Consider the following 288,358-nt stretch of genomic DNA (forward strand, 5'->3'; position numbering starts at 1 on the left):
CATGAAATTGACATTTGGGGAGGTTGTGTGTGTGTAAATATACTGAGGTTTGCCTTTCTCTCTCTAGTTGTCAGCTTGAGCACTGAATTGCAGGCAGGCTTTTGAATGCTGACTGCTGATGTACCATATAAAGAAACAAAAAAAATATTTTTGACAGTGGGCCATTGAAGGCCTGACTTTCAAAGGACACTGCCGAATAGACACTGGTAAAGGGATCTGTGTGTATGAAAAATAGCCCCTTTAGTAGGAGCAGTTAGACTCAGCAACTTGCACATGCTACTACACATTTCCCCTGTGATATGTTTGGCTCTAACATGTTGGCATCTTTCCCTTTTGAAAAATTTCTTCACGGCTGAAATTAGTTGGAGTCAGTTCCCCTGGTGATATGAAATTAATTTAATTTCAGTCAGTGATTCAAGCTGGAAATGCTGGCAGAGGTTTATTCATCTGTCATGGCATCACCATCATTGATAAGAAAAGCTGTGAGTGCCAGGAGTTAGGTCCAACCTATCCTGTGTGTGTTTGTAATTGATTCCCCAAATCACAATGTTACTGCCTGCTCAGAGACCAATGGCAGTGCAGTTCCATACACCACTCAGCAAGAGGCAGCCTCAGAAACTATTGTCCAAGTCCTTGCACACCTCCTCCGTCTTTCAACAGATGGGTCATTGTGTTTGATGTCCTGGAAACTAGACACGTCATTCTGTTTCTCCACACTGGCATTGATACATAAACAAAAAGCCATAGAGTATCAACTGAAATTGTGAACTAAGGGATGGATCCTTTCAGGTGCTGAGGACCTCTGGGGAGATGCTGCATGCTTCCAGTTACCAGGACACTGCAGGGTTTGATTTAAAAACTCTCATGTAGCAATTCAGGGCTACGCTCCCGAAGTAGCCCTTCCTTTCCTTTTTATTTAGTCAGTAATTTATATTAGAGTTGATCTGGATCCAAAACCCTAGACACGACTTTCTTTTCTTTTCCCGAGGTCCAAAACAGAGGGGAAGTTCAGATCCGGCTGTGTATCCACACTTGGAAATCAGGCTGATATCTGATTCGCATGATTCATCTCTGATTCATTCACACTTCCACATACTGTGAAAAGTATTCTATTCAACGGGAAAGTGGACCGTGCTTCTCTTCCAACGCCCATATCCCTGATTCAATCTTATCCACATTTCCCTCACAATGAACCTTTCAAAAGCCAAGAATTCAAAAAATTACTGCTATGAATGATATGAGAAAACTCTATTGTAAGAAGTCCCCAAATGGTCTATTGCTGGTGAAGGTTTCCTTGTTTGCTAGCTTGGAGTGCTTGATCCAGTAGTGGGCCAATTTTCATATATATACAAAAAGATCTTTTGTTCATTTAGGTAGGTGGCATCTCTTCCAAAGAAATGTCTTTAGTTTCAAAATATAACATGTCAGAACCACTTGCTTTGACATCACCTCTGCCAGCAGCATAGATTTCAGTAACGGCTTGTCTACACTAACTTTCTCATGCTGGGATGTGAAAGAACACCTCCCAAGTGCAGAAAGCTACAGCTATGTAAAGCATGAGTGAGAATCAGGCTACAGTACTAGGAGCCATGCTCTCAGGCATTGTACACTAAATGGCAGATTACTGCTGCCACGATTGATTGGCTGGAGTTTGATTTAGCAAGTCTAGATAAGACTCACTAAATCAAACTCAGAGAGTGCCAGCTGTTGGTACTCATGCTTTTGCGAGAAGTAAGGGAAACGGACAGGAATGTTTGCTCCTGTCGGCCTCCCGCTGTGGGGATGCCGCCAAGATTGGTTTAAGGTAAACCATCTCCAGCTATGTATTCTACTTAGCTGGAGTTGTGTACCTTAAGCCGCGCTGCCAGGTCGCATGTAGACCTGGCCTCAGTGCTATTAGCGCAGTAGGTAAACCACCTTCATGAGAGGAGTAGTTATTGCTGATGCTGTGTGATCACACTACTATGTTAGTGTTGCTGCAGTAGTGCTTTAAAGTTGGCAATGTAGACAAAGCCAAACAAAATCTGTCCCTAAGATAAAATCAATACCTGTTTTCCATTGTGTGTGTGTGTGTGTGTGTGTGTGTTCCTGTGATTCTTTATATGCCACATCTTGCAATAAAGTATGAATCCAAACTACCTTTTTAACAGAGTGACAGTTTCTAGCAGGCTGGTTTTGTTCAACATTTTTATTAATGGCCTGGATGAGGGGATGGATTGCACCCTCAGCAAAGTCACAGATGACACTAAGCGAGGGGGAGAGGTAGATACATTGGAGGGTAGAGATAGGATCCAGAGTTACCTAGACAAATTGGACGATTGGGCCAAAAGAAATCTGATGAGGTTCAACAAGGACAAGTGCAGAGTCCTGCACTTGGACGGAAGAATTCCAAGCACTGCCATAGACTGGGAACCAACTGGCTAAGCAGCAGTTCTGCAGTTCTGGAATTACAGTGGATGAAAAACTGGACATGGGTCAACAATGTGTCCTTGTAGCCAAGAAGACTAATGGCATATTGGGGTGCATTAGTACAAGGATTGCCAGCAGATCCAGAGAAGTGATGATTCCCCTTTATTTGGCATTGGTGAGAGCACATCTGAAGTACTACACTCAAGTCTGGGCCCCACCCCCCATTACAGAAAGGATGTGGATGCATTGGAGAGAGTCCAGTGGCGGGCAACAAAAAAAGATTAAGGGGCTGGAGCACATGACCTATGAGGAGAGGCTGAGGGATTTGGGCTTATTTAGTCTGTAGAAGAGAAGAATGAGGGGGGATTTGATAGCAGCCTTCAACTTCCTGAAGGGAGGTTCCAAAGAGGATGGAGAGAGGCTGTTCTCAATAGTGACAGATGGCAGAACAAGGAGCAATGGTCTCAAGTTGCAGTGTGGGCGGTCTAGGTTGGATATTAGAAAAATCTATTTCACTAGGAGGATGGTGAAGCATTGGAATGGGTTATCTCGGGAGATGGTGGAATCTCCCTTTCTAGAGATTTTTAAGTCCTGGCTTGACAAAACCCTGGCTGGGATGGTCTAGCTGGGGTTGATCCTGATTTTAGCTGGAGATTGGACTCCATGACCTCCTGAGGTCTTTTCCAACTCTAGGATTCGATGACTTTTGAGTCATACAGCATTCACGTGCTAATGCCTGCATAAATAAGAAGAGTAATTACTGCTGACTCACACTAGCAGTTGGATCCTGCTAGCTCCAGCTAGTAGAAAAGTGAGCAAACTAATGAGAGAGGATTTCCAAGAAACTATGGGAACAACCACACTTGTAGGCTGCGTCTAGATTGGATCATTTCACGAGGAGTAACGGTAGTTCGGAATAGGAAGCCTAGTTCGAACTACCTAGTTCGTGCCCCGTGTAGCCGCGCTGCACGGGGTTCGAACCAGCGGGGTTTTAAAAATGGCTGCTCCACGCTTATGCAAATGAAGCTCGGGGAATTCAAATCCCGGGCTTCATTTGCAAGTGCGGTATGCCTACATTACCCTCCTAGTTCGAACTAGCGGGGTAGTGTAGACATACCCTTAGACCAGCTAGTAATAGTTCCTAAAATCAAATGTGCAGTCAAATGCAAGTATGGAGCTCAGTGCAGGGACAATGGAGTGAAAATCTCTGGCCTAGCTTATGTAAGAGGTCAGACCAGATCGGGGTTCAGTGGACTGGTGAGGGTCTCCACTCACTCCTCCTCCTCGCCACCCCCTAACCCTGTGCAGAGCTGGAACACCTCCCTCCCCCAGCCCAGGCCCCACCCCTTCTCCTCCCCAGCCCCACCTCTTTCCCGGCCTTGCTCCAAGTGATGAACTTGGGACCTGGGGAAGTAAAGTTGCATTGCTCCACTGCATCCCCCCCATTTGCCAGTGAGCGGTGGGGGGGGGGGATCAATTCCTTGCTGCAGGTGCAAGACCCTCTCCCGCCGCTAGTTCCCAAGGACACTTAGAAGCTCTGGCCCCTTACTCCTCCTGCCTACAGCATTTGGGGGTGTCGCATTCTGCCTCTGGCCTCCCCTCACACGTTGCCCCTGCCTGTGATACTCAGACCTTCACAGTTCAGGAGCCAAATTAGTGATCAATATTGCCCAAAAGAGCCAGGGTAGTGTCAAGTCATTGTTTCAATAACTCTCTATAGTTGGCGTGTATGGTGAGATACAGGTACTGGTAGCTGGGGTCTAGCACAGCTTAGATGTATAAAATTCTCTCAACAAAGTGACTGTCCAGGTTCCCCACATTAGGTTAATAACATAACAGGAAAAGCACCCGATTGCTTGATAACTTAGTTTGGTTAATAATTAAATTACAGTGTTTAAATATCATGTTCTGCAAAGGAGCCACATTAAAGAACCATTTGTGGCTCCAGGGGCGAGTAGATTACACTATTTGTCGAGCCCTGGGAATAGGCATGCGCAGCACATTTCATTCCTGAATTTAAGAGGAATAAGGGATCTTCCGGAAAAGGCTTTATTTTCCGAAAGATCCCGTCTAGACTGGCGCTTTTCTCCGACAAAGCCCCGAGCCGGAAAAAAGCAGCAGCCATGTTCATGCAAATACCGCGGGAGATATTTAAATCCCCCGCAGCATTTGCAATTCCGACTGGTCTCATTAGCATTCCTTTTCCGGAAAAGGGTGCCAATGTAGACACAGCCTAGGCCTTTTCAGCTTAGAAAAGAGGAGACTCGGGGGATATGATAGAGGTCTATACAATCATGAGTGGTGTGGAAAAAGTGAATAAGGAAAAGTTATTTACTTGTTCCCATAATATAAGAACTAGGGGCCATCCAATGAAATTAATGGGCAGCAGGTTTAAAACAAAAGGAAGTTCTTCTTCACTCAGCGCACAGTCAACCTGTGGAACTCCTTGCCTGAGGAGGTTGTGAAGGCTAGGACTATAACAGGATTTGAAAGAGAACTAGATACGTTCATGGAGGTTAAGTCCATTAATGGCTATTAGCCAGGATGGGTAAGGAATGGTGTCCCTAGCCTCTGTTTGTTAGAGGATGGAGATGGATGGTAGGAGATAGATCTCTTGATCATTATCTGTTCGGTTCACTACCTCTGGGACACCTGGCATTAGCCACTATAGGCAGACAGAATACTGGGCTGGATGGACCTTTGGTCTCACCCAGTATGGCCATTCTTATGCACTTATGAAGAAGTGCCACGAAAGTACGACACTATCTACTTGTTTTGTTAGTCTTCAAGATGCTTCTAGACTAGTCATTGTTTTTTAAGTTTTATGGAGTTTTTGACAGGTTAGACCAGGGGTAGGCAATAAAATGGTGGTGGCTCACCAGGATTAGCCCTTGATGCTATATTTACCTGCACTACCACAAGTAAGGGTGATCATAGCTCCCATTGGCTCTATGCCAAACAATCCTTTGACAATTACAGGTGACCCCTGCACTTACGACCTAATCAGTTCCTGGAGAACCGTCGTAAGTCGAGCTGTCTTAAGTCGAACCCTGATTTCCCATAGGCGCAATGTTACAAATGGCGGTTCTGTTCCTGGAAATCCATTTCATACCCTAAAAATACCAAAATTGACTATGGAAATGGAGGAAAACTAAACTAAACATTTTTGTACGTTATTTGAACTAACTAAAAAGTGAAGACCGATGTGGCGGAGATGCATGCAGTTCAAGCAGCAGCTGCAGACTGGCAAGTCTGACTTTGTACGTTTCCTATTTTAGGATGATGCGTGGAGTGTACGTCATATACCGTCATAAATGCGAGCTGCAGATATAAATGAGGGGGTGGGGTTTAGGAGCTCTCTCGCATGAAAAAAATGGTTGTAAATGCACGGAGTTGTAAGTCAGGGGTCGCCTGTAATAAGGCTTCACTGTTGGATGGAAATTTTGGATTTCTTCCTAAACTGTAATCTAACTCGGTCATTTCACACTGGCTCATGGACATTAACAGTGTTTAAATGCATAGTGACCTGGGCTAAATTTGAATTGATGAGCTAGAAATCAAGACTCCATTCTGTTTCCTCTTTTACTGATAACTTAGACACAGAAATGTCCATTTCATTTACTTTGTAGGTAAGTTTCTACCCCGGTTAGCTCAGCATTGTAGCATGCGGCATGAGTCGTTAAGGGAAATTGCTCTGAAAAATTCATCAGAAATCTCGTGACCTTCCCGCATCTGCTTTGGGAGAGAGAAACATGCTCCGACCCAATTATATTTCCCAGATTGTAGCTGCACTGCCGGAAATTCACACCGTGAGCTCCTGAACACAGCTCTCTAAAGTGTGCCAGATGACTGTCTTACAAGAAGGGGACATGCAGGCTGGGTCTGTATACATTACATGCACTTACATGGATTTAAACTAGTACTTAGCTCTACTAATGAGCACTGAGGCTGCCTGATCTGTATCCCACCTCCATTCACCCACTATACATACTCAAAATTGAGAGCCTCCAAAGTCGAACAAGTTGCATTCAAAGAACTAAACAGTCACACAAAATTTTGAAAAAACAATCCTTTGCTGGTTTTTATTAGCGCCAACTTTCAAACCCCCATACACAAGTTTCCCCTAAAATTCCAGGAACAATCATAAATGGGAGGGGGGGACGGGAGGGGTGGGGGCAGAAGGGGAGAGGAAGAGGGAAAAAGACAGAGAAGATCTTTGTTTGGTAACTGAAAATTGTGCCCATGTTATTTAATTAATCCCTGAATGTTAAGCATTGACCTACTGCTATTGAACATTGCATTCCAAATGGGCATTATGCTCTGCTCCATCTCTTGGGTTATAACAGAGCAGCGATGAGCAGCCTAGGCTAGTGAGTGGGCTATGTGAGTGCTCCTCCATCTCCATGAGCCACAAAATTTGCCGAAACCAAGATGGTCTCCCAGGACAGGGTATTTTTGCTGACTGTTTGCGTGCCTACAATTTGCGGGGTGATTGGATGCAGAGGGAGAACATGACTCACAGTCAATGTTGTGTACAAGCAGCATGCTCCTCATTTCACAGGCCCTGGCTTCACGTGCATGGCGCTGTTGTAACAGCAGTAGGAAAAAACGACACGGACGGCAACGTCTCAGGCCACACACACAGCCCTGATGGGCTGCAGGTTGCCCATCACAGAGCTAGAGCATCAGTGAGCTGCCTTAAGGCCCCCAAATGATTCAAGATGTTTTTAAACTGACCTTTGCAAGGGAGAAAATTTTTTAAAAAGCTGCTTAGATGCTGCAACTGATACTTTGGCAGTCACGTAAGAAAAATCTATGCATTTGAATTTTTCCCTCCTCATCCATTCACCAGCAATGCATTTTTACACTGGGAAATTCAGGGTATAACCCCAGAGATGGACATATACAAAACAGTGAGCCAGAACCTCAAATCATTCGAATCACATTGGATCAATTTTTTTTAAAAGCACAGAGCACAGCAACCGTCAAGCAATTTTTAAGGCAAATTTATTTCTTCTCATGTATTCAGCATTGAGAATGAGATTTGCTTTTGGACCTGCTAAGCATCATTAGCACTACCGGACGTTTACGCTCAGGGAATTTAATCAAAGTTTAACTGGAGCCAGCTCAAGTTATGTAGGCCCAAGAATAGCCACAGCCAAAACCACAATTCCTAGAGATCTCTCTCCTGGTGGTAATGGGAGACCATTTTGAACTTCATTCAAATGCAAACATACACAAAAACATAGACTTAATAGCAGGCCTGTTAGAGCAGCAAGGCTGACTAGGACAAGTGCAGAGCCAAACAGAAAGGTAACACATCAGCATCTGTTTGGGGACTGAGTTACTTGTGCAACTTTTGTAAAAAATAAGAACAGCTCCTATGGAAGAGGGAAGTTTCATTAAGTGGAATGGAAAATAAAAGTCAATTTTGGGAGAAGGGAAGAGACTTCTTAGGTGCACACAAATAAGCCATGTCTTCTCTCGTTTGCTTCGTCACATTTTACTTGGGTGGTTGTGCTTTGCCCCTTCCTTCCTGATCCAGGCAGATGGTACCAGGCGGCTAGTGCATTTACTCATTCTGGGCATCATAATTAGCACCCCCTGCTTTCTTCAGCTCATTCTTGATGTACTCCTCATCCAGCTCTTTGTGGTCGCTGATCACGAATTCTTTGGCAAAGTTCTAAAAGACAGAGAGAAAAGAGTAAACAGAAATGACCTTATCTGGGAACCAGGATCTGTTCAGCTGTATAAACACTGGGAGGCTGTTTCCACTAGAACCTCCTTTTTTGGCCCAGGACACTTCAGGTTAATATAGATGCAGATTGCAACTCATTCGCTCCCACTTTGTCAATTTAGCCCTTTTTGGGGTAGGGACTATTTTACCACCCTGTGACAGGGCGTTCGCCCTGCACTGGCCCTTTAAGGGTAAACCCCAGCCTGGAGCAGGGCCTGGGAGTTTCGCCCCAGCTGAGGCTGCATTAGTTGATTAGGGCCCAGCTGGGAGCTATATAAGAGAATGGGCTACTGCTCCCAGAGAGAGCCTGGCTGCTGGGGGAGTAAGAGGCTCCCTGGAGCTAGGGCAGGGCTGGGGAGGCAAGGTAGGACTAGGGGAGCTCTGGCCAAGCAAACCCCCAGACTGCAGGGCCTGAAGAACGGCCCCCAGAAGAAACAACCACCCCCGGAAGGGGGGCTCAGAGACGGATGTGGGCACTGCCGGAGGGCAGTGTCCTGAAGGGAACGCCGTGGCCTGGAGGAAAGAGGGGAAACAGCACCTGAGGGAAGGTACCCCACCAGCAGAAGGAGCTAATCCCTAGGACAGACGGCAGGGGGTGCTATGGTGGTGAGTGAACCCCCTCACACGCCCCTATGAATAATGGAATCCCAACTTCGGTTGATGCTTTTAAGTGCTATTGTAAGAGAGGGAAAGGTTGTTTTAGAGAGATGGGATTTTGGAAAAGGACTAGTTCTTACTCCAAGTGCAGTACAGGGAAGAGTTTTCACTGAAGCCATTAACGACATTGTGCATAACCATATCTAAAAGTTAAGGTTGTCCAATGATGCAGACTACGAATGCCTGAAAGCCAGTATGACCGAAAAGAGAACACAAACCGGTTCCCTGGCAGAACAAACTTCTTGCAGATATTTTTGCAAGGACCCCTCCTTCTGTCCCCACTACCTTTTCCTCTACCCATCATGGCAAGAACTGGCAATTGTGCCCATTGTGCTATGTGGAGCTGTTTGCAAGTGGAAAAAGCATAAGCAGCACTTGTCATCACAAATAAATGCGAACCGGTATTTGAAAGTGATGTTTTAACTGGTATTTGAGACCATTAGCAAGAGGTCATCCTGATAAAATCATTTCCATGAGCTGTGTGGGAGGCTAATTTCCATATCACTGGGATGTGAAGTAAATAAAATCACATCCACTGACTAAAAGTTAATACTCCTCCCTCCCCCACTTAATTGCTTTACATTCAGACACTGGGCTCTGATACTGCCAGCTTCACCAAGGCTCCTTTAAACTACTGCTGGCATCATTCTGCTCTCATCGCAGGCTGGCCTAGGCCAATGCAAGAGAGAAGCTGTTTCCAATACATTCTGCAGATGATTTATGGGGAGCAAGAACCCTTGCCATTCAATCCAGGGCTGAGGAAGGAGGTCTCAGTGGTTGAGGCACTAGCCTGGGACTTGGGAGACTAGGGCCAAGTCCCAGCTCTGCCACTGACCTCCTGCATCACCTTGGGCAAATCATTTAGCCTTTGGGCCTCAAATCCATCTCTATTGCTGTACCTCACACAGATGCTGGGAGGATAAAAATCTATTGAACCCATGGTGTCCAACACGCTAGCCACTAGCCACACGTGGCAATTTGGCCAGTTGGCTATAGCAGTAGCTACATTATTTACATTTTCAGAAGTGTGGATAGTTCACTATAGCAGTAGGCACTAGAACTAGACTAAACAGGCCTTGAGTCTGAACTAGTCTCACAATCCCTAGATTCCAGAATGTTTGGATGTCTCTATTACAACACAGCATAAACTGTTCTTTGGGACACTGGCTGTTAAATATGCGCTGGCACAGAGATTCAGAAGAGCTGCAGAGCTATATGCAGCTCAGAGGCAGGTCAGTTGTGAAGCCGACGTGGGTTTCACACAAGAGATTCTTCCCCCTCCCCGAACAGTCTAGGAAAGAGGTTCCACAGCACCTGTGGGAAACTATTACTACTATACTGGAACAAGTCTACTGGCGGTGATTCAGCATTCTCTGATCACTAGTGAAATGCACTTGTGCAGGGATGGTATCCAGGTGGGTTTGAACCTGGGATCTCTGAAGTGGAATATAGGAGCCTCTACCCTTTGAGCTAAAAGCCAGCTGGCTCCCAGCCCATGCTGTAGAGGTCTCTTGATCTTAACCGTTGCTGTCGTCTAGGTGCCACTTGCATTGCTCAGTAACCACACTAGGTGTGTGGGTTACGCATGCATGCACACACAAAGTGCCTCTTGCTTCCTATTTCCCCTTCACTCCCTAAATCGAACTTCCCACAGCTGAAAACATTTCATTTATCCTTTCCCCATTTCAGACACTAAGATCTATTACACTACAAAGGCAACTTCCCCTGCCTTTGAGATTTGCATTTACACATAAAAAGCTATGAATGGGACACATCCAGCCTGACTCAATTAGCATCATTAACACTGGTCCTACAATTGACAGGAAAATGCTTTTGCTGTTCTATATCCTCTGGATTCTGTAATTTCTACTCCAACTCATGGGATAAAGTGGGTTTTACCCTCCCACAAAAGCTTATGATATATTGGTTAGTTTAAGAGGACACAGGACTGCTCATAATCTATCAGACAATTAACCAAAAAGTTATGTTCTCATCCTCTGTCTGGCCCTGGATGCTTATTAGCAGCAGCATTGTCAACAAAAAGTCTGATCTCCCAGCTGGACCACACCAAGAAGTCAACAGTGCCAGGATTCCTTGTTAACAAAAGCCCCAAACCCCAATAGAAGAAGCCTAGAAAACAAGGCAAGGCTTTCCTGGGGAAGCAGTCATCTTGTTTGGGTCTAAACTGTTCTGGAACAGACCAGCCATGACCATCCATATATGTGTAGGGAAGAAGGGGTTTTTATATTGGCATCAAGTTCTACTCCACATGGAGAGCTTTTATTTGGCAGCTTCTCGAGAGTCTCAATTTGTAGTGGGTGAGAGACTGAGAAAAAAGGGTTGGTTTGGGAAAGATTTGCCACTTTTTTCATGCAGTGGAAGAGGAAAAGCATGCTGGCCATGACTGACCCCGTTTCACACTGCAGGGAACCCTCAATACTTAAAAGAAGGAAAAGCTTATAGCAGCCATGTGACACTTGGTTCTCTCTGCTTTCATTTACATCGCATCCAGAAGGAATTCTAGAAAATGTCAGTGGCTTGGCAGCACTTCAGACTCCCAGATCAAATCATTGCTCCTTGCCCCTATAATCTGTTTGCTCCCGATACCAGGACACTACATTGCAGCATCTTGGCTGAAAACGAACAGATTGTGACTATTTAAAATGAAGTGTTTGGGGTTGAAAAGGGAGAAACCCAGAAGCACTTAATCCAGCCATGCTCAGCAGTCTGGAATAGAGAAGGGACTATGAAGGCATTCAAGTCCCCAAGCACTTCCCCAGCTAAGAAACCCAGCAAAGAGCCATTATACTTCCAGTTTCCTGCGTGGAGCCCTGAGGAGAGGCTCAGCTTGTGTTAATTCCAAGCAAATGGAGACCTACTCAGAAGCTGTTCACTGGGCTGTGTTACCACCCCCATTCGTGAGCCGTTTCAGTCAGTTTAACCTGGGGACTAGTAAGCTTTCCCCTCTGCAACACACAAGCTTGTCAATGCCAGGATTACAGTAAAGTAACGTAAGGCACTAGACCCAGCAGCTTGGCTTAAGGTACTCAACTTCAGCTATGTACAATATGTAGCTAGAGTCAGTTTACCGTAAACTGAGTTTGGTGGTGTCCCCATAGCGGGAGGCTGATGGGAAGCAAATGCTCCCATCCAGTTCCCTATTCCTCATAAAAGTAGGAGTACTGGACACTGGTAGGGGTGCCCTCTGAATTAGATTTAGCAAGTCTAGTTAAGACTCACTAAATCGAACTCCAGAGGTTTGATTGTGGCCGTGGTGATCTTCCTTTGTGTAGGCAAGGCCTCAGTCTTTACATAGACATTAATGAGAGTTGTAGCTGGCCCACATGGCTTTTTTTTTTAAACTGTGTCTCCATGCAATCAGAGAATCATAAAAATGTAGGATTTGGAGGGAGGGACCTCACTGGGTCATCTAGTCCGATGCCCTGATGAGATCTACTCGACTGCTAGATCTCCAAGCTGACCCTAGTTAACAGTGAAATTCACACTGGGGTCTTTCCTGCTCATGCATCATCAGGATCCCCGAGCCAAATAATGTGCATTATACTGTTACAGTTTGAGGCATTACCTATGAATCACACCACAGATAAGACGGAATTTGTGCTAACGATGTAGAATACCACAAGCTGTTTGTAGCTCTTTGTCAGTTGCCAATGATTGGAAAGAATGTAACAGAATGACGCACTGTTCCCTCCAAATTGGAGTTGAAGAACAAGAGCAGAAAACGAATGCGGGGGGAGGGTCTACAGTGCTCCATCTACCTTAATATTAGCATTTTAGTGGACGGGAGAAGGATAGGGAAGGTGAGAATAGGAAACGAAGATTTATCAGTCTGGAGTAAAACCCCAAACCTAAAGTATCCCAGATTACCAGTTGAGCTGGTCAAAATGTTTTCAGTTAACCTGTGGAACTCCATGCTAGATGATGTTGTGAAGGTCAGGACTTTAATAGGGTTTAAAAAAACTGGATAAATTCATGGAGGATTGGTCTATCAATACTTATTAGCCAAAATGGGTAGGAATGGTGTCCCTATCCTCTGTTTGTCAGAAGCTGGAAATGGATGACATGAGAGGGATCATGGAAATGGATGACATGGTTACCTGTTCTGTTCACTCCCTCAGAGGCATCGGGCATTGGCCACTATCAGAAGACAGGATACTGGGCTAGATGGACCTTTGGTCTGACCACCCAGTATGGCCGTTCTTAAAGTTTCAATCAAAAGGTTGTTTACCCAAATTTCAACAAAAAAGGGGAAGGAGAAGGGACATGATAAAACACACAGTAATTATATTTCCTTTGGGATCTGCTCTCTAAAGCTAACAAAGCTCAGCAAAAAAAATAAGTGAGACTCCATCTGCAGCAGTTGGAGGAACACACTTTTGAACATATAATATCTTTGCCATGAAACAGCTGCCCAAAGGATACAAGCGGACTGTTTTGTTCTAAATGGGTAGGGTTTGAGCAGACACGCAAGACACACCCTGTAGGGTGAGAATGACTTCCCATGAATTATCAAGGTAGGACATAACTTGGTGAGACAAGTTTACACCGGCAGTTTATTCTGCGCTTCTTAGCTATTGCTATCCTATTATATGTCTGAGATGCCTCTTCTGTTGGCTCGTTTATCCTAAAAGTGTAATCTGGGTCACTGCCCTATTTAAGTCTTTACTTTGTCGCTTTCTGAGTGCAGACACTATCAGTGGAGGGGTACACAGTTCTTGTGCTGACTTCCTGTTCACTTCCATGTGCAAGTTTAATTGCTGGTATCTTTAAAGGTCTGCATAGCCTGGCATGTAGGTGCTACAGAGAAACTCTGGTTCGATGGTTTGATTACTTGCCTGGAGACCTGGATTCAACTTCCTGCTACCAAATATGCCCTGTGCAACCTTGTGCATGCTGTTTAGAAGCATAGAACACTAGAATCGGAAGGGACCTCGAGAGGTCATCAAGTCCAGTCCTCTGCCCTCGTGGCAGGACAAAGCATCATCCAGATAATCTGGATAGATTTTTATCTAACCTGCTCTTAAATATCTCCAGGGATGGAGATTCCACAACCTCCCTAGGCATTCCATGAGGAGTAACAGTTAATCTGAACTAAGGACTTATTTTGGATTAACTTTAACTGCCGCTTGTAGCTGTGGGCAGTTTGTTCGAACTAAGGGGGATTTAAAAATGGCAGCTGGATGGGAATATGCAAATAAAGCCCGGGATATTTAAATCCTGGGCTTCCTTTGCAACTCCCGTTGCCTGATTTGCCTACCTAGCTCAAATTAACAAGCTAGTGTAGACATACCCTTAGATACACCACCTCTTGCCCTACATTCCTTCATGCCAACAAAGCTCATAGCTGTTAGTTCCTGGGATCAGGCTGAGAACAGGGCTCTCCCCTCTGAAATTCACCCTTCTCCTGACTGTCGAGAGGACACAAGATGGTTCTATTTGGTTTAGCCTAGGAATGATTTTTGCTTCATTTAATGCAGCTCTCTGTACTTAGCTGTGGTTTCAAATAGCCTAGCAATAAGCAAACTAGCTCCTGTCTTCCCAATAGAGTTAGAAGACAGGAATCCACAAGCATCAGGCTTTAAGCAGATTTCTGCTCTAGCTAGCATCAGAGCTGCCTTATTTTCCCTGGGGAGCTGGAGGAAGAAAAAGGAAGGTGGCGATGAGAAACAGGGGGGAAAGTTTTTACTCTCTGCCCCACACCACACAGTTTTCTTATTTCCTTTCAAATGAATTTCAGAGCAGGTGCAGCTAATCCAGGCACAAAGCTGACCTGACTCTAGCTCTCGGGGCTGTTCGCAGACCTCTTGATTTGCCACCCCCTCCCTCCACAAAAAAAAATATATTTTACCACATCAGCAGAGCCGTTAGAGTGAATTGCAGCCTTTGTATTCACTCCAGAGCCACCAGCGAGTCTATGGGTAACACAAACAATGTGGCTGTTCTCTCAGTCGACAGTGGGACTCAGCAATAACTGGAGCATCTTTGCTTTGCCCCTTAAATCATTGTACAGAAAACACAAAATAAAGTGTATCCAGTGCCCTGCAACATGGGAAAACATGGTCTGTTTTGCCTTTGAGTGCTTAGAGGAGGAGAAAGCAATAGTGACAAAGGCCCTGACCCTGCAAGCTGATCCATGCAGGCAGGCCCTTCTGCTTGCGTGGACCCTCGCCCACTTCCACAGGACTTTGCACTGAGGCAAGAGTCCATCCAAGTGGTCGGAGCGCAGGACTGGGGCCTGTATCTCCCACGTAGAGGCAAGGGATTTATGTACCATTTCTCTCTTGCTCTCCTCTACTAAACATTGTATGGAAGAAACATCTCTCCCCCATATTGCCCCGAATGCTCTAATACAGTGGCCCTAAAAGCTCTTTGGCCAACCAGGACAATTTGCTTGGTTGCAGGTATTGCCTGGGCCTTAGACTGCTTTGCACAGGCTCCCTCCTATACCCTGGCATAAAAGGGGTTGCAAGCCATTGCAGGCCAAGGGCAGGGGAGTCCTCATGCTGATCCTCCTGGACTATGCACTGAGAGTTACAGTAGCTCCTGCGAGGAGGAGGAGGAGGAAGTTGCAATAGGCCCCACAGCAGCCCAGAATCCTCCCTGGATGCACAGCAGAGGGAATTCCACCCCTTTTGCCAACTAGAGGCAGCTGCTGGTTTACATCCCGTTCAGATTCATCCTAGAGACATATTGTGGGTGGGCATGTCACATGCTCTCTATCCCCTTCGTACAGATGGGGACGTGAGGCACAGACTGCTTCCTTCCTCTCCCTCTTGGTCTGGTCTATTTCATTACCGGCAGCTTGGGAGATAGGCCACCCCTCACCATGTCTGATCGCCACTGCCTAAGGCAGCCTCAATCTGGAATGGACCTTTTAGCCACTAGACTAATATAAGTGAGTTATTGCCATTGTAGCCAGTGCCACAGCCACAAAGGGCCTTTGCCCGACCCAACAGGCGAAACCATTTTGAATGCAACATCCCTCAACCTTGGACTGGGTCAATTCTGACTATAGGGAGAAGCCGGTGCGATCCTTTGGGAAACATGGACCCAACCAGTGACAATTATATCTGAGCTGATCTCTAACATTTTCCAAGAGATCTAACATGTAGATAGAAATCAAAAACTGGATTACGGATACTGTATATTCTGGGCTGAGGAAGTCAGGTCCTGAACTATCCCAGGACTAGGAGGTGGAGGGGATTCCATCGCCATTGATACAGCTATTAGATGGAAACACCTGGGCTATGTCTACACTGGTGGCTTCTTGTGCAAGAACATCTTGCGCAAGAAAACGTCCACACTGCCATGTGCGAGCAGTGCTTTTGCGCAAAAGCACCCATGGCAGTGTGGACGCTCTCTTGCCCAAGAAAGCTCTGATGGCCATTTTAGCCATAGAGCTTTCTTGCGCAAGAAATCCCTGCCGAGCGTCCACACTGCCCTCTTGCGCAAGAGCTCCTGTGCAAGAGGGCTTACACCTGATTTTAAAAAAGAGCGTATCTCTTACCACGCCATACTGTAAGTTTCTTTGCACAAGAGCGGGCAGAAACGGCCGTACTTGTGCAAGAAGCCACGAGTATAGACCTAGCCCAGCAGTGACAAAAAATGATCATGCTATGAGAGACGTTAAACTACTGTTTGAGTGACTAGAGTTGGTGAATCAGTGTCTCTCAAGAATGACTGAATGGATAGGCACCAGAGGCAACACACGTTATGCAGAGGGCTTGGTTAAGACTGTGTCTCATTAAACAATCGTGCTAGAGTCAGAACACACGCACAACTCAGTTCAGAGTGAAAGCCCATCACTGCCACCTTAAAAAGCAGCTTCCATTTTGCACCCCATTCTGATGATTTAAAACTCAGAGCTGTTCTCTGCTATACAGGGGGGCTGACAGACTTGCCAGGCTCCTGGGCAAGGTGTGTGTGGGGGAGCCTGTGGCAGAAGGGGCGGGACTGGAGCAGGCAGCCCTCAGGGCCAGCCGGAGCATAGCACGCTGGCCCCTCCCGCCCCAGCCAGCCTGCCCTGAGAGCTGGCTGGAGCATCACACAGCGATTTATACGACCCGTGCTCCGGCCACTGCTGCTCCTTCAGTTGCAGCAGCTGTGAGCCCTGGGCCCTTTTGAACGGCTGGGCCCCAGGGCAACTACCTCCTTTGCCCTTCCAGGCCTGCTGCTATATAAAAAAAAACCAAAAAAAAACCAACTGTGTGCCATACTGCCAATTCTGGGGTCATCCCTGTGTTGCCCATAGTAAGCGTGGGTAGAATACAAATAAGCTTAGATGGAAGCTGGGCTGCAAAAGGAGCCACAAAATTGAGATGTTTACCCAAGCTTGTTTTTTTTAAAATGGTATTTATCTTTTCAGAGCACCCCTTATCCCACCCAGATACACAAGTTGTATCTAGTTTGGGTTTTCTTGGGGGGGAAAAAGAAAACAGATGGATTTTAATACTTATGCTCACCTTGGGGATGTAAAATCCCATTTAAATGTCTTGTTTAACCAATTAAAGGGGGGCATCCCCCCCCCCAGTCAGTGGCTACTCTGGATGGCGGAAGCAGCCCCTGTGTGCAGTGGGTCCCATAGGGCTGGAACAGCCCCTTTCTCACGGCAGGCAGGGATCGCCTTCTGCCCCCACTGGTTAACCAGAACCAGTAAGCATCACCTGTAATACTTACCAGTGAACCTTTTACATTCCTAGTTCGCATCCCACCAGAGCTTAAGTCAAGGGGGTGGTTACTGAATTTGCACCCATGTAACTAGCTGCAAAGCATGGTGGTGGTTTGCAACATTCATTTTCAGCATGCAACTCAGAGCACCAGGAAATATAGAAATGTGTCCAATTCATTGTCCCACGGTTGAAAATAAGCGCGGTGAGCTTGCTTTTTGTTTAAGAGACCCTGCCACAGTAATGCCTTTCTCACGCAGGCCATACCACAGAGATCAAGAGGGGAGTTGGGAAGGGTGGGGAGTGGACATGCCCCTGTCAACAGGCAGCTGAACCACACAGTGGAAAAATCAGCCCCATTTAAATCAAGAAAAGTAACAAAATACTATTGTGCAAAACTATACAACAGAGTTATTTCCTAGGCTAGGTCAGGCCTGGGCAAAAGATGGCCTGCAAGCCGGATCCAGCCCATGGAGGCAGTGGGGAGCCCCAGGCAGGTTCCCTTGCTTGCCCCACATGCTGCTCAGCAATGGGGATTTCGGCTAAGTGGGACTTAGGCTAAGACCCACCACCTGGCTTTAAACCCAGGTCTTGAGTGCCTGGTGACCTGAGCTTGATAGGCTACATCTAGACTACATGCCTCTAGTGACAGAGGCATGTAGATGAGGCTACCAGGCATAGGAAAATGAAGCGGCGATTTAAAGAATCGCCGCTTCATTTAAATTTAAATTTAAGCCTCATTCCAGGAGGCATACCAGGGTGGTCGACAAATGCCTTTGATGTCAACACCCGCGCGTCTAGACTACCACGCTGAGCCGACAAACAGCTGATCGGCTCAGCGCGGCAGCCATGTAAATTTAAATGAAGCGGCGATTCTTTAAATCGCCGCTTCATTTTCCTATGCCTGGTAGCCTCATCTACATGCCTCTGGCGACAGAGGCATGTAGTCTAGACGTAGCCATAGATTCATATGTGGGCAGAAGGGGGCATTTGGCTCAAACATGAGTCTAAGTCCAGGTTTACACTAGAGGTGTAGAGGGCCACTAAGGGCATGTCATTTCCAGCATAACTGAGCACTTGACTAGCTAACTGGGGGCTTCGAAGCATCGGGCCTCTGTCTCGTGTCCTTTGGTCCAGCGGCTGGCTGCTTCTCCAGCCCATTGTAGATTCTGTGCGGCTTCTCACAAAGTAAAGCCCAGGTAAACATGTGTGTTTAATTTTCTGCATAAATTCCATGGGGCACAGCCCCCAGGGCATGGGTTATATTTGTTGTTAATTATGACTAAGCACAAAACCGGTCCAATTGCCTTAAATGATCCCTCTAAGAACTGCCCAAAAGAATTTGCTGAATGGAGGTTAGTTTTCTGAAGGAGGAGAACTGTCAATGTTTAACAACAGTTTGAGGATGAACTCAAAAGAGAAGGGTTTGCCAAATAAGGTTGATTTATAGCAGGGTTTCTATTGCGTTCATAATTCAGTTTTGGAGCTTTTACTGGGTGTATATTGATTAACTAGACAATCAAGGCTTTATGCAAATGTCAAGAGTGGTTAACACTCCAGTCGCCTATTAAATCAAGTAGGCTATTAAAAAAGGCAACCAATCAGGTTTTAAATGACATAACAGGACGTTATGGACTATCGTGTGGCTTTGTTGTGAGCATGATTTATGTTCTGCTTCAACTTCAAATTACACAGTTTCAGCTACTTCGTAGTAACGGAGTCTTACTTTCATCGCCACCATTGAGAATGATAAACGTCTCGGTTCAGCATGAATCCTTCTGGGTAGTTCCTGTGTTGGGAGGTGCAGCATAAATGGGTATTTCCCATTTCAGTTTCAATTTTAGCAGCAGGGATCGAAGAGCCAGGAAGAACTGTGGAACCATCCTGATCCTAGGATGCGCAACAAGGACTTTTGAGCCAGCAGCTGTAACATCTCTGCTAGATCCTGCATCGAGAACTGGGAGATTCGATGCATGTAACGTACTATCCTTTAACAATCTTACACTCATGCTTTTCTTTATTGTAATAATAAACCTTTAGATGTTAGATGCTAAAGGATTGGCTCAGCGTGATTTGTGGGTAAGATCCAGAGGGTAAATTGACCAGGGATCTGTGGCTGGTTTCTTGGAACCGGACAGAACTTGTTCAGGGTAGGTGGGATTGGGTTCTAAGACCCCCCCCCCCCCACCGGTATATGAGGCCCAGGGCCATCTGGGGCACTGATATTGCTGGCGTGTCGGAGGGGTTTTGCTCGTGTGGCTTCAGGCAGGCTGCTGAAGCACTCTGTGGGACTGGTTTGTGGCCTGTTTGGAAAGGTCACCAATCTGGGGGCTGTAAGGAGCCCCGCATTTGAGCAATTCACCCCGAGAGGACGCCCTCAGCTGTGCCCAGACTTGGCCCGGTCTGTCAGTGTTTTTAGCAGGCCTGTAACATTTGACTTGTGTAGGTCAGAATCATTATGACAATCACCGCTCATTAAACTGAAGGAGCCTTTATCTTCCTCACTTGCCTTTCAAAAGGAATTTCTTAATGTAGACAAATACTATGGGACAAAGTTGTTACAAGGAGGAGGGTAAAAACCTATTCTTGTAAACCTCCCAGGTTTACAAACAGCAATGGGCTTAATTTTCAGCAATGTAGGCCAGACATTAGGAAAAAGAAGCTTCCTGTTAGGATAGTTAAGCATTGAAATAAATTGCCTAAGGAGGTTGTGCAGTTTAAGAACAGGTCAGACAAGTGTCAGGAATGGTCTAGTTATTACTTAGCCCTGTCTTGAGTGCAAAGAACGGGACTGGGTGACCCATGAGGTCCTTTCCAATCCCTTGTAGGATTTTCAATATTCAGCCTGTTTGACAGCCCAAGGAATAGGGATTTGCTTAGGCACCAAGAAGAGACAGTACATTTAGAGAACTTGTTTGAGATGGGTTCCACCATAAACATTTCTTCAGAAGAAGCATATGCTGAACTGTAAATCTATTCAGGCATAGTTGTGTTGCTGTTGGCTACGATACTCTTGCGTACAACAAAGGTAGGAACATTTTGGTGGTCCCTTCTTGCCTTAAGCTGTAAGACTGTTTTAATGCCTAGCTCTGATGGAGCTTTCAGCAGTAGATCTCAAAAGCCTTTAATAAGGAGGTCAGTATCATTATTCCCATTTTACAGATGGGAAAATGGAGGTACAGAGCAGGGATGTGACTTGCCCAGGGCTACTCTACAGGACAGTGGAAGAGCTGGGAAATGACCCCTTCCCCCATTGCCCTCTCCACTTCTAAGAGATGATTCGGTATTGCATTCACAACATTCCACAGTGCAGTTCTCTAACAACTGAAGTTTCCCTCCTAGATTTAAGTTTATTGGAGTTGAATTTTGTGGGAACAATTTGTGGGAACAATTCTGCACCAGAATGCCCTAGGCATGCATCTAAGTGGTTTAAAAAAACACCCCACAAACACTGAGGAAACAGAGCTTAGTACACACATTTCCATGTTCCTGTTACACCCAATGCCAAACAGGAAGCTATCCTAATCTAGTTAACTATTAAAAGTTGCTTGTTAATTAATACCAATTGGAAGCCCAGCCTTGCAGTCCTTTGTCTCTGCACAGTGAAATCTGAACCCTTCACATTGTCTGAAGTAAGAATCACTGTAACAAGAGTTACGGATGGCAGCGCCTTCCCTTATTAACCGTATCCAATTTAACTATTCATGTGCTGCTAGACATGCCTCAATATTAAGTTGTTTTTGTATCAGGGAGAGAAAGAACAGAGGTGAAGAGAGAAACATTTACAGCCAAGAGCTCTGTTAATAGCTGAGAGTTCAAAGGTCATTTTTTTTTAAACAGATCATTCAAAGGGCAGCTGGAGTCTTGAGGAGGGTGGAGGAGGGTTAGAGTTGGAGCTCTAAAGAGGGAATCATTTCCCAAGTTTCCCACCTCCCACACCACATCCGCAAAGGCTAGAGGCAGAGAAGGTCAGAAAGATGGCGTTACCTGTACTACTTCTTTGACCAGAGTTTTATCAGTCCCGGTTTTGGCTCTCTGCAGGCCGCTGACGCTCTCTCCAATCCAAGTGATAAGGGCAAACTTGACTCGCTTGCTCATGGCATCTCCGGTGGTAAATCGGACAAAGCCAAACAACCGGATATCATCTTAAACAAAAAAAAAGGAGACTTCATGAGAAGAGAGACAAAAAGATATATATTAATTCGCTAGAAAAGCGTTAGTTTAGTCAATTCTCAGCATAGCCAGAATGTCTCCTGATCTGAATTTCAGGTATTGAGACCAACTCTCTAGATTAATAAAAATATACAAACGATTGTAGGGTTGCCAGGTGTCCAGTATTGGCCCGGACAGTCTGGTATTTGTGGCCTCTGTCCATTAAAAAATACAGAAAATACCGAACATGTAAAATATCTGGTATTTTCTTTTTCCTCGGACAGAAGGCCGCTTGGACATTCTTCCCCTGCTGCATCTGGCGGGGCAGAGTGTGGGGATTTAAAGGCGCAGTGCATCTTCCCCTCTCCCCTGCCCCCTAACAAGTGTGGTCCCCCGACTTTTTTTTTTTTTTTGCTCAACCAATTTTTTTCCTGCCATGTTCGGTATTCTTCGTGAAAGTATCTGGCAACCCTAAGCGATTATAATAGAGAAACCTGTGCATACAAACACTCTCCTATATAGGATAGGAGAATTTACCCAGTGTTGAATTTTTGGTTTTGGAAAATAAAAGGATAACGTACTTGCGTCATTTAAAAATCATTGCTCTGAGGTGGGGCTGGAGATGAAGGGTTCTGTATGCAAGCTGCCCCGGGGAGAGAGGATGACCCTAACCTTCTCTCACTGAAGAGCTTGGGGCCAGATGAGAAGCACCTCTCCATGGTCACTGCAGCTCCAGCTAGCACAGTGAAGGGGAGGGCAGCATGTCCCCCAGCTGGGGCAGGTCCCGGTTAGTCTGCCCCGGCCCTCCCCTGCCAGAGTGAGGAATGCAGCAAACTGTGTACCTTCCCCTTGCTCCCAGACAAAGGGGAACAGCCAGCAATGCTTTTGTACAAATTGGAGGGGGAGGGGCTGCAGCCATCCCATGCTCCATCTCCCTAGGGTGCCCTTTATGGAAGACTCAGGACTGGGCACCCCAAGCCAACCCTTTTGCCTGCCTGCTGATTGTGTCTTTTCTTAGAAGCAATCCCATTCTTGGCATATCCCATGTTCCTGGCACAACCAAACCCTGACCTTGCTTTACGCTAGGTTCCGAGAAAGCTGCATGCCAAATTTGGTGGTCCTGTTTAGGAAGGGTTCTTGAACAGACAGACTCAAGTATATAGTCGATGTGCTTCCCAAATTAGTTCTGCCATTTGCCTTTGGACTCTCACGGCTAGGAGTTACTTGGCTGCCACAGCTGTACCATGCCAGCTGCTTAGTTTGGAAATGAACACACTTGAAAGCTTGCCAGGTGAAGTCCACATCGCTTGCTTGGACAATGCATGCAGGAAAAGGGAAGACGCTGAACTGGTCCCTAGGCACAAGCTGCTCTGGGTAGGCAGGAAACCACCCGTGCAAGGCAGGACAGGAGACCTATGACCACACTTCAGCCTTCATGGTTGAGCAATGAGACACAAGTCCAGACCATGAGTCACTGTAATAGCTGACTGTGTTACAGCTCAGCCACACAGGCCAAGGAAATTGCTGACTGAACAAAAACTAAGACCAGTAGTTACCGAGGGGCAGAAACATCAATGGGCTGGTGTACTGCTTCTCACACACACACAAAATTAATCCCTTCTTCCTGGGGGAACAAAACAAACAGAACAAGACACACTGTCTTTGCCTCCTGATGGCTGTAACTACAGCCACCTGTCTCCACACCCACCCACCTGCACTCAAGGCTCTAGTTCTCGCCAAACAGTTTCCAGGCAACTCTTCATATTTAGTCTGCTCCCATTAATATGTCAAGATCCACTGGTGGGAGCATTAACCCATTAAGGTTGGGGTTAGTGATAACCTTTCAGCCATTTCACAGTATCTCATATAGAAATGTGTGTGCTGGATGCCTATAGATCACCTGGGCTCTCTTCTGAGAGCTCAACTCTTTAGTACTATTCCCTATTAGCCCGGAGACATCTGTAGATTCACATAGCAAAAGGGTCTAGTCTACAAAGGCGCTGCCATGCTGAGCGTAATCCAAAGTCCAAGACCTCTGGATGCTCCAGTTAAGTGTCTGACCTGCAGTCATTCACTCCCTGCTACTAAAAACCACACAGGAGGGGAAGAACTTCAAAAAGGCATCTCAAACACCTTTGTTTCCTCCGCTCCCTCATTTGGTCATGGTAAAGAATCCTAGAAAGACACTTCCTCCTTAATGGAACATGGCACTGTTCCTGGAGTAAAGCAAACACGTGTTTTTTTTTTTAACCCCCAGCTTTCAGAAATGAACTGTCAACCCCCCCCCCCCAAAAAAAAACCAAAAAAAAACGAGACTGGGTGAAAAAAAGTTTTATAAACAGTAAACTGAGTCCATTTGAGAGCCTTTATTCATCACTTTCTCTGCAGCCATGAAGGCTAGACATTTAAATGTAACTCAATTACAGCTGCAACTTTTACAATTCCAGAAGCTGTATAGCTTTAAGACACACGGGTTAGTAGGACGGGGTGCGAGAGAATCACAAGAAAATGCTGCACCATCTCTCTTCTTCCCTGGAGAACTCCTAGAAGCTTCCCTAACTATGGTCTGTACACCATTGCCTCTGCTCAAGGGGGAAGGGGTTTGTTACCTAAAAGAATTGGCACAACCTTCAGAGCCTTCTGATCTATGGGGGAAGTCAGAGATTAGTAGAACAGGAAAAAACCTCAAGAGGTCATCAAGTCCAGTGCCCTGCCCTCACGGTCGCTAATGTCCAACCTAAGCCTCCCTTGCTGCATTTTAAGCCCATTGCTTCTGGTCTGATCCTCAGATGTTAAGGAGGAAGAAAAGTTCTTTTCCTTGTAAAACCTTTTAGGTATTTGAAAGCTGCTAACATGTACCCTTTCAGGCTTCTTTTTTCCAAATTAAACAAACCCAGTTCTTTCAGTCTTCCCTCATAGGTCATGTTTTCTAGACCTTTCATCATGTTTGTTGCTCTTCTCTGGACCATCTCCAATTTTCCCACATCTTTCCTCAAATGTGAGGCCTGGAACTGGGCACAATATTTCAATTAAGGCCTAATCAGTGCAGAGTAGAGAGGAAGAAGGACTTCTCGGGTCTTGCACATAACACTCCCTTTAATGCATCCCAGAATCATGTTTGCTCTTTTTTGCAACACGTTGTCACGCAGTTGACTCTTTAGTTTGTGGTCTACTACAACCCCTAGGTTCTTTCTGGCTGTACCCCTTCCTAGACAGTCCCTTTCACACATGCAGAATGGGAACGGATTTTTCCTTGCAAAGTACTCCACTTAACATCTGTCCTTATTAAACTTAATTACCGCAGACCATTTCTCCAGTTTGTCCAGGTCATTTTGAATTATTACCCCATCCTCCAAAGCAGATACCAAATGTGTGGATCCATCTTGGAATCTTTCAAACTTCCTGTTCTCTTCCCCATTGCAGCACATCTCTTTTGGGAGCCATACTGCCCAGGCATAAACCCTTGATGACCCTGTGGTGCTGTTACAACAGGATTGGGGAACCTAAGGCTCAGGGGCCGAATCCGGCCCCCAGCTTGCCTGGATCCGGCCCCCAACACTCACGTTGGGGCTTTGGAGTTTTTTGGGCTTCTTGCTTTTGTGCAGTCCCCATCTTATTTTCTGTGCATCAGTGGCCTCCGACTCAAAAAAATTCTCCACCCCTACACTACAAGGTGGTGTTTAGCTGTATTACCTACCCCTGGGAGTTCCTGATGGAGATCCAACAATGGCCACTTCACCCTCCCAACCAGCTAGCTCCCTCGCCCACAGTCCGCAGCCACTAAGAGTATGTCTACACTGCACAGCTATTCTGTGCTTATTTCGAAATAGCACGTCTACACTGCAGGGAAGCCTCAAAATTAGTCCGAGTCAGCACGTCTACATTAGGGAAGCCTGTCTCGATTTAGAGCCCCAGGAGGCACTGGAGAGGAATAACTTAGCCCCTTACCAGAGCCATTCTATTTCAAAATAGCAACAGTGGAGCATCTACACACGCCTTATTTTGAAATAGCTATTTCGGAATGGGCATTATTCCTGGTAGAATGAAGTTTACAGATTTCAGAATAAGCCATCCGTTATTTCAAACAGACAGAATGGCTATGTAGACGCTCGCACTGTTATCTAGAAATAACGGGTGCACTGTAGACGCACCCTAAGGCGCAACCAGTTGCAGCAGCATTTCATACTCACTTCCAAAATGTACCCCCTTTCACTGACCGCCACCTACAGACCCTTTGATTTTAAGGTCATTGTAGTGCTTGTTGCAGGGCATAGCTTCAACTTTGTTAAATAACCTTAGTTTGGCCTATTTAGTGACCGTCTACGTATAATCATGCTGGGCATACCAACTGGGGTTCTGCAGGGGTCTGTTTTGGGACTGGTTCTGTTCAATATCTTCATAAATGATTGAGACATTGACAGAGAGTACACTTAAGTGTGCAGATGATACAAAGCTGAGAGGGATTACAAGTGCTTTAGAGGATAGGTTCATATTTCAAAATGAGCTGGACAAACTGGAGAAGTGGTCTAAAGTAATGAAGTTTAATAAGAACAAATGCAAAATACTCCACTTACGAAGGAACAATCAGTTTCACATACAGAATGGGAAGTGACTGTCTAGGAAGGAGTACTACAGAAAGGGATTTGAGTCTCATAGTGGGCCACAAGTTAAGTATTTGAATCAGTGTGACACCATTGCAAAAAAAAGGGGGGGGGGCAAAACATGATTCTGGGATGCATTGACAGGAGTGTTGTGAGCAAGACACAAGAAGTCATTCTTCCACTCTGTGCTGATTAGGCCTCAGTTGGAGCATTGTGTCCAGTTCTGGGCACCACATTTCAAGAAAGATGTGGAGAAACTGGACAGAGTCCTGAGAAGAGCAATAAGAATGATTAAAAGGTCTAGGGAACTGAAATATGAGAAAAGACTGAAAGAATTGGGCTTTTAGTTTAGAAAAGAAAACAGAGGGGACATGATAGTGGTTTTCAAGTATCTAAAAGGGTGTCACAAGGAGGAGGGAGAAAAATTGTTCTCCTTGGCCTCTGAGGATAGGACAAGCAGCAATGGGCTGAAACTGCAGCAAGGGAGGTTTAGGTTGGACATTAGGAAAAACTTCCTAACTGGTTAAACACGGGAATACATTCCCTAAGGAGGTTGTGGAATCTCCATCTCTGGAGATATTTAAGCGCAGGTTAGATAAACATCTAGACAGTGCTGGGTCCTGCCATAAGGCTAGGGGACTGGACTTGATGACCTCTTGAGGACCCTTCCAGTTCTATCTCGAGTCTGACAGATTCCACATTCTTTCTGCGGTGCGAATCACCAATCCAAGCTGCTGGGTGCATTTGCAACCCCAAACGTAAAAAAAACCACCTTGTTCCATCGTCTCTTGTGAGCATACAAGATATTGAAACCTACATCAATGCTCATCTTCCAGAGGAGCAGAGCAGATGGGCAGTCCAGCTAGCACAGACTACACCGAATCACAGCTGCTTCATCAGTTTGTAGGTCACCTGGTGTCCTTTTGGTGCAGCATATAAAAGAACCATGGAGTATTATAGAAACAAAGGCTCTTACCACTCTCCCCTGTCTCCCCCTCCCCCCAGAAAATAAGTACCAGAGCCAATGCAAGAAGCTGCCTTTGAAAGACAATAAATATCACTTGTTTGGAAAATGGAAATTTGTCAATTTTTCATTTGCTTGATACTTTTGCAAAGACATTTTTACCACATTCTCCCCACCCCCCTTCAATGTTGTTTCTTTAGTTTTCCTTTTTCACTACCAAGTTTTATACTTTCCCCATCCTTTGCCCCTGAGCTGGGGGAGGGGATGGGAGGAGAGATATAGGGAAGAGAAGGAATAACAAAGTTTTCTTGTTTTGTCAAAAGTGGAAAAAAAAAAAAAAAAAAGAGAGAAAAGGCCCATCCACACACCCAATGTTGGACATTTTTGCAGTTTCAAAAAAGGCCATTTTCTAGCAAAATACTTTCCAGTCCAGAGTTTGATTGGCTCTTGTGAAAGACACCCCAAAAGCAGAAGTGCCACATCTACCAGCACTATGTGCATGCAGAGCTTCAGTCTCTCTTGAAAAGGCTTTATTACTGGCTGGTATGAAAAATCTGTAGTAAGAAATTCCAGCTGCAGGTGTAACCCACACACGTAGTGGATGTGGTTCCCTGTCCCCATGTAGTGAGTGGCACTTAGAAGAATGAGTGAGCTGTACAGTTTAAGCAGAGTGCCAGCTGGTTTTATAGCTCAGGCTGTAGGGGCTCCAACACTAAGCTCCAGGGGTTCTAGGTTCAAATCTACCTGCAGGCAGTTACACAAGCACCAATACTTCAATTAGTTATTGAGTTGAGACTAAAAAGGGAGCATGAAAGATAGGGAAGTAAAGACAAACATTTGTGTGAAGAGTGAGCACAAATATCCCAGTGTGATTGTCAACAGGGGTGGGCAGATGCAGCCCACTAAGCTGCTGATCTGGCCCATGGGCTGCCCAGCTGGGACCCTCAGGCACACAGACAGCCAGCCCCTGGCAGTTTTAAGCAGCTGGCTGCTCCCTGTGGCTATCTGCTGGGGGGGGGGGGGGCACAGAGGGTGTGAACAGAAACTGGCCAATGGGAGCTAAGGAATTTTGCTGGGGGCATGGGCAGTGCATGAAGCCTCTCCCACCCTCCCAGCACCTACAGCAGAGAGTCACAGGAAGCCACCTAGGTAAGCACCTCCCAGCCAAAGACTGCCTCTGGCACTCCAGCCCCTCCCTGCCCCAGGGCACCAGTCAAACCCTCTGCATCCCCCAAATCACAACTCCCTCCAAACTCCCCCCTGCATTCCAGTCCCCAACCCTGAACTCCCTTCTGAACCCAGCCTCCATCCCAGACCCCTCCCTCCCATAGAAGAGTGTGGCTCTTGACCACTTACCAAAATCTTGGAGTGACCCCCCCCCATCAAAAGTTATCGCCCACCGCTGCTGTAGAAGACAAAAACAGCCTCCTTCCCTTCTTTCAACTCTACTGCATGTGTTTTTGAGCCACGTTTTTGCTAAGCACTCAAAGTCCCCGTTCTTATACAAGCCAAAAAAGTTTGGTCCACATTTTGAGGAAGAGCCACACCATCTGACAGTGCAAACTTCACTTTGACCTGTGACCCACAGATGTGGGGCAACCTGGATTCTCAGTGGAAGGGCAGGAGGAAAAGCACTCATGCTCTCTGAAAGCTGCTCTTAGCATCCAGCATTCAGAGCCAAGAGGACAAAATGCAATTCACTAGGTGACTCCCTGGCCGGGTTAGCAGACCAACTGTTCCATGACCACATTAGGTCTTCATGGGTTATCCAGCACAAGTTATCCAATGGGCCCAGGCCAAATGGGGGCCCCAGAAAAATGGGGCCCCTGGAAGAAGTCTGTTACCCTGGAGTGCTGGCAGAAGCCATGGGGTGGGTAAGGGAAGCCCCAGCACCTTGACTCCCAGCAGAAGAGGGGAGCTCAACATGGAGGAAGCCCTAGCACTGGTCGCCCCCAGACCGAAGGAGTGCTCACATGGGACCCTCTCCCCTTGCATAGCCCAGGAACCCAGACTCTAATCCTAGCCTGGACTGCCACACTGCAATTTTGCAACCCTGCTACGGGAGCCAGCTGACAGACCAGCCATGGGTGTTTAATTGCCTTGTAGACCCATTGTGTTTAAGCTTTTGCCTTTGTGTGACTTAATTATACCAGCTTTTCTTCCAACTGTTCACCCACACGAGAAGCAGATCGTTCTGGCAGAGGTCAGATTGCACAGTCAATCCCGGAGCTGAACCGGTCGAGTTTCACAAACAGTCAGAAGCATGTTCAGTGACAAGTTGTCAGTAGGGATTGAATGGCTAACCAGTAAGAGCTGGCCCAGCCCAGCGGGACCCACCCTGGGTATGGGGCGCTCCAGTCTGGCTAGAGCAGCCTCCACCCACACCTGTTTAAGTGGATAACCAGTTAAGTGCTGTTTAGCTGATTAAACGGGATTTTACATCCCTAGTTGTCAGTGAAACAGGATCCAAGTTTAAATTCTTGTATATTCATGGATTTCCTCTTCCCAAGGAAGTCCGTGCTATCCTGCCAAATCCTCTCTGCAGCGACCAGACAAAAGGAAGTCGTACATCACACGATATTGGCAGTCAAGCTGTGAAATCGTTGCCTGGAGCAGTTAGGAAAGCCAAAAATGTAACTGGATTCAAAAGTTAGATTATCCATGAAGTTATCGATCAACAGCTATTAGCCAAGATGATTAGGGATGAACCTCATGCCCGAGGGCCCCTAAACCTCCAGGTGTCAGAAGCTTGGGATGGAACACTTGAAATTGCACCAATCTGTTAAATGCTTCAGGAGCAATGAACATTGGTGACCATCAGGAGAAACTCTTGCGACCCAGTTGAAGGAAGTTATATCTTGACTAGAGTGCGGGTCCAGGATGGGCCGCGGGGATGAGAGGTTGAGGGTGCCGTGGGTGAAAACTGTCCTTGGGGGGTGTGGGCTCTTGGGTGGGGCCAGAGATGAGGGGTTTGTGGTGCAGGCCAGAGCAGGGGGGGCAGAGGGGTTTGTATATAGGTGGGGCCTCTGGGATGGGGCATGGGGGTGGGATACAGGAAGTGTAAGCTATGGGATGCGACCAGAGATGAGGTGTTTAGGGTGCAGGAGAGGCTCAGGGGATTGCTGGGGCACCTGCTTACCACTGTTGGTTCTCAGTCATTGATGCAGTGGAATGGTGAGGCAGCTCTGCCGGATGTCCCCACCCCAAGCTTTGGCTCCACACCCTCACTGGCTAGTTCCTGGTTTGTCGCCAAGCACAAATGGACGGAGATCGTTTTGGGCTTGATTTGAGATGGGATGGGCTTGCTTTGTTCCCCTCCTCCCCAGTCTTGAGTTGGCTACTCACCTCCACTTAGGAGCCGGGCCTGCTGCTATCAGCTTGCAGGCCACAGCAGGGTCTGCAGTGCCAGGACAGTGTGGACAGGTAGAAAGCTGCCTTAGCGCCCCCCATGGGTCACTTGACAGAAAGGCAACCCAGTGCCTGACTTTCCATGACCCAATATTGGGTCTTGACCCATACTTGGGGGGGGGGGGGGGGGGAGAGGGAAGTCACAGAGCTAGAATGGCCTGTTAGTCTTACGCAATATGGCCATTCTTACATAGAAGTAGTCAGTGCATAGTCAGCTCCAGGCTGCTCTTCCTCCTCCAACTAAGAAACCCAAGACACTTTAATTCCCTCCTCCCCCTCTCCAAAAAGGGGCTTAAATTGGCTTTAGAAGATGGAGGTCTGTGTCTGCAGGGGCATTTTAAACAACGAGACGGCAAACGTCCTCTGGAAGAAGAAATCCTGCCCTGCTTCTATAGAGCCATCTTCCACGCCACTAACCCTAGACCCAGCACAGACAATGACTATAGTTAGGAAGATTTTACAAGGCTGCTGCAGAGCCTGCTGGAGCCGCCAGCAGTGTTCCCCCTAAGATGCGCAGCCGCACTGCCCTGCAGCTGCTTAATGAGCCCAGCCCAGCCAACTGCTCTGGGTTCTGCTCACAAGGCTGCCTGGCTGAAGGGGAAGGGCACTTCTTCCTCAGGGACAGCAGCAGTTGCCTGCTGAGGACAGAGTAGCGAGTCTCTCCCAGCTAGGAGGGACACGTCACCTCTCTGCTAACAGAGAGGGGCTTGCTGCTCTCTCAGCAGGGAGCTGCTGCGATCATTGAGGGAGACGTGTTCCTCCCCCAGCCAGGCAGCTCTGTGCACAGGGCCAGGAGCCCCTGGCAGGGTGCGGCTCATTAAGCAGCTGCAGGGCTGTGCTGCTGCACAGATTAGAGGGTAGGTCTATCTTACAGTGGTACGTACCAAGGGTGAGGTAGGTGCTTTGTACATAATGAAATAGTACAATGAACACCTCAACAATAAAGCCACTTAATCTCCCTCTCCAAAGTTTCTTATCAGTAGATAAGGTTTCCCCAAGTGATTTCCCTGATAGCAGGGCCTATTCTGAGCCACCTAAGCAATTTAATGCAATTGAATCAAAGTTTCCCCACCAGACTACAAAGCAGCATCATTTCACACTGACTAAAATAAGGAAAGTTATATGAACGCCAAAAAGCCTTTTAACATTAGTCCTATTGCTCTAACACCGGGGTAGGGAACCTAAGGCCCAGGGGATGGAGGCGGCACCCCTCCCCCAGCACTGGGGAGCACACACTGGCCCCCCTGCTAGCCCACTGCATGGCTGGAGCGCACAAAATCTACTAGCCTGGGTCCACCTAAGTGCAGGTACATGAGGAGAATCTTTCTGCTTCTCAGTCCAGGGCAACATCAGTGAGGGTTTGGCTTGGCGCTTCTCACTTGTGTGTGGCCCCTGACTGATTTTTCTGTGGGTCAACAGCCCTGGCCCAGAAAAGGTTCCCCACCCCTGCTCTAGAAGAACTAGTCATTCTTAGATAAGGTCACCACTCCTAGTTTTATGATCCTCACATTACTGCACCCAGGGATTGCTAGGAAGAGTCTAACAGAAGGGTTAGTCTTTTCCTACCATGTATTAGGAATACCTGGGCCCAGAGTACGTGGCAGATTCCCCCCAAAATTATCCTGGCTCCTACGGCTTTCCATCTGGCTTTATTCATTTTTACTTGGAAAACACTGGGTTATTTAATCCTCAAAAGAGGCATGTCTGGAGAAAGCGAAAATTCTTCTTTATGTGATCAATGGAACCCTGGATTAGCCAGTTTTTTTCCTATCGAGTTTGTAGCACCGATGCCATCTTACCACATTTTATCAGGACATCACAATGCAACTCTACTACAGTAGTTGTGCAAAGTTTAAAAGAGGAGGAGGTGAGGGGGGAGAAGGAAGATTTAAAAAGGAAGTAAAACTGCTGAGGAATTTCTCTTACTGCTCTGAGGAAAGCAACTCCACTTTTATAACTAATTAAAGCCACCTTTAAAAACCTAAGGTCTCTTCTTTAACTTACTGTTAACTGATATAGCCAAGTATATTCATGAGAACAGGACAACTACAGTTGTGCTTTTCAGGCTGTGAATAGGAGGCCAAATACTGAGATGGTATGAACTGTTGAGTTACAGCTATTTACAACCATAGACTTTCTATACCCCTCTTCCATAAGGGCTACCACTGACACATACTGGCCAACATTTTGGGACACCCCACTTTTTCTCCCTTGGAAGCAAGAATTGTAGCTCTCCTCCTTTAAATGATACCTCCTCTATGTACATATTTTGATTTGTGATTAATTTGCTGAGGGTAAAAGTAATAGGAAAGAAAAAGCTCATCACTTTTCTAATCCAACTCTGCTAGGAGAAAATAAAATCAACCCCCCCAAACAAGGCAATATACAGGAGGTTCATTCCAGTTACACACTATTTTTCTGGAATGCAGCTTTCTGCACACATAACAAGACACATCTGCAAAGATTTTTAAAATCTTTGGGGGGAAGAATTATTGCCTGTATAACTCAAGCCATGTTAGTTTGAAACTCAAGAGAATTCACATGGTGCCAATATAGGAGTTCTCTTACAGCTAGATATTGGTTCCAGTCCCAAAGAATATTTAACTGCAAACTTGGAAGTCACCATCTCATGGCCTTGAGTGCTCATTTAGTGCCATATGCACAGAGCCTGTAGCCTGGTCGGCGGTCACAGATATGAACGGCTTGTCATGGGTAAGCTGTAAGACCATGGTCACCAACAGGTTGATTGCGATCGACTGGTCGATTGCGAGGCCTCGACCAGTCGATCGCGAGGTGTCCGGCCCCACCCCTATTTTTCCCGCACCTGAGAAGCCCCACTACCTACTTCCAGCGGAAATGGAGGTAGTACTGGCTTCCCGCAGGTGGACGGAAGTCCCGCAGCTTAGCGCCACTTCCGGGGATTCTGGAAGTGCGTCGGCCCTGGAGGAGGAGCACGGCGACTTCCCTGCACTGGCGCAGGAGGGGAGAGTCGACCCTGGGGCAGGCACGCACGGGATTTCCCTGAGCCCGGGGGGGGGGGGAAGGCGCGGAGAGAAGAGTCAGGCCCAGAGGAGGCATGCGCCGGCTTCCCTCGGGGGGCAGGGAGAAAATCCTGGGAGGAGGTAGATGCAGGACACTCTCTGCCTCCACTGGCACCCTGTCCCCACTCCCCTGCTCCTTGTTCTCCCTCCCCACTGTCCCAAGCCACAGAACTCTGTCCCCACTGGCACCTTTCCCCAGTACTATGTCCCCTGTTCCCACCAACACAGTTGGGGCCACATTAGGGAAGCTGGGGGGGGGGGTAGGGGAGAGAAGGGTTGGAGGAGGGTTTTTTGCAGTTGTGTGGCCCCAACTGACTTTTCTTGGGTCAGTGACCCCTGACTCAAAACAGGTTCCCTGCCCTTCTCAGAAATAAAGACAAACTTTTTGTTTGACATAGTATTTTATTTAAAAATGAAGCCTGTTGGGGCCAAGCTCCCATCTGACCACAGCATCCCTTTCCCCCAGACCCTACATCTGAGCCTATCATACACTGGAACCACCTGCCCTGAGCCCCTCAAATACTCCAATGCAAATTCCTGAACCCTCACATCTAGTAGTCTGTGGCATGCTTAGTACCCTAACCCTACATCTGACCCTCAACACTGCCCAGCCTGGCACCCCCTCCCCGAGCCAGCATCCCCTTATCCACCTTCTCCTGCATCCAGATTTTCTCCCAGATCTTGCACCTCTCACCCAAATCCCTCATTCCCACCCTGGAGCCTACACATCCTGTCTCAACCCAGTGAGGTTACGGCTAGACTGCAGGAGTTTTTCAGGATTCCGAGATATCCCAGAAAAAACACTTCTGCATCCAGAGATGCATTTGTTCTTCTGCTTCTTTAGTGGAAGAGCAAACATGATCTTACGGTCACTCCTATATTCCTCTTTCCACGAGGAATAAGGGGGCTTCCAAAAGAAGGGTTTTTTTTCCCTGACATTTGGTCCAGTCGAGACAGGCCAAATGTTGGAAAAACCTCTTCCTACAGAAGAACTGGGTAGTATAAGGGTTGAGGATAGCAAGTGATGGAGGAGGAGGAGGAGGAAAATAGAGAGGGCAGGGCTTCAAGGAAGGGGCGAGATTTCAGACCTTGGCTTGTTCTGTCATTTAAAAAGTGATCTTGGGTGTAAAAAGGTTGGAGTCCACTGCTGTAAGAAGTTACCCAGGAGGAACAGAGCAGGTGTCCACTCGTTATTTAATGGCCCCAAGACACACTGTGCTATGGCTCCTTTTTGAGGCTTTGGGAAGCAGAGTTGAAGTTAGAGCAGCCCTGAAAGCACTGCGATGCCATGGACCAGATTCATCTCCAATAGGCTACAGAAACAGCAAGCATGGGGAGCAGAAGGGAAAGAGAATTAACCCCCTTTCCCACTGGTTCCTGTGTTCAACACATGGATGATGGAAACAATGTTCCAGACACTAAGCCATGGAAGTGTTAGAAATGCTGCTAGACAATATTGACCTTCCATGGTTCAGCAAATTCTCTGTTTCAGCACTAGTCAGGTCCTAAGGGGGCCAAACTAGAGCGAGAGAGAGGTTCAACCTGTAGCAAATTCTATATTTACCTACTGCAACCCATACCTTTATCTGAGGAGTGCTGCAAGTTCTAACCACCTTGCATTGCCCACATTGGGGCTAGTTCCTTCCACCCCTTATCCCCCGCCCTATACGGATGCCAACCTGAAATGCTAGATGCCGTATCTATTCCCCATCAAGAGAGTTTTCATTCCTCCTTATGCTGATGGCACAGTACCTTGTTCTGCTCTTAACAGACACATTAATAGCTCTTCTATCTCATGCGGTCAATACAGGTATTTATCAGTTCTCACACTAACAGGCTTGTTATTTCTTCTCTCAGGACTGTAAACGTTTGGCTCTCTATGGGGCAGAGGAATTTCTAAGCTCCATTCAAGAACTGCAGTGCAGAAATAAAAAGAATTGCAGATATGGATTTTGCCATGCTTTGTTACTTGAATATTGGAGAGTGTAAAATAAACTAAGCCCGGCTATTGGTTACAATTAGGAATCACTGACAATTACAAACCCTTAACTACGTATTTCTGACTGGTATATTTAGTTCAGGAGCCCAGATAAGGTCATTCCACTCTTCTCGGCCATGTAGTCAACAGCCACAATTATAAGGGTTTGAAATAAAAACCAGATTCTCCCCTCCCTTATCTATATTTCTGGCTCTGAATACGACTCAGCTTTTTGTCCAAGTGTGTAATTCTACAGCTGGAGCCATAACACCTGCACAGGCAAAAGCTTTAGAACAATCTGCAAAATGAAGTAGATCAAAAGCCTTAAATTAGATCCTTGTTGAATGGAGAAGCCCATGAGATATTAGCAAACCCAGTTAAGTAGACATTGGTCTACGCTCAAAGGAAAGACATATGCGCAGTAACAGGTTTGGTTTTTTTCAAATGCGAGTCTGTTTCCCCACACAGTTTTTCCTCTTCCTATTGAAAAAATGTCACCCATGTCATTTCTACATCTCTGAATACCAGGGGAAGTGGTAAAATGGGGGGTTTGCTGCATATGTTTTTCTACAGATAGCCACTCATGCTTGGTACAAGGCTTAGGAACGGGTCCTATCTGAAGGACTAAGGCACAGGTCTAGTGTAAAATGGACTTGTACACCCACAACACACACAGGAGCCAATCCTCACAAGACAGATTGGGTGCAGCAGTGCTCAGATTGTGATCCACAGTCGCCAGAATCGTTGCACCCGAATGCCTAACAATCTTTAATGTTTTTATTAAGTGAATGTCCAGGGTGGCTATAAAGAGCTAGCTGGTCACTGCTAAGTCACATTATGAAGAAGCCAGCGATACATTGTTTATCCTCCTGAGACCATAGGAAGGGCCATAATGGATGAGACCAATGGCCCATCTAGCCCAGTATCCTGTCTGCCGACACTGGCCAATACCAGCTGCCCCAGAGGGAGGGAACACAACAGGTAATCCTCACGCGATCCCTCTCCTGTCACCCATATCCAAACAAGTTCCCTCATTTTTCCCCATGGAGGCTGTAGTTGCTGCAGAGACATTCTGGGATCACCAGTGGTATTCATAGTGGAGCGGTCTAGGACAGCAGTTCCCAACCTTTTTGAGCATACGGACCCCTGTTCAATCTATTACAATTTCATGCCCCTGCTCCTGGGGAAGGGGGAAGAGAAGAAAAAAGTAAGGATCAGACCCCCACCATGGTAGGTCCAATCCTTATTTTTAAACTTTCTACAGACCCCCTGCAGTACCGTAGCGGACCACAGGTTGGGAACCACTGGTCTAGGAGACCATCTTTTTACTCTTGGGCAGGCAACTCTTCCAAGAGTTCCTAACACAATGCAGGAAGTGCAAAACGCCAGCCACCCCATACGAATATGAACAAAAGAACTTCCTGGATCTTTGAGCCAAGTGAATTAGAACCCACTGACTTCACCTTCCCCCATCCTCTAAATGCCCAGGGGGGAAAGCAATGTGCACACTGCGCCAAGGTGCTTTTAATAAGGATGGCCATTAGAGAAAGCAGGAGGCCCAGATGCTTTCTATTTGAAAGCAAACTGTAACAGATGGTTTGGTAAGCCGAGCAGAGCGAATTTGCACGGAGGTACCTCAGCCTACGCCTCACGAGCTGAGGTTTTGTACTCCAGCTCCCACTCGTTACTTCAGCCACTGAATCATAGGACACTCTACAAAGGCAGCTGCAGGTCTTGGGGGCTGGGGTGGAAGGCAGGGGGGGGGAGGGGGAGGAGGAAGAATTAAACCTGTATTGTTCAGGCACTAGGAATCCACAATCAGGAAAGACGTTTACTATGAAGCCAGTGGCATGGTTTTAAGTCCCATCTATCTTCCTATTTTGGCAGGAACTATTGTTGCCTCTTTTCCCTTCCCCCTCAACTTCACCCTGCCGGTAAAGTGAGGCTGGAATTCTGGCCCATTTTTCCAAGGAATTTTTGCTTCCACTGAAATTTTCCAACGAGCTCTACCGTGTCCAATGGGTTGTGACCTTTCCTCCAGCTGGGAAGGAAAGCTCAGCCTTTGCAACTGACACCAATCTTGTTTCCGGATTGAGGCCTCGCGGCGCAGCTCAGGCTGGTTGCCCAGATGGAGCCAGTAAAACTCGCAGATCTTCCTTCCGTTAGCCCGTGGGTGGAGGAAGTGGCTGTCTGTCACTTGGCCCAGTCTCTATAACCAGCACTTCTTCACTTCCTATGGCTTATTAAAGCTTCAGGCTCTCGTGCTTCACATATTTATATCTTCTAGTCAAGACCTGCTGAGTCCTGCCCCTACCATGGGTTAATGCAAAGTCTATCCTGGCCATGCCCCCATATGAAATCCTCCCTCTTCTAGTCCGAGCCTCACAGAGCTTCACTACTCCTGCTGGAGGACCTGCGGGACTACTGGGGTCAGCTCTGCACTGAGACATTCCCTCTGAGAAGAGGTAGGGTGAATCCCCCTTTGGGCTAGCTCCTTTTCAGTATGCTGCTTGTACAGGTTGGACCTCCCTGGTCCAGCATTGCTAGGACTGGACCAGTCCCGAAAGAGAGAGTTTACCAGACTGGGGAGGTCTATTGCCACCAACCCCCAAGCGCATCACCTGCTGCTGGCAGTCTGCTTGCCCAGTTACTGCTAGCTCCCTGGGCAGCACAGGCTCCAGCTCTGTGCAACAGGGAGCAGCCGCAGGGCAGGGGCTCCAGCCTAGCTCAGCCAGGGGAAGCAATGGGGCTCTGACCCAGGCCCTCTACTCCTCGGTGTTGCTGCGGGGACTCAGACCCTACACTGCCATGGGGCTCCAGACTCAGCTCCTGCTCTCCCAGGGGCTGCTAGAGGCTGCTGCAGGGCTCTGACCCCATCCCATGCTGCCCCCAGCCAGGCTGCTGACCCTGATGCCCAACCCGGCTGGCCCTTAAGCTCCAGGCTTGCTGGTCCAGGAGCATCTGTGGTCCTGCCAGACCAGGGATGTTGCTGGACCAGAGAGGGCCAAATTTTGGAGGTACAACCTGTAATAAGGGGTTGACACTAAATTGGTGGCAAGGAAGTGAAATTGCACCCAAGAGGTCATGACTCCAGCAGTTCCCAGTTCTGCAGTGTGCCCAGGAGAAGATCTTGGGGGGAAGGGGGGGTCAGATGTTTGACAGAGCCTCACGTCTCACCTATTTGCTCTGGAGGATGTTTAAGGAAAGGCTAGCTGGTAAGCAGCATGGGTCAGGAAGAGGGTCGATCACTCCCCATATGGAAGCAGTCAGAATCAAGCCAGACAAAACAAGAGACTTGGGATTTAAAAATAAATGGCAGAGAAAATAAGTGTGGAAGGGTTCCAGCCTGAGGAGCTGTTTGACTATCTTAGTCACTGGATGGGGAGAGAAATATTGAGTAATCTCAGCTATTAATCATCCTTGTCCAACTCAGAGCCCTGTGGCTGACCCTCTCTTACCAAAATGAGCCTAAACCCAAGCGGAATAAAAATCAACTCTGACTCAAAGCTCTTTACCTGAAATAAGAACAGCTGTTCAGGGTAAGAATGTGCAGGTAACAAGTTTTAGTGGATCAGAATTAGCTAAGCATTTAGTATCTTACTTGGATCTGACTGTTTTCACTTGCAGCTACTTAAATCCTACTTTTTAATACTAAAAATCCCCCACTTGTTTATTATCAAGCCTAGTGTAAATAATTGTTATGGAGGAAGGGGGAGGGGGAAAATTTCATTCATTGATGAAGACCTCCTCTAAGCTTTGTCTGCATAAAACTTTACACAGAGTAAGAAGGATTTACTTGGGGTTTTTGTCCCATTTGGGGGACAGATTCCTGGCTACTGAACTCTCCCGGAGCGGCGCTGGTTCAGCATCTGTGTTGCTCTGCACAGGGGCAATAACTCCAACTCTGTGCCTTGGCAGGGGAGACCAGAAGTTCTGGCCCAACAGGACAGGGCGGTGGTGGTGGGAAGCCCCATGGAGCAAAAAGGCAGGCATCAGTGGCATCATTAGCACACCAGGGGACAACCCTAAAGGGACTTCTAGAAATCACTGCAATGAGGTGAATCACAGAAGAGCTGAGCACAAATACAATGGATGTCAATAGGCACTGAAGGTGATCAAATCCAGACACACATCCCTCCTTCAAAATGGATTTCTCCGGCACTTCTCAACACAAACACAGGTTGAACCTCTCTAGTCTAGCACTCTTTGGTCCAGAACTCTCTGGTCCAGCATGGTTTTAGGTAGCCGGATGTCCATTCATCATGTGTGTGGTCAAGTTTCCCCACAGTCTCATAAAGTTTGTTTTCAGCCACCAGTCCTGGTGGTCAGCATTCTGCATTGCTATTTAGTTCTAATTTACCCCTAAATGTCTCCTAGGAGTCCAGTAAGTAGTGGAAGTGTTGGTCATGCTGCTAGACAATATCGACCTCCTGTGGTTTGGCAAATTCTGTTTCGGCAGCAGTCAGGTCACAGGAGTGCAGGACTTGAGAGGCTCAACCTGTACCTCTTCCTCTTCCAGCATTTTTTTTTTTGGCATGCTAGCTCCACCTACGCCCTCCATTCTTAAAAGGTCACCGATTGACACGAGGAAAAGAGTTGGATTCCTGTGCCCAGAAGTCCGAACTCAGCTACTTGAATTTAAGTTTCTCAGCAAAATAAATGAGATCAGCTGGGGACTAATGCTCTTTTAAAAAAAAGTTATTTGTGCAAACTGACAGCATCCTCCCGCAAGGGTTTGACTAGGGCAATTAAGGCATCTTGACTCAATGACTACACATTCTAGCCCTCAGGTATTTAATAGCTTTCCATGCCAACAGCTACTGATTACAGTTCCAGTCCTCTCCCATTTACAGTCATGGAAGTTTTCCTGTTGAATTCAATGTGCGAAGATGAGACCCTAGCTGGCTTCATGGCTGGGCACATTCTGGACAGACCAAAGACCCTTCTCAGGTCAGGGTTAGCATTTTATGGTACTCCTTTGTAGAACAGTGCTTGCTCATCTTCCATGAGGCAGATAATTAATATTGCAGACAATCAAAAGTCATCGCCAAGACAGATGAGCCAGGAAGGCTTTGCCAGAAGTACAGACCAACATTTTGAAATAAATCCATGCTAGTACTTGAACAAGTAACAATAAATAGTTCATGCCTGCCATGCATCATATGAATTAAATGGCACATCGCCAACAGGCATGTGGGGGAGCAGCATACAGTATTCCCAGAGCGACAGTTTGAAAGTAACCAAGATAAGTTCTTGCAAACACTTCCCTCTTAATTAACTATTTCCTGGTGTTCCACCTTTCCATTAACAGATACCTTCCATCAGCCCTTTAGCACTACTTCTGGGACACAACCGAACACACAGCTGCCGCATTTCAACCTTGAACTGCAACTGTTAGGATGTCACAATTTCTTTTCAACCCTCTATTTGTTCAAACAAAGTCTCCTAATTTTTCATTCTATTAATTCTCACCTTTTGTGATTTTTAAGAAGTGGGTTTTTTACTGCATCCAGGGCATCCCCTTTATACATCCATTACTCACTAAAGTAGTTGACACTTGTAGGAACTTATGCATTATAAGTCCTCCCATTCCCTCTCCTCCCCCCTTGAGAGAGAGAGAGAGAGAGAGAGAGAGACACACACACACACACACACACACACACACACACACACACACACACACACACACACACACACACACACACACACACACACACACACACACACAGAGAGAGAGAAATCAGCTGCAGGGAAAAAAAATCCCCACTTCAAAAAAAAAAAAAAAAGTTGGACTTATAGTGAAACATCTTAAACTTATCTTGGATTTATAGCGAGGACAGCCTTTACATTACTGCTATGCAAAGAATGTATTGTACATTTCTTTTAAGCAAAGATTTTAATCTTGTGGCTGTATTAGCCACTGTAACTTAAATGGGTATTTATCTCTGCACAGTAAGAGTTCATCATTTAAGACAATAAAATCAGAGTTAAAGGTTCTTCCAGTGTGGAGAGAAACTGGAAGGAAATCAGTACTTTCCCAGTCATTGTACAAAAAAAAAAAAAAAAAAAAAACCCTCTGCACATACTTAAATTTGTAGGTGAAACAAAGGAATTATTAAAGAGTTTGACTGCTGTGTGGGAACACTGCCTTGGGCTAGTTATACCCTGTAGCAGTATGAAAATCCAATCTGGACAGAAGGAGATAATAAACTATTGAAACAAGCAGAGACAAATCCCCCTGGACACAAGTTTACTCTAATTTTTTTTTCCTCCCTTTTATTTAGGCACCAACAAAGTATCTGCAATCCACAAGCAATGAGTCTGGTCTTACCTGTGCATTCCCTTATAAAGGCTTCATAGTCTGTGCCTTGGTCTCCAGGGACTATGGTAGAGCCATCATATTTAAAAGTCACCCTTTGGGAAGGGGAAAGAAAGGTATTAGTGCTTGGATGGGGAAAAAGACTCTTTAAGAACATTAAGCCCTTTCATAGAGACTGGAGTAAATTCCATGGAGTCTAGTGTTTCCAGACTACAAATGCAATCCTAGGGGTGTATTGTAGCTGGTCAAGGTGAATAATAAGAGGAGCAAATTCCGCTTAGTAGCTTAAATTTCCAGGAGAGGCCACTAGCAGAGACCTGCTCACACTGCAAGAAGTCTGTGGCCAGGGCAGGGCGACGGGGCTGGCTGACTCTCCCTGCAGGCTGCACCACGCAGAGAACACTCGCCAGAAGGAGACTCGGAACGGGAGAGGGGGCTTGGAACTTACCAGGTAATATCCGTGCCATCGTCTCGGACGAGGTTGTAGGCTTCTCTGCACGCCTCCTTGTCGATTTTCGTTGCCATTTGCCTGGGGGGGGGGGCGACGGCTGCTGCTGCGAGGGGGGGGGGCGGCTGGAATCGCAGAGGCAGGGAAGCGTTCGTCCCCCTCCCTCAAAACACCCAAGCAGCGGGGACGGGGGAGACGAGACCCAGCGGCGGACGGCGCGCGCTGTGCAGAGACCCAGCCAGACCTGCAGCGTGCGCGCGAGGGAACCCGACGGCTGCTGCTTCGGAGCCCCGCTGCGGCCGGTCCGACGCTGCTGCTGAGCCGCTACTGAATGAGCAACCCCCACCGGCTCTTAACCCCTTCGGGGGCCCGATGCAGCCCAGCCTGCGGCTCCCAAGTCCGGCGGTGGCAGGGGGGGGCTGGCGCGTTTCTGCCCAGCCGCGCAGGCAGCAAGGGGGAGGAACACCCCTCTGCTTTGCAGCACAGTGGAGCGGCCCTCCCCTCCCACGACTTTTTTTTTTCACCCCCCCCCCCTTTCTTCCTGGCTGCTCTGCAAAGCGTCCCTGGGATTGCTCAGCGATGATGTAATAGCTTTAGCAAGCGGGGGCAGGAAGCCCAAGACACTGACCCCCCCCCTCCCTTGCCAGAGATCGGCTCCGTGACGAGGAGGCTTCCCCTAGACTAGAGTCCGTGGGGGCGGATCGGATGAGGAGAGCCACCCCCTGGCGGCCACTCATTGTACCCAGTCGCTTCCCCTCCCGTTCACAGGGACCCGCGCTGCGCAAGATGACCCCATCCCTGGTCACCCCTCTGGGGCGAGCAGCGGTCCCAGAAGATCCAGAGGCCACCCAACCTGAGGATACCTGACCAGGAGCAGGCTGGTGCAGGTAGGGGATGTGACGGAAGGGCTGTGTCCTGTTGGGGGGGTGTGGAAGGAAAGGCGCAGTTAATTTTTCAGAAGGAAGGGGGGGCAGGTAATATTCAGAAGCCAGAGTGTGAGCAAATTACCTGAGCGTGTTCCATGCATGCAAAGCAGCAGGCAATTCTGCTGATGCTAGTCTTTTTAAAGAGTCTTGGAAGGGCGAAATAATGGGCTGCCTATCAACACTGGCAGGAAAGAAGGGAAGCCAGCCAGAAGCTTTTAACCATGGCAGGAATACAGTACTGAAGCTCTTGAACTCTGGGTGTGGGTAATTTCGCATTTCCCGTTAGTCGGGATTACCCTACGTTTGAACTTGGGGGAGGAAGGGGGCGTGCCAGCGTCCTGTGTCTTTTTAGGCTTCTGGGGGGCGGGGGCTGGATTCTGTTTCAGATGCAGCTAGCTCCCCCTCTTGGTTTGCAAATTACAATCATTTCAAGAGAGTGTTACCAAAAAACAACAACAAGCACAAAAAATAAAAACAGAATAGATGTTGGTGTTTGGGACACGGACTTAACAGGGCTAGAGAATAAGAGGATTTAAACTTTGGATCTGCATTTCTGCACCCACAAGAATGGAGATGAATACCTGAGCTTGGAGTGCAGTGAAATTAACCATTAATCAGAGGTTGTAATTAATAGTGGAAAAAATCTGAGTTCTGAAAACTCTTACTTGTTCCCATAACATAAGACCTGGGGTTCACCAAATGAAATTAATAGGTAGCAGGTTTAAAACAAACAAAAAGAAGTATTTCTTCACACAATATTCAGTTAACCTGTGGAACTCCTTGCCAGAGGATGTTGTGAAGGCCAGGATTTTATCAGGATTCAAAAAAGAGCTAGATAAATTAATGGAGGATAGTTCCATAGAATCATAGAACACTAGAGCTGGAAAGGACTTCAAGAGGTCATCAAGTCCTGTTCCCAGCCCTCATGGCAGCACCCAGTACCATCTAGACCAGCGGTTCTCAAACTTTTTGGGCTCCAGAGCCCTTTATATGCATACAAATGTATATGGAGCCCCAGCGGTCCACTGATTCTATGTGTTGTACCTATTGATGTTTCCAGTTTGTCAACCTCGCGTAGCACAGTTTGAGAAACACTGATCTATACTTGATAGATGTCTATCTAACCTGCTCTTAAATATCTCCAGAGATGGAGTTTCCATATCCTCCCTAGGCAACTTATTCCAGTGTTTAACCACCCTGACAGGAAGTTTTTCCTAATGTCCAACCTAAACCTCCCTTGCTGCAGTTTAAGCCCATTGCTTCTTGTCCTATGCTTAGAGGCCCAGGAGAACAATTTTTCTCTCTCTTCCTTGTGACACCCTTTTAGATACCTGAAAACTGCTATCATGTCCCCTTTCAGTCTTCTCCTTTCCAAACTAAACAAGCCCAGTTTTTTCAGTCTTCCTTCATAGGTCATGTTCTCTAGACCTTTAGTCATTCTTGTTGCTCTTCTCTGGACCTTCTCCAGTTTCCTCACATCTTTCTTGAAAAGTGGTGCCCAGAACTGGACACACTACTCCAATTGAGGCCTAATCAGTGAAGAGTAGAGTGGAAGAATGTCTTCTTGTGTCTTGCTCAAAACACTCCTGTTAATTCATCCCAGAATCATATTTGCTACTTTTGTCACAGCATCATACTGTTGACTCATATTTAGCTTGTGGTCCACTATAACCCCTAGATCCCTTTCTGCCGTACTCCTTCCTAGACAGTCGCTTCCCTTCTGTATGTGTGAAACTGATTGTTCCTTCCTAAGTGCTTTGCATTTGTCCTTATTAAACTTCATCCTATGTACCTCAGACCATTTCTCCAGTTTGTCCAGATCATTTTGAATTATGACCCTCTGCTCCAAAGCATTTGCAACCCCACCTAGCTTTGTATCATCTGCAAACTTAATAAGCGTACTCTCTAAGCCAATATCTAAATCATTGATGAAGACATTGAACAGAACCAGTACCAAAACAGACCCCTGAGGAACCCCACTTGTTATGCCCTTCCAGCAGGACTGTGAACCGTTAATAACTACTCTCTGAGAACGGTTATTCAGACAGTTATGCACCCACCTTATAGTAGCCCCATCTAAGTTGTATTTGACTAGTTTATTGATAAGAAGATCATGCGAGACCATATCAAATGCCTTACTAAAGTCTAGGTATACTACATCCACCACTTCTCCCTTATCCACAAGACTCGTTATCCTTTCAAAGAAAGCTATCAGATTGGTTTGACATGATTTGTTCTTTACGAATCCATGCTTGCTGTTACTTGTCACCTTATTTTCTTCCAGGTGTTTGCAGATGAATTCCTTAGTTACTTGTTCCTTTATCTTTCCTGGCACAGAAGTTAAACTGAAAGGGTATTAATGGGCAGGGCTTGACAAATAATGTCATCTACTCGCCTGTGGCGAGTAGATTACAACCTGGAAGAGCCGGCGCAGAACGATCTGCGCGTGCACAGAGCGCAGAACCGCGCGGCTGGCAAGCGGGGCTCGCCGCCTCTTGGCGAGCCCTGTTAATGGGTATTAGCCAGGATGGGCAGGCATGGTGTCCCTAGCCTCTGTTTGTCAAGCTGGGAATGAGCAACAGGGGAGGGATCACTTGATGATTCCCTGTTCTGTTCATTCCTTCTGGGGCAGCTGGTATTGGCCACTGTCAGCAGACAGGATACTGACCTAAATGGACCTTTGGTCTGACCCCCTGTGGCCGTTCTTACTTTCTTAACTAGATAGTTACCATTGAATCTGACTGATTCTTAAAGAACTAGGAGACCCATTGTCAATGACTGAATTTTTCAAATAAATGAACAACCTCAATAAAAAAGAGCCTATTTCATCATATTGTAGGCACCATACTTTGTTCATTTCCTCTGACAACTGTAAATAGTTTCAATGGAAAGTGAGACAAGGTGGGTGAGGTAGTATCTTTGACTGGGCTGACTGCTATTGGTGAGACAGACAAGCTTACACAGTAATAGAGATGTAGCCCTGTTAGTCTGGGAAACCTCATTCATGCTTAAATTTGACACTTTACGAATGGGCCTTAACAAAGATGCTAACTACCTTACCCATTACAAAGATAGCTTCCCCAATTATCACCTCTAATATCGTTATCTCATAGACACTAACCTCCCCCCCACACTCCCTCTGTTCTGTAATCTGATTTGTCAATTTTATATGTGTTCACTTTTTTTTTGATTGTATATATGGTCATGCCAATGTTCTTCCACAATTTGATCGGAGGAAGTGGGTCTGGCCCACGAAAGCTCATCACCTAATAAACCATCTTGTTAGTCTCTAAAGTGCTGCATAGTCCAAGCTTACACAGGGCTCTTTCTCAAGTCTGGGGAATTGACTCAGAGTATCACAGCTAAATACAAGGTAGAACAGATGGATTAGCATTGGCAGTGTGTGAACCGTTGGCTTGGGGAGGCTTGGAAGGTAATAGTATAGTGAGTTGATTAACCGATTAACCGATAAACAAAAGCTTATAGGTTAATGCTACAGACTACAGGCATTTCCCTCCCCTGACCCTTGCCAGTAAATGTTTTAGCAGGCTGGCCAGCAGCCCAGCTGAGTTGTGGCTCGCTGAAGGTAGGGAGGTGGGGTGGCTTCTGGAGTGGATAGGGCATTCACCAGGGGAGCACAGGGTGAGGCTTGAGTCCCACCCACCCTGGGAGGAGCAGCTGGACAGTCAACACAGGCTGCCCCAGGGATGGAGCTGGCTCCCATACTAGGAAGGCAGGATAAGGGGCACAGGCTGGGTTCTGCAGTGGCTTAGGGGATAAGGCATTTGCCTGGGGCCCACAGAGTGGTGGGTCTAGAACCTACTTCTGCTGTGGCTCAGCATTGAAAGTGTATTTGGAGGCAGGCAGCTTGGCTCAGTTCTGGCCCCTGGGGACTATTCTATAGTCGACTGATAAGAATTAATGAGGTTACGTGACTATACAATTAACTGATATTTAACATCCCTGGGGAGACTAGCCCCCAACCCCGTCCCTTGTGCCTGAAGCCCTGCTGGAGCCCCTGTCCCTGCCCCAGGCTAGTACCCCAGCCCCAGAAAAACACAGGGATGGTGGTAGCCACCCCTACACCGGGAAGGCAAGTAATGGGCAGTGCTGACACTGGAGTGTGGGCAAGATGGGTGGCATGTGGCCCCAGCCTCCCCAACTCCCGCCAGAGCACAGGGGCACTAAGAGCTGCACCAGAGGTGATAAGTGGGCAGGGCGGAGTGTGGGCGGGGCCGTGCCTGGCTGTTTGCGGAGGCCCGACCTCCATCACTCATGTTGTTTAGCATACATAGTTAATCATGGGCCACGTGTGAAGGCCCAGCAAGGGAAGGCAGCTGAAGCCCCGCCCCTTCCCCCAAGACCATGCCCCGTCAAAACCTTTCCCTCACCTTCAGCCCAAAACCAGCTGAGGGCTAGGGCTGCCGCGAGGCACGTCCCCATCCTTCCCCAGCCACTGGGGAGCTGAGCCACCACTTAGTGCAGCCCCCACCCCTCCCAGGGGGGCTTGGCAGTGTAGGCGAGTCTGGGAAGGCAATGCCTTTCCTTGCCTACATTATCCGCCGCCTGTGTAGCCAGATTGGTCCCTAGAAACAGCAGCACTACCTGTATTTAACTATCTGTAGCATTTCAGAATATGCTGCTGTCAATTTTGGAGAAGTGATGGAGTCCTAGCCACAGAGGACCCTATCGAGCCATTCAGTTAGTAAATATTTGCTGCGGAAAAAGGGCGGTGAGTTCACTAATTGACGTGTTAATTATAAAGTATGTGGCTTACCACTAGCCAGCAGGGAGCCCTGATCCTGCAAGAAGGCCCAGGTAAGCAGAGGCCTGAGCAAATCATAGTGAATCAGGCTAATCTTAGCAGGTAAGCTCCATTATTTAGGTAAAGGTAAAGTCATTGGGGCTGTGTCTACACTGGGCCACTTATTCCGGAAAATCAGCTGCTTTTCCGGAATAAGCTGTGAGCTGTCTACACTGGCCCTTGAATTTCCGGAAAAGCAACGATGCTCTACTGTACAAAATCAGCCACTATTCCGGAAAAACTATTCTGCTCCCGCTCGGGCATAAGTCCTTATTCCGGAACACTGTTCCGGAAAAGGGCCAGTGTAGACAGCCCAGTAGTCTTTTCCGGAAAAAAGCCCCGATCGCGAAAATGACGCTCGGGGCTCTTTTCCGGAAAAGCGCATCTACATTGGCCACGGACGCTTTTCCGGAAAAAGGGCTTTTCCGGAAAAGCAGCCTGCCAATGTAGACGCTCCTTTTCTGGAAAAACTGAAAACGGAATAGTATTCCGTTTTAAGCAGTTCCGGAAATTCATGCCAGTGTAGACACAGCCTGGGAGTAGAGAGAAATCCCTAGATCAGTGGGAGTTGAAGGCACTCAGCATCTGGGACAATCCGCCTGGCAGTCTGGTAGGCTGCATCCACTAGGTGGCAGTGTGTTCACACACTTTCCTAGGTCTAACTGCCCATCCATCCTGATGGACCTGTTTGAAAGTCTGAGTGACCTTGTCCATTTTTACTTAGCAGAGAATTGCTCCACTGCCACTAGAATGGAAAGAAAAAAAGTGCAAGCTTGCCTGAGTCTCAACCACCCACCATTTAGCTGTATACTTCTCTACTCTTCTGTAGTTGGACTGTGTGAAGCCCCAAGGGATGTGAGTCATTAATATTGATAGCACAATGAATCAGGAACCTCTGTCCTCTTCGTTAGACATGCCAGTGACCCCTGAACGTTATGTAAGTCCTGGAAATTCAGGCCCTCCCCACTTGACCAAATCCTGCATTTCAAGTAACACACTTTTCTTCCTTTTCCTCTCTTCCTTCTTTTTGGCTCCTTTCTCCTGGCAACATTTTTAAAGGCCTGTAATTATTTTTATAGGCACATGGGATAAAATGCTGCTGTCAGCTGCCCCAGTGTGAATTAGGAGGAGGACAACAGTAACCACTTCATCTGCTTTGGTAGATGGCACCAAATTTGCACCTGTGTAACTGAAAGGAGATGTTGGCCCATTGTCTTTTTTATGGTAATTCTGGGGCCAATCATCTTCCTCCGCTCTCCTCACCCTTCCCTCCCTCCCCGTGAATGGATCTTCCCCTCCTGCTGTCCCATGTGGTTGGGTGAGGGGGAGGTTTGCTGCAACTCCAACAATGTGTGTGAAGAAGTTGATGGGCTTGGAGGGGGAGGCAGAGATTCTACTGGAAAGATATTACAGCCCCAGGCAATGTTTCCTCTAATCTTCTTCCAGCCATGTGCAGTTTTCTTTCCATGTGCGGAATAAATTTTGTTATTTGCACCAAGTCATGCCTTATGTGCACCACCAGGAGAAACACAAACCTAACTATGGGGCACTCTACTAATCAGCTGGGAGGCAATGGAATCTCTCCTATGTGCACAGTTTACAGGGAATGTCCAGGCAATGTGGGTGCCTTGAAAAGGATCCAGCGGAGGGCGACAAAAATGATTAGGGGGCTAGAGCACCTAAGGGGGGGGGGTCCGTTCTAGCCTGGTGGGACTGAGCGACTCCTCCCTTGTGGCGTGGTGCGACAGGCTGGAGCACCCCTCTCCTCCCTCTTCCCCCGCCCACGGTGTAGTGAGCTGCTCTGGTCAGGCTGGGCTCACTGTGCTGCACTGTGGGTGGGCAAGGAGCTGCTCTAGCCTGTCCAGGCTATGGGTTAACTGGTTACCCATTGACATCCCTAGACTAGACCTAGGGTCTTTCACCTGGGTGCCCTATGCACTGGACTACAGAGTCCTGTCACACTTGCACCCTGGCCCAATGACTGTGCAAGTATTTATCCATAGCAGAACAATCATTGGACCAGAGAGAAGAGGTGGGAGGGAGTTGACTGGTTTCTCTAGTAAGACTAGGGATGTAAGAGGTTAACCAAGTAACTGGTTATTGGGGAAGCTGTAGGCTTATCAGCCTGCTTGCCCAATAACCAGTTAACCAGCTCAGTTGGAGCAACCCACCACCCCCGGCTGTGGTGGGCCCGACCGGCTGGGCCCCACTCGTGGCCATGGTGGGCCAGAGCAGCTCCCCGCCCGCAGCCAGTGGTTAACTGGTTAAACAGATGGTTAACTGGTTAACTATTTTAATAGTTTTTTACATCCTTCATTAAGACTCCTAGAGGCTTTTGGCCATGGGAGAATAAGTTAATATGGATCATTAGCAGCTTGCTGCTGCTCCTTCGCCATTCATCCATCACACTTTTGTGCTTTTCCTGCCCCTTCTCTTCTGCGGGACCATCTTTTGCTTCTAGCTCAGCAGGCGAAGCTCCCTTCAGGAAGTGACACTGACATGATGGTGCACACATGGGCCAAGGACAGAGAGGAGAGGAGACAGATCCCTGTCCCTTTCCCCCGAGAGGGGTGGAACCCCAAGGGCAGGGAGGGGTGAAGCTTTGGGCAGTGTTCCCTGTAAGATGAGAACTTGAGCAGCTGCCTAGGAGAGATTCAAATCCTGCCCCGCTGATTAGCTCACGCCTTCCCCCAGCTGGCAGCATGTGTTTCAATTGGTGGTGCCCATCTGCACCTGCCTTTGTGCTCATACCAAAATTTATTCCACATGTGGATGAAAAAAAAATTAGAGGGAACATTAGTTGCCAGTCTGCTGCATTCTCCCTGCTCCCCCAGACTCCACCGGGCCCCTGCTTGCTCTGCCCAGTACAGCCTGATAGGAGAAGGAAGACATGTGGATTGGCTGCTTTCTACCCCTTCAGGTGCAGATGGACTCCAAAACACCAATCAGTCCAGGAGCTGGTGCTGGTCAGACAGCAAATTCTCCCTGTCTCTGAGTGTGTGCACTCAGGAGTGGTGGATATTGTGGTCATTGTGGGTGTACCTGCTCACAGCAGCCCATGAGGATGTATGGTTTCATATCCAGATACATAAAGAGATCATGTGGTTCCGGGATTGTTATGAACATATTTTGATGGCCTGGCTATGTGTTGAGTACACCCACACACCCAAATACATGGAATCCTAGGACTGAAAGAGACCTCAGGAGTCATCGAGTCCAACCCCCTGCCCAAAGCAGAACCAACCCCAACTAAATCATCCCAGCCAGGGCTTTGTCAATCCAGGACTTAAAAACCTCCAGGGATGGAGATTCCACCCCCTCCCCAGGGAACCCATCCCAGCGCTTCCCCACCCTCCTAGGGAAATAGTTTTTCCTAATATCCAACCTACACCTCCCCCATTGCAACTTGAGACCATTGCTCCTTGTTCTGCCATCCGTCACTACTGAGAACAGCCTCTCTCCGTCCTCTTTGGAACCCCCCTTCAGGAAGTTAAAGGCTGTTCTCAAATCCCCCCTCACTCTTCTCTTCTGCAGACTAAATAAGCCCAAATCCCTCAGCTTCTTCTCATAAGTCACGGGCTCCAGCCCCCTAATCATTTTTGTTGCCTTCACTGGACTTTCTCCAATGCGTCCACATCCTTTTGATAGTGGGGATCCCAAATTGGACACAATACTCCAGATGTGGCCTCACCAGTGGCAAATAAAGGGGAATAATCACTTCTCTAGATCTGCTGGAACTGCTCCTCCTAATGCACCCTAATATGCCATTAGCCTTCTTGGCTACAAGGGCACTCTAGTGACTCATATCCATCTTCTCATTCACTGTAATCCCCACGTCCTTTTCTGCCAAATTGCTGCTTAGCCAATCAGTCCCCAGCCTGTAACAATGCTTGGGATTCTTTCATCCCAAGTGCAGGACTCTACACTTGTCCTTGTTGAACCTCATCAGATTTCTACAGAGATTTTTAATATTACAATGTTAAAGAGAACCTAACTAATAACGATCATCACCCAAGTAATCATGTAGTGTCTTATAGTGATTATTTTGTGAATATTTGCAACAGTTATCTTAGTGGCATTACGTCCCTACTGCTGCTAGGTGCTAATCTCCAAAACCATTGTGGAATTATAACCACAGTTGCAAATATCATACGTAAGAAGTGCTGGAAAAACTCAACAGGATGTGTTATGCTTGGCTGTATTTAGCTATTTGTCATACAAAGGGAACTTTTGAATTAGCAAGGATTTGGTGTAGAGCGTTACCCCCAAAATGGGCATCTGCTAAGATAATAAAAGAACAATTAGCCATTTTAAAGGAAGCCTCCAGTTGTGTGCTGGGCATGAAGGCTTATTCCAGCTAACCACTTGCTAGGATCTACTTTGAAAATGCCCTGGGTCAGAGTGTGCATCTCCTTCAGGTCCCGATCCTGCAAGATTTGAGAATCCCCTGCTCCACGGGAAGTCAAGAGACTTCCCTGCTACTAGTGTCCCTGGCCAAGAGCTGGCCAGTCAGGGTGTGCTGAGATCTGTTTGGAAGTGAGAGTCCAGCCTCCAGATCCAACCTTTCAGCAGCCCTGGCCTTTACCACTGTTACCAGATTTGCCCAATACTCTGGGGTATGCTCATTTATCAGGGTTACCCTCATGGGACTGGGGGAAGGTTAACAGTTCTATCAGTGTGCTGTTGGTGCTTACTTGGGCTCTCATATGGAGCTGAATTCTCCCTGCTGCCAATTCCCCCTCCCACTGGAGCTCTCCTGCAGGAACTAGGTTCCTCAGGATGGGGTTCTTCCCACCTTAGCCACACACACAGACACTCACACCCACTAACAGAGCACGTCTGAGAGGACTGGGTACTCAGCACTCACAAGCTGACCCCCTCATATGTCCCTGGACTCAGCTGGCTTGGTTTCACAGCAATGCCACACTGCACCCTCATGTGCCTTTGGACTCTGTGGGCTGGATTAAACAGCACTTTAAGCTGCCATCCTCATAAGCCCCCAGGTTCAGCACCCCCTATCCCCACTTTCACACCACAGTCATTCACAGGTAAACTACACGATGAGCAAACCCCACAGGATTTTGGGCACTACAGGGATCTTTTGCTTGGGTACAAGAAGCGTTGTTGCAGAGCGAATGGGGAAGCCAAAACAACACCCCTTAAGGAAGAGTGAGCAAAAGAGAAAGAAAGAGAGAGAAGCAACCAGTTTAACAATTAAAGTGATTTATTTCTGAGTAGTGAATAGATATCAAAGTTACAATATTAAATCTAAATTGAAGCGGATTACAAATGTTAGGTAACCATATAACAGTTTACACAGGGCAGGGTCAGGAGGCTATGCTTAGAGAGATAGTTGAGAGAGAGAAAGAGAGAGAGAGAGAGAGACCTCACCACTCCACGGAGCTTGCACTGATCGGGGTTCCCAGATGATGATGGTAGCCGGGGGTCCAGAGGGCAGGAGAAAAGCAGGACAGAGCCCCCAGCACGATCAGACAGGAGATGAAGAAGTCTCAATGGAACTGATGCAGTTTAAGTCCAGGTATCAGAACAGTTTTCTTGGGGCAAGGAGAGGAGTTTTATAGAGATAGTTCAAAGAGAAAGAGGAGAGACAATAGAGACTGATCACACCTGGTTATGGGTGATGTTCCTTGAACGAGCTCACAATGCAACTAGGCAGTTTCAGTATTTTAGATGTCAATAGGATCGTTACTAGAATTGGTCTGATAAGGACTAATTTGGGTGTGAGCAGGCCTAGGTTCATTAGCATCTGGAGTAGAGATTTCCCATCAGGCAGTGCTTCTCTGCTTTCGGTGTTCCATAGTTCACTGCGGTTCCTGCCTTGGAAGAGCTGCTCTCCATTCTGTATGCTAATGAGATGTCCCTCTGTTCCATCTTTAATGTAAATGAGGTTGGGGTGTTTCCTTAGTTGTATCACCCTTATCTGAAGCAGTTTAGGTGGGTCTTCCCCTGCCTTTTCTTTGCTTTGTCTTTGATTCTAGCAGAGGCCTGAGGGAGGGGGATGGTTTTCCATGAATGTCACTCCCTGACTCCCCAAGAGCACAAGGCTGACAGGCGACCATGTTCTGGTTCCCCAAGAATCACAGAGCTGGTGGGTAACAAATCACAGAGCTGGTGGGTAACACCACAGAGCCTTAGCTTTGCCAGGTGGGAAGAGAGGAGGGCAGGATAAGTGGGCGTGATGAGTTGAGAAGAGCAAAGGAACAGAAGTTACTTAAAAGTCATTAACTGATCTCCCTCGGCAGGAAATAACTGAACAACACAAAAGTCTAGTCATGCAAAACTCAGGGCATACCGGTAACTCTCCACTGACTTCGGAGATCAGGTGATGGCACGACTGGGCCCGAAGAAGGTGATATGGGGTTGCCCTGAGATCCAGAGGAAGTGTGCCAGCTGACACTGGGAGCAGGAGACTGTAGTGAATGTCCCTGTGCCTCTCCTTCTCCCTTCTGCAAATGCTGAACCTTTTCCCTGGGCAAGATAGGAAGGAACCAGAGTCCTGCCTGAGTGGAATATTAATTCTCACAGGCTACCGGAGCAGCAGCTGCCTGTCTTGGGGGGGGCTGCTTGTTGTTTGTTTGCAGTAATTTGGCCTGGTGTCAGGCAGCCTTTCCTAATCCCACCCCGTTTATTATCCCCTTCTCCTCCCCTCCAAACAGCACCGCTTCTGCCTCCCTATTGGCTCCTTCCCCTTTCAATCCAGCCAGCATTTCCTGGATGAGACATGGCTGCAGAGGGAGAGGAGAGAAAGACACCAGCAGCAGCCAGGACAGCCTCAGCACCAGCCTGCGGCGCTGAGTCCCTTTGGGGCAGCTGGCACTCCAGCCTGGAGACTGTAGGGACGCTGCACAGTGGTAAATTCCCCTTTTCTTGGTACCTAGCCAGCATTGGGTCACAGCCTTTCATCTGTCCCAATTGCACTAAACAGGAACATGCTTCCTGCTTCAGCGTGGAGCAGAGCAAAACCTTAGAGAGCCTAGTTAACTCCCACCCCCTTTAGTTAGGGCAACTCTGTGCCCCCTTTTCCTTTCCAGCCCCGAGCTAGTGATCTGAGGCACTGCAATGCAATGCAATCGAAAATCAAGTCATCCAGGTGGCTGCTTTTCTCTGTGCTTTCAGGGTTTCAGTGCCTCTGGTCAGATTCTTGCTTGGCTACAGCTAAATTGTGGGGGGGGGGGGGGGGGGGTGTCTGTGTGTGGGGGTGCGTAGCCCCTTGCCCCAGCAGAAGCAGGTTTTTGAAGGGCTCTCTAGGTTATAAATATGTGTAGGAAGACTTAGCCAAGGTGGTGAGATAATATCTTTCAATTCAAACTGACGAGGAATCTCGGAGCTGTTACCAGAGCTGATTCCCTCAGAAATGGGGTGTGTGTGAGAGAGAGAGAGAGAGAGAGAGAGACTGGGTGAATATCTGTAATAGAAGAAATCCTGAGCCAAATGAAGCGGTGGTTCCTTTCCCTCATCTTTATGGAGAGGCCCAAACCCCTAACGCTCTTTCAAATGACGGCTCTGCTCAGGGCAGCAGGCGGAGGCCTCCTTGGTGGAGCGAGTGGCGTCTTTCCACTGAGAAGGGGTTAAATCCTGGAAAGCAAGCAGGCAGACCTCTGCAGCGACAGGTGAATTTCCACTAGTCTGTGGAGAAACAAAATGTCTTCAGTGGGGGGTGTGTGTGTGTGTGTGTGTGTGTGTGTGTGTGTGTGATCTTGATCTGGGACTGGGTTCAAAAATAATGTTTGACATAGCCGCATCTTGCTATTTAAGTCTATACCCCCTCCCCATCCCTGTGGCTGAATCGGCTTATAATAGCTCAGTAGTTCAGAAGGATTCTCCCACGGGTTTTTGGCTCCAAACTGTGACGTAGCTTTAGAACTGTAGGAGAAACTTTTTGTGTCATACAAGCTCCTAAAATAAATAAATGGACAAGTATGTCTGCTCAAACTCCATCTGCCCCTTCTTGTGGAGGAGAATCCCAGTACAGTGGTTTTGGGTACTTGTTTTCTTTTATTCATAAAGTGAATTTACTGCTGGTGAGAAGTACTGTATTAATAGCACTAGAAAATGATCTATTTATTCTGCCCTGGCAGTGTGCCTCAAGGACCATCTGTAGATCTAATCTGGTAGATCAGATTTACTCAGTCTCTCAGCTAATATGGGAGCTAGTTGAGGTGATTTTGGTGATATAGTCACAGTCCGAATAAAAAACTAGATTGAAACCCCACAAAATTCCCTTCATCTATGCTGGGCCACTGACGTGGGCTGAATTGGAACCAGCAACCAAGAGGGGGAAGGCTCGGACTTTCTCCTGGAGGAGTAAGGACTAGCAGTGAACCAATAAGCAATATTTTCAGAGTTGTGATGACATCAATAATACTGGCTGGTACCTAACTAAAAGTGTGATGATGAGCTATGATAATACATGAATATGTATTGATGTTACCAGTAAACTTGGTAACACAAGTTGTTAGCCAACTAATACAGTAAGACCATTAGAGGGGAGTAGAGAATATATTTTCAACTCTGAACTCTTTTTAATGTATAGAATATATATAGTTGTATGTAAGTGTTCCTATTGTCTATTTTTTTTATCAGGGTGTGACTGTTTAGCCCTCATTGAGAGGCTGGTGTTAGACTCATATGCTGAGAACTAATTTTCTGTTTTCTGTTGAAGAAATATCACAAATCATACTATAATGGAGGCCACCAGACAAACGAGAATTTCGCGACCGCACAAGATTAGTGAATCTTCCAAGGTTAGTGAATTGTGTATTGCTCGCTAACATGTTTCATTAAAATTATGATTACTTACTTTGAAAGAGAGGCTCCTCCTTTTTTAAGGGGGCGGTAAGAAAACTGTGATGAAATACAGGGTATTAAGTTCATAGGTATATTATGTAGTTAGCATGTAACAAATTGATTTTAAAGTGCAAACTTATTCCACTGACAAAAACTAAAAATTCTGTAGCAAACAGATAGGTATCTGTTCAGAGTGACTCATGATTTTTTTGAATGACACATACTGGCAACACACAATCCTTCTTTGTATCAAGAGGTTTTTTTCCTCTAGGTATTCAAAGAGTGTGTGTTTAGTTTTGCTACTGAATTGAAATTTAAGAGTTCTTAAAGAGACAAGTTAAATTTTAGACCCCAGATTTAGATTTTGTACAAAATAGAGGCCTTATTCCGCAAACACGTATACATGTGAAGTCTCTGTGAACACAGTGGGATTACTCACATGCTTAATGTTCACTTTCTGTGTAAAAGTAGTATTGGGGTCTGTTTCTATACCAATACACTGCTGCATTGACTTCACTTGGGTATACACTGTAGTCTGTACTACTCTCTCATCTGGCACCCTTGAAACCTGACCGATGCCAAACAGCCAGTCCAGCTAGGACTGGTGGCTGAAAACAAACTTAATGGAACCACAGGAAATTTGGCCATACCCAGAATAAGTGGACTTCTAGCTAACTAAAATCATGCTGGACTAATGATGTTGCTGGACCAGAGAGTGCAGGACTAGAGAGGTTCAACCTGTAGTAAATTCTGATGCAGAAATGGGGGCTAAATATTGTAAAACCTTATTGTAAATAATGATTTCATAATTATATTTAATCCTACTGAAAATGGGGGAGGGTTGCACTGCAATATTGCTTTGCAGTTTTTGCTGTCTGAATGTTGCAATCTGATTACTAAGAGCTCCTGCTAGTAGTAGGATGGAGCCAGTAAAGCTAAATTCGTCAGTTTCAATTTTTTTGTTGTCAAAGTTGAATGAAAAGCAAAGAGGAAATCATTAAGAGTCCAGAGTAACATGGATCTTCACATTTTTCTCAGCTATCTCAATGACAAGTGTTGAGAAACAGGTAAATTTAAGATACATGCCTTTCAATCTTGTTCTTTTACCACTGCACAGATCACGTGTAGCATTTAAAAACTAGCATGATAATCACTTTACAAATCTGTAATCTTAACAGTGTTGTCTTTTTTGCATATGCTGTTGTTGTCACCATTACACTTTAGAATGACTAGTTAATATTAAATCTGTATTAGGGTATGTCTACACAGCAAAGTTATTTCGAAATAACAGCCCTTATTTCGAAATAACTTTCGTAGCATCTATGCAGTCAAACCGCTATTTCAAAATAAATTTGAAATAGTGGAACGCTTATTTCGAATTTGGTAAACCTCATTCTACAAGGAATAATGCCAAAATTGAAATAGCTATTTCGAAATAAGTGCTGTGTAGACACTTATTTTGAAATAGGGGGCCTCCAGCCTTCCTAGAATGCCATAGTGGCCACTCCAGCCTCAACCAAGAACACTCCACTCCCTCCTCCCTCCCCAGGGCCCTTAAAGGGGTAGACTCTGGCCACAGTGCCTGTGCCAGCTCCAAGCCAGCCAGGCCAGAGCCAGCAGTCACTGCCCCATACCCAGTGGCCCCAAAACATGAGCCAGCAAGCCACTGGCAGCCAGCCCTCCACCACTCCCCAGGAGCAGTCTGCCAGCTCCCAGGAGCCTGCCAGGGCCCGGAGAAGGTGGGAGCCTTCCTGGTCCAGGGTGGAGATCATGGACCTTATTCAGGTTTGGGGGGGATGCCCCCAACGTCTATAATCTCTGCACTAGATGGAAGAACGTGGCCGTCTATGGTAGGATAGCTGCTAGCCTGGCCACCAAAGGCCACATGCAGGGAGGGGTAAGTGGAAGGACCTGAGGGAGGAATGAGGCACAAGCCCCCAGTGGGGCAGACCAGGCATGATCTTAGTGCTCCTCAGGGTGGAAGCTCTCCCGCAGGGCCTCCTGGATGGCCTCCTGGATACAGAGGCCCCCTGATGGACCTCCTGGATGGCAGCCTGCAGAAAGTGCAGCCAGGCTTGCAGCAACGCATCCAGGAGAAGCACCAGAGTACCAGGAGCAGCTCTTACTCCATGTTGCAGAGTGCTGTGGTGTCCCGAGTAAGGGCAACCAGAGCACGCAGAGACAAAATGCTTTGCTGTCCCTCATCAAGGTAGACAAGCAAGCAGGGAAACCTGAGAACCGGCTGTCCGGGAGGGGTCCTTTTAAGCACAGACCTCAGATAGCCTCAGGCAGCAGCCCCACACAGTAAGTCCCTGTCCTGGTGCCCTGCTGGAACTGGTTCCGGCCAGCCTTAAATGCGATTCAGAGTCCACTCGGTGTGGACGTGCTATTTCGAAATAGCAAAATGCTAAGCTATTTCGAAATGCATTTTGTGTGTAGACGTGTTATTTCGAAATAGCTTATTTCAAAATAACTATTTCAAAATAAAATAACACTGTAGTGTAGACATACCCTTACAGAATAAAAGTCTTTCCATACTATTTTTAATGTCAAAGTTGTGTTGGTCTTGACTTTTGCAGCTATCATTTTTTCTCAATATTCTAAGAGTGAATAGATGACGCGGTAAGTGGATAAAGTCATTACTGCATAGTCCTATGTATGTGCTCAATTTATGCTTACTGTTCAAAGTGGCAGCACTTCTTGAAAGAGAGAAAAGTCAGGGAATAGTTGTCATAAGTGGCATGCAGGATTACACTGCTGACTCTGGCACGTTTAATAAATAGGAGCCTTGGTAACTTGTAAATTCTGTTGTAATCTTGTTATGCAAGATGATGGTATTAAAGAATACTGGAGAGAGATGATAATCCTGTTATAAAGGGAATAGAACATATATTATTTTTAGTTTAATCCAATATTTATATGTCCAAGGACTTCAGAATAGGGTCACAGATGTCTTACAGAACCAGCCCAAAATTACTGGTTTACTTTTTGGAGACTCCATGTAGCAGATTCGTGTCATTGCAGGCTCTTTTATTTATTTGACTGCTTTTGAAAACTGCTTTAACAAAGAGAAAAGCATCTTAAAGTTTTTAATACATTCTGTTTGTCATTGGGGGTTCACCTTGGCGTCTGCTGACAGCATTTGAACATTTTCGGTGATTAATGAGACCCTTTCAATGCTATTTTTATTGTTTATTTCTGGTAATATAGTAGTATCTGGAGATACTGAGATCTGGGCCTCATGATGCTGGGTTTTGTGCAAACACTTAGTTCCTGTCCTGGGGAACTTAAATTCTAAGACATTGTCTACATGGGGAACAATTTTAATAATTTAAGGTGCAAATTTAAACCAATGTGGTTATACTAATGTAATCTTCCCCCATTCCTTGTGTGAATGCTCTTATTCCAGCAGAACAATGTATTTGGCAGTGATGCATATTTTGAATGTTAAAAAGCAGGTACAGTGAAAGCTTTGTTATCCGGCACTCTGTTAACCAGAAAACTTTGTTAACCGGCATTGCCCCCAGCCACAATACTGTCACATCTTCAGGCGCACAGGCCTGGCTTGGTTTACCATGACTGGCGTAACAATTTTTTATTTAAGAAGTACTAACCATCTTTAACTCAAGATAGAAATGTGAGACCAACTGCCTCACACTACAAAACTACCAATATTAAAAACTTGAGTTTTACTATTATTGTCCATTGGTTTTTCCTAGGTTGATGGGACCCTCAGATAACCAGAATTTTTAGATAACCATAACGCCCTAATCCCCGAGCGTGCTGGATAACACAGGTTTTACTGTAATTGCATAATCGTGTAATTGCTGAAAAACTGCCCAAGGTTCGGTGTGCACTGGAAGCTGGCTTTTAAGCTGGCTCCTAGTGCACATTGGCTCCTGCCTGCAGCCCCACTCTGGGGGAGCTGACTGCCCCCACTGTACTACTGCCTCTGATATAGAGGCAGCAGCGGGAGGTGGCAGCCGGCTCTTCAGGAGCAGGGTGGGAGCCTTCATGTAACCGTGAACATTAACCAATAAGCCCAGGCTTATCAATTAACCATTTCCATGGTTGTATGTTCACGTTCCTAATGTGTATTTTTTTATGTTGCTTAAGAACGGGTTTAAGATAAACCTAAAAAAGCCCCTCTTCCTCTAGAAAGTGTATGCTCACTTGGGGAGTTATAGCTGTACACTTAATGGTATAACTGGTAACACTTCACCAATTTAAGGATGCTTATTTGAATTTTCTCTAGTCCCTTGCAGCACTGTTCCAGCACCAATATGGTGCCACAGTGGAAGTAGCGGCATTGCCATAGGGCAGAATCCCACCTGTAGACGTTTTCACAACCATAATGTAACCTTCTCTACATCTATAATTATTAATACTGATCTAGCATATAACAGACCATGTGCCACATTCTAGACTTCAGACCAAGAAGCAATGGGCTTAAGCTGCAGCAAGGGAGGTTTAGGTTGGACATTAGGAAAAAGTTCCTAACTGTCAGGGTGGTCAGACACTGGAATAAATTGTCCAGGGAGGTTGTGGAATCCCCATCTCTGGAGATATTTAAGAGTAGGTTAGATAAATGTCTATGAGAGATGGTCTAGACAGTAGTTGGTCCTGCTATGAGGGCAGGGGACTGGACTCAATGACCTCTCAAGGTCCCTTCCAGTCCTAGTATTCTATGATTCTATATAAGGAAAGAAAACAAATTGGCATCTAAATTGAAAAATGGAGTAGTCAGCCCTGGCATAAACCAAAGTGCTTGTAGTACAAAGCATCTTGTCATGACTTGCAAGGAACTACATAACTCCACCTTATCCTGCTCTATGTTTCTCCCATCATTTCCTCCAATTTGGTCAACGCTATATCTGAACCTCCATTTTTAATGAAACATTTACAGAGAGGATGTTGTGAAGACCAGGAGTTTAACAGGGTTCAAAAAAGAACTAGATAATTCATGGACATTAGGTCCATCAATACTTATTAGCCAGAATGAGTAGAAATGGTGTCCCTAGCCTCTGTTTGTCAGATGCTGGAAATGGATGTGAGGAGAGGGATCACTTGATAATTACCTGTTTCTGTTCACGCTCTCTGAGGCATTGTTGTCAGACAGGATACTGGGCTAGATGGACCTTTGGTCTGACCAGTATGTCCGTTCTTATGTCCTTACGTTCAATATATCTTTTTTGAACTAGGATGGCCAGACCTGCATGCAGTATTCAAGGTGTACCATGGATTTATATAGTGAAATTCTTTATTTCAGGTGTACAAATGGGCTGACCACTCCAGTCTAGTCCTTCAGAGTCTGAATGAGCAGAGACACCAGGGACTTTTCTGCGATATTATTCTTGTGGTGGATGAACAGAGAGTCCCTGCTCACCGGAATCTCCTGGCTGTTTGCAGTGACTACTTCAAATCCATGTTCACCATCGGAATGCGAGAGGCCTACCAAAAAGAGGTTGAACTCTTTGGAGCCTCTTACATTGGTCTCAAAGCTGTGGTGGATTTCCTGTATGGCAGTGAACTCTCCTTAGATGGTGGCAACATTGATTACGTGTTGGAAACCGCTCACCTGCTGCAGATCTGGAAAGTGGTTGACTTCTGTTGTGAGTATCTCGAAAATGAGGTCAGCGAGGAGAACTACCTGTACCTTCAGGAGCTGGCCTCTATTTACAACCTGAAGCGCCTGGACTCCTACATCGACTCTTTCATCCTGCAGAATTTTGGCACGCTCTCTTTCACGCCGAACTTCCTGCAGAACATTTCCATCCAAAAACTCTGCCAGTACTTGGGGAGCAGCAATGTGCAGCAGGAATGCGAGCACGACTTACTGCAGGCTGCCTTGCAGTGGCTGACGCAGTACCCAGAAAGGGAAACTGAGGCTTACCAGGTACTGGATAACATTCACTTTCCCTTGATACCGAAGAGCGACCTCCTCCACCGCGTCAAGCCTGCGGTGTGCTCTCTTCTCCCAAAGGAAGCAAACTGTGAGGGGTTTATAGAAGAAGCGGTGAACTATCATAACAACATCACAGCCCAGCCGATACTCCAGAACAAGCGGACGGCACTGCGCACAAACGAAGAGAGACTCCTCTTTGTGGGTGGGGAGGTTTCGGAACGGTGCCTGGAGCTAAGTGATGATACCTGCTTCCTGGACACCAAAAAGGGACAGTGGGTAACAGAAACACCGCTCCCGGCCAGGCGAAGCCACCACTGTGTCGCAGTGCTAGGAGGTTTCATCTTCATAGCTGGCGGCAGCTTTTCAAGAGACAATGGAGGGGATGCAGCATCGAATCTTCTATATAGGTATGATCCCCGCTGTAACCAGTGGATAAAGGTGAGATTCGAGCTGTATTGCATCTTTTTTTTTTTCCTTTTAAACTCCTTAATATTTGTTTTTATCCTTGGTGGTGGAAGGAGAACGCACATGGTGGGTACTAAAATATACCCTTATATTTTTGCAAACATAAAACACGCCTTGAAATAGGAACAACTCATTGGAGAACTTTTGTGAACATTGTCCTTACACCAGTAGTGAAAGATTATGACTGTTCAAAAATGGATAGTGACAAGGAGCCAGATTTTCAACGCCCCGCTGGGGTGTAAGCTCCCTAATCTGCTTAGATACTTTTGAAAATTGCATTGGGCGCCCACCTATGAAAATCTGGCCAAAGGGCTGTCCTGTGCAACCCATACAGGATGAGAGTGATTGAAGATGGAAAACGTACATTGAATCAAGTCTTTCCCCTTCTGTGTCTGAATGTAGAACCCCCACCCTCCCGATATTAAACTGATACAGCCTTTTGGACTGATCTTCCATTCAGAACCCCCTGGGATTCAACGGTTGAGTCTGTTGCAGTAACTCTGGGCACAGGAGATATTGCATGATGACCCACGTATCGTTAAGGAATAGAATGGTTTGTGTCTTAGGCTATGTCTAGGCTGCATTGCTCTTTCAGGATACTGCAGGTATCCCAAAAAAGCAAGCCCCCATCCAAGGAACGCGTCCGGTTTTTCAATTTTTTTTTTGAAAGAACGGACATGCTTTTTTTGCCATCCCTGTAAACCTCGTTCTATGAGGAATAAGGGATAGCTTGAAAGAGCACTTTCTTTTGCAATTTGGCACTGTGTAGACGTGCCAAATTTCGAAAGAGCCTCTTCTGAAAGTAAATCGAAAAAAGATACGCAATTTTCCGATTTGAAAGTGCAGTCTACACGTAGTCTCAGGCTGTACCTGCATTTGGAGTCAGGGTTGCGATTCCTAGCTTGCATAGATACTTGTGCTAGCTCTTGTTGAGCTAAAAAGAATACTGTAAGCACAATAGCACGGGAAGCTACTCCAAGTGATATTGATAGGGTGCAGGCAGGTTTCTACCGCAGGAAGCTAAGGGTACCACAGCTATGCTACTATTTTTAGCGTGCGAGCTCAAGGAGACCTAGTACAAGAACGCAAGCTGAGAATCACATCCCGAACTCCAACTGTAGATAGAGCTTTAGATGCTTTCCATTTCCCCTCTGACCTTTATCCTCAATGCCAACAGACCATATGCTGCAGAAGAGCAAAGTTCTATTGCTGTACTAATACATACATGGCAAACACAAATACAGGCAGTCCCCGGGTTACGTACAAGATAGGGACTGTAGGTTTGTTCTTAAGTTGAATCTGTATGTAAGTCGGAACTGGCGTCCAGATTCAGCCACTGCTGAAACTGATCAGTTTCAACAGTGGCTGAATCTGGACGCCAGTTCTGACTTACATACAGATTCAACTTAAGAACCCCAGGCATCCCCAAGTCAGCTGCTGCTGAAACTGATCAGCGGCTGATTCCAGGAAGCCCGGGGCAGGGGCTTCCTGTAGTCAGCCACTGGTCATTTTCAGCAGCTGCTGACTTGGGGACACCTGGGGCAGAGCAGCTGGGGTGCTGCTGGGTTGGTCCAGTGGCGCCCAGAGCGGCGCTACGGGACCAACCGGCAGCGCCCCAGCTGCTGTACCGCAACCGTCCGGAGCAAAGCCGTGGAGCACGGGGGCAGCGGGACAGCCCAGACGCGCCGTGGCTATCCTGCTGCCCTCGGGCTCCGCGGCTTTGCTCTGCTCTGCTCCCCGTCCCCCAGGTCTGCAGACCAGGGGGAGGGGGAGCAGAGCAGAGCAGAGCGGCAGTACGCGCAGCCAGCTGACAGCCCAGATGCGTCTGGGCTGTCAGCTGGCCGCGTGCTCCGCTCTGCTCCCCCCCCTCCCCGGTCTGCAGATCAGGGAGAGGGGGAGGGGGAGGGGGAGCAGAGCGGAGCACAGCAGAGCGGTGGAACGCGCGGCCAGCTGACAGCGTGCTTCGCTCTGCTCCCCCTCCCCCTGGTCTGCAGACCAGGGGGAGGGGGAGCAGAGCAGAGCGGCAGAACACGCGGCCAGCTGACAGCCCAGACGCGTCTGGGCTGTCAGCTGGCCGAGCGTTCCGCCGCTTTGCTTCCTCTCCCTGGTCTGCTGGAGACCAGGGAGAGGAAGTGCCCCGTTCGTAACTGCGGATCCGACGTAAGTCGTATCCGCGTAACTCTGGGACTGCCTGTACAGGTTGGACCTGACCGGTCCTGATTGAAGGGATTTGTCAGGTCAGGGGAGTTCTCTCCCCTCGTGACCTGTGCTGAATGCTGCCCCCCAGCTAGGGCTCCAGCCCGGCCCTACTGCTGCCTGGCCGGCTGTGCCCTCTGCCTCCCTCCTTCCCCCCCCCTCTCCCAGGACCAGAGGTCTCTAGCTTCTGCTGGCCCCATTGCTGCTGGGGCCAGAGCTCCCTGGCCACCGCCGGGGCTGGAACTCCATGCCTGGGGTTGGCTTCCTGCTAGTGCCCAGCTGCTGGGGCCAGAAATCCCTGCTGCACTGTGCTCTCCCCTCCTCCCCCAACACAGGGCTCCCAGCTGAGTCGCCAGTGTCCTCACCGCACTCTGGTCACGCAGCCAGACCTCCCTATACCTGGGATTTGTGGTCCAGGGACATCTGGTTCTGCTGGGCCAGAGAGTCCCAGTGAAGGGAGGCACAGCCTGTAGTAGCTCTTGTTAAGACTCACAGGAGGAAACAAACCTTTACGCTTTAAATCAACTCACCGATTGTTTGCGGCCGGCGGTGTTTTATTTGTATTTATGTATTTCGCAGGTTGCCTCCATGAGACAACGCCGAGTAGATTTCTACCTTGCAGCCATTACAGATATGCTGGTAGCTGTTGGTGGAAGGAATGAAAATGGGGCTCTTTCTTCAGCTGAGACATATAGCCCTCAAAAAGACTCATGGTCTTACATAGCAGGCTTGCCAAGGTAACAGTGGTCTGTTTAGAAAACCATGTTTTCCTTAAAGAAAAGAACCCTCTGAGTCCTCTGTGGACAGGCCTCTGTATGTGAGTATCCTGGGAGGGAAAGGAATGATCTGAGCCGTCTTCTCAAGGCAATGAATTTGTGACCGGCTGTGTCCGGGCAGGGAAATGGGCCTTCTCGTTTCACGTTCTGTGTTTGTCACCTGGCTTTCCCGAGGTTGGTCTCTGTGGAATCCCTTCAGATTGTTTAGATCTCAGAGCAAGGCTTTCTTTGGGTGGATTATAGGTCCTCGATGTACTGGGAGCATTTGGCCATCTGCTCTTCCTTGCAGGTATGTTTTGGGGCTGTTAGATATCGAGTAATTGAATAATCGTGAAACTGCATCAAAACTTGGCGGTGACACAACTATTCAATGGTCCCTGGGGGCGGGGCCGGCAGCCAGTGCACTCCCGGTGACACTCCCGAGGAGCTCCCTGCCAGCTTGCGCTGCTGCCTCTGTATCAGAGGCAAACAGGGCGGGGCTCTGCCTCCCCTGTCCACAGGGGTCCAGAGCTCCCGGTGACAGGAGCTCTGCCAGCATCCCACGGAGCAGCCTCCCCCGCTCCCTACCCCTGCGCTGCTGCCCTCTATTAGCAGCATGGAGGGTGGGGGAGTGTGGAAACCAGCTCCCCCCCTTGCACTGGCTCCTGCCTGCCCCCCCTCTTGCTGCCTCTGATATAAAGGTGTGTAGTCGATAAGATTAACCAATAAGGCGAGGCTTATCGGTTAATTGGGTAGACAACTACACAGTGACATCCCTAGCATGTTTATGCTGCCTGCTTGCACATGTCAGTACAAAGAGATCCAGGCATACAGAATGGGAAGTGACTATCTAGGAAGGAGTACAGCAGAAAGGGATCTCGGGGCCATAGTGGACCACAAGCTAAATATGAGTCAACAGTGTAATGCTGTTGCAAAAAAAGCAAACATGATTCTGGGATGTATTAACAGGAGTGTTACGAGCAAGACACGAGAAGTCATTCTTCTGCTCTACTCTGCGCTGGTTAGGCCTCATCTAGAGTGTTGTGTCCAGTTCTGGGCACCACATTTCAAGAAAGATGTGGAGAAATTGGAGAAGGTCCAGAGAAGAGCAACAAGAATGATTAAAGATCTAGAGAACCTGTGAAGGAAGACTGAAAGAATTGGGCTTGTTTAGTTTGGAAAGTAGAAGACTGAGGGAGGACATGATAACAGTGTTCAGGTATCTAAAAGGGTGTTACAAGGAGGAGGGAGAAAATTTGTCCTCCTGGGCCTCTGAGCATAGGACAAGAAGCAATGGGCTTAAACTGCAGCAAGGGAAGTTTAGGTTGGACACCTTAACTGTCAGGGTGATTAAACACTGTAATAAGATGCCTAAGGAGGTCATGGAATGTCCATCTCTGGAGAGATTTAAAAGCAGGTTAGATAGACATAAGAACGGCCATACTAGGTCCATCTAGCCCAGTGTCCTGTCTGCCAACAGTGACCAATACCAGCTGCCCCAGAGGAAGGGATCACAACAGGTAATCCTCACATGATCCCTCCCTTGTCACCCACTTCCAGGGCAACAGAGTCTAGGGACACCATTCCTACCATTCCTATGTCTATCTGGGATGGTCTAGGGGACGGTACTGCCATGAGTGCAGGGGACTGGACTCGATGAACTCTCGAGGTCCCTTCCAGATCTAGTGTTCTACGATTCTGTGTTTCTATGTTGTATCACATGTCTGTGGCCAAAGTTAAATCTTAGTTTTTCCAGCATTGAAGCTGCTTTATTTGTACTGTGTGCACAGTTAGCACTCACTTTTACTTACTTCCCAAATTGATACCTAGCACTTCATGGCAAAGACTTTTGGAAGGTGGTAGTGAGACCTTTGCCACTGGTACAGCAGCATTTGATATGGGGTTGCAAACGCCTGTTCAGATGTTGTCGGGATATCGCACAAGTCTTTGAGGTTTGCACGGGTAGCAGCTGCTCAGATTGTGTTACTGGGGTGCATAACATCAGTGATGAAGCTTGCTTGGCTGTTGCCACATGGTCTCTCCAGTAGCATGCTTCAAAATCTACCATGCCTAGAGTTTGTAGTGTGTTGCTTATTCTCTGATGCTAACACTTCAGTTGCCAACTGCTAAACTTTAGAGTTGTAGGTGGCTAGTGTGGGCCCAGATGTCTAGAGGACTCCTTTTTCCATTTCTGTGTTGGACACATGTAGGTAGCTGAGTATAACCTTGATCAACAACAGGGCTCCATGTTCCTGCGATGCAAGAGGCAGATGCTCTTTTGCATGTGTAGACCGCTCAGGCAGTTGTGATTAAATATCATCAAATCCCCCAGCCTCCTGGGTAGCGAGGAGAGTTCTGCAGAAATGAGAGTTAACAGGGGGGCTGAAAGACTTTGCTGCGCTCTGAGCAAGGTGAAGAAACCAGCTCTAGGCCTCCAGATGGGGCGGGGCTGGGGGCTAGGCCACCCCCAGCCGTCTCTTTAGCAATGCCTGAGGCTGCAGCCGCTGCTGTCGCCACTGTAGCAACAACAGCAGACAGGAATCCTGGGCCCATGGACATCCAGTGTGTAAGGCAGGGGAAGGCTCTGCCTTTCCAAACCGCTAGCCTGGCCCTGCCTACACTCTACCCCCAGGAGTTTCTACAAAGGTCTCTTCACCCCCTTGCCATATTTTAAGTCCCTGAGCTAAAGCATGGTGGCGCTCACACTTTTGAAAGAAAAGGTGGCTTTAATTCTTGTCACGAGCAAAACAAAACTTCAGCCCGGTGCTTGAAAATGGCCGAGCTGTTTGGGTTGATTCTTTTAAATTCCATCTGAGGCAGACACATGGCCTGGAAATTTTCAGCCTAAGTGATCGAAAGTTTGGCAAAATTATATGCCATTGAAAACGGGATCTTATAATGGGAAGTGTCAAGGCACCTTCATAATGTCAGGAATATTTTTGAGCAGTGAGCCCTTGCTATAGGCTTCGAGTTGTGGGCCCACAGCCCGTCAGGCAACTCAGAGAAAAGTGTGCTGCTCATCAGGTTGGTTTTGTTTTACAGTCGTAGGCAGCTAGTTTAGGCTCAGATCCTTTTTCCATTTCTGTGTTGGACTCATGTAGGTAGCTGAGTATAATCTTGATCAACAACAAGGCTCCATGTTCCTGAGATGCAAGAGGCAGATGCTCTTTTGCATGTGTAGACTGGTCGGGCAGTTGTCTTCTAGCAGTCGCCGGATGGTTCCACTGCAGCAGAAGCTGTCATGTATACTCCACTGCAGCAGGAGAAGGTTCTCCAAAACTGGCACCATGCCTCTAATTGATATTGCGGGTTGAAACCTTTTCCTTCTCAACACCTTTGCTCAGCAGGTCTGGCTGCATTCCCTTAGATATCTATGGCAGAACGCTTGGTGCCTTCAGCGAGAGCACGCCTGGGCCTGCTGTGTTAAGCCTACCACAGTCATGTTGTACCCCCCGTCCTTTTTCAAAGGCTTACACAGAGGTGATGGCACAGAATTCAAGGTGACAAAAGCTAAGGGTGTGCACAGTGGTTGGAGCTGTGATTTGGAAGTCCGCTTGGTGTGTGTGGCCCAAGCACGTTTAAGCTGAAGTATGACAAGGCTGTTTTGGGGAGATCGTCTGCTGAAAAGCAATGAAGTGATAGGCAACTTGATGCTTCCCAGGAATACGCCTACAGAGCTGCAGTAGAACTCACACTATTGGGTAAAATTGTTCAGCAGTTAGAAGGCAAAGAGGAGAAAAAAAAAACCTCTGTGCTTTTGCTGTGGCTGTGGCTGTGTCTATGCTAGATTTTCCAGGTGTGTTTGAGGAGGGATGTCAAATGCAGTTCCTTGCTCTGCCATTACTGAACTCTGCTGTCCTGTTGGTATGGATAAGTCAGCTGAGTTCACTCAGGGTCAGTAGAATTGTCTATAAAAACAAAAAACTGTGGTGGACTATGATTTCCTACAATGGGTGCTTATCATTGTTGACCCTGTGCACATCAGCAGTACAACAGAATGCAGCACAGAGTATTGGGGAAGTTCATTTGAATCCTGTTTTTAAAGCCACAGTGTATCCCCAGCTCCCATTGTACTGAGAGGGGGCAGTGGATGTTCAGTACTGTCTGTAAACTCGGTCTGTTTTGGGTGGGGAGGACATGCTGAAAGGTCCAAGCACAGCTTGTGGCTCAAAACATCGGAGTTTGGATCTTCCTGTGGAATGTCTGTCAGTTTGTTCTCACTTCGTGTAGAGAATTTAAGCCTCTTCTGAGGGCAGGTCTACACTACAAGGACAGAGCGATCTAAGCCACACAATTTGAGTGACGTTAGTAGGGTAACTCAAATCAATGCAACTTAGATTTACTTACCATGGGGTCCACCCTGCAGGTGAAAGGGGGTTTGACCGAAAAACCTCTGCTGTCAACTCCTCTTACTCATCTCATTCTGCTGAAGTACGAGAGTTGACAGGAGAGTGATCCATGGTTGATTTAGTGGGTCTTTACTAGACTTTCTAAATCAACCACCGGCATGGTAGCTGCAGCGTTGAGCCTCCCCAGAGTGAAGACAAGCCCTGAGAGTCTAACAGCTTGGTCCTATGCAACAAAGTCTTGGATGGATGGTGCTGCTACTCAAACAAAGCTCCACCCATGTTGCAGTGTTTCACCAAGTGAGATGAGACCATGCTTAGGGATGTAAGAGACTAGTCGACTAGTGATGCAACTAGTCACTTTCTCCCCCCTTGTCACCTCTATCAGAGAAAGGCAGAAAGTGGGAGGGGAGCAAGAGCTGGTGCTGGGGGGAGGGGGAGACAGCTTAAAAAACAGTTCCCCCCAGCCCCGTCTCCGTGGAGTAGGGGAGGTAGAGGCACAGCAGAAACAGCGCGAGTGGGGACTGAAGCGGACTCTGCTTGCTCTGCATCTGCTGCAATTCTGCTTTTGAAATATACAACGTGCTTGTACAGTCCAAAAGCAGAAGCCTCTCAGGGAAATCCTATCGACTATTCGATTAGTTAGTTAATCTAAATTTAACCCCCCCTCCCCCCCCAACCATGCATGTCCTTGTGTTCCATCTCAAGGACCCTCCTGTATCCTAGAGTTGGAGCTTGCTTATGTGTCTCAGTAACAAGCCTTCCAAACAAGAGTATTCTGAAGGAGTGCCGGGTCATGGGCTTGTGCATGGAGCTGGATTAACAAGTACAGATCTTTTATCGTGATAGAAATGTAGCCGTGTTAGTCTGGTGTAGCTGAAGCAAAATACAGGACTATGTAGCACTTTAAAGACTAACAAGACGGTTTATTAGATGATGAGCTTTCGTAGGCCAGACCCACTTCCTCAGATCAAATAGTGGAAGAAAATAACTATTGTAACTATTTTCTTCCACTATTTGATCTGAGGAAGTGGGTCTGGCCCACGAAAGCTCATCATCTAATAAACCATCTTGTTAGTCTTTAAAGTGCTACATAGCCCTCTATTTTGCTTCAGATCTTTTATCTTCTCTCAAAACGATAATTTACGATAAACCTGGGTTTTCTTTGCTCTTTGCACTATCTAGATGTGGAAGAAACTACGGCAGTAGGGTGCAAAGAGTTGGCAGTCTGGAGTTGAGAGAGAATCTTGCTCTGTGAAATAAAAACAAGTCTTAGATTCGGTCCACATTGAGTCATGAGCATGTTGAAGCATGGTTTAAAATTATTTCATGCTAAACTGATTTTAATATTGATTCAGCTGCCATTGCTAATGCTGTTAAAACCATTTCAGTGTGAAGCCAAAAAAACTACTTTAGGAATCATGGGTTCTGATCGCTGTATTGCAAGAGCAGATGGAGTTGGAAGGGTACAAGTCACCCTGTAGGAAGTAGCATGCGCGTCTGGTTTAATACCGAGTTTGCCAACTATCCATGTCTTTGTTACAGAAATATATGTTAGACACCAATGGAGGGGTGCAGAGAGCTAATCATAGAATCCCCCACCAGTTCCTTTATGGCAATCCCAGATTTCCAATAGGAGGGAAGTGTTTTTAACTATAATCTATTTCTGCTGTAACAGAACAATCTAGAAATGTTGAATTCTTGTATGATAAGAATGGGGGGAAATGTAACTGTCTAAGAATTAGCTGCTTCTGAACTAGATGTATGCAGGGGCATGCACGGGTATATGGGGGGGGTTGTTCTGTCATTTTAGAGGATGGTGAGGGCATGTCTACAGTAGGAAAATAACAGAAATCAATTTAACAATTCCCGAAATAATATAATTGAAATAGCGTGTCCACAATACAGAGAAGCCTCGAAATTAGTCCAAGGCAGGTTCCATTAATGTGAACGTGCTACCTCAATTTAGAGCACCAGGAAACACTGAGAAGTAATTAGCCCAAATTACTCTGGGAAGTAGTTATTTTGAAATAGCAGTACTGGAGCATCCACACTAACGGTATTTCGAAATAACTCCCATTCCCAGAATTTAGGAAAACATTAGTTTAGATTTGCCAGAGACATATTCAAGTTTAAATAAACCAGTGGGAGTGGGAGGGGGGGATTCATCATTTGCAAAGCAGAATCAATGTTCTGGGATACTCTGTAAATCTAAATATGGACTATGACCAGAAAATCCAGGACTGTTTAGAATAAAACTTAAGGCGGCAGAGCAAGTTTAGTTTCTTCTGTTTTATTTTTTGCTATCAAAATTGCTGGATGGCTATGAATATGCAAAAAGTAGTTAGCGTTATAATATCCAACAGCAAACCAAACTCAGAAAATTCATTCAGTAGCTATACTATCAGAATAATGTTCCACGACAGGAGCTCCGAAGAGAATTCTGAGGCTGTGCCCCAGTTTACTTTATTGCAGTGTTTCTTAAACTGTGTTACGTGGCATTCTGGTGTGCCGTGGAGAACACAGTTCAAAATGGCCGCTCTTAAAGGGGCAGGTGACTTTTTTTTTTTCCCCTCAATAACTTTCCCTCTGCTTCCCCTCCTTTTTTTTGTTTCTCAACAAAAAAATCCTTGGTGTTCCTCATAAAAAAAAAAAAATTGTTTGGTGTTCCTCGGTCTTAAAAAGTTTAAGAAACACTGCTTTATTGTAAGTTTACAAAACAAAAGTTTTGCAACCAAATAGCAGATGAAATTAAAAATGTCACTGAAGATAGATTAAAGTATCAGATTATTAGAATTCTCTCACTCGGCCCTGGTCTATACTAGGGAGTTATTTCGAAATAACCCCCTTTAGGCTGAATTTATTTACATCCACACTACCAAGCAGGTTATTTTGAAATCTGTTCTCTTCTTTTCTCTTTTTTCCTACGTGCTTTCCTTGGGATTGTGATAGACCCAAACATGTTATGTACTTACTTATTAATAATACTAGCAAGAGCAGTGCTGCTTTTGCTGCTCTCTAAAGCCTTTTTCATGCTGCCAAGAAAGTTGAATACACATTGTTCTTTAGTGCATCCCTGTTGAATAACTATATTATAACTTAGTTCAACTTGAAATATCATTTTAAAATGTAACAGATATTCAATAACTCACCACTTCAGTGTATGGACTGCATGTATAAGTACCAATCACGGTTAAATATTTGCACTTGTCTGCAAAAACAATAAATTGTTGTTGTTGGCCTATCCTAGGTTTACCTACGGGCATGCTGGCACTGTCTACAAGGAATTTGTTTATATCTCTGGGGGCCATGATTACCAGATTGGTCCCTATAGAAAAAATCTCCTCTGCTATGATTACCGCACAGATGTCTGGGAGGAAAAGAGGCCGATGATCACTGCTCGGGGGTGGCACAGCATGTGTACCTTAGAAGACAATATCTACTCCATTGGCGGCAGTGATGACAACATAGAAACGATGGCACGCTTTGACATTCTGAGCGTGGAGTCTTACAGCCCTCAGTGTAACCAGTGGACCCGAGTCTCTTCCCTGCTGCAAGCCAACAGCGAGTCTGGAGTGGCAGTCTGGGAAGGCAAGATTTATATTCTTGGGGGCTATAGCTGGGAAGACACCATCTTCTCCAAAACTGTCCAGGTGTACGACAAGGAGAAAAACAAGTGGTATAGAGGAACTGACCTCCCCAAAGCGATCGCGGGCGTGTCTGCGTGCGTCTGTGCGTTGAAACCCCAAAAGGAGGACAAAAAGAAAAAGACAAAAATGAAGAAGCACCAGGATCGAGGCAGATGACGCAGCTTGGATAACCCACCTTTGTGGCCGGAATCCAAAGGAAGCTTGTAGCTAATCATCTCTTTCTAATCTTTTTATTTTTTACGGGAAAAAAGATACCAGTTTCTGAAACCTTCAAGAACATGTGGTTGAACATCTTCGGGTGAGGGTCTTGTGATGGTAACTACTACTGCAGAATGGGGGTGAGGTTGCAAAGGGTGCTGTGCTATCCATCTGGTACATTTAAGACGCAGTCTGTTACTTCTGTGGTTCTTGGCTCTCACACCCTTGTAATAAAGGTACACGTTTTCAAAACATTGAAAAATTGGACTTAGAAAATGAAATAACGGGGAAGGAAAATTGGACCAAACATCGGTTTGAAGTTGCAAAGAGAGCTCGAGAAGCAGTTGCAATTGAAAACTGATATGGATCTTGTTGTAAATCCTGATTTTTTTTTTTTCATTAAATGTACTTTACAGTGCAATCTAGAGTGGTGAGTATCCGATTTCTGGTATGCATGAGAAACCATTTAAAGGACACGTGTTCAAGGCATCTTGGTATGCAAATGACACTTTTGTACTCTTACGTTTCAGAGGATATTATTAAGTGACCAAAGTGCGAGGTGCTCTGGTCCAGGCATGTAACGGATCTGGGCTCAGCTTGTAAGCTCCACTGCTCTTTCCACGGTGCAATGGTCTACAACAAGGGTGAGCAATAAGCAGCCCAAAAGCTGGATGCGGTGTGCCAGGGATAGCCCCTGGCAGCCTGCCAGACATTTATTTACCACAGGTAAAGCTGCTTACAGCTCCCATTAGCCAGGAATGGCGAACCACGGCCAACGTGAGCTGCAGATGGTCAGAACTGCAGATGCACAGGTAAATGAAACATCTGGCAGGCCACCTGAGACTAACCTGGTGAACCACGTCCAGTCCATGAGCTGCTTATTGCCCACCCCTGGTCTACAAAATCCAGGAAAGGTGATGTAACCTTGACATCCCTTGTTAATGACTAGAACTGTGCAAAACTTTCATAACAAAATCCAACACCACGTTTGGTTTGGTTGACGTCTCCTAGTTCAGGACCAGGTTTTGTTCCTTCCTTTGAACCTGGTGAGACACGTAGACTTCACTGTGAGGTAGGTCGGGGGAAGGGTAGATGTTTGAAATCAAAAGCTCGAAATGAACATAAGGCAAAGAGCAAACCATCCATGGGATGGGGGAGAGTGTGTGTGGGGGGGGGGGGGGAGTTTGCAGGAGCTAGGAATGGCTGAATTTAGCATGGTTCTAGCAATGATGACATTTACCAGCCAATGCAAGGATCCCAAAAAACACTCCTTGGTCAGTATATGCATCTGACGAAGTGGGTCTTTGCCCACGAAAGCTTATGCTCCTACACTTCAGTTAGTCTATAAGGTGCCACAGGACTCCTCACTGCTTTTGCAGATTCAGACTAACACGGCTACCCCTCTGATCCTTGGTCAGGTGGCTGCAAAACTGTTGTGCTTGCAAGGATGGACTTGATATAGGGGAAAGATGTGGATTTTTGGGATGCCATTTGGGGCTTGGATGACTGAACTGGAAGGAGAATCATATATTGGAGTAGTATCAAAGAAGTCTGATTTATGCCCTGCACACGAAATAAATTTTGATTGTAGACCCTGCCCGTGCATGTTAACAATTCCCAGTGCCCTTTCACAGAAAACTGTTTAAAACAGCACTGGGTTAAAGTGCATCAACAGGAGTAACACAGACTAATTAATGCACAATATGTTCTCATGCTTTAGAAATCACACCCCTGTAGAGTGTATTACCCCACCATGCGCAATCCTTCTGTCGTTGCATCCTTCACAGGCAGGGTTGTGTCTACGGCAAGGATTTAAATTCACCAAATGTCTGGCTAGCCTTCCAACATTCACCCCGGAGCAGTTTACAAATGGATCTTTTGTTTGATTTGCAAGAGGTTAAGAACCAGCAAACTCCGACTGTCCCTGCAATTTTTATAGCAGCAATTAATAATAATTCCAGGCCATAGATTTCTATTGCTCATCCCAACACAAAGTGATTTTTAGAAATTTTTGAAACTTTTGTACTTTTTTATAACACATTTTGCTAATACCAAGTCTGTAGTTTGCCATATTATGTTATTTACTCTTGAAGTTCCTGCCCTATAATCATGGTCCTATTGTTATAACCAGGAACTCATAATTTGTTGGCTCTATCAGGCTTTGTGTATTGTCGGTTGTGATGTGATGCAGCTGTTGAAGCAGCATTTCCATTCTCAGAATTGTCAGGCCTATAATTGTGACTATTGTAAAGCTTTCTCAGGCAGTTCAGATAGTCAGTCATGCTCATAAACGCTCTTTGATTGTCACTTGGGGATCCACTGAGTGGACTTCAAGACTTTAAGTTTGGCTTTGGTGCTCTTGATCAATTTTTCTCTAGCTTCCTTGCAAATCCCCCTTCATCCACATCTCTCTCATTGTGCAACACAACCATGTACTTCACATTTGTGTTTTTCCTTTTATCCCATGCATAAGGAATGCCCTGCCTGCTTTTGGCTCCTGGGGTGTATAAGCCTCATAAATGTGAAAATTCTTCTAAGAAAAACGTGTTTGCACTTTAAGAGAAACATCATTTTCAACATCATTTGGAGATTGGGGAATTTGGGATCTCCGTGACCTAATTGAAAAAAGCTTGTTGATGCCCACGATCCAGCATAATTTGATTAGAATGTGGGGTCGGGGGGGTGGGGGGGGACTGAGGACAAGAGCTTTAGAGTGTAGAAGGAGGAGGCTCTGGCTTTGGGGGGGGGGGTGTCAGGGCTGGGGCAGGAGGGGCTTATCTTGAGTGGCTCCCGGATCAGCATTGCAGAGGAGGGGTGCTAAGGCTTCCTGCCTCTCCTAGCACTGCAGACCATGATACACCCCAGAAGCAGCCAGCAGCAGGTTCCCAGCCAATGGGAGTGCAGAGCTAGTGCGGGGGGCAGAGGCTGTGCATGGAGCCCTGTGCACTTTCTCTTCCCCCTCCCCTCACCTAGGAGCTGGGCCTGCTGCACAGTGTGCAGTGCAGGACAGATCAGTAGCTGCTTTAGCACCCCTGCAGGTCACCTGACCCCCAATGCCCAACATTCCATCCCCCCAGTCCTGAGTCACAACCCATAGCTTGAAAACCACTGCTCTATATGAATAGCTTTTTTAAAAAAAATTAAAAATGACATCTTGTGAATAGCTGGAGTGAAAGAAAGGAAACGATGCCTCGGGACACAAAAGATTAAACAAAACTGGCTCAAAGTATATACTTTGTTAAAAAAAAAAACCCTCTGGATATTTTGGGTGTTTTTCTTAAACAATAGAAACTATTAAATTTAACAAATTACAAAAAGTACTCTGTACAGTAATAATACCTTTACATTGCATTAGGAAATATTGTAATTGATCTTAAAAAGGGATAAGGGAACATTTTTAGCTCCCTGAAAACTGCTTTGTTGACTGAATAGTTCCTACTCATCTTTGTGCAACCCTTTTCATGTGTAAATACACAACAAAGATGCCCCAAGACTCTTCTCTCTTTCTACTAATTGGCTGCTTGTCATATTTTTTTTTTGTTTTGTTTTTAATGATATATGCTTGTGTGTGGAATTCTTGGTGTCTCTACAATTTGAAAAAAATAAAACATGTTGAGAATATCAGACTGTATTCCTCTTTGTGTGCATTGTTTACACCCAAACTGATATTTCTCTTTATTGATCACCTGAAAGGAAATGCATCTTTCATAACTATTTCAGAGATGGTATCGAGTGAGTTCTTGCCCCACTTCTCAGCAAAGCGTTTGATTGTGAAAACATCGAGGATGCAGTTCAGGTTCCAGTGGAGTCAAAAAGAATATTTCACAAAGGCTATGTCTAGACTGCAGGCTTCTTTCGAAAGAGCCTCTTTCGAAAGAGAGCGTCTAGACTGCACGGAGAAATTTCGAAAAAGCGGCTTGCTTTTTCGAAAGAAAGCATCCAGTGAGTCTGGATGCTCTCTTTTGAAGAAGCCCTATTTACATTGAAGAACGCCTTCTTTCGAAAGAGGAACTTTCGAAAGAAGGCGTTCTTCCTCGTGAAATGAGGTTTACCGCCATCGAAAGAAAAGCCGCGTTCTTTCGAATTAATTTCGAAAGAACGCGGCTTGAGTCTGGACGCAGGGGAAGTTTTTTCTAAAAAAGGCTACTTTTTTCGAAAAAACCCCTGAGTCTGGACACAGCCAAAGTTGGATCAAGCCCAAGTAGGGTTGCCAAATGGTTTCAACAAAAATACCGGACACTCTTGCCATTACATCACAATCTACATTACAATCTATTTAGAAAATACCGGATGTTTCTATTTTCTCAATTTGCTTCCCGAACAGAAAGCTCAAACACTGCACTGTCCGTTCAAAACTGAACACCTGACAACCCCAAGTCCAAGTGAATGCATCATGTAAGACAATTGGTTACGCTAAATCAGGGCAGCCAACAGACTTTACTGGACCCTGGGCAGGAGGAGGCAACGCCAGCCCCCCAGAATAGGCGAGGCCTCAGGTGGAAGGGGTGGCGCAGGTTAGTCTCCCCCAGATAGCTCTTTAGCAGTGCCTGTGGCTCTGGCTGCTGTTTTTGCTGCACTAGCAGTGGTGGCAGCTGCAAGCCCTTTTAAGACACTGGACCCCAGAGCAGCTGCTCCCATTTGCCCTCTGCTTTCTGCTGTTAGGCCTGGGCAAAATAGAAGCCCGGTACTGCAAACCCTTAGGCCGTGTCCAGACTCGGGGGTTTTTTCGGGAAAAGTAGCCTTTTCCCGAAAAAACTTCCCCTGCATCCAGACTCAAGCCGCGTTCTTTCGAAATTATTTAGAAAGAACGCGGCTTTTCTTTCGATGGCGGTAAACCTCGTTTCACGAGGAAGAACGCCTTCTTTCGAAAGTTCCTCTTTCGAAAGAAGGCGTTCTTCAATGTAAAGAGGCCGTCTTCGAAAGAGAGCATCCAGACTCGCTGGGTGCTCTCTTTCGAAAAAGCGGATTTCTCTTTCGAAAGATCCGCCTGCAGTCTAGATGCGATCTTTCGAAAGAGGCTCTTTCGAAAGGTGCTTTTGAAAGAGCCTCTTTCGAAAGAAGCCTGCAGTCTAGACATAGCCTTAGTGGGGAGGGAGCGGGGGAATAACCCTTTTTTCATATAGAAAGTTAGGGACATGTAAGTACTTTCAGGATCAGACTCCATTACAGAATATTTTGGGGTATACTATGAATTATTGCCATAAATAATTCATAATAATTCATTTGACACATGTCAAAAGAACAGATTATTGCTATTTGTAGCTTTGGCCCCTAAACAAGGATCAAGAAGCCTAATAAAGTTGGTATCTATCTGTTTATTCATATGACCTATTCTCATCGTTAAGTGTGTACTACAAGGCTGCATCTAGACTGGCATGATTTTGCGGAAATACTTTTAACGGAAAAGTTTTTCCGTTAAAAGTATTTCCACAAAAGTGCGTCTAGATTGGCATGGATGCTTTTGCGCAAAAAGTGCCTCCATGGCTAGTCTAGACGTGATTTTGCGCAAGAAAGCCCCGATCGCCATTTTAGCTATCGGGGCTTTTTTGCATAAAACAGTTCTTCCCTGTCTACACTGGCCCTCTTGTGCAAGTATTCTTACACAACAGGGCTATTTCCCGAGCGGGAAAGTATTTGCACAAGAAGCACTGATTTTCTACATTACAAAGTCAGTGCTCTTGCGCAAATTCAAGAGGCCGGTGTAGACAGTTGGCAAGTTTTTGCACAAAAGCAGCTGCTTTTGCGCAAAATCTTGCCAGTCTAGACGCACCCCAAGTTACTGAAATACAGCACATTGCATGTTTCAAGTGACCTGCAAACAGAGTAGCTCCATACTGAAATACTTTGGAATAAGGCTCTCACTCTGTGATGTCCCGGGACTCTTGCAAAAGTATGATGTGTCTCTCTCCCACGAAGAACACTTCTACATGCAGTGATAGTGATTTCATGCTTTTGTTTTGTGTTCTCATAGACCAAATGGATATTTTGTCAATCAGCCAGAAAACCTTGGTTGGAAGTTAGGACACTGTACTATCAGAATCCTGTGCCCATCTCTGTCACAGACTTCATTGGTGACCTTCACAAATGACATAATTGTTCCTTGCCTTAGTTTCCTCTTCCACAAAAATGGGGATAAATAACTATTTCTTATCTCATTTGCAGAAGGCACCTAATACAAAGGGTTATAGAATTTCGAGATTTTTATTCAAGCTCTTTTTCTTTCTTTCCCATACAAATACACCCTGGCATTATCACATCGAGGAATTAATGTTGATAAATTCAATACTGGTAATGAAAAGGTCAATATATAGATCTCAAACATCATGCTGCAGCCAATTCCTTTAGTAACTAAAGATTTATGAACTAAAGAAGAGAGTTATTAAATTGTTAAAGAAATCCTATATCTTACAATTGATTTTGGAGTCTGTCGTTCAGGAGATTGTTCAGTGATGGTATGTCTGCTAGCTTGCAGAAAGTCTCTTGGATTACCCAAAAGATTGGGGGTCATCAGCAGTGTTCCCTTTAATATTTTCCAGCCCTGAGCAGAATTAATTTTCTTATGTGCATCAGTGTGGCTCATCATACTGGTGCACATGACAAAATTTGTATCGTGGGAGCAGGGCCAAAGAGTTCTAAGTGTGGGAGGGGGCTCAGGGCTAGGACAAGATTGGGCTGTAAGGGCTCTGGCTGGGGGTACAGCTCTGAGTAGGAGTTTGGAGTGGGGGCACCAGTTTTGGGGAGGTTTTGGGGAGGTGGGGGTTAGGGGACAGGAGGTAGTACAAGCTCCGGGCTGGGGGTTGGAGCAAGTTTCCTTGTTGTTAGAAATCACAAGCCAGAGACATGGAGCAGGACTGAAGACAAGGTTGTGATGTCACAATCTCCTCTTTTATACTTTCAGCCCATGTGTCCAGAAAGATTCTAGCGAAAAAGATAAGAATCTTACATCACGTGCCTTTATATGTCTCCTTGAATGCTTGGGTAGAATTTTGCCTCAGTTTTCTCTGAAACATTTCCAGGACAGGTTCACTGGTGCTGTCTCTACATGGCACGTTTATTTCGAAAGAAGCTATCCCAGAATAGTTATTCCAAAACAGCTTAGTTCAAAATAACACATCTATTCTGCAGGAAAGCCTCAAAATTAGTCTGAGGCAGGCTTCCCTAATGCAGATGTACTCTGTCGATTTAGAGCCCCAGGAGGTATAACTTAGAACAGCCCTGGTGAGGGACTATTTTGAAATAGCAGCAGTGGAGCATCTACACACGCCTTATTTTGAAATAGCTATTTTGGAATAGGCATTATTCCTTGTAAAATGCGGTTTACAGATTTCCAAATAAACCGTCCGTTATTTCAAAATAACGGAATGGCTGTGTAGACACTCGCATAGTTATTTCGAAATAACTCTTGTTATCTTGAAATAAGGTGCAGTGTAGACACATCTGGGGTGAGCTGATTGTCCTTTATGTGGCATCCAGCAGGCTGGCTGGCAAATCTGTCTTGGGGATTCCTCACCCCAGGAAACAACATATGTGAGATACAAACACACAGCAAATATTCATAACTTCATATACAAAGAGGATACATGGACTTAAACCGGATAATACTTAGTAGTCTGTAAATTTTCCATTGATACCCTACAAGGCATGGATTATACAGTATTTATCACCACTATGCAAGTTTTGGTGCATTAATGTAAACATAATCACCTTTATACTGTGTCACACACCCCTTCATGCAGCAGTAGTAGGTAGCTCTTTTGATAAAGTGTTGTCATATAAACAGCTGGAGCAAGACTAAAAGGGACCAGAGGGTGAAGCAGACACTGAAATAGAGGATAATAATCTGCTGTCTTCTGCCAACTTCACTCCACTTGGTTCCTACCACTGAGATAAAAAATAGGCAGTGCACACACTCTGCAAGGGTATATTTGATCCTGTAGACCAGATGCAGTTTCAAGGGTGGATTTGACCTTGTCAGGTGAATGTTAAAGATTCTCACCGAGTTGGCAGTCTGCAGCTGGGTGGGACTTCAGGGCTAGATTTGGGATGGGTGTGGAAAGGTAAATCCACAGAATATAAATACTGACATGTCTCTCCACCTTATGATGGGCCTAATGATGAGTTATAAAATCATGAAGGGATGTGTGACATAGGCTAGGAGAGCCTTTGAGATTGTGACAATGCTAAAATAGAACTGTTTTTGCACAAGAAGGTAGGTTGAGTTACTAACAGAGTTTAATCAGGAACAGAGCATTAAAACCTAGAATAAAGTGACATAAACATCTACCTGAGCTACTAATCAAGGTTTACAAGAAGAATGAGAGGAGCATAGAGGGATGAGAACTTATACTAGGTCTGTCCAACTGCTAAAGCAAAGGAGCTGAGTTAGGTCTTGCTGATGAAAATGGATCCATGGTTTGTATTATTTGGAAGTCTTCATGATGAATGTTAATGCATAATAAGCACAGGGTCAATGGATTTTTTAAATCGACTATTTCAAACAGATCAATGCAACAGATAAAAAAGGAGAATAAGCAGAATAAAAGGAGGAGACTTTCTTCCCATCACTAAAAGTTTTTTTTCCCCAAAAGGTGCTAGTACTGTGCATTACCTGTGTTCATCTCCAAAAGAAGATTCAAATAAAATGATGTTGCAGTTCTAAGGAAATCAGATACATGGTCTCCAAAATAAAATCTGTGCTTATTTAAGACATGATAAAACTGATGTTATCAATAGCTGTAGTTACCATATCTTTATGAAAACTCATTTGCTTTGGGAGATACTGTATGGGGCTTTCCATTTTTTTCAACATTTCATCTTGTGTAATAATATGAAAGCAACTTGACAACTGTTTGGGTTTTTTTTTTCAATCAACTATTACATAAAAAAAAATCTCTTTGCTCAGGTAACATGTTTAAGTTCTAAAAACCCTGGTTTATTATTTCTTTTTATTTCAGTAAGGGAGGTAAGATATGATTGGAAATGAATTATGTTTTTTATTACAGAAATAAACCAGGGTTTGCAAATAATTATTAAAAAGCTTTGGCGATCTCTTTAACTCTATAGTGAATCAAAGGAAAATCAATTTACCTAAAATATTTATTTTGGACCCTAAAAACAGGAAATTGATCAGTACTCTAAAGTATATGTTGTGTATGTCATGAAATACTACGCACTATTGCTTACCTCACCAGTTTCACATGGAGATGAAAATGTAGCCATAAATGGTCCGGTTGTAGCTGATCGGAAATAACAGTTAAGAGGCATGCTGATGATGCTCTAGTTTAGAAGACTACCACAAGCATAATGGGTGAGATCCACAGAGGTATTTAGATGCCTAAAAACTCAGACCACTGCAACCCACAAAAGTCCCACCAAAACATACAAGCACCTCTGTTCCTGCTGCTGGGCGTGCGTGCCAATATCTTCCTATAGGCATCCCGATGCCTTTCCCCCCACAAACCTCAGAGTAATTCACAAACGGGGGAAGATAGCAAGAGGTTTTTCTGTCAACCTAGCTGCTGTCACTCGGGCACCCCTCCTGTTGGTGGGCAACCCCCTGCCGTCAGTGTAGGTACACTCAAGTGGAGAGAAGCCCCAAGTATTTATCCACAATGGAACAGTCTCTGAGCCCGAGGCAAAGAGAATGCGAGAAGTCCAGGGGCAAGGATTGATGAGACAACCCTGCTCCAATTGAGCCACAGTGGAACAGCTTCAACGGGAAGATCAAGGGAACCCCACATAGCCCTGTGATGAGAGAAACCTCCCAAGAGGTGGTAGAGACCCAGCTGCAAATGGTGAGGAGGGACACAAGGGGGCATCGGCCATGTGACCAACCTTTTCTATGTGACTCCTCCCTGCACCACCCCTAACCGGGGGGGGGGGGGGGGGAGGGGAAGGCCTGGACAAGCCCCACCCCCTCCCGGCCCCAGGCTATACTTCTGCTCCGCCCCTCTTCCCGCTCCTGCCGTGTCCTTGCTCCACGACTATCCATCTCCTCCCCCCAGCATCCACTGAGCTGTGTGGCTCGGGGGACTAGTGGGTGTCTGGCATTGGAAGCAGGGGTCAGTTCCCATGCACTCACTGGCAGCGGTGCATATCAGGGTCGGTCCCTCTCCCTAGCGATGAGGCCAGCCACTGGGGCAGTGGGCTAGGGCCACGTTGCTCAGCTCCCCACTCCTGTCCATGGCATTTGGGGAGGGGACATACCCCCTCACCCCTCCACACGTTGCCCCTGGAGAGACCCCCTATTCAAATCCTTTCTGTGCCTCTGGCAAACAGAGGGGGAATTGAACCTGAGACTTCCACGTGCCAGGCTGAGTAGTCTAACCACTGGGATAAGGTGGGCAGCAGCAGTAACACCTCCTCTTGCTGTTTTGTGTGGGGCATGCAGACTCACTCATTCCTGTAAGAAGCATTCTAAATGCGGAAGCCATCTAACTCCAGCTCACTGGTTTCCATTCCCTGGCAGATCACTAAGCTCAAGGCAGGTCTTTGTTAGAAGGTGTAACTGCACCAGTGCAGCTGTGTGGCTACAGCATGTTCAATTATGATGCTCTATGCCAACCGGCAAGTGCTCTCCCATTGGCATAATTACTCCACCTCCGTGAGAGGTGGAAGCTGTGTCAAAGGGACAGCGTCTCATCCAACATAGGGCTGGTGTGGGGGACAGTGCTATGGGTTGCTGTAATTTATGTTGCTTGGATGGGGGTGTCTTTTTTTCGTACCACTGAGTGGCATGAGGTAGATTGACTTAAGTGTAGACCTGTCCTTAGGCATCTGTCTCAGAGAGAGTTGGCATCTCTGAGACCCTTTGGCTAGCTTAGGTGACTTTGTGCCTAGCACACCGGCTCTTTGCATGTTGAATTCCTCCACACCTATTTCTCCTCTATCCCCGTTCATTGTATGTGGAGCCTAGGCAACTAATTTGACACTGAGGATGTCTGAGATGTTTTATGTGCCTAAAAGTTAGCATCTACGAGGTCCAGTATTGCAACATCTAAGTGCCTTTGTGTATCCTACCCAACATGAACATTCGGAATGCAGTGAATGGTTAGACTTGGGGTACATCTACACAGCAACATTATTTCGAAATAACTAGCTTTATTTTGAAATAACTTAGTCCGCGTCTACACAGCAGGCAGTTATTTTGAAATAATGTCAAAATACCGTCAAGCTGGAGGACTTCTTACTCTGACTCCTGTAACCCTCATTGTACGAGGAGTAAGGGAAGTTGGAGGAAGAGTGCTCTATTTCAAAATAAGAGCTGTGTAGATGCTCCCAATTGCAATTTCAAAATAAGTTGCCCAATTGACATAGATCAATTTGTATAGCTTTTTTCGAATTAAGCCCGGCTGTGTAGACACACCCTAAATCTCTGTTAAGATAGAGGAACTGAAATCAAAGAAATCTTCTATATTCTTGCTGTAAGATTTAACCTCTGACTATGGTTTCACAAAGTTTTGAACTCTACACTTCCAAAACACTGCAGGAGTGTCTCTGGATATAAACAGTGTTCCCTGGAAACTGAGAGTTTTGGCAGCCACCTAGGAGAGATTCAAATGTCACCCCGCTGATTAGCAGAATATGCTTACAGTGCCTATCGCAGACAGCATGTGTTTCTACTGGTGGTGCACATCTGTACATGCCTCAGTGCACATAAAATGTATTCTGCACGTGGAAGGAGAAAATAGAAAGAACACTGTTTACAAACATTACTTTTGTTGGAACTATCCACAAATCCTTCTTATTACAAAATTTGAAAGGCTGGAGTTCAGTTCTGGGAATTTTCTTTCCCCAATCTCAGCCTGACTGACTTCTTTGTGTCTTGCGTCACTTTTTTTAGACACACCCCGTTTCCCCCCCCCCCAACTATATCAACTATAGCTTTAATAATCATTATTCAAAGTTCATGTGGGTGGCACACTACTGTAGAACTCTCATCTATACACTCAGCCTTTTCTTAACAAACACTAGCAATTTAAAGGGGGCAGTACTGTATGCTGGGTAATCCTGCCTTCAACTCGATGAATTTCCAGTGTTTTATATCATACATAATGCCCGAAACAATAACAGCTATTTTGTTAAGGTTTTAATACTTCTGCTTTTCTCAGTTCGGGGAAGAAGAGCTACACTGCCCAGAAACAAAAGTGGGAGTGGTGGAGACAGGGTGTGTGGCAAGAAAAAGGATACAGAAAAAAAAAAGAATTATTCATAAAGGTTATGTCTAAGTACACCACACCTAGAAGGTGTCAGCATTACAGCTACACTACCACTTATATTGCCAAACTTGTGTTGCTCAGTGTGTGAAAAAGATCCCTCTCCTCAGTGACATAAGTTTTGCCCACATAAGTGCTCAAATGCAACAGTGCTATATCAGCAAGAGAGCTCCTCCCGCCAACATAGCTACCACCACTTGTTTAGATGGTTTTATTATGTTGACAGGAGAGCTCTTTTTTGTTCACCCAAACAGCTACACAAGTGATCTTACTGGGGCACAGCTGTCTCAGTATATCTGTGCCACTGTAAGTTTGCTAGTGTAGACATGGCCTAAGAAATTAAGCTGTGTGATTTTCTCACACTGCAAATGCTGATATGTTAGTAAATGCCTTGAGTGCAATTTCACCTTAAATAGATTGGGGGTAACCGCTGTTACCAAAAGCCAAGTGGATGAGGAACACTTTTTATATACAGGCAGTCCCCGGGTTACGTACAAGATAGGGACTGTAGGTTTATTCTTAAGTTGAATCTGTATGTAAGTCGGAACTGGCGTCAGCCGCTGCTGAAACTGATCAGTTTCAACCGTGGCTGAATCTGGATGCCAGTTCTGACTTACATACAGATTCAACTTAAGAAACCCAGGCGTCCCCAAGTCAGCTGCTGCTGAAACTGATCAGTGGCTGATTCCAGGAAGCCTGGGGCAGAGCAACTCTGCCTCGGGCTTCCTGTAGTCAGCGCTGGTCAGTTTCAGCAGCGGCTGACTTGGGGACGCCTGGGGCAGAGCAGCTGGGGTGCTGCTGGGTTGCTCCAATAGCGCGGCTCCTCGGCGCTACTGGAGCAACCCAGCAGCACCCCAGCCTGCTCTGCCCCAGGCGTCCTGATTCAGCCGCTGCTGAAACTGACCAGCAGCGGCTGAATCAGGACGCCTGGGGCAGAGCAGCTGGGGTGCTGCTGGGTTGGTCCGGAGCGGCGCTGCGGGGCCAACCCGGCAGCCCCCAGCTGCTCTACCCCAGGGGTAGGCAATAAAAGCCTGGTCTGCTGGGGGGGCACTAGCTGTACCCCCCCCCCCAAGAAGACCAGGGAGACGGGGGTGGCGGGACCGCCCAAGTCCTCCACGGCTTTGCTCCATCTCCCTGGTCTGCTGACCTGGGAGACGCGGAGCAAAGCCGCAGAGCACGCGGGCAGCGGGACAGTCCAGATGCGCCGCGGCTGTCCCACTGCTGGCGTGCTCTGAGGCTTTTTTCCCCATCTCCCTGGTCTGCAGGGAGACGGGGAGCAAAGCCTTGGAGCACGCCCGCAGCGGGTGTGCTCCGCGGCTTTGCTCCTGTCCCCCTAGTCTGCTGGGGGGGTCCAGCAAAGCCGCTGGACCCCCCCAGCAGACCAGGGACACCCGAGCAAAGCCGCCGCCTGGCCCATGAAAACTCATGATATCATCTACGTGTTTTGTTAGTCTATAAAGTGCTACCAGACCATTTGTTGTTATTTTTCTGTAACAGACTAACTCGGCTACCCCCTGAAGCTTCCGATTTTATACTGTGCACAAATGGCTTGTCTACTTGTGGTTCATATTAACATCATCTTTTTGAGTTTTTGTGGTTCATATTAACATCATCTTTCTGAGTTTTTCCAGCTGGGCAGACAGTGCCATCACCTGTGTGATGCAACTGAATGAAAACCAGCTGCCTTAAGGTGACACTTCCTGGGATCTGCACTAGAACTTTAGAGGCACAGACATCTTGCCACTGCCAGCAGCCTTGCAGAAGGCAGAGTCAGCCTGATCTAAGCAAAATTCTCCCTGCAGTGGAACATGTGGCAACTCCAGGGAAGGCCAGGTTTCCACTGGCAGGTTCCTGCACCTGTACCTCAGTGCAGGCCAAGGGCTGACACTTATGAGATTTAAAGGGCAGAGCACCAGCCTCCTGGGCAGTAAGTGTCAGGGTGTTTGGGAGGCTTTATTGCAGCCCAGCTCCCTCCCAAGATGCGAGGGGGGGTTCTGTATAGCCCCCACAAGCAGAGAGACCAGGCTGGCTGGATCCCACAGTCAGTGGCTTAGAAGCGTCTCTGGACTGGAGAGGCCCAAAGCCCCCTGGACGACTCCATCTCCCCCCTCCCCTCCCCGTTTCGTTCTGGCTCCGCTTACAGGCTCCACCCCTCTGCTCCCCCCCTCCTGCCCCAGCGGCGCGCAGGCGCAGTGCCCTTCCCCCTGCTGGCGGCGCGAGCTGCGCGCAGGCGCCCTGGCTCCCGCCCGCCCGCCCGGCGGTGTGTGTGCGCGAGTGAGAAGATGGCGGCGGCGGGGGCAGCGGCGTGAGGAGCCGAGCGGACGCCGAGCTCCCCATGGAAGCGGGGGGCGCCATGGCCTTTCACAGCGCTCAGGTACTGCCCGGCCCCGGGCCCGCCGGGCGGGGCGGCGGGGGAGCCGGCCCCGCCCTCACCGGCTCCCTGGCCCCGCCGGCCCGGGGGCAGCACGCTGCCCGGGACTAGGCCCGGGGTGATTCTGCAGCCTCATTGAATCGCCTCAGGGGAGCGGCGGGGCCCGAATCCCCCCCCCCCCCCGGCGAGGCGGCAGCCCGTGAGGGGAGACGGGACCCTGGCCCCGCTGGCGGGGAAGGGGCGGCCTCCTGGGTGCCCTTTGCGGCGTGTTGGAGCTGCCTCCCTCCGGGGCTGGGCGGAGGGGGGGGGTTGATGGGGGAGGGGCTGCGAGGGGGGGGGAGGGGAATGAGTTGGGGGGGGGGGTGCGGGTTTCCCGAGCGCACCTCCGCCGCGCGGGGCTGCACAGGGCTGGAGTGTAACGAGATCGCCACGCGCGGCGCTGGGAGGGGGGGGGGTGCGGGGCCCGGTGCGCGCGCGCGCGCGTGCAACCAGCCAGCCCCGTGTCGGAGGGGGCAGCCCTGCGGGCCTGCTCCAGCAGGCACACGGCGCCCGGGGGCCCTTGGAGAGCTAGCCCCTTGCTTAGCGCGCGCGCGGCTCGCTTCCGAAGCGCGGCTCGGGAAAGCGGGTGGCCTCGCGCGCATGTGTTTCGTCTTGAAAGTGCCACCAAACTCGCCAGTGGGGAGGGGAGGGGCTTAGGACGGGATGTGCACATCGCAAGTGTGTAATACACCAGCCACGGTCCCTATGCATGGCATAAAAATCCTGCCTTCGCGGGAGCTTTGGCATGAGTGTTGGAACTTGAAGGGAAGTTAGCCCATCAGGCTTGCTGCTTTGGTCCAATCGCCAGTGTTTACAAAAACAAGTGATTGAATGGGACAAGCGGTTGAACACGGTCTGCTTTGTGGATGCAGGTTTTGTCCCCAGTCAAACTATTGGAGAATAAATATGCTGCATCGACTGACTTGTGTTTCTATTAAAAAAAAAATCTTGATCAAATTTAAGTATAATACAAATAAGAGTTCTGTTTTACTGGTTGAAAAAGGTTAAGAAAACACGTGTTTTGAGAGAGGCGATAATGTATTGTGTAGCATATATTTCTGAAAGTCATTCATCACAGTATTTATATGTAGTAAAAGTAGTGCATTAATGTGGCGGTTGTGTTTTTTTTAAGCCAAGTGTATATGGGATGAAAACTAGTGAATTTCTTGTCAGGCTTGATTTTTGAGATGGCTCATTTTGTTGCCACTTCATTGCTGGAGGCAATTAGTTTGTGAGGCTTGTTTGTCAGGTTTTAATGTTTATAATGAAATGTAAGAGTTACAAAGTTTTGTTTCCTTTCCAGTTCCTCTGGAAGCAGTTTATGCAAGTTAATTCAGTTTTTTTTCTAAAGTGATTGATCAGACAGAATACAATACATACCGTAAAGAAAATTCAGAGAAACACAAAAGATACATTTTAAAGTTTTTTTGGGTTCCCTTCCATCCCAGTCACAAGTGAGTAAAATAAGCAGTGTTTTGTGCAGTTATTACCAAGGTGCAGTGCAAAAGACAGAAGTTCCGTTTTTCCTGGGGGAGAATAACAGATATTTTTCTATTGGTGCTTAGTTCAAGTCTCTATGTAAAGAAAAAGCCCACAACTGATAATTTATATGCATATTGTAGTAATTAAAAGCTTCAGGGGGTAGCAGAGTTCATCTGTAACAGGAAAAACTTAAAAAACAATAAATAGCCTGATAGCACTTTAATTACTACAAATAGTCTGGTAGCACTTTAAAGTGGGCTGTACATGAAACTTTGTTCTTTTTTTCCAATAGATACTTTTCACAATGAGTATCTTCAAGGCTACTCAATCCATGAGTAGTACTATTGTTAGTGGGACTACTCTGTAGATAAAGTTAAGCATGTAAGTCTTTGCAGAATCAGGACTGAAGTTTGTGCATACTTCAGAAAATGAACTTGCATTTTTTAAAAATCAATTCTTGACACTTTACAACTTTGATATGCTGATATCTGATGATATTTTAGTTTTTAAAATTTGTTTAAATCTCTGTGAATATTTATTATAATCCAATTCTCCATATTTTTATTCTGACCTCACTGCCAGATAACATTGTGGGAAGACATGCTTTAAAAGCTAAAGTAGGCAGAGAATATTTGAGGGGGTGGGGAATTATGAATGCATCCATAGGACTGCAGTTCCCAAATAGAGAAACTGAAGAGAAAACAGAAAAAGTTCTTTTTGTGTGTGTGAAAATGCAATTTTAGATGTAAATGTGATGGATTTTTTGATAATTTTGAGATGACACAATATTAGGATGAAATTGAGTGTGTTTTGATGTGAGTTGTCTGTGAGCATGAGACATTAAGGATGTCAAATTGTGGTTACCTAGCTAATCTTTTAGTTGACACAATTTGTATTGACTATAAATATACAGTTAGTCAATAGGATCGCTCTGCAGAGCTGCAGTGGGGGTAGCTCCAGAAGCCAGCTTGAGCCAGGACTAAGCAGTCCCGGTTTATGCCACTTCTGGGAGCCACCTGTGCTGTGGCTCTGCATTTTAAATGTAGTAAGAGCCCGGCTGCTCTTACTATAGTTAAAATGCAGAGGCACACATCTGGGACCTTGGTCCTGGCTCATGCTGAGTCCAGCAGCCAGTGTTTGCAGTGGACTGCCCTGGCTGCTCTGGACAGGGGCTGCTTAGCGACAGCAGCCCCTGTCCACAGGGGGACTCAGCTCCCCTCTGGGGCCCCTGCAGACTGTCACTCCCGCACTGCCTCTGATAGAAGCAGCAGTGGGGGAGGTGGCACCCCGGAGACGGTGCTGGGGGGAGCCGGCTTAAAAGCTGGCTGCCCTCACCCCCGACTCCTGCTTCCCCCACTTGCTGCCTCTGATAGAGGCAACTATGACAGAGGGAAAAGATTAGTCGAGTCACTACTCAATTATCCAATAAGCTTTTGTTTATCGGATAATTGACTGTTCGCTTACATCCCTATACTACATTGCTAACTTATTAACATATTTGCATTATGAACAGACCCAGTAAAGGTATAAATCATTTATTTTTCTATGTCACTAAATACTGAATTTGTCTTGATTGAGAAATATTTGTCTTCAAGGAAAAGTTATTCTGCTTCTCTTTGTCCCTTTTGGGATCGGTGAAACATACAGTCTGTTTTCAGCAGAGCAATCTCATCATCCAGAGAGTAACTTCAGTGGTGTGGAGAAACTGAATCCATGGGTTTTAATTCCATGTTTACTGTATTTTTTTTTCTGTTGAGGTAATAGTATGTGCTATTTTAAAAAAAAAAATCTTGAAATGACAGTTTTGACCATGTGCTGTACAAAATGCATTTGAGAATATCTCAGTGTAATTCAAATGTACACATTTTTTACTTATTTAATGAAGCTATTTCATCAGTTTCATCAAACACATAAGTGTAATAGAATGACAGGAGTGTTTATGGGTGTGTTCTTAGCATGTTAAAAATCTTTTAGGGTTTTTTTTTCTGCTTCACAGACAGAACTTGAAATAAACCTGTTGTATCACTGTTCTGTTGCATATAACGTTACGCGTGTTAAGTTTTGTTTTAACATTAACATTGAAACTATATTACATTGGGAGCTTAAAAATTACTCTGAAACAAATTAAATGGGGAAAGGAATGCAAAAGTGGGATGAATCATTTTTGCTTGTTTTGTTCTTTGACACACTGATTCTACTACACAAGCAACGAAGGGAAATTTGTAACTTTTTCAGTTTGCTTTTCCCCCTTCCAAAAATGAGTTGAGTCCTTATTTTAGAACTGATACTGTGATTTGCTTATTTACAGATTATATAGTGTCTGAGAGCTTGCTTGTTGTTTAGACCCACTACTACCCCCATTCATGTAACTGTTAAAAGTAGTTCTAAAGCTGAAGGGGTGCAAAGTGATGGTTTTGCATATACACAATTTTGCTGTTCAGTTTCCATTTGTTGTGATACACGTGCAGCATGCTGTGTCATATAAAACAGATCTGTTTGTTATAGAACTTGCTGGCCTTGGGCCATTGGATTATAGTCATTTGTCACTTTAATGCCATGTCAGCAATGTAGATGTTCATTTACAAAGAATTACACTTGCTAGGACTGCAGTTTTTCTTTTTAGTTGAAGTGCTTTATTTGTGATCATTTAACATACAATTTAGGATTAAGGAACATTGTACAGAATAAAGGTGCTTCATAGCAGAAAATCCTTAGGAGATTTTGATCCATTTAAAAACTGATTAGAAATCCATATGTCTGTTTTATGTAATTACTAGTTGCCTATTTTAGGGATTCTTTTGAGTGATATTGCCAGTGATGAGTGATTGTTTTCAGGGTTGGATGAAGGAAAGGGAGAAGTGATACAATCTTAATATTTTGTCTAAATAGTGTAATAGGATTACAGTGTTTTAGATTACTTAAAATATATAACTCTGTACAAATCAAAGTTAGTGCTAATGTATTCATAGTTTAACTCTGTAGACTTGTTTAAAATTAGTTCAAAAAGTTATGTTCATTAGGTATAGTGGTATGTATTTGATTGAGTATAACCGTCTTTATACCTAGTTGATTTGCATCCGATCCTAACATCAGCATTGTATTTTGGAGTTCTTTTTAATTGTCTGGGACTGAAGCAGCCCAAGTTTTTTAACCTTCAGAGCCTTTTGCAAGTCCTCTCTTTTTCTCCATTGATTATACCGAGTGGGGTAAAGTTGGGTGATCCTTGATTGAGGGCAGGGTTCCCTCTCAAGGTGTGCTCCTACGGAGAACCACACAACTGCCTGATGGGCAGCAGGCAGCTGCTCCGGCAGCCAGGGCTGGAGCCATTATGTGGGAGCCTGGCGGGGCAGGTACCGGACTCAGTACCAGTGGGACCAAGGACAGCAGGGCCTGGCACAGTAGCTGGGCAGGTGGGGGGCAAAGGCACCAGCCGTCTTGGTGGTTGAAGGTACTGGGCACAGGTAAATTTTGTGTTGGTAGGGGGAGAGGGTAAGATGCAGGTCTGGACATTGGTTTCTGGGCGATGGCGGGGGGGAACAGGCGAGGTGTGGGGCCAGACACAGGTCTCTGGTGATGGGGGTAGGAGGGTAGGCGAGATGTGGGACTAGGCACAGGTCTCTAGGCAGTGGTGCTTGGGCTGTGGGCACTAGGCCCAGGTAATGGCTTTTTGTGTTTAGGGAACAGATACTGTCACCCTGGCATATCTGGTGGCATATGAGGGGCATAATGCCTACCCCCCACCCACACACTGCTGTAGTTGTGCCCAGCTTTGCAGCCAGCCAGTTCTATACAGTTACCATCTGGCCATGTGTGATCCTGATGGAGGGCACAGGTAGTGGGGCATGCACAGTGTGTGTTGGGGGTAGGGGCCAGTGAGCTGGGTGGTTTTCACGGTGGGTGGGTGCAGTGTCATGCACCTTGTTAATTATCCATTTTATTTTTTTCTTGCACAACGATTTAAATATTATATATATATTTAGTACCTGGTGGGTGCCACAGTCGCACACATCCAAAGAAGCGCACGTGATGTCAATATTGGTACACAAGACAAAACTCACTCTGCTCACAGATGGAAAGCCTTAGAGGGAATGCTGGTTGAGGGATTGTCTTGAAGGGGCTTATTAAAGTTCTGTTGCATATTGTTTTCAGGAATGCATTTTTTAAAAGATCGTCAAGGATGCCCATACCCTATTATAGATTTTTATTTTGCAGTGTAGGAGAAATTGAAATAAGTGTTTAATACTGTGTGAGAGTCACACTGTTGTTAATCATGAAAGCAGTGACGTTAATTTACATGAGCTTTGTAAATGAAGCACAACTCATGTTTTTTGTTCCATGTAGTTTATAATCTGAGGAGATTGTTGTGGCATCATTTTCATAATATGTATTGATCAAATTATTACTAAGAATCAATAAAAGTTTTTTTTAATCCTTTAGCTGTCTTTTATTTTGGAAGTCAGATAATAAACCTCAGCCTGCAGTTCACTGTTATTGCTTGTTACCTCTGCACATTTTTCTGCTGCCACTAGTTTGGATATTTGGGTAATTCATTTGAATGGATTATTCTGATCTTCCAGTGCAGTACGTCATGAAGCTAAGGTAACGCATCACTTTGGATAAGGGGAGAAAAGTGCCAAAGTTGATTTTATATTTAAATTCTTTAAAATGTGGAACAGGATTGGTTTTCAAAAAGAGAGGGAGAGGGCTTTTTTTTTTTTTAAATAGTAGAGCTCTCTGTGTAAAAATTCTAGTTTCTAAGCTTTCCTTAAAGCCGTGGTCACCAACAGGTCGATCGCGATCGACTGGTCAATTTCGAGGCCTCAACCAGTCGATCGTAAGGCGTCCTGTCTGCCCTGCCCCCATTTTCCTCCCACCCCTGAGAAGCCCCACTACTTACCTCAAGTGAAAATGGAGGTAGTGTCGGCTTCCCGGGGATGGACAAAATTCCCGCAGCTTAGCGCCACTTCCGGCGATTCTGGAAGTGCGCTAGCTGCTCTGCCAGGCGTACAGTGGGAGGGAGCATTGGCTCCCTGCACCGCACAGGAGGGGAGAGTCAGCCCTGGGGGAGGTGCGCGCGGGGCTTTCCTGCGTTGGGAGTAGGGGGTCAGCCCCCTGGGCAGGCACGCACTGGTTTCCTTCTGGGGGGGGGCGGAATCCTGGGAGGAGGCAGATGCGGGGGACTCTGCTTCCACTGGCACCCCACTCCCCAGCTACAGAATGCTGTCCCCACTCCCCGAACGCTGTCCCCACTCCCCTGTTCCCACCTACAGAACTCTGTCCCTATTCCCGTCCCCACTCTCCTAACTCTGTCCCCACTGGCACTCTGTCCCCTGCTGCAGAACTCTGTCCTCTCCCCTCCCAGCACCCTGTTCCCTCTCTCCTTCCTCCAGCCATAGAACTCTGTCCCCACAAAATGTATAATTATAAATGCTTCATTTTAGATTTAAATAGCATGTAAATAAAAAAGACCATTTATTTCATAACTGTAAACATGTGATTTTAATTGTATATATCACATAATTTAAAAATAAACTGTTTATCAGTGTGTGTAAGTAAGGGCTGAGGATAGCAAGTGATGGTCAGGAGGAGAATAGAGAGGGCGGGGCTTCAAGGAAGGGGCGGGCGGTAGATCTTCTCCTGTTCTGAGATTTAAAAAGTGATCTTGGGTGTAAAACGGTTGGAGACCACTGCCTTTAAAGGTAATAAAGTGTGGGGAAATATTTTTAAAAAATATGTTAAGATTGATTTCCCTCCAACAGTATGAGCATGGCAGATGCTTTTTGAGGTTTTGTTTTGTTGGAACTGGGCTAAATATTCTAGAACCGCAACAATAGTGTAGTGTGATCTGTATTCCCTCAGTACAGTGGAGAGGATTTTTCATTTCAGACATCACTTACAAGTTATTGCAGTAACTGTCAGTTCTTTTCCCTTTGAACACTACATGTTTGTCATGGATATATCACCACTATTATGATCCGTGTTAGAAGTAAAGAATCTGTACATCCTTTATACGCAGAAAGAGATTTGCTTGTGATGAAAACTACTTTGTTGATGGTGGTTCCTCTGCAGACATAAAAAAAAATAATCTATAACAATACCTATTGAAAAAGGCCCTTTCTACCATCATATGATATTTACTGTTTTGCTATAGGGAGAGTATTGATCTTTACATACTCGACAAATAATACAATCTACTCACCTATGGCGAGTAGATTGCCTGAACCCAGCTCTTCCAGGTTACAATCTGCGCATACACAGATCGCCGGACAGTGTAGCTGGCGAGTGGGGCTTGCTGTGGTTCGGCAAGCCCTGCTAATAATGATTCATGCCTATAGTAGTTATAGTAATTGCTGGGGTCTCAGACAAAAAATTTCATACAATTGTTACTGATATCAACCACAAAAGCAGTGTAGTGCAAAATGCTGATTAAGTTATTCTGAAAGTATTCTTTCTGTTTTTCCTTCAAAATCCTTCTTTGGGCTATGATTGTCACATTGTTTTTTTCCTTTTTCCTTTCTTAAATTGCATACAAGTACAACTTAAGGCACACTGACATTTTATGTTTCATTTTTCATATCAGTGAGTGGACTAGCATTCAGAACAGGCTATGTAGTGCTGGCAATGCTCACTCTCTCCAGTCTTTGTCAGCCAGCTTGCCCTTGCCTATCTCTTTTAACAAAAGTGTCACTAGGAGCAACAGTTTATAATCACAGCAAAGGTTATCAGACTCTTGTTTGGCCCACATTTAATGTAGAGATTGTCTCATGTGTCTCCTCCTGTTCTTTTACATTCCTCTGGATGACATCCCTTTTGGTTCATGATTGCATAGTATCAGGTGGTTCCACAGTAGCTCCGTTTGTGGTAAAACATTATTAGGAAAGTGTATCATATTTGAAGATGTATTTTTGTGCCAGTTTAGCAACTGGAAATTTGGGGGAGCCAGCAGTGTCATTTGACTTTCTGTGGGCCACCAGTAAGTGTTCCACAGACCTCAATTTGGGAATATCTTGATTGTGCTGGAAAGACTTCATTGTGATAGGTTTACTGCAGAAGTTGCACTTATGGCTCCAAACTAGCGCTACAAGTCTTGCTTTAAAACACATCATAGAATACTAGGACTGGAAGGGACCTTGAGAGGTCATCGAGTCCAGTCCCCTGCCCTCACAGTAGGACCAAATACTGTCTAGACCATCTCTGATAGACATTTATCTAACCTACTCTTAAATATCTCCAGAGATGGGGATTCCACAACCTCCCTGGGCAATTTATTACAGTGTTTGACTACCCTGACAGTTAGGAAGTTTTTCCTAACGTCCAACCTAAACCTCCCTTGCTGCAGTTTAAGCCCATTGCTTCTCGTTCTATTCACAGAGACCAAGATGAACAAGTTTTCTCCCTCCTCCTTATGACACCTTTTTAGATACCTGAAAACGGCTATCCTGTCCCCCCTCAGTCTTCTCTTTTCTAAACTAAACAAACCCAATTCTTTCAGCCTTCCTTCACAGGTCATGTTCTCTAGACCAGTGGTCTCCAACCTTTTTACACCCAAGATCACTTTTTAAGTCTCAGAACAGGCAAAGATCTACTGCCCCGCCCCTTCCTTGAAGCCCCGTCTACATTACATGAGGAAATCTAATGTAAACGTACTGCGCAGATGCACAGTTCAGAGAGGGCTCGAGAGCTACTCTTAGAGCCCCTGAGATCTACTGGTTGGTGACCACGGCTCTAGACCTTTAATCATTCTTGTTGCTCTTCTCTGGACCCTCTCCAATTTCTCCACATCTTTCTTGAAATGCGGTGCCCAGAACTGGACACAACACTCCAACTGCGGCCTAACCAGCGCAGAGAAGAGCAGAAGAATGACTTCTCATGTCTTGCTCACAACACACCTGTTAATACATCCCAGAATCATGTTTGCTTTTTTTGCAACAGCATCACACTGCTGACTCATATTCAGCTTGTGGTCCACTATAACCCCTAGATCCCTTTCTGCCATACTCCTTCCTAGACAGTCGCTTCCTATTCTGTATGTGTGAAACTGATTGTTCCTTCCTAAATGGAGCACTTTGCATTTGTCTTTATTAAACTTCATCCTGTTTATCTCAGACCATTTCTCCAGTTTGTCCAGATCATTTTGAATTATGACCCTATCCTCCAGAGCAGTTGCAACCCCTCCCAGCCTGGTATAATCTGAAAACTTAGTAAGCGTACTTTCTATACCAATATCTAAATCGTTGATGAAGATATTGAACAGAGCCAGTCCAAAAACAGACCCCTTTGGAACCTCACTAGTTATACCTTTCCAGCAGAATTGTGAACCATTAATAACTACTCTCTGAGGATGGTTATCCAGCCACTTATGCACCCACCTTATATTAGCCCCATCTAAGTTGTATTTGCCTAGTTTTTTTATAAGAATATCATGCGAGACCGTATCAAACGCCTTACTAAAGTCTAGGTATACCACATCCACCGCTTCTCCCTTATCCACAAGATGCGTTATCCTATCAAAGAAAGCTATCAAATTGGTTTGACATGATTTATTCTTTACAAATCCATGCTGGCTGTTCCCTATCACCTTGCCAGCTTCCAAGTGTTTACAGATGATTTCCTTAATTACTTGCTCCATTATCTTCCCTGGCGCAGAAGTTAAACTAACTGGTCTGTAGTTTCCTGGGTTGTTCTTATTTCCCTTTTTATAAATTGGCACTATATTTGCCCTTTTCCAGTCTTCTGGAATCTCTCCTGTCTCCCATGATTTTCCAAAGAGGATGCTTTCCAAATCATGCTATGTACATTGTCAGAGAGTGCTCCATAAAGACTTTTTACGTGGTAGCCACAGTTCAAAATGTTAGGTTGTATATTGTAGGCATTTTCTCATCTAAGCACAAGGTTCAACACATCACATATGCTGTGGATGTTGGGCACTCCAGCCTGGCCAGAGCAGCGCCTGGCCCAGGTGCTATAGCTGCTCCTAACCGCAGCGGGGGAGGGAGCACTCCTGCTGCGCTGGGCTGGAGCAGCCCCTCCACCCACCCTTTTTAAACGATTAATTGGTTAAACTTAATGTTTAACCCATAAACTAATTTAATGGGATTTTACATCTCTAATTGTTGGCAAGCATGAAATCAGAAAAAATGTTCTTATTCACTGAAGCTTTGTTAGTTTAATATCTTCTAGCTACTTGAACTGGTGTTGTGTAAGTAACAGTGTGAGCGATTCTTGTACTGCTGCTTATAAAATATTTGCAGATCTTACTAAGAATTTTTTAAGTGGATTTGAAACCAAAGGAGAAAACACTATATACTATTTTATTAATGTGCTGGCTAATATGTACTGTTTCAAAGTGAGGACTATGCTGACTTCATAGTAGTTGGATTAAAATATCCAGAAATCTGCTGTTAAGGTTTTGGAGCATTGTAGCTATTTTACTGTTAATGACATTTTAGAGTTTACCATCTTAGTTTGTTTAGTTTGAGAGAAAGGAAGAGAATATGGATGTCAATGTATAGTCGACTATACGAATGACTGATAAACCTGGGCTTATTGGTTAATCTTGTTGACTACACACATTCCTCCCTCTCCCTTGATGCCTCTATCAGAGACAGCAAACGGGATAGAAGGGTAAGAGGAGCCAGTGCATGTGAGGAGCTGGCTTTAAGCAGGTTCCGCTTGAGCACAGGGTCCGCCCGCCTCCCCAACACATGAGCTCCTGCCTTTGATAGAGAGGCAGCAGTGTGGAGCATGAGGGGGGCAGGCTGGCTCCGTGGACCACCTCCCCCAGCCTTTGCTGCATCCTACATAAGCAGCGAGGGGGGGCAGGCAGGAGCTGGTGCTGGAGGAGCTGCCTTAAGAGCCAGTTCCCCCCAGCACCAGTTCCATGGTGCCCCCCCCCCCCATGCTGCTGCCTTTATCAAAGCAGCAGCATGGTGGAGTTGGGAAGGGGAGGCTATTGTGAAGCAGCTTCTGTGGTGGCTCGGGCTTGCCATAAAAAGGCTGGTCCATGCCAGCAGCTCCTGTTTGCTGGGGGTCTGAGCTCACCGCGGACAGATGCTACTCCTCCTCCCGCGGACCAGTCTCTTTCCATGGGGAGCTCGGAACCCCCATTGACAGGGGCTGCTGTCTGTGTATCAGAGGCAGCAGCATGGGGTGGTGGGGAGCTGGTTTTTAAACTGGCTCCCCTGGTGGACTGGCTCCCTCCTGCCACCCCATGCTGCTGCCTCTCATACATTACAAAGTTAGGTTGACACTAGGAATGTGATTGGTTAACTGGTAAGCATTCTCCTTCGGAGTGATGCTTACCTATTACGGTTAACTGGGGAGGGCTAAAGCAGCACACCACCTGCTGGAGGTAGGGGGCTGCTCCTGCTTTAGAGGCCTGGCGCAGGCGGAAGGGGGGCTCTAGTTCAGCTGGAGCAGTCCCCGCCTGCGGAGGGCCCAGTATGCCATGGACAGGGACACCTGAGCCTTGCTAGACGGGTTGCTATGGTTGGGCTGGCATGGCCCCTCCATCCCTGTTTAATCGGTTACTTACATCTACCCATATGTGAATGTGTCTGCTCAGATGTGTCTCCAGCTTATGTAAACATCTTTCTACAGCAGTGGTCACCATCTGGTAGATCGGGATCTACTAGTAGATTTTGGAGCCTCTGACAGATGATCCTGACTGCTTTGGCCAGGAAGCTCTCAGGTGCTGATGGTTCAGTTGCCTCTCCACGTACAGTCATATTGCTCCTGCCCTCTGCTTTGGAGCCTCCGGCTTGCTGTGCAGGGTTTGGGAGAGAGAAGAGGGGGGGTTTGATGTCAGGGCGTCCCTCTTCTCCCCACTCCTGTATCCTGTCTCCACACAGAGAGAAGGGGATGGAGGGAGCTTGGAGAGAGCTCTGTCACTCACATTGTGTGTATGTGTGTGTGTCACTCCCACGAACACACTGTCCTTCCTTCTCATCTCCTGACCCAACATATACATGGGTGGTTGTTACTTTTACTGCTTCCAAAGTGGGTTATTTTTTAACTTGTCTGTGCATTCCATAACTTTCATTTCTCCTATGTTTAAATGTAATTCTGTGAGTAGTGAGTTCTAAAATGCCTAACCTGTTATGTCTGTGTCTGGAGTAATTGTCCCTGTGGGAATTGCTGCTCCTGGAAGTGGCTGGCTTGTTGCTGCAACCCTGCAGCCCCTGAGAGAGAGTCAGAGCAGAGCAGGGGGTCTCCATATTCTTCCCTTGCCTGCAGACACCGCTCCTTCTTTCAGCTCCCATTGATCACTAATGGAGAATTATAGCCAGTAGAAGCTGTGAGGTCTGTGCCTGTAGATGAGAGGAAGCACTTAGAACCACTGCTGTACATGCCAGCTTCTTTCAGGAGGAGCAGAAGTAAACCTTTCTTAACTCCATTGCTCCATCCCTGGGTCATTGGTCTGGCCACTCTCAGGGTGAGTGGAACTTGAGCCCACAACCCTGCTGTCCCCACAACCCTGCCCTATCCCCTAAGCCACTACAGGACCCACCCCATCTCCCTACCTTCAGGGCATCCCTTATCCTGCCTTCCTAATGCGGGAGCCAGCTTGATCTCTAGGGCAGTTGGTATTGGCTGCTAGGCTGCTGCCTGAGTGGGTGGAGTGGGGGCCTCAGGGTGGAGGAGCGACTTGAGTCCACCACTGTGTATTCCAGATGCTGATGGCCTATCCCCTAGGCCACTCCAGAACCCATCCCACCTCCCTACCTTAAGGGTTTCCCCTCCCACACTTCGGACTCCTTGGCTCAAGACCAGAGCCTGCACCCCAACCCCCTATCCCAGCCTGGTGAAAGTGAATGAGATTTGTGGAGGAACGGGGATGGAATGAGCAGGGGAGGGGGCCTCAGAGAAGGAGGGGAAAAGGAAGCCAAGCAAGGGTATTTGGGTTTGAGGTAGAACTTACATTGCACTTAAATTGAAAAAGTGATCTTGTGGTTAAAAAAGTTGGAGACCGTTGTTCTACAGCAACACAGTAAAACCATCTTCCTTAATGGCACAGAGCCATGGGCAACCTGCTGAGGTCGATACAGTGAAAGTATAGACACACCATTATCAGTCAACCCTAACAGTCCGTCAGAAGATGTCCCACAATTCCTCATTCCCTGTGACAGTGATTACTCTGATCATATTTTTGAGCTCTGCTACCCATGAACTAGAAACTGCTTTCTCTTCAAATGTTTTGCATGTTTTTGAAATTTTTGTGATGATTGGACCTTACTGAGCACACCTTTGACAGGCGTAGTCTACACTACTACATGAGTTGGTGTAAGTTACATTGCTCAGGGATTCAACCCTCTCCTGCATGAGCAATATAAATTACATTAACTGAGCATTTTGTCAGTGGGAGGCGCTCTCACATTTTATTACGTCTTCAACAGATCCACTAAAATGCACCGATATAACACTGAGTTGAAAACAAGCCCCAAGAGAGAAAGACTAGACATGTTCCTGCCTGGAGTAGACAGGAGGAATTGGATGTCCTGCATAAGGTTGTTAAATTGTGTTTAATCAGCTAATTGACTAGTCGATGGAAATTGCATTGACTACTTGATTCATTAATAAGGGGGGAAACTACAGAGCTGCAGTGTGGAACCTGCTGTGGCTCTGCTTTTTAAATGTAGCAAGAGCCACCTGTCAACTCTTACTACATTTAAAAATAAGAGCTGCAGCAAACCCTCTTATTGACTACGCGATCAGCTTATTAACGGCTACTTAACATCCCTGATAGGGATATCCCTTTTATCTCTCAAGATCTTGATTATACTTTTCTGGATATGCTCTACTGTCTTTCCCCAAAGGTTACTAGGAATGTCTGCCTTATTTCTTCCTCCACAGAAGGATAGTTTATCACACCACTATGCAGTGAGTTTGGCTGTCAGCAATGCAAAATGGGCTAGCAGCATATGGGGGGCATGGCAACTTTGGGACATGCCATTAGTGGCTGTTCTATGTGCCTTTGTAACCTTCGGGAGTGAGAACAACTAAAATCACCACCACCACCTCTGAAAAACAGTGCCCGTATTCAGTGCTCTTGCCCTGCATGTTCTCCCCTGTAATAGGGACCAACATTTTATTTTTTCATGCAATGGAAAATTCATCCACCCTTCCCTTGCCATTTGGAGAAATACTAATAGCTGCGGCTGGAGAACAGTGCTGTGTTGAGTTGCTACAAATCTGAAGTGTCAGTAAGCATTTCTTTTTGAAATTGTGTATGGAAATAATGGAAGGGAGTTTTGAAACTTCCCTTTCCCTCATGACTGTAAATCCAATGGCACATATGTCTGTTTTTATCAGCAGCTTCTGGCGTGGTAGTCTTGAGGGGTGCCCCCTTCATACCTGCAGAATGCCTGACCCTGAGAAGGAGAAAGAAGAGGACTAGGGAGGACGTGTTCTCTAAGATTCTGAAAGACAGTGCTGCATCAGATTGTTAACTAAGGACGTGAAGGGCCAGTATGACTGAAAAAGAGAGGACAGGAAAAAGACCTAGAAGTCCCAGCAGGACAAGGAGAGGGAGATGGACGAGCACATAATGGGTCTTCTCAGGCAGCAAGCCCAACTGCTGCAAATGCTGCTTGACCTGCAAGTCCAAAAATCTTTGACTCTTCACCCTCTGCTGTCCGTGGTTGCTGCTCCCTACACCACTCAGTGGAATCATGGAGTTTATTCTTATCCCTACCACTGCAGAGGACAAGGAAAGCCACAGTTGCACATACTCTAACCTGTGAGAACCACAACTAGTGTGTGTGTGTGTGGCCTGTGTGTGTGTGGCCACAACGAACTACCATTGTGTATTCAAATGAACACACACTTTTTTAAACTTAAGTTTTCACTCTATTCAGTTGTTAACAATTATATAACATTGGTTATGGGATTTTTTTTGTACATTGATTTTTTTTTTCTGCATTTTTTCACTCTGTAAAGTTCTGGTTTCAGAGAATCAAATAATCTTTATTAGTTCACAACAAATATTGCAGAATGCATAGCAGTCGTCAAAGCAAACAGTAAACGCATACCAAGCATCACAGACTCCAAGGCAGAAGCTTCAGGGAGGTGGTGGTGTGGTCACAATTGCGAGAATAGCCTTTTGTGTCTCAGTGCATCCCTGGGGGTTGAGTGGGAGGATGCCCTTGATTCTGCCCCCCTCGCTTCACCCTCCCCTCTGCATTCCTAGGGCCCTGGGAGAAGAGGCTATGGAAATCAATGAGGAGAGAATTTTGGTTCACAAAGGCTGGAGAGGAGTGCCTGTGCATGTAGGCGTCCTGAAAAGCCACCATGTGGTCCATCATATCCAACATGAGTAACAAGTTTCTCTTGGTTCCTCTCTTCCAGTTGCCTGTACACACTCCTGGCCTCTCACTCCATATGCATCTCCTTCAGCAACGTATTCCTTCATTCACTTAAGTGTACCCTGTATAAGTGGGTGGATTGCATTTGCTCTTGAACGTGTCATCCATAGTCTGTTTTTGTCTGCGGATGGAAGAGAGTGCAGCAGGCTCACTGCATTTCCTACTGTAACAAAAAGTGAAAGGCTGACTTGGAGACACATTGTAGAGCATAAAACCTAATCTGTTAGAATAAAAGGAAGGTCTGTCTAAAGACGATAGGAATGTGTTACTCCAAGGACATAGGTAGCATACACGGTTAAAGATGCTGCTTAGTGACCTTGCCAGACGTACAGGCTCTCCTGTCCCCACCCCCCCAAATCAGGGACTACCTGTAACTTAATTAAGCACTGAAGTAGATCCTTTTTCCTCCCTACCCTCTCTTCAGTGTAAGTGCAATAAAAAAAAGGTGATGTTTAGGTGCAAATAATCCTTGAATAACATTTTACCTTTATTACAAAAGATGGAGAAATGGGGAAAATAACCGATGCAGGTATGACAAACATAAACAAACTAGTGACACTGACAGCAACAAACAAGGGACTTGAAGCCTAGACCCACTAAATTAAACCCTTTGGCTCTGTGATTAAAATGGTAAGAAACTGCCTGAGTACAGTGACCTTTTTTCCCTGAGGATTTAGTAGTGGTGATGGTTAGGGATGTAAAAGTATAACTGTTTAAATGGTTCACGGATAATGGTAACCGATAAGCCCAGGATTAATGCTTAAATGCAGGCTCCCAGGCTTATACTGCTGCCTCTGATACAGGTTGTCAGAGAAGCTTAAAAGTCAGGAGCGAGACCAGCCAGCTCTGCTCCTGAGGAGCTTGCTGTGCTGTGGGCTCTGCAATATATGATTTATACTGCAGAGCCTGTAGCGTGTAACTTTGTAACCCCTCAGATTTTCAGCAGTTACATGGTTACCTAATTAACCACTTTTTAATAGCTCTAGTAATAGTGGAGGTGCCCAAGACCTTCCACCTTCAGGCTGATTTAGAGCCCCTGGGAGGAGCACTGGGGAATCCCACGATATTCTGACCGGGACTGGTGATTGAAGAGGAGACGCAGGCTGGTGATACTACAAGCAGGTTGGGTTGGTGAGGATGGTAATCCTCTAATTTCTCCACTGCAGGTGCAGCGGGGTTGTCCCTTGTTGTCAGGTGGTAGAACAGAATGGACCCCCTCACTGCTGCCGCTATGGCAGATAGCCTTGAGGCAATACAGTCCTTATAAAGCCACCAGGGAGGGAAAAGTCTGAGGAAAATAGAACTCTTGATGACTGGTTGGTGGGAAAACCCAGTTTGAGATGGTTTCGGAGCAGTCAGTGCCTGAGGAGACCCAACATGGATTCCTAGGTTAAGGGTCCCAGACTCTGGTGTGGTTGCCCCTATTACTAACTTAAACACCGTCATAGCATTAGATGCTAACAAGGTAGAATAATTAATCATGAATAAACAAAACAGCTTAACAGATGTGATGTGTACAAGGCCACAGATAAATGGCCACTATGCAGCAGGTACACTGAGTTCTTAAGGAAGCAGCTGGATGTAGTTTTGTGGCAGGCATAGTAAGAGACAGGCCAGGGCACAAGTCTGCAGGAGGAAGAGGGCTCATGCAGTTCCTCCCCTCTGTTGGGCACCTTCCCCCTGTTTGTTGGGAGAGTATAACTTTTCCCTTCCTACAGGAACAGGTGGCTGGGAGGGAGTCCAGGCGTGGCAGCAGGACAGGGGCTCAAGCAGTGCTTCATTAGGGAAGAGCAAATGGAAGTTTACTGCAGAGGCATCAACTAATAGCTTCCCTTGCTTCATCCAGATTGCCATGTGAGATATCAGTCTTATACTAATCACAGAGTGCTAGAGAGCAGATGCTGACTTAATGTGGCCAGAAACCTGGACCTTATGCTGCAATGTTTTATGCTGCAATGCCAGACTACTTACCTTTCCATGCCAAGCCAGCAGTATCCTACTGTGGAGGATGGAATAAGGCAGGCCTTCTCAGAAACCTTGGGAGAAGGATCAAAGAATTCCTGAGAGCTTCACGGAGAAGTGAAGGGTGTTTCCTCTCTGTCTCCAGACATGTTAACAAGCTATTCCAGTGACCCCCGCTGTGTAGGTACAGTGGCTGCCACAGATCACACCCAATTGTTAACCCACTTTTAGGAAGATTAAAAATGTGAAGTCACCAGAAGTGTCCTACCCTGGTTCAGTGCCCGACTGAGACACATCCTGGGAGGAAGGGATTGTCTCCAAAGTTATAAAAAGTTTTTGGTTTTCAGTGAGATTGGTTGCCTCACTTGTCTGCTAACCATTCTGCTCTTCTTTCCTCCACCATGCTGTCCTCCACGTTGCTGCTGGAGTTTGCCTGAGGAGTGTCTTAGGAGGAATCCATGGGTTGGCTAGGGTAGTTGGTTGGGTCCTGTCCCCGCAAGGATTGCATGCACCTGCTTGTAGAAGTGGCATTTTTGCAGCGGTGCTCCAGACCGTCCATTTGCCCCTCTTGTCTTTTGGTATGTCTGCCCCAGCTCCTTTATTTTCATACAGCCCTGCTGGGAATCCCTGGTATACCCTTTCTTGTCTTTGCCCTTTGCGATCTTGGCACAGATATCTATTTGTTTTGCTGGTTCATAGTTCTGCGAGAATAGATTTCTCTCCTCTCTCAGCAATGAGGTCCAAGATCTCCTGCACGCCCCATGCTGATGATTGTCTGTGACCTTGGGAACTCATGGTCACATGTGCTGCTCAGGCGTGCCGCGTGTCCTGAGATTTGCTTGCCACGCTGGCCACATAAGAAATTAACGAGATTTTCCTGGGGCTTTTCCTGTTCACTTGGAGAGCAGTAGAGTTGAAAATTCTGGCCAGACCAATCATGCAGGACACTATAGCATACCTCCCAGAGGCCAAGAATGCATACTTTCACAATATTGCATTTGCACTACCATAAAGTCAGCCATTCAAGGTCAAATTTAAGTACTCCTGCTCTCACAAGTCATAATGTAAATTTACTTTTATGGCCCTTAAAGTTGTTGGAACAAGCTTGGCGGTGTGAACTCATTGTTTAGAAAATTGTCCTAATGTGGCTAAGTTCAACCTAACCTCCCACTGTAGATTAGGCCCCAGTCGGCTCTTCTCTCGCCCCCTCCCCCCCACCTCACCCACTGTCACATCCCATTTTTTTGACACAAGCAACTCTGACCTTACTTTAAGTTAGAATAAGAAGCAGCTGCATACCAAATTTTGTGGTCCTGAGTCCTCCTGTTTAGGAGATCTTGAATAGATGGACTCAGACAGATGCACAATGTTTCTGAAATATAGATTTATATCTTTAAAGATGTTCAGCAATTTACATTAACTGAGTGGAGGTTGGGCCAACTAGGGAAGTTGGATATTCTGCAGAAGTTTGGCTGGGGAGATGAGAACTCAGACTGAGAAATACTTAAAAATTGGCTGCCCTGTGGTGTCAATTTATTATAATGCTGTTGTGCTTAGTAGATGCTTCCTGAGTTCCATAGTCCATGTTGTTAGTAGGGATGTAAGAGATACCTAGCCTAGGCTTATCGGGTAGTCAATCGCGTACTCGACTACTCTATTTGCATTCCTTCCTATTCTCCACCCTCCCAAGGACCAGCTATTCTGGGGGTGGCTTGCAGGCAGGGACCAGAGCTCGCCAGTCACCTGATCATATCATCAGGCCTCCACTGTCCACCCACCCTGTCCCTGTAATTCCTGGCCAGGCTCTGCCTGTCTCCTGCCCGGCCCACACGGTGCCTGGGTACCGCTACCTGTGCACGGTGAGCAAGCACATGCCGTAGTTCCCTCAAGCCACTAGAGACTGGCAGGGAAGGAGAGGGAGAGGAGAGGGTGATGGTAAAATGAAATGCACAGGGAAGCCACGTCCCAAATGAAACTCACCCACGGGCTGCCCCTTGCCGGACTTGCCCAGCATGTTTCACTGCCATTGGGGATGGTCGCGAACAGGAGCTAGTCAAGGCATGGCAGGTGGGAAAGCGACCAGGGCTTCCCAGTGCTGGGCTAGCACCCTGTGATGTAGTGGGGGTGCTGTCTGCTCTGTAACCCGGGATTACTCTGTGCTGTAATGTGATTCCCACTGACTCACCCACATGTGTTGGCCCAGACACCTAGTCTCAGCTTGAGCAGATAACAAGGCTCTTCCCAGAGGCAGAGACAAAGGAAGGGAGGCGGAGGCGGCCACCTGGATAGGCGGCAGGGTTTGGGAGCAAGGCAGTGGCTGGCTGGGAAACATGAAGGGAACAGACTAAGCTTAGTGCTGAGGATTGAGGGGGTCGATGGACCCCCTAACCCAAGGGGTTTGAGGCATCCTGGCCCTGACTCCTGTAGCTACATCACATCTGTGTTGTGCTGTATCCTGGAGAAGCAGTAAACCCTCTCTATTCTACTGGCTGGTGGAGTCTGTTCTGGCTGCCATGGGGGTTCAGGATCAGGGGGAATCCCAACGCGTTGTCACACACCCAACAACTGAAGCCCGGGGAGGTGGAGCTCAGTGACCAGTCAAGCTTGGCACTCCCAGGCTGGGCTCAGGAAGATGCAGGCGCACTGCACCGGTGGTGCTCCATTGGTGGGTCTCCTGTGGCAAGCCGGGCCGATGCACCTTCTATGTCAAGTGGTGCAGGTGTTTCTAGACCTGTGAGCAGTAGAGTAGGTTCTGATAGGGTTCAGAGGCAAGGAGTTTTACCCTTATTTCCTAATCCCAAAAACTAAGGAAGAGCTTCATCCCATAGTGGACCTCAGAACTCAACACTTTCATACAGAAGGTGAGGTTCAGAATAGTAACACTAGCTTCCATTATTCCTTCTCTCGATCAAGGAGACTGGTACACTGCCTTCACTCTAAAGGATGTTTATTTTCATATTTCAGTTACCCCAACCCACAAACGTTTCCTTCACTTTACCATTGGACAGTACTATTATTAGTTTGCGGTGCTCCCCTTTGGCCCCTCTACTGCCCCCAAGGTTTTCATAAAGTGCATGGGAATGGTGGCAATCTTTCTGAGAAAACGCTGGGTCCAGGTTTTCTCCTACATGGACAACTGGCTTATCAGAGGTACTTCCCACGCCAGGTCCTAGAATACATGGCACTGGTGAGGGCCACTTTCCTATACCTGGGACTCATGCTGAACAAGACCAACTCCACCTGTGTCCCTACACAGAGATTAGAGTTTGTGGGAGCTCTGTTGGATGCCATGACAGCTATGGCCTCACTCCTTAGAGCTTGCTTTCTTGCTATAAGGCCGTGGTCACCAACAGGTCGATCGCGAGCTACTGGTCGCTCGTGAGGCCTCGACCAGTCGCTTGCAAGGCATCCTGTCTGCCCCGCCCCCATTTCCCTCCCACCCTCGAGAAGCTCCACTACCTACCTCAAGGAGGGATGAGTAAGCCCCGCGGGAGGTGCGCAGGGGGTTTCTCAGCGCGCGCGCGCGTGGGGGAGGGGGCTGGCCCTGGGGCAGGCGTGCACGCGGGGCTTTCCTGTGCATGGGGGGGGGGGGGCTGGCGCTGGGACAAGCGCGCATGGGGCTTCCCTGTGCGGGCAGGGGCCAGCCCCCTGGGCAGGTGCGCGCGCAGGGCTTCCGTGCGTGGGGCGGTTGGCGCCAGGGCAAGCGCGTGCAGGGTTTCCTTTCGCCAGGGAGCCGGCCCCCGGGGCAGGCATGTGTCCGCGGGGCTTCCCTGTGCGGAGGGGGTGCGGTTGGCACCGGGACAAGCGCGTGCGGGGCTTCCCTGCGCCGGGAGGGGGGGTCGGCCCCCTGGGCAGGCGTGCGCGAATTCCCTGCGCCGGGAGGGGGGGAGGACGGACGGTTGGTCCCTGGGCAGGCGTGCGCGGGGTTTCCCTGCGCGGGTGGGGGCGTCAGCTTCCTGCGCAGGCGCGCGCACGCGAGGCTTCTCTACGTGGAGGGGGGCGTTCGGGGCTTCCCTGCGCTGCGTGGGGTCGGCCCTGGGGCAGGCACGGGCTGGTTTCCCTGGGGGAGGGGAGAATCCTGGGAGGAGGGAGATGCAGGGGACTCTCCGCCCCCACTGGCACCCCACTCCCCAGCCACAGAACGCTGTCCCCACTCCCCTGGTCCCAGCCACAGAACTCTGTCCCCATTCCTGTCCCCACTCCCCGAACTCTGTCCCTATTCCCGTTCCCACTCCCGAACTCTGTCCCCACTGGCACCCTGTCCCCACCTACAGAACCCTGTCCCCACTGGCACTCTGTCCCCTGCTGCAGAACCCTGTCCTCTGCCCTCCCAGCACCCTGTTCCCTCTCCCCTGCCCCTAGCCGCAGAACTCTGTCCCTACAAAATGTATAATTATAAATGCTTCATTTTAGATTTAAATATCATGAATAAAAAACAGACCATTTATTTCATAACTATAAACACCTGATTTTAATTGTATGTATCACATAATTTAAAAATAAACTGTTTATCAGAGTGTGTAAGTAAGGGCTGGGGATAGCAAGTGACGGACAGGAGGAGAATAGAGAGGGCGGGGCTTCAAGGAAGGGGCGGGGCGGTAGATCTTCCCCTGTTCTGAGATTTAAAAAGTGATCTTGGGTGTAAAAAGGTTGGAGACCACTGCTGTAAGGGATATTCTATGCCTCTGTTCCTCACCTATCACTATAGCCAGAAACTGCTTGAGACCATTTGGCCACCTGGGGGCATGTATGTACTTCATGCATATGCCAGACTGAGATTACGTCTCCTGCAAGCTTGGTTTGCCCAAGTGTACTACCCAGCCTGCTTCCCCTTGGACATGTTGGTCACCATTCTCTCTCTCTCTCTCTCTCTCTTCCTCCCCCCCTCTCCCTCCCCCCCCCCCCCCCCATGCCATGCATACCCTGACCTGGTGGCTATAGAAGCAGATAGTCTGTCATGGGGTGTCATTCACCAGACTGAACCCATTGGTTCAGCTGGTAACAGATGCTTTGGATATGGGATGGGGAGCACATGTTGGAGAACTCAGGATGCAAGGTACGTGGTCTCAGCCAGAGTTGTTGTTGCACATAATCATAGAATCATAGGGCTGAATGAGACCTCAGGTGGTCATCAAGTCCAACCCCCTGCCCAAAGCAGGACCAACCCCAACTAAATCATCCTAGCCAGGGCTTTGAGCATTGGCCTGCTAATCCCAGGGTTGTGAGTTCAGTCCGTGAGATCATTTAGTGATCTGGGGTAAATCTGTCAGGGATGGTACTTGGTCCTGCCATGAGGGCAGGGGACTGGACTCAATGACCTCACAAGGTCCCTTCCAGTTCTACAAGATAGGTATATCTCCATATAGAGAGGCAGCAGGGGAGGAGAGAGGCACAATGGGAAATAATACAAGTGGGGACTGAAGCAGTCTCCACTTGCATCACTTCTGTGATTCTGCTTTTGAAGTGTACAAGAGGTCCTGCAGTGCCTCCGCCTTTGAAATGTGCAAGAGCCCCAGTAGTACTCAGAAGGCAGTCCCGTGGTCCTTACTGGGCTTCTGTTTTTGAACTGTAGCAAGAGCCCAGTGAGAGCTCTTGCTACAGTTCAAAGGTGGAGATGCCCTTAAAGACTAATTGAATAGTCGATGGAAACCCCTTTGACTATTTGATTAATCTAAATTTAACATCCCTAGTTCTCGCAAGACTCATGGGCCCACTGTTTGAGCTGTAGGCAATGTGCTCCTGGCTCCCAGTCCCATTCCTGGGGAACCCCTTTTCCCCCTATGCTGCAGCCTCTATGGAGGCAGCAGCGTGGTGGGAGGGGGGGAGCTCCCTGCAGACAGAGGCTGCTATGGCATCCTACCCAGAAGTCTCTGTCTGCTCTGATATCCCACCTAGGCTTATCGGTTAATTGTTTAAACGACTCTACGTGAACATCCCTAGCAAGCAGGAGGCTGCTCCTGCATGCCGGGTCCACTGCGGATGGGGAATGCTCCAGCCTGATTGGAGTAGTGCCCATCTCCCCCTTTTAAACAGTTAACTAGTTAAACATAGTGTTTAACTGGTTAACTGATTATGTGGGATTTTACATCTCTACACTGCATTACCAGCACCAGTTTGAGCATTAAGTATTTAAAGAAAAAACTTTACTTCTAAAAAATTTGTGAAGGCAGGGGACTGGACTTGATGATCTGTCAAGGTTCCTTCCAGTTCTAGTATTCGATAATCACTCCACCTTCAAACCAGTTCTCCCCTCCCTCTTCCAATGGTCTTAGGTAGCTGAGGTTTAAAGCACTACTTCATCCTGTTTCAAGCAATAGTGGGATGTGATATATATCAAGTAAACATTGCTATAAGAAAAATCTAAGGAAAGGGATTCCATGAGCATAGTATTAATACTAGTTTTGTCCTGTTAATCCTAATAAAAAAACAGTGCCTTTAGATCTTGATCATTCTTCTGTTGGAACCAGTGGATGTTTTTTCATTCATGGCATTAGAGAGCACTGACGGGCTCATAATGTATTTATATAGAGTTTTGGTAGATAGGGAGGGAAGAGTGTATTGTACAGTAATTCCTCATTTAACACTATATATGCGTTTCTGAAAATGTTTGTGCTAAGCAAAAACGTGCTATGCGGGGTCAATTTTCCCATTAAAAATAATGGAAAAGGTTGGGGTTCCATTTTAGGTGGTGGTGGCAAAGTCAGTTTTTTGTTTGTGCTGTGTCGTCAATGTCAGCATTAGATATCTAGCAACACAAGATATCTAGTAACACAAGTTGCCACGGTTTGTTAAAACACAAAGATAAACATGTGAGTGAGCAGAGGAGTGCTGTGACCACTCGAATTCATCCGTTCAGGCACATTACCACGGTTTTCATCAACTTATACTGCCACGCGAAGTAGTTCACTACTTGATTATTTTCGTGTTATTTCGGGGACGGTTGTGTTTGAAAAACGTTCCCTTAAAAAAATTGTGCTATTGCGAAAACATGTTAAGTGGGCATGTGTTAAATGAGTAATTACTGTATGTGAGAATGATTGTGTCATTTGAATAGCAGCTTTTTCAACTCTATTGTTAGGTTTTTTTATTTTGCAGGACTGCACCTAAAAAGTCTCATAAAAACATAAATTAGATTCAGCATATCTTTTTGTTAAGAACATAATGGAGAGGTGTTAAATGCAGTTTTTAAGTGTAGTAGACCTACCCAAGAGCTATGGCCCAATTAGTTGAAATACCTTTTAAGAATTCTGTTCTTGAGATGTTAAGTGAATCCTTTGAGTGTTGAATAGATATGTAGCAGCTGCTTAAAGAATCCTTAAAGGATGTATTGTTTTCATAGTGTCCTATGTTGATCTTTTACTTTATGGCTGTTGTGTAAAGTGTTGGGGGGTGGGGAGGGCCGGCAGGAGCCTGTAGGCATGGGGAGCCTTAAAAGTTTGTTCCCTGCTCGCATTGATTCCTGCCTGCTTCCCCCCTTTGCTGCTGCCTCTAATCCCTCCCAATTTAAAATTTCAGTGGTTACACAATTATATAATAAAACACATTTTAACATTCCTAGTGGAGAGTGTATTCTGCAGCTTCTAGTAAGCTGGGAGCTGTGGCTATAGGGAGAGTCAGCGGCAAATAGCTGGGAGTTGCATGGAGAGCCACTCTGGCCTCTCTTTGCAGAGCTAAAGCAGATGTCCTCCATGTGCTGCCTATTACAATGCAACCTTTGATTTTACAGATGAAATATACACATTTTCAACTCTCAGATAACTTTGTGTAATAGAACTTCAGACTTGGATATGTACATTTCCATATGGCCAAAAGAACATTTACCTTTAGCAAAAGGTAGGCATTGGTACCATTGCTGTTGTCCATCTGGGTTTTCTGAGGGAGAGTTTGTGACCAACTGCTATGTAACATTGCCATTAAAAGTTACTAAGTACACCACCTTTTTGCCATTAATGACCCTTATCAACAATTTCTGTGGCTACTTTATCTGCTGATCAATGTTCCCTCTAACATTTTCTATCCTTGGGTGGGATGAATTTTCTTTTGGGCGTGATGAAATTTCTTATGTGCAACTCCAATTTAGAGGTAGTGTGTGGATGTGCACTACCAATACAAACAAAACACACACACATATTTTAAGCAATCCATATGTGTGGAAGAAAATATATTAAAACAGGACACCCGTGTCTAGTTGCTATGAGGTTACTGTTTGTGCCTACAAAGCTGCTATACAAAGCCATCTTCCACTCCATGAAGAGTAGAAGCCCCAAAACAAATTAACACATGGCTTTAGGGTTTGTAGACAGATGCATGTTTCAAAGAGCTTGCAAATAAGGTTTCATCTTATAAAACTAACATCACACCTAGTACTTGCTACTTCTGACTCAGAGATAGAACTCTACCTCATAGTAAAGATCTGGCCTTAATGCAATATAGTTTACCACATATTAATTAGTAACACAGGATTTTAAAAAATTATTAAGTTCAGAATTTTAGATATCTGCAATGCTCCAAAAAACTGTTAAAATCTTTTTCTTTCTTATCTTAAGCCTTTAACACCTATTTAAACTTTGTTTGAAATCAATCATGCATGTGTCTGTATCCGAAAAAACTTAAAAAATAACGAAGGTGCTAAGACTGTTATTTTTTAAGTTTTTTCAATTATGCAAATGTCCTGCAGGCACTCAACACTCCCCATGCAGCCTGCTTCCCCATCCCCAACCTAGCTAGCCAGAGAGGACTGCAGCAAGCAAACTGCTCCCTACCTCTTCCTCGCTGCACAGATGCCAGCACCCACTCACCCTCCTCTTTTCTCCCACCTACCCCATCCAGTCAGCCCCTTACCTTTCCTTTCCCAGCCCAGGAGGGTTGAAGAGACTGCTGGGTTTCTGCCTCCATCTCTCTCTGGGCAGATGAGACTCTTCAGACTCCCCTCCTCTCTACTCCCACCCTCCCCCTAGCTAGTTAATTACTCCCTCCCTCGCACTCTCCGCCCCCCTCCCGGCCACTTAATCCTTGCTTATCTTGCCTGTTTATCTGGTCTGCTTATCTGTTCTGGTAGCTCTTCAGTTCAAGCAGTTCAGCTCCATTTAGCTGCTGCTTACAGATGTCCCACTCCCATAGGTCAGCTGAGCTCCCTGCCTGTGCGGGAGCTTTGAACCTCTGAGCGGGGCTCTTAAAATAGCTATGCAGCCGTGTAGTCATGCATCTTAAAGGGAACTTAGCTGTGTATTGTATCCTTTTATATTTCCAGACATTGAAAACTAGTTTCTTTCAATCATCTACCTATTTCCTTAGTTTATTTAAAGTTTCATATTATATTTTAATAACCTGCACTGTGCCAACTATCTTACTTCTCATCTGAATATGTAGGCACCATTCAACTAGTTCCTCTTCCTGACCCATGGTCTAAACCAGTGTTTCTCAACCTGTGGTATGCGTACCCTTAGGGGTACACGAGAAGTCTGGGAAGGTACCTCAACACAAGTGAAATTTGGCAAAAAGTGTTAGGGATTTTGCCCTGCCAAGGAGATCAGCGAGGGGGCAGCAGCATGTGCCTGTGAAATTGAACGTTTGGAGCCTTATGCCTGGACATTAACAGCCACTCTGTGTATGCAATCCAGCACTTGGCGGAAAAAGCACATGGCAGTGGCAGCTCTGTTGAGATCCAGGGCAGTTCTAAGTTGGGGGGCAGGTTTGGGCGGGGAGAAAAAAAATCACTTCCAAGGCCGCCTCTCCTAGTTCACCTGAGTTTTTCCTCTCCAGCAGCCTCCTTGGGGTGCTCCGGCAGGGAGGGCGGCTGACCCTGGAGATGTGCATTACTCTCCACCCCCGCCAGCAGCTCAGTACAATGCATCCCGATCACCCCTTCCTTGTTGCACTGTGGAGAGGAGCTAAAAGGCGGTTAAGTGGCACAATAAGCTTTGCTCCATAGGATCCCTCCGCATCAGTGGCATGGTGGGGGAGTCAGTTGCCTCCGGGTGCCACGCTAGAGGGGCACCGGGCTGGGGTGGGAGTGCACAGCCCCTTGCGGTGAGTCCAGCGCTAGCAGGCCACTTGCTGTATGCAGACAAGCTGCCGAGGCAGGGCCGGGTGGTGGGAGTGAGCACTTCAAAGGTAGGGTTACCATACGTCTGCTGTGTGGCTCTGGGGAGAGGACGGGGATTGGGTTAGAGCGGGGACCTGGGGCGGCCTTTCTCTGGGGAAGGGGTGTGTGCATTGGGGCACCTGGCTCTAGGGGATTTTATTTATTTTTTTATAAAAGGTAAGAAACACTGGTCTGCACTACCAACTTATGTCAGTATAAGTACATTGGTCAGCGTAGATAGCACTATGTCAATGGAAGGCTTCTCCCATCAACATAGGTAATGCCTCTCAAGGAGGTGGAGTACCTAAGCCAATAGGAGACGCTCTTCCATTGGCATAGAGACTGTCTTCATGAAGTGCTACAGTGATGCAGCTTTAGTGCTGTATATCTACACAGTTCTTAAGGGCTTTTCTCCGCTATAGCTGGGATGGACAATGTTGCAGTCAATCCACCAAGGGTCAGTTTATTGGGTCTAGTAAAGATTCACTAAATCGACCACCGATGACTCAGATGTTGACTCAGGGACTCCACTGGACTAAGATGGGTAAGGGGAGTTGATGGAAGAGTTTCTCCCATCAACCCTGCGTGGTGTAGATCATGGGGGTAAGTAGGTCTAAGCAAGGTTGCCTTGAGTTAGTTTACTAGCATGACTCGAAGTTCTTATGTTGATTTCCGCTGCCTAGTGTAGACCTGCTCTAAGTCTATAAATAATATTGGACTCCACACTGAGCCAGTGAAACCTAATTTGTTAGACATTTCTGTGGTGATTTCCTGTCATTACTATGTGAATTTTCTGCCAATTCTAAATCAATCATTTTTTACCATCAACACCTGTTTGTAGTGATGGGTGCCTTCTCTAGAATGTCAGTATACACTGAAGTTCCAGTTACCAATGGTGGGAATTTTAAAGAAAAGCATTGTTGTAGACAGGACTATGAAAATTAAGTAACTTGCTCAGGTCAACAGAAAAGAATGTGAAAGTGCAGGGGTACAATGTTAGTTTTATTTCCCATTGTCATGAATAGACCTTTAAAGTGTCACTGCTCTTTTTAAAATTATTTATCTTGAATTTCCTAATGAGATATAGTGTAAATCCTCATATAACAGTATGTCTCTTCTTTTTTTCAGTATATCTTTGGGGAGTTCAGCCCTGATGAGTTTAAACAGTTCTTTGTGACACCTCGATGCTCTGTTGAGGTAAGAACTATTTTTCACTGTTTTACCTGAAGATGTGATGCATACTGTTTTTACACAAATGTACTACATTTATTAATATATAATTAAAATTACAAAAATGTTCTTATTTTTAACCTGCAAATTAACAAAATTCAGTTTACTGTAGAGCTCCCTTGAATGTAATTTCAGTTTGCATTCATGTTGATCACACATGGGTCACTCCTGCTGTTCTTTTCCTGTCCAGATATGACAGCTATAATCCTTACTAAGCCATGGTCTCTTGTTCAGTCCTTACTCAACTCATGTGTCACTGTCTGAAATGTGGAGAGAAGGATCCTGGCTGTTTGTTTCTTGCTGGAATATCAGCAGTTGTGATGGTTGAGTGAAGGAATTAGAAAAGACTCAATTTCCTCAATGAAACCAGCATTTCCTCTCCTTAATTAGCTTTTCGGCAATGGATGTTGCAGCAACTTTCTCAGCAATACTACTGTTTGTAGGTGAGATCCCAGGTCTCTTGAGCTGAAGAGAAAATAGTGCTCTCCCTAGAAGTAGTGCTCTCCCTATAGTGCCTAATGTGGCCCTCTACCTCCTGATAGCTTCTGTCCAGAGTAGACCTCATGTTTTGTACTTTTGGACTCATATGGCAGTTATCACTGGAGAATGGAAGGACCACTGAGTCCTATGGGAAGGAACAAGATCCTCCAAGATCTCTGTATGACCAGACCTGAGTTAAAGGTCACGGTGATGAGGGACAAAATTATGAAGGAGTGGTAAATATTTTAAGTTTACACTTTCTTCCTCTGACTTTCCTCTTGCCCCTCCAAACACCCTCAACTGCTTGTATATGGGAGGAAAATGCCCTTCCTCAAAATGAAATGTTAGCTTTATTTTCTGTGTTTTACTAAGGTTCTAATGTACTAGTTGGATTTTGAGGATCTTTGTAGCATATAGAAGTTCCTTACCATATTCCACATGTTCATGAGTACCTAGTTAGCAACACCTGATAACTTCTCATACTGGTTGCATAAAGGAATGTGACAGATATTAGAAGAACAGGATGAGGAAAAATAGGTTGAAAGAGGGCATGCAAGCGGTGGGGGGGAACAAAAAGGGAGGCGGGGTCATCATAAAGAGAACTTAGCACTTAGAGACTTCCTGCCTTTGTGAGTAAGTTAAATCTATATACAAATATTTCTACTGCTGACAAACTAGAGAAAATGAATGTTTGCTGAATTCACAAAAATAAGAGCTTGTGGGATTTTTTAATAACACAAGTTTAGATTAAAATATAGTTTCCACAGCCTAGAAGAATACCAGCCTGAAGTGATGAATGTTTCTCTTCTGTGAAGACTGGGCAGGAGTACAAAACATTTGTTACTGTTCAGTTCTTTCTGGTCTAATCTATTACTACTTCTGCCTTAGAGCACAGTGGTAGGAACAACATTCCTGTATCCTTGGGAGTCTACTTGAGGATATAAAGACCAAAGCAGGGTTGGGGAACTTGCAGGACCTGGCCCTCGAGGCTTGTTCCCAACCCGTGCCCCCAGCAGAGTGAGGGCAGGTGCCCCGAGCCTCTCAGACAGGATCAAGGCAAGCTGCAGGCTGCATTTGGCCTGTTGGCTCTGCCTGGCAGTGGGGAGGAAACTGCTCTGGGAACAGCACCACAGGGAAACTGTCTCTGCACTCGCTTACAGGCACCACTCCTGTCATGCCCCCACTGGCTGGGAATGGCAGTCAGTGGGAGGAGTGGAGGGGGGAAAGCGGCAGTGCCTGCTAACACAGGGAGCTGTGGTGCCACCTGTGCACTGTCCCTCCTTCCCCCCTTCTGAGAGCTGCGTCCGGTAGGAGCCCCAATCCCCTTCCCAGACCCCACATCCCCAGTCTGTTCCTGCACCTACCTACTGCCAAGACCTTGCACTGCCGGTCTGCTCCCCAGCAGCTTCTCCCACACACTAAACGCCTCTTTTTTTGGTCCCACCTCAGAGCTGAGAGGGCTCCAGAAAAATCTATTAGCAGTGGGCCCCCAGAAGAGTTACTTTGGCCCTGACCTGGGTACGCCTGACCTGAGCGTCTATGCCCTCCGCCCCTATTTCCCCACATGGGGTTGGGAGATTGTGAGGAATGAGGTTTTGAGGGTTTTTCCCTCCTTTTCTCTTGGGGTCCAGGTCAGTGAGGTTTTTTCTTTTCTTGTTTCTCACATGTGTGGCTCTGACTAATTTTTCTGTGGATCAGTTGCCCTGGACACACACAAATTTCCCTGCCCCAGGAATAAAGGGAAATATGCAGTGTCTTTTGCTACAAGCTACTTGTGAAGTTGAGTCATGCACATGATTGATATTTTGGGGCAGAGTATCAGGACCTTCTTGGCTTCTCTCCTCAAACCTCTTAGTTGGAGATGAGAGCTCCTCTAAAGCTATAAAACAGCAATACTCACCTTCAGGGATACTAGGGGCCATGCCCCCTGCTCGCTATGCTCAGTAACCCCTCTCTCTGGTGGTAGGCAGCCCTGGTCTGCCCTGGCTCTCCCCACTTCGGCCACCAGGGTGGGGGTGTGATCTGGATTGAGGCCATGGTTGGCCCAGCTCTCTCCCCTATCAGGGGGTTGGGCCGGGCAAAGGCTGGCTTGGCTTCCCTCCAGCCACTGCGGGGTAGGGCTGGGCTGAGGCTGTGGCTGGCCTGGCCCCCTCTCTCTGGCAGGGAGAGGGAAGGGAGTGTGGTGCCCGGCACTCTCCCTCTGGCAAAGAAGGAGGAGGCCACACAGCTCCCATGTGCTCCCCCCCCCCCCCCAGTAACGCAGCACATGTCCTGTGTGACTCCCCTCCCTGCACCCAAGCCCCTGTGGCTCCTCCGAGTTCCTGAGCCCCCACAAGACTGCGCAGCTCCCACGCTTCCCCACTTCCCCCCCCCACCAAGCCTCCGTGGCTCCTGTATCCCCTTCCCCCTCCCCCTACCCAAGCACCTGTGCTTTCTGCATGCCCCCTCCACCCACCTGAGTCCCTGCAAGGCTGTGTGGCTTCTGCCCGGCTCCCACTGAAAAAGTATGAGACTATCCTCTAAGGACTTTAGCCAAAGTAGGAGCAGAAATGATCATCAAGGCTTCTGTGATGTACCAGAAGCCTTATTTTAGTGATTACCTTGTAGTTCGCATGATTTGCAGGATCCACTTATGATGAAACTGTGATTTTGTCAGTTACTTGGAGTAATAAGCAATACATATTCTATTAGGATAGAGGAAACTGGTGGACAGAGTTGCCCAATGGAGCAATGGTGAAGAAGCTTAAGTGCTGTGTATTGTGGAAGCAACCCCAATTAGTGATAAGTGTCCTTTATCAGCTGCTTTGAACCCTCTCATTGTGTCACTTCTCTCCTGCATATCACTATATGCCTTCTCCACTCATCCCAGGAAATTAAAGATGATATTCCAGTTTTAAGGTACCCTAATTTTATTGAAAATCAAGTTACCCTAATAGAAACTAAGGATGGGTGTGTTTGCTATTCAGTATTGGAGTCATAGCATAATTTCCTGGGGCTTGTAGTACAGTATCGTGAATGATTTCAAACTACTGGTGGCATGTAATGAGGAAAAGAAAATGCCAGGAATAATTTAGAATGGATTTTGTAATTAAAAAAAAAAAAATCTTCTTGTTTCTAAATGAACTGTTTCATTTTCTTAAACCACTTTTGAAAATAGTGACAAGATAAAAAGCATTAACCACAAACCTTATTGTAAATCACAGATGAACATAGACTTTTGCAAAGCAAATCTGTGTTGTCTTGATCATGGAAGGAATGTTGGTTGAGCGTGGTTGAGCTACAGAAATGCAGTAAAACTGAAATCTTTCAGCTCTTCATTGAGAATTATGACTAGCACCATGATTCAACTTGGATTCTTTTGGTAATATAGAGATGACTTTTCACACTTGAGTGCATAGAGTTAGGTACCTAAATCTGTCAGATTTCTAACGACAGATTTGAGTGCAGCTTCAGATACTTAAATCAACACTTGTGAGCCCAGGCTCTTAAATATATTTTAGACACTAAGTTTGAAGATTTAGATATAGCAGTTACTTTATGAAAATCTTCATCCTATCTTGAACAACGTGGAACATTGCCTTCAAAGGGTAGCTACATCAGATACTTTGATGTAAATTTAATATCATATATATATACACACACACAGTAGCCCAGTGTCTGTGTGTCTGTAACGCTGACGCACGCAGCCACGCCCACTGTCTGTGTACGTCAGCGCCCCGCCCCCTTCCCCTATGGCCGGGGCCCAGCTGAGCTGCGCTCGTGCTGCTCTGCTCAGCTGGGTCCTGGCCGGAGAAGGGGGGGGGGGGGGCGGGGCGCCAATGTACACGGCCAGGGGGTGGGGCCCTGTACATCACCGCCCCCCTTTCCCTCTCGCCGTGGCAGCTGGACTGAGTGCTGCGTGCTCAGCTGGGCCGCTGTGGGGGAGGAGGGGCGGGGCGGTGACATATACGGCCGGGGGCGGGGCTGTGTACGTCTCTGCCCCCCCCTTCCCCTCCCCTGCCGGGGCCCGGCTAAGCAGTACAGCACTCAGCCCAGCTGCCACGGCTGGAGGAGAAGGGGGCAGGGTGGTGATGTACACGGCCAGGGGGCTGAGCTGTGTACATCACCGCCTCCCCTTCCCCTCCCGCTGTGGCGCTCAACTGAGTGCTGCGCCCCTCAGCCGGGCTGCTGGGGGAGCCAGCAGCGCAAGGGGCCATTTGGTATCCCCTATGGCGGAAGGGGGCGGGGTGGTGATGTACATAGCCCCGCCCTCTCGCTGTGTAGGGCCCCTCTCTGGCCCCCTTTCTCCCTCACGGCAGCCCGGCTGAGCAGGCAGCACTTGGCTGAGTGCCACGGCGGGAGGGAAGGGGAAAAGGAAGGGGGGCAGGGAGAGACGGAGGGGAGAGAGAGGCAGGAGGAGGAGGAGAAGAGAAAGAGAGAGTGAGAGGCAGGAGGGGGAGAAGAGAAAGAAAGAGATGGAGAGAGAGGCAGGAGGCAGAGGAGAACTGAGAGGGAGGGGGGAGGCAGTAGGAGAGGGAGAGAGCTAGCTCAGGAGAGAGAACCTGAAAATCCTGTCTTATGACGGGCTAATTGGCTAGTTTTTAATATGAGTGAAACTTTATAAACTTTGACTGGGGAAAGAATTTGAACAGCTTCTTATGCTTTATCCATTTATATTTGTTATTCCACCGAGTCTTATTTTTACTCAAGGTGTGTAGAAAGAGTGGGTATATATTTTTGTTTTCTGTTTTGTTAATCTGCATACTGTTTTCTATTATACTTTTTTTATCTTCCATTTCTCCACCCATTTATTCTCTCTTCTGTCCAAATAGTGATGTCTGTATTCTTAAAAAGTAATTTCTCAAACATGAATAGCTCATTAGGAATACAGAAATGTTCTCATTTTTTATTATACAGTTACTGTATCTAAAATTTTACATATTTGTTTACAGAAAACTGAAAGGTTAGATTAAATAGAGAAGTGTTTGAGATAATCCATTAGCATTTAGGACAATGGTACCAGTTATCTGCATAACAGCATGTCCTGTGTTTTCAGTGGCAAACTTGAAGGCTTTGATTGCTTTTATTGAAAGGGGAGAGGACATGGGCACAGGCTGGGAAGGATGAGACAGCTAGTCTACACAGCATATATTGATTCAAACAAAGGAATCATAGAATCCTACAACTGGAACGGACCTTGAGAGGTCATCGAGTCCAATCCCCTGCCCTCACTGCAGGACCAAGGACTGTCTAGATCAGTGATCTCCAACCATTTTTAACCATGAGATCGCTTTTTGAATATAAACGCAATCCGGGATTCACCTCAAACCCAAACACTCTTGCCCCGCCTCCTTCCTGCCCCTTCTCCAAGGCCCTGGCCTTGCTCATGCATCCTCCCTCCCTCTCCCACCCTCACTCACATTTATCAGGCTGGGAGTAGAGGGTGGGGATGCAAGGGAAGGGGATGCAGTCTCTGATCTTGGGCTAAAGGATTTGGATTGTGGCAGGAGTTCTCAGCAGAGCCTGAGGCAGGGAGTTGAGGTGCAGGCTCTGGGAGGGAGTTTAGGTGCAGGGGGACTCAGGGCGGAGGTTTGGGGTGCAGGAGGGGTTCAGGACTGAGGTTTGGAATGCAGGCTACAGCTGGGCACCATTTACCACAGGTGGCTTCCAGGTGGTGATACGGGGACTAAGGTAGGCTCACCCGTCCCTTGGCCGTGCACCAGTCCCAAAAGCAACCAGCAAACTCTCTCCATCCCTGCCTTCCTCTTCTCTGTGGAGAATGGGGTACAGGGTGGAGGGAGAGGCATCCTGACTTCAGCACCCCCTCCTCTTCTTCTTATGCCCTGCACAGCAAGCAAGAGGCTCCTGGGATTGGTGGGCAACTCCAAGACACAGGGCAGGAGCAGCACGGCAGTACTTAGAGGGGCAGATAAACCTGTCAGGATCACCTGTCAAATCTTCCAAGATCTACCAGTAGATCCTGATCTACTAGTTGGTGACCACTGGTCTAGATCATTCCTGACAGGTGTCTGTCTAACTTGCTCTTAAATGTCTCCAGTGATGATGATTCCACAGCCTTCCCCCCAGGCAACTTATTCTACCCTGACAGGTGGAAGTTTTTCTTCATTTCCAACCTAAACCTTCCTTGCTGCAATTTAAGCCCATTGCTTCTTGTCCTATCCTCAGAGGCCAAGAAGAACAATTTTTCTCTCTCCTCCTTATAACACCCTTCTAGATACATGAAAACCGCTATGATGTCCCCTGTCAGTCTTCTCTTTTCCAAGCTAAACAAGCCCAATTCTTTCAGCTTTCCTTCATAGGTCATGTTTTCTAGATCTTTCATCATTTTTGTTGTACTTCTCTGGACCTTCTCCGATTTCTCCACATCTTTCTTGAAACGTGGTGCCCAGAACTGGACACAATACTCCAATTGAGACCTAATCAGTGCATAGTAGAGCGGAAGAGTGATTCCTCGTGTCTTGCTCACAATGCTCCTGTTAATGCATCCCAGAATTGTTTGGTTTTTTTGCAACAGTATCACTCGGTTGATTCATGTTTAACTTGTTGACCACTGTGACCCCTAAATCCCTTTCTGCAGTACTCCTTCCTAGACAATCCCTTCCCATTCTGTGTGTGAGAAACTGATTGTTCCTTCCGAAGTGGAGTATTTTGCATTTGTCCTTGTTAAAGTTCATCCTATTTACCTCAGACCATTTCTCTAGTTTGTCAAGATCATTTGGAATTATGACCCTATCCTCCAAATCACTTGCTTGAAGCCTATCAAAGAAAGCTATTAGATTGATTTGACATGGATTTGTTCTTTACAAATCCATGCTGGCTGTTACCCTATCACGTTATTATTTTCCAGATTTTTGCAGATGGATTCCTTAATTACTTGCTCCATGATTGTCCCTGACACAGAAGTTAAACTGGCCTGTAGTTTCCTGGGTGGTTCTTATTTTCCTTTTATAGATGGGCACTGTATGTGGTTTGAAACAAGAACTTATTTAGATGATCTGTGCCCTGATGTGTTAGTTTCTCAACAGATATCTGGATAGTTGAAGTTCTCCATCACCACTAAATCCTGCGCTTTGAATGGTTTTGTTTAAAAAAAGCCTCATTTACCTCTTCTGCTTGAGTAGGTGGTCTGTAGTAGACCCCTAGCACAACATCACCCTTATTTTTTTTATCCCTTTTAACCTAACTTAGAAACTCTGAACAATGAACAAGTCTATCTTCTATGTCCATTTCCTCCTCAGTCCAAGTGTATTCATTTTTAATATATGGCAACACCTCCTCCCTTTTTTTCCCTGCCTATCCTTTGTGAGCAAGCTGTACCCTTCCATACCAAACTTCCAGTTGTGTGTATTATCCCAGCATGTCTCTCTGATACCAACTTTTTCATAGGTGTATTTCTTTATTAGTGCTTCAACTTCTTCCTGCTTATTCCCCATACTACTTGCATTTGTATGAACGCATGTGAAATTGACAAATCAAATTTTAGAACAGAGTGGGAGTGAGGGGGGAAAAGGTAAGTTTCTGTGAGGTAATGACATAGGGGTGATAATAGAGGAAGTTTCTGTGAGGTAATGACATTAGGAGTGATAATTGGGGAAGCTATCTTTGTAATGGGTGAGATAATTAGAGTCTTTGTTTCAACCCATACATAAAGTGTCAAATTTAAGCATGAATGACAGTTCTGAAGCTTCTCGTTGAAGTCTGGAGTTAAAATCTCTTTGAAGCAATATGCATGTTTTAAGGTCATTAAGTGAATGATCAGTCTGGCTGAAATGGCAGTCAACAGCTTTCTCTCTGTGAGTCTTATGTCTGTTTTGTGTGCATTGATTCTTTGGCGAAGTGTCTGAGACATTTGTCCAATGTCGGACACTTTAGGTACATGTCAGTTTCACATGCATTCACTTTTTTTGATTGTATCACTTTGGTATATATGGTTGTGCTGATTTTCTTCCACATATTGATCTGAGGAAGTGGGTCTGGCCCACAAAAGCTCATCACCTAATAAACCATCTTGTTAGTCTTTAAAGTGCTACATAGTTTCTGTCTTTTGTTTCAGTTACACCAGACTAACACGGCTGCATCTCTATCACTCTTCTGCTTTAGGCGGTGATTCCTTATCTGCTGTATGCAGAACAGCATAATGGCTCTTTTGAGAGAGTTGGGAGGAGGGGTGGAGCACTGCCTGTTGCCAGATATATATCTGCTTGTTTAAATAGTTTAGATTTGGTTTGCTTTTACAGCCTAGTACAGTTTGAACCCTTACAGGGAGGATCAGGGAACAGGTGTACAAATAATGAAATGAAAATGCATCTAGAAAAAAAAGAAAAAAAAATCAGATCTACAATAGAGCCTTTACCCCCTTTTTAAACTATCCTAGCTAGCCCATCACTAGGAAGATGTCTAATACAATACACTTTTAAACATTTTTTTACTAAAGATTTATTTTCTCTGCCACCATTTAGAATATTGCTGAGGCTAAATTTTCAAAGATGAATTGTCACTCGTAGATTCCATGACACAGATTTTACTCAGTAATGGTTTTATCAATTTCAGGATCAGTTCTGTCAGTTGAGTCTTTCTTTGTTCCTTACTCCCCAAAATCTACTTGGCTCCTTAGGGATTCCACCTACTTATCTTTTCCTCCGCCTTTCTGATGCATACTTTTTCTTACGGCAAGTTTTTCCCAAATCTAAAAGATGCTTCACCTCAGTCCCCCAGTGATTTTTTTTTTCTGTCCTCCCTCTTCTTCACTTATCTGAGACCACAAGTGGAGGTAAAATTCCATGGGCTGTGCTTCCAGCCTGGGATGTAATGGTGTAATCGATTAACCGAGAAGCAAAAGTTTGTTGGTTAATGATATAGACTACATGTATGCCCCTCTCACTCCCACCCCCGGCCCTGCCACTAAATTGTTTAGTAAGCTGGCCAGCAGCCCAGAACCGTTTCAGCTTGCACTGGGTCCGGGACCTACCCCTGCTGCAGCTCTGCATTTAAAGTGTATTAGGAGCCAGGTGGGCAGGCAGCCTGGCTCAGTTTCAGCTTGCGCCGGGTCTGGGAGCTCAGACCTCTCCTCCCCCAGACGAGCTGCTGCCACCCTGCGCTGCTGCCTCTGGTTTTTAAAATGGCTCCTTTCACGGACCAGCTCCTGCCTGGCACCCCACGTTGCTGCCTCTGTATCAGCGCAGAGTGGCAGGGGGCTCATCGGGAGTGGGGCTGAAGCACACTGGGTGCTGGCTACACACTGGGAACTGTAGAATAGTCGAGTAACCAAGAAACATTCATGAGGTTAATCAACTATTCATTTAACCAATATTTAACATCCCTACTGCCAGCAGCACATTGAGGTACATCTCATGCATACTGTTAAAGATATCGGGATCCATTTATCAAATTGGTGTAAAGCCACGTAAGTTTGTTAGTTCCTCACTACATCCAGATGAACAAGGGAGCATCATTCATTTTCAGCTTCCTATAAATTTCAACCCTTCTTCAAAAATGATTTGATTCTTTCATTATCTCCAAACTGGATTACTGTACTCACTGTATCTGGGACCAAAGATAAAGGTGATGCAGAAGTTCTAGTTTGTGAAAAATGTGCCAGCTTTCTTTCTCAGGTAACTGTCACTGGTTCTGAGTCTGATTACATTGCCAAGTCAAGACCAATGAGCCTGATCTACAAAGCCAGACCTGGTTATGTTATCAATCAGATCTTTTCCATGAATCTTCAAAACAGCTGTTCTTGTACCATGTAACATGCAGATTACAATGCCCAAGGCAGAATATATGAGAATAGATTAAGATGATCTGATGTGGGATGAACTTTTAGAGGAGAATAAAGTTGACCAACCTCAGAGTACATGACAAAAGCTTTCTGGTCAAGAAAACTTTCCCAGTATTATCAAAATTATGTTACTTTTAAGGCTTATACCCACACACATATACTGCAGCCTCCTATAACCAGAAAAGAGAAAAACAGAAGACTTCATGATTTCCTCACTAAAGAACTTGCTGTGCAGATCTAATGTAGCTGAAAAGCACATGTAATAATAGGATTATGGGTTCTGTGGAAAATCCTAAGATTTCTTTAAGTTGAGCGGGTTTCAAGAGCAATGGGTTCCTGTGCATTTGCAACTGAGGGTATGTCTACGCTACTGACCAGATCAACGAGCAGTGATCAATCCAGCAAGGTGTAGTACTCACTGTGGTAAGTAGCTGAAGTTGCATAACTTAAGTTGATGTCCTCACATTGTGTAGAACAGGCCTCAGAGACCACCAGGAAAGCTTTGTGGAAGAAGCTAAAGAGCATTATGAAATGTAATACCCCATGGAATATACCGGGGGTGGGCAAGAGGCTGCCAACTGGCCGAATCCGGTTTGCGAAGCCACCGGATCTAGCACGCGGCTGCCTCGCTGGGACCCTGAAGCACAGCAGCAGCAGCTGCTTTGAATGTGGCTACTGTATTCTGGGAGCGAGGAGGGAGGCTTTGTGCTCTGCCCTGCCCTTTAGCAAAATCTCTCAGCTCCCATTGGCCAGTTTCCAACCAATAGCAGCTGAGATATTTTGCTGGCAGCAGGAGCAGCCAAAGAAGCCTCTTCTCTCTCTTCCTCCCCCCACTCCTTCACCCTGCCGAGAGCAGAGCCAAGTAGAGCAGCTTGCAACTGCAGCCTTCAGGTTCCTCCAGGGCTGCTAACTGGGAGCTGCCTAGGTAAGCGCCTCCCAGCCAGACCCTGCCTCTGGCATCCCTACCGTCTCCTTCCCCCCTCCCCTCCCAACTACCTGCCCCAGGCTACCACCCAAACTCTCTGTATGCCTTCCTCCCAGGTTACAGCTCCCTTCCAGACCCTGCACCATCTCCTACATCCCTTACCCAGGCCAAAATTATCTTCTACAACCATACAACCTCCCTAACCCTGCATCCCATTCTGTTGCCCCAGGTCATCACCCAAACCCTCTGAACATGCTTCATCCAGGTCACAACTCCCTCCCAGGCCCTGCACCCCCTTCAGGCCAGAATCCTCTCCTGCACCTATACTCCCTCTTGGACTCTGCACCCCAAGTCTCTGCCCCAGATCACAACCCCCTCCACCTAAACTCCCTCTCAGACTCCACACCCTCTCCTACACCCCAGTCTCCTCCCTAAGCTCCATTCTGCACCCAACCTGTTTCCTAAAATTGCGGAGTGTACGCACCCCCCTTCCCCCCCAAAAAATATTGCCTACCCCTGGAATATACTGTAGGTACAGAGCTCCAGGATATCTTACTCTTTCATGTGAAATAATTGTGGAGTTTATTTATCCTTTCAATTTTTCAGCATACTTGAGACAAATCTGTATATAGGCTCTTTCTTCATGTAAGTAGTGAATGGGTTACATTAGCTCACCAGCTCTATGTAATGAAGACAGCATTTTATACTGAAGTGCTTAATTTTCTATCCGGATAGCAACTATACACTATAGTGGCTCTATTTAGGCTGACAGTACAAAGCTTAAAAGTCTTCATTTTGCTATTGTGAAGAGGACAAGATGATCCAGAATAGCTGCTTTAAATTTCGCTGTATTTTTGTATGTTTGAAACTCTTCAAAGGCAATACTACTTATGGATGAAAAAGAGCGCTGGGAGTCAAAAGGCCTGGGTTCAGTTATGGCTCTGCTACATACTTCAGCTGTGAATGTTTAGCAAACCTCTTACATCTGTGTCCTTTCATTTCCTCATCTGAAAATGGATATTTCCTTTCCTTTAATTCTTAGTATGATTTTGCTATACTCGGAGAATTCTGAAGTGAACTGGAGGACAAACTTGTGATCCCAGGGTTTGTAACTCCAGGTGATAGTAGCCTCATCTGTGATGATGGTAAATCAGTCTCTGTAGAGTGTCAAACTACAGTGTAAGACCGAGGTCACCAACCAGTAGATCGTGATCTACCGGTAGATCTCAGGGGCTCTTAAGAGTAGCTCTTGAGCCCTCTCTGAACTGCGCGCCTGCACAGTACATTTACATTAGATTTCCTCATTTGAGGAGCAGCTACTCACCGAGCAACAACACAGGTGAGTAGCTGCGAGGAATGGTGGGAGCTGGGAGGTTGGGAGGGCTGAAACACCCCAGCCAGCTGACTGTGGCTTTCAGCTGAAAGAGGCTGCCTCACGCTCCAGCTGATCAGCGGCTTCTCCTCTGCGCCTGCCCACGTGGAGCTTGGTGCACCCTGGCTGAGCGTCATGGCCAGCTGGCCGGGCAGTCGCTTCTCTTTGCTCCCACTCGGCTGCCCTGTGCTCAGCCCAGGGAGGCTGCGTCTAGCTCCAGCTGTGCTGGAGCAAGCTTCCCGGGCTGAGTGCAGGGCAGCTGGGCGGGAGCGAAGAGAAGCAGCTTCCCGGCCAGCTGGCCATGGCACTCAGCCAGGGTGCACCAAGCTCCACGTGGGCAGGCACAGAGAGGATGCCGCCCGATCAGCTGGAGCGTGGCGTGTTGCTCTGCACCAGCCCACGTGGAGTGTGGTGCACCCTGGCTGAGCACTTCCAAATGTTGAAAAACCTCTTCCAAATGTTGGAAAAACCTTTAAAAAAAAGCAGCAGTATAAAGATTGGGGATAGCAAGCGATGGAGAGGAGGAGAAAAGAGAGGGCGGGGCTTCAAGGAAGCGGCAGGGCGGTAGATTTTGGCTTGGTCTGTCATTTAAGAAGTGATCTCGGCTGTAAAAAGGTTGGAGACCACTGGTGTAAGAATTAGAATATAGATACAGAAATATAAGTTCAAGACATTATTTTGGAAATTGGATACAAAGGATGAATATTCAGTTATTTTTAAATGATCAAGCTACTTCTAATTAAGTTAACATTAGGGATGTTAAAATGCGTGTACATAAGTAACTGCGTAACAACTTGAATATTTCAGCGGTAGTCTGCTCCCCAGGAGCTGGTGCATGGAGGGAGCCAAGTTTTTTTGCTCAGCCAGCATGTACCGGGAGCCTGCCTAACTGTGAACTTAACTGTTTATAGGGATACACTTTCACATCCCTAGTTAATAGAATATCCCTAATAATAGAAAATGTTACTTTTAAAGAGCTGTTTTGCTTATCAGTAATATTTTTTTTTTCTTTACAGCTTCCTCCGTACAATGATACAGTTTCTTGTGGTATTAAATCCACAGGTGAGCTTCATGATGGTAAGAAATTATTCTTGTTTTTTTCAGGCTTTTTTTTCAGGTTGTGAGGCTTTCCCCATTATGTTCTATTGTAGTACAGATTGACTATAAATTAGTCCAGTTCAGGTTGATTAGCATGTTTATGCGCATGTGTTTGGCAGGCTGCTTTTTCAACTTGCTAGCTCATTGAAATTTATAAGAATATTTGTGACACTTGTTTTAATATTTTTCTAGCTAACTCTATTAGTATGTGCACTACTCCACTTACAGTAGTTTGTGTTGTAAAAGTTCCATTAAAACTTTTGTGTTGAAACTTTTAGAGTTCAGTAGAAAAAATTGCTTAGGGCTAGAACTTAGTATGGAGCTCTTAATCAAGGAGCAACTAAAATAATAGCTTGAATACCACCTAACAATCTGTGGATTTTGACTGCCTCCTCTGTAAATGTTTCAGCACAGTATTTTTTGGCACTTGCAGCTGAAGATAACTTTCAGAGCATTGTTCTGCTCAGTGTTCAGCATGACATTCTGTCTCTGAGTAGCTCAGCTGTTTTCCTGGAAAGTCCTTTTTTGGACAGAGGAAATATGACAATGTACAAATATGACAATGTACAAATGTATTACAGAGCTCTGATTTAAAGCATTAATCGTCTCTCTTCCCTCTCCTCCCCTCGCTGACATGCATACTGTTTTCCCACACCTTAAAATGGAAGAGCATTCCTGGTTTCATAAAGATTTCGTATTTATATGTAGCACCTTCTATCTGAGAACCTCAGTTCTTTATAATAGTCTGCACAATACTTTTACAAAGTAGATAACTCAGGCATAAAACAGCAGCATTTAAAGTAATTACAGAGAAGTTGAGGCTTGCCTAAAGGTATTTGGGAAGCTTGTGGCAAAACTGGAAATACAACCCAGACCTCCTTTTAGATAAAAAATATCTTGATGTTTAAATATGGCAGATCATTAGTGCAGCATTGGAATGGCCATTAAAATCTTGTAAAATAAGAAACGCACAAGATAACATTAGGGAAAGCATGAACATGTCCAGGTAAAAGTCATGGGCCATAATTTTCAGATTTTGGCGAACATACTTAGATACCTGAACAGAGATTCATGGTACCTAACTAATCTTTTCAGTGGTGCTGAGCAACAGTTCCCATGTAAAATCAATGGAAATTGTGAGTGCTTATCACCTTTGAAATTCTGTGATTTTTTTTCAGGCCTAAGTATGGGATTAATTGCTTGACTTTAAACATATGAGTCTGAAACAGGGATGATGGCTTTTTGTATGATTTAGCACAAGCTATACAGAAAATTGTTTTTTGCAGACGCTTTTCTTGCCCAGACCCTAAATACCTCCTTCCTCCCCAGAGACTGGTGAAGGATGGCAAATCATACTTTGCCTGAAAAAAGTGTCTTAACAAACCTGCACTGTAATGTGTATGCATATTATCATAATTATGGCTGCATAAGAAGCAATCAGAACTAAAATGGAAAGGTTTACTCAGGCAAAGTCTTGTTAATAACATTGAGGTGACCCATTGATCATATTAACCATAATATAAAATGTTGCTATTTCTATGATGTAATTATATCTACAATGAATGACTGGAGGAGCTGTTGATGCATATTATGAATAATTGCATTTTGGCTAAAAAGCTGCATGATACACAGTGCATACTAATTCTTAATACGCATTCACAGCTTTCATTATAATGCATTGACATGATACTTTGTAACATCTTCAAAGGGTATCTTGTCAATGTGCAGTATTCTTCATACCTTTAGGTTCATCCATTTCAATCCATGCAACAATAGATCCTCGATACACCACGGAATGGATTGAAACAAAGGTGACTGGAAGCAAAGTGGAAGGTACAAAAATAACCATAAAAGAAAGTTGGTCTCTTTAATATTTTTCTTCAAAAAGGCACTAAATAAAACCAATGAGATTCTGTCAAAAACTAGTGGCAGTGAGGAAATGAGTGTTATGACCCAACCTTTGCAGTTTTTGTAAGTAAGAAGTATTTCAGGGATTTGATTTAAGGAAGGAGTAAGTCTTAACTCCTTTTTGATTGATTTTATTCACTTTACAATAATCGTAAAGTAAGTACTTTTTCTTATTGCTGTTTGGCTCTAGGTAATAGACTTAAATTCCTCTGCTTATAATCCTCTAGTTTATGGGATTAATAGCTAACATGTGCAGTTTTGCTCCAGACTATATGTCATACCAAGTCTTAGTCCAAAAGCAATTTTTTCAAATAATTTAGGAAAAATCCTATGCTTGAGTGGTTTCAAATTTTAATAAGTTTTAAATAGACAAAATTTCAACAGGTATTAAGAAAAACACAAAATTATTTCTAAAATATCAAAATATTGTGTTTGACATCAGCTCCATTCCATAAAAACTAGTGCTTATGGCACCGATACACTCATTAACATGGATCTCTTGAAACTGTGTGCACAAACAAGTTGCACAAAATAGCATTATTCTGTTAGTAATTGTATAGGTAAACTAGATTAAGCTATAGATGTAGAGGTTAGTGCATCATATTATATTTATTCTGAATTTGTGACCAGTGTTGTTTGAACTGGAATACTATAGGAAAAAGATAATCTTGCTAGCAACACTTTTTTTTCTCCTTTTGCAAAACAGAAAACATGTTTTCAAGCTCATGGAAGCAGTAATGTATGTACCATAGATAATCACAGAAAATTGTTTTCTGATTAAATATTTATGAAAATTTGTCCTGGGAACTATTGAAATTCAAAAATTATCATGAATCCAGTAATCTTGATTTCTTAATTACATGACACCACTATTTGGTGTTCATAAACATATATGTGACCGTTATGTACTTCAAGTGTCAGGGCAGCCTGAGACATGTGGTATGTTACTAGATTGATAATCTGTTGATTAAGATGTATATAATTTCACCTTGTTAGTATTCTCACTGTCAATCAATTTATATTTAAAAAGTAATCTCTGGCTTTGATCTAGTCATATTAGTTGTATTTCTTATGACACACAGAATGTATATCATATTTTCATTCTTAAACTGCTGATAATTCAAGATTTCCAAAACCTAAAATTCTAGCATTTCCAGTTGATTAGAATGTAAAATATCACTGTCATTTGTGATCTTTGTCTTAAATATTCTTAATTTAAAAAATCTTACTAGCTACAAAGGTGAAATTATTTTACGTGGAAAAAATTGTTTGTAGACTTAACTGTCATAGAAATATGACCTTAAGATGTGCAGTAGTATGAAAAAGATGATTCTTTTCATTACACTCTGTTCCTCATCGTGCAGTTGAACCCCAGCAGACTACCACTGAAGTTAGTGAGACTTCATACGGCTGAAAGGGTACATCTGTGATTATTTCAGGATCAGTGTCTGTATTTTCCTAATCTGAAGTCCTATTCATTGTTGCAGGAAAACTTTTTGTATCATCATTTCATTTAAAAATCTTTAAAAGCCATCCTTTTTCAAGATACAGTGGACATGGATGATTTTTCTTTATATGAAAAATGTTGTTTATAGTACTTAAGTTTCTGGATAGCGGACTTGTCTGTTACCAGTGTTGTATCTTTGTGACTCGACTTTACTAACAGAGGTTTTTAACTTTCTTTTGTTCAGGGGAGGAGTATAGGAGAATTGAATTTGGTGTTAATGAAGTTATTGAGACAGAGTCATCTGTGCTGAATAACACTAACTACAGTATTTCAAGCACTCTGAATCCTCAGGCTCCAGAATTTATTCTTGGCTGTGCACAAACTCAGAAAACCCATGATGACATGCTTAATGAAACTAACTACAACTCCATAGACTGCCAGTTCACTGATCCTGCCCTTGCTTTGGATAATGGATCTAATGCTGAAAATGATAGCTTATCTGGGGGCCTTGGGCAACGGGAGCGTAAAAAGAAGAAAAAAAGACCACCTGGATACTACAGTTATTTGGAAGATGTCAGTGATGGCATTGTTCCTACGGAGGCTCTTGTAAATGGCCATGCAAATTCATCAGGACTGAATAGTTTAAGCACAGAAGATACGGAACTTGCAGGAGACATACCGTCATCAGCCACACCAAGGACTTGTAACAGCCCTGAAAATTCTGTGGACTTCGTTAGTGAAGCTGTGTCTGATGATTCTGTTTCTAGTGTATTAGAGAATGCCAGGACTGCAGGGCAGCCTGAGGTATGCAGTGTTACCAATTCTGAACAATTTTGCATCCCTTCAGAGGCTGGCAGAGGTAGCCCTTTAAGGACAGCTGTTGTAGAACCTTATGATGGTACTGATACTACTGAAAATCTTAGTGTTACTAATGGACAAACACTTGAATCCTCTGAGGGCACAGCTGCCAATGGGGTAGAATTGCACACTATGGAAAGCACTGACTCAGACCAAGTTAAGCCCGAGGATGTTTCACCTACGACTGAGGCAACGGCCCCAGTTTCAGGATCAGTCCTTGTTAATCAGCCTGCAAAATCGTGGGCTAGTCTTTTTCACAATTCCAAACCCTCTGCTTCCACATCTGTGGCTTATGTTGAGACTAAGTGTGCCCCTCCCACCACATCTGCTCTGGTCCCTGAAAAACAGGTTGAAGTCAAAGAGGGGCCTGTTCCAGTTTCTGAGGATCCTGTAGCCATAAAGATTGCAGGTATAGTTAAAACACATTAGAGTGGACATTACAGTAGAAGAGAACATATTTTGCCTTAAGAGTGTACAGTATCGAAAGAGAAGAAACACATTAATGCAAAATTAAAGTTGATTTTAATTATACAATTCAGAAAATGTCATAGTTCTAAAGTGGGTAATTATTTCAACTCTGTCTTTTGAATAAAAATTGCAATAATGTATTACATGATCATTCAGTAAGAGTACCATAATATCAGTACTGTCTATAAGCAATTAAAACTACATGAATCATGGTTTAAATTCAACAGTACAGAGTTTACTTAAATCTTACTGAAGGAACAGTTTAGAACAAAGAGTTTGCTTTCTGTTGAACCTCATTTGTTAAATAATATGTCTCATTGCCTAGATTTTGTGGTGATGTTACACAAACTTCAAAGGAAGAAGGTTCGGATTGCTTATATTAGAGTTAAGAAATTCAATTAATGTTAATACTTCAGGTATAACATTTCATTAATATAATCCTTGTTTAATCCTTTTTAGGGCTGTCATTGTTAAAAACTAATTGCAATTAATTGTGAGATTAAATGTCACGATTAATCGCCGTTTTAATCCCACTGTTAAACTATAATAGAATGCAAATTAAATATTTTTGATGTTTTCTACATTTTCAAATCTATTGATTTCCGTTTCAGCACAAAATGCAGTGTACAGTGTTTATATTTGATTATAAATATTTGCACTGTAAAACGATGAAAAGCATTTTACAGTTAACCTAACTATTGTAGCAGGTGTTGAACATTTCTGTGCCACTTCATCATTTGAGTCGGATGCCACCAACAGAAGGCTGATTTTTTTGGTGGTTCTGGTTCTATAGTTTCTACTTTGGAGTGAGTGTTGCTCTGAGGCTTTGTCTACACTATCAAGTCTTTCCCCTCCCCTTTATTGTGGACAGACTCAGTATAGACTCTGCTGGTTTTGTCCACAGAACTGTTTACTGCTAGTTTCCCTCAATGTCTGCACTGGCTATGCTCAGTGTTGGACCTCTGCTGCCCAGCAGGCATGCGCCCCTCCCTTTTCAAAACTCCCAGAAGTATCTGGCAGCTGAGTGAGCTGCTCCTTTTGGGGGACAAACCAACAAAACATTGGAATGCTCCTATTTTGCCCCGCACTAGAAACACAGCGTCAGGAAGACTGCTGCTGCAGGAGGAGGGGACAGACGCTGTGCTGCTTTGACGTTCCTCAGCATGGAGAGCTCACAGAGCTACTCCTGATACTGCTCCCAGCAGCTGAGAATGCTGAGAACACTTTCAGGGAATCCCAAGAAGCGCAGGGAATAGTTCAGTGTTGTGGGAAGGCAGAGCTGTGGAATATAGTCCCATGATCTTCTGACAGAGAGAACAAGTATGAACACCCTCTGACGATTTCTGTTTTATCAACTTCTGGGTGTCAGAATAAGTTTTGTCAACAACTTGGTCGTGTACACATACTCTTAGATTTTTGAAGTTGCTTTAGATTGTTGAACTTAAATTGAGTACTGTAGCTGTCTTAAGAAATTTCATATTGGTATCTTCTTTGCATTTTGTCAAATCAGCAATAAAAGTGTTCTTAAAAGTCATCCAAGACTGCCATAACAAGAATTATATGATAGAATTGCAGAGCAAGAGACATAATTCTCCAACCAAGGAGTTCAGTCACATATTTAATTAGAGATGTTAGGTGGTGTGTAATTCGTTAATTGTATAGTCAACAAAAATGTTGTTGACTACACAATTAATTGATAAGTGTTAGCACTGCAAGCGCTCAGTCCCAGGTGGTGTCAGGTCCAGCAACTTCCCTTGCTGCAGCTCTACAATAGGAGTGTTTTAGGAGCTGGCTGGCAAGGAGCATGGCTCAGTCCCAGCTGATGCTGGGTCCAGGAGCTACCCACACTGCAGCTCTGCATGTATAGTAATTTAGGTGCTGGTAGGCAGGCAGTCTGTCTCCGTCCTGGCTCATGCCAGACCCTAGGAGCTATCCTTCTGCGACTGCAATAATACTTTCCTTGCAGAGCCGCTGCGGGGCTAGGTCCCGGGACCCACCACGAGCAGGGATTAAACCAAGCTGCTGACCAGCTCTGTAAAAAACTTACGGCAGAGCCAAAGAAGGAAAAAGAGGGATGCGTGTAGTAGGGATGTAAGCGAGTAATCGAGTTGACTACTTGTTCTCCTCTTCCCCCCGCTGCCCCTCTATCAGAGGCAGCAAGGGGGAGAATCAGGAGTTGGTGCTGGCGGGAGCTGGCTATCGGAGGCAGCAGCGCATGGTGGGAGTGCAGGGGAGGTTGCTGCAAAGCAGAGGCTGCTCCATATCCTGAGGAGCAGCCCCTGTCTGCAGTGGCCTGGGCTGGGCATGAACACAGGCTGCTCTGGCAGCAGCCCTGTCTGCTGTGGTCCCAGCTCCCTGCTGGGACTCCGCCTTCCCCTCCCCACTCCACCTCACCCCCTGTGAGCTGGGACTGAGCAAGCCCGGCTGGCGCTGGGTCTGGGACCTACCTCACTGAGGCTCTGCAGTATAAATATAGGAGTTAGCTGGGCTGTCTGTGTGCCCGTCTCCTAGAGCTGCAGCAGGGGTAGCTTCTGGACCCTGTGGGAGCCGAGACTGAGCGTCTTCCCTTATTGACTAATTGTGTAGTTGATATTCTAGAGTCCCTGGGGGCGGGGCTGGCAGCCAGTGGGCTCTGGCTTCACTCCTGGGGAGTCCCCTGCCACCCCGCACTGCTGCCTATGTACCAGACGCAGCAGTGTGTGTGTGTTGGGGGGGGGGGGTGGGGACGATGACAGGTGGCACCAGGGAGCCAGTGCTGGAGGAAACCGGGTTTTAAGCCTGCTCCCCCTCCCCCGTCAGCACCAGCTCCTGCTCTCTCCCCCCCCCCCCCCCCCCCCCCGCCTTTGTATCAAAGGCAGGGGTAGAGGGGAAATGCATGTAGTCAACGAGATTAATCGACAAGCCTAGGCTCATCAGTTAATTGGCTACACATTGACATCCCTAGTACAGTAAAACTCCGATGGTCCGGCATCTGATGGTCTGGTACTCCTGATGGTCCAGCACCATCAGGAACCCGGAAGTGCTCCGGGCAGCCGGACCATTGGAGCTGCTCTGCCCCCAGCTTCCCCAATACAGCCGCTGCTAAAACTGACCAGCAGCTGAATTGGGGAAGCCAGGGGCAGAGAAGCAGGAGTGTTGCTGGGTAGGTCCCATAGCGCTCCCCTCGGGGCTGCGGGACCAACCTGGCAGCACCCCAGCTGTCCCCGATTCAGCTGCTGACTCCAGGAAGCCCAGGTAGAGCTGCTCTGCCTTGGCTTCCTGGAATCAGCCACTGGTCAGTTTCAGCAGCAGCTGACTTGGGGACGTCTGGGGCAGAGCAACAGGGGTGCTGCCGGGTTGGTCCAGTAGCGCCGTTCCTCAGTGCTGTGGGACCACCCCGGCAGCCCCCCCCCAGCTGCTCTGCCCCAGGCGTCCTGATTCAGCCACTGCTGAAACTGACCAGCAGCGGCTGAATCAGGGACGCCTGGGACAGAGCTGGACTTGGAAGGGGGGGCTATGAGGGATCTGGGGCCAGACCCCTCATAGCCCCCCCTTCCGATAGTCCGGCATATCTGATAATTCGGCACCCCCTGGGTCCTAAGGGTGCCGGATTATCGGAAGTTTACTGTAGTCGGTAGCATTAATAGATATTATTTCACTTATCAGTTAATCTTTTAACTGACTACACTATTACATCCCTAAATTTAATTAGAACCTTGTTTTTTTTAATGGGCATCATCAGAATCGAAACAAATTTTCTGCAATAGTTGTCAAAGCATGAAGGGGCATACAGATGTTTAGTATATCTGGTATGTAAATACCTTGCAATGCTAGCTACCAACAGTTCTCTAGGAACACCTGTTCTCACTTTCAAGTGACAATGTAAATGAGAAGTGAGCAGCATTATCTACCATAAATATAAATAAGCTTGTTTATCTAAGGCTACCTCTACACAGCAACATTTATTTTGAAATAACTAGCATTATTTCAAAATACAGTAAACTTCCAATAATCCGGCACCTTTAGGACCCAGGGGGTGCCGGATTATCAAATATGCTGGACTATCAGAAGGGGGGATATGAGGGGTCTGGGCTGGGGTGGGGGGAATGCTACCCCAGACCTCCTCATAGCCCTCCCTTCTGATAGTCTGGCTCTGCCCCAGGAGTCCCTGATTCAGCCGCTGCTGGTCAGTTTCAGCAGCGGCTGAATTGGGGACGCCTGTAGCAGAGCAGCTGGAGTGCTGCCGGGTTGGTCTGGTAGCGCTGACCCTTGGCGCCGCGAGACCAACCCGTCAGCACCCCAGCTGCTCTTAGGGACGCCTGGGGCAGAGCAGCTGGGGTGCTGACGGGTTGGTCCCGCAGCGCCGCTCCTCGGTGCTACTGGACCAACCCAGCAGCACCCCAGCTTCTCTGCCCCAGGTGTCCCCAAGTCAGCCACTGCAGAAATTGATCAGCAGCTGACTCCAGAAAGCCAGAGGCAGAGCTGCTCTGCCCCGGGCTTCCTGGAGTCAGCCCTGGTCAGTTTCAGCAGCGGCTGAATTGGGGATAGCTGGGGTGCTGCCGGGTTGGTCCCGCAGCCCCGAGGGGCAGCGCTACTGGACCTACCCGGCAGCACTCCAGCTGTTCTGCCCCCTGCTTCCCAGATTTAGCACTGGTCAGTTTTAGCAGCGGCTGAATCGGGGAAGCTGGGGGCAGAGCAGTTCCAATGGTCCGGCTGCCTGGAGCACTTCCGGGTTCCTGATGGTGCCGGACCATCAGGAGTGCCAGACCGTCAGATGCCGGACCATCGGAGTTTTACTGTAACTTAGTCCATGTCTACACAGCAGGCAGTTATTTAGAAATAATGTCGAAATATTGTCAAGGTGAAGGACTTCTTACTCAGACGCCTGTAACCCTCATTGTACAAGGAGAAAGGGAAGTCAGAAGAAAAGTGCTCTATTTCAAAATAAGTGCTGTGTAGATGATCCCTATTTCGAAATAAACTATGTAATTGATGTAGCTCAATTTGCATAGCTTATTTTGAGTTAAGCCCTGCACCCTTAGTAATTGGCTGAACAAGAAATAGGATTGAGTTGACTTGTACTATAGTAAGTAATTAATTAGGGGAATTGAAAAATGTATATATATTTTTTACAGTGCAAATTCTTGTAATAAAAATCAAGTGAGCACTGTACACTTAGCACTCTGTTTTAATTTAAATCATATATTTGAAAATGTAGAAAAACATCAAAAATTTACTGTAAATTTAAATTTGTCCATACAATTGTATTCTGTTTAGCAGTGTATTAAAACTGACCAATTCTGACTAATTTTTTTTTAAATCTAGATAATCTGTTTTGTGTTCATTGCTTGAGTTAACGCTGACAGCTCTAATGCTATTTAAAAGAGACTTTCTTCAAACATAAAACATTTTTAAAATCACCTCTATTTATAGCCATTCAACAGACCTGAGAAAAAGCATAAGAAACTTCAGCCCAATGGTGTTTATGAGTAAAGTTATAAATAATAAAAAAGGGGGGCTTTGGTCAGAAGTGCCCTCATACGATAGTAATCACACAGCAATTCTCAAATTGTGAGTTGGGATCCCAGAGAGGGTTTGGCTTTGCGCCTCCCTCCCCGGGCATTAGGGGTTGGGCTTTGGCCCCCAATCCAAGCCTCCACTCCCCCCAGGCTCAGGCAGGCTTAAGCTTTAGTCCCTCCTCCTGGGGTCTTGCAGTAACCTGTGTTGTCAGAAAGGGGTTTTGGGGGCAATGATGTTTGAGAAACCCTGCTATAATGAAACATATTAATCTGCACAGTGTTGTACGGTTTTATGGAAAGTCCGATTGACTTTAAAATTATCTAATAATTCCCTACTGTATTAGATTCTAAATAGCTCTCATCAAAATAATATATTCTGTCTGCAAAAAATCCTTTTCTCAGTGATATATACACAAAGAAGAAAACAAAACCCTCAAATTAATAGGAAAAATATCTTTTTAACTTTTGAGGTGGTATTACATACAGTGGAGAGTAAGAATCATTTAATAGTATTTTAAAAGCAATTTAAAATTGCAAGACTACTTATAAAATGTATGACTAGCTGAAACTTGGTGTGCTGATCATATATCTCTTGGAATCATCCCTAATCTGGAAGGACTACTTTGTAAGGAAAGAGGATAGTTCAGTCTTGTGCTAATTGGATCCATGTCATGTGTGCTAATGCAGTGGTAGCTTTGTTGTGTGTAACCAACAAAGTTCATATAATAGTTATATTGTGCCATGTACATGTACACGAGCCACCTAGTGTCCACCATGTAATAGTGAATATTGGTTATTTTGCATTAGAACCAGTTACCTGAGATAAAAGGCTTCATGTTGCTTAGGCTTATTGGGTAATCAAGTCACCATTTGACTAGTCCCCCCCCTCCCCACCAATGCCTCTGTATCAGAGTCAGCAAGGGGTGGGGGAGGAGAGCCGGCTTAAAAGCCAGTTCCCTCAGCACCATCTGTGCAGGGAGCAGGGGAGACAGAGGCACAGAGGTGGTAATGGTGCGAGCAGGGACTGAAGCTCATGCCAGTCCTGACTGCTGCACCCATGGGGCTCTTACTACATTTAAAAGGCAGAGGTGCAGCAGGAACAGTGAGTGCTCCCCCACCGCATCGACTAACGGAGTAATCGATGGAAATTCCATTGACTACTCAGTTAGCTGATTAATAAAAATTTAACATTCCTATTTCCAGCACTTCTGTTGCTGGCTTCAACAGAATATCTTAGTCTGAAGTAGAGATATTAATGGTAGGGATGTTAACATTTCAGTGGTTACATGCAGGGTTTCAGTTTGCTCCCTGAGAGCCTGTGCGTATGGGGACCTTGCTTTTAAGCCCCTGCACTGCTGCCTCTGATACAGGGGCAGAAGCTCGGCGGGGCAGGGGGAGAGGGGGATGCAGCTCTCTGGGAGCTGGTGTATATGTGTAACTGTGAATGTTAACTGATAAGCCCAGGTGGTTACACTTTCACACCTCTAATTAATGGTTAACCTGTGGGTGTTGGAGCAGGAGTGTTCCAGTCCTCTTGTTTAATTAGTTAATGGGTTAAACTTAACATTTAACTGGTTGATTGATTAAACAGGATTTAACATCCCTTATCTGATGCTGGTAATAGTCTGAATCAAGTGTGGAGAACCTTTTTTGGGGTTGGGGCTGCTGATCCACAGAAAAATCAGTTGGCGCCACAAACACGTGAGAAGAAACCTCCCCCCCCCCAAAAAAAACCCAAATGGGCCCTGACTGAGAAGCAGAAAGACATACCTCAGATTCCCTTTGTACACCTGAGTCTGGGGGTGGCCTATGTTAGTAGATTTTGTGTACTCCAGTCATGCAGTTGAGGGGCTAGAGCCTCAGCATGGACTCCTTCATGCTGGGGGAGGAGGGGAATTCTGAGCCTTGGGGGCCAGATTCAGGCAAGTCAGGGGCTGCATCCAGCCCCCAGGCTTGAAGTTCTCTACCGCAGTCGAAACAAACATGCAATAGGTATGATTATGGTGCTTCTTGGGAATCAGTTCTTTCACAAGCATCTTTGTCTTCTGACTGTCATCTTACTGCCTTAATATTTGAAGAAATGTGGGAACACAGATTTGTAGGTTAATTTTCCAACAAATTTTCATTCCATTTATTTTGGAAAGATTTTTTTCCCAAAAATAGTTAAGTCAAATAGCTTGTGTTTCTATATCATAAGTAAATTTACATTAAAATCTAGGTTTTCACATACAGAATATCATTAGAATATGTTTCATTCTTGTTTCAATTATTTTTAATGTATCTGTACTACTGTTCTTCCACCAGGTGGGAGTAGAGGCACGTTTCATAATGAGTGTATTTTTATACAACAAAATAATATAATTATATTCCATTTTCTTGAGCAGCTTGGATTTTGATAAGTGTTTTTCAAAGGAAAGTATTCACAATGGAGATCATTCTCCAGTCAACAGGAGACAGCTTTTAGTAATGGCTGGCTTAATCGTAATAAAGTGTTTGTAAAACAGCTTCCATGTGCGTACTTGGCCAATTCAACTGAGACTCTAAATACCCCATTAAAATTCATAATCACTATGGTTTTCTGATATTATGGGGGAAACATAATTGTTAATAATGATTATTAGCTATAAATTCTGGAAAACATTTACAAACATTGGATGTAAAATACATTAAGGTGCTTTTTTGGGGGGGATGTATAGGTACATACAAATATGCATAAAATATGAAAAAATCATTTTATTGTTTTGAATTTATCACTTTGCCTTGTTCTTCTGTACTCCATTTCAGGCTCTGATTCTCCCTCGGTGGACACAACTGTAAACTAATTATGTTAAATTTTTATATCTGTTTTTTTTCTTGTGTGTTCCCCACATAGCTCTGAGAACATTCCCCTTCTCCTATCTTGTGGTTCAGACATAGAACTAAGAATCAGGAAATCTTGATTCTGTATTTAACATTATCATAGATATGTGTGCTACCTTCGTCAGGTCCTTTTTTTTGTGCATCATTTTCACCAGCTGTCAATGGGGACTTAGACCTCAGTGGTGACTGGTGAGGTCTGATTTGACATTTGTAAAGTATTCTTTACCTCAGATGGAAGGTGCTGTAATAGTGCCAGAGTATCATTGCATAATCTTTTCAGGTCCCTGTGATTTTAAACTCCTACCTTCTAAGACAGTGTTTCTTAAACTGGGGTCAATGAGGGGATTCTGGGAGTCTGTGGGGGGACCACTTATCAGCTCCTTCCCCTTCCTCCCAATGCCTCCTGGGACCCAAGGTCCAGGGCTGTGGCAGGCTCTCTACTCTCCTGGTTCTGTGTGGCTTCTGGAAGCAGCCACCAGGTGCCTATGGCAGCCCCAATGCGCAGGGCTGACAAGGAAGGCTGAACTCATTGTCCCCACCCGAGTTCTACCTCTGCAGATTTCATTGGCCTGAAACTGACCAGCAGGATCTGCAGGGTGGTGCCTGCTGGCACGAAGGCTGCATACAAAGTAAAGATGGTAGCTTTTGGTTAATTGAATAGTCAACTAACTGAATGAATTCTTAGCGGTTAGTCAACTGTTCTATAGTCCCTGGGGACGGCAACCAGTGCAATCCGGCCCCATTCCTGGGGAGCCCCCTGTCACCCTGCGCTGCTGCCTCTAAGGGTGCCAGGCGGGAGCTGGTCCATGAGGGGAACTGGTTTAAAAAACTGCTGCCTGCCACCCTGCACTGCTGCTTCTGATACAGAGGAAGCAGCACATGTTAACAGCAGTCCCTGTCCACGGGAGGTCTGAGCTCTCTGCGGACAGAGAAAGGTGGGGGAGGCTGCCGTGAAGGCATTCTCTGTCCACGGCCAGCACCGGCACCATCACAGACAGTCTGTGGGGGGATCCCCAGCTCCCCATAGACGGGGCTGCTTCCTGGTAGCTCCTCACACTTCACCCTCTTGTCCTAGCCCGGAGTCCCTTACTGCACTCCAAATCCTTCCTCCTTTCCTTCACCTCAGAGCCCTCACTCTTCCCCTATCCTCCTTGCACTCTAAAACCTCAGCCAAGAGTTCCCTTCCACACTCAAACTCCCTTCTGGACCCCATCTGCACCGCAATCTACTACCCCAGTCCAGAGTCCCCTGCGATACCTCAAACCTCTCATCCCCAGCTCTTTCCCACAGCCTGCACCCCCAGGTGCAGTCCTCTCCTCCCTCACCACAACACCCTGTCCCAGCCATGTGAGAGTGAGCCAGGGTGGGAAGAGTGCAAGTGAAAGAGGGAAGGAGGGTAGAGCGAGCTGGATACTGGGCTTCAGGGAAGGGCAGGGGCGATATCTCAGTGAAGAGGGTCCCCTAAAATTTTAAATCAAAATGGGGATCATCAGGTTGCTAAAGTTTGAGAACTGCGGTTCTAGAAGAAAGTTCCGTAAAGCTCAGACATGCCACTTGTTGAGTGAAGTAATTAATTTGCTCCAAAGGCTGACACAGGTGCAGCTACAGCGATAAGGCTCAGGACTAGAAGAAATGAAGCATTATGAAGTTAGGCCAGTGAGATGCCTTGGAAATGTGAAATTGAAACGTGCTTGCTTATCATACCATACCTTGTAGACAGTGGTTTAATTTTATGGTTACTCATGTTTGTGGTTCTGCTGGGGCTCTCAATGTTTGCTTGTGTACCTAAATAGTAGTTTTGAGGTCAATTGAAATTAAACAAAATGCCTTTAAAAGTATCTGAAAACTAATTTTCTGGAGATGTTCGCTATCTAAACATTGTTTCCAAAACCAACATTGTGGCCACAAGAGGATGCTAAAGATCCAAATGACTGGTTGTTTCTTCAGTTTACTTTTGACTGTAAGAGACACAAATAAAAATGGGAAGGGAGATTTATGCTTAAAGAGGAAAACAGTAAGGAATGAAATTAACATTTTGCACAAGTTACAAACTTCAGTAGTGATTTAGAAAGGAACTTTCTAGAGTAGTGGTAGTTTAGCTTTTATAACAACTGAAATTGTTTAGAAAATATCAGGAAGTATTTTTCCTGTTTTATTACTTTGGAACTTTTGGTGTTTTAATCTGATGTAGAAGAGAGAAGATATGTTATTAGAATGGTAATTTTTTTTTACAAATGTTTGTTTTGCAATACATAAAATTAATAGAACATTGTACCAGAAATTTCAAGGTACAACTTTAACAAATATGCTTACATTAAATATTTCTTTTATTAGTTATCTGTTTTGAAATGTTTAAACATTTCTAAACCATGCAGCATCAGAATGTGATATACTTATACTTTCCTTTATTCCCAATAAAAGATTTTTATGATAGTGTCTTAACCTAAAAGATGATCTTTCTGTCTAAACTATAGTGTACATTTTCAGGGACCTTTATGTTCCCTGATATCTCTTATGATCATTGTTCATTAGTTAGTTGAAAGGTCAAGAGATTCCATTATGTTTTATTATGATATGAGCTGATTTGGTTGTGAAAGTACTAAATTAAAAACAAAAAGAATAATATTATCAATGAGACACAGGATTTGGAGTAAAAGGGCCTGGATTTTATTTGTGGTTCTGCCACTTTTCGGGCAAGTCACTTCACTTCTTTGTGCTTCCATTTCTCCTCCCACCCTTTGTCTCTCTTATCTATTTACATACATCTCTGTGAACACTGAATAGTCCTGTAGCACCTTGGAAACTTAACAAAAATATTTATCTAGTATCATGGGCTTTCATGGACAAACCCACTTCTTCAGATGAGATGATCTTTAGTCAAAATCCCTCAAGATCATCTCATCTGAAGAAGTGGGTTTTGCCCACAAAAGCTTAAGCTTTTATATATATGTTAGTTTCTAAGGTGCCACGGGATTACTTTTTTAAAGTTTCAGACTAACAGGCTGCCCCCACTAAGACTGCTATGAACATGTTAGATCTGATCTACAATAAAAGGTGAGATCAACCCAGCTGGGTCACTCAGGGATGTGAAAAATCCACGCTTCACAGTGATATTATTCTTGGTATATACAGTGTTTGCTTGATGGAAAAAATTCATTCTCTGCCTCTTGAGAAGACAGATTGCCTATGCTAATGGGAGAATCCCTTGCATTGTCATAGGGCATCTACATTGGACTGCTCCAGTGTTGTAACTGTAGCCTTTCAAGCATAACAACCCTCAGTCTCTTATTGTGTTTACAGAGAGCTTAGCACAACGTGGCCCTAGTCTCATTTGGGGACCCAGATGTTAGTTTAATAAAAGCAATAATAAAGAATAATCCACTCTTGTTATCAAGGTACAGTGTCCATTTGCTTAAATTTCACCTTTCACCTGTTTTGCAAATTTGTGTTGGGGTACTATGCAGATTCTAAAAATCTCAGATGAGATTTTGAAAAAAGCACCATATCTAATGGTTCCTCATTAGGTACTGAAGTGCCTATATTTACAAAAGTGCTCATCCCCAGTTTTTCTCACTTTCACAAATCTGATCACCTTTTTTTGGGAACTGCAATTTTGGGAAGGTGACACCAATAATGGACATTTAACATTTTTTAAGATCTTGGCCCCATTTTTAAAATATAGAGGACCACGTATGCACAATTGATATTTACATAAGTCAGTGTTATGTGCTTCTTTTTGTGCTCTGAAACACCCAGGAACTAAACTGCATTATGTTAACATGAATTGGTGCTGGTGCACAAAGATATTTTGGGCACAACATTGTGTAAGTTGAAATTTATAAAGTAACTGAAGTAACTGTCGATTTCAGTTCTTTTCAAACCAACAGAGAAGTTTGTAAATACTCAGTAAAATTGGTTGTAGGGGAGCACAACAAATGGAAATATTTATTTATATATTTATTTATTTAAAAAAAAAAAAACCTGTATAGAAAGATGTAAATAATCACACCAAAGTCTTGTCATGATTTTGTAAAAGTAGTAGAAAAGCCTTATTAAAGCTTTGACATTAACTTTCACACCACCCTAAACTGAAGTTTCACTGAAAAGGACATATCTGATAGTATACATTTATTCTGAGGAGTTTTTGGGGCTGCATCTTTGAAGTTGGTTGTGAACATACCCTTGAATTAATATAACTTATGATAAATTAATTAGAGGTGGCTCACCTAAGAGATAAGGGGGTTGTGAAACTACTCAGGAATTTATGCTAAGTGGATGGCGGGCTCTTTTTCAGTATTGTTTGTGTATGAGAGAGTGAGGGAGAGAGAGGAAGGCAGAGGCAAAAAAAACCTCTAAGAATGTTCACCAGCTACTGCTGAGGCTAAGTGTAATCTTTGAAAAGGCCAGCTTTTGGGTCTGGTGGCTAGCGAGGCTTGGAGCTGAAAGCTAAGACTGCTTCTTTTGTTCTTGGTTCTTCCTGCCCTCAGAAAAACAGGACTTGGGCATCACTTGCAAATAAACAAGACTACATCTAAGAAAATGCCAGACTCCCTCATTTTCTGCTTCCTGTTGGAACATTCCAAGGATTCCAGACTTTGACTATCTGTGTGAATTGAAAAGGGGAAAGAGTACTTACGTTTAGCAAAAAAAAAAAAAAAGAGGCATTATTAACTATTTAGAGGGGTGATTTGCATTGTAACTAACTTGACTTGTTACCGTGTACATTTTTATACTAAACTTACTATTTTTAATTCTACAGAATTACTGGAGAATGTAAAATTAATACATAAACCAGTATCTTTGCAACCACGAGGGCTGATTAATAAAGGAAACTGGTGCTATATCAACGCTGTATCCTTATCTCCGGGAAATGAAACCTAAATTAAATTCATTATTATGGTAATTGTCAGTGTTGTTTAGAATATTAATATATTGACAGTGTTGTTCTAATTGGCTGCTTTTATTGTCTGAATTACCAGTATTGTATATCATTTTTTAAAAAGTGTGCACTTCAGCTATGACTGTTGTATGTTGCAGAAGTCCTTCCAGCTGTATATCAAAAGCAATAGTAGTGTGTTCTTTGAGGAATGTCCCTGTGGGTGTTCCACTGTAGGTATTGGTGCATCCCTGTGCTTTTGATTAGAGAATTTCAGCAGCCGTGCTCATCTGTGTTGCCCATGCACTCTCTTGTCTCTTTCCATTGTCACAGTCTATTTAGCACCACGTGACCTGACTTCCTCAGTTCCTTCCCAACCATCGTTAGCTTTAGAGCTTCCAACAGTGTTAAGACTGATGCTTATACTTAGGAGTTTAGAGTAGCCTTTACTCTAGTTAGCTTCTTTTATCCCTTTCTCCCCATTTATATTCTTTAAAAAAAAATCTTCCCCTTTACTCCAAGTTTGAATATCCCTTAGCTTAGTTAGTTCACCATTAGGTTTGAACCACGATAACTCAAGCCACGTCGAGTTCGCTGGGTATTCAAGCACTGCCTTTCCTGCCAAGAAGTGATCCCGGGTTCAGATAGTCACTCAAAAGTGCTCTCCCTGCACTAACCTGAAGCCTTGTACCAGAATAAATACTTACCCCTCAAACATATGTTAATGGAGACGTCTGCATACCTAGCATCTGATCCATGTCCACAAACTTCCCCGGCCAGTGTTACTCGGCAACTTCACCTGTGTCCTAGTAAAAGGCTCATTGCTCCAAAAAGGCAGTTAGCAAAAGAACTTTGATTTCTCTCAAGGGGCTGTCAAAAAAGAAGTGTTCCTCAGCTTGCTCCTCATCTTTGGTACCAACCAAACCATGGCTGAGTACTCATGAGGCACCAGGATCATCCACTACCACATGTACTGTGAAAGCCAGTTACACTAAGGGCAGGTTCAGAGATGAGCAAATGGAAACCTACCTCCTTCACTAGGGCACGAATAATGCCACTTTAAGATGCAACACCGATATACTCTGTGTAAGTTATAGCACCACCTCCGGTGCAAGGCACTTGAAGGCCATCACCATTGGCATCGACCACCTCATTACCAACACCATTGATAGAGAACCTCTACCTACATTAGGCATATCTATATGTCTCATCAACACCTGAATCACCTCTTTTTAGCACTAATGTTTCCCTAGCATACATTGCACTGCATCAGATGACTTCTCTGGCCTCTCCATTCTGTAGTGAGGAAGAAGATAGGAGAATAGTTCCTTCTCATCTCAGCACTCCTCCCCCATTCAGTCTGCTGCAGCCTTGCATTCACATGTACAGTCTAGAATCCATCCCAGGGCTGACACCCGGACCTGGTATTTCCCCCGAATGCTACCACTTATGCCATTCCCCCATTCAGTAGTCTTACTGGGAATTCTAGTTCACATGCAAAAGATGGTTGCCCAGACTCCTGAGTCCATACTGGGAGGGATTGAAGAATAGGAGGAAACCTGGGAACAGGATACAGTGCCAACATCTAAAATTTCTTCCTCTTCCCTGGACAAGGATATAGTGTCCCTGCCATCTCTTGCCTGATTTAGAAGGTTAATCATTAATTTGGATAGTATTGGTTTTACTATATTGGTGAACAATTTTAAACACTTCCTAGAACTCTTAAAAGAATCATTGATAACCCCAAAGATTCCTCTAGAGAAGGTCCCAGATTCTCAGCACAAAATTACTGGGCCATCTCCATACATCCTCCTCACCTAACATTGTGCTTTCCCTAAATGACACACTTATGTAGCCAGCCAAAAACATGGCAGATCCCAGTTATGATACAACCCATCTGTAAAGTGACCAGATGAGAAATACTATTTCCCTCCAAAGGACTACTTGTTTTCTCACCCTACACTGAATTCAATAGTGGTTGATGCTGTCAACCAATGAGTCAGACAAAAACAGCCTGGATTTACAAAACAATATGCGATAGATCAGAGCTCAAGATTGGTTGTATTGGTAGCACTTAAATGATCAATTATTCACTCATTTTCAAAGCCCCTTCTGTCCGCCATGGGGCACTGTTCAGTAATCACCTGAAATTGGAGCAACCTAGAGATGCTTCTTGAAGAAGGGAAAGTTACTCACCATGTGTGGTAACAGAGATGATTGGTCCCTGTGGGTGTTCCACTACCTTCCCTTCTCTACTTTAGAGTTCAGTCTACGACCTGGGAAAGATAAGGAACTGAGTTTGGTTTCATAGTACTGGATAGGCTTCAGCAACACTGTCAGACTGTCTCCAATCAAAGGAATAGGAATGTACCAACATCTGAACTGGAACACCCACAAGGACATCATCTTGAAGAATCTCAGTTACTGTACAGGGTGAAAAATCATCTCTATTCAGGTGAACTTTAAAAAAAGGGAGAAATATAAGAGGTGTTCTAGTCTTCCATATCCATATTCTCTTAGATGTGTCTGCTTCATTCCATTCTAAAAGAGTGGTGTATATGCCAAATCAATGAGAAACTATCTGTCCTAAGGCGTGATTAAATAGATATGTTCAGATGTGAATATTTGGTTTTATTATTGACATGGGATTTTTTGTTAATTTTTTGGAGTATTTTGAGAGTGAGAGCCCTATTCATACTGTGTGAGTGAAGCCTGATGAACAATACACAACTGCCATTTTTGTCTTGTGGCTCCTCTCTCCAACAGTTTTTCAGATAAGATCTTTTAGACCAGTGGCCCTCAACGCGGTGCCTGCGGGCACCATGCTGGTGCCAACCCTGGGCGCGAAGTGTATGGGCAACCCCTACCCCGGGTACGCGGCACATTCTGGTGCATGAGCGGCCCCGCCCCCAGGCTCCTGGCAGCCCCAAAAGGTTGGGGACCACTGTTTTAGACTAACATTTGGAGTTTTATGTTGTTGGGATGAATCGGAGGGAAGTTTTACAGAAGTTCTCTCCTCTTTTAAAACCATCTAGCACATTTATCTTAATTTGAAATGTTAAAATATATAACTAGTATAACACTTTATCATACTGTATTGTAGGTTCATTTTCAAGTGACTCTTGTGAATTGGAAACAGGAGTGTTATTAATAATATGAGAAAAATCCTTTCATCAATTTCATTGTGATTATTGGATTGGTCTTTTTTATGCACATAGAGGATTTTAGTATTTGTTCTGCATAAAGTTTGTCATTGGATATTTAACGTATATCTAGACTATATTTTCTGAATAGCTCCTTAATACCATGGATAGACACTGCAGGCTTTGGTTGCTTGTCCTCCGATGTATCACCTAATGAAGTCAATTCCAGTGTATTCAAAATCACAGCGACCATGCACCTCAACACCAATGATAGACAGTTTGTAAGTAATTTGTTGGAAAAATCTTAGTATTTGGGTGTCAGAATTTTAAGTAGGTGAACAGAGAAGTCTAACAAACCATTATAGTATTTCAGTTGATGAAAATGGATTTATAATTACATTCAGTAGTTCATGGTTTGTTTAATGCCACTTCACTTTTGTAGTTGGCTTTTATTTTTAATTATGGTAGTGAAGGGAGCAGAGTATTTCTTTAATCTTTGTTCAGGAAGATCAATTTAGATACACCAAACTTAGTGAAGCTGCAATAGTAAATTGCAATAAAGCTTCAAGACTTGACTTAAATCTAATACTCATTTTATTAGCATATTCCTAACTTGATTTTGGCCTTCCAGGACCTATTTTCATCTAATATTTTGAGTGATTTACATGGTAATCTACCCTGTATGGATAAATTATATTTTGTTAACATAGTGATGATGCGCAATTGTTCTTTCCTTTCTATTTCAGTGTTCGTCTAATGAACGAGTTCACTAATATGCCAGTGCCACCTAAAGCAAAACAAGGTGATTTGGGGAATGAGATTCTTCAAAATAGATAGTTAAACATTAAATGGTATAAGCTCATTTTCTCATGTTTTAGTCAACTTTATTTGGTAAAGTGCACGAGACATCTTTTAAAATACTGATTTAGTGTTTGTTTTTTTTCTGGGCCACGTATGTCTGAAGTAGACAAATGATTCCCAAAGAAATTTGCAGACGAAAAGGCCACATCATAGAGATTCAGAGCTTCATTTAAGAAAATCTTAGTGGGTCAAAAACTATTTAAAAATTCATTCTGGGACCATGACTATATGTATAAATATGATATGATGGAACTAAATGATGAGCTGCTACCACTCAAGAGAGATCTTGGAGTCACTCACAGCAACTCCTTGCCAGAGGACGTTGTGAATGCCAAGACTGTAAGGGCACGTCTACACAGAAGGGCTAAAGCTAAAATAAGCTATGCAACTTGAGCTATGTCAGTTGCGTAACTGAAATTGAAATAGCTTGTTTCTGCTTTTGGCACTGTCTACACAGCAAGAAGTCCAAGGAAGAGCACTCTTCCTCCGACTTCCCTTACTCGTAAAATGAGGGTTACAGGAGTCAAGAGTAAGAAGTCCTCCAGCTCGACATTATTTTGACATTGTCAAAATAACTGCTTGCTGTGTAGACATAGCTTAACAGGGTTCAGAGAAGAGCTAGATGAATTGATGGAGGATAAGTCACTTGATAATTACCTGTTCTGTTCATTCCCTCTGTGGCACCTGGCATTGGCCACTATCAGAAGACAGGATACTGGGCTAAATGGACATTTGGTCCATCCCTGTATGGCCGTTCTTATATTCAAGGGCCACATAAGATGTATGAAGCTGGTATAAGAGGTGTAAAACAGGCAAATGCTGCATGTGATTCAGTTCTTAACACTGCTAGATACAGTACACTAACTGGATGGAATAGAAAGTGATTGCAGGTGATACTTTGTAGTACTGATAGTAGCTAATGCAATGCTATACTAACACGTCTGTTTTAGATTTAAAAAAATCCCATTTTTTTAGAGGATGGGATGGGATTATTTTTGTTCACGTAGGTTTTGTGAAGTAAAATTAATTCATTTGTGCTAGTGGTGAAGATTCTTATAAAAGGGGGAAATACACATTTTTGAAACATTTTGGATATTGAACTTGTCAGTCATTGATACACTTTTTAATGTCTCTGGAAAACTTAAATCTTAATACAGACAGAATCAAAGATTTTATAACTTGTCATTTGAGCATGGTTTATTTCAGCTGCTTGATCATGTAACTGTTTGGTGAAGCAGTGTGTTTATCAAACACCAGAAGTTATTCTGACAGTCTAGCTTTTATCTTAATCTTTCCATTTTATGGTTTCTCAATATTGCTTATAATTGTTATTGTGTTACTTCTGTTTGCCTTGCAGCTTTAGGTGATAAAATGGTGAGAGACATCCGACCTGGAGCTGCCTTTGAACCAACGTACATCTATAGGCTGTTGACAGTTATCAAGTCAAGCCTGTCAGAAAAGGTGCCGTTTAAAAATCTTCAGACTGCTTGTATCTAACAGTGTACATAAAGTAAATTGTATTTCAAAGCAGGCAGTATTCTTAAAATTACTTTTCTTAATAAAATCAGTCCTGCACTCAAGCCCAAAAATATATTTCACAGTTAAAGTTAATTTTTTTTCTCCTAGACTCTGTGTTCTGTATTAACTGATAGTACTGTCTTATACAAAATGTCTGTTTCACTAATGCATCTAAAAAAAATTAAGGTGGCAATGTCCTGAATCTGCTTAAAGTTGTAGACACCGTACAATAGTGTAATATATTTAAAAATACTATTCTTGTGTTCAGGGCAGACAAGAAGATGCTGAAGAATACCTGGGATTTATCCTGAATGGACTACATGAGGAAATGCTGACCCTAAAGAAACTTCTTTGCCCACACAATGAAAGTAAGCTCATCTGTAGCCAGCTGACTTCATTTTCAAATACTTGCCTGTAAATTTTTTTTTTGTGTTTTGTTTTTTTTTGGAAGGGTGAAAGGAGGAAGGATGCACTACAGGTCTTGTCATTATGTTTTATTGGGTTTTTTTAAGGTTTGGTATGCAGTCATTTTAATACATTAAGTACATAATTGGCACCCATAAAAATATTTGTTCAATCTTGTGTGCACTGTAACACATCCAGTTATCAAAGGTGTTTTGGATAAGCAAATGTTTTAATTATTCCAGAAAAATCCTTAACTTTCTAAAGTACAATCCCAAAGGTTAATTATCTAATACTACATTGAACTTACTTGTTTCTTCATGTGTAGTTTGTATGCGATCATGTAAATAAATTGCATTCTGTTAAACACTTGAGTATTCATGGTTGCAAAATTGCACAAAGAATGGTATAAAATAAGAAAGCCTCCTAATCTTCTGATAATTATTCCTATAAAGCGGATAAGAAACTTGAAATCACATCACACAAGTGTCTGAATCAGAATTTTTAAAACATTACCTTTCTCTTTACAGCTCCAGATATGTCAGAGACCTATTATTAATCCTATTGTTAACCAGCTCTGTCTCCATTATAAAGAAAACTTGGGGATTATTTTATTTGTGTTAATCTATATCTAACCTCTCTTCTCCTCTTTAAGAAATCTCTGTTTCCAATGGTCCTGAGACACAATCTGTAAACGAAGAGGAGGATCAGGATGAACAAGGAGAAGGGAGTGAGGACGAATGGGAACAAGTAGGGCCCCGCAACAAATCATCAGTTACGCGACAGGCTGACTTTGTTCAGACGCCTATTACTGATATTTTTGGTGGTCACATAAGGTATGGTACATTTTATTAGACTATTTTTAATACAATACATTGTACTTGTTTTGCAGCTGTGAAAAAGCATGGACTTCATTGTCTTCACCCATACATTTTTCGATTGCTTTGCAACTGAGAAGATACACAATCACCAGAGACTGCACCAGTATTCCATGACTAGTTTTTGATGGTTTTAAAAGGAATTGTGACCAGTTGACAGAAGCCAAGAGAACTTGGTATTGTAATGATGAAACAGTCTTCCAGTAGAGAGGGTTTAAAAGATTTCATGTCATTGTGTAGGTTAGTTCCCATAAATCAGTTTGTGATCTGTGTCACATAATAGGTGCATCTTGTAATATGTTTTACAGAGCAAAGGTTGGATTGAGGAACAGATATGTACAACAATTGTTTATGGACAGTAAGTTGAAAAGTACATATTTTGTATATGTATACTTGCTTTCATACAAGGATCTAAAGGACTTAATGAAATAGTTCAGGTTTAGAGCTTTCTTGTGACATGCTAGCCTATTTTATAGGTAGAAGAATTAAAACTGTTTTGTATAGTTCAAAGCTAGTGCGTGGAGAAAAATAGGAATAGAATTCAGAAGATGAGACTGTCAGTTCTTTAGACAATGTTGCTTCCCAGAAGCAAGGGAGACTTAAGACTATGTCTATGATACAGCTTATGTTGCTTGGGAGTGTGAATAAATTGCCCCTCGAGCGAGGTAAATTACACTGACATAAACACTCGTGTGTACAGTACTATGTTGGCAGAAGAGCTTCTGCTGACTGCAGGGGAGGAAGCTGGACTTGAATAACAAAGCTAATAAGAGAGCTTTTCTCCTAGCTGTATAGTGTGTTTGCATTAGCAATAGTTTAGTGGCACAACTGTAAGCTCTCTATTGTAGCCATAGTCATCTTCTCTGCTTTTATTAAAAAAGATGTCCATATCCAAAGAGATCTTTTTAAAATTCCATTATCAATTTCTGTAACAGCTTGAGGTGATGTGGGGCATTAGTAGAGGCCCAGATATCAGTACAGGAAGGCAAAGAGGGGATATGGAAATAACAAGTTAAAAAGCACCATTCAGATTATATATAAATAAATAAAAAGCAGAGTAAATACTTAAACATGTTCCAAAACAACAAATGTTACAATATGAAGAATTAATTTTAAATTGGAGGCTAGACATTTAATTGCTAGTTTTGCACTCCTTGTGTTGCCAGGTATGCAGTCTAGAAATATGAATAAGTCTGGTTGGTTCCTTCCATATGCAAAACACCAAAATTATTCTTCAGAGATCTGAGTCAGACAGCTGGCAAATAAAAAGATGCTTTCCATAGAATTGGCAGACATATGTCTGTACTTACTGGAACATTCTCCCCATTCTCCCGTATCCTTTGTCAAATATCACAAAATATTTTTGTCATTGCCAGGGCAATTTAAGATTTTTGTATGATTATTTCATAAATTACTTAAAATGAAATGAAGGATATTATTAGGAACACTGTCTCTTGTTGAAGTCCACTGAAAATAAGAAATCTGAGTGATTACTAAAAAAGAATAAATTCGCATTGAGCAGCAGAACCACAAAATCCATTTCTGTGTCTGTCGTCTACTTTCACCACACCCATCTCATTCAGCCTTCAAACTAGGTCACACTGTAGACCACAGAAACAGTATCCCATCTTAAGATGTTGGAATGCATCTTCCTCTAAGGCTGAGGGTGGAAATAGGGAAGATTTCAAAGCAAAATTGCCAGTAGCAGTCGACCAAATAAAAGCATCAGAAATAGAAAAATCAAATGGAAGAGACAGCTAGTAAAACTTGGTACAATTGGCACCTTTCTGCTGAGAGACATTTTAGCCTCTCGTCTAGCTTTGTTTAATTGGTTAGTTGCATTCTTACTTAGGCATTGTTTCTATAAATATTTGTGAAGAGAAAAAGTAGATGATTGAAAACACTTAAACATAAACCTGTAGGTCCATTTTTATAGGGCTTCTGATTTTGTAAATTGATAGAATGCTTTTATATTTATAACTTGTTCAAAACTTCAGATATTTATCATACAGCTTTCAAATGTTTTTCATGCAAATTTGTCATACACATAAGCCTGGCAAAAATGTTGCCCGCAAGATACACTGATTTTGCTTTTCTTTGAAGAAATGTAAGCTGTTTTTTATATTAGCTGTACTCACTTAGTATCAGTAAATGCTGTTAGTGCTACAATAGTATCTAAGAAATTATGAATGCATATTTTCATAATGAATTTTATTGAAAGATGTCTGTATTTGGGTTCCCCTGAAAACATTGGTAAAAGGCAGAAGATTTCTAAATCCAAAGAGAAACCTCAAAATCAATTGTTCAGATCCTTTTAATAACTTGTGATTCAGAAATCCTGTATTTTGTTAAAAATACTGCATTTTCCCCATGACTAATTTATGCTGTAGTTTCTACAAAAGAAAATGCTTTGTGTATTAAATGTTCTGCAAACCTCTAAAGCAGGGGCGGGGAACCTAAGCCTCTGGTTTGCCTGGATTTGGCTCCCAAGGCACAGGGCTTCCTCACAGCATTGGGGAGCCCATGATGGTGCTCCATCCAGCTGACCCAGGGCTTCATGGCTGTCCCTTTAAAATTCCGCCTCTGGCGTTTCAAAGGGGCAGCTGCTGGGGAGATCAGCTGGGGACTGCCTAGTTGATCCTGGGCTCTGCGCGACAGCAGAGCCCAGGATCAGTTGTGCTGCTGCTGCCCCGCCCCTTTCAAACGCCACCTCCACGCACGTTTTAAAGAGGCAGCCCTGGACCCCAGCTGACCCCAGGAGCTTCAAAGGGGCAGTGCAACACGGAGCCTGGGATCAGTCCCCAACTGATCCCAGGCTCCGTGTTGCACTGCCCCTTTGAAGCTCCACAGCGGCACTTCAGAGAGGCAGTACAGCATTAAAGCCTGCGATTAACACGTTAAAAAAATTAATATGTTAATCCTGGACTTCTTCAAAACAAAGAGTTATTAGATATATTTTCAAAAATGATTCAAGCAGGCTGAACATCAATTAAAAATCACCTTTTCTTACAATGCCTTTTGCTCATAAGTAAACTACAATCAAATCATATATTCCAGTTTTCATGTAAAGGCTGAAATTGATTTAACTTTCCAAATATAAATAGGAAGGCAGTTCTATTTAAGACATAAACACTAAGGGCTCGTCTACATTGGCCCCTTTTCCGGAAGGGGCATGTTAATTTCAGCGATCGTAATAGGGAAATCCGCGGGGGATTTAAATATCCCCCGCGGCATTTAAATAAAAATGTCCGCCGCTTTTTTCCGGCTTTTAGAAAAGCCGGAAAAGAGCGTCTACACTGGCCCCGATCCTCCGGAAAAAGCGCCCTTTTCCGGAGGATCTTATTCCTATTTTGAATAAGTAGGAATAAGATCCTCCGGAAAAGGGCGCTTTTTCTGGAGGATCGGGGCCAGTGTAGACGCTCTTTTCCGGCTTTTCTAAATGCCGGAAAAAAGCGGCGGACATTTTTATTTAAATGCCGCGGGGGATATTTAAATCCCCCGCGGATTTCCCTATTACGATCGCTGAAATTAACATGCCCCTTCCGGAAAAGGGGCCAATGTAGACGTAGCCTAAAGGGACTCCTCTTTGTATTCAAGACAAACCAGTAAGTGAACAAAGCTTGTCTGCAAAATCTTACTAGGGAAAGGACAAATCCTAAACTATTTGTGGAATTTATTATTAGAAACCATTTAGAGATTTTAAAGTATTATGATTACAGTACTGAACTCAGCTGAAATTCTCTCAGCAACATTACAGAACTATTAGATGACCATTAGTACTTGCCAGTTCTAAATATCTGTTCTAAAACATTTAATGTTCTAAAAATGTATCATTATCACTTTGAGTTTCACTGCAAAAAGTCATTGCAGCGAAAGTGTAGACGCTTCCTTGGGTTTTGCACGAAAAAGAGATTTTTTTCTGCTTTAAATGGCATGTATAGACATTCCCTTATATCAGTGATGGGGGGCATGCCAAGATTTTGGAAAGTGACCAAGGGCCACACTCTTCCATGATATTAACAGAGAAGGTGCAGGTCTGGGATGGAGGTTGGGTGCCTAATGGAGCTTGTGGTAAGGGATTGGGGTGCAGGAGGGGATGTGATGTCTGGGAGGGAGTTTGAATGAAAGGGGGTGATTGTGACCTGGGGCAGAGGACTGGGGTGCAGGAGGGGGAGGCAGGGGTTTGGGTTGTGACCTGGGACAGGGTCTGGGAGGGGATATGGATGCAGGAGAGGGGCAAATGATTTGGGTTGTGTGTGGGGTATGAGTGCGGGGGATGGGGAGAGAGTTTGAGTTGAATGGGGTGTGGAGGAGGAACGGATGATGGGGCGGGAGAGGGCCTGGGGTGCTAGAGACAGGCTCTGGAGGGGAGACTTATTCCCTGCCCCCATCTCTGCACAGGCTGTAGCGGTCATGTGCATCTGAATAACTGAGGGGAGCTTCCCACGCTACCTGTTGTTCCAACAGGCAGCCCCCATTAGCCAGAAACCAGCTAATAGGTCTGTGCTTGGGGTGGGGGCAATGTCTGAAGTCTCTCCCCTCCCTCCTTCCCCCCCATTCCTGGGAAGCTGTTGAAAGAGTCCTGTTGAAACAACTTGAAACAGCCCTGCAGCTGCTTTTCTGAGCAGTGTACCGGGGAGGGAGGGCAGCAGGGAGCTTGCCTGGGGCTCTCCACTCTGTCTGCAGGCCAGATCCAGTGGCTGGCTCATGGGCTGTATTTTGCCCAGCCCTGCCTTACACTGTCAAGAGAAGTACAGGTTGAACCTCTCTAGTCTGGCATCCTCTGGTCCGGCAACATCCATGATACAGCATGATTTTTAGTTAACCCAATGTCCACTTATCATGGATGTGGCCAAGTTTTCTGTAGTCCCGTAAAGTTTGTTTACAGCCACCAATCCTCACCCCCAGTGTTCTGTGTTGTCATTTAGCTCTAACTTACCCCTAAATGTTTTCTGAAAATCCACTAAGTAGTGGGGGAAAAAAAGTCATGTAGCACTTTAAAGACTAACAAGATGGTTTATTAGGTGATGAGCTTTCGTGGGCCAGACTCACTTCCTCAGATCAAATTGTGGAAGAAAATTGCCATGACCATATATACAATTTGCTCTGAGGAAGTGGGTCTGGCCCACGAAAGCTCATCACCTAATAAACCGTCTTGTTAGTCTTTAAAGTTCTGCATAGTCCAGTCTTTTGTTTCAGCTACACCAGACTAACAGGGCTACATCTCTATTACTAAAAGGTAAAGAGGCTGTCTTTGTAATGTATAAGGTAATTATCATATAAATTAAGGCCCATTCCTAGTGGAAGTGTTGGTAATGCTGGTAGACAAATTGACCTCCTGTGGTTTGGCAGATTCTCTGGTTCATCATTAGTCAGGTCCTCAGGGTGCTAGGCTAGAGAGGTTCATTCTGTAGGAGAATATACTTCATAACTTGTAAAGAAAAGTGTCATTAATTGTTCCGAAGACTCAGACTAGCAAAGACGAGTAGATTTAAACTAGGGATATAAGTGACTACTCAGGAAGTTGACTACCCGACTGCTCGCTTTCTCCCCGCTCCCTCCTTGTTACCTGTGTATCAGAGACAGCAAAGTGGGGAGAGCAGGAGCTGGTGCTGGGGGAGCCGGCTTAAGTCGGTTCTCCCCAGCACCATCTCCATGGAGAGGGAGGGGCGGAGGAGAAGTTAGGGGAGACAGAGCCTCAGTGGTCCCGCAACCAGTGCAAGCTGGTGGGACTGCTCAGTTCCAGCTCACGCCTCCCCTGGGAGCTAAATGTAGTAAGAGACGGACTGCTTGTGTACTACATTTAAACTGCAGAGCTGCAGCGGGAGTAGTGAGTGCTCTCCTCCTCTTATCAATTAATCAAGTAGTCGATAGAAATTTCGTCCGACTACTCAATTAGCTAATTAACCGCTACTTAACATCCCCAATTTAAGCATAATTCATTGTACAACACAATACAGTAAACTTCCGATAATCCGTCTCCTTTAGGACCCAGGGGTGCCGGATTATCAGATATGCTGGACTATCAGAAGGGGGGGCTATGAGGGGTCTGGAGTGGGGTGGGAGGGGATGCCACCCCAGACCCCTCATAGCCCCCCCTTACAATAGTCTGGCTCTGCCCCAGGAATCCCTGATTCAGCCGCTGCTGGTCAGTTTCAGCAGCAGCTGAATCGGGGATGCCTGCAATAGAGCAGCTGGGATGCTGCCGGGTTGGTCCCGCAGCGCCGAGGGGCGGCGCTACGGCACCAACCCAGCAGCACTCCAGCTGCTCTTGGGGGTGCCTGGGACAGAGCAGCTGGGGTACTGCCCGGTTGGTCCCGTAGCGCTGCCCCTCGGTGCTGTGGGACCAACCTGGCAGCATCCCAGCTGCTCTTGGGGATGCCTGGGGCAGAGCAGCTGGGGTACTGCCCGGTTGGTCCCGCAGCGCCGTCTTTTGGCGGGGAGAGATGTCTGCTTCTGTCTGATTGGTTACTTGCAGTTTCTCATGGTATCCAGTTGATACTGGTGTTCATATTTTGAGGTCCTACTGTTCATGTAATATTCAAACTTTGTTTCCTGTTTTTTAGATCTGTGGTTTACCAGCAGAGTTCTAAGGAGTCTGCCACTCTGCAGCCATTTTTCACTCTACAACTGGATATTCAGTCTGACAAGATACGCACTGTCCAGGATGCATTGGAAAGCTTGGTGGCAAGAGAGTCTGTCCAGGGTTACACCACGAAAACTAAACAGGAGGTGTGTTCTGGGGTTGTCTGCTGAACCTTTTATAGGCAAACATTAATTTATTTTTTTAAAGACTTTTTTATACAGCTGTTAGTTTTTCACTAGATGCTTAAAAATTAATGCTCATGTTAACAGAAGAGGTGCTAACCTTACAAAGTATACTATAATTGGCAAGTGTATTCAGATTTTATATATATATATATATATATATATATATATATATATATATATATATATATATATATATATATATATTTAAGGTAACTCAAACAAGATGACACACGAACTCTGTAAAATGAAATACACTAATTTACGATCAAGTATTTGCAGATCTGTTATAATAGTTGGCTTGGGATTTTGTCAGGAGGGCATATAAATTAAATTCACTGTTTGAGAAGTGGTAATATGTACTGTCATAAGGAAAACATTTTTTCACTAATTTTAAAGCACAGAATCTCAAGTGACCTGACCGTTGCCAAACACTCCTATTAACACAGGTATGCTTCAAAATGTTGGTTGGTTGAGAGTATTTCCTGGCTTTTCATGAAGATATTAATAATATCTTGCTTTAGAACAATGGTTCTGAAACTGCAGTCCACAGACCACTAGTGATCCGCAGCCTCCTTCCAGGTGGTCCATGGCTGGAGCTCAGCCCTTCCCTTCCTCCCTCCTTCTCCTCACAGATATTTCTCTGGGTCAATGGCCTCCAACTCAAAAAAGGTTCCCCATCCCTGCCACAAAGGAAACATTGAAATCTTTTGTGTTGGCCATAACTTAATATTTTACCTTATTGAAAATGAAGCTTGATAAACTAATACGAGTTTAAAATACTCAATCTGTTTAATAATTTAAATTAAACTAGTCTCTGTAGCTGTTGCAGTAGCAAAATGGCTCGTGTTTATTATGTAATTAATGGTGAGTTTCTATTAGCAACTGGTGGTCCACGGAAAGATTTGCACTGAGTCAGGTGGGCTATGGGCCAAAATGTTTGAGAACCACTGCTTTAGAAGGAAGAGCATGGTGACCAGCCATAAGAGAAGCTCTCAAATTTTTATTTTTTTTTTTTTGGTACCATGAGCCTCATTTAAGTAAATAACATAATATTCATGTGAAAGCCATAAGTATTGCTTGCGTTTTGATTCCGTGTTTTCATTCCCTCTGAGGATTCACCAAAGATTTTTCCTTTTGAAGTTAAAATTTAGAGTTTCATACCAGCCTAAGGGTTTTTTTAAAAAATTAAGCTATTTTTGAGTTATGAGAAAGATGTGTCCATTAATAAAACAAAATTAGAATAGCCTATTCTGCTGTTCCTGTTGTAGCTTGTGGCACTCAATACTTCAGAAGATCAAGATACTTATTTAAGTATTTACATTTCTATAAAAAATGGAACATTTCTAAAATCAAAATTTATGTTGTAAGTGGATGTACTCTCCCCCACCCTCCCTCTGTTAATAGCTTACAAACTTTTGACCAAGATCCTGGGTAAGGTTTGAAAGTCCTTAGTTTTCCTTATATAAAATGTGGCCACTTAGATTCTAGGACTTCTCACTTATGATTAGGAAGAGTCCCAGAAAAAAAAGAGTGTTCCCCACTTCATCATACTTGGGTAGATACTTCTGCATATGAAGTCCCTCACTATATAGACTTTCTAAGAGCAGTCATAGTCCCACTATACTAAAATTGTAGCTTGTGTAGTCAAAGAGAAACGGCTTGAGAAAGAGAAAGCTGTATAAAGGCCCTTCTTACATACTTTTACTTACTCTTTCTTTGATATATGAGAAGTGGGAAATCTGTGGGCACTGTTAAGTAGAACTCGTTCATCCAGTTTTTGTATGTAAAAATATAGAATCACAATAACAGTCAGGGAAATCTCCTTTTATGCTCACAGAAGATTGCCAGTTTTTGCATTCAAGAAATTCTTGAATGCACGTCAATATAAAAAAGATGCATCTTGATTCATTCAGAACTACAAACAGTTTAACAGAGGAAAGTAATAGTAACTCAGGTCAGCACAGACCAGTTCTGCTTTAAACATGGTATTACATCCTAAAAGCTGAGTCAGCCTAGCCTAAACATATCAAGGAACAGAAACACAAAATCTATACTCAGAGGAAAAGTACTAAAAATTGTTTCTATAAAATTTCACATCTGCATCTCAATGAGATCTTTATCATTTTTTTTTCTCCATTAGAAATTGGAGAAGAATCTGAGATGAAATGAAAATACATAGCTAATCAGATATTTGTTTTTAATGTGTATGATTACTTTGTTTACTAGCAAGGTTAGGGCAGTTGTCTTCTATTAAGCCTCTTGAACCTAATTTCAGTTATGCTTCCATTTAAAATCATGAACAAATCATCTGAAAAGTAATCATGAAATTGGCATTGCAAAGTGAAATTTATTTCTCTTTTCAGTGTTCCTTACATGCTAAAAGTAGGGCTGTCAAGCAATTAAAAAATTAATCATGATTAATTGCGCGATTAAAAAATGTAATTGCGTGCCCTGCCCCTTTGAAATGCTGCTGCGGTGTTTTAAAGGGGCAGCACTGTGGAAATCCAAGTCCTGCTGCCCATTAATTTCATTTGGTAGCCCCTAGTTCTTATATTTTGGGAACAAGTAAATAACTTTTCCTTATGTACTTTCTCTACACCACTCATGATTTTATAGACCTCTATAATCTCCCCTTAGTTTTCTCTTTTCCAAGCTGAAAAGTCCTAGTCTCTTCAATCTCTCCTCATGTAGGACCCATTCCAAATCCCTAATAATTTTAGTTGCCCTTCGCTGAACCTTTTCTAATGCCAGTACAGGCAGTCCCCGGGTTACGTACAAGATAGGGACTTAAGTTTGTTCTTAAGTTGAATCTGTATGTAAGTCGGAACTGGCGTCAGCCACTGCTGAAACTGATCAGTTTCAACCGCTGCTGAATCTGGACGCCAGTTCTGACTTACATACAGATTCAACTTAAGAAACCCAGGCGTCCCCAAGTCAGCTGCTGCTGAAACTGATCAGCGGCTGATTCCAGGAAGCCTGGGGCAGAGCAACTCCGCCTCGGGCTTCCTGTAGTCAGCCGCTGGTCAGTTTCAGCAGCGGCTGACTTGGGGACGCCTGGGGCAGAGCAGCTGGGGTGCTGCTGGGTTGCTCCAGTAGCGCGGCTCCTCAGCGTTACTGGAGCAACCCAGCAGCACCCAAGCTGCTCTGCCCCAGGCGTCCTGATTCAGCCGCTGCTGAAACTGACCAGCAGCGGCTGAATCAGGACGCCTGGGGCAGAGCAGCTGGGGTGCTGCTGGGTTGGTCCGGAGCGGTGCTAAGGGACCAACCCGGCAGCCCCCAGCTGCTCTACCCCAGGGGTAGGCAAGAAAAGCCTGGTCTGCTGGGGCGGGGGAGCAAAAGCTGCACACACCCCCAGCAGACCAGGGAGACGGGGGTGGCGGGACCACCCAAGTCCTCCACGGCTTTGCTCCGTCTCCCTGGTCTGCTGACCTGGGAGACGCGGAGCAAAGCCGCAGAGCACGCGGGCAGCGGGACAGTCCAGGCGTGCCGCGGCTGTCCCACTGCGGGCGTGCTCTGAGGCTTTGCTCCCCAATTCCCTGGTCTGCTGGTCAGACCAGGGAGACGGGGAGCAAAGCCTTGGAGCACGCTCGCAGCGGGACAGCAGACCAGGGAGACGGGGAGCAGCTTTTCTCGCCCCGGAGGACGGAGGCGGCGGACCGCGGCGCATCTGGGCATCCCGCCACTCCCGTCCTCCGGGGCGAGAAAAGCCCCGTTTGTAACTGCGGATCCGACATAACTCGGGGACTGCCTGTATATCTTTTTTGATTTGAGACTACATCTGTATGCAGTATACAAGATGTGGGCGTACCATGGATTTATATAAGGGCAATAAGATATTCTCTGTCTTATTCTCTATCCCTTTTTTAATTATTCCTTAACATCCTGTTTGCTTTTTTGACTGCTGCCGCACATTGCGTGGATGTCTTCAAAAAAGCTATCTACGATGACTCCAAGATCTCTTTCCTGATTAGTTGTAGCTAAATTAGCCTCCATCATATTGTATGTATAGTTGGGGTTATTTTTTCCAATGTGCATTATTTTACATTTATCCACATTAAATTTCATTTGCCGTTTTGTTGCCCAATCACTTAGTTTTGTGAGATCTTTTTAAAGTTCTTCACAGTCTGCTTTGGTCTTAACTATCTTGAGCAGTTTAGTATCATCTGCAAACTTTGCCACCTCACTGTTTACCCCTTTTTCCAGATCATTTACGACTAAATTGAATAGGATTGGTCCTAGGACTGACCCTTGGGGAACACCACTAGTTACTCCTCTCCAATCTGAAAATTTACCATTTATTCCTACCCTTTGTTTCCTGTCTTTTAACTAGTTCTCAGTCCATGAGGGGATCTTCCCTCTTATCGCATGACAACTTAATTTACATAACAGCCTTTGGGCGAGGGACCTTGTCAAAGACTTTTTGGTGAAGCTGTGCTTCTCTCAGTTTAGAGGGAACACTGGTTTTGATCCCACCTATTAATTCTGGAGGAGATCACTAAAATAGTACTTGGAATCTTCTAAACCAGGGGTGGGAGGAACTTCAGGCCCGGGGTTTGAAGGTGGCCCCCCGTCCTGACTGAATGTGGCCCCCAAGGCTCAGGACTCCCCCCAGCATCGTGGAACCTGTGCTGGCACTCCAGCCCTTTGCCATCCCACTGTGGGGCCGGAGCACACAAAATCTACTAGTGTGGGCCCCCTTGTATCTACTAGTTCTGGTGTGTGAAGGGAATATGGGGGGTGTCTTTCCCCTTCTCAGTCAGGGGCCACATCAATGAGATGTTGGGGGTTTTGGGGTTTTTTTTTGTCTTCTCACTTGTGTGTGGCCTCCAGCTGATTTTTATGTGGATCAGTGGCTCCCAACCCAGAAAAGGTTCTCTCCCCCTACTGTACTAAATGCTCTTTAAAGATTAATCAATGGTAGTTCACAGCACTAGTCCAATACATTATTCATCATTGCCCTTCTTTTTTTAGGTCTTCATTTTAATGTTGCAGCTAATGGTGTCTGTGTAGATAGATAGGGCTTCAGTGAGCTCTCAATAAAACAACATTTCGTGATGCGGTATATAGGGAAATATAGTATCTCAGCATAATAATTCTGTGGAGGATGGAAGGGATCTGTTGTGAATGAGGGAAGATTTCTGCTGTTGGAGCTAGCATTTTGGTGGAAGTGGGATAGAGAGATTCAGGAGTTTTTCTGTGAATGGTACAATAGTCAAATTATTTATCAAAGCACTAGCCATCGTGAGACTGAAGGAAGCCATTGTTGATTTCATTTGTATATAAAGCACTTAATTAAATAAAGCATGTAAAATAAATGTAGATTTGGGTGTTTACTAATTCTTTACAATCTTTGAACTGCAGACACTTTCTGGGACAATGATGGTGTTATCAGAGAGAATTCACAGTAGACTTCTTTATTCAGTATTTTGCATTACAATTTAACCACTCTTTGATTCAGCATTAGAATATGACTCTGGCAAATAATATATTTAGATTGAAAGAATAGTGTGTATCATTTTGACCAGATAACTTTATGACAATGGTCCCTAAACTGTGGAACTTGTTCTCCAGAGAAGCATGGGGGAATATTTGGGGGGGGGGGAATGAGATGGCACCTGGGCCTCTTGTCCCACATGTAGCTGCGGTCATGATTTCTAGTTCTAACCCCAGCCTCAGACCTGACCAGGGCTCCATTTGCAGCCCCGACAATGCTCCCAGCCTTGGTCCCCATCTGGGGCTCCATTTCCATTCCCAACCCCAGCTCCTTGCCCTTGTTTGTGTCTCCTCCCCACGCCCCAGGAGTTGCAGGCTAGCTCCCAGGAGTGGGGCACCGACAATGCAACCCTGAAATGTTTTAGGACCACTGTGTTAAAAGTATGATTTGAACACACATAAAGTACAAATTGACATTTATTCAGAGTGAAGACAAAATATTAGTCAAAGCCCTCTTGTTTTTAGGGTGGTGTTGAGTTTACAGATATTTTGTCCTAGTTCGACTACAGTAGTAGTTAAACATGTTCACGATGGAACTCAACCATCTGTAAATTCTGGTTCTTCATAACTTGTGTCAGTGTTTTGTACTTTACAGGTAAGTGTCTTGTAGCATAAAGGAGGCACCAGAAAAATCTTCAATAACTTTTGTTCCCATCTTACATTCATCAATGCAAACCTCCATCTACCAAATCAGTGGCTTAAGTTTCATCCATCAGTCATGATATTTACGTGCTTAATCTACATGATGTGATATAATATTGCAACTGCTCTGTGTGTGATGTATACTTTCATTGATACTATTATATCTAGCAATTCAGAATGTGTTAAGTAATCCTGTAAGCAGGGGTGGGGGTCCTCATGTGGCCCCCAGCTTGCCTGGATCTACCCCAAGGCTCAGCCCCCTCTTCCTCCTCTCCCCCTCCCTGCTGCATCACTGCGGAGCTGGAGCACACAAAATCTACCTCTGGACTCTGGTGCACGAGGGCAATGTGGGGAGTGTCTGTCTTCTTCTTAGTGGGCAGCCGTGTCAGTGAGGGTTTTTTTCTCGCTTGTGTGGCCCCTAACTGATTTTTCTGGGGGTCAGTGGCTCCCAACCCAAAAAAGTCACACCCCTGCTGTAAAGTCAGACAAATTCATGGGAAAATCTAAATCTTAGTATTGAACACCTTCATTTCCACCAGTTTTAAATTTCATAAATATATATTCACTCCCTAAATTAAAGAACTCCCATTAATAGGACCACACAAGAACATGATATTAAATTGTAATATTTCATCCTTAACCTAATATTTCATTGGAAAAATCCAATGCATTTTGGAGGCTTACAGTGTGCAAACAATGGGATATTTGTCCAAAAGCTAAAACAATACTGACACTTTTAAGTGACATACTTCAGATAAACTTTGTGTTCTACACATTTTAGTCATGTTGCCTTCCTTTGATTTTCAAAAGATAGACTGCCTTCAAGATTTACTGATTCTAATATTAAGATATAATTGTAATGCATTTTTTGTGTTGTCTGTATTAGGTAGAGATCAGTCGAAGGGTGACCCTAGAAGAACTCCCTCCTGTTCTTGTATTACACCTCAAAAGATTTGTGTATGAGAAAACTGGTGGATGTCAGAAGCTTATCAAGAATATTGAGTATCCCGTTGACCTGGAAATTAGTAAAGGTGAAGCTCTTAAATAGAACTTTATTTCTTTCTCTTTTGAGGAAAAGACATGCATCTGACGAAGTGGGAATTTGCCCACGAAAACTTATATGCCAATAAATCTGTTAGTCTATAAGGTGCCACAGGACTCCTCGTTGCTTTTGCAGATTCAGACTAACATGGCTACCCCTCTGATACTTGACAGAATTTTCTATGATTTCCAAAGGATAATAGTGAGTTTTGGCAAGCTCAGTCTAGGAGAAGTTTTGGTTTTTTTTCCTGTTTGGAGGTATACATGTGAAAACTTCATATAAATTTCATTTAGATTATGAATCTTGCATGCCTTATTTTGCATTTGTGCTGGCTGTGGATTAGGGGAATCCAGTCCAGTGATACTCCGAGCTGATGTGTTCCGGCTTTTTTTTTTTACAGAACTTGCTGCATGTTCTTTCTTAATTTAGACCCCAGTTCTTCAAAGAACTTCACATAGGCAGACCCTGGAACATTTATCCAGTTCTGTTGACTTCAGTGGAGGCTCATGCAAGTCCAGTGTCCAGCTGAGTGCAATGTGTAGAATTGGGGCCTGAGAATGGAAGTTGTTCAAAGTTCAGGGATGACCGTGTACCATGTGTTCATACAGTGCCATTAGCTGATTGGTGTAGCCTAGGCAAGGCTGCTGTTAATTAAATAATGAATAATACTTCAGCTCAAAATCCATCCAAAGAGGTGGTGCAAAGCACCGTAATAAAAACCATTGTTTGGGCCGGAGAAGAGAAATTAGAAACTTTTTTTTAAGACCAAACTAAAATCAAACTAAAAACATCAAAGTGGTCAAACAGGTCAGATTTCAAGTGTTAATTCATTTTAAAGTTTAGTCAATTTTTAAATTTTAAGATCTATTGATTTTTACAGTGTGAGTGATTTTTATATATAAACATAATAATGTGTACCATACTGCATTGAATCTTTTTATTCTGATGTTACTGGTCAGTCAACCAGTCAAAGTGACCATTTGTATAATGCTGTCTGCAATACGTTCAGTTTGCATGCTGAATCTCTCTAATCCAGCACTCTCTGGTCCATCAGTATCTGTGGTCCGGCATGATTTTAGTTAGCCATGTGTCCATTTATCATGGGTGTGGCCAAGTTTCCGGAGGTCCCATAAAATTTGTTTACAGCCACCAGTCCTGGCTCTGTGTTCTGTGCTGTTATTTAGCTCTTAATTTACCCCTACATGTCTTTTAAGAGCCCAGTAAGCCGTGGAAGCTGCTAGATAATATCAACCTCCCATGGTTCAGCACATTTCTGGTTTGTCACTGGTTAGTCCCGAGGGTGCTGGACTGGAGGTTCAACCTGTACCTTGAAATTGCAAGGCTAATTATGTAGGGATGCCATTGTAAATGATGTATTTACTTTATCAGGTAGTAAGATTTGATCTTGGTGTTTGTTAGTTTGTTTTTAAGATACATGCTTTATAGTGTATTGCAGGCTGCTTTGGTGAAAAAAGGCAACTGCTATATTCTTTACACTGTGCAGTTTACAGTCTGTCCCTCTCATAGTCCAGCAAGATGTGTGGCAGGGGAGATAATTGGTATCCTAGCCTATTTTCCCCTCTCCTCTGTTTCCCTGAGGTAGCTTTGAATGGTACTCTTTCTTGAAACACCATATTCAAAGGCCGGTGCTCTGGCAGTAAGAAACTAGAAGTTGACCCCTTTGTCTCCCACCACAAAAAAAATTCCAGTGTCTTTGGAGTCATCATGCCTAGGTTTCAGCCATTTCTTTGATGTAGGAAGCTTTAATTGAAAAACTATTTTATTCTTTCTTGGAAATAAACATCCATCGACATCTGTTAGCATAAAAGTGTTTAGCTTGTTATGTGTTACTTTTGCTTTTTCAGAGTTACTATCTCCAGGTGTGAAAAGCAAGATTTTTAAAGGCCAAAGAACCTACCGGCTCTTTGCAGGTATTGAGCAATTTATATATATATTGCAATATACATAGCAGTTCTGGTTGTAGAAATCCTGTGGTTACTGCTGACTTGAATTATAAAATGCTCACTTTAAATTAAAATGATGCAACTTGCAGGAGTAATATGTTCTAGTGAAAAGTGACACGTAACTACTGAATATTCATATTAAGTCATTACTGTCATCTTGCTTTAGCTTTTGCCTAAGTAACGTAGGACCATCGTTCTGTACTAGATCCATCCAGCACAGGGCATACAGATATTTGCTTTTCAGTGAAAGAATGCAACAGCGAAAGCTTATATTAAATAGGGATGTAAGTAAGTAGTCGACTACTCACCCTGCTCTCCCCCACCGCCCAGTCTTTCCTTCCCCCCTCCCCCCTGCTTGCTGCCAGGCCGCTCTTACTACATTTAAAATGCTGAGGCACAGCAGGCCGGGACCTAGCACTAGCCAAGACGGCTGTGTCCCAGCTCTATGCCTGCTGCAGCTCTGCAGCTTAAAGATAGTAGGAGCCAGGGTGCTTGCACGCCTGGCTCCTACAACATTTAAACTGCAGCGCCGCAGCGTGGGTAGCTTCTGGCCCCAGCATGAGCCAGGACAGAGCACCTTCCCTTGTAGACTAATCGTGTAGTTGATACAAATAGTATCAACTACACGATTAGTCAGTTGCCCACTTTTGAACATCCTTAATATTAAGATGCATATAGGTCTGCTCTTTAAGTGGTGTACATCAGTATTCATTTTTCTTCAATGAGGTTAAGTTTTAAGAATCATAAATGAACTCAAAAGATTTGGTAATACAAATTGTATAGTATAATTGTTAGTGATGACAAATTACTATTAGTGATATGCAAATTGAATAATAAAATAGATATTGCTTCACCTTTATGGCTATATTTGACACACATCACTAACTTGTAGAGTAACTTTTAAATTTCTTTCAAAATTGCTGCTTTGATGTTGGTTCATTGCATCATTCTAAACACTTTAAAGATGAGTACTTTTGACAATGTTTGAATATCAAAATGTTTGTGAAATACAAGTGCCATTGAGTTGTCGGTTGTAGAATGACATTTTTATGGTAGGCATATATCAAAGAACTAGATGAAAGATTAATATTAGTATTAAAGAATGGAAATTGGTGTAAAAATTCAGAAGCATTTTATTATGTAACAAAATATTAATCTTGATATACTTTTTAAAAGGTATACCTAGATTATTACAACTTGCATTTGGTTATTTGTATTCGCATCAGAAGAAAAAAATGTGCTGAATGGCTCAGAGGACTGGAGCTTTTCCTCTTTTAGGTCATCTGGTTAGTTCCGGCTCTGGTGGCATTTGTGTGACTTGTTAGTTCAGATTTAGTTTTGCATTGACAGTATAAGCAGATTGTAGAAGGCACTATGAAAACGGGCAGACTTAACTGAGAGCACCAATTACTATAGTGAAACAGTTCTCACCTGTGTGGTGAGCTTTCCAAGACCAAGTTTGAGAGCCTGGATAAAACAATATAGGAAATTTGCATTTGCTGCCTCATCTTCTGTGAATGTTCTGTAGCCCCATACACCATTTCAGTCTCCATTGTTGTCAGTCCAGAACTTTACACGCATGACATTCACTAATATACCAATAATTTAAAACAGGAGTGGAGACCTTTTTTGGGGTCCAGGGGCCACCGACCCACAAAAAAATCAGCTGGGTGCCACATACAAGTAAGAGAGAAAAATCCTCAGTGACCTGGCCCCAAAATAAGGAGGGGAAAAAAATCCCTCACAGATGTGGCCCCCAGCTGAGAAACAGGAAGAAAGACACTCCCCTCAAGCTCCAGCCCCATGGAGGGAAGGCATCTAGGCTCAGATCCAAACTAACTCTTCTGGGGGCTGGGGGCTAGTATATTTGGTGAGGGCCCCCAGGGCTCTGGGTTGGGGCCAAAACTGATGGGTTCAGTGTGCAGGAGGGTGCTTCCAAGGAGAGCAAGATGGGGGTAGGGTGTGGAGTCTGGGTGGGAGATAGGGTGCAGGAGCGGGATGGGGTGGGGGATTTGCGATGGGCATGTGGGGTCTGGAAGGAATGGGGTGGAGGAGCTCAGTGTGGACTGTGGGCAGGAGGTGGGGGTTCAGGAGCTGGGTGATGGTGGGGGTCTGGAAGGGAGTGGCTGGAGTGCCAGTACTAGCTTGTGCAGCTGAGGGAGCCTCGCCTTGCACCTTGCAGGCTAGATCAAGGCATGCCATGGGCCGAATGAAGACTCTAATTTAGAATGTGTGTCTACCAGTGGTGCATAGCCTTTTTTGATCTGCTGCCCCTGTGCTGTGGGGGCTTCCAACTGCTGGGCCCAGCCCCTGGCAGGCCGGATCTAAGCACCGCACAGCCTCCATCTGGGGATGTGGGGAGTGTTACAGCAGGGGACTGGGGATGTGGAGGTACGAGGGGCTCAGGACAGGGGTTTCAGGTGTATGATGGGCTCAAGGTTGGTGTAAGTGTTATGATGCTGCAGCCAGATGGGGGCTGGGCCTCAGTTGATAGCTTGTTGGCCAGGTTTCATTTTTAAATAAAATAAAACATTATATCCAACACAAAAGGTTTCAACATTGTCTTAATTTATGGCAGGAGTGGGGAACCTTTTTTGGGTTGGGGCCACAGAAAAATCAGTCAGGGACCATACAAGTGACAAACAAACAAAAAAAACCACTCAAACCCTCCCCCCCCCCCCCCGCCCCCCCAGCAAAACACCTCACTCCCCTGGAGCTCTAGCCCTGTGGAGAGAGGTGGGGGTAGGTTCAAGGCCTCAGGACAGATTTACTCTTCTGGGGTTCCAGTATTACTGAATTTTGTGCGGCATCTAGGCTCTGGGGTGGGCAAAAAATGAGGAGTGTGGCAGCCCTGTCTTGGTAATGGGATAGGGTTTGGGGTGCAAGGTTGGGTGGGAGGTAGGGTGAAGGAGCAGGGTGAGGGTAGAGTGTCTGGCCAGGGGAAAGGGGCAGGAACAAGGGAGGTCAGACAGGAGCAGGCTGGGGGCAGGTTGTCTGGCCAGGATGCAGGGGGCATCAGCAGCTAGGGGGCAGGCTATCTGGGCAGGGGGCAGAAGTGGGCTGGAGACAGGCTTTCTGGCCAGGGCATAGGGTATTTAGCCAGGGTGCAGGAAGGGGCTTGGGGGCAGGCTGTCTGCTCGGGGGAGGGGTGTGTGCAGGGTTTGGGCATGAGGAGGTGGAGAGACACTTGTTTTCATGCTGCATCGCAGGCACCATGTAACATGGCTTCCTGCTACTCCCAGGAAGAATTCACAGGAGAAGCCTCCAAGAAATGTGTTTTGGGGAAGGATAATGGCAGCGCATGCTGAACCATTTTTCATTTTGCTTCTTCCCCATCCACCGGGGGAAGGAAAAAGGCAACGTATTTCCCCCGCACACTGCATCTGGGGGGAGGCTTGAGGCTTTCTCCTCCTCCGTGCCCTCCCTCCACCCACAGGAAGCCAGCGCTGGTGTTCCAGTCTTGCAGGGGACCATAAGGTGGGCTGAGTTGGGGCTCCAGAAGAACCATATTTGGCTTGAGCCATAGGTTGCCAATCCTTGACCTAGATGATCTAGATCGGAGTGAGCAAGAAGCTACCAGTGGGCCAGATCCGGCCTGCAACAGCCTCACTGGAACCCTTAGGCAGAGATCAGTTCACGTTTTAAAAGGCCTGCTGTTCTCCATTCCAGACTCCTGGGGAGCGAGAAGTGAGATGGCTCATGCTGTTCCCGCCCCCCTTCAGCAAATCTCTCAATTCCTGGTCAGTGGGAGCAGAGAATTTTTGCTGGGAGTATGGACAGTGTAGGAAGCCTTCCCCCTCCCTTCTGTTCCCCTCCCCTTCCCTGTCATAGCCAGAGTGGAGCCATGTGGAGCAGTGAGCAGCCTGCAGCAGACACTCCAGCCTCAGATTTCTGCTGATAAGCGCCTCCCAGCCAAAGCCTGCTTCTGGCACCCCAGCCCGTCCCTTCCCCAACCCTCTCCCCTCCTTCCCCCCCTCCTGCACTCATAGGCACCCCAATCTCCTGCCCCAGATCAGTCCCCTCCAACCCTAGGTCATATCCCAAAACCCTGTACCCCAGTTCCCTGCCCTAGGTCACAACTACCTCCTTCACCCAAACTCCCTCCCAGACCCTATTCTCCCTCCTGCACAGCAATCCCTTCCCTCGAGCTCCCTTCTGCATCCAACCTCCATCCTAGACTCTGAAATTGCTCCATTAATATCCTGGAAGAGTGCAGCCCTCAACCACTTTACAAAATCTTGGGAGTGGCCCTCTGTCAAATTATTTCCCACCCCAATCTAGATGGTGTTTGGTTCTACTGTGAGGACAGAAGACTGGACTTGATGATCTCAAGGTCCCTTCCAGTTCTAGTGTTCTGTGATTCTGATGGAATCAATTTTGCAATGTGAAACCACACATTAGGCAAAATGAAATGGGTTAAACGGGGGTATCTTACGTTTGTAATAGAAACTCTTTTGAACAGAAAGTTCTGATACTGTAAAGTTTCATGATTTCTTTTTGTGTTTGAAGACAAGTTTTTATTAGATATTTGTGAAGGTTGATTCAGAGGCTTCTGGTTTAAGTCACAGGAGTGTTTGATACAGTGCCTACTTCAATCTGAGTGAATAGTTAAGATCCTTTTGACTTAAAATGACAAATGTCAACAATGTTGGTGATTTCAAGCAGTTATTTTTGTTCTAATCAATTTACTAAGTTTGTCAGTGCTAAAGAATTTTTGGAAGCTTTGTTTAATGGTTGCAGAAAGATGTTCTATCAATTCTATTGGTCTTTTCTTGTGAAGTAAATGCTTCCCTGAACGTCCTGTAGTAAATGAATAATATTTATAAGACCTTTGTGCCACTTGATCTGAAGGATATTATTTTTCACTTCTTTAGAATCTTGAGTTTGTATGCTTCCAGTGAAACATCACCAGTATCAAAATAGGTTTTTTTCTTTGCAAATAGACAGTATTTGCCGTCATACAGATAATGCCGGTATATTTGCGAAGGCATTTGTAAAGGCTTTAGTAGTGACCTTTGTGTAAGCATAACTTAAACATGCCTCTCAACATGTAGTTGTGATTTATTTCTTGTGTAAGTATTGAACCCTTTACAAATTGTGTTCTTGATCTCATGGGAGTTGGAAAGTTTGTTTGAATTATGAACTTAAAGAAGAATCTTAGTAAATGTGTACTCATGTTTTAATACCATTTAAAATATAAACATTGACTTATTTCTTTGCAGTTGTCTATCATCATGGAAATAGTGCGACTGGTGGCCACTACACTACAGATGTCTTCCAAATTGGTCTTAATGGCTGGTTACGCATTGATGACCAGGCTGTCAAAGTGATAAATCAGTATCAGGTGGTGAAGCCGTCTGCTGAACGCACAGCCTACCTCCTGTACTATCGCCGAGTTGACCTGCTGTGAAACTTCCCTCTTTATGCTGTGTGTGCAAGATACCTGCTTTGTAGAATGCCAACTATCACTAACTTTTTTCCTCCTTTAAATGCTCTTTTGAGTGAATCCTTTTTTTCCCTTGCAACTATGGGATAGAGTGAAAAAGGAAACTACCTTGGGGGTCGTGCACAACATAGTTTGTGTGTTGACTTTTGACTTTTCAGAATGAAGTCATTTAGCTGAAAGACAGTCTCACGAATCACAAAAAGATAAAAATGAGTTAATGCTGAATCCTAAGATGATAAAGGGGGTTTGCATTTGATTCCCACTTTCTAATTGCATAGTAAAAGAAAACCCTGCACCAGCAACAAAACTTGTAGATTTCTGTGAAAATAAGTTTTATCTTTACTTAAATAAAAAAAATTAAAAAAAAAAACCCACTCTTTGCTCCCCCTGCAGTTTTTGATAAATGGCAAAACATGAGCCAATGTGTATCAGGAGACAATGGTTCTATGTGCTTTAAAACAATGTACAAAAGTACAAAATGCAGAGTTGCTGGTTCCTAATAGGAAAACAACACATTTTAATAATTGTGCGATGAGAAACTGCTTAAGTACACATTGCAGATCAAATATTTGGAGTTAAAATGTTAGTCTATATAGATGGGTGATTGTAACTTTATTGCTATTAAGAGATTTCAAACTGCATTTATGCTTCTGTGTACATGAGATTTTAAAAAATGGGCAAAATAATGAAGATTGATATTTCTTTAAGTCTGCTTTGTTTAATTTTGCTGTCTGCTCTCCTATAATGTTGAGTTCCTAATTGTACACAGTTTAGTGATATCTAGGAGTATAAAGTTGTCGCCCATCAATAAAAGTCACAAAGTTGGTTTAAAGTTGTGGGGTTGTTTTTCTTTGAATGTAAATGTCCGTAATGGAAACTCTTAACGTATAGTTACTATGCATTTTCTATTAGAAAATAGTGCTGTTTAGCAGGATAAAAGTCACCCCAGTTCAGAGGACACTAGAAGATCCTATTTTGAGGATTTAAGTACTGACTCCCGCCTTTCAGAGGTGCAGTGGTACTTACAATAAAAGTATTATTTTAAATACCTCATAACTCCTCAGTCAAATGAATTTTGCATTAACAAAGCAAATTGAAGGAAAAAGTGTATTTTATCCTCTGTTTTCCTTTCACGTTTTTGAAATGAAGTGGCTGTTTTAATTTTTAGGCCTTATGTTCCAGGCAATTTCTGTAGCATTTCCTTAAGCTGCCTAGAGTTTTTCACTTTCTCTTTTTCTGGCACAGGCAGGACAGTTGCTTTCCATCCAACTTCTCTGTGATTGCGCTGCTTTTTCTTTTTGTTGAAGGAACTGACCAGTCTGCCTTTTTCATAGTTCTAAGGTGTTCATAGCTCACCTATTAACATAGTATTTGGTCAGCCCTTTTGTGCTATTTGGCCTTTTCATCAAAAGGCAATTAACTGTGCATTGTACATAATGGGGTTCTGGTCCAGGATTGAGCTCCTGTGCATGACAGTTAAAGTTGTTAATAACAAAAAAAGGCTTTGGTAACCACAGCCACAATGGAGTAGTGGGAAAGTGATAATCATAGCTTCAGCTTTCAGAATCTCTTCTTTCAGCGCTTATCTGAAGAGGAGTTCCGTACCTTATGTTTTCATGGAAGTTAAACAGGCCTTTGTGTCCACACTTATTCAATGAGGAACATTAACATTTTACACTTAATTTTGAGAAAATGTTGATTGCCTGTCTCAGAATTTCATTTACGTCTCCCCGATAGTGAGAAAATTAACTGATGTTGCAATAGGAGAGATTGCAAGTGACTTAACACGGTGAGCATACATTATATGTTCAAATGTGATTCTCCGTCTTTAACATACTTCCTCTATTTAAACATTAAAAAGTAAAAATTGTATTTCCTTAGCTGCAAGTGTCACAGATCTTTAGTCATATAATTATATTCAGTGAAACTGGATGAAAACTTATTTTGGATATTATAAAAGGAAGTCTTGACTGTTAATCCTGTAATATTTTAAGAATGCGGTAAAGATGCTCCCCGTGATTTGGCCAAATTCTACTTTGCATAACCACGTTCTCCCTAAGTTTGCACTCTTGCTTCAGCTGGATTCTTCACTTTGTGTTGAATTGTTGGGAGGAATTGCTATGCACTGTTCCAACTGCTGGAGTCCCCAATCTCAGAGGCGAGAGCATTTTACAATCCCTACAGATAGTTTGTTATAAATGGTGAGTGGTTCGGATGTGTGTAACTTGCTATGGAGCTGTTTGTTAGAGCTGATAGGAAGAGATCTAACGCAACTTGGAAGACATTTTGATTTTGATGAAATTCCACCAGGAACCAAGCAGGATTCCCATGGAACCGGACTTGCCCAACCAGTAGGTTTGTATACCAGACAAACTGCCCCAAAGCCATGGCTCCTAGAGAAGAGCAGTGAATGGTATTGTTTGATGGAGAATTTTGCAAATTTTGAACAAAGATCAATTGTTGAATCATGAACACCAGCAAATGTGACCTCTATATGTGACAAGACTTCCAAATTTGATGACACAAAATATTCATAGTTTTTAAGATTTCACCTTGTTATAATGCTACAAAAACTATAGTGACGTTAAAAAAAAAAAGCTGGATCATGAGTTCTAGAGTTACAAAATTTCCTATGCTGACACCAGCCATCCTATTATGGAGTTATTAGAACAGGGCATGCAGTGAGATAATAATCTTATTATTTCACATAAAACCTGATCCAGCAAAGCAATGAGACTCTTCACAGTCTTAAACATAAGAGCCTACAACAGCCACAGTAGTCCATCCATTATAACGTTAATTACATATATAACTTTTTGCACAGTACGTCCCTGCCTGTCCTCCCTTTTGAAATCTGTTGTTCCCATTGATGTCAATGGTGTAGGACTAGACCATTATACCAGCCCTCGGGGCCGGCTGTGCTGCTAGAACCCAGAACGTAGAAAATTGTGTCTGCTGCCGGTGCATATGTGTTCTCTCTGCTCTAGATGCACAGAGATGGTGGAGTGCTGTGCTGGAGGAAGGAGGGCACGAGACCTTTCAAAGTTTTGGCCCAAGCAAGGAGGACTGGGGGCGTCATTTGAGCTCCCCGCCTCAGGTGCCAAAATGTTGTGGGCCGGCCCTGCCAGCACTTAAAATATTTTGTAATCATACTTTTAACTAACATGCACTTGCACTGAGTTTTTCCTATGTCAAATAAAACTGAAACCAAGCAGAAGTTGAACCATTAAACAGACGTAAGTTTATATTCCTTTCTTCTGATGATAGTGGTGATTCCTAGAACTTTAAATAACTAGCTCATGACATTTTTTGTGTGTGTATATAGTCTGTCTCTAGTAAATGTAGATTATATAAAATCCAGGTTATGGCTGCTTGTAAGAGACTCTTCAAAGTCTTTTCACAAAAACGGCCCTCTAAATCAGTCTTTTGCAAAAGAATTTGGAGTTCTTTAGCTGGGTTTACTTGGGATTGCGTCAAGTGAAAATGTTTTTGAAAATATTGTGATAAGACAATTGTGAAAGAGGAACTCTTATTACAAGCACAATGTAAGAGAAGTACAGTAGTCACTATGATTCTGCATATTCATGTCCTCCCCTTCATCATTTTTTTGCTAAGCTAAAATGAGAGATGCACTAGAAGTGTGTTTTTTCCAAGAACAGTCATGATTAAGGGGGGGGAGGTATGTTTGGGACCTGCTCTGTTGAATATCTTCATCAACGATTTAGATATTGGCATAGAAAGTACGCTTATTAAGTTTGCAGATGATACCAACCTGTGAGGGGTTGCACCTGCTTTGGAGGACGGGGTCAGAATTCAAAATGACCTGGACAAATTGGAGAAATGGTCCAAGGTAAATAGGATGAAGTTAAATGCAAAGTGCTCCACTTAGGAAGGAAAGGTCCCTTCCTGTCCTAGTATTCTATGATTAATCTCCGGTGTAAAAAGAAGTATTGCAATGTTTGTTATGAAAAAAGCTGCTGTTTTCATATTTTTTAAGATTTAATTTGCACAAAGGATATTGCACATGCAATTGTTGATGAAACCTGTGTGGTGAGTTACTTAAACCCATGAAAAGCATGTAACAACATCTGACATCACATAACCAGTTTTTTATTTTTTGTTAGCTTTTTTGTTTTTGAACAGTGTGTATGTCCTTGATTTCTATCTGTAACTGATGTCAAATGTATCAGAGCTAAGTGATACAGTTATTTAGTGATGTTGTTAGCCTTAGAGAGGGAAAAAAACTGGCTTGAATGCATAAAAAGGTCAACATTTTCAACAACAGAAGCCTGAATCCTTCAATTAAAAATCATCCTTCAATTAAAAATCTTGGTGTAAGTATAAGCACTTAGAGCACACTAAAAGTACACACTGAAAGGTAACTTTTTTCAGAGAGTCATATAGTGATCTACAAACAAAGGTGGATTTTTTTCAGGAGACTGTCACTTGGAAATTTTCGTCCCAAGTAAATTAGACAAAATTGCAGAATATCAGTGTATTGATTAAAGAAAATTGAGACCAGTTCAGATAAGTTCAATGCTGTAAGGATGGGTTTAATAAATGACACAGCATTTCATTGTATTATTGCTTTGTGAAATACTTAGCAACTTCTGTAGACTGGCTAGCAATATATCATCCCTCAAACCAAAATTTGTAAGGTCATGGAGGAGCACCAGGGAAAACCACAGAATTAGCCCTTTTTAGCCCTAAATTTTTTTTCAGGCAGTCTGTGGGCAGCATCTTGGTTATGTGTTTTAATTATTTCTCTTCTATAGGGCCATCCATCCAAAGCTAGTCTTTCATGAATTTAGTTCCACACTGGTCCTTTGCTGTCAGTACTGTTCTCTCAGCTTGCAGAGACAGGGGAAGAAGTTAAATGGCTTACTTTTTAATCCATGCAATAAATATTTTGTGTGGTTTTTTTGGGGGAAGGAGGGAAATTTTGTACCTTAGAAACTGCAGAAAATCAATGAGTAGCGTATTTCATTGGGCACCCAGATATTAGGTTGTCATTCAAAATCCAGAAACAAATAGAAACCCTCTCCTTCCAGACCCGTTCTTCTGGTTTCCAAGATTTGCTCTTGAATTCATATTTTGTCAGCTGTAAATCCATTCATACAAAATCTTTTGTGTCACTAATGGAAAAGTGCTTAAAGAGCTTTTGTAATGATGTTTATTGATCTAAGAAATACTCATCTAAAACAATTTTGAATGGATTCTGCCATGCCATATAGCTCCCACTCTAGTCTTAAGGGTTGATTGGGCCTTTCCATTCCTCTAATGGGAAACGGCCACAGGAAATCCAGGATGCTGAAGTGGTTTTGATGAGTCCTTCAGATGAGTCAGTCCTGATCACTGCCGCTGTATGATAATGAAAGGCACGGTGTTGCTGGAGCTGTGATTATTCCTATAAAAAAAAATAACACCTGGCCTAACCACTCTTGGCCCTTGAAAATCCTCTGGAACCTTCAAGACAGGCGTACTAGCTCTGATGTAGCCAAACTCTTCCAGTTGCCAAACATCTGCAATTTTAACTGGGTTTGAGTTGTGTTCATTTCCTGTTTTAAACTGTTGCAACCTAGGACTTCACAAAACATGGCCATTTAGAAGGTCACGATGACTATTGAAACAGAACCTCCTGCTTAAAAAATGTAGGCCATGCATTTGCTGTTAGCAGTATAAGACCTATAGTTTACAGCTGTGTAGGGCTGAGTCAATATCCAGTAGCATGCAGTTGTGGGACACACACTGAATGATTAACTACTCCAGTTTTAAACTACTGCGGATCATTTCTAATCCATTTTACCATTGGAAAGCAACAGCTGGTCTCATAGTTCTTGCCTTAAGAAATTTTAAGCGCTTAACTTTCATTTTGAATAGAATGTAAAAGTTGGTTGCATTGTATATAGCAGAGAAATCTGTGGGTAATTGTGCATTTTGCTTTTTTAGCTTTATGATATTGCTGACATCAGAAAGCAATTATGGTCATTTACATCTGAGAAAATCGCTTTTTTCTTTTTTTCCTCTACTTTGAGAAAACTCTAAAGGTGGGTGAATCAGGAAAGTATCTTTGTACTTTTTATATCTACAAACCTGCAATGGAAACTCACAAAAATAGGCTTTCTTGCAGGAGAGTCTGGAGGGGATTTGGTTAAGAGGTATATATTGAGTGTGCTGTGGCCCAGAAATTATAAACTCAGTGAGGAATAGGTTTTGGTACTTGTTTGTAGGGTGCTTAGCACAAAGGGGTCTTGATTTTCTGATTGGGGCCCCTAAGCACACTGTTATAACAGGGAGAAATTGCCTTGAATCAAGAGCAATTGCCATCTCAGTCTACCAATATGTGCCTCTCATGTGAGTATATATTTGAATTAGAAATGGAGTGCAATTCTGTTTGAATCTAAGATCAAGGCATGCTGTTTGCATGTTAAATTAAGTGAAATAATTGAAATCTTTATTTCTGTTTGTTGGCTGTTACACACAAAGCTTTTCCTTACATATATTCAGTCCCTTTATGTGGTTTTTCCCGCATATGAACAAGAGACGTTCTAATCAAAACCATAACTATAAAATGGGTAAAAAGTAACTTCTGACTTGTTTTGGCATCAGCTGAATGTAGGACTTGAAACAGCTGAAGACAAAATTAAAATTTGAGACATGTGACGCCACTTTTTCTAAAATGTGCAGCTTCTAATTCCTCCCCCAACCACCACAATTGCCTCTTGAAGTGAGTCAAGGCTTAGCAACATGTGAGACAAAGGAATCAAGGATTGATTTTTCATCAGATAAGAAGAATCCGGTTTCTGGCACGTTTTCAGAATCACATATGGTTGGATATCTGTCCACATTGAGGAAATCCAGCCTATTTTAATCATTTAATAGCCATGAAAGAGATCTAACTGTTTTGGACTCCTGGACAATGTTCCCTCCAATTTTTTCCATCTGTGTGTGGAAGAATTATTTGATGTGCACTGAGATGTGTGAATATGCACCACCGGTAGAAACAAAAAACCTAGCTGTGGACGCTCTGCTAATTAGCTGAGTGGCATTTGAAGCTGAGTGGCCACACAAACACACAGCTTACAGCAGGGCTACTCAAGTTTGGAAGCCCCGAGGGCCACAATGATAACAGAACATGCTGAGGGCTGCAACTTAAGTGTGGTTGCATATATAGATATGCAAATATAGATATGCAAATAGCTTCTTTCACACTGATGGCCATGAATACAAAGATTAAGGCAAGACTACACAACACACAGGCCCCATTTAAGTCAATTCTGCTGATGTTAATAAAATGAAATATTTACGTGATTTCCACCCATATAACAGCACTTTTAATGAGCAATGACAATCCAGGAATTTAACTACTAAAACGCATATCAACAGAAGACCATTATATTGACTCGCCGTTGTGGAACGTTTTCCCAGTGGAGGCCATGTTCAAAGGATGTCTCCTGCGGGCCACGAGTTGAGCCCCGTGTAAACCCAAACTTCACCGCAGGCCACAAATGGGCCATGGGCCGCGTGTTGAGTAGGGTTGGTTTACAGGGAACACTGCTCCTGGGTAAATACTTGCAGAACATGATGTAATATAGGCAATATCGCTTTCTATGTTTGATCACAATGGAAGTGCCGGTTTATCATTGCATCCTTCCAGTTCCATGTAAACACAAAGTGGACCAAATTCATGTTTTTAAGTCTGTTGACATTAGTGAGCTTATATTAGGGACAAATTTCATCCATTGAATTTGTGGGGATCGTAAGTACCCAACGGAATCCAAGGGAGATTTGAAAAAGATAGATTATATTATATAGATAATATAGACAATATAATGTTCTATCTCTTCATACTTCAGTTGAAATGGGCCCTGGATTACAAGTGATGAGAAGTTTATTGTTCTAGTCTACAGAACAACTGGATAATGTATCAGGATTTGGATGATAAAGCTAATTGTCCATATCAAAGGGATGCATCCCTTAAAGCACCAAGAATACAGCCAGTCCCCGAGTTGCGAACAGTTGACTTATGACCATTCACATTTACGACCGAAACTGTCGTAAGTGGCGGACCCCAAGTTACGAATGCGATCCATGCTTACGAACAGCGCGGTCGTGTGTAACTCTGTTGGGTCCAACTTACAAACAAACTGAGTTATGGACCAATTGCTTGGTCCGTAACTGGTTGATAAGTTGGGGAGAGGCTGTACAGAGATGGGTAACTCTATTAAGCCTGAATCACTGGAAAGAGTTAATTTGTAGCAGGAATGTGTGGGGATTACAAAATCTCAACCCTTCCCCTCCCTCTTGGGAATTATTTTGAGAAGTCTATGTGGTGTTTAAATGAACTAATCGACTTTCTGGTAATACTAATGCTGCATCTTTAAGAGGCAGATGACTCACTGTACCAGAGCTGTGGGTGGTTTGCATCACTTGAAGAGACTAGTGCTCAGAGATAGTGTTGGAATTTGGAGCCTGGTCCTGTCTCTGGATTTGGATGATTCTCTGTGGTTGCCGTTATAGGGGAGACCTAAACAGAAGTTGATGGGCCTAATGCTGTTGACTTGGTTAAAAAAGGGTTATTCTGCGGACTTAGCAAAACCATCAGGCCTGTAAAAAGTTGTGGTGCAAGAAAATTAATTCAAGAAAAATACAGTCCTGTCTAGGACTTCCAAGTAACTGTGGCTAACTGTCTTCTGCGCTCGACTCTGTTGTCCTGTCCATCATCACATCCCAGCATCAGGACATTTTGGGCTAAGGCTGAGATTTTCAAACATACCCAACTTTGCTCTGAATGTCTATAAGTAAAACAGGGCTGTGAGCTACAGATACGGGGCCCTATGCCATTGTTTCACACAGGGAACACCTTTGAAAGAAACAGAAATGTCATCCACATACAAATGGAAAAGAGTTGACCTTGACAGAGAGTTGATGATATTGTAAATACATTCACATTTTGCTGTTCGATTTTTCTTGAGACAAGGGTGCTTGGCACCCATGCTCTAAAGAAAAATATTGATAAAACTTAATGGATCCAATTATTTCAAAAGCCATGCAGCCTGGAAGCCATCTTTGGGGATTTCTGTAATGCTGACAGATATCCAGCCTGATTGGATTATGAAAACAAGGTATCAACTCTTTAAAAAAAAAAAAAAAAAGAGAGCTTAGCTCTGAGAAATCCTAGAAAGCCAAGAGTGATGAAGCAAAGACATCTGTACCTGGTGAACATTTAAAAGGGGGGGGGGGGTTCTCCCCACTGTTGAATTGTGCACAGCACTGAATTGAATGGCCTTGTTTATTTAATGATGATCTAATAATCCATATATCAAATATAACTGATCTATTTTTATTTGTAAGCTTTGCTGTGTTTTAAATACATCAATATTTGAAGACTATCACAGAGTTGCAGTCTTCAAACCACTATTGATTGGCTATATTATTTACTTTTGAAAAGAATAAAACTCTTAGGACACTCATCAGAAGTTCTAAACAGAAAATTATCCAGGTCTGTTTCAAAAAGACCTTGGCTGTTTTTCCTACGTGCATTCCTGGCAATATTGTGTATATACATACCAGCATTGGCCTGGAGGAGGGATTTTGCCAGATCAGGGAAGGTCATTGCTGGGCCTATCCCTGTCACCGGTCCCCCCAGCCATGGCCTTGCTGCCAGCCTCCCAGCTGGCTTCCCCCTGCCAGCAGCCCTTCCACATGCAGGGCTCCTTGCCTGCTGCTGGCATGCACAGTCCCACTGCCTGGCTCCATCCCCTGCCGGGGTCCAGTGGAGCCAGCAGGTGACAAGTCCTGCTGTGACGTAGTGGGGGTACTTGCTGGGCTGTGGTGACCTCTGCTGTCTGGAGCAAGACCCAGCAGGGAAAACCTCACTATGCAAAGGTGATGCCAAACTGGTTGAACCAGATACCCCCCATGGAGAGGAACAAAGGAAGGGGGAATGCTGCCCTGGCTGGGGGAAGGGCTGGAAGAGGGTTGGTTTAGTGGCTGTCTGGGAGCATGGAGGAGGCAGCCTAGGGAAAGAGGCTGGAGTTTAGGGGCCCAGTCTCCTCCCCCATCTCAAGGGGGCCTGAGGCATCCTAGCCCAGCTCTGTGACCAGATTACATCTGTGCTGTGCTGTATCCTGGAGAGGCAATAAACTTCCTCTATTCCACCGGCTGGTGCAGTCTGTTTGTGCCATTTCGGGGTGCAGGAGACGGGGGACCCCCAACGTGCCGTCACACCTGCATTGGCTTCAGATTCACTGGGCAGCCTCGCTGCCTCCCAGCCTCACCAGGCAGCTCCATCCAGTGGCAGCCAGGCTCCCCAGTTTTTTGCTGCACCACGGGCCAGCCTCACTCCTGGGTGCCTGGCCCCACCACCTGGCAACCTAGTGGTCAGGCTTACAGCCCTGTGCCTCCCAGTGCTGCTGAGCAGCTGTGCCCTTTGGCAGCTGCCAGGTTTCACAGGGCAGTATCTCTGCTTGGCTCCAGCCCCGCTGCCTCCGCCTCCACCCCCTCTAGCGTTGGCATCAGGAGCCTACGGCTGGGCTCCCAGTTTCGCTGCCACAGGGTTTATAAACCTGCATGTTAATTTCACTGGTTTATTTCCCCAGCCCTTTCAGATTCTCTTCTGCCCAAACCAAGCCTTTTGACAGCCACCAACCTCCTGTTCCTAACCGTGTACATGGAGCAGGCCAGCCCCACCTTGCTCTAAAATCCTCAGGGAGCCCCCTTAGCCATCAGAATTAGTTTGTTATTGGTTCTCTTTTAATGAAAGGGAACTGAAAGGGCAGCTCCTCTCGCTGTGCTCAGGCACTTTGGAATCCACCTTTGTAAACCCATCAGCTCTGGTAGGCCCCTCACCTAACCTGAGCACTTATTCTCTCCCCCGCCCCCCCTGCCAGTGGTCAGTTTCAGGCTTGCAATTGCTAGGCAATAACCCTTGCAGCCCCCTGGCATCTAAGGACAGGCTAGTGCAGTGGTCACCAACCAGTAGATCTTGGAGCCTCTGACAGGTGATCCCCTCAGCTCTTGGCTTGGCCCAGAGGCTATCAAGCGCTAGCTGCCCCTCCTCCACTGCTGTGCATCTCCTGCCCTTTGCCTTGGGGCTGCCCTTCTCCCCTCCCCCCTTCAGCCTCCTGCTGGCTGTGCAGAGCTGGGAAGGGAGAGGAGGGGGTGCTGATGGCAAGGTGCCCCCTCCCACATTCTAGTCTATTTCCACAGACTGGTGGGGACACAACCGGGTTTGGAGTGGAGAGAGTTTGCTGCCTGCTTTGGAGAGTGTGAGCCTGACTTAGCCTCACTGCCCCGCCACCCAGGCCTCACTGAGGAAAACAATGCCCAGCTGGAGCCAGCTCTGAGCCCATGGCCCCTCCTGCACCCCTAGCCCTGAGCCCCCTGGACCCACACTCCCTCAGAGCCTGTATCCTGACCCCCCTCCTGCACCCCAACTCCCTGCCCCAGGCTCAGCTCAGAGCCCCCTCCCACTCCAGATCCCTTAGCCCAAGACTACAGCCTGTGTCCCCCCCCATCTGCCCCACCCCCCGTGAAAAGGAGGGAGGATGGGGAAGAGAGGGAGGATGGAGAGAGCAGGAGCAGGCCCTCGGAGAAGGGGCGCTCAAGGAGGGGGTGCAGGGGTTTGGGGTAGACCCTGCCTTGAAAACATGATCTGGGTGCTTAAAAAGGTGGGAGACCCCCGGGCAAGTGGGGTGCGGGGTGCGGGGGGGGGGGGGGAGAAAGCTTCACTCAGACTGGCAAGACACTGAACTGAAAACTTTCTTCTTGCAGGGGTCCCCGCGGGGCTGTGGGTGCCCCGAGTTGGGAGGCAGTTTGGCTACAGCGCTTTTACGCTGCGCCCCCCTCCCCTTTGGATCTACCTTGGTGCCTTGTGCGGTTCAATCTTCCCTTTGATTTCTCCTCGGCCGGGGCTCGCCTTTCCTAGCTGCCCTGGGCAGCCACACGCTTCGGGGCAGGAGGAGCCCTGCGACCCCCGCGTGAGTGGCCTTTTGGGGGGGTTGTTTGTTAAACTTCAAGGGCGGCAGCCGACCGATCTCTCCGGAGTCCACCGCTGAATTGCATCGGAGCCGTCCTGCTAGCGGGGCTCATGGAAAACTTGCAAATAATCATTTGGTTTTCATTACTGGCCCCTCCCACCCGATGGTATCCTCCCCCACCGCCCCCCCAACGCCCCCCTCCCCCGTTTTGTTCCACGTGTGTGTGTGTTTTATATTACTCCATTTGGGAGGGCGAGTCTCAGTTTTCTTAGGCTCAGTGGTAGCTCCCCGCTGCGCTGAGAGATTTGATGACACCCCTCTATCCCCCCCCCTCTCAGAAAATACAGAGCCGTTGCCAAGATCTGAGATGGCCAGCAGATCATCCCAACCCTGGAGAGTATAAATATCACGGAGGGAGTTCATGGGAACAGCATTCATCGCTGCCAGCTGCTCTGAGACCTTAGCATTCATTGCACCTCGTTTTACTTCCCCCGCTCCCGGTTTAGAGAGAATTCGCACCCGCAGGTTTGGGAGGAGTTTTCACTTCCAGCGGACTTGCAGACTTTGAGAGGTAAGCGTGAAGTTTGAGTACAGCGGTGGTTTTAAACATAGTTGCCTGCGTTGTGTGCAACCCGAATCGGTGTCAAGGATGGGGTAGGTTTAAGACTGTCTCCAAAAGAGCGGGTGTGATACACAATTGCATGTTAATATTAAAGTTCCATTCATAAATAGTTCATAATGGGTTAATATAGCAACCGATGGTATGTAAATAGTATTACTCATATTATACACAGTTACAAGCACATAGGTGGAAGGTGTCATAGATAATATAATCCTCTGGAAGTCCTGTTGCTAAAACCTCTAACAATTGGCTGACCATTAATTGAAACATCTCCTGATTTTTTTTTCTTCATCTTCGTCCTATTTAAATATCAGCTATTATATATTAAGCTATATGTTATATTCACATGTAATCAGAACCGCGATTCAAATGAATTCATCAGAACCTTCAAATACTAGTAGAACAATTAAAAAAACAACAACCCAACTTCTAGTGTGGCTTTAGACAGAAACTGAACCTCTTGTATTGTCCTGGAGTGGGTGATGACAGATCCAGATGATTTCTCTCTCCCTTTGAAAACACAGATTTCATTGTTCTACGTGATAGCGATAATTACATATTCTGAGTCACAGAATTTGTAATTTCTCTGAATATTCTGCAGGTCTAACGTTTTCAGGGGGAAACCTGTCAACATTCCAAAGCCTCAAATATGTGCATCTTGGCTAAAAAGGCCAGGCTGCATGCACAAACTATACAGTGGGCGTAGTGCTTGTATCCTGAATTTATCTATAAGCGTGAAAATTTGATCCAGCACTGACTCTGCGCTACTGGTTTTGAGTTATTGCTGGCATCCTATGTTAACTCTTGCACTTGCCAGTTTCCTCTGCCTTCTCTGTTTAAGTTATCCCATGGCACTGGGTATTTTGGGATATATTTGTATAACTGGGGGAAATGAGACAACCATTTTAATATTTAACTAGAGCTCAATAACAGTAAAACTTTAAGGTCTGGTGAGGACACCACATTGAGGCTAACTTTGTTTGTCTGTGGGTGGAGCAGGGAATTTTGCATGGCAGCTTCAGAGGTTATCCAGGCTACTACAGTCTGAGATTAGAAGCTTTCAATTAGTCCAGGCAGTAACTTTTTGTGACTTACCTTTTCAAAGCCCATTTAAAGATGACCTCCTCCAATCTCAGAAAAATGCCTTTCCTTTGTCCCCCAGTGGGATGTCGTTGGCAGGTGAGAACTTTCAGGAGGTAGCTGCTGGGGTTTCAATGGTTTCTGATCAGCCCTAAATGTCTGCATGAGCCTGAGATGTCGGAAAAGAGGCCATAAAAATGCTTCCATTCCCCCTCTCCCAATGCAGCAAAGTGTAATCACAGCTGGCACAGTGTTTGAGATGACTGTCAAACTTCCAGCTTGAACACAATGTGCATCCAATGCTTGTAGGAGTTTCACAACTGGCCAGCCAGTGGTCTGTGGAGCCTGGAGCTGTGATTTAGCAAAGCTCTTAAACAGTGTTGCTGAACTGGGGTTTGCTGGGTTGAAGAAGAGCTTGGAACCATGGATCCCGGTGGAGGACTTGCCTCTTGTGTTCTTTGCCCACTCAAATTCCCATGGGCGTCCACAGGGTTTCACTGTGTACCAAGGAGTGTTATAGTTGCCCATACTGTAATAGGAGTGTGTCTTTGCCATTATCCTGTTTTAATGTCACTGCTTCTAAGACATCCTGGGGCAGACCACTAGACAAGTCAGACCTTTGAGCTGGGCTAGTATGGCAATAGCTCTGCCTGTGTAATGCGGGGGCCCTGAGACCATCGAAAGGAAGAGTGAAGGCTGCTCTACAACCTTAGCTTGGGGCCACTTGGCTTTTCTCTGACCCAGCTGAGGCTCATGGCTTTAGCTCCTAAGATCCTGGGTTCAATCCTACCTGACAAGAACTCGATTCGTTGATCTTACTGGGCTAGGATCTACTCCCATGGAAGTTAATGTCCGGTCTTACCCCGATTTTTAATTGAAATCAATGCGCCTATGGATGTGCATTCACAGAGGTTGCAATGGGCGATTTGTCTGCTGCAGGGACTGAATACGTCCTTCACCAACATTAAAACTAAGTTTCAAGGCAGCCCCTGTGGGGAAAGGCATTAGGGATGTTTATTGACAAGCAGACAAGAGGCCTCGGAGAATAATCTGCCGTCTGTTACACAGTGCTGACCAGCTGCTGAAGGGGTCTGAGTCAAGTTGCCTAAGGTCTGTTAAGGACTTGGGATGTTGACTTCATGGCACAGTAACACCTGCGGTGTAACTCTGGGCTGTCAGGTGGCTCAGCTGATTTGCCAGTTGCAGTTTCTATACTTTCACTGTGTGCCAGACGTGGCCCCCTTGTTAGAAAAAGGAGTGAATCCAGGTCAGGAGGGAAACTGCAGCTGATGCCAGCTGCCTGCTTCTCGCCACCATACCTAAGAAGCAGATTGCATTTAAAACGGCTCATATTAAATGGCCACATTGTAAATAGCCCTGGCGGAGTATCTGTATGTGAAACCTCTTGGGGAAGTGTCTGAAAGTAGGAGTTGTTCCTTGGACTGGGCCAGGCAGGCTGCAAAATAATAGCTCATTCCCCTCTCCCTTCTCTTTATCCACTTACGGTTCACTTATGGACAGGTTTGTGCCAGCGAACAATGCTGGGAAGAGGACGAGATGAGAGCAATATTTATCCTTAAAAGAAATCTGGAAGTTGTGTGCCTTGAATGCTTTTACTAGGCTAATTCAACCTCAATTTAACTGATAAAACCCTGGCTAGGGATTATGCATGTCTGTGTATCACACTTGCCCTATAAACCAAAGGGTGGTTTAGTGAAGTAATTAAGACACTTTCTTTATGTAATCCTACCATGATCTCCAGCTCAATCCCTTAATACTTTGCTTATAAAGTTGCTGTTTTATATCACAGTAGCCTTGAGAAGGCTGCCAGGGATGTGGGGCTACGTTGTGTTAAGCACTGGACAAACATGCTGGACAGCATAAGCTCTGGGCTTGGTTTGCCAGGGTTCAGCACGCCCCTTGACTTTTGCTGGAGTCATGAGAGTCAGCACCTTGGAGAATTAGATCCATTAGATGCATTCTGAGCATCATCAAAATAATTGCGTGCTGTGTGCATACTCCTGCTTAAAAGTATGTTGTTAACACCTGGCTGCTCTTCCATTAGATGGGAAGTGAAATATTTCTACAGCTAAATAGGTAACAAGCTTTGATTTATTTTTTCAGCCATCAGAGCAGTTCTGCTGTCCTCCGCTCCCCATCCTCACCCAGACACTCTATAAGAAGGAAAATGAATCACCTCTATCAAACACGTTCAACAATACCCTCAAGCCAGAAACACCCCGGCATTAAAATGCCCAGTTGGGGAGGACGTAGTGGTAATTTGCAATGCTTGTTAATGTAAACAGTACAATCTGCAGAACCAGTCACGTAGAGAAAACATTTGGGGGCCTATTCAGGAAAGGGTTCTGGGATGTTTAATATCATAGAATCATAGAACCCTAGGTTTAGAAGAGCCCTCAGGAGTCATCGAGTCCAACCCATTGCTAAGATCAGGATCAATCCCAACTAAATCACCCCAGCCAGGGCTTTGTCAAGCCAGGACTTAAAAACCTCTAGGGATAGAGATTCTACCACCAGCCTAGGTAACCCATTCCAGGACTTCACCACCCTCCTAGTGAAATAGCTTTTCCGAATAAGCAACCTAGATCCCTTCCCCTCCACCCATGGTAGCTTGAGACCACTGCTCCTTGTTCTGCCATCTGTGACCACTGAGAACAGCCTCTCTCCATCCTCTTTGGAACCCCCTTTCAGGTAGTTGAAGGCTGCTATCAAATCCCCCCTCACTCTTCTCCTCTGTAGACTAAATAAGCCCAGATCCCTCAGTCTCTCCTCATAGGTCATGTGCTCCACCCCCCTAATCATTTTGGTTGCCCTCCACTGGACCCTCTCCATTGCATCCACATCCTTTCTGTAATGGGAGGGGAGAGGGGAGGACAGAATTGGGTGCAATACTGTAGATATGGCTTCACCAGTGCCAAACAAAGAGGAATAGTCACTTCCTTAGATCTGCCAGCCATGCTCCTCCTAATGTAATTGGACAGCCTTTGGGATAATTTTGATTAAGGAAAAGCTGCCTCTCTTGAAATATTCCCTCCTTACACAGCTGCCCTGATATACAGTTGTTCCCATTGGCATGAAGTGTAGGAGCATAAGCTTTCGTGGGCAAAGACCCACTTCGTCAGATGCAGTGACATGCATCTGACGAAGTGGGTCTTTGCCCACGAAAGCTTATGCTCCTACACTTCAGTTAGTCTATAAGGTGCCACAGGACTCCTCGTCGCTTTTGCAGATTCAGACTAACACGGCTACCCCTCTGATACTTGACCATTGGCATGGTGGTTCCCAGACTGCAAACATCACTCAGTAACACTGGAAATCTGTAATTCTCTCCTTTGGTTTTATGAAGATGTGACTGGATTGTTCCATTGTCTGTCCAGTGTGAACGTTTAAACCCAATTTCATATTATAGGTTGGACCTTTCTACTCCTGCACTCTCTGGTCTGGCAACCTTTGTGGTCCAGAGCCGAATGTCCATTTATCATGCGTACGGCTCAGTTTCCTGTGGTCCTATAAAGTTTGTTCACAGCCACCAGTCCTGGTTCTCCGTGTTCTATGCTGTAATTTAGCTCTAAATATACCCCTAAATGTCTTCTAAGAGCCCAGCAAGCAGTGGAAGTGTTGGTAATGCTGCTAGACAATTTTGATCTCCTGTGGTTTGGCAAATTCTCTGGTTCGGCACCAGTCAGGTCCAGAGGGTGCTGGATTAGAGAGGTTCAACCTGTATTCCCATGATATTACCAGCCCATCCCAGCTAACTGGACAAATCTGTAGTACCAGAGAACGTAGGATCTAAGCCAAGATAACTGTCTGTCAGGTGAGGGACAAAGCACGGACAGTTAATGATCAGAATCAGGGTGGAGGGTTTGCTTGAAGATTACAGGTGAGTCTGAAGATGGAGAGAGGATCAAGGTCCAAGGTGATTTAGACCATCATCGTCAGCACACTTCAGGCCAGCATTCAGCTCTGATTACGGCTTCCCGTTCCAGGCAGGTTGACTCTTGGCAACTGAGCAATGCAGAATTGGTTCCTCTTTGAGGTGAGGAGCGGAAAACCTGCTCCAGCTCCTCTCCTGCTCTGTAATAATTCATCGAGTTGGCTGCACGTCTGTCTCCAGCTGAGTGTTGTAACCGCGTCAGTGAGAACACCCCAATGCGTCACTTGCGGAGGGGAATTTGATTGCTCTGATGTTACGATGACATTTCACACAAACAGACAGATTCTGGGGGCTGGCTCTGCCGGAGTCTATTGGCAGGCGGAGGCCTGTGAAATAGCTATAGCTCATGTCTGACCCTCTGTGACTTGGCTGCTGGGGAAGTTTGCTTTCCCTTTTGTTAGGAGCTGTTCTCCTCCTCGAACGACAACACTTGGAAGAAACAACCTGTCGTTTCTCCCCCTGCAGACGTGAAAAGTCACAGCTTGGAGAATGTGATATTTTAAGGGCCTGGCCGGTGATTCACTCTGATGGATATAAATTACACCTCTCAGGAGAATCTCCATATATTTTTGCACCTCCCTCTACTTTTATGGGCATTCCAGAGCCAGGGCCGCATTATGACTTTTGTGGGCCGCATTATTTGCCTTCATAGGCCCCTCCCACTATAATAATATCAATATTAAAAATTATTTTTGATATAACTTTAAATATTTCAACATTTTTTTTTCTGTTTTAGGCAAAATTTAATAGATTTTTTTTTTGCGGGCCCTAAAAGTTTCATTTTTTTCTGATGTGAGAAAAAAATTAAAACATTTTCTTCGACCCTAAAAGTTCATTTTTTTTCTTCTGATTTTAAAATAAATTAAAACATTTTTGTGGGCCCCTAAGAGTATCGTGGGCCCTAGGCACTGTGCCTACTGTGCCTAATGGATAAGTTGGCCCTGTCCAGGGCTGTCCGGGATATGCTCTATTCCCCAAACAGCCCCCTCTGTTTTGTCTTGGAGCTGTACTGGGACCCTCTAGACGCGGGATGGGGAACCTTTTTTGTGTTGGGGGCCGCTGACCTAAAGAAAAATCAGGAAACTTGGCCATATGCATGGTAAGTGGACATCTGGCAAAATAAAATTATGCCGGACCACAGAGGTTGCCGGACTAGAGAGGTCCAACCTGTAATATGAAATTGGAGGGCTGCACATGAGTGAGAAGCAAAAAAGCCCCCACAACTCCCCCCAAAAAAACCCACCCACTTCACTGACATGGCCCCTGACTGAGAAGCAGAAAGACACCCCCCACATTCCCTTCACACAGCAAAGCCTAGGAGGGCTAGTAGATTTTGTTTTTTTGGGGGGGGGAAGCCTCCAGGCAGCACTTTACTGCCCTCTGTGGATCGGACCCAGCTCTGGCTTGCCTGATTCCAGCCCAGAAGTCTTGTGGCTCCTCCCCTACAACAAGCAGCCAGCGCTGGCACTCCAACCCCATGGGGAGAACTGGAGGTGAGGGACGTGGGGCTGGAGCACCAGAGTGGGTTCTTCAATGCAGGGGTGGGGAACCCAGAGCTTTGGGGGACAGTTCTAGGCAAGCCAGGACCCACTTCCAGCCCTTGGACCTTAGGTTACCCGCACCTGCTCTAGAGTCGGCATGTGGAATGGGCTGGGAGGAAGTTATGAACATTTCATATTGATGCAGCCCTCTTTTTCCTGCCTCGATGGGCATGTTGGAAATAGCTGTAGGCAAAAGGGTTGGCCTTGCAAAATTCACGTGCCATGACCTACCTAATAAGCTCATATCACCCCAACGAGTGCATGTGCAAATTGGGCAACGGTGAGTAGTTATGGAACGCGAGAGTATTCAGTGTGAAATCTAGACAATACCTGATTTAAGAAATTGGCCCTGTCCAACTGGCTAGGACTTGCTATCTGTGAAATGGGAACCCTTGAGGTGCACTGCGGCTGTGTAGGAGAGAAAATAATTCGTTTAATTTTCAGATTTGCCTTCATCCTCTTGACATGCTGTTGATCTTCCTTAGTGTTCCCTGGAGTGACTGTTTGTTTCCTACCTGAATTCCAGACCAGTCCAGCGCAATAGAGAAAATCAGAGTGCTTCCACCTCGTTCATCTCGACGTCCATTGACCGCAGAGTAGACCATGAGTCCTACCCTGTCTTGGTTCCTCCTTGGATATCTCCTGGTTTTGGTGCAGGAAGCCCGATGCTTTTACTTGCCCAATGGTACTTTCTTTGAGAACATTTGGAAGAGCTATCACTCCCGAGCCAAGAGAGCGATTCCAAGGTCAGACAAAGAAGAGATTTTGATGCTTCATAACAAGCTGAGAGGTGAAGTCTATCCTTCAGCCGCCAATATGGAATATATGGTGAGTTCACCCACTGGTATGGAAATGTGTGTAGTCACTTCAGTTTGTCTCCTGGCTAGAGGACTGTAACAAGTTCTGCTATAATAGGTTTTCCTCTAGTGGTTCCCTGGCACCATCTTAGACCGCTGAATTGTTTATGTTGGAAAGGCCCATTAGTGGGTCATCCTACTGCATAGTTTCAGGACTGATTTCATTATCCATAAAACATTCCCACTTCTGTCTAGTCTCACCCTGAATGCCTCCATTGATAGCAGCCCCACAGCCTCCCTTGGCAGCTTAGACCGGTACCGAAATGTCATCCAAGTCTCCTGGTTTTCCTACCGTTTAATCTACATTCTCCCTGGGGATGTGTCTGCTGAAAGACTCTGGCATTGGGCCGTGCCAAAGCCTGCCCTAGAGAAGTTGCATCAGAACCTCAGAGACGCATTTACTCTCCTCCAGGAATCCCACCTTGGCTGGCTTTCTTTGCATCGCTGTGCTAGTCCCTGTCTAGTCCTACATGCCCCTGCGGTGTGCTAGTTCTGCCAGCTCTCATTGACTTTAGCCCCTTGGAGAATCCAGCTTCACCTTCTGGAATATAGGCCCAGTCTGTTAAAATCTTTAGAAAGACTCCCATTGAGGTCAGTAGTAGACGGATTGACAGTATTTTTTTTTCTGAGCTCCAGGAACCAAAATTACACTCTTGGTCAATACTCTCACTTCAGAGAGAGCCATTGACATGCCTAAGTGTTAACCAGCAGCAATCAACATGAATACCCTTTCATCATACAGTTTTCCACACAGTGGCCCTGCCCGGAGCTATTTCTGGGGTCCCTACAAAAATATCGTGGAATTAGAGAACTACCCAGGATAGTAATTTCTGTGCATTTCTCTCTCCTTCAAATATTGTTACTGCAAAAATAGCACCCATTTGGCAATCTGTCTCCCCTGGATTGATTCAGTGAGGCTGTAATGGAGACGGTGTATAAAAATGAGCGGTGCTATAAAAGGCATCTTTTATTCATAATAATGCCTTTTGCATTGAACTGAATGGGAAAAATATAAAACTCTGCCTTGCGAGGATGGGGGGAAGAGTAAGAGAGAAGAGGTACAAGCAAAAACAGATCTAAAACATCAGCTCTTCATATAAGCCCTTTAGTGCTAGGTTTTTTGCTTTTAGTTGTTGCTGCTTTGTCAGTGAGAGAGAGAGTTATAGTCCTTCCTAAGTATAGTTATTTTATATCCCTGTTGTTTAGTAGACTGATATTCTGTGGGCTGGCTGCAACACACTGCAAGGGAAGATGAGGCTTGACTGGTTCCAAGAAAGTAAACACACAGCAATGCAAAGAAAGCCAAATATATTTTCATTGGCTTTGGGGATCTAAAAATGCTTCAGTTGTGGAGTGTTCGCTGCCTGACTTCTGTTTACTTGTCCAGGATGGTGGCTGTGTGATGTTTGTGTTTGCTCAGGGTGCTTTTCTAGTGGTTTGAGGGGAGGCTTTGTACAACTGAAAGAGCCTTGTATGCTGCGAAGAAAGAAGTCGGGTATAAAATGGTGCTACTTGGAACCACTATAATCAGCCTTTCATGTGTTCATGTTTACCTAATATTCCTTGGGAATCCTTGCGCGCATTCTGAACACAAAGTTCACTTTAATCCTTTGTTTTCAAACAGAGCACTTCTCAGTCTTGCTCACTTAAGATCATGGGCTGTTTTCAGTACTGTACAGAAAGTGAGGCGCGAAAGGCTTAATTTTTTTTTTTAAATTTGATGCAGGTAGCAAAATCTTCATAGCAGAAGAGTTGGCATTAATTTGTGGTTAAGTAAGTAGAATTGGGTGCTTGGCTAAGTCGTGATAGCTGTGAAGGTCCATTATTTCAGGTCTATATCTGATGCATATAAATGACCTAAAGATGCAGAAAAAGTCTGAGGGGTAGCCATATTAGTCTGTCACTTTAAAAAGGAGTGTTAGAGACTAACAAAAATACATAAGATCCTGAGCTTTGGTGGGTAAGACCCACTTCATCAGATGAGTTGGAGTACAAACAGCAGAATCCAAGATAGATATATACAGGGCTTGACAAACCACTGATTCTACCTGCCCATGGTGAGTAAATTTCAGCCAGTCGCTCCGTGCGTCCCATTCACCGGCGCTGCACGCATGTGCAGTGCTGGTCTGGTGCATGCGTGATGCGGGGCTGGTGAGTAGCTCTTGCTGCTGTTTGTCAAGCCGCGTGTGTGTGTGTGTGTGTGTGTGTGTGTGTGTGCGCGCGCGCACACACACATACATATAAATAAAAGCAAAAGAAGTACCTGTCAATTATAGGACCCGTGTTGAAGTGGGCTGGATGTATCCCATTCTTAGCTTTTGATGTGGAAATTCAGATGTCAGAGGTAGGGGAAATTGGCTTTGTAGTGCATTAACCAGTTGATGTCTTTATTCAAGCCCAGGGTAACAGTGTTAAATTGGTAGATGAATTCCAGTTCTGCAGTTTCTCTCTGTAAATGGGTGGAGAAATTCCTTTGCAGAAGAATGGTTACTTTAAAATCCATGATAGTGACCAGGCAGGTTAAAATGTTCCCTTACAGGGGTATGTATGTTAGCACTCCTGTTGTCTGATTTGTTTCCATTTATCTTTGTTGCACAGACTGTCCGGTTTGGCCAATATACAGGGCAGAGGGGCATTGCTGGCATTTGATGGCATATATTGCATTAAAAGATGTGCAGTTGTATGAACCTCAGATGTTATGGCTATAGATGCACAGAGAGCTCGTATTTTCCAGAAAATGCAGATATTAATGTGCTGTCTCATTATTTGTAATCCAACAGATGCCAAAAGTAAATGAGGTAGCCAATTCAATTATACATAGGTATGTTGAGCAACCTACACCTGTTATCATTAGAGAGAATTTAATCTTATAACTGAAGCAAGAGACTCATTCAAGCAAAAGGGGAAGAAAAGTCTGAGGCTGGGTAATAGGAGAGCGGAGAAAGAATAGAAATTCACTACTGCAGCAGCCTAGTGCTGCTTGGCTATGTTAGGATAATGGATTCAAGGTTAGCCATGGTATTCAGTGTTAATGGAAAATCAGCTCCCTGGCTCCGCTTTGGCAGATGTTGTTCTGGGCCAGATGTGAACAGTGTACATTCTCCACGATGGAGTGGGCCAGAAATAAAATGACCCTAACCGCCTTGCAACTTTAGTACATGCGCTTCCATTGTATGTTTTTATTATAGAACAGTAGTAATGGGGATGGCGAGTGTCCAAAACAAAACAAGCTCCATGTTGATAATCAACCTAGAGTAAAAAATAAGCAGCAGTTTCTAAGAGACGAGTGACCTTTCGGTTCGTTTTGCCAGCAACACTGAAAATCAAAAACCTTACCTTGCCTAGAGGTGTGTTGTCTTTCAGATCTCAAAGGATTTTCCCAGCACAGTAGTTGGCTGCAGCTGATTTATATCAGTGGTTTCCAAACTACTGTTTGTGACCCAGGACTGGGGGATGGAATGTCGGGCGCTGGGTCTCGTTGCTGCAGGGGGATCAGGTGACCAGGCCTGTCCCAGCACCGCAGACTGTGCTGTGTCCTAGAAGCAGCTGGCGACGGGATCGGTTCCTGGGGGAGGGGGCTCCATGCACAGCCCCCACCCTGCGCACTAGCTCTGCACTCCTATTGGCTAGAACTTGCTGCTGGCTGCTTCTGGGGTGCAGCCTGGTCTGCAGTGCCAGAAGAGGCAAGAAGCTGCCTTAGCACCCCCCTGCACTGGTAATGGGGAGCTGCTGAAGGTAAGCCCCTCTTGCCCCAGCAATGCCCCGCAAAGCCGAAGCCCCCTCTTACACCCCAAAGCTCTCCTCCTTAGCCTCACCCTGGAACCCATACTCTAGTCACATTATGTTGGGTCGCAGCATCAACACATTTTTTCAACTGGGTCATGAAAATAAAATGGAAAACCACGGCCTTATGGGTTCCACGTATTCCTAGAGGGAAGGGATTTCCGTTCCCTTGTATGTGGAGTTAACCTACCTTTCCTCTGCATGGTTGAAAAGAAGTTACTGCTCATGAATGTGGAGAAGATATTATTACTAGATAGGGCAAATTATCTGGTCCAAGATTCTGCTAGTGCACCTCATATTTTGTGAAATCTCTTTTGTTTCCATTTCATACCCATCGTGAGAGTAAAGGGCCTGTCAGTCCACAGTACGTGCAACTAGCAGAATTGCTTGAGATTGGCCAATGAATTGTGCGAGTTAAAATCGCGGTCCAGCCTGAATGTCATGTTCCCAGACAAAACAGGCGAGCAAATGCATGTCTAACTGTGCGTGCTCTTCATGTAGTTGCATATGCACATTGCAGTCCCGGTTTATTCATCGGTGTGTCCACAACGATGTCCTTAACGCCATTCAAAAACGATCTCAGATCTCCAGAAGAAAAACTAAACTGTTTTGGCTCAGGTTCACGACCAGCTCATTGTATCCCATTTCCTGGAGAGTGTCCACTACAGAGAATTTAAATAAGTCTAAAGGGAGCCTAGTTGGTTAGTGCATGTCTGGTTTCAATATTGATCTGAGAGGTTGGTTTGAGTCTTTGGCATTAAGGGGTCTTGAGGGATCAGGGGATAGTCAGAAATCTATTTTGCTGATATATTCATTGCACTTGGAATAAGTCCAGTCTCCTGATGGCAATCATACATCGAAAAAGAAGCAAATGGCAGGTCTAATTTAAATAGCCGGGGCTTTATAATGTGATGCCGGCAGAACCGAGCATCTAATCAAGCAAGAATCCACAGATGCAAAAAAAAAAAATAAAATAAAGCTTGTCCCCAGTCTTTCATGGAGTATCTCTTGCCTGCATTGGTAAGATGTAGCACATATGTTCATGTCAATTTCCATTTAGTAGCATATTGCTCATATCATATGGTCTCTGCATTAAATTAGGAGACTTGGAAAGCAACTGCGTTTGAGGCTGTGATTTGGAAGGCTCTGGTGAAAAGCTATGAAGTAGCAAGAGCATTAGGATCTTGGGGAGCTTCAGTGGCTTTAGACTGGATAGCAGGCTTAAAACAAAAGGAAGTACAGGTTGAACCTCTCTAGTTTAGCACCCTTGGGACCTGAACGGTGCCAAACCAGAGAATTTGTCAAACCACAGTTGGTGAATATTGCCTAGCAGCATGACCAGCACTTCCACTGCTTACAGGGCTCTTAGAAGATATTTTGGGGTAAATCAGAGCTAAATAACAGCACCAAACAGTGAGAGAGCCAGGACTGGTGGCTGTAAACAAACTCTATGGGACTGTGGGAAACTTTCCCACACCCATGATAAATGGACAGCCAGCTAGCTAAAATCATGCTGAACCATGGATGGTGCCAGATTAGAAAGGTTCAACCTGTATTTCTTCAGACAATGCACAGTCAATCTGTGGAACTCCTTGCCAGGGGATATTGTGAAGCCCAGGACTTTAACAGGGTTCAAAAAAGAGCTAGATAAATTCACGGAGGATAAGTCCATCAGTGGCTATTAGCCAGGATGAGCAGGGATGATGTCCTTAGCCTCTATTTGTCAGAAGCTTAGAATGGGCGACAGGGGATGGGTCAACTGATAATTACCTGTTGTGTTCATTCCCTCTGGGGCTCCTGGCTTTGGCCACTGTTGGAAGACAGGACACTGGGGTAGATGGACCTTTGGTCTGACCCAGTATGATTGTTCTTATGGATTTGAAGAGGGTCAGATGCTGTCTGGTGTTTAAATGGTGCCTAAAGTAGTAGACCACAAAGAGTCCCGAGTCCATGTACAAAGGCCATTCCTACCCATCCTGCCTAATAGCCATTGATGGACCTAACCTCCATGAATCTATCTAGCTCTTTTTTGAACCCTGCTAACATCCTCGCCTTCACCACATCCTCTGGCAAGGAGTTCCACAGGTTGATTATGTGAAAGAAAGGCCAGGCTGGGGATCATGTGTGACTCTTAACTCTCATCCCATCAACCAGTCCTTTTGCTTAGTTCTGAGGGTAGGTCTCCACTGCATGCTTCTTTCACTGGCAGGTAAAATACATACATGGGTAGCCCCCCCAGCACAGGTATAAATAGGAGACATGAGGCATGGCTTGGGCAAGAAAAGACACGATGAAGCGGGTGGGTATGCACTTGACTACATGGCTCTGAACTCACCTGAGCCAGGCTTCCCCATCTACACAGCTGTTTTTAGCAAGGTAGGGTCCTGCTGCTGGAATCCTTCCCTTCTGCGTCATGGGGAAGCAGCAAAGAAAGGCCGAGTCCACGCCAGAGCCTTTCATTGATACAGGGAGGTACACTCCAGCTTTTCACTGGGGCGCATCGCGATTCGGAGCCTGCCCCGCAGTGCGGCGCCCAGGCAGAACGCAGGTCCAGTGTGTTTGTCAGAGGTTTTCCCACCGTTTGTCAACTGCTCTCTTCTTTGACTCTCATGTAGACCTGGGATGATGAGCTGGAAAGATCAGCAGAGGCTTGGGCCCAGGAGTGCATCTGGGATCACGGACCCACCAGCCTCATTATGTCCATTGGCCAGAATTTGGCGGTTCATTGGGGCAGGTAAGAACTGGAGAGCGACGGGCTAGCGTGCCCGTTCGGTCCACACTTGGGTCTCGCCTTGTGGGACAATTTGGGAGGTTTGTCCTGTCAACGTTTAGGAAAAATAGCTTGACGGGCAGAAAAAAGGGAAGGGGGGTGGGCAGTGGTTCTTTGAAACGGACGCGGTAATGGTAACGTATGTCTGGCCTTTCAGTCAGCAGTTCCCAGCATGCTTAGGAAATGTGAACTGAACCCCATTGTGTGGTCAGGCTCACCGATGGGGGGCGGGGTAGCGGGGAGCTCAAGCAAAGATTGCATTTGCCCCAGAGGCTGGTGATTCTAAGAGGCCTAGGCCCATAGGAGCACGAGGTGGTGCTACAGAGCCTCATGCCATGCACTCTGGCTGGGCGTGAGGACTGGCGGGGGAGAGGTGACCATGCAGCCTGGGCAGCTCTAAGGGCTGGCTACCCCAGCCCCACCCCTTCCACCTGAGGCTCCGCCCCTTCTTCCTGAAGCCCCGCCCCTTCCAGGACTGCAGCGTTCTCCCCATGCACACATTGGACAGAAGCCTGACAATCCTATCGGCTCCCCTGTGTATGGTGGATTTACCTGTGAGGCACAGAGAGGAGAAGGGACTTGCCCAAGTTCCTACAGAGACTCAGTGGCAGAGTTCCACTGACTCCAGGGCCCAGACTCCCAAGTCCCCTGTTTCACACACAGCTTGGCTCTCTTTGCAAACCAGCTGGGCCTGACCTCTAACTGTTAGGAATCCTCAGTGTGCATCTCACCACACTTCCCTTTGCGCTTCCCAATGTCTGCAACCACTTTGTGTTTGCTTTTGGATGAGTGCGGAATTCGAGATGGGCAAACACTTTTAGCTTCTGGGCCAAACCTGGGGTGTTGGACCAGGTAGAGATTATTGCATTTCTGCATCCATGGGGATTGCTTTGCCAGATTGCTGTATGTCCTCAGTGGAAAACAACAGGGGTTCTCTTCCCAGTAGGAGCTGGCAGTCGATGGCATGGTTGGCTCTCCTGAGCATTGTTAGCTTAATGAGCCAGGTTAGAGTCTGTCCAGATCAGCAGCTGGAGCTCAGCCAACTGCTAAATTGGAGCTCATTTGGTGCAGATGTTAAGGGTGAATTTAGTGTTATTTGTTAAGCAAATCTTTCCCCTTCCTTGTTAACTTAATAGGCTGGACTGTGATTATGCCCACTGTGAACCTCAGGCTGTGTCTACACTATAAAGAAAAGCTGGAAAAAGATACACAAATTGCAAACCACTTTTCTTTCGGAAGAGACTTTTCCGAAATTTGGCGCATCTTCATGGTGCCAAATTTCAGAAAAACCTCCTCTTTCGGCACATCCCTTCTTCCTTGTACAACGAGGTTTACAGGGATGGTGAAAGAACGTGTCCGCTTTTCCGATTTTTTTTTAAGCGGATGCGTTCCTTGGATGTGGCACAGCTTTTCCGGGATACCTCCAGTATCCTGGAAAAGAGCAGCAGTGTAGACATAGCCTCAGTTACAATCAATGGGATTTCTTCGATGTAAGAGTGATGTGATATCAGAATCGGGCCCTATTTTGACAAATTGATGTACGAAAGGAGGAAGTGGGATCGTGGGGTTAACGTACAGGACTGAGAGTCAGAAGACCAGGATTCTACTTGGCTCTACTCCAGCATCCTGAGTGACCTTGGGCTAATCACAGACTGCATAGTCCCATTGAAATCAGTGAGAGAACTGCCATCAAGCCCTCTGCCTCTGTTTTCTCATCTGTAAAATGGGGCCATTAGTACACTCCCTCCTGTCATATTGTGACACACAATTCATTAATGGTTTTAAAGCACGTTGAGGTCATCAGAGAAAGGTTATGAGGCAAGTGCAAAGTATCCTTGATCGCGACACCTCTGGTTCCAGTTATTTGCTCGTTTATGAGCGTTTGAATGGAATGTGAAGTCCACAGGTTGCTCCATCTGTACCATTAGCTACAGTGGGTGGAGGCTAATGGGCCATTGCACACAGCATGCATGGGGTGTATATATAATTATACTGACATTCACTTTCCCAACATAAGCCTGGATCATGGTGCAACTGTGCCACAAACAGCATTTAAAAGTGTAGTGCCTGCCCAAACCACATCCTCCCAGTGCCTGGTGCACAGCTGCTATGGACATGAGTGTGCTTTCAGACATAATCAATTGTGTAGCAGTAACATAGGTACATGACTTGTGGTTTAATCCATTTGGCAGCCTCTTGCTGATGTTTACTTTCAAAATACATCCTTCTGCCAAACTAGAAGTCTTTTGTAATGGAGTGGAAAAGTCAAGGGGGCATTTCAGGTCAATGGCTTTTAAAGAGAAAGTTAAACCTAAAAATACAGTCTACTGCAGAATGTCAGATTGGATCCTAAATTTTAAAGTCTCTCATAGTTCTCTGTGTGTCAAACAGCAGAGATTTGTCATTGGCCAAGATATGACGCTGGGTTTTTCTATCATTTCTGACGATCGCTCCATTTCTTAAAGTTGCTGTTCCTTACCAAGGTGGCACCATGTTGCACTATGAACGGATTTTACTGCTTTGCAAATATCCCATGCCGAATTATTGAGAGTTTCATATTAACAAAAGATGACCCTGGTGCATTGAGGTTGGTGGGAACCCTACAGTTGTAGGTAGTGATCTAGCTTGTTGGTCTTTTAGGTACCGTTCTCCAGCCTTCCATGTGCAGTCTTGGTATGACGAAGTTAAAGATTATACTTATCCCTATCCCCACGAATGTGATCCTTGGTGTCCTGAAAGATGCTCTGGAGCAATGTGCACTCACTATACCCAGGTAAGGAAGAGGAAGGAAACATGAAATCCCGAGTCCTCTGTCAGTACTTGGTGTGTTCCCTCACACCCCATGTAGCCCATAGAGCTCTCTTAGTATTTATTTTATTCACCAGTAATGCAAGACATCTTCAGGCCTCTATCCTGGGAGACACTGACTTCAGCAGTTAGCAAAAGGCTTGAGGCCTATGAACTTTGGCTCAGTCACCCCCTAAATTTTGGGGAGCTAGAAATAAAGTGTGTTGGGGGAATTTTGTCCATAATGACACCAGCCAGGCTCAGGGACGTGAGGTAACTCCACTTTTTGGATAGAACCTCTGCAGATGTCTGACCACAAGAGAGCCATGGCAACATATTAATATATGGTAACAAATTAACCTAATTAATATGCTAATTATATACTAATGAAGGCACTTCAGTATTAGTAGGGTGAGGAAATGAAAATAGGTCAGAGAGGTGAAACCTCTCCTGAATATGCATTAGGCATAGTGGCTCCATCATAGTATATTATAAAAGTTATCCCAGTCTGTCTGCAGGGATGGGGGGAGATGGGGACACTGGTCATTGTGAAAATATATTCTGGAAACTTGAGCAAATGTAGCATTTTGGGTTTTTTTAACATGCCTGCTTTATGCTTTCAGATCGTTTGGGCCACGACAAACAAGGTTGGCTGCGCTGTAAACATCTGCAAACAGATGAATGTTTGGGGGGAAATCTGGGAGAATGCCGTCTATCTGGTCTGCAACTATTCTCCTAAGTAAGGATGATACAATCTGTTTCTCTCCCCTCCCCTCTGCACGCCAGCACATACAGCTGCACCCTGACAGGTTGCCCAACTAATAGAGAGTTGGGGGCAGAGATTTCTGGAGGAGTGGTGGATTTATTAAATATTTAAATTGTGGCAGTACGTAAACGCCAACCAAAGTGGGGCCCCATTATGCTAAGTGCTATACAGACCTGCAGCAAGCCACCATCTCTGTTCCAAAGAAGTTACGTAACTCAAGCACTCATATTGAATCAGTCCTGGGCCAGACTTCTACTAGACGTAGAAGCTGCATTTGTTCTAAGAGTTTACATGTATCTGTGGCAAGTTTCTAGTAAGAAGCGCTGTCCGGGTTACAGAGCCAGTTTCTGGAAAGAGCTGCAAATCGACATGCATATATATGTTAATGTTGTTTAATATGTAATGGGCAGGCCCTGAAAATCTACTTTGTGCTGCGTGAGACACAAAGCTGCTTCGCCCCAGAGAGCTTAGAGTTTAGAAAACCGTTACAGAAAGGCAACACCACACGGAAATATTTGGAAGAGAAGCCGATGTATTCATGAAGGCACTTTGACTGCAGATCCCATTGAGTTCAGCCACGGATTAAGATGGGGGTGGGATGCAATTCTTACTGTTTGCGGTGAAAGCCATCGGAGAATTGTGTGGGTATTTAGACCAACAATAAGCCCTTCCCTGCCCAGGAGATGCTGAGAACCTTTGGCTCCTAAGAAATGGAATGGGATTTGAGGAGACTCATCGGCATGCAGGATTGCACTGTAGTGTCCTGCAGACCTTTGGGAGAAGGTGGAATTGCTTTGCATATCCCCCATTCAGGGCTGCAGTACGGACAAATACAGGCTCTTGTGGAGTTTCTTCTCCTTTCAAGGCTTCAGTATGACCCTACCCTCGTGAGTGGGGACCACGCAGTGGACAATTACTAAGAAGGTGCGATTCATAGACCACACTCTTTGGATTCTGAAAGCTCTAAACCTTTATAATATACAAAATCAGAAGGGGAGCAGGGGCAGAGTTTTTCTTTTTGCAAAGCCAATAATTTCTTGAGTGAATAAAATTGATTTAATTCCACTCAGCTAGGCATGCAGTATCTACATAGGATTTTAATGTAAAAGTAACACACACACACACACACACACACACACACAGAGCACGCCATGCACCTCTTGCACCTCTCTTAAACAGGCCTTTTAGAAATGAAATGAGGTGAAATGTTTGCTTTCAAGGAGCAGGCTGCCGGTGCTGACCTTTTGAAGTGATATGTGAAAGAGTTGCCTCATATTCAGTCTGTAGTGATTACCACAGCAACTGTGAAGAATGCTGCTTGTGGCCTCAGAGGCAAAACGGAGGGGTTTTTGAGTCATTGGAAAATGGGAGATGAGGCTAATGTTCCTAGACACGTTGTCTAGAAACATCGGCAAGTTGTCTAAAGCACTCACCACGGCTGGGATTTCTGGTGTCTCAGGCCGAGCCCTGTGTGGGAGCCGTTCCCAGTGGAAAGCGGAACAGCTTTTAAATGGAAAAGAGCTGTATTCCAGGCAGCGTGTGTCGTTGCTGGACTGATCTGGAGAGCACAGAAATGGTGGTAGATGTGTGGCTCTGGCCTTGAGGAACACACACGAGGCAGCCAATGGCACAGTACCAGTCTGCGACTCACCAGTTGTGAAGCAGAAGGGAAAGTGTTGTACTGGGCTGTTTCCCCTTGGTTTGCTGAGTTATCGCGAGAAAGCCGCCGAGATTGTGTGTGCATGGAAGGAGAGACACAGGGGACCCTTTTCGATATTTACACCCATCTAGCAACACACAAGCACAGGAAAAACATTCATTTCCCACTATTCCTCAATAGCCTGAGGCTTCGGGGTTCAGGTTTCAGGCACAGGCCCTGCAAGAGAAGTAAGAGAATTGTTTGTGTGGCATGGACGCTATTCAAAAGAGACCCATTTCTCTCATGCTTTTTCCAGGGGGAACTGGATTGGAGAAGCGCCCTATAAAAATGGCAGGCCCTGTTCTGAGTGCCCACCTAGCTACGGAGGGAACTGTAAGAACAACCTCTGTTACAAAGGTAGGTGATCGATATTTCTCTCGGCTCAGTGCCTTATGGGAAAATGCAAATGAGCTCACCTGTTTTGGGTTTTTTTTTCTGTGTGGTATGGAAAAATGGGAAAAATGTTCCTGGGAACTTTCATGAAAACCAGTTCCAGATGTGTGCGCTATTTAATCCTCCATTGTTAACTTGGAAATGCACAGAACCCGTATTCTAGGCCAGGGGTTTTCAAACTGGTTTTCTCATGACCCAGTTGAAGAAAATTGTGGATGCCGTAACCCAGCACAATTTGACTGGAGTGTGGGCTCCAGGGTGGGGCTGAGGGTGAGAGCTTTGGCGTGTAGGAGGGGGCTCCACCTTTGGGGAGGCCAGGGCTGGGGCAGGAGGGCCTTCTCTTGAGCGGCTCCTGGTTAGAGTTGCCAGGTGTCCGGTTTTCTACTGGACAGTCCGGTATTTGCACCGTCTGTCTGGTAGAAAAATTCAGAAAATACTGGACATGTGCAATGTCCGGTATTTTGTGAATTCCCGGCCGGGCGTCGGAGGGAAGCCTGGCGGGAGTGGGGGAGCAACTGGGAGGCGGGACGCGATTGGCACTGGGAGCCCTGTGGTTGCACGCAAAAGCCGGGTGGGGCGGGACAGGGGCCGGGACTCCCAGTTCCCCCCTCCCCCCGGCTTTTGCACGGGATCAGAGACTCCCAGCGCCAATCACAGCCCCGCCTGTCAGCTGGGAGCCTCTGGTTGCGAGCAGATGCCGGGTGGGGGGAGTGGCTCCCAGCCCCGCCCCTGCCCGGCTTCTGCTGGCAAGTAAAGGGAGCGCCTGCCGGGGGCGTAGCTGGAAGGACTCCGGCTGCGGCCAGTGGCTGCTCCGTCCCCTCCGCCAGCTCTGCTTCCCGCCCCTCTCCTCCTGTCTAGCCCCGCAGCCCCCCCCTTGCCAGCTCTGTTTCCTGCCCCCCTCCCGGCCAGCCCCCCACCCTCCCAGCCGGTTCTCCCCCCCCCCGGACAAGCGTGTCTGGTTTTTTAGCGGGGTCTACCTGGCAACCCTACTCCTAGTCAGTGGTGCAGCGGGGCTGCTAAGGCCCCAGAAGCAGCCAGCAGCAGGTTCCTAGCCAATGGGAGCGTGGAGCTAGTGCTCGGGGCAGGGGCAGTGGGGCAGGCCTCACTTAGGAGCTGGGCCTATTGCCGGCCATTTCTGGGGCACAGCACAGTCTGTGGTGCTAGGTCAGGCAGGGAGCTGCCTTAGCTCCTCCATGGGTCACCTGATCCCCCTGCAGCAACGAGCCCCAATGCCCGACATTCCCATTGGGTCACGACCCGCACTTTGAAAACCGCTAGAAGAATGTCGGAAGCAGCACTTAATGATCCATTTCTGCTGGCAGGCACTGGTGTAAATCCAAAGCCACTCCATCAGTTCAAGGACATTTCTCTGGGTTACCTTAGTGTAACTGAGACCATTCATTGGCTTGTGTATGTTTTAGGTATAAGCAACTCCACCCTCGCTTGGTTTGCTCTATAAATGGTGCTCTATTTAGTGAATGAAAACTTTTATTAATTCGAAAGCCACCAATGAAATCACTTGTACCATTTAAAGTAGAAGAGGTATTGGAGCTGTGTCGTCTTTCTTTACCTCTATCAGCCCTTTGCTCTGGGAAGGAATGAGCCTGTTTTTGTACAGATTCACTAGACTTGCTCAAAGCAAAGCTTTTGGGCCAAAATCAATGTGGTGCTTCATGCTTAGTAGCCCGAGCCATAAGGAAGCAAACATATGCTGTCGATATCCAAAGTGAGAGTGGTATGAGAGCGCTCATGGTACAGCCGGAGGGAGAAATTCCTCTAAAAGATGAGTCATCAGTTTGTTGGAATCATTTCTCTCTTCATTGCTGTGCTGTATATTGGAAAGTGAGAGTTTGCTAGGACAAGCCCAGGTGAGTGGATTTAGCTAGTGCCACATTGGAGCTTTTTTTCCTTAGCCTGCACTGCAATTAACACCCCACAAAGGGCCAGCTGATTTGGGTGTTCAGTGCTCGGGTGGTGAGTCTGTTTAATTATAGAGTAGACGTCTGAGGCAAGCTAGAGCCCAAACTTTGGGCCATCCCACCTCCTAGAGCAGGGGTTCCCAACCTGGGGTATGCGTACCCCCAGGGGGTATGAAAAGCTTGTCAAGAGGGTACGGGGAATCTTTGGTAAATAACTAGATTATCCTAATTGAAATATTCCAAAGTAGTAGTGTTAGTGAAAAAAGTTGTGGATTCTAGAGTCTAGAATTTATTTCCTTTCATATTGAATAGGGGGTACGGGAAGGTTTACTAAAAGCCAAGGTGGTACAGGGATCGAAAAAGGTTGGGAACCCGTCCTAGAGCCTGGGGTCAGATGTCTGCACTGCAGTTAACCTTCCCCACAGCCCAAGCCCCATAAGTCCAACTCACCATAAGCCAGCCACGGTTCTCTAACCGCAGTGTAGATGAGCCCGCCGAGGGCACAAAAGTATTAACGCTGCAGCAAGGTAAGGAGAAATGAGCAGTGCATGACAGAAGGAAGCTGTGATAAGGATGGGGAAGGTAGTTTTGAGGTGAACGCCCTGCGTGAGAAGTGGAGAGCATCAACCACCTGAGCACTTAACGAGTGAGGGTCCTCTCTTGACAGGTGTCTGGTGAATATGTCTGACTGTCTTAGAGTACTGACCTTTTTCTACCGAGTAAAAGTGTTTTTAAATAGCATGATAAATAATAGTAAGATTTCAGCACACCCTCATCAGCATTGTAAGTGACAGATCACTTCAACCAGTTATTGCTTAGTTTTTTAAGCATTGCTTTAGGTGCCAAGGAAATGAATGGTATGAAGCGAAGATTCCTTTCCTGGTACTTTACCCATACTAGAAGATTGGTCTATTCTGTATTTAACTTTCATTTTGTTGAGTTTCCAACTATTTAGAAATAGATCTTTGCTAAACCAAACAATAGTCCACAAAATATCAGTCCTGCCACAGCTCATCTGACTTGACTATTAATGCCAGGATGTTGTTTTACCTTCCCCCTCATTAAGATGACCACTACGTACAAAAGCCTGAGCAGGATGAGACTAACGAAGTGGAGGTCCCACAAATTACAGAGGAAAAACACATGTGGGTGCAAGAACGGGTGACCAAACCCACTAAACCAACTAAGACCAAGAAAATCACCAAGACATCAGACAATTTCATGAGTAAGAGCTTTATTTGCCTTCCCTATCCTATAAGCTTTTAAATACTTTCATAGGAGTGTGGATGCAGAATAAGATGCCATGAGGCCTCTAGTGCAAAGCTGTGTTGAGAGCCAGTTTGGCAAATGGGAGGGAGGATAAAAAGTAGAAATGTGGGTCAAGATTTTCAAAAGCATTTTTTGGATGTCTTAATTTTTGTGGTGTCCAACTTTTGAGGCCTGTTCATTCAGACAGCCCTGAAAAGTAGGCCTCTTTAAGGCCCGTTGGGCTGGACACCCAAAACAGAGGCATCCAGAAATTCTAGTCTAGTCTGGTTCTTCTATCACACTCATCATTTTTCTGTCTGAGCATCTTCCACTAGTTAGCACCTTTACAAAATCTTGTCTGTGATCACAGATTATATTCCTATCCAGGCACTTTATTTGTTCACGATTTACTATTTCACTCGTTTGAATATTCTAAGCGCAGTGTTCATCACCTTGATGTTTTTGCTGGGTTTTGTCCAGCAAGAAAAGGGGGTACTGGTTTTGTTTCACAAGGTCTCATGAAATATTCAAGGAGTTGATAGTATCTCTTCAAAGGTTTTCTAATCATTAATCCAAAGAGTGATTTACTGCAAGTGTGCGTTGCCTTCTCAAGTCTGTCTACAGGAATGTGGGTAGCCTGTAATTAAGTGGATAATGGAAGTGCTGAGTACTGTCTTTAGGCGGTAAATTGAAGATGTCTGGTGTCAGGTGTTTCCTTCAAGTTAATATTTGCAAAGGCACCTGTGTGATAAGGAATGGTTAACGTGGCCATGTGACTGATATAAAACTGCTTCAGGTTTACAGTCCTGAAGTTATAATAATATAATATAATATATGGAGATATACCATCTCATAGAGCTGGAAGGGACCTTGAGAAGTCATTGAATCCAGTCCCCTGCCCTCACAGCAGGACCAAGTACCATCCCTGATAGATTTGTCTTAAATGGCCCCCCACAAGGATTGAACTCACAACCCTTGGTTTAGCAGGCCAATGCTCAAACCACTGAGCTATCCCTCCCTCTGAGCTCACTACTGTTCACTACTGCATAGTTATTCTATGGTAAGAATTCAGTATTCCCACGCCGATCTTTTGGAGACCACATCAGTTACCCGCTGACTACTTATCTCCATGGCAGTTTTTATCTTGTGCTCTCATCTCTTATGCCTCTCCCTTTTTCTTTTCTTTTCTAGCACAGGTCATTAAGTGTGATGCCAAAATGAGGGACAAATGCAAAGGATCAACATGCAACAGGTAGTGTGTTATCGGTTTTTGCTGCTGTGAACGTGGAAACGGTCACCTTAAACCTGCCTGACTGTTGCAAACATGGAGCGGGCTGAGTTCTATTGATTGTGCTCCAAATCCCATGCTGCCTAACTCCCTATGAAAATGTCTTTCATTCTTCTTAATACAAATAATTCGGTCAAGTTTAGCAATGAGGTGACTCAATTAATTTGCTGCTTGAAACGGTGAACGGTCATGATAACCTAGAGCAGGGGTGGGGAACTTTTTGAGGTTGGGGTTGCTGACACCCAGAAAAATCAGTCGGGGGCCACACACAAGTGAGAAGCAAAAAACCAATCAAACAACATCAACAACAAACCTTAAAGCTCCCCAACTCTCACTCATGTGGCCCTGGACTGCGAAGTTGAAAGACATTCCCCTCACACACTAGAGCCAAAGGGGGCCCAGGCTAGTGGATTTTGTGTGCTCCAGCCCCACAGGGGGACAGCGAGGGGACTGGAATGCTTCCCAACGCTGGGGGAGGGGCTCCGAGTCCTGGGGGCTGGATCCAGACAAACAGGGAGCCACATCCAGCCCCTACCCCTGACCTGGAGCTTACAGGTGGTCCGCCCCATTTAGTAAACCTTAGCACAGTCATTTTTGCACTCCTCTTGTGTTATATTCCCATCTAACCTAAGACCATTAATTTGAAGTTTGTCCCCACCCAGCGGGTCACGAGCTCTGGGTAAGATCTCACGAAGATACACTAAAGTTTATTGCTTGAGAAAAAACCCCAAACCCACAATGTCAATATTGATCTGAGTCTCAAGGGAAACGGTATTAAAAAACGTGGCTGTTTTGCAGTGCTGGTTTTCAAAGGACTAGTTACATGACACTAATAGGGTCACTATTAAATGTAGGAAAAGTCTGACTCACATTTTTCACTCACCACCACATATATCTCTCCGTTTAACTAGGTATCTGTGCCCAGCTGGCTGCGTGAACAGCAAGGCAAAAATATTTGGAACGTTCTATTATGAGACGGTAAGTACTTTATTATGGCTGATGGATGACATTTATTGAGATTTTAATAGAAAGAATATAAACGGAAAACGCCGGCAATTCTAATGTAACACAGCTTTTCTGTCCTTCCATGTTGGTGTTGCAAATCCGTATTAACTTGTATAACAAAGGTAATCTGCATTTTCCCATCTATATGATAAAATGAGTGCTGGAAAGAATATCTACTCAGCATTTGATTTGGTTTTGAGTGCCCTCTATGCCCATGACATTGAACGGAAGTTGAGAGCCCTGTTTTACTTGCTGGGAGTGCATGGCGTCTTTCAGAGTCTGTCGCAGTGCCGTGAGCTTTTGGGTTGAAAGAGAAACTTTATATTAGAATTACTTCTCAGGTTGGTTCACAGGAATGCTGGCTTTTTATTTTTAGGATGGCTCATTGAATCTTGAAGCATTAAAATATTTTATAATAAAGTAGGTTATCAATTTTCTGTCAAAACTGTTTTTGATTAAGAAAAAATGGGGGTTTGCTTAAACAATTTTGTATTTACAAAATGTGCCTGTTTTCTGATGAAAATTTTTTATTTTTTTTGTAATGGAAAAAAAGCCCCAGATATATTGAAGCTGAAATACAGCTGCAGGTGCCTCATGGAAGTTATAGTTCAATTGCTTTGTGCTCCTATTCTTCTCTATGGCCTGAGCTTCTCTCTGGACTCTGTCTCCCATGATGCATCACAGCCATCCAGCTGTTGTGGTATACCACCTCTCCTTGATAAAGAGTTTCCAGCTGAAATATTTCAGATTTGTCTTTTTTATTAAAAAATACAAAATTACCTGGGGGGGGGGGGCGCATTTTCAAACCAGCTCTTCTTATCTTTTACATTTAATAGATTTTAAATATTTTTTAAACAAATCCATGTTTGTACTTAAATCAAGTAAGGCTTGAAATAAAAATAAATGTGCATGTGCTATAGCAGTAAATTTCAGTTGACTGAGCCCAGTGTGGCATTTCTTCAGTAAATATAAGTCGATATAGACTCCAGCTGGCTTTTAAGTATTTCTTTCACATATTTATTCATGATTTTTTTTTTTTTTGCTTCAAACTATTTAGGAAACTTGAGTTTTAAAGTATTATTTGTTCTGTCCTTTCCAGTCATCCAGTATATGTCGTGCTGCAATCCATTATGGCATCTTAGATGATAAAGGAGGTTTGGTTGACATTACCCGGAAAGGGAGGTCGCCCCATTTTGTCAAGTCTACAAGAAATGGCATTGAATCTTTAAGGTAATTCTTCCCTGAGAAAATATCTCTCTATGTGTGGAGGACTATGACTTGCACAATAAATTGTTGTTCCCCACTGGACACTGGTGGCAAGCAATAGAGAAATAAGTTGTAGGGGAACTGTAGTGCACTTATGTGTGAAAGGCCAATGAAATATATCTGGGCATTTCTTGTTTTGTTTTTCAGTAAATATAAACCTTCCAATTCATTCATGGTTTCCAAAGTGACAGGTAAGTGCAAATGTCCTTTTTGTCATTATAAGGTTGAGAAAAACTCAACCGTGCTGGAGTTTAGTGGAAGACACTGACTTTGTCATTCCAAACGCATGCTCCTTTAAAAGTCTTCAATGGGCAAAGCTTTGTGCAGATGAGGGACGCTTCCTATTCATGAGTAGAGCAGGCTGGGAAAAACAAAAGCGGCATTTTTCAAAACATTTCCCCCCCTTTTGCAGCCCAATGGAATAATGCCCCAGCCAAGGGTGACTATATTTTCCAAGAACACAGGACACTGTATGGGTCTCCCCATCCTCCTTGTGGGGCAAGCCTAAGACACCTCCCCCCCTCCAGGCAGGAGTAGCTCAAGCCTCTCACCCAAGCATCCCATTCTCTCCTAAGCCCTCCTTCAGGTAGGACTTAGGTGAGTAGCGCCACACATGCTAAATAAGGTGACCATCTCGCCCAAAGACTGGGGCTGGCAGTATTTCTTGCCCAAGCCCTACTTTCTCTGCCCCTTCCCCATCCCCTCACAGGGATGCAATTGCTGCTTACCCCTTCCCACACATTCCTCCACCCCCGTCCCATTTGCTTTCACCAGCTGATCATGTTGGCAAGAGCAAATTGGACAAATGTCCACTTTTTCCAAAGAAGGGGCTTAAAAAAGGGACCATAGCCAAAACAGGATGTATGGTCACCCTGCTGCGCAGCTTAAATACAACCTAGCTACGTCTACACTGGCCCCTTCTTCGGAATAGCCATGCTAATTTAGAACTTTGGAATAGGAAATGTGCGGGGGATTTAAATATCCCCCGCGGGATTTAAATAAACATGGCCGCCGCTTTTTTTCCGGCTTGGGGAAAAGCCGGAAAAGAGCGTCCAGACTGGCGCGATCCTCCGGAATAAAGCCCTATTCCGGAGGATCTCTTATTCCTACTTGAAATAGGGCTTTATTCCGGAGAATCGCGCCAGTCTGGACGCTCTTTTCCGGCTTTTCCCCAAGCCGGAAAAAAAGCGGCGGCCATGTTTATTTAAATCCCGCGGGAGACATTTAAATCCCCCGCACATTTCCCTATTCCAAAGTTCTAAATTAGCATGGCTGTTCCGAAGAAGGGGCCAGTGTAGACGTAACCCCTATGTTTTGGTTTGTGTTACCACGAGCGGATTTTAGGGTGAAGCCTCTGGCAAGTGGAAAGTTAAAAGTGATACTGTCAAGTCGTTTAGACTCAGAATTTGATCAAAAACCTGCCAGAGAAACTCCTCGGGATTCAAAAACATCTGTAACAAAATTCCACCTCTCCGTGTCTCAGATATTATTTGCTTTAAAAAGCCATAGTCCTCGGAAAAGGATTTTCTAGTAATTTTAATAGATCTCCAGCATAAACCCTAATAAAAACATCTCTTCGATGCAAGCTGTTTCTAATGAAGACCTGGAAGTTATTCTTCTGGCTGCACCAGCTGGGCATGCATCCTGTCAGATGTGACGCATGACTAAGGCTTCTGTTTACTTCACGGGCACCAACTATTTGGCCTGATTATTCCTCTCTGTTGCTTTCCACAGTGCAGACGCTGGATTGTTACACCACCGTCGCCGAACTGTGTCCATTCAAAAAGCCAGCAACTCATTGTCCGAGGTAAGCTGCATACTCCAAGTATGATGCTATTTCTTTTGATCCTAGACCTAAACTATATCGGATTAACTGGGATAAAGGTTTAAAAGAAGAGCTTTTTCAGCATCCAAATCAATGTACTACAGGCTGAACCTCTGTGGTCTGGGACTCTGTGGTCCAGCAACTGGCCCATGGATGTTGCAGGACTAGAGCTCCAGTGGCAGATTTGGCCAGTGGCTCAGAGTGGAGCCAGCCGGAGGAGTCAGCGGATTCTGCTGGGCACCAGACCCTGCATCTGGCACAGCAAGGAAGCCAAGAGGGGGTGGAACTCGTGGAGCAGTGGAAACTGCAGCCAGCTGGGTCACCGCCAGGAGCTTGGGTGGGGCTGCCGCGAGCTCTGGCAGGGCTGCTACAGTTCATGGGGCAAGGAGGCTGGGGACAGGAGCCCAGTGGGGAGGCTAGTACTTCTCCCTCCCCCAGGTCTGAGGATGCTTGACCAGGGAGGTCCAATCTGTAGATGAATAAAATGACCTGCTTTCACAAGCATGGTTTTCACCTGAGCATATCATCAGCGCTGACATAGGGACACACAACTGGAGTAAAAATCCATAGTTTGGTGGGTTTGTTACTGAGTTTGTTACATGCTTCAGTAATTCGAGAAGCTCTGAATATGAGACCCCTTCAGATTGGCCTTGCGATGTGCATCTGTAATGCACACACCTAGTGTGGTTCACTGTCCCATGCAGCGGCACCTAGACCACAGCGTCAGATAAGAACAAGTGACCTCTACAGAGTGGGCTGAGAGCCAGCTGGCTTTTAGCTCTGAGGGTAGCAGCTGCTATACAAAGCTCCAGAAGTCCCAGGTTCAAATCCGTCTTGCGGCAGTTACACATATGCAACTTTCCATTCTTTGTTCATTCACGTGCATGTGCCATTTTGGGATGCGGGCACCTATGCACCCAAAGGATAAAATTTACCTGCACAGAACTTTTTTTTCCTCTTGTTTCTAGCAGTTGTGTGCACGAGTGGTGATGGGCAAACAACTCCATACGCAGGGCTGGACACAAGGATGGAAACACTGCTTGGAGAATTTGGCCCAGTGGTCTTGTTTTATTTAGTTATAGTTACTATCAAGTTTCATCTGAAGGGGAAAAAAACCAGGCAGTTGCTGTCACCTGCTAACCAGATGCAGGGCCCCTGAGGGCTTCCAAGAGCTCAAGAATGCAACTTGTTTTTCTCTTATTTCTTGATGTAGCAAATAAATGTGAAAACATTGTTTTTCAGGGTTTACTGCCCAGCCCACTGTAAAGCTGAGCCAGCATACTGGGCGCCAGTCTTTGGCTCTAAAGTTTATGCAGATGTGAGTATTTCACTTTCCTGTATCTCCCCACAGAACAAGGAGACTATAGGGGGATGACCAGATCCCCATGGCTATTTAAGAGATTCATATTCCATGAATTAGGAAGGTTGGAATTATATACAGTCCCTATATATGACTGAGAAGTACTCTGTGTTGGCCCCTAGGATGGAAACGTCACTTGCATTGGTTGGGTGTATTGATTACTGCTCTATAAGCAGTAGCTTTATAGAGTAGTTGGTAGAGCTCCCGTCTGGGACTCTGGAGATTTGGGTTGCATTCCCATTTCTGACACTGGCTTGTTCTGCAATCTTGGGAAAGTCACTTAACCTCTCTTGGGTTTTGCCTGTAAAATGGGGATGACGCTTGTCCACCTTTGTAGCGTCTATTGAGAAGTACAGATGAAAAGCAAAGAGCTTTTATTGTTACATTTGTTATATTATTACTTGACATAGTTGGCAAATATAGATTTCCCCCTGGATTTCTGCAAGTAGAATATCTTTTGTGAGCAGTCATCATGGAAATGAAGTACGTGGGTGGGTTTTTGGAGGGAGGGCTCTGCGAACAGCTGTAGAGTTGACATGGATGGACAGAGGCAAAATGACAAAATATAACCTACTGCACAGAAATGCAAAGGGACGTTTTTTGTCGCCACTTTTATGTGTTAAAAATCCACTGAAAATAGTCTTCGTATAGATTCCTATTGCTCTTACAGCTCGGTCTCCTCATGGGGAGAGGTGCAAACCTCTTCTCACACTGCTGAATTGTATCAATTCTTTCTAAACTTACACCTGAAAAGAGAGTTTTCAAAATTTGGTTTTTTTGAGGGGGGAGCAGCAGATGCTGGGTTCATTTTTATTCATTAGGTCTATTCAGTTCAATAAATAAAGCAAATGGGATTAGGGATTTGTTCTAAAATTCAGGGACCTGGTGGAGAATTTCCTTTTGCTTTGTTAGAGGACTTTTGACTTTTTTTTTACTTTGTAGTCACAGGCAGCATTTGGAAAAACACAGAGGAATTTGATATCGGTGCCAGTTTTGGTTTGGCCTCAGAACTGGCACATGGTTAAATAAGATTGTCCCTGCAGGGTCCCAAGAATAACAATTTCATTGGGCAAATTATCAGTTAATTAACTGATCAGAAGAACCTCGTGCAAACATTTCAGTTGTTTATAGTGATCTATGAATCCAGGTTAATTGCCATCATATGCCAGCTTTCTGTTTGCTCTATGATTCCATTGCCTGTTTAAATATATAATACGCCAAAAATGGTCAATTGTGATAATAAAATATGACATTTCTAGAACACCTTTCCCCCCAGATTCTTTCCAAAGAAGCCAAGGAATTTATGCAGAAATTTTTTTTTTGGCTATCTCTGAAACACCGTCACCATGGCATGTGCTTTTTGTGCGTGTATTGCATAGACAAAGGAGTGGGTCATTTTTAAGATTTAAGGGGCATTACAAAGTACTATTAAGCTGGTGCCCTTATACCTGATGTCTCTGTCTGTCTGTCTGTCACACACACACACACACACACACACACACACACACACACGAATTGTAGCTCACAAAAACTTATACTCTAACACCCTAATAACTTTGTTAGTCTTTAAAGTTCCACCAGACTTTGTTTTGGCTGAAACAGACTAACATGGCTACCTCTCTGAAACAGTAAGTTCAGAAACTGACCATACAAAATATACCCGGGGTTGGCAAATGCCTGTTAAATGGCTTTATTACCACTTGAATGGCTCTTCCACAGGTTTGATGTTCTGCTAATCGGTTGGGCAGGCTTTTCCACTTTTAAGTTAACTGGATCTTCTCTGGAGGAAGCAGAGACACAGAACAGGGATAGGAAGAGGCGGTAGGGTGGACATGAAGACCGAAGGGGCCTCACGTTTTCATGCGCCCTACGCAGCTGCGTATGGGGAAGGACATCTTTGTAGAATCATAGAACACTAGAACTGGAAGGGACCTTGTGGGGTTATCAAGTCCAGTGCCCTGCCCCCATGGAAGGACCCAGCACCGTTTAGACCAGTGGTCCCCAATGTTTTGGGGCTGCCAGGCGCCCGGGGGTAGGGCCACACATACGCCGCATGCCTGGGGGGGGGGGGACTCCACGCATGTGCTGCACGCCTGGGGCGGGGACCATGCATGTGTCGCGTGCCCGGGTTGGGGGCTGCGCATCCGCCAGGTGGCCGGAGCCCGGGGCGCAAGAATGGCTCGGGCCGGCCCTGGTCACTAGGTACGCTCACATAAATACCCCGGTGGGCATCATGGTGCCCATGGGCACCTCGTTGGGGACCACTGGTTCTAGACCATCCCTGATAGATATCTGTCTAACCTGCTCTTAAATATCTCCAGGGATTCCACAACCTCCTTAGGCAACTTATTCCAGTGTTTAACCAGAGAAGAAAACTGCATCAGGACAGGAAACAGATTAAAATGCTACCCAGTAGAAGCAGCCTGGACATTTTTGGTGGGACGAATGTGGCTGTCCACACTAGATCTGAATCAGGAAGATGGTGAAGAATGTCATGAGAACTTAGAAGGTCATAAGTGCTCAAGACCTCAGTTTCCCATCTGATTGGCTAAGACGTCAGTGAGGCACCAGTTTAGTACTACCATCTCAGTCCTGCATAATGTTATGGTTTATACTGACTCAGAGACACTAGGGTCTTGGGTCACAAGCCCCAAAACTTGCAAAACTCTGGGTTTAGGATTATATAAATGGGGGCATGGAATGTGATTTGGAAGCCAAACAATGCTGCTCTGGAAAGGGTTTGTTAGATCTCCTTTAGACTAGTATGTCAAAAGCAGTGGACAGGACCAGGAGCTAACAAGGAATGCGTTGATAGTTTAGGAGTGTTAGCAGAATGGTGGGAAAAGACAGGACTAGACTGGGAAGAGAAGAAGAGCATTAAGGGAGCTGCGAGAGAAGGTTGCAAGCATAGTGAGGGCTACAAGTAGAAACGTTCTTTGACTTCATGATAACTCCAAGGACTGGCAGGCTGACAAAATAGGCAAACATTCAGGGAAATGAGAATTTGGCCCAAAGCCTTTCCCACTGAGGATACTGCATGTGTGGAATGCACTGCAAGACGGCGTGCAATCAACTCGCAATCGCCGTGCATCAGAAGACACATTGAAACAGATAACACACAAAAATAGACAAGTGCTAATCTTCTGACATGCCCCGTGGATCCTCACCCGGGGGGGGGGGCTGACAGAATTACCAGGATGGGCAAGGCGGGGCTTCAGGCAGAAGGGGCGGGGCTGGGAGTCGCCTCCCCCAGACGGCCCTCAGTGCCACCTGATCTCCTCGCCTGCCCTTAGTACCATCTGGAGCGGGTTGCCCAGGGCTCCAACAGCGATTTAAGAGACCGAAGGTTGCGAAAGCTGCTGCTGCTCCAGTAGCAGTGATGGTGGCTAGGACCCTCAGGCCCTTTTGAATCACTGGGGCCCAGAGCAATTACCTGCTGTGCCCCCCCCCTTTTGTCAGCGGGCCTGCCCAGCCCTAAAGCAGCACTTTTATGAGATTCGTGTGTATATGTCCTTTTAAAATAGCTTCACTCAAGAAAACAAAGTTTGTGCTCTTGTGCTCTGTCACGTTGGCAGCACATCCAGAACCTTGCCTTGCAAAAAGGGTTTGGCAGCCGAGGAGTGAACAGGGCAATCACTTGCGGGCAGTTAGCCTCAGAGAGTCACTCCTAGTTGGGTAGCAGTATTCAATTCAATGAGTTTGTAGCCTTGTGATCAGACTTGGAAAGCTTCAATGTTCACATGGTCCCAGGATGCGTGTGAAACCGAGTACAAAGTGCCGACGTCAGGAAGAGAGGATTTTGGCTGTACTTGGTTCTGTTTGGTTTGGTCCATCGCCCCAGGAGCAGCTAACCTCTGCGTCATGGGATTTTAACAGCTTTAAGGAAGATTCTGTTTTCTTCTCAGAGAAAGAAAGATGCTATTTTAGGTTTCCTGATGCCAAGGGCTTGGGAAGGGTATGTTGTTAGGAAATGAGGTCACCGTCCTTTTGGAAACCACTCAAAGAAGCCAAGATACTTGTGATCAATGACAAAATAAGACCTCTCGTGCATTGCTGAAGTGTCATTGTGGGTATGTCTATACTACCACCCTAGTTCGAACTAGGGTGGTAATGTAGGCAACCGGAGTTGCAAATGAAGCCCGGGATTTGAATTTCCTGGGCTTCATTTGCAACTCCAGTTGCCTACATTACCACCCTAGTTCGATCTAGGGTGGTAGTATAGACATACCCTGTCAGAGTCTTGAAATGTGCATGATAAATTGTGGCAGCAAACAGTGAGGATGAGGCGGAGGAGGCAAATGCAGGTCACCCAATCCAGATGTTCTGCTAAAAAGTTATTTCCAATGTAGAAACAGTTGTTCCATGACCTGGAGGAAAGCAGGACACTGGCTGTGATTAAAAATAGACAAATGAAAACACATGCACAATCCTTCCTTTCGTTGCTTCAAGCATAAAAGTATCTGTTAGGGTCGTGCATTGATGCCCCATGTGCATTAAATGGGTGAAGTGCAGAAGAAGGCATGAGCGCTGTGTTCACGGCATATATCAGAGTCAGGAACCTCTCCTCTTCATTGATACTGTTCTTGAAGGGCTTCAAGGGAATACAGCATCCAGAAACCTAACCCAGCAACCACCAGAAACAGCGAGAGTGAAAGCAGGCTGTTCCCCAGAGGCACAGTTCAGCCCATCTTTGCTCCAGACTGACTCTTCAGCAGACTTACTGCTCAAAGAGCTGGATTAATGGCTTCCCTACACAGACCCTCGCTTGGAAGCAGAGCCAAGAAAGCCCTTACAACTTAAAGCGATAGCTTCTAATTTGAATACCGTTTTCAATACAGCACAGAAAGGGAGGTGATTTCAGCTGAGATCTGAAACAAGGCAGAGGGAAGAAGACTGTTTCAGGCAGCAGGATGTGTGAGGGAGCAGGCTGACTTCTGGCCAGCCTGTGTAGAGGGACAGAGAAAGGAAAATTAATGTTAATTCTAGTCAGGGGCGGAGGGCGTGAAAATGGAAAGATGGCTGAGCTGGACCCAGTGGTGATGTATGCTCTGTACCTAAGTTTCAAGGATTGTTTTTAAGAAGACTGTGTTTCTTTATGATACATAAAGAGGGTCCAAGAGGGATTTTCTCTCTCCCGATTTGCTTTTACTTTAGAAATATCTGCAATTTCAGTCCTGGTTTTGCAGGCGGATATTTCTCACTGTAGTTCATGAGAGCTACGGGTGCGTGGTACTGCTGGAAAAAAGATTGTTTATATTTTACGCTCCTAAATGTGGCTGTAGGATCTTAGATGTAAGTGCTCAGGTTCGGAAATGTTGTAGTGGTGAAAAGAAAAGGCAAGGTAAGGTAAGGCCAGACTGTTCTCTTCTGCACCTTGGTTTGCTCAGTGAAGAAAAATTCAGCAGTTGCTAATGTGGAGAGAAATGTCTCTGAGGCTGTGGGCAGCAGATCAGGAGGGACCTTTATCAAAACCATGCGAGAGCTTTTAAGGTTTATAAAGCACAGAAGCATTGGGAAATGTATACATAACGAATTGTGCAGCTGCCTTGCTTGGTTCACTGTGAGGCTTGTGCTTGAAAGGGAAATGTGTGTCCCATTCATGTTCAGGAACCCTGAGGCGATGAGAGAGAGACAAAGGTAGTTTAGTCTCCAGCAGTCTCATTTGTGAGGCAATTAGCTGGGGGGAGAGTTCCTGAAGAAGGAAGCCTGCATAATGAGGCGGATTTTTATCACCAGTGGAAGCCACAGAACTTGGCTGAACTCCCAGGGAGGAACATATCTTTTGTTTTCAGGCTGGCCACACAAAGTCCAGGTCTATGCTACCAAAGAAAGTTGACCTAAGATACGCAACTCCAGCTATGAGAATAGCTAACGTACATTAGGTCGAATTTCTGTGTTGTCTCAGCTGCCGGAGATCGATGGGAGAAACACTCCCTTCAGCTCCCTGACTCCTCGCAACCCAGTAAAGTACTGGGGCCAACGGTGGCTCCATCAGCAGTTGATTTAGTGGGTCCTTACTAGACCCACTAAATCAAACCCTGAGCGATTAATCTCGGCAGCATCAATCTCCTGGTTTAGTGAAGACAAAACCCTAAATGGAGACTGGATGAGTGACTTACAGCCTGTCTACACTTGAAATGCTACAGGGACGCAACATCAGTGTAGACACTGCCTGTGCCAAAGGGAGGGAGCATCTTCTATAGATAATGCACCTCCCTATGAGGTTGTAGCTAAGTCAAAAAATCTTTGGTGGGCCTAGCAATGTGTACAACGGGGGCTAGTCAGTTTAACTAAGTTGCTATGCATTTTTCACATTCCTGAGTGACCTTGCTGAGAGCACCTCGTTTTTAGTGTAGACCAGGACTTACTTCATAAGCCTACTTCATTGTGAATCATTTGATGCAGCTTGTGCCAGACAGGCCCTGCCCCCGCAAGGAGGGAAGCATTCCAGAGATACTAGCAGCCATCCCAAAAATGTGGTGCTCAAGCAGAAGCAGAGAACTTGCTAGGGTGATATATTTTCTTGTGTGATCCTTCATGCACCGGTGCCTTTTCTTTTGGGCGAGGACTCCTCCATCCTCCCGGTGCTTCCTATCCCCAGAGCACTTTCCAGTCACCTCACGGACTCGCTGGCAGGATAGAAGACGGGATCCCAATCGACTGATGGGGGAGGGGTGCATAAAAAGCAGAGCAGCCAAAGAATGAGCAGGCCGAAGAACAGCAAGTTCTGGAAGAGAGGAATGCCTTGGAATCATAACGGAGGGTGTCCCAGTGGAGCGGAGTTTTGCAAATAGCCTTGCCCCGTTCCTACAGGACAGTTTAATTTAATGAGCCAATTTTAGATTTACAGATTTCCCATTGCATACTAGAGAAATTCAAAGCATGTCTTCCAAACAAAGTATTCCTGTGCTCTCTTGCCCATATATAGAAGCAAAACCAAACTGGCCAATAAAATGCCAAGATATAGGCTATCCAAAATGATAAATATATAGGGAATAGGGAAAAATATGCCTTTTATGGTCTTGATGAAAGAAAGTGAACAAGAGAGCATGATCTATAGTACACAGATGCCACCGCCATGCATTCCTTTGCAGGTTCTGAAGTAGAAGTTAGACTTTTTCTTTTAAGATCAACAACTTTGTTGGATTTTAGCTTTTCACCTGTTTCAGTCCTCAGCACTGGAGCCAATTTTTGTGGTTCTAGCGAGCCGCATATAATTCTTTTAGAAGGTTTGCGTCCAAGTTTACGTTGAGCCTTTGAGTGCTCTGCTATCACTCCATTTCCTGGATGTTTTTGTCGTTAATCATCCATTGCCAGTCGGTTCTGTCTCTGCAGCAACCAGAATAAAATAAACAGAAGGAGCCTGCAATACTGAGATCACAGGGCTCGCCTGCTATGCTTGGTGTAGTCTGTGGGAGATGTGCATTCTCAGCACCTCCGAAAACCAGACCCTTCATGAAAGTAGCTCATCTTAGCTTTTGGAAGGATGAGGCCTAACGTGTCTCAAGTTGAATGATCATTTCTTTGTTTAGGCCAGATTCACCAAGGATCTCTGCTGTTTCACACCAGCAGAGAGTTGCAGAATCTTTGCTGAGCTATTGACAATGCAGAGGGGCTACGTTCTCTCGTAGACAAGGGCAGGGTTGGGGTGGTCAAGAAAGTGACTGTGGAGCACCAAAAGAGGGGGCATAGATTAACATAGGCAGGGCCTGGCTGATTGGTAAATCCATTGATTCAATCATTCTCCCGTTAGCAGAGTTCTTGTTCAGACCAATGGGCTATTTGACCAGTCTGTTGACAGAGGTTCATGGAGAGAAATAGTGGGTAGTCCTACTGATCCTCTGTAGGGCTGTCATCACTCCTTCCTGTGCCAGCCATGCAGAATCCTCACCCTTTGCAGTTAGTAGCAGAGGCCATGCCTTATCTGCAAGAGCTCATCTAGGTTTATTTAGCGCACGAGGCTGGGCTAGATGACTTCTCAAGGTCCCTTCCTGCCCTATCTCTCTATGATTTTGTAGAATCATTTCTCATTGCTCAGGCTGGAAGACGAACGGCATGTTCCCATATATTTCCCATGCACATAAATCTCTCTTCATTCGTCCTTATTTTCCCAGTCATCAGAAAAAGGTCTTGGAGCCCCAGCTAAATCTATTTACTTTATGATCTTTCAGAGTTCCAGTATTTGCAAAACAGCCGTGCATGCTGGAGTCATTAAAGACGAGGCTGGGGGTTATGTGGATGTAATGCCTGTGGACAAAAAGAAAAACTACTTTGGCTCTCTGAGAAATGGTGTCCAATCTGAGAGGTAAGGTCACTTTGGTCTTTTTTGTAGCCTTTTTTTTTTTTTTGCAATCCATTTCATGCAAATGTCTGTTAAAGCCAGATGATATGGATGCTGGGAATTGAATATACAAGGTATGTGATTCTCACATGTCACTGTAAACTCAGAGCAGCAACCAAACAAAACAAGCTGATGCTATCCCTTCTTTGGCTTTTGCAGCTCTTGGACTCTGTATATTAAGGATTTAATATTATTACGCTTCTCCTTAGTTGATAACATTAGGTTAAACTGGTCAAAATTGAATACATTGTTAACACATTTCATTGGATATTAGCACTATAAAATATACTCTGTGTTGTGGTTGTTTTTAGCAAAGTCATTATTAAATAATGTTGGGGGAATAGATTCCGATAAGTGTTTGTCCCTCAAACATTCTGGCAAATTTAATACCATTGTGCGTGCTTTGCATCTTTCATCATGCAGTCCGCTTTGGGGCTTTCCCTTGGGAAGTCTAATGTATCTAATAGCATTAGAATATAAGAATGGCCATGCCGGGTCAGGCCCCAGGGATCTGCAGCCCAAGATCCTCGCTTTTGACAGTGGCCTGAATTTGTTGACACAAGTAATTTTTCTTGCTGAAAGAAATCCAAGTCAACCAACTTGCCAGGACACTCTCATGAGAGGATAAAACAAAGCTACTGAATACTGGATTGTACCCTAACGTGACAATGCCTGATTGTGTTTTTTTTCAGGGTGTGTGGGTAGTGTGGTTCAACTTGGCTTGTGTGTGTGTGTGTGTGTGTGCGTGTGTGTGTGTGTGTGTGTGTGTGTGTGGCTGGAGGGAGCCTGCATGCACATGCTATGCACTCCTATGCCTTCAAATCTATTACAAAATTTGTGCAGCTACATGGGATAAAGCTGGCATTTTCTTATAACAAACCTGGGGAGCTATCTAAGAGTCCGTCTGGATGCAATTAGCATTCTGCATCAATTTTTTTTTCTGTTAGATTGTGTAGACATGCTTTTGTTTCAATCTGCCCACGAACATGGCCCCTCAAGATGTTTGCTCAAGAGCTTGTCAGTGGGGAATACATGAAATCTTTAACACACACAAGCTCTAGCTGTAAAAAGACCTAGATTTTCAGATCTTGCTTTTTTGTGTGCCCGTATCGTCTATGTTTTTCTGTGATGGGGCGAGCCCCTGCATGCTTTAATAATCAATTATGTACCTGACCGGCCTGTGGAATGCAGTTGTGAGAGACATGCACTTGAATGTAGGTGCACATTTTGCACGTGCAAGACTCTGAAAACACAACCAAGTGTGTGAAAAGCTATCACCCTTTGGCTAACTGGGAGGAGGAGAAGGAGATTCTGCACAAGTGGCTCTGGTTAGCAGATAGCGTAAGGGAAAGCTGTGGGGTTGCCATCACTAGCATATGTGAGATGTACAGTGTGTTCATTGTGGGGGAGGGGAAGCTCTTTTTAAACTTGGAATTGGCCGTGGACTGGAAACTTCCCCTGTCAGGGTCTTCCTGACAGTGCCTCGGAACACACCGTGTCATTAACATACAAGGAAAGAGTTATTGGGTTAATTCCACTGGTCCTGCCAGAGAAGTGTTTGTTACTCAGTCCTGTCAGCAGGAAGGATGAGAAGGAAACTCCGGTTATTGGCTATTTTGGGAATGGATTGATATCATTCTCTGATGTTGGATCTTTTCTACTTTGTATGAATAATTATTCATTGGGAGAGAGGGACTGACTCTCTATGCAGAAAGCCCACATTTAAGTCCCTCCCTCTGTGGGACCTTGAGCCAATCACTTATCTCTTTGTGCCTCAGTCTCCCATCGTAAAATGGGGATAATAGTCTTGCCTCACAGCAGGGTTGAGGGCAAATACGTTAAAATGGTGACATTCTCAGAGACGGCAATAACAGGGGCCATTGAAGTGCAATTGTAACCCACACCCCTAGTGGGTGGGGTTCACTGTCCCATGCAGGGGCCCTTAGACCACTTACAGTAAGAGATAAGAGCAAGTGAGCTCTATAACGTGAGTGAGAAGCAGCTGGCTTTATAGCTCAAGCTGTAGAGGCTCCTACACTAAACTCCAGAGATCCCTAGTTCAAATCTGCCTTGTGGTGGTTATACATAACTCATACATAACTACTCTGCCTTGACAGGGCACAAGCACTGAAGAGCTAGCTGCAAAGCAGAACTGTACACCCGGATTACTGACTCTTATGTTTGCTTCTCTGTATTTCTTCATCATACTGTGCACTCTGTCTCTGCACTGAGGGTCTGTCTACACAACAAAGTTAGTTCCAACTAACAGCCGTTAGTTTGAATTAACTTTAATAGCGGCTATCCATTCAAACCGCTAATTAGAATTTAAATCGAACTAGCGGAGCGCTTAATTCGAACTAGGTAAACCTCATTCTATGAGGACTAACGCCTAGTTCGAATTAACTAGCTCGAATTAAGGGCTGTGTAGCCACTTAATTCGAACTAGTGGGAGGCTAGCCCTTCCCAGGTTGCCCTGGTGGCCACTCTGGGCCAAGCCAGGGAAACTCTTCTGCCCCCCTTCCAGCCCCGGAGCCCTTAAAGGGGCACGGTCTGGCTACAGTGCTCATGCCAGATGCAAGCCTGCCAGCACCCAGCCAGCAGACCCTGCACCTGGCACAGCATGAGCCAGCCACCCGCTGCCACCCAGCCCTCCGCCTCTTCCCAGGACCAGGCTGCAAGAGGCGGGCGCCCGCCTGGGCTAGTGCGGAGATCATGGACCTCATCGAAGTTTGGGGGGAGGCCGCCAATGTCCACGACCTCCACACTAGGCACAGGAATGCAGCTGTCTAGGGCAGGATAGCTGCCAGCCTGGCCACCAAAGGCCACATGCGAACCCAGGAGCAGGTTTGCATGAAAATCAAGTTGGTCCAGTGAGACCCCCCCCGACCCTGAGCTTAGAACATAAGGATATAAGAATGGCCATACTGGGTCAGACCAAAGGTCCATCTAGCCCAGTAGCCTGTCTGATGACAGCGGCCAGCACCAGGTACCCGGGAGGGGATGGACTGAAGACAATGACCAAGCAATTTGTCTCGTGCCACCCAACTCCAGCCTTCCACAAACAGAGGCCAGAGACACCGTTCCTACCTCCTGGCTAACAGCACTCCATGGACCCAACCTCCATGAATTTATCTAACTTCTCTTTAAACTCTGTTATAGTTCTAGCCTTCACAGCCTCCTGTGGCAAGGAGTTCCACAGGTTGACTATGTGCTGTGTGAAGAAGAACTTTCGCTTATTCGTTTTAAACCTTCTGTCCATTCATTTCGTTTGGTGTCCTCTAGCCCTTCTATTATGGGAACTAATGAAGAACTTTTCTTTATTCACCCTCTCCACACCACTCATGCTTTTATAGACCTCTATCATATCCCCCCTCAGTCTCCTCCTTTCTGAGCTGAAAAGTCCCAGTCTCTTTAGCCTCTCTTCATATGGGACCTGTCCCAAACCCTTAATCATTGTAGTTGCCCTTTTCTGAACCCTTTCTAAGGCCAAAATATCTTTTTTGAGGTGAGGAGACTGCATCTGTACAGAATACTGAAGCTATGGTGTACCATAGTTTTATACTTCCCCTCCTCCTTCTTCCCCTGGCTTCCCCCTTCCAGCTCCCTCCTCCCAGGTTTCCCCCTTTCCTCTCCCACCTCCTTTTCCCAGTCTCCCCAGAGGTTAATCCCCCCCCCCTGTTTTGTTAAATACAGAGAGTTTCTATTTTTGAACACACGTGTCCTTTATTTTTTACAGCAGGAAGGGGGGCTAGGGAGGGGTGAGTGGAAGGAGGTGAGGGAGCAATGGGGCACGACTCCCTGATGGGGAGGACTGGGGTGGCTCTGTGGGCTCCTTGGGGTGGAAGCTCTCCTGCAGGGCTTCCTGGATCCTGACAGCCCCCCGATTGACCCCCTCGGATGGCAGCCTGCGGCAAGTGCAGCCGGGCTGATGGCCGAGTGCTGTGATGTGCCGAGTGCGGGCACTCAGGACACTCCAAGACAGGACTGTTTTGCTGTCCCTCATCGAGTTAGACAAGCAAGTGGGGAACCCTGAGAACTGTCTGTCCGGGGTGGGGGTCGGGTCCCTTTAAGCACAGCCCTCGGCTAGCCTGAGACAGCAGCTCCACACTCTAAGTCCTAACCCAATGCCCTGCCGGCACTGGTTCCAGCCAGCCTTAATTTCGGTTCAGGGTCCACTCAATGTGGACATGCTATTTCGAATTAGCAAAACGCTAATTCGAATTAGTTTTTAGGTCTAGATGCACTAATTCGTATTAGCTTAGTTCGAATGAACTAATTTGAATTAAGTTAGTTAGAATTAGTGCTGTAGTGTAGACATACCCTGAGGGAGAAGGAATTTATGCAGGCAGCTCGCAGTGCACAAAGAAATCTCTCTGCTGAATTTTGCTCTGGCCATCTCATTCACTCAGAATTTTAGTCTTAGCTGCATCTGCCACTGAACTTGGCAGTTCTAAAGCCAGACCTCAGGACAAGAAGAAAGCTATCCAACATGGTGCCTAGCCCTGCAGTGTGCTGTTCATGATGGCGTTCTCAGGAGAGAAAGTAACTTATGTTTCTCACATGGAGTGTTCCGTTACTCCGGGGGGTAGGGGATGTGATTCGACAGTGCCTGTAAGAAATTAAAGAGCGAGGTGGAGTGCTGGGGATGAGGGCAGGGGATTGGTGTAGGGTTTGGGGGAGGCTCCAGGCAGGAGATAGGGATGTGGGAGTGCCGGAGTCAGGATGTGGTGGGGGCAAGGAGACAGGGTTTGGGGTGGAGCTAAGAGCAGAAGGTTGGGCTTTGGGGGTGTACCCAGCCTTGTCCGGCTCCCCTTCCCTCCCCTTCCCACTCAGTCACATGAAGAGAAAGTTTTGCTTCTGGCTTTGGCCAGGTCCCAGCCCTGCCAGAGTCCAGGCCGGGAGGCACTCCACTCCGGAGCATGGTGTGGGGCACCACCACGCTGCCTGTGCTGTTCTGGGCTCCTGCTGCAGGGAGGGATGAGGTGGTTGCAGACCCCTCAGCTGGCTGGATGAAGAGTGAGTGAGTGGAGAGTGGGGCAAGGGATGGGGAGAAGCCTGCCAGCCCAGCGCTGGAGAGGGGCCAGAGAGGAGGAGCCCGCCCCGTGGGCAGCCAAATAAAGTCCTGTCGCAGCCAAAGAAAGGAGGCTGAAGCCCCTTGGGGTACCCCCTGGCTATGGCGCCCTGGGCATGGGCCCAGTTAGCCCAGCCCTAAGGCTGGCTCAGTTGCTTGCCAGTTGCCCATACTGCATCTTGTGTCATACAGGTAGCAGATTTTTAATGCACTCTTAAGTTTCACCAGCTATAAACTGAGGCCTTTCTATTAAACTGAAAAGCATTCAGGGCTCGGGGTGGTAATGGAAACTCCCCGTGCGAGGCGTCATGGAGGTGCGAGTGCTTCAGAAACCGAGACTGCGGATGTTCGAATGAACATGCATTTAAATCCAATCAATAATTAAAAGCACTCATTTCCTTACTGAAGTGCCTACATGGCGAGCTGCTGCACCTCCTTATGGTTCACACTGCTTGCTCTTTTACAGCTTGAAGAGTCCCCGTGAAGGGATGGCTTTCCGAATTTTTTCTGTGAAGCAGTAAAGACCCTGGGAACGTGCAAGTTTCTTCTGGAGAACAATCCACTGATCTTGAGAGACAGCAACCTTCCTCTGATGGCGTCTGCTCTGAACACACACCCCTTGCCAATTTCTTTCAGGGAAGACCGAAGAAATCTCAACAGCTTCTGACTTCAGTGTCTGCATCACATCTGCTCCAATTCAGTATTTTGCTTTGTGTGTTTTTGTTTTAAATCCAGGGCATTCAGAGTGTTGCAGCTTCCAGTTCCAAAAGAGGTGTGCTAACTAGCTTGAGTGTGGATTAATTTACAGCTGATATTGGGACCCCTCCCCTTGCTGGTCCACAGATACCGCTGTAGCTTTTGAAGTACCTACCGCGATGGAAATAACAGCACACGTTGGCAAGCAGAATATCTAGTGAAATATTGTTTGGATGGCGGGCCTTTTAAAAATTAGTTTTAAAGCTGCTCCTTTTGTGGGGTGGGGCATATGTTTTTGTTTGGAACGAGGTGTTGTGTTGGTGTTTTGTTTTTTGTTTTGGAGGGGGTGTCTATTTAAGAGCAAAACCTGAGTGTTTCCCCATCAGCTCGCATGTGCATAGGAAACGTTGGGTTAGGTTCGTGATATATTGCGTTAGGTCAAGTGGTGTCATGATGTAACCTGTGGCTTCCTAAAGGACTCTTGGAGATGATGTTGTCTCGAAAATGTGGTGGCAGTATGAAAAGGTGGTGAAGATCCCCACCCCAGAGAAACAACAACCCAAGCCAATCAAAAATGCTGCGCTGGTGTTTGCTGGCCAAACATTCGTGGATAGTTAGGAAGTTGGATTACCTCTGAGAAGTGGAGGAGTTAGAGCTCCTGTCCTGGCACATCTCTGTATTATGCTACACACCATTTATTTTTAATTTACAGTTAAATGCAATTTATTGTTCTATACAGCAGTGCTGGTTTTATGGATAGTAGTTAAGCAGTAATAAGAAGTTAATCTTATTTTTGTTAGAAATGGATGCATCTATATAAACTGTGTTCACTTTATCTTTATGAAGTTTTTTTGTACAGTTCTGAGGTTTAAATTTATGGAATGGGGCTGGATTGTTTGCTTGCATACAATCGATACCATATAGCCGTCTTAGCTTCCAACATGATCATTGTTGTGAGCATCTGAAATCCAAAGTGTTGGGTTACTAAATATAAATTTATTAGAAGTTTTAAAAATTTCAGTCATTCTGCTCCTAAGAGCTATTTAAATACATCGCTTAGAAGAGTTTGAAAGGAATTAAAAGTAGCTATAAAATCAGCCTAATATGGATTGTCTTGTAAGACAATCTAGCAATCGTGGAATTCATGGCTGAAGCTAATTTGTTCCTAACTTTTAGAGGTTAGTAACATTGATCTAAGCCTAAACCTATTTTTCCCTTAATGGTCAGATATAAAATAACCCACATGAACGCAGAGAAGGCCACACAACCTTTAGCTCGTTGGCTGATGTAAAAAGATATCCCTTCACTCAGTAACTCGATTGTAGTATGTAACATGTGGGATATATTTCGCTTACTGTTACAATTATGTCATCACTCTATTTGGCAGATGTTTCATGGCTTTCCATAGCCTTCCAATGTTCAGGCTATATTTAAATTATACTAGAGGGGCCGGAAACCTAGCTATAAACCTATTCCAAAATGTTAGACCAATAGCATGATATGGATAAGCACTCATTTTATTTAATTTTTAAACCCCATGAAATCCGCAAGGAAATTACATTTGTCAGGCCATTTGTTTCATAAGTAAGGTTTCCTTTCCTTGTGAAATCTGAGGTTAGAAAGAGACCTTTCATAACTGAGCAGGGTTTGCACATTTTCAAGAAGTGACACACAGCAAGCCTACTTTTGGAATGGCTCTGGTAAATTAACGTAACACCTATTCTGTATTTATTTAGTGTGGTCTCTTAAGGTATGTTGTGCTTGCTTTACAGCAAGGAAAACCGGTTACATGTTCAAGGTAAATGTATGTGAAAAACATCTTTAGAAAGTGCCCGTTGGGAGAAACTGAAAACTTGACAATGAGATAAGTCAGGTTCCTTGTTTTGCCCATTATGAATAACTAGCACATTTGCTCGGGTCCTTAACTCAGTTAATTCTCCTTTAGAAAATAAAAGGAAAATTTGTACCAGGGCTCCTTGTTCTTCCCCTTCCTCTCCCTGTCAGGGATCGAGAGCAAAGCACACACCTCATCTGCCACCTGCGCTCTCTAGCCAGAGTGAGGAATGCAGCAAACTGTGCACTTTCCTCTCGCCCCCTGACAGTGGTGAAGGGGAACAGTCAGCAACATCCCTATATGAATTGGGGAAGTGGGGGAGGAGCTTCAACCCCCTCCTCCCTAAAGGCATCTGGGAGGGGGAGGGGTGGCTCAGAGCTGTGAAAGTCCCAGATGGGTGAGGGAATTGCCCCCAGCCAGCCTCTTTCACCTCCTAGGTGATTCTGTCTCATTTCAGTATGGGTTTATAAGAAACAATCCCATTCTAGGCACATCCCATTTTCCTGACACCACTAAACTCTTATGTTGCTTTAAGTTACGATAAGAGGAAGCTGCATACCAAATTTGGTGATCCTAGCTCTTATTGTTTAGGAGGAGTTCTTGAACAAACAAACAGATTCTCTTAAAACATGTAGTAGATAAGATTGGAAACAGGCTTGTCTAATCCCACCACATTTTTGTTGCATGAATCTGTGGACTCTGTAATCCAAATAGAAGTTACATCTTCAGTAGCTGAGGACTGAATTAGAAAGCATAATAAGGATCAATTAAGCCTTTCCACGGACTTCATGGGAGTTGGATTGGGCTCATGTTTAGTTCTATTGTATATCCTAGTCAAAGGAGAACACAATTGTTCCATTACCCTGTCTTTGAGAATCAGTCATCTTGTAGAAGGATGGGAAAAAATTTGGACTGGAACAACAGGAAAATCTGAGAATCATCAAGAACAATATACACAAATTCAGTTGACCTAGAATGTATCTTTCTTAAAAAAAAGAGGGGAGAGAAGGATTTAATACCGTAACATAAAAAGTGAAATTGTGAATATAAAATAAACGATATAATCATTCTGTTGCTTCAACCAAACAATTTGGATTTTCAGAAACTGGTATTTAGTGTATGTCGGTGTCTCTGTTTAATTGTATAGATTCTGTACAACAGAACAATCAGGACTTTGATCAATCATTCTTTGAAGTTCTGGGTGCTATTAGTTTAAATGATATCTCTACCATATTTAGGAAGGGTCACATCCTACAAGGCATTATGCCTTTTTTTAGTTGTGTTCAATTGTATATATCAGCTGCCCATATGTAGGTGGAACAGGCTGTTTTTAGCCAAATATATGCTGATATTACCTGTGTCTTACCCAAGCATTTCTCAGTCTAATATGTTTCAACAGAGCTTTCAGCTGCAGAGTGTCTTTGTCTTTATATTACCAAATTCCCTGATTTAGGTGTTGATTCAACAAGGTGCTGAAGAATGTGCCTGTCTGTAAGCCTGGGAGGATCCTCACTGAAGCCAAGGGATAGGATTTTTAAGATAAGGTACAGGTTGAAACTCTCTTAACTGGGATTCTCTGCTCTGGCAACATCCATGGTCCAGCATGGATGTTGCAGGATCAAAGAGTCCTGGTGGAAGGCCAGCAGTAAGGATCCCTATGGGACTGGCACATAGAAGCGGGGCTGCCTAGTGGAGTTGGGAGTCCTGGTGCGCAGTGCTGCCTGAAGCCCTAAGGTGGAGCCACGGCAGCAATGGCTGCCCAGTAGGTTGGCAGGGCAGCAGGGCCAGCAGGAGAGGGCAACCAGCTGGGAGGTCAGCGGCCAGTCCAGGGGGGGCCAGTGGCAGGGGTCCAAAAATGACCTCGTCTGGTCAGGCAAAATCCTTCATCTGGGACCAGTCAGGTCCCATGGGTGCCAGATCTGGGAGGTCCCACCTGTCTTTAAGTGCCTAACTACCACTGAGATTCAACAGGCATTAGGTGCCTAAATGCCTTGGAAAATTGAAGCCAAAGGGAGCCGGTGGTTAAGTATCTTGTTAATGGAAGTCTTTTAGGTTTTTATGGCTGGCTTATAAGTTTCATCCCAACACCAATAAATAAGTAACGCAATGGTCACTGAAAAGAATCTCATTTTATGTGCTGGATTCCTAAGGACATCATTGGTTTCTAGGATCAGAGGGGCTGAAGAGCCTCTCCGCAGAAACCAGGGTCCCAACAGAATTGTGTGTGCCAGCATTTGTCTCTGTGCTCCCAGAAGGGGTGGGGCCTTGAGCAGAAGGGGTGGGGCTGGATATAGGCTCCTCCCATCAGCCTTTCAGCACCACCAGGAGTGCACCACCCAGGGCTCTAATTACCGCCACTGCCACAGTTAAGGGGTCAAGGGCATTTCAGTGTTTCAGAGTCTCCAGCGGTTCAGATTTGGTTGGTCCTCATTTCGGCTCTGAGTCTAGACTCACTGAGCGGGGACTTGACTATATGATTAACGTGAAGCTGGTGAGATTTAAGCACATGCTTAAAGTTAAGCAGTCACTGAAATGCTGTCATAAATAAGGATGCTTTCCTGAATCCAGGCCCCCATCAGTAATCCTATGGAAGTCAATGTGCATAACGCATAGTACCTGAAGTCAGTGGGACCATTAGCACAGTAGGGTTCTACTGAGCATGAGTTAGGGTATGCAAATTTGGCCCCTCTTTTGATTTCTCCACCATAGAGATTGTGTATATAGGAGAACAGCAAAGGGTGCGGGAGAGGGAAAACCCACCAAAACATGAGAGATCTCTTTATTTTTTAATGTAACATCACCCCTAAAATGTAAGGCAACTGAAGTTTGGAATTAGATAATTTGAAGCCCCTCTTTAATAGCTGCATTTTTGTTGCTCTTCCCTGGCTTTGAAGCAGGTGTTGAGTTGAATAGCTATTGACCATAGGCTGCCTCAGCCTGCAGTTTATGTATTTGCCTTTTTTCTATGAAAAACGGGTTTTTGTTTTTACTACTTCCTGTGTACAAAGGTTTAGTGTAAATGGGGCTTGCCTTTGCATGATCTTTACGGGGCCATATTTTGGTTTCTAAAACTCATTTTTTTTCTAAATGCAGAACTGTAAAATATCTTTGTTTTGTTTTCTGAATTGTGAAATAAAACCTATACAAAAAACAAGATGTCAGCCCCTTAGTTTTAAAGTGTAACTTTTCACTGGCTTCATTTAGGAGGCTGAGCGTGGGATATCTTTTTATTTATTTATAGTACTTGAGCACCTCAATTAAGAGTCTAATGTGCTCGGTGCTGCGCAAATGTGACAAATGCCATCTTGGCCGACATACCGTGGATTGAACCAGGGACTTCCAAATCTGAAAGCATAAAAGGGCCATGATCTATAACTGGAGTTGTAATGGATTCATATCTTCTGTGGATCAGGAAAAGAGAGGAATCTATTATTGTGCGGGAAGTTCTATGGTCTGTGTTATGCAAAAGGTCAAACTAGATCACAATGGGTCATTCTGGTTCTGGAGTCTATGAATCTATAGTACACACTGAGCAGTAAACTATAGATATGTCTGGTCTACGCTACAAAATTAGGTTGTCACATGTCTCCTCTCTAATGTATCTTCAGCTGACATAAATGCCTCATTGGAATGACATAGTGAAACCACCTTTCAGAATAGCGTGCTCTAGTTGAGCTATTTATGTTGACATAATGCGAGTTTAGACAGTGCACAACCTGTGCCAACCCGAAGGGTCCTCCATCGGCTTAGGTCCCACAACGTCATAGTCCCCATGACTGATTGCTCTGGCCACAGTTGTAAATTGCACTGCTCATGAGTCATGGGCACTCCCTTTAAAAGCCCAACCCCCCTCCCCCAAGTGTTTTGGAAAGGTCTTTTTCTGATTGCCTCCCTTGGTAGGGCACACAGCTGTGACAGGTTCCTGCTTGTGTGCAACTGTTAAAGCTGATCATTCCAGCTCTACTTCTTAGCCACATTCATGCCTGGTGTAGATTTCCTGGAAGTGACATATTGGCCTGGGTGGCTTTGGGACACCAGTAGCAGCTGAGCTCTGTGTGCCTTTGTTACCCTGGGGAGTGAGCTACCAGCTAAAATTAACACCACCTATAGAAAATAGTGCCCTTGTGTCAGTGTTGAGTCAGCAGACAGCCGCTTCACCTACATCAGGGGTGTCCAAACTTTTTTCAAAGAGGGCCAGATTTGATGAAGTGAACATGCATGAGGGCCGACCATTTTGCCTGACATTCTTTGAACCATTAAAATTAAATGCAAATTAACTATTTTATGCAAAGTTTATTGCAAACGGCAAACGACATAACACCAACTATACATGTTGTGTCCAAATATATTTATAACTGATTTAGACCAACTGACATTAACTGAGATTTTACAATGTATTCATCTCAATTGAAAAAAAACTTGCCTACACTAATGTGAAGGGTGAAACTGAGATCTGGACTGCAGTACATAGGCTAGGTCTGGTTCAAAGGCAGTGGTTTTGATGCGCAAAATGTCACACAGGTGAGAGTCACTTAGTCTTGTCCTCACGCGGTTCTTGTTAAAGTCATAGCAGAGAATGTCTTCTCACACATATATGTTGAGTCAAACAAGCTCAGCATTTTCTTAGCCAATGTTCGAATCTCTTGAAACCGGCTCTTATCCAGTTGGCGGTAAAAGTTCACAAGAGAGAGCTGTTGGTGACGACTGTGTAACTCGCTGTCACAATGCAGCTCAATGAGCTCGAGCTGCAGCTGATCTGGAGCATCCTCGGGGTCAACAGAGAATGGAGAGGAGAAAAGGCTGATCTCCTTTTCAATAGCTGCAAAGTCCTGAAAGCGCCGTTTAAACTCCCCAGCCAGAGATGCGATGTCTGCTGCATACCTGCTCGTTTGCGCACTGATATTGTCCTGTGGAAAACTGTTCATTATTTCCTGCAATGCTGAAAAATGTATGGTATTGGGCTGTGTTTGTGACAACTGCCTTATGAAAAGTTGCAGCTTTGTCCCAAAGGCTTTGAGGTGTGAATAAAGCTGGTTCACCGCTGCATCTTTCCCCTGAAGACTCGTGTTCAGTACATTCAGATGCTTTGTTATGTCAACTAGAAACCCCAAATCAGCCAGCCAAATAGGATCAGATAGTTCTCGCATTGGTTGTCCCTTTGTTTCCAAGAATTCTCCGATTTCCTTTCTGAGAGAGTAGAAACGCTGCAGTGCAGACCCCCGACTGAGCCATCTTACATCGTTGTGATATAAAACATCTTCGTATTCAGCCTGGATGTCCAGTAGAAACTGTTTAAACTGGCGGTGGCACAGGGCTTTAGAGCGAATAAAATTAATAGTCTTTAGCACCGGTTTCATAACATGATCATATTTGAGATGTTTAGCACAGAGAACTTGTTGATGAATGATACAATGGAGTTTAATAGCTTTGCCTCCTTCTTCGATCACCTTGTTACAGATTAGGGTTGATAATCCACTTCGTTCACCAACCATGGCAGGTGCCCCATCAGTAATAATCCCAGTAACTTTGTTCCAAGGCAGTTTCATGTCATCTATGGCGGAACTAACAGAAACAAATAAATCTTTTCCTCTTGTTTGGTCCGTAAGGCTCTGGAGGTCAAGTAGCTCTTCAGTCACATTTATTTCATCGTCCACCCCTCTCATAAAAATCAGCAACTGAGCTGTGTCAGATAGGTCCGTGCTTTCATCACAGGCTATTGAAAAGAAGTCAAAATCCACTCCTTTGGATGTCAACTGTCTCTTAATATCTGATGAAATCTTTTCAATTCTCCGTGCTACAGTGTTACGAGCCAGGCAAATGTTGGCAAACTCTTGCTTCTTCTCGGGACAGATATTCTCAACCATTTTCATAACGCATTCTTTGATAAAGTCACCCTCAGCAAAAGATTTGCAATTTTTAGCAATTAACGTTGCCACCTCATAGCTCGCCCTTGTGGCATTTTCATTTGACTCACGGGCTCTTATGAAAAATTTCTGTTGTGACATTAAAACAGCTTCAAGTTGCTTCAACTTTTCACTGCGGTCGTGCCCTGTAAGCTTGTCGTATGTGCTATGTCTCGACTGGTAGTGTCTCTTGACATTAAATTCCTTATAAACAGCCACAGTCTCTTGGCATATCAGACAAACACAGTGATTCTCTATTTCAGTGAAGAAATATTCCACTTTCCACCTGTCCTGGAAGCGGCGGCCCTCACTGTCAACTTTCCTTCTCTTATTTACAGTCGCCATTTTTTTAAATTGACTAGAAGGGGAAAGGATCATGTGAGCGCAGTGCCAGAGGTTTAATACACTGCCCAAGTAATACACTGCACTAATACACTGCCCAACAAGAATTCTCTTGCCTTTGTGGCTGTTTGTGGCGAAGTCTCTAATGATGAGCTCCACGTGCCTGAGCCCGTTTGTGGCGAAGTCTCTAATGTTCGCAGCTCCACGTGCCTGAGCCCGCCAGGAAGCTGACAGTGTGCAGGGCCAATCACAGATACTGAGCTTGAGCAGCTGCAGAGTCCGTCCCTGATCTCAGCAGCTGCGGAGTCCGTCCCTGCACTCTCAGCCCCAAGGTAGAGGGCCTGCAGGGTCGGAGGCGGGCGGAGAGCGCAGGGCACGCTGGCCTCACGGCGGCCCGGGGGCAGGGCGAACCCGTAGCCAAGCGGGGGAGCGGGGCTGCGGACGTGCCCTACATGGAGGACTTTAGGACCGCAGCGGCCGCCATGGACGGCGGCGGCGTGGCCGGAAGCGGCCCAGTCAGAGGAGCGCCGGGGAGCCAGGAGAGGGGGAGGAAGCGGGGGCTGTCCCTGCACTCTCAGCCCCAAAGCAGAGTGCAGGGGCAGGGTTTGGGACCGCGGCGGCGGCGGCGGCGGCGGCGGTCTCCCGAAGCGGCGCGCTGAGCGCGCCAGTTAAAAAAAGCACCGGGGAGCCGGGAGAAGCGGGGGGCCGTATTAAATCCGACCGCGGGCCGCATTTGGCCCGCGGGCCGGACTTTGGACATGCCTGACCTACATCTTCCATTCTGAGAGCAGCTTTTCTTCCTTTGCCGCGTAGATGTTATACAGGGCGCAACAGGCAGCTATAACCACTGGGATATTTTCCTCACTGACATCCAATCCAGCTTCCCTTACGTCTTCCACAACCACTTTGAACAGTCATGATGCACCTGCTGGCTGGCTGTATCTTGCCTTGGTCCTGTCAACATAGCAATGGGAGCAAGGAGTAGACTGAGTCCTTCAGAATCACGACAGGCCTTTCCCTGTTGCCGGTGGCGACCGGCTGGTCAGGAAAGAATTTCCATATCTGCAGTGTTCTGAACAGCCCTGTGTTCATAAAGACCAGAGCATCAAGCCTCTTACCTGACAAGCCCATGCTGATATCAGTGAAGAGTCCATGGTGAATCACCAGTGCTTGCATAACCATAGAAAACTAGCCCTTTCCTGCAGGTGTACTCAATGTGGTTAGTTGTGTGTACAGTCTATTGCCCCATCCGCTGGTCAGGAACTCCACTGTAGCAAAACCATCCGCTCTGTCCTTCACAGTGCTGAGAGTCACCGTCCTGTGTAGCAGGAGATGGTTAATGGCCCTGCTAACTTGTGTGATAACAGCCCCTCCTGTGGCTTTTCCAACTCCAAAATCATTTCCCACTGACGGGTATCAATCCAGCACTGCAAGCTTCCTGTCTGGGAGTGAAACTGTTTCTTCCTGTTTGGCCATAGACTTTAAAACATCATAGCATTAAATAGCCATATATCCTTACATGCCTTTCATGATATTCATAAACAGAGTTTCATTAGCTTTCAGAAGAGACCTCCCTTTTCTAATGCAGAAGTATTGCCAACAATCAGTTGATTCAATTGCTTATCACTTCAGGATGAGACCCTCTGGCATTATAGACTGGTAAAACCTTGGCAATTGATTTTTTTTGGTGGAAGAATTCAAGCTATGAGGAAGGCGACAGGGAGTCTTGTGGTGAAGGAAGCACCATGCTATTTCTTCCCCCATTTGTTATCCTAATAGCTTTGTTTACCTAATATGTAAAAATGGACGGCTGTTATATTTTTTTGCTCAAAGATCAGGCTGCTCAGAGAATCAAACACACATTCCTTTGATTAGGGAAGACTCGTTTACCAACATGCCTTGTTTAAACACACTTTAGTCATAATTCTAGTATATAACCCCTGACTTTTAATGCCCACGGCGGACATAAATCACACGGGAACGTTAACCTGAAAAATGATGACCCATAAATAGCAACAGGATTAACCATTTCACTGCTCATTATTTTAGCAAAGCAAGTCTGGGAGCTAAAGTGTTTACTTCACAATCCCAAACTGCCTCCTCTACCTCTGAGCTGCAAAAGCCCCAAAGTGTCCCCTTGACTTCCCAGGCCAACAATCAATGCAAAAAACCGGCCTGTTAGAAACGTGGGCAGGGTTGAATGAACTGAATATAATAACAAAATAAATACACAGGAGCTGCCATGAGGCTTGTAATAGCCATTTCCTTAATTAATAGCCATTTAATTAATTAATTAATTAAACCCTTTCTATTTCTTCTTTTAAACCAAGCTGCTGTAGGCGTTCTGGCCTGCTACACCAAAATACTGCTAAACATCCAGGCCCCTTGCTGCAAAACTGAGGTCTAGCTTGCCTTGGAGGGAATTCGGCACCTTGGCCACAATCTTGTGATTCCCTCACAGATATCTCTAACCAGAACCTCAGTTGCTATTAACATCAGTGGAGCTATGAAACTAACACCAGCTGAGCAACTGTTCCTCTGTCTTCTGATCTCTGCTTAAGCAACTTGTTCTACCATGTCCCTGCTAAAAAAAGCTATTCATAGAATGAGCTATCTGCAACGATATCGTTTCTGCCTATTCCTTGGGGCTGTATGTATGAGCCAGATGAGCAAAGACCTGGGGCAAAATCCACAGCTCAAAAAAGAAGGGAAGAGAATGTTTGTTGGGGAGGATTTTGCCTTGCCACTGTCATGATGATGTCGATTTTCTTTGAACGTGAAATATTAGTGTCGGGGAGGGATGGGTGTGTGTGTGGGGGTTGGGGGACGGGAGACATAAAAAAGCCAAGAGCTGATACATGAATTAGAGGGAGAGAAACTCAATGAATGTGATTCGGGAGAAGATGCTGTGAATGGTGAGGATGGATAGCTGAGGCAACATATTTTCCTGTTTTTCATGTTTTCTCATGGGAAAAATTTGGTCCTAGGTTTATTTGAAGCTGAACCTGAAAACTCAACACACTGAAAGAAAATTAGTGACCCCTGTGTCTGAAAGCATGCCTGTGTTCATTGCAATAACATTTGTGCAAAATATTTCGTGTAGAGTATTTCACAACTAATAATGCTCTAACCATTAATATTCTGGTGTACTGAATGGAGGAAATGCATAGTTATGAACATAAGCTGAAATTGCAACTAAAATGTGCTTACCAGATAAGTCTGGGGAAGAAGTCAACCGGTTCCTCAAAGATAATGGGGCAAGTTGAGACCTCTAACCAGCTGTTATCAATCACCTGTCAGGTGGTCATGGTTTGGAAATGAAGGAGGGCAGGAAGAGATCAATCTGCATTTTAGCAATCCAGGATCTCTTTCATCATGAGCTGCCATATCTCCTTCCACACAACCAGAATGAACTTTATTTAGGGGCAACCCATAGAATAATGCATTTCAAAAGGTGACTGGACTATAAAAGTGATGGGCAAAACCAGTGCAGTAATTAGGCATTTTAGTGCTAGCGACAAGAAAGCATATTTGCACCTCCCTACTGTTTTTTGCCCCATTTCCTGCCCCCAAATGTTTGTGCCCCATGCAACTATCTTGCTTGTCCTGTCCTGGTTTTGATCTCAGCAAAAACACCCTGGATTCTCCCTCTCACCTAAGAAGACAACCAGACTTTTGACTTTGGGGGGAAGGGCAGATATCCCAACCTGATGTCTGTTGGTGGGAACTCATGGTAAGGATTTTACTGTGAACCAAGTCTAGCCTGTGAAATTTTAGCTGCTAGAAAGTGTTTTACTTTAATTTCTTTTATAACCGTTTCTGACTTTAATATCTGACCCTTGAATTCACTTGAAACCCCATTTTCTTTTGTCAACAAACCTGTTTTATGTTTTTATCTTCACCAGTGGTCCCCAACACGGTGCCCGTGGGGCATTTGTGTGCACCCGCCAAGTGCTCGGGGATGGCCTGGCCCCGGGCACGTGGTGCATGCATGGTGCCAGTGCTGGAGCCGGCCCTGGGCGCATGGCGCACGGTGAGCGCCGGCCCTGGGAGCACCGTAAATTGGCCGCCCACGCTCTGGGTGCGTGGCACTTGGGGGGGAGGGGGGAGTGCTGGCCCTGGGCGCATGGCACTTGGGGGGGCACCGGCCCCGGGTGCATGGTGCTTGGAGGGGGCACCGGCCCCAGTCACGCGGCACTTGAGGGGGGGCGTCGGCCCTGGGGGCGCGGTGCTTGGAGGGGTCACCAGCCCTGGGCGTGTGGCACTTCGGAGGGGTGCTTGGGAGGGGCGCCGTCCCTGGGCGTGCGGCCCTTGGGGGGGGCACCAGCTCCGGGTGCGCGGCGCATAGGGGACCCTGCCCCCGGGCACGTGGCTATGGGGGGGCACGTGGCTATGGGGGGTGTCCCCGCCCTCTGGCGCCTGGCAGGCAAACGGCCACACCCCCTGGCACCCGGCAGCCTCAAATGGTTGGGGACCACTGATCTACACCAACACAGTGCTTGTTAAAACTGAACTATTTGGTAACTCCAGTTAAAGTAGCGTAATCCACATGCCTACTGGGTCTGGTTCACTGTGTCATGTAGTGGCACTGAGTCCACTTACAGAGCGAGAGAATGAGTTTGCTCTATAGCCTGAGCTGAGAGCCAGCTGGCTTTTAGTTCAATCTGTAGAGCTTCATGCACTAAGCTCCAGCGGTCCCAGGTTCAGTCCTGCCTGTTGGTGTTACAGTAACAAACGTGAATATTGGCCCTTCACTAGCTGAGTTCTTCAGGAAAGAACTGCTGAGGGACATTTGGGACTGGCACTGTGTTGGGGTCACCTTGCAAGTAGTAACCAAGGCTGGTGGAAGCCAGTGTTGTTGGCAGGCTACTTGGGTCAGAGTGGTTGGATCAGAGCTGCAGCTATACACAGATCTTCAAGGTGTGCCCTGCTGGCCGGTAAGGTATCTGTGTGACGTAGTGGGGGTACTTGCTGGGCTGTGGTGACCTCTGCTGTCTGGAGCAAGACCCAGCAGGGAAAACCTCACTATGCAAAGGTGATGCCAAACCTGTTGAACCAGATACCCCCCATGGAGAGGAACAAAGGAAGGGGGAATGCTGCCCTGGCTGGGGGGCAGGGCTGGAAGAGGGTTAGTTAGTTGCTGTCTGGGAGCATGGAGGAGACAGCCTAGCGAAAGGGGCTGGAGTTTAGGGGCCCAGTCTCCCCCCATCTCAAGGGGGCCTGAGGCATCCTAGCCCAGCTCTGTGACCAGATTACATCTGTACTGTGCTGTATCTTGGAGAGGCAATAAACTTCCTCTATTCCACCGGCTGGTGCAGTCTGTTTGTGCCATTTCGGGGTGCAGGAGACGGGGGACCCCCAACGCGCCGTCACAATCTGTAATGGGCTGTGGTTGGGAGCCACAAGATCAGAGCATTGCGAGGCATCCAACTTACAGGGCAAGCAGTGACGCTACCTCCTCTTTTCATGGCCTGGTCACTGTTTCACCTGTGCTGAGATTGCTGTCTAAGTGGCAGTCATGGGGCATATCATTCCTTGATTCAAATGTTTCCCATCTGGGCTCAATCTTGAAGCAAAAGGCTCCGTGGTGCGTTGCGGTGCCTCTGAACCATCCGCTTCCTCACTTATATTCTTTCTAATCATGGGCTGCAAGAATCGAAAGCGATGAATACAAAGCCTTGTGCCTGCCTATGTGTGCGCGTGCTCCTTCTGACCCCTGAAGTGATTTGGAGGACACACCGGGGCAAGGTTTTCTAAGCTACTTTGCCAGTGAGGGCCCTGAGTCTCATTGACATGAAAGGCTCCGTTTAAGACTCTTTAATTACATTTATGCCACTTCGGGGGCTGGCCAGAGCAGTGCAAAATGCCTCCGTGTAAACAGAAACCATCTCCCTTATCTTCTTGCCTGTGGTGTGCTGAGTTGATTCATTGGACCAAGTATCCCTGATGCAACCCTTTCCCGGAGTATGGGCATGTCACCAGCTGTACTGTGTGTGCAGTCAAACGCTGCCTACAGTTTCCCTCCTCTCCCCTCTCCTTCGAAGCCAAGCACATCTTAGTGCTATGAAATAACAGACTTTACTACAAACCTATTTAGGATGGAGTTAGAAGTCGAGGGAGAGAAGGGACATTACAGCAAAGAGCTAATGATGGTCGAGATCCAAGCTCACAAAGCCAACTAAACCCTTAGGAATGCTTCACAAATATCATGAAAGCACAGTCCACCACAGACCCCGGGCTCCTCTTGTCAACAGCTGTGGGAGATCCTGAAAGAGTACAGTAGACAAAACCCTCTGGCTCTATGGTTAAGAGAAGTGGTGGCCTGCAAGTTCTTATTTCAGCAGCTTTCTGTGAGGCCTTCCCTGGGTGCGTGTGATACACTGTGAAATAAGGAAGGGAACTTTTGGGTTACAGTTGCACCCTGCTCACATTTTACACAATGAAGATAGAGGAGCAGATTTATAAAAGATTCCAGCAACTATTCCTGCCCATAAGGACATGTGGAGTCCTTTTGAAAATCTGCCCTCTGAGCTAAGAGCCAGGAATCCTTGAGGGTACATGAGTCCCTGCAGCCCTTGGGGGGGTGGTTTGTGCCTGTCTCCCATGCCCAGCACCTGCTCCCCGCCATGCCTCTTCCCGCCTCTGCTCCTCCCTCTCCCTACTATTACACCCCTTCTCCGAGGGATGAAGCCTTGGGTTTATGGGGGGGGGGGGGGTGGCGGCGCTGGTGCATGTGGGCACCATTTTGGGGGGGTGAAGGAGGTTGCAGGCCCCCCCTCAATTTCCTGCTGTATCAGGATACTATCTCCTGCCTCTAGCGGCCGGAGCAGAGGCCAGAGCAGCCAGGGTGGGGACTGGAATCTGTGACGGCAGCCAGAATTAAGGCTGCGTGGCTGGGGCTAGATGGTGGCAACCGGATCAGTGGCAGTGGGTGGAGTGGAGGCTGGAGCTGTGGCAGAGGCTGGGCTGGGGACTGGAGCTGTGGCAGTGGCTGGAGTTGAAGCCGCGGGGCTGAGGCCAGAGCTGAGGCTGCATGGTGGCGGCTGGAGACGGGGGCCGTGTTTGGAGATAGGGCCACATGGCGGCAGCCGGAGCTGGGGCTGGAGTTGGGGGCTGCATGGCTGGGGCTGCCTGGCAGCAGTGGGAGTTGGGCTGCAGAGCTGAGGCCAGATGGTGGCGGCCAGCGTGAGGGCCAGAGCTGTGGCATCAGCCGAAGTGGAGGCCAGACCTGTGGTGGCAGCCGGAGTTAAGGCCCTGGGGCTGGGGCCATGCGGCGGTGGCCGGGGTCGGGGCTGAGTGGCGGCTGGGGCTGGGGCCATGCGGCGGTGGCCGGGGTCGGGGCTGAGTGGCGGCTGGGGCTGGGGCCATGCGGCGGTGGCCAGGGTCGGGGCTGAGTGGCGGCTGGGGCTGGGGCCATGCGGCAGTGGCCGGGGTCGGGGCTGAGTGGCGGCTGGGGCTGGGGCCATGCGGCGGTGGGCTGGGTCGGGGCTGAGTGGCGGCTGGGGCTGGGGCCATGCGGCAGTGGCCGGGGTCGGGGCTGGGTGGCGGCTGGGGCTGGGGCCATGCGGCGGTGGCCGGGGTCGGGGCTGAGTGGCGGCTGGGGCTGGGGCCATGCGGCGGTGGGCGGGGTCGGGGCTGAGTGGCGGCTGGGGCTGGGGCCATGCGGCGGTGGCCGGGGTTGGGGCTGAGTGGCGGCTGGGGCTGGGGCCATGCGGCGGTGGCCGGGGTCGGGGCTGAGTGGCGGCTGGGGCTGGGGCCATGCGGCGGTGGCCGGGGTCGGGGCTGAGTGGCGGCTGGGGCTGGGGCCATGCGGCGGTGGACGGGGTCGGGGCTGAGTGGTGGCTGGGGCTGGGGCCATGTGGCGGTGGCCGGGGTCGGGGCTGAGTGGCGGCTGGGGCCGGGGCCATGTGGCGGTGGCCGGGGTCGGGGCTGAGTGGCAGCTGGGGCTGGGGCCATGTGGTGGTGGCCGGGGTCGGGGCTGAGTGGCAGCTGGGGCTGGGGCCATGTGGTGGTGGCCGGGGTCGGGGCTGAGTGGCAGCTGGGGCTGGGGCTATGTGGTGGTGGCCGGGGTTGGGGCTGTGTGGCAGCGGCCAGGGTGGGGACTGTGTGGTAGCTGGGGCTAGGGATGGAGCCATGTGGCGGCAGCCGGGGTGGGGACTAAGTGGCGGCTGGGGCTGGGGCCATGTGGTGGCGGCCGGGGTTGGGGCTGAGTGGCGGCCGGGGTTGGGGCTGAGTGGCGGCTGGGGATGGGGCTGTGTGGCAGTGGCCGGGGTGGGGGCTGCATGGTAGCTGGGGCTGGGGCTGGAGCCATGTGGCGGCGGTTGGGGCTGGGGCTGTGTGGTGGTGGCTAGAACTGCTTTAATTTGCCTGCCTCCCCCGTTGAGACCTGAAATGGCGCCTCTGCTAGTGCAGGGCGGCACAGGATTCAGCCCCACCCCCACCCCGACCCCCACCCCCACTCCCACTCCCACCCCCACCGTGGCGGTGGGAGCCCTGAGGAAGCAGAGCAACACAACAGCCTGGGCTGCTCTGCCGCCATCTCCTAGGCCAGCCCAGTTGCTCTTCTTCACCCATGGGCTAACCTGAGTCTGGGGCACCTGTCCTTCCATGGGATGGTTGGGGTGGTCATTGCAGGACCTGGGGTGACTGCCCTGAACCGGCCTATGAATGGGTCGGCTCTGCACACACCTCTCCCAGGCCATAGGGACATGCCAGCAGTGGTGTGGACTTAGCAGCTGGAAGCCATTTTAGCCTTGCTGCATTGCTGGTGGTGGAGCTCCCAGGGGAGGGGTTCAATTGCCTAAGGTGGCAGGTGGGGCTGGTGGATGTGTGGGCCAGCAGCCAGAGCGTGATGCCCTCTGGTCCTCTGGGAGGATGCGAGGACTGACACGGGCCCGAAGGTAAATTGAGTTTGAGACCCCGGTTTACAGGTGTTCTTGCCGGCATGAGGGGCCAGCTTGGGAAAAAGCATGAGATTTGCTTTTTTGAAATGTTAACGATGGGCAATATCATCTGGCCTCACTGTACTCAGGGTGGGAACCACTTTCTCACCACCTAGGTGTTAACCAAAGCCATCCCACAGTGAGGTGCCTTTACCTTGGCAGAGGCAGCTGCAGGGGCTGAGGAATTAACACTGTCTGGACAGTATTGCAGACAGACCTTTGCTAGAGACCCGGGAAATCTATTTTCTCCTCAGCCAGGTTATAAAACAAATCTTGGCATCCAAGATCCAGCGAGGGAACCAGAATGTATTTTCCTTTCAAGATGAAAGAGTGAGACCAAGCCGGGCTCAAAGAGGTCTGATGGGGCAGATGGGCTGTTCCAGGGAGAAGTGATTTATAATGGAACTGGTGGGAAGTTTTCCAGTTGAAGCATTTTGGGTTGGAAACGGCTGATTTGACTAAATCAAATTGTTCTGCAAGAATGTGTTGACGGTGTCAAACGTTTCAGAGAAAAACAGCCAGAAGAGTTTGTATTGATACACCTACTCTTTAGATCAGGGTAGGCAGCTTGCCCATTGGCTTAGGAGTTTATACTGCTCTGCCCGTCACTCTAGCTGGGGAGAGTTGTCAAGAGCTTGCCCTGTTCTACCTGGTGCTCCTGCCAAGGTTGGATGCTGGCCCTGCTCCGACCTCACTTTTTGGCTGGAACACCAGGCGAAGGGTCAGAGCTGGTGGTAACGCAGGAGCACACATCTTTCTGGAGCTCCCCAATTGGTCGGGGACCCTGAACGCATCCTAATCTGCCCTTGGGAGGAGGTCAGGCCAATAAGCATTTATAGCCCACCATACAATTTGCCTACTCAGATGTGGCCCTCAGGCCTAAAATGTTTGCCCACCGCTGCTGGAGATAATGTATGACCTTAGGTAAAATTAACGTGAAGGATCCAATAAAGAAATGGAGTGCGTCCCATTTGTAGTCTACTCCTGTGGTCTGAGCACAGTATGTTGCTGTGACAGATTTGCCAGTAAAAGGGGGAAAAAAATGGTCTTTGTTGTGAGAGCCAGATTTAAAATTAGTTTTGCCTCGGTGAAGCCACTGGGAGGAGAACCTTGCCAGTCGAAAGGCCTCGGCATTAATGGTTCAGCGGGTATAAAAGCGTCCGGCAGCTCAGTTGAACCCGTAACAAAAAGAATTTGCTCAGGGAAGGTTCCCTAACTCTTTGATGACAGACATCTCCATTAGTTCCTCCAGCAGGGAGAGCAGTCAAATACTATAAAAAGACTTTCCGGAGTAACTATTAGTGAGTCAGAGTCATGATTCCAAAAGCTAAATATTAGTAAGACATAAGCTGGAAATATAAATATTGGTGGGATTTTAAGGCCGGCCTTTTTATCTGCAGTAATACAGAAAGGCATATGTATTCCTTCTTCACTCATTTTGTCTTGTATGTGCCAGTATTTCATGACTGATATCTGACCCGATGTCTCAGGTCAAATGAATTGGTTTGGCTCAATCCAATCCATAGGGAGCAACAGTCTTTGCTGGAGGAAAATGATGTCAGATACAGTTGACTTTGGCACAGTTTGGCTGTTTCATTTACTGACAAACACTGGACACAGAGCAGCAAGGCGTGAAGACCAACTTGACTTGATCAATCCAGGTCAGCTTGAAGGTCAGTGTTGAGGCGAACTTAAGAACCCAACATACATTGTAGCTGCTCTATAGCTAGATGAACTTTTGCTTCTAATCTAATTCCTTCTTTTCACAGCTATCGGCTTTTCTGCAAACCCTGGAACCTCACAGTGCCAGTATGGAAGTAAGTCAGACCATAGGCAGGGTAGGTAGTCTTCATTATTCCATCAAAACATTTTTGTCAGATGAAAGATGGATTTTCGATCAACTTTGCCTCAATTTGATCAACATTTCCAGGTTTTGTTTCTTTCATTATTATTATTATTATTAATAGTAATAGTAATAATAATAACCCAAAGTGGTTATCAAAAAGTGAAATGTTTGGGCGTTCTGATTTTTATTGAAAAACTGAAAAATGTTAGACATTGGACATTTTTTTGAAATGTCCTGTAGAAAATATGTCTATTACCAACTCTAAGAGTCAGATGGAAAGTGTGATTAATGGAAGAGGAAAGGGAGAGAAACTAAGGTGCAGTATATAGGAGGGAGAAAATGTTAAGTTTTTCAGAAGAATGTAGGTGGAGAGTCTATGGAAGAGGAAGATGATTTCAAGCAGCAAGAGCAGCAGAGGAGATACTCTTGTCTCAAGAGGGCCAGACCCCATGAAAGAAGAATCCTGTGCCAGCTCAGAACCAAGGATTATAAAGAAGACTGGAGGAAGTCCAAGGAAGTTTGAAAACATGGCCACTGAAATGAATGGGAAGCCAGTCCCCAAAGCAGTGAGATGCTCATGATGCTTTGCCCTCCTGCAAACTAGGGATATTAAAAAAAGGTTTGTTTTTGCAAATGTGCAACAGCGGAATTTTTTAGCGGTGACACGTTTACACACAGGGGGGCAGGCGGGAGCCGATGCTTATGGGGAGATGGCTTTTAAGAGCCGAGAGAAAGGCAGCAGCACAGGATGGGGGAGGGGGCAGGCGGCTTCGCAGGAGTCAGTGCCTGTGGGGAGCTGGCTTTTAAGCCAACTCCCCCTGAGCACTGCTCCCACCTGTTTCCCTCCCCCCCCCCATGCTGCTGCCTCTGTGATACAGAGGCAGCAAGAGGGGGGGAGGGGATGCATGTAACCATTAGGATTAATGGATGAACCCAGACTTATCGGTTTATCGTGTAAACGAGTACACGCTAACATCCCTCGTCTAACCCTCTCTCTCAAAGAGAAGAGACTTTTGCTTCCCCCCTGTTATAAAAGACTGAGTCCCATCACCATTGACTATTGGACTCCTCCCTTCACTATAGGATTTAGAGCTCTCTCTTTATCTCACTGGGGAAGTCTAGCTGTGCCAGAAGTAGGCAGGAAGCAGGAGCCTACTGCCACTTTGCTGATCCTAAATTACGTTTTGTTCCTTGTTCTCTTGCTTGTTTCTCCTCCCTCCGGCCATACCCACGGGTTAGTGAGAGTGGCCTGGTTACGGGGAAGCATTTAGCACATGGGCTCTGACATGTAGAATTTGATTTTTCCCTTTAGGAAAGCAGGGCAGGTGGAGGCCTCTTGCCAGAAAGTGGGGACTGATCGTCACTCTAAGGGTATGTCTACACTGCCACCCTAGTTCGAACTAGGGTGGCTAATGTAGGCATTCGAAGTTGCAAATGAAGCCCGGGATTTAAATATCCCAGGCTTCATTTGCATCTTGCCGGGTGCCGCCATTTTAAAATCTCTGTTAGTGCGGACTCCGTGCCTGCGGCTACACGCAGCACGGAGTAGGTAGTTCGAATTAGGCTCTCTAATTCGAACTCCTGGTACACCTCCTTCCACGAGGAGTAACGATAGTTCGAATTAGAGAGCGTAATTCAAACTACCTACTCCATGCCACGTGTAGCCGTGGGCACGGAGTCCGCACTAACGGGGATTTAAAAATGGCAGAACCCGGCAAGATGCAAATGAAGCCCGGGATATTTAAATCTCATGTGCATCAGTGTAATGCTGAAACAGCACGACGTGAAAATGCACAAGGGCACTTTCGCGTGCACTAGTGAGGCTGACAGGCAGCAATTCATGAGCAACACACAAGCGTGTTTTGGCCACTGCACCCCTGTGGTGTGCGTTACCCCGTAGTGCAGACAAACCCCAACACAAATCCTTCCATTTGTAACAAAAAACAGGACTATGCAGCACTTTAAAGACTAATAAGATGGTTTATTAGGTGATGAGCTTTCGTGGGCCTTTGTTCCAGCTACACCAGACTAACACGGCTACATTTTTATCTCCTTCCATTTGTGGCTGTAGTGGGCATGTTATTTATGCGGGAGCATTAGCTGATGACCCCCCCGTCCCCGGGCAGTGTTGGACTCTTCTTCCTTGAAACAGGATGAGAAATGGGGGCTAGTGGCAACCTTGCCTTCCACTGTGACCATCATGTGCTCTAAATGATCCTACTGTGATTTTCCTACTGTGGTCTGAAGTAAAATCATAGAATCATAGAATAATAGGACTGGAAGGGACCTCGAGAGGTCATCGAGTCCAGCCCCCCGCCCTCAAGACAGGACCAAGCTCTGTCTACACCATCCCTGACAGATGTCTATCTAACCTGTTCTTAAATATCTCCAGAGAGGGAGATTCCACCACCTCCCTTGGCAATTTATTCCAATATTTGACCACCCTGACAGTTAGGAATTTTTTCCTAATGTCCAATCTAAACCTCCCCTGCTGCACTTTAAGCCCATTACTCCTTGTCCTGTCCTCAGAAACCAAGAGGAACAAATTTTCTCCTTCCTCCTTGTGACACCCTTTTAGATATTTGAAAACCGCTATCATGTCCCCCCTTAATCTTCTTTTTTCCAAACTAAACAAGCCCAGTTCATGAAGCCTGGCTTCATAGGTCATGTTCTCTAGACCTTTAATCATTCTTGTCGCTCTTCTCTGTACCCTTTCCAATTTCTCCACATCTCTCTTGAAATGTGGCGCCCAGAACTGGACACAGTACTCCAGCTGAGGCCTAACTAGTGCAGAGTAGAGCGGCAGAATGACTTCATGAGTTTTGCTTACAACACACCTGTTGATACAACCTAGAATCATATTTGCTTTTTTTGCAACAGCATCACACTGTTGACTCATATTCAACTTGTGGTCCACTATGACCCCTAGATCCCTTTCCGCCATGCTCCTTCCTAGATAGTCCCTTCCCATCTTGTATGTATGGAACTGATTGTTCCTTCCTAAGTGGAGCACTTTGCATTTCTCTTTATTAAACCTCATCCTGTTTACCTCTGACCATTTCTCTAACTTGCTAAGGTCATTTTGAATTATGTCCCTATCCTCCAAAGAAGTCGCAACCCCACCCAGTTTGGTATCATCTGCAAACTTAATAAGCGTACTCTCTATCCCAATATCTACATCATTGATGAAGATATTGAACAGTACGGGTCCCAAAACAGACCCTTGAGGAACTCCACTTGTTATCCCTTTCCAGCAGGATTTACAACCGTTAACAACAACTCTCTGACTACGGTTATCCAGCCAATTATGCACCCACCTTATCGTGGCCCTATCTAAGTTATATTTGCCTAGTTTATCAATAAGAATATCATGCGAGACCGTATCAAATGCCTTACTAAAGTCTAGGTATATGACATCCACCGCTTCTCTCTTATCCACAAGGCTCGTTATCTTATCAAAGAAAGCTATCAGATTAGTTTGGCATGACTTGTTCTTCACAAACCCATGCTGGCTATTCCCTATCACTTTATTACTTTCCAAGTGTTTGCATATGATTTCCTTAATTACCTGCTCCATTATCTTCCCTGGGACAGATGTTAAACTGACCGGTCTGTAGTTTCCTGGGTTGTTCTTATTCCCCTTTTTATAGATGGGCACAATATTTGCCCTTTTCCAGTCTTCTGGAATCTCCCCTGTCTGCCATGATTTTTCAAAGATCATAGCTAAAGGCTCAGATACCTCCTCTATCAGCTCCTTGAGTATCCTGGGATGCATTTCATCAGGACCTGGTGACTTGCTGACATCTAACTTTCCTAAGTGATATTTAACTTGTTCTTTGTGTATCCTATCTTCTAAACTTACCCTCTCTCTGCTTGTATTCACTACGTTAGGCACACCTCCAGACTTCTCGGTGAAGACCGAAACAAAGAAGTCATTGAGCATCTCTGCCATTTCCAAGTTTCCTGATACTGCTTCTCCCTCCTCACTAAGCAGTGGGCCTACCCTGTCCTTGGTCTTCCTCTTGCTTTTAATGTATTTATAAAAGGTCTTCTTGTTTCCCTTTATGCCTGTAGCTAGTTTGATCTCATTTTGTGCCTTTGCCTTTCTAATCTTGCCCCTGCATTCCCGTGTTGCTTGCCTATATTCATCCTTTGTTATTTGTCCTAGTTTCCATTTTTTATATGACTCCTTTTTTATTTTGAGATCATGCAAGATCTCCTTGTTAAGCCAAGCTGGTCTTTTGCCATATTTTCTATCTTTCCTACACAGCGGAATTGTTTGCTTTTGGGCCCTTAACAACATCCCTTTGAAATACTTCCAACTCTCCTCAGTTGTTTTTCCCTTCAGTCTTGCTTCCCATGGGACCTTACCTACAAGTTCTCTGAGCTTATCAAAATCTGCCTTCCTGAAATCCATTACCTCAATTGTGCTGGTCTCCCTTCTACCTTTCCTTAAGATCATGAACTCTATTATTTCGTGATCACTGTCCCCTATACTGTCTTCCACTTTCAAGTTCTCAACTAGTTCCTCCCTATTTGTTAAAACCAAATCCAGAACAGCTTCTCCTCTGGTAGCTTTTTCAACCTTCTGAAACAGAAAGTTGTCTCCAATGCAGTCCAGAAACTTATTGGATAGCCTGTGCCCCGCTGTGTTAGTTTCCCAACATATGTCTGGATAGTTGAAGTCCCCCATCACCACCAAATCTTGGGCTTTGGATAGTTTTGTTAATTGTTTAAAAAAGGCCTCATCCACCTCTTCCACCTGGCTAGGTGGCCTGTAGTAGACTCCTAGCATGATATCACCCTCGTTTTTTACCCCTTTTAGCTTAACCCAGAGACTCTCTACACAGCTATCTCCTACGTTCATCTCCACTTCAGTCCAAGTGTGTACATTTTTAATATACAAGGCAACCCCTCCTCCCTTTTTTCCCTGTCTGTCCTTCCTGAGCAAGCCGTACCCTTCCATACCAACATTCCAATCATGCGTCCCATCCCACCAGGTTTCTGTAATACCAATGATATCATAGTTGTATTTATTGGTTAGCAATTCCAGTTCTTCCTGCTTATTACCCATACTTCTCGCATTTGTATATAGGCGTCTAAGATACTGATTTGATCTTGCCTCCCTGTTGTGCCCTGACCCTCCTTTCTCCTTGCCATTATAGGCTGTAGTCCCCCCCATTTCCAACCCATCTCCCAGTCCCGCACATGCAGCACTTACCTGTGGGCTTTGCTCACCTGCCCCCGACAAACCTAGTTTAAAGCCCTCCTCACAAGGTTAGCCAGTCTGTGTCCAAACAAGGCCTTCCCGCTCCTGGAAAGGTGAACTCCGTCTCCACCAAGCAGTCCTTCCTGGAAGAGCACCCCGTGATCAAGGAAGCCGAATCCCTCCTGGTGACACCATCGTCGCAGCCAGGCATTCACCTCCAGGATGCACCTCTCTCTGCCTGGGCTCCTACCTTTGACAGGAAGGATAGAAGAGAATACCACCTGCGCTCTAAACTCCTTCACCCGTACTCCCAAAGCCCTGTAGTCACACTTGATCCGCTCAGTGTCACACCTGGCAGTATCATTTGTGCCCACGTGGATGAGTAGCATGGGGTAGTAGTCAGAGGGCCGGATAATCCTCGACAATGCCTCCGTAACATCTCGGATACGGGCCCCTGGCAGACAGCATACCTCTCGAGATGAACTGTCAGGGCGACAGATGGGTGCCTCCGTTCCCCTCAGAAGAGAGTCTCCAACCACCACTACCCTACGTTTCCTCCTCGCAGTGGTGGCAGGAGACTGCTCAACCTTGGTGGTGCAAGGCCTGGTCTCCCCCACTGTGGGGGGTGACTCCTTGTCTCCTGCAGAAAGTAAAGTGTAACGGTTATGTAACAACACAGTGGGAGGGTTAGGAGCAGGGGTGGAACACTGCCCGCTGCCGGAAGTAACCAGCTGCCAGTGCTCACCCTGCACCACCGCCTCCTTCATAAGTGGCTGGTCAACAGTCCCACATCCTAGGACAGTGACCTCAGTAGACTCCACAGGAATACTGTCCAGGAATTCCTCATGGCTTCGAATGCTCCTCAGCCTGGCCACCTCCTCCTGTAGCTCTCCCACCTGCTGCCTGAGAGATTCCACCAGCAGGCACCTTTCACAATGGTTGTCTCCCCCAGCCTGGAGATCACTCAGTGGGAATTGCAAGCCACAAATACAGCAAGACCACACCAGGACCTGGGTAGAGGCATCCATGCTCAGGTTCTCTGTCTGGATACAGGCACAGGTGGAGGAGACAGGAGAAGTACTGGCACAAGCGCTTCGGGTCTTCATCACCATCAGTCACTCCCTCTTCAACTCCCCTGTCTGCAGTCCCCTGTCCGCTTCGCTCCCCTGGTCGCACTGCTCTGGCTTTTTAAAGCCTGCTTGCCTAGGTCAGGCCTGCCCCCTTCTGAGTCACACAGGGGAAGGCTGAGCCTGAGGCTAATCAGAGGCAATCAAGGGAACAATGGCAGGCTCTCAGTCCCAACTGCCACAGAAGCTGAAACTGAAACTGCTAGCACTCACCTGGAATCAGACTCTCAATTCACACTTCAAACTGTAAAATTCAAACAGTCAGGCACAGGCACAGGCGCACACTCACACCACAGCTTGTACTCTCACCGGGTAGCCTCTTCGGCGGTGGGGTCGCTTTGCTCTCCCTCTTCAAGTCCCCTGTCCGCTTCGCTCCCCTGGTCGCAGTTCCTTGAAAGGCAGTTCCTTGCTGCTTCTTTTCCAGCCGTTCTTCTACAATTATCATCAGTGATCCTGGGCCCACGGGCTGCTTGAACTCTTCTGGGGACCCAGGCTGAGTAAATTTGGTGAGCCCCTCAAATGTCTCTGGGATGGGGCCAAAAATGAGGGGTTCCATGTGTGGGAGGGGACTGCTGGGAAGCAGGCTGAGGGTGAAGGGTCTGGGCTGTAGTTATGGTGAAGGAACAGGGTGAGGGGAGAGTGCAAGGTCTGGGCAGGAGGTAGGGTGAAGGAGTGGGGTGGAGGTGGGGGTAGAGGGTCTGGATGGATGGTAGGATGCAGGAGTGGGATGGAGGGTCTGGATGGGAGGGGGTGCAGAAGCAGGCTGGGGGTGGAGGTGTGGGTTCTGGGAGGGAAGGAGGATGTGGGCGGGGACAGGAGATTGGACACTTACTTAGTGCAGGTCCCAGGGGTGGGTGGAACGGGTGGCTCCATGTGGCTCTGCACTTGCAGACAGCACCTCTGTCATTCCCATTGGCTGCAATTCCCAGCCAATGGGAGTGGCGGGGGAGGAGCCTGCAGGTGAGCACTGCTAGCAGCAACGCATGTGGCTCTAACCTGGGGGAGGGGGAACAACACTTAAATCAACTTGAGTCGTCCTAACGGATTGGGCACATAGCCAGCTGAGTGTGTGTGTGTGGGGGGATGCGGGCGCGCTACCTTTGCCAGGTTCAGTCGGGTTCTTATGCTCACGTCTCCTGCTACAGAGAACAAATCCGCATCACCGTCTGAAGGGGAGAGCGTCAGAATCCCCTTTCTAAGGAGCAGGGCTTCTCTCCTGCGCTGAGGAAGGCAAATGGCTCTTATTTCCTCGGCCTAAGAGCAAGATGTTCATTCTGGCTGACTGGCGCTGAGGGTCAGGAAAAGAGCAACAAAGGAAAAAAGACAACAATTGGTGTGTGGGTGAGAGACAGCACCTGCATGGCCTCCCAAACCGGCCCGGGGCTGAGCAACATGCGGCCTGATCCTGAAAGCTGCAGTGCACAGAAAGGAGAGCCCCATTTTGGCTTGTCCGCATGCTACGCATACGTGGGCTATTTTACCACAGGAGACACATATATCAGCCCGGGGATGTTTCTAAGACATACAAAGGCCTTTGAAAGCCTCCAGCCCAGCGCTGCCGTGGGGAGTGGCTCTCCAAACGAAACAGATGGCTGCAAGTCCTGAGGTGCTGTTGCGGGTGGGTAGCAGGGGAGGAAGAGTAAGGAGGATAGATCTCTCCTCAGGAAGGTGAAATCTTGGCAGAGGCTGAGCTTTCATCAAAGCCTCCCGGAGCGAAGTTGACAAGCCCTTCCACGCTCATGCTCTCCCTCCCTTCTTGGGATTGCCTTTCCAGCCTTTTGCAATCTTGGCCTCTAATTAAAAACAGCGGAAGCCTTGCAATTTCCACTCTTCCAGCTTTGCCCTGCACTCGACTGAATGGTAGCGACCAGGCTGGGGGTGTTACTGGCACAGCCATAATCAGCTGGTTTTCCTAAATTAATAGAAGTTGTTGCCAGTGTGTCTGCAGGCTCTCTTGGGGGCAGGTTGTGCTTTCCAGTGCACCCCAACGCTGCACAAGAGTCAAACAAAAACATCTGGGTTTCAAAGGAGCTGTCTCTGTCTGCTTCTCTAATCATTGCCAAGGAATCTATTTATATATTTCACGGAGGAGGCAAGGTATGGTGTGAATATCTAGGGTCTCTCCTTTCATGTTATGTTTACCTGCTGGAGAGTAAATCTTTTTTTTTCCCCAAAAACAAATCTTTAATTCCCTAAGGCAGTGTTTTCCAAATGGTGTTCCACGAAACCCGGGGATTCCCCAAAGTGAAAATAAGGGTTCCGTGAGAAAATTCCATTACAATAACATTTTATGATTAAAAGAAATTAGTATTTAAGCATTTATGAATTTTATTGAAAACAATGTTCATTTGTGTTTGCCACAATAAGTGTCTCTGAGTAATGCCAGCTTAGCCAGAGAGTGGTACGATCTCCTGTTATATACCACCGTAAATCCTCGTACTCACTCTCACTCTTGGAAGCTAGAGGAGGTGACTGGGATATTTCAGTGCATTATGCAGGCAAATTAACTATCACGTTATTGGATTTTAAAGTGAGCAGACAGATCACTGGTGCACCCATAGGGGTGTTTGCCCAGATTTTGTACAAAGTGGGCCATGTGCAATGTCAACTGAAAGCTTATGCTCTACTGGTTCTATGTATGACACTCATACTTGTATGATAGTGATAGAAATGTAGCCGTGTTAGTCTGGTGTAGCTGAAACAAAAGACAGGACTATGTAGCACTTTAAAGACTATCAAGATGGTTTATTAGGTGATGAGCTTTCGTGGGGCAGACCCACTTCCTCAGATCAAATAGTGGAAGAAAATTGTCACAACCATATATACCAAAGGATACATTTAAAAAAATGAGCACATATGAAAAGGACAAATCAAATTTCAGAACAGAAGGGGAATGGGGGGGAGGGGGGGGGAGGAGAGGTAAATGTCTGTGAGCTAATGATATTAGAGGTGATAATTGGGGAAGCTATCTTTGTAATGGGTAAGATAATTGATGTCTTTGTTTAAGCTTAGGTGTAAAGTGTCGAATTTAAGCATGAATGACAGTTCAGAGGATTCTCTTTCAAGTGTAGTCTTAAAAGATCTTTGAAGCAGGATGCAGGTAATCAAGAGGTTGAGACAATGTCCTTTCTGGTTGAAATGGCAAGAAACTGTTAAACACAGAAATAAATTGCCTTACGAAGTTGTGGAATCTCTGTCATTGGAGATATTTAAGAGCAGGTTAGATAGACATCTGTCAAGGATGATCTGTTGCTTGGTCCTGCCGTGAGGGGAGGGGACTGGACGCGATGACTATCCAGGTCCCTTCCAGTTCTAGTGTTCTATGATTCTAAATCAAGTATGCTTTTTAAAAAATCTCCTTGCTTGTGATGTAGAAGCCACCTTTCAAGTAGCCATTTACTAAATCTTCAGTATCTTTGACTCTCGTGTACTTACTTGTCTGATTGGTTTTCTGATTTGGGCTCTCCAGACTCCATTATGGTCATTGACAAAACTCTTACTGCATGATATAGGATCCGGTACTGAGTCACCAAGTGTTTGTCCTGAATGTCTAGTAAGCATCCTTCCCTCGTGGGCACAGTGGTGCCTCCTGGTAACAGCCTTAGTTCCTAACTAATCCCACATGCTAGGACTGTGGCTATGTGGTTCAGGAGCCGGTAATGTGAAATTTGGCAACTAGGACTGCTTCATCAGCAGAAATTCTGGTGCCTAATAGTTGGAGACCAGGAATAACCTCTCTGTGTTTAAACCATGTGACATACATATCCTGGATCGTTACATGCAATAGTTACTGGATAGCTATTATTCTGACTCAAGAATGGAGATATGGGGAGAGGGATGTTCTCCGACTGGACCTTGGTTGCTAAGTATAAGCTTAGGTGCCAATTTTTCATCTTGACCCCGCCCTCCACTCCAGTTTCTACCTTCCCTCTCCAATTTCCCCCAAGGCACTGCTCTACCTCTTCCTGCCCATGTTCTACCTCTGCTCTGCCTCTTCCCCCGAGTGTGCTTCATCTCTGCTTCTCCCTATCCTCCGGAGCACCAATCAGCTGTTCATGGTGCTCAGACAGTGCTGGCAAGGAGCGGGAGGAGTTGGTAAGCACAGGGCTGCCAGCATGTAAGTGGCACAAAGAGAAGGGGGAGATTGGTGCTGGTGGGTGCAGTACACCCACTGATTTTTCCCGGGGTGCTCCAGCCCTGGCACACCCACAGAGCTGGCACCTATGTGTAAAAGGCATGAAAACAAACTAGTCTGTTCATTGGCCCAGTCGCCAGGCAGTACAGTGCAGATGCCCGTTGCCACCACAGGTGTGTGTTAGAGACAGAGATGTATGTATATAAATATCTACAATGCCTGATGACTGTGGGTAACAATACAAGGGGGCATTTACAAAGAATGAATATGCATCAGCAAAAGATAGCTGAGCAAAGTAGAATGCCAAAGAAACAGACAGACAGTCTGCAACTCCCTCTCCCTCCCCCCCCCCCCCACTTCATGACACTTTTGCCCTTTCAAGAATTTATAGAAGTTTATTGCTGCATGGAAAACTGCCTAGCAGTGCCACCTACCAGTGTGGACTCGCATGACCGTGGCTTTGTAAAGTTGCTGCTTGTAAACAGAAAAGCCAAGGGGCTAAAGGTAGCAACTCTTTACTCTGACTGTGCTAACTTGAGGGCAGAGAGACAAAAATGCTCTGCTTCCTAACTTACCATGCAAAGTTTGAGTTGGGGATGCAAAGATTTAGAAGGAAGAGCACAAGGAAGATGGGGTGAAAAAATTGTTTGGCTATTTTCTTTGACCTCATTTGTACCACAGTTTTAATAAGTTGGGTGTGTCTGGCCCATGAAAGCTCATCACCTAATAAACCATCCTGTTAGTCTACCTTCAAAAAAGTCAGAACCCACCATGTGTGCATGAGCCCAGTCCTAAATATATGAGCAATTTTAAACAAAGAAATTAAACTATTCTTTAGTGTGTGTGCCAAAGTCAGCCAAATCTTGGACCCTGTTTACCGATCCCTTACTTTTGCTTAACAGGAAGCGTTCCTGAATCACAGTTTGGGCAGGAATGTGAGAGACAGCACACTCAAAATAATCCCACCACTTACCTTTATAACCAAACCACCACGGCAGAGTCTCAAGCTCTTCATTTAAATTACTTTTTCCTAACTGAAACGGTCCATGCTTTGTAAGAATATGCTGATGCCACAAATATGTGCATAGTGACAGTGTGAGGCAAATCATATCTATTGCATATATAAAACTGGTTGTTGACAGGAAGGAGTGAACCTGCGACCTTAGGAACTAAAGCTCTAGTGCATATACCGCATGAGCTAAAAACCTATTACCTCCCAGGTAGTAGTGTAGAGAAGAGTTCACTCTTCCTTGTCAGTGGTCTTCCTGCCTCTGGATTACACATATTTACCTTGAACTGTTTTGTGTATTGTTTTTTTTCCTGGCAGGTTTTGGTACACAACATCACTTAGTATTGGCCCAGTGAACTTCCTGTTTTAGGAAGTAAGATCAAATTTCCCCATAATGCTTCCCTAATGTGATAGTCTAGGAGCACCTCATAACCAGCCCTAGCAAATGTAGCTTATGATTCTCTTCAGCACATGAACCATCACCCTGAGGCAAACAGCTGGAGTTTGGTCAATGTAGAGCAGAACAAGGAGTACCCAAAAAGATAAAGGAATACTGAGAATTATACTTGTATGGCCCTAGTGCCCACTCTGACAACGATGTTTTGTCAAGAGGCTGATAAAATTCATTTTACTGGACAATTTGTGTGTGAAAAGTGTCTGCTTTCAAGGCAAATTAGATTTTTTTGTCAGAAAATCTGAACATTGGAAACACTGAAGGTGTCATCTGAAAACCAAAATATTTCAATTTGGAAATACAGTTGTAGTGCTGAATGGGAGTTGTAGTTTATTTTGCTTCATGACCTCATTCTCCTCAATGAGCTGGGCTTCCTGGCTTTACTACAACTCCCATGATTCACTGCCTCCCTGCTCCAAATGTTTTTATAATACAATTTTAATGTCAACTATAACTTTTGTTAAAATTTGCAGTGAAAATACCTCAATTTTCCAGCCAGCTCTGGTCTTTCTTTCCTTCTTTTTGTCTCCTCTATTTCAGTCATTGGTAATACACTCACCACAGCACCAGACACAAAATTAAGAATAGCATTGAAATTATCCAAAAAGGACTCTACACTTCATAATACGCATTAGCTGTGGATGTGCAGCCTTTTACTTTCCTTTCCCCCTTGTTCCTGTTACCTTCTCCTTTTCATCATGATTTATCTAGGGGAGAAATGGTGTCAGCTGTCTTCAGCCATTGTTATTGAAGTCTGGCTTTTGAGAAGAGGCGGGCCTTCCATTGTACTTAGGGTTGCCAGATGGTTTCAACAAAAATACTGGACACACTTGACATTACATCACAATCTACATTCCATCTTAGTTAGAAAATACCAGACATTTATATTTTCTCGTTTATATTTTCTCAATTTGTTTCCCAAACAGAAAGCTCAAATACTGGACTGTCTGGTTCAAAACCAGACACCTGGCAACCCTAACTGTACTCTGAAAATGTTCACATCTGGGCTTTTTCAGGATTTTAGAATAATACTTCTAGGTGGACATATGTAACTATTATTTGTAATCTCTCTGGTGATCATGTGATTTATTTCATCTTGTTTCACTGTCTAATTAGTCCTGTATATCGCTTAAGCGAAAAAAGCAGTAACAGACCCAAAGCTAACTTGGCTAGGTCATCTTGGCTAACTTGGCTAGGTTAAAATGACACCTTCACCTTAATAGGATTTTTTCTGAGGAAAAAACAGTTAATAAGATTACGTTTTGGCTGACTTGCTGTATGGATCCCCTGAATGCATTCCATGGCAAAAATTCCTTTCTGCTAATTTTTCAGATGATTGTACACACACAGCACAAATGCAACACTCAGCGTTTTAATGGGATACTAAATTTTTATTGTACAATAAAATAAATATGGCCAGCTCCTCAGCCAGCATAAATTGATGTAACTTCCATTAAGCCAGTGACTCTGCCTCAGTTTACCCTAGCTGGGGATTTGGCCCTGGGAGATTGTCCTCTAGCACGAATGCTGGAAAAAACACACATCGCACACACTAACAAAAGACGATGTATAACGTCACACACAACAACCTAAGCCCTGTTTCCAAGCATAGCTAGAATAAAAGCTGCCTTGTCCCTCTGCAGAGTCCAGTACATGAAACTGGAGGAATAACAGTGAATTATGTAAACATTGATGGATGGTGTTCTGTTCCAGTTGGAAAGCCTCAGAAGGAGTAACCAGAATCCCATCAAACTCTCTTCAGTGTGGAATCAAATGGGTATAGGAACAAAAATAAACTTAACATGGCAACTCCAGCAAATGGCTTTTACTAAGTGCCTTTTGGCTCTCCTGGGTGCAAAGTACTACAGTGGCCAAATCGCAGACAGATCAGTGTCCGCAAATACATTTTCCCCTTGTTTTCTTTTTTTGTGTGTGTTATAATTCTTATTGCAAAGACCAGAAACACGATCCACTAGGGTGGATGAAACCCAGGATATAAGTCCAGCTGTTGTACAGATGTTAAGTGATAAAAATCAATTTGTCTCTGGGTATTTATTTTAAATAAATATGCCTCTCATTCCTTTTCCCACACAACTTTTCTTAAACATGGCCATGGCCTCTTAGCCTACAGTAAAGAAAAATCCATCCAAGCTTCTGCTCCTGGAAATATTTCTACAGGGGAGAGAGAGAAGAAGATTGAAGTTTGCATTTGGACTTTTTTTTAATTAATAGGTTTTAAGGCCAGAGGGAGACTTTGTGAATATCTACTTTGACCTCCTGCATATGAGAGACGATTGAATCTCTTTCCTGCATTTAAGCCAATAGCCTGCAGTTGAACATAATTTTTTAAATTAAATAAATGCTAGTGAAAGCTTCAGAATGGGCTACCCTGGAGAGTGAAGTACTACACAGAACAAGCTCAACAGATACAGAGAAATCTTTTTGCAAGCCATTCCTACCGCCCAGGTGTCCTCAGCAGCAACTGGAATAATTATTCTTTGGGGTACCTCCATTTGATGACTGCTATGCCTGCCAGTTTCTTAGTTGTGAGTCTGGGAGTTAATATTCTTTGTAACACATACAATGGCCCATCAGTCCATTGTATCTATGCTGGCTCCACTCAACTGACCCCAAGATGCCCTGTCCATTTTGGACAAGGAATCCTGTTATCTCATCTTCTGGAAAGGGGAGGGGCTCCCTTATTTCCATCCAGCGTTAAACAAAAGCAGAAACAGAGACGATTCAGTTCATATGTGGAAAGTTTTGCTTTAGCTGGATTCTAAATGAAAATAATTAAGTCTCTGATCCAAAACCCCAGGAAGATCCTTAAGAAAATGGGGACAACAGGCCTTCTCACTTGAATTTAACACTCATGTAAAAATGAAACAAGATGGGGGTGAATCTGGCTCTTGGTTTTTTTTAGATTTTGTGCACAATGTGCAGAAACAAAGGGAAAAAGCACAAGGATGTCAGCAGTTAGCAAGAAAAAATGGAGATATTAGCAGGGTTACAAGTGATTTCTATTTAATTCTTAACTCTCTATCTTTGAAGCTGAAATACATTTAAGGATAATCAATATTTAATTCCCCATTACATCAAATAACCTTGTTGTGGGTCTTGAGATTTCCAGGCATGTGATCATGCCTCTTTTGCACCTGTTGCTGATGGGTAATCCCTCTTTCATGTCTCGTTGCTCTTATGGCATGGAAAGCTCAGAAAACTGCTACAGCTGTGTTACTCTGCATCCTCTCTTTTTTTAATTCCAAAATTTAATGGAAAACACTCCCAACTCCCCTCTTTATTCCGATGTTTTACTAGTGAAAGGCTGGATGACATGGAATAGCCCAAGAACAGCAGGAAGCCAAGATGTTTTGTATTAGTTTGTTTATAGGAACATCCTTCCCACGATAAATGGCTGTACCCATTGTGAGTGTTTTCAATTTCCCCTTTGACATAGGAATCAAGGAATGTTGCCAGCCAACCTCTCCGTTCCGTGTTTTTTTCCCCCTCTTATGCTAGGATACCCATGTAGTTTGAAGAGCAACCTCTTTTTCTGCAATGGCATGACCCGGGATTATAAAGTCTAGGTTGGGCTGCATTTCTCTAAGTGATCTCTCTGAAATCATTGTGCATGGCAGGAACTGAACCGAAAAGGTTGAATGCTTCTCGCTCACTCCTCCAAGGGGTTGAATGCTTCTCGCTCACTCCTGCAGGGGCAGAGTATTCAGCACCTCATGAGATTAGGCATGACATGTGCATCACATCTCAGAAATGAAGCAGCAGCAATGGCGCCTTGCCTAAATATCCTGAAATCAACAAACCTACAGGACCAGGCCCTCCACTTCAGTGTTGTCATGGGAGTTCCCATCAGCTGGGGAACAATCTTTTCTAGTTAGGGACATATGGGAGCTGTCGGGGGTCATCCATATCGTAGTTAGGAATTACTGGTGTGGTGTTCGGAGAGGTCTTCTGCTCCGTCAATGACAATAACCCTTTGGCTGCCTGAATTTCTGCATTTGCTCCCCTGTTTACTGTATTAATCATGTGTAACCACCACTGGGCAGATTTGAACCTGGGACCTCTGGAGGTTGTATAGGAGTTGCTACAGATTGAGCTATAAAACTAGCTGGTGCTCAGCTTAGGCTGTAGCGCTCACTCATTCTTATGTCTCACGGTAAGTGTTCTAAATGCCACTGCATGGGAAAGTGAACCACACTAGGCGTGTGGCTTGCACATGCACAATTAGTTAACAGAGTAGTCTTTGAGAGTGCTCCCAAAACCCACAAAATTAGATAAGGATTAAAGGCACTCAGCCAGGTTTATTGCTAAACCAAGTACAGTAATAGTTGTCAATAGACAGACTCGTGGCTGAGCTACGGCACATATGTGCCTCCTGATAATGGACACAGCTTAGTTAATAGTATAGATTTTACTATTGCCCCCTAGGCTGGCCAATAAACAACTTTTGGGGGTATGCTTTTATACACAGGTACAAACAAATTACACATTACTTTTAACAAATTAGGTTGCCACTCTCTAACATTACCTTGCACATGTGGGTTTAATTACTATCTATCATGCTGCTAGTTTAAACCAGGGGTGGGGAACCGTTTTTGGGTGGGGGGCTGCTGACTCACAGAAAAATCAGTTGTGGACTTCACACAAGTGAGAAGCAAAATAAACCAAAACGATCCCTCACTGGTGTGGTCCCCGATTGAGATGGAGAATAACACTCCCCACATTCTCCTCATGCAGCAGAGCCTTGGGGGCCCAAGCTAGTAGATTTTGTGTGTTCTAGCCCCACTAGGGGCTGAAGCTTCACTACAGGCTCCCCAATACTGGGGGGAGGAGCCCCGAGCCTCAGGTGTTGGATCCAGGAAAGCCAGGGGAAAGGGTCTGAGGTTCCCCACCCCTGGTTTAAACCTTGTGCTAAACCTATGTCAGTATGGGTATGTCTAGACTGCATCCCTCTGTTAGCAGAGGGATGTAGATTAGGCAGGTCGACATTGCAAATTAGGCAGGGATTTAAATATCCCGTGCCTAATTTGCATAAAAATGGCCACCGCGTTTTGCCGACTCAGCACTTTGTCGGGGAAAAGTGGCAGTCTAGAGGGGGATCTATCGAGAAAGAAAGCCTTTTTCGACAGATCCCTTATGCCTCCTGCAAGGAGGTTTACAGGATCTGTCAAGAAACGCTTTCTTACTCAACAGATTCCCCCTCTAGACTGCCACTCTTTGCTGACAAAGTGCTGAGTCGGCAAAACATGGTGGCCATTTTTATGCAAATTATGTGCGAGATATTTAAATCCCTGCCTGATTTGCAATGTTGATCTGCCTAATCTGCATCCCTCCGCTGACAGAGGGATGCAGTCTAGACATACCCTATGTTCCTGTTATCTGTGGGGGTGTGTTGGTACCAAAATGTTTTTGGATGAAGTGTTCTGTTATGACCCCTCTGGAATATGCTTACAGCTGGTGCCTAGGGTCTCTTAAGAAGGAATTTCTTTGTAATATCAGACCTGTTCTTGCCAACTTCTGTGAGCAGGGACCTGCCTCAGGCTCACAGCTGCACTCTGCTTCATATTAGCAAAATCTTGACCATTGTTTGGGCTGTGAGTCTCATACCTGGTCTGTACTATGTGGGCTTATGTTTCAGGCCTTCATGTTACTACATTTATTAGCGCCTGTAAATGGTGAGCCCGAGCTGCCTGCCACGAGACAATTTTATTGATGATTGTTTGTCAAAGACACTGTGGCCCTACTGTGCTCTTTGGGGTGGCTAGGTCTTCCCACCACTTGCATTGTTATAGTTACGCTCCATTTTTAATGCTAGCTCAGAGCTTGTACAAATATGTCTCCTTGAGGGGGAGATATGTCCACAGCTCAAAGTGTAGCCCTGCCCTGAGAAGCTGCTCTAAACCAGCGATGCACAACCCCTTGGTTCGCAACCCCTTTGCAGGTCACAGCTGTCTTCCTGGGGGTTGTAGTGCTTTGATCTGGGCCAGCCAGCATTTTCTTTTCCTGGCCTGACATATACGGGTTGGGGGGAATGGCAGTGGAGCTGACTGACACTTTAAATTAAAAGGGCCGCAACAATTTTTTTTTTTTTTTTTGCTTAACAAAATTTTTCCTGGCTCTAGGGTTCGTGAATGAAAAAAGGTTGAGCACCACTGCTCTAAACTACCCCCTCTTTATGGGTATATCTACACTAGCCCCCTAGATCGATCTAGGGAGGCTAATGAGGGCAACCGAAATTGCAAATCAAGCCCAGGATTTAAATATCCCATGCTTGATTTGCATGTTCCTGGCCAGTCACCATTTTAGAAATTGACTAGCCTGAAGTAACTGCTCGCATCTACACGCAGCAGTGAAACGGGATTCTGATTTAAAGCCCTAACTCGAATTAGCTGGTATTCCTCCTGTAATGAGGTTTACCAGCTAATTCGATTTAGGGGCTTTAAATCGGAATCCCGTTTCACTGCTGCGTGTAGACGCGGGCAGTTGCTTCGGACTAGTCAATTTCTAAAATGGCGACCGGCCGGGATCATGCAAATCAAGCATGGGATAGTTAAATCCCGGCCTTGATTTGCAATTTCTGTCGCCCTCATTAAACTCCCTTGATTGATCTAGGGGGCTAGTGTAGACGTCCCTAGGTTTCTCCATGATTGGAAAATTCTTGGGTTGTGGAGAGCCAATGGTCACTGATGATTTTGCAGTTACTCCCCTTATCTCATAAGGGGATTTCTCCCTGAAGTCAATAAGATTTCTATGTACTGGAAGATCAAGCCCTTGAAGTCTTGTTTTACATCCAAGTTGTCTCATCTGTTTTTCTCTCCAATAGCCTCATTAGTCTATCATATCTTTGGATGCTGCTATGCTATGCTATTCTGTGGCATACTGTACCATACTGAGCGTGCAGAGTGTGTTATGGCTACAGCAATGCAAGCAAGAATTGAAAGCGACTAGCTTTTTAGTTGCTGATAATGTTTTGATACAGCTAACGTCCGGAGGATGCTTACAATTTATTGCAGATCTTGAGTTATTGGCTGATTGCATGAAACAGATGTTTTATAAATCAAGCCTGCATAAGCCCTTCAATTAAGGTCACAGTAAACGGTCTCCCAAGGTCAAACGACTTGGTTATAAAGTAGGCTTTGGGGGGAATAATCACACTGAGAATAACAATTAGGTTGGAGAATGAGAAACAGAACTGGGAAGACCCAGAGCCTTATTTTGGTGGTAAAATGCCAACAGCTACTTTTTCCTGGAACTTGGTGGTAATGGTTCAATTGTACAATGGAGCAAATGTTCCATAAGGCCTGTGTACCTACCCCATGTGTCTATATACAGCCAAAACACATCCTTCAGTTTGATCCAGCACAAGTATATGGGTTACCTATCATGGAGATCTGGGAGCACCGACAATGCTAGAATCCTACTCTGCTATTGACACTAACAAACCCCATGCCTCTCCAGGCAGTGAAATAGTAACTGAGGTTGGGGGTGTCATGGCTCCTTCCCCACTCTGGCATGATAAATGCAGAAGTGGGGGCTAGCAAGTGTACCTCAAAGCCTTATCTACCAGGCTTTGGTATAAAACTTTCCCCAAAATCTTAAAAACCTAGATCTTGGGAATAAACTTCCGCTGCCACCACCCAAATGTGGCTAAAGAAACCAGGGGAAAGATCATTTGGGAAATCTCACCCCTAAAATAAAAATCAGGGCATGCTATTAACTAATGCCAGGTTAATAAAAAGAAAGGAAAGAACTTTTATTATTTCAACAATATTCCTGTTGTAAGCATAATGACTAGATAGGAAGAAATATACTCATGGAGAAACTCCATGGGCCTAGAACTTAGTTACAAAGAAAAGCCAAAACATCTTTTAAACAGTGCCAGATCTCAGATCCCATACCCAATCCTTAAAACAATAAAACCTAACAAAACTACCTAAACTTTACCCTACTTACAGAAAATGAAGAATGGTGTCTTGGAGAGAGAGAGAGACATGCTTGTCCCTCTCTGTAGCTGCAGAGAACTCCCCCAGAGAGACAAAAGGACAAAGGAAAAAACCCAAATTCCTTTGTCCCAGGTTGAAAGTCCCACCTACATTCCTACTGGTCACTCCACCTGGCTAGGTGTAGTTAACCCCTTAATCCCCAGGCTGCTGGCTAACCCTCATAATCATGACAGGGGGCAGGTCTCGGGGCTAGATCAACATAGAGACTTAGGTGTGGCAAGGCCTAATGTTTTGACCCTTGCCACTCAATGGAATCCACAGCCCTAAAATTAGGCCTCTAAGCTCCTCATGTATGATGCAAGGGGAGAGTTTGACATCTCAGAATGGGATCCTCAAAAGCCAGCATGCTGAGCAAGGGCTGTAGGAAATGCTGGAGCGAGGATTTCGGCCTCAGCCTGCTTCTCAAAGGGATTTAGGTAGCCACGCGTGAGCCAGAGAGGGAGACAATAGAATTCTCAGCCATGAATCCTCTCTGTGGGTTTGGTGCCAAAGCTATTTATTGTAGGAAATGGAGGCAATGGTTTTGGAAGGTGACCCGTGTGAAAAATGGAGATGCTCTTTTTTTTCAGGCGGGTAGGCATGATGGAGTGTACCGCCCGGCTCTGGCCCAGAAAGGTTTAACTACACATTGCAGGCTGAGGAGGCCACCACCTCTACTGCTGCATGGTGATCGACAGGATAAGGATAGACAGGAAGAAGTCCAGTTCAGTCTGGGCAGGCTACTGAAGGGGAAGGACGCAGATTGCACGCTCTCTCTGGGGAGCTGCTACCGACGCTGTCCACAGAGCCAAGGCACACCGAGCCCTACACCGACACCAGGCTGCCTGTCTGACCCAGGGCGGGGACAGAGCCATCGGGAGATGTCCTGGCTGAGGATCCAGAGGCCCAGGAGAACTGTAGACCACCACACTGGAAGACTGGTAGGAACCATTCCTGAAGACTTAGATTTGCTCCATTTGTAGACTTTGCTGATTCAGTGGTGACCTTCCTCACCATTGCCAGTGCCCTGGGCTGGGATTTGGCGGAGCAGGGAGGGCCCGAGTCCACCTACTCTGGATGCCACCATCCCTAGGTGGTGTCCCACTGCCCCAATGGGCCAATAGGCCTCACAGCGATTGGCAGCTTTAGTGTCTCTGGCCAATAGAGAAGACAGCCCCATGTAAGTGGGTGACTTAAGTGACTATGGTCAAAAGGGCACAGAGCCCCATGAAGGAGGACAGCTTTGGTAATTCCAACCAATAGGGCACACAGTCCCATGGGGATCGGTGATTTTGCTGATTCTGGCCATTGGGCCACACAGCGCTATAAGAAGGGGATGTTTTATTGATTCCAGCCACTAGGCCTTACCACCACACTTGATAGTCAGGTCAGCAGTATAGAACTTAATTGTTAGTGGCAGAGTCTCTTCCCCCGTCCACCCCGAACATACATGACCTGACACTTCAGGAGTAGGGTGTATCCACTCAGTGACAGTGGGGTCTATTTGCTTACATAAGTCAAAGCCCCTAACATCAGTATGGTCCTGATAATATTGAGACATTGGGCCACCCTAAGATGGGATGCCCCCTTCTGTATTTTAGTGCATTCACTTGCTAGGTAGGGGACTTACATTAGGTTCCTCCTTCTGACAAGTGGGATCCAAAGGTGGGAGACAGGGAGACTTCTCAGGAGACTGTATTGGCCAGAGAGAGAGATAATAATTCTATTGCCCCTTGGTTAAGGCATCCATGGTTCCCCAAAGAATGGTTAATTACTAGCACACAGTGGAATAGCTTCAATGGTTGAAACTGAGAGATGCCTGCACCAGGATATCCCACAGCTTAGAGGGTGGGGCAATCTTGTTGGAGACCGATTACTGACTGTACTGTGAAGGTGTAGGGACACACTGGATTGGGCACCGCAGCTGAGGTAGATATGGGATTGCCTGAGAATCATACTGGGTCTTAGGTATGAATTGGATTGCCAGGCACTTAAACTGAGGTGGCCATGTGCATGCTCATGGTAGAATCTGGGGCCTTGTCTACACAGACATTCTCAGGAATATTAATCTAATTAACTAAAAGTGTAAATTTCAAGTGCAGTGTTAAAACTGAATTAAACTCTTGTGTGGGCACTCTTATTCAGAATTAAAGTGGCCTTACTCCACTTTATGGATCTAGAGCTTCACTTTGGAAGTGAATTTTAAGCTAAATTGAATTCAATCCACTTTAAGTCTGAATAAGAGTGCCCACACAGAGGCTCAGCGTAGTTTAACTAATCTGCTATAAATTCATACTTTTAATTCGGATTAATTTTCCTGTGTGTCCCCCTGCAGATGAGTCCTTAGGTGCTACTGGATTGTAATAATAGTAACTGAGGGATTTCAGGTGCCTCCTGAATTAGGTGGCAGCTCACTGGGTGTTTTAATCATCACAGCTGAACCTAAATGTTGGACTTTGCCATTGAAAGTGTCACTTAGACCCCTATGGTAATGTCTACACAGTGAATGACAGCCTGCAGGAGTGACTCTCACAGCCAAATTCAAAAGATTCTGTCTCATTGGGTTCACACGATGGTGCCAAAAACAGCAGTGTAGATGGTGTGACTTGGGCTCTGAAAACTAGGGATAGGCTCTGTCAATCCAGGCTCTGAGACTTGCTCTTGCAGATTGTGTAGATATAACCTATATCTAACCCACAACAAAATCAGTGGGTTTCCAGTGAGGTCCATAGAGCTGCATGAGCTCAAGTGAGAGCATGTCTTCATGACAGGCTGGATCAACAGGCAGTGATCGATCTAGTGAGGGTTGATTTATCATGTCTAGTATAGACATGAAAAATAGACTGCCGAGTGCTCTCCTGTCGACTCCAGTAGTCCACCAAAATGAGACGAGTAAGTGGAGTCAATGGGAGAGTGTCAGATGCTGACTTACTGCATGGTAAGCAGACTTAAGTACACCAACTTCAGCTATGTTATTCATGGCGGCCCATGGTAGAGTGGATAAGGCCTGAGAGTAGAATTTAACCCACTAAGAGTTAAGCCTATGATTTTTAAAAAAACTACTTAAGGCGTATAAAAGTTTCTTTAAAAATTAGACATTCGAACACTATTCCTGTGCTCTGGGCACTTCTGCAGGGAAGAAATCGGGCACTTACAAGCACTCAGGCCCAGATTCTCAATGATATTTAAGCCTTGAACTTCCATTGATTTCAACAAGTTTCCCAGAGTTAGAGGCCACAATGGAATTACATTAGTGTAAAAACAGCGTATGTGACATCACAGTCAGGCCTTTATACATGTAGGAGTTTTATGCACTTTTAAAATGTTTGCTTTCTCAAACAAGAAAAAAAAATCCAGAAACACTATTAAAAACATTGTGTCTGCTACAGAAAACAAATCAATACAGCACAAGTGAAATCGATGGTCTCCATTTGGCAGCAGGAGCACATGAGGCAAACACGTATTCTTATTAAGAAACAAGGAGAAAGGCATGTATTTGATATACAGAGAAAAAAAATTCAAGCTAAAAACTATCATGTAGAACAGAAAAGACGAATAGCAAAATACTTAGAAAATAATTACCCATTTCTAGAGTTTTAGTCAGATAATGACCAATTAGAAGATTTAAGGGTCTAGGGTGAAGATAAAAACGGAATGAACTGAAACTCCTCCAGTGTTTCCTTTTCTCTGTGCCACCACTTTCAAGTTTCCTCCCAGTGTCTTCTCTGAGTACTAGCTTTTTTTTTGTGGTGGAAATCTGATCTTTTAATGTGGTTTTTTTTTCAATCCTGCAGCACAAAAGTTCTCTTTAAAAAACACACAAAAAGTATTTTTCTCTTTGTTCTTTTGTAGACATTGAAAATGTAAGTTGTTTGGGTAACATCTATGCTACCCTCTGAAATGTACAAGCCAATTATGATGTACTGGTAACTAGCTAAATAAGACCTTAGTGCAGACAAAAATAAAATAAGTAACTTTTCCCCCTACTTCCTATATTTTCTTGGGCCTCTTGCTGTTATTTTGCTTCTAGCCGGGACAGGAAGCAATGAAACACTTCATTTTTCTTATGATATTTTCAATCCAACTAGAGGCAGGAAGTAGAGAAATCTTTTGTTCTCTTGTAGGACCAGATTGCAATTCTGTTGCTCATGTTCAGTAGCAGCCTATTTTCTGTTAGTAGTTCTGTTGATTTCAATAGGATTGTTTGCATCACAATATACCATTCAACATGAGTAAGGGATTACTTACTATCTGACATTTCACTCTAGACCAATCTCACAGGCCTGAAAGTTAAATTCCATCCCCAATTTGGTATTTTTCATTGAGCCACTTAACCTCTTGAAATGACCCATTAATAAAGATCTCTGTTTGTTGAACAAGTCTGAAATTCTTGGGCATGCTTCATTCCTGGAGCAAGTTCTAGAGTGAGGAATTTTTCTGAAGTACAGGCAGTCCCCGGGTTACGTACAAGATAGGGACTGTAGGTTTGTTCTTAAGTTGAATTTGTATGTAAGTCGGAACTGGTACATATTGTAGGGGAAACTCTAGCCAAACATTTCTCCAGAGCTCAGTTTTATTCTCCCACACCTCACTTCCCTCAGTCCTTTATTCTCAAGCTGAGGTGTCTGCTGAAAAAAGCCGTTCCGCGTCTCCTTGGTCTGCTGGGCGGGGCGCTAGCTTCGCGTCTCCCTGGTCTGGGGGGAAGCAGCTAGTGCGGGGTTGCCTCACCCCGTTTGTAAGTAGGGATCCGATGTAAGTCGGATCCATGTAACTCGGGGACTGCTTGTATCCAATGAGAGAATTGAGCCCACTAAATTGTTGTGTCCTAAAATGAGCATTTTGCATAGCATGATCCAAAGTGACATGACCTGAAGGGGTAAGCGCCTCTTTTTTGAGTGCATATTGTTTTTAGAGGGAAATTATTCATAACTGAGTCTTCCAATACATATATTTATAGAATTCATAGCAGCTTGTGTACCTGAATGGAGTGAGTTGATATCTTCATCTATCACCTTATTGTTGATATTCACTGTTTTAAATATTCAAATCCAGTCCAAAGAGAGATCTTTCTTTCTTTCTTTCTTTCTTTCTTTCTTTCTTTCTTTCTTTCTTTCTTTCTTTCTTTCTTTCTTTCTTTCTTTCTTTCTTTCTTTCTTTCTTTCTTTCTTTCTTTCTTTCTTTCTTTCTTTCTTTCTTTCTTTCAATAGGCATTTATTTATTACCAATTTTCAGAGATGACAAATCATAACTTATCACGGCCCCCCTATTGTCTCTGAAATCTATTCAAATGAATATTTTGATGAATGCGAGGGAGGGTGAACATTTTGTTTCTCTTATTTTTTTTAAAAAAAGTATCCACACGTACAATTCTGTTTTTTAACATTGCACAAGGCAGTTTGTTACTGGACCAGTTTTATTAAGCAATCACCTTTATTTGTTTAATTAGGAGCAGGGATTCTCTCTCTCCCCTCTCCTCCCCCTTCTTCAGTGTGTTAGTTGGCCCTTTTCTGCTGAAATATGTTTACAAAATATTTGTTTAAACTTTGCAAAGCATGAAATAGAGCAGAGGGCAAAGCACCAACTGGCACCAATTCCCTTCTTTAGAGCCCTTTTGGAATGTTTCTCTGATATTTCCAAACTAATGTTGTATGGAGCATAGTTGTGGCCCTGTCAGTCTCAAGATGCTAGAGAGGCAAGGTGGGTGACCTAATACCTATCATTGGACCAGCTTCTGTTGGTGAGAGAGACACGCTTTCAAGCCACACAGAGCCCCTTTCAGTTACCTGTCCCAGACCTGAAGAAGAGCTCTGTGTGGCTTGAAAACTCATCTCTCCCCTCCAACAGAAGTTCATCCAATAACAGATATTACCACACCCACCTTGCCTCTCTATTTGTAAGATAAAGTAGTCTCGCTTGAAGGCCTGGTCATCAAGTCATCTCAAACTGGTGCATTGCCTTATTCGAAAAGGTGGCATTGCTCCTTTCTGTTTGTTTTAGAGGGAGATCTTTCTGGGAGTACTTTTGCCAGTAGTGTACAGGGGGGCTGTTTGAGTTACGGTTGCTTTGTGAGGTATTTGGTTGCTTTAATAAGTGTGGTTGGATGAGTGGTTGGACAACAACACTAGCTGTGGGTGTGACCATCTTGTCAAAGGTATTTTTGTAGCCATTTATTAATTTTCTTTCCCAGATTGGTGATACAGCAAACGAAATACACACAAAATCCTTTTCAGTTGCATCCAAGTGACCCAGGAGTATTTGAGTAATGAGATAACCCAAGGATGGGCAAATACAGCCTATCCTCTACTTATGAACGAGTTACGTACCAAACAGTAGGTCGTAACTTGATCTGTTCGTAAGTCGGATTACAGTCACTTACGTACAGCCGCGCTGTTTGTAAGTGCGGATTTCGTTCATAACTCGGGTTCCGGCTGTATCGGAGGCTGGTCGTAAATACAAATGGTCCTAAGTCGATGCGTTCATAACTTGGGGACTGGCTATACCAGTCTGTGGGCTGAATCCAGTGTGCCCGGGTTAGCCTCCAGTTAGACTCCAGTGCGCTGAGGCCTCCCCACTGTTGTATTATCTCTGACTCCACAGATACAGTAGAATCACAGCTCCCATTGGCCACAGCTCACTCTTCTCAGCCAATGGGAGCTGAAATCACCCATACCTGTGGAGGGACAGGTAAATATAGCAGCAGTGGCCGAACAGGGACCAACTCTGGTGAGCCACAGCTGTTTCATTGCCCACTCCTGGGGATAAGCACATTGTTGTGAACATTTTGCCTACCTTAAGACTTGAGGTCTGATCCTGTTTCTGTACTATAGACCATACTCTGGGCAAAATCTTATAATTTCTTTATAGAAGAATCACCATCTATTTTTAGTTTTATCTCATTCCTGCATCAGTGCAACCAGCATCCCTGTTTGCCTTCTTCATTGCAGCTGCACATGGAGGTGAAAGGTTTAGGAATTTTTCCCACACCTGCTGCACTTTCCCTCTGGAAGGGAAAATATCTTGCTTCAGATAACATTGACCAAGGACTGTGGGTGGGTTGTGCTATAAAACCTTGCCTAGCTGAATCCCAGTTAACATAAACTCTGCTCATAGACTCATAGACTTTAAGGTCAGAAAGGACCATTATGATCATCTAGTCTGACCCCCTGCACAATGCAGGCCACAGAATCTCACCCACCCCTCCTAGAATAATCCTCTCACCTATATCTCAGATATTGAAGCCTTCAAATAGTTTGAAGACCCCAAGAGGCAGAGAATCCTCCAGCTGTGATCTGTACTCCATGCTACAGAGGAAGGCGAAAAACCTCCAGGGCCTCTGCCAATCTACCCTGGAGGAAAATTCCTTCCCGACCCCAAATATGGCGATCAGCTAAACCCTGAGCATGTGGGCAAGACACACCAGCCAGACACCCTTAAGGTGGGGTAGGCCCCCACAAGGATGGCCCCCTCAGTGTAGTGCTTGAATTTCTGCTGCAACTCCATGAGACCTTCATGGTGTTCATGCCAGGTCTGGATTATGAACCCAGCCTTCAGCCCCTCGTTTGGGCTGCAGTAACACTGTTCTTGCCACCGAACTTCTTCTACGAGAAGTGATTTTGGAAGCTGGAGACATGTTCAGACTGATGGGACCAGCTTGTCATGGAGCGGTGGGACAATCAGGCTTGGCTCCAAAACTTCAGGATGGGTAAGGTCACCTTCCAGGAGCTGTGTACCTGGCTTGCCCACCTGCAGGACACCCATCTGCACCCTGCCAACCTCCTGCTACGTCTACACTGGCAGCTTCTTGTGCAAGAACTGTTTTGCAGAAGAGTTCTTGCACAAAAAGTCTCCACAAGAGTGCATCCACACTGCCATGCACTTTTGCACAAGAGCGTCTATGCCAGTGTGGACACTCTCTTGCACAAGAAAGCTCTGATGGCCATTTTAGACATAGGGGCTTCTTTGCACAAGAAATTCATGTTTCCTGTCTATACTACCCCCTTGTGGAAGAGCTCTTGCGCAAGAGGACTTATTCCTCGTGGGGAGAGGAATAACTCTTCTGGAAGAAGTCCTCTTTTCCGACGCTGTACTGTAAATTTAATTGCTCAAGAACACGCGTGCAGTGTTCTTGCGCAAGAAGCTGTCAGTGTAGAAGTAGCCCTGGAGAAGAGGGTGGCTATTGCCTTCAGGAAGCTGGCCACCCCTGACAGCTACCATTCAGTAGGACACCAATTTGGCGTGGGGAGATCTACTGTTGGCGCCGTGATGATGGAGGTAAGTCCCTCTGGGGGGACAGTCCATTCGGGGTAGGGGGAGTGTAACAGGAAAGGATGGGGGGACAATGTAGTGGGAGTGGGGAGCGGGCTCCTGGCCTCACCCTGCCCTACTGCTGGGAGTGGCCTCTTGGGTGGGGGGGCTCCTGGGCTCTTTGGGGGTGGGGGAGAAGGAGAGGAGGAACCTCCAAAGGATTCGGGCAACCAGGGGCAGATCACTGTTTTATGGGGCCCAGGGCAGCATAATTTCGCGGGGCCTCCCTTTGCCACGGCGCATGCACGGGGCTTTTTGAAATGCGGGGCCCGGGGTGGCTGCCCCGCTCGCTCTGCCCTATATCTGCCCCTGCGGGCAACCCCTCTAACTTCCTATTCTGCGTGTTTGTATGTGTCTATATCTGCTAGGTGAGGGCCATCAACTCAGAGCTGCTGAACAGGATTGTCCGCCTCGGAGACCTGGACACCATCATGGCTGGCTTTGCTGGGCTGGGATTCCTGAACTGTGGAGGTGCGCTCGATGGAACTCTCATCCCGATCTGCGCACCGCCCCATCGAGCACCCCGGTACGTCAACAGAAAAGGCTACTTCTCCATGGTGCTGCAGGCCCTGGTTGACTACCAAGGACAATTCACTGACAATTGTGTGGGGTGGTCGGGCCGGGCACACGAAGCTCAAATCTTTCAGGAATTCCTACCTTTATCGCAGGCTGCAGGCTCGAACATTCTTCCCATGGGGAAACTTTGCTGTTGGGGACCTGGAGATGACAATCTGCACTGTGGCCGATGCGGCGTACCCCCTCATGCCCTGGCTCATGTAGCCATACACTGGGCATCTGAACGTGAGCAGGGAACAATTTAACACGCACCTGACCCGGGCGTGCTTGCAGGTTGAATGTGCCTTTGGCTGGCTTAAGGCAAGGTTTAGGTGCCTGCTCACTTGCCTCGACATGGGGGAACGCAATATCCCTGAGCTGGTGGCTGCCTGTTGTGTGCTGCACAACCTGGTAGAGAGCAAAGGGGAGGGCTTCCTCCCAGGATGGGGGACACAGGCTGATGTGGAGGGGAGGCGGTTTGAGCAGCCCCAGACAGCTGCCATCCGCCAAGCCCATCAGGTGGGGGTTTGCATCCGGGAGGCTCTGCATGAGAGATTCTCAGCAGGAGCCCAATGACTCTCCCCAATGGGACCTGTTGACCTTGGCCCCCCTCCCCAAGAGCTTTCCTCCCACAACCCATCCCTGCACCAGTCTCCGGACAGTCAACACACACACAGCAGGTTTTCTATCCAAAACGTTATGTTTATTAACAATGTGCAAAGAAATAACTTTTTGGAACAAAATAAAACTGCGTGCAAAATGTTTTCAAAAATAAACTTTCTTGTTAAACTAGCAAAGTCTTTTTAAAACTGGGGAGGAGGGAGGGCAATTTAGGTCTCAGGGTGTCGCCTGGCCCGCAAAAGTCTGCTGCCTCGGGTCCAGTGGGGCCTGGGACAGTATGTGTGGGGCTGCAGCTGGGTCTGTGCTAGCAGCAGTAGGGTGTGGGGGGTAGGCAGGGGGTGATGGGGAGGAAGGGGAGGCAGGGGCTGAGGGGGAGGAAGGAGGGGCACAGGGGGCAGGAGCATGTTGAGCGGGAGGAGTGGCAATGGGGACAGGACGTGGGACATCCAGGGCCTTATGGATGCTCCCACACACTGCTGTCCACTTGGTTGTGCCACCGAGCCCTTTCCCATGCCCTTTCAGCCGTGGTCTCCTCCATCCTTTTGAGGGCCTCTACATGCTTCCACATGAGATCATTGCAGACCCACCAGTGCCTACGGCTTCCGTGGGACCGGGTGGGTGGTGGTACAGGTGTCGCACAGCGCTCTGCTCCGGTAGGTCCGGCTGTGGAGGAGAAGAGGGAGAAGTGATCAGTTTTATGAATGCACATGCTGTCCCTGCTTATGATCAGTGTGTAAGTCCTTGGAACAATATCTGAAATATCTCCACAGTGTAGACGTAGCCTAAAAGAACAAAAAAAGAAGGCAGGGACAGGCTTCAGAGTGCTGGTGCATTCACACTAAGCTGAGGTTACACTGAACATCAGGAGGTTGCGGGCATCTTGATAAAACCTTTGGAGGACTGAGTTGTACTGTAAATAGGAATGAGTTAAATATGACAGAGAAGACATTCAGCTCTGCAAAGGGGAAGTATCTCCCAAAGAAAGAGCATCCAGACAGGCAGTATTTTTGCTGCCCTCTGGTTTTTTTTTTTGCTCTGTTAAGAAGTATTGCCCCCTCTCCCCCCCCCCCCGGCAGTATTTCTGCAAAGCCATTATTTAGTGACATAATCCTTTCTATTTGGAGGTATAAAATACCCCTCCCATAGTGCGCTTACTGAGTGGCATCCCGGCTTGGAAAAATCCTACCTGGCTGCCACTGAGACACCGCTCCCAGAAATCTCTGCTTCCGTGGGGGTGGAACTGTGGGTTCACCTTAGTTCAATACTAGGGCTTGACATTTAGGGCGCATCTAAACGACAAAGATTTTTCGAAAGAGGATATGCAAATTCCACAGGAATTTGCATATCTTCTTCTGATTGCATTTTTGAAAGAGAATCTTTCGAAAACGAAAGTAGTCTGGACGCTTTTTAAAAAAACCAACCCTGTTTTGAAAAACCGCATAAACCTCCTTTTTTTAGGAAAAGCGGTTTTTTTTTCCGAAAAAGGTTTTTTTCCTGAAAAAACCTGCGCCCAGACTATTTTCATTTTCAAAAGATCCTCTTTCAAAAATGCGATCAGAAGGAGATATTCAAATTCTGATGGAATTTGCATATGCAAAGTTTGATGGAATTTGCATATCCTCTTTTGAAAAATCTTTGTAGTTTAGCTGTAGCCTTAGAATCCAGGGCAAAGGTTAAAGTTTTCATTTCACAGCCTCAAAATCTCTCAAACTGCTTTTTTGGGTAACATTTGGCCATAAAGGGCTGAATTCTCAGATCACCATGAGATTGCGACCATCTAATTGGTGTTCTGCTTAATGTTCCGGCTATAACCCACTAGTCATTATGTACAATACACACTCTTCTGTGCTTGATCTGTGAGTAATGTGAGTCTGTAATGGCCTCAAACCACAGACTCTGTCTCATTCGCACAAGTGGCCTTGCTTTCCTCTCTGAAGAGTCCCCCGTTCCACCTCCGGAGTCAGCCAAGATGGCAGCTGTCACATTAACACACAGAGACTATGATAAATGCACAAGAAGTGTCAAAATAAACAGAGAGATACTGTAGTAGACACTGCTAGCAGCTGTCAGCTGGTTTCATTTGGGGAAGCAGTATCCCCAGAGACCAGTATAGCATTATGGTAGATTATTTGCTCTCTTCCAAAACTTAATAGTTGGCCAGCTAGGAACTAGCTGAACATCAACTGCACTTTCAAGTCATTTATATAGACATCATCAAGCCCAGCTCCCTTGAGAAATAGGTTTTACCCACGAGAGCTCATGATATAATATATTTGTTAGTCTTTAAAAAACAACAAGCAATCCTGTGGCACCTTTGAGACTAACACAGCTACGCCTCTGAGACTTTTCTTCTGAGAATGGGTGTCCTTCTGACCTGTCAGCTCTATCTGGACTAGATGAAAGAACCAAATTCACAGAGGGGCAGGGGCTGGGTCCAAAGATATGGATTCAACCCTCCAGTAACCCACCTCTAATATAAGATCCGACAAGGCTAAGATGCAAGCCTATAGTTTTCACCCATCTCTAATTTTGACAGGTGTTAAATACCGGGAAACAAGTTGCTGGGACCTCATGGACCAGCAACTAGCAGAGTGCAAAGGCCTGACCTGCCACTAGGGGGTGCCCAAGGAGAGGAGCCGTATGGCATCCCCTCTTTATTGCAACACAGTAAACACTGGACTTCATCTGAGGAGACCAAATCCATTGATCTCAACTAGACTTTTAGTCTCTTTTCATAATACGTAAGACTGGTAGGTGCACTATAAGAAATGGTGTCAGAATAAATTAGCCTGCACAGTGGATCACTTTATGTTGCTCGTTTAGTGCTGGCTGAATCTTATTTAGAATAACTTAATTATGTTTGTGCTCATTAAGGTTACAGTAGGAAAAATACTGATATACGAAAGGGAGGGGAGACGACTTTTTGTGTAACTCAAAACTGAAAGTTGGAAAAGCAAAATCCTTCATTTCTGAGTCCTGCTAATAGACAGGTTTTGGCCTTGAGATACAACTTGGTTGTGCAATCATATCTGGAACTAATTATTTTGACAAAATGTACAAGTGGAGAAAACATAGAAGCAGCTCTTTGCTGCCGCAGGATAGAGAAAGCAGCAGAATCAAAGCTGGTCCTATGCTGATAGCCCCAAACCAATGCACCCAGGGGGAAGAAGCACTTCCTTTCTGAAAGCACATCACTGTAGCATTAGATCAAGTACAAAGTGGGCATTGTTCTGTTTTAGGTGTGCAACATGAATGCAAACTTCCTTAAGTTTTTCAGAAGTGAGCTAGGACATTAGTAGTGGGTATATTTTCTGCAAAGTTCCGTTTATCTGCTCTGAAGGGAAATACAATTATCACATAGGTGACGATGATTGACTAAGACTATAGCAGTGCTCAGGTCTTGCTTTCATGGCAAAATTAACATGGAAATACTAATCTTCCCAGTTCATGATTTGGTTCCAGAGGGAAACCAAAGAAATTCATTCCCATTATTGGTTCCACTCCCGCAAACATTCTATTAATTCCCAGCCAAGAAATGTATTTTTCTTTGCCTCTCCGGATAACAGTGGGCCTCTGTGTTTTCCATATTTAGCATCTATTCTTTTAATCACTTTCTCATTTAGAGTACTGTTGTGTTGTTGACGCCAAGAGCTTTCTGATAAGGCATGTTTCATTTAGTGAGTAAATCCCTCTGCTTTGTTTACAAAGAAGAAAAGCAAATGAGAAAAGCAAATGAGGGAAAAGTGATCAGGACTAGTCAACATGGGATTCACCAAGAGCAAGTCATGTCTGACCAACCTGATTAGCTTTTATGGTGAGGTACCTGGATCCTTGGTCATGGGGAAGTCAGTGGATGTGATGAACCTTGACTTTCGCATTTTGATATGGACTCCCATAGTATTCTAATCAGCAAGTTAAGGAAATATGGATTGGATAAATGGACTATAAGATGGATAGAAAGCTGGCTAGACTGTTGGTCCCAACGGGAAGTGGTCAACGGCTCAATGTCTGGTTGGTAGTCGGTTTCTAGCAGAGTGCCCCAAGGATCGGTTCTAGGGCCAGTTTTGTTCAACATCTTTATTAATGACCTGGATGAGGGGATGGATTGCACCCTCAGCAAGTTTGCAGATGACACTAAGCTAGGGGGAGAGGTAGATCTGTTGGAGGGCAGGGATAGGGTCCAGAGTGACTTAGACAAATTGGAGGATTGGGCCAAAAGAAATCTGATGAGATTCAACAAGGACAAATGGAAAGTCCTGCACTCGGGACGGAAGAATCCCAAGCACTGTTGCAAGCTGGGGACTGACAGGCTAAGCAGCAGTTTGGCAGAAAAGGACCTGGGAATTACAGTGGATGAGAAGCTAGATATGAGTCAACAGTGTGTCCTCGTAACCAAGAAGGCTAATGGCATATTAGGGTACGTTAGGAGGAGCATTGCTAGCAGATCTAGAAAAGTGATTATTCTCCTGTATTTGGCACTGGTGAGGCCCCATCTGGCCCCATCCAGTCCCCCCTCCCCACTATAGAAAGGATGTGGATGCATTTGAGAAGGTTCAATGGAGGGCAACCAAAATGATGAGGGGGCTGGAGCACATGACCGATGAGGAGAGGCTGAGGGATTTGGGCTTATTTAGTCTGCAGAAGCGAAGAGTGAGGGGGGATTTGATAGCAGCCTTCAACTTCCTGAAGGGAGGTTCCAAAGAGGATGAAGAGAGGCTGTTCTCAGTAGTGACGGATGGCAGAACAAGGAGCAACGGTCTCAAGTTGCAGTGGGGGGAGATCTAGGTTGGCTATTAGGGAAAACTATTTCCCTAGGAGGGCAATGAAGTGAGGTGGTGGAATTTCCATCCCTAGAGGTTTTTAAGTCTCAGCTTGACAAAGCCCTGGCTGGGGAGATTTAGTTGGGATTGGTCCTGCATTGGGCAGGGGGCTGGACTTGATGACCTCCTGAGATCTCTTCCAGCCCTAGGAGTCTATGATTCTATGTTTCTATGAGAGAGAGAGCGATGCAAAAGCCTAGCAACATGGGCAGCAAGGGAAAGATTTGGGTTTATTAGATTATTAGCCCTGCAGCATGGAGTTGTCATGATACATTGTTGGTGAGACTGGAATGGTCCAAAGTCATTGCAAGTATCAGACATGAGGTCAGGACTACTGATGGGGGAGGGCAGTTGCTTTGAGGGCCTGGAGATTTAAAAGGGCCCGCGGCTCCTGGCCACCACTACCATGGCAGCAGTATTGGTCAGAGAACCAGGCCCTTTAAAGATCATCACCACAGCCTCGCGCAGCTGAGGGCTGCATAGGGAAGGCAAGGCATAGATGCTCCTAGCCCTGCCTCTTTTGCCTGAGGCCCCACCCCTTCTGGGGGTCTGGAGCCAACCTCCCCCCCCCACACACACATTGCCCAGGGCCCAGCAGAGTCTGCTTGAGGCACACATTATGCAGTCGTCTTGAAGTTATGCTGAAGAACTATTCGTTTTCTCTGTTTTCATAAGCCAAAATAAACTTCGTTGATTTTTTTTTAACCTAAATCATCAGTGAGTCTTGGCCATGCCTCTGTTAGGTTGGCCCAAACTGTTGTCAGGAATTTGACAGAGAGTTTTTGGGGCCATTTATGTAAAATGTATTGTTCAGCTCTCCTAGATACCTCTGACCTCCCTTGCTAATGTGTGAACTTTCAAGAAGAGAATGCCGAATTCTGAACAGGGCACTGTGTTTTATTCCGCTGAAACGCCCATTGCTTGGGCAAGGAACCTTCGAATCTACTGCCTTGTTCTTCAAGGTACTGTCATATTCTTAGTTAAGGACTCATTTCCAATATCTTTATACACACGGGCTGCGTCTAGACTGGCACATTTTTCCGCAAAAGCACCTGCTTTTGCGGAAAAACGTGCCAG

At 45.6% G+C, this 288,358-nt stretch overlaps 4 protein-coding genes across 9 annotated transcripts; 3 read left to right on the top strand and 1 right to left on the bottom strand.

The window, feature by feature from the left end:
- Window positions 1-6,463: 6,463 nt before the first annotated feature.
- COTL1 (coactosin like F-actin binding protein 1) lies at window positions 6,464-42,724 on the bottom strand. The gene is made up of 4 exons (XM_006134870.3): window positions 42,402-42,724; window positions 41,966-42,048; window positions 21,478-21,635; window positions 6,464-8,092 (listed from the first exon to the last, which is right to left on the bottom strand). The coding sequence occupies exons 1-4, from the start codon at window positions 42,476-42,478 to the stop codon at window positions 7,982-7,984; spliced, it is 429 nt and encodes a 142-aa protein (XP_006134932.2). The 5' UTR covers window positions 42,479-42,724; the 3' UTR covers window positions 6,464-7,981.
- A 319-nt stretch (window positions 42,725-43,043) lies between these two features.
- Window positions 43,044-78,078, top strand: KLHL36 (kelch like family member 36). 2 transcript variants are annotated; one of them, XM_075939979.2, is made up of 6 exons: window positions 43,044-43,288; window positions 54,809-55,003; window positions 56,815-56,896; window positions 62,209-63,282; window positions 66,085-66,242; window positions 73,857-78,078. In XM_075939979.2, exons 3-6 carry the CDS (start codon window positions 56,837-56,839, stop codon window positions 74,410-74,412), a joined length of 1,848 nt encoding a protein of 615 aa, XP_075796094.1. In that variant the 5' UTR covers window positions 43,044-43,288; window positions 54,809-55,003; window positions 56,815-56,836; the 3' UTR covers window positions 74,413-78,078. The 2 variants fall into 2 exon arrangements, with proteins under 2 accessions (XP_075796094.1, XP_075796096.1); XM_075939981.2 differs by lacking the exon at window positions 54,809-55,003.
- A 10,807-nt stretch (window positions 78,079-88,885) lies between these two features.
- USP10 (ubiquitin specific peptidase 10) lies at window positions 88,886-178,759 on the top strand. 4 transcript variants are annotated; one of them, XM_075939975.2, is made up of 15 exons: window positions 88,886-89,043; window positions 118,099-118,167; window positions 131,772-131,832; window positions 133,600-133,686; window positions 135,453-136,475; window positions 149,651-149,742; window positions 153,082-153,191; window positions 153,657-153,712; window positions 155,129-155,232; window positions 155,558-155,657; window positions 156,347-156,527; window positions 163,136-163,301; window positions 170,362-170,506; window positions 172,383-172,448; window positions 177,704-178,759. In XM_075939975.2, exons 1-15 carry the CDS (start codon window positions 89,005-89,007, stop codon window positions 177,889-177,891), a joined length of 2,487 nt encoding a protein of 828 aa, XP_075796090.1. In that variant the 5' UTR covers window positions 88,886-89,004; the 3' UTR covers window positions 177,892-178,759. The 4 variants fall into 4 exon arrangements, with proteins under 4 accessions (XP_075796090.1, XP_075796091.1, XP_075796092.1 ...); XM_075939976.2 differs by having other exon boundaries at window positions 131,772-131,817; XM_075939977.2 differs by lacking the exon at window positions 133,600-133,686.
- Window positions 178,760-190,147: 11,388 nt separating this feature from the next.
- Window positions 190,148-239,168, top strand: CRISPLD2 (cysteine rich secretory protein LCCL domain containing 2). Of its 2 annotated transcripts, none has more exons than XM_025178612.3 (15): window positions 190,148-190,479; window positions 197,592-197,934; window positions 204,362-204,480; window positions 207,157-207,289; window positions 207,927-208,042; window positions 210,025-210,125; window positions 213,147-213,305; window positions 214,520-214,580; window positions 215,528-215,594; window positions 216,721-216,851; window positions 217,035-217,078; window positions 218,622-218,694; window positions 219,955-220,030; window positions 228,244-228,377; window positions 233,951-239,168. In XM_025178612.3, the coding sequence occupies exons 2-15, from the start codon at window positions 197,710-197,712 to the stop codon at window positions 234,003-234,005; spliced, it is 1,494 nt and encodes a 497-aa protein (XP_025034397.1). In that variant the 5' UTR covers window positions 190,148-190,479; window positions 197,592-197,709; the 3' UTR covers window positions 234,006-239,168. The 2 variants fall into 2 exon arrangements, with proteins under 2 accessions (XP_025034397.1, XP_014436255.1); XM_014580769.4 differs by having other exon boundaries at window positions 197,633-197,934.
- The last annotated feature ends 49,190 nt before the right edge of the window (window positions 239,169-288,358 follow it).

Source organism: Pelodiscus sinensis, chromosome 12 (genome assembly GCF_052426305.1).
Source record: "Pelodiscus sinensis isolate ZL-2025 chromosome 12, ASM5242630v1, whole genome shotgun sequence".
In the NCBI taxonomy this organism is placed as follows: domain Eukaryota; kingdom Metazoa; phylum Chordata; order Testudines; family Trionychidae; genus Pelodiscus; species Pelodiscus sinensis.

Bases quoted from the DNA above. Each gene is read 5' to 3' on its own strand.
- COTL1 (XM_006134870.3), bottom strand. From the start codon at position 42,478: ATGGCAACGAAAATCGACAAGGAGGCGTGCAGAGAAGCCTACAACCTC. The intron at 21,636-41,965 runs GTAAGACCAGAC...TTTTTGTTTAAG, and splicing joins CTTTATAAGGGAATGCACAG to ATGATATCCGGTTGTTTGGC. The intron at 8,093-21,477 runs GTAACGCCATCT...TCTGTCTTTTAG, and splicing joins TGGTCAAAGAAGTAGTACAG to AACTTTGCCAAAGAATTCGT.
- KLHL36 (XM_075939979.2), top strand. From the start codon at position 56,837: ATGGAGGCCACCAGACAAACGAGAATTTCGCGACCGCACAAGATTAGT. The intron at 56,897-62,208 runs GTTAGTGAATTG...TCTTTATTTCAG, and splicing joins AGATTAGTGAATCTTCCAAG to GTGTACAAATGGGCTGACCA. The intron at 63,283-66,084 runs GTGAGATTCGAG...TGTATTTCGCAG, and splicing joins GCTGTAACCAGTGGATAAAG to GTTGCCTCCATGAGACAACG.
- USP10 (XM_075939975.2), top strand. From the start codon at position 89,005: ATGGAAGCGGGGGGCGCCATGGCCTTTCACAGCGCTCAG. The intron at 153,192-153,656 runs GTAAGTAATTTG...TTTCTATTTCAG, and splicing joins ACACCAATGATAGACAGTTT to TGTTCGTCTAATGAACGAGT. The intron at 163,302-170,361 runs GTGTGTTCTGGG...TGTCTGTATTAG, and splicing joins CCACGAAAACTAAACAGGAG to GTAGAGATCAGTCGAAGGGT.
- CRISPLD2 (XM_025178612.3), top strand. From the start codon at position 197,710: ATGAGTCCTACCCTGTCTTGGTTCCTCCTTGGATATCTCCTGGTTTTG. The intron at 197,935-204,361 runs GTGAGTTCACCC...ACTCTCATGTAG, and splicing joins CCGCCAATATGGAATATATG to ACCTGGGATGATGAGCTGGA. The intron at 228,378-233,950 runs GTAAGGTCACTT...GCTCTTTTACAG, and splicing joins AATGGTGTCCAATCTGAGAG to CTTGAAGAGTCCCCGTGAAG.